Below are 288358 nucleotides of genomic sequence, written 5' to 3'. Positions count from 1 at the left end.
GGAGGTAAAAGGAAGGGAGAATGGACAGGGGGAGCAGGCAAGGGATGGTGATGGACAGCCAAGGAAAAAGAAAGACAGAAAGAAAGAAAGCGGCTAAGGAGAGAGAGAGAGAGAGAGAAAGAAATAAAGAGAGAGACACACACACACATATATTCTAGCACCCGTTAATGTAACGGGCTATAAGACTAGTAAATAATAAACTATAAACTATGGGGTCCTTTTATCAAACCACTCTAGCGGACATTTCATCACGCGCTAACCCCAGAGGCCGGCTAAAAAACTAACACCTGCTCAATGCAGGCGTTAGCGGCTAGTGTGGCAGGCAGTTTAACACACGGTATTACGCGCGTTAAACCCCTACCGCAGCTTGATAAAAGGACCCCTATATCTAGATCTATTATGCATGTATATTTATGGGTGACTTTTAGCCAGTTTATCCCTATAAGTTGGAACACTAAAAGCTCCTTTTACTAAGGTGCACTAGCGTTTTTAGCGCACACTCGAGATTAGCGCGTGCATACCATGCGCTAAATGAAAAATACTAATGCAAGCTCTATGGAGGCGTTAGCGTTTAGTGTGCACGGCATTGTAGCGCGCGCTAAGCGTACGCTAAAACCGCTAGCGCACCTTAGTAAAAGGAGCCCTAATTATATGGTCATAATTGTATATGAATAAGTTAACTATTAAAAGTTAGGATAAATGAGTTTATCTGCATGGCTACTGGTGAATATTATGGCTGTACAAATAAAATTAGGCCCTACTTTCCCCAGAACATGTGGCCTAAATAAAATTAGGCCCTACTCCCCCAGAACATTTGGCCTTCCTCAAGGTAAATATATACATTTTTGCCCTACTTAAATTCAGACAAAATGTATCTGTGTAGTGGTCATTTTAAAGAAAAGGACTTATGGGGTCAGCACCCAATGCAAATCGCATAAATGCTTAATATTAACCTAGTAGAACTAGAAAATGTTCCGAGATAAGCTATTTCCTCTTTAATAATAATAATAACTTTATTTTTGTATACTGCAATACCACAAACAGTTCAGAGCGGTTTACAATGTAAGAGACTGTACATACACAGCGAAGATACAATGTAAGGGAATGTACTATGCAGTTGAGAGCAGTTTACAGTGCAGGGGTCTGTACATATTCGGCATAGGTGTTTATACAGCGAAAAAACAATGCAGATTTACAATGCAAGAGACTGTACATATACAGCAGAGATATTTATACAGTGAAAATACAGTGCGAGAGACTTATAGAGCAAGATACAATGCAAGAGACTGTTTAATGCGGTTGAAGCGGTTTACTATGCAAAGATAGTTACATATATAGCGAGGATACAGAGTGGTGAATGACAAGAAAAATGCAACCAGTATCAATTACGGGAGGGTGCCGAGAGGGGAGGGGTAAGTAAGAAGGATGGAAGTTTTGGATTGAGGGGGAGGAAAGGAGAGGTCGGGGGGAGGAGAGGTGGTAGAGTTTGGTTATTTGGAGGGGAGGGGTTCGAGAAATTTATCATAGAGGTAAGATTTGAGAGATTTCCTGAAGGATGAGTAAGATGGGGCAGATGACATGAGGATGGTCAGGCAATCTGTCCATCTGCCAGCTTGGAATGAGAGAGTTCTATTAAGGAATCTTTTGTAGGTGCATCCCTTTGGGGATGGGTAGGTAAACAGATAGGCATTCCGCGGGCGAGTGGTGCCTGGGAACGCATTTCTGATGCTTTTCTTCCATTAACAGGTTGGAATTCTTCAGCTTGGAGACAGGACAATTGAGAGTGGATATGGTGCCTGTGACTTAGATGCTGGTAGATTCTATAACGCACAGATGTGATTCTATATAGGGCGCCCATGTGCAATTCTCAAAAAACGCTTAGGCGGCTGCTGAGACTGGGCGTCCTATAGAGAATCAGGCCCCATAAGAGACAAGATGTGTACAGTATATTAGATGAAATGAAATCTCCACTGAAACAGAATGAATGAATGGAGCTATGTATACCTTTTGAAAGTACTGCTCCGTTGTGGCTGGAGGAGGGACTTTGGCAGGGAATGAGTTGTCGCAGGGCTGTGTAAAGCCTAGTTGGGTGAAAATCTGACATTTCAGCCATCATGCTGAGGCTTTCTTCAGGATGTGCTATGAGGTCTACAGTTTGTCTTTATACAGTAGGTCCTTAAACCTGATTGGTTGGGGCTTGAGCTGAATGAGGCAGGAAAGTCTGTTGGTCGCCAATTTGAATTTGATGGGAAAATCAGTTGGTCTCTTTTGCCTATAGAATGGAAATGTTTCTAGTGAGTTTAAATATGTTCTCCCCGTGAAGCTGGGTTATGTGTTCTCTCAGGGTTTCCACAGCTGGCATCATGCTTCTTGCAGGTTTCTGGGTCTTGCTGCATCTTGTCAGGTAGAACCGACATTTCAGCCATCATGCTGTGGCTTTCTTCAGGGTATGCTGAGAAGTCTGCAGTTTGTCTTTATATAGTAGTTCCTCAAACTTGATTGGTTGGGGGTTGAGGTGAATAAGGCAGGAAAGCCAGTTGCTCATCATTTTGATTTTGGTGGGAAAGTCAGTTGGGCTCTTTTTCCCAAACCAAGCATTATCTTGTCGTAATAAATTATTCCCAGTGCATGAACCGTCCCCTTAATTCCTTGTGTAGCATATCTGTCACCAGTGCCTGATAATTAAAGCAATCCTCCACCTAACTCTTACAACTTATTTCAAGAATGCAGATTCAAGCACAATCACCAGATTAGCCAAACATAAGTGCAGTTACGATGGAAAAAAGCAGAACAGTATCAAGTTACTGAACCTTAGCTTTGGTAGCAGAACACCACTACCCAACAAACCAAATGTTAAAAAAGAAAGAAATAGAATGGCAACTGGAACCGGTCCAGTTATGAGAGATGCCCAACCCTGTCCAGAAACAGAAGAAACTTCTGTGAAGCAGGAAGCCAAAGCAGTAATTAACTAAGCACAGTGGTGTGTTGGAGGCAACAAAGATATTAAGAATATAAAACTCCCTAGAACCTGCAATTCCACCACTTCACATTGTTTCTGGTGCCAGAGGAAACACAGAGAAAGCCAGTGCCAGAAAAACATAAGCTTTGGGCTCATGAAATATCATGAATGCCGCCAAGAGTAGAGGAAAGAATGAAACTGATAAAGGCTAGAATATTAATTGTGCCTTCATGTACTGAAGGACTTAAACTACAGTATTATAATTCTGCAAGCCACATGCAGATTCTGGTTTACTCCTGCTGTTGGAGTGGTCCTGGAGCAGTGATTAGGCACTAATGACCATCTTGTTTATGGTTGTCTAGGAGTGGGTGGGCGTGGAGGATTAGGGGGAGCAGCAGGACGACCTGGTGAATATTTTACTTCCAATGTGCAGCATTGAAACTAAACGTTTGGCTGATTGAACTCACCCGGATGCTGAGTACTCCACATACCATTGTGCAATGGGCCACTAGTCAGGAGCTCAACCAAGCCTGGAGAAGTAGTTATCTAGAGCTGGCTTGTCCAAGTTCAGTCCTCTAGGACTACAATTAGGCCAGGTTTTCAGGACATCCCTAATGAATATGCAAGAGAGAGATTTGCATACAATGGGCATGCAAATTTCTTTTATCCATATTCATTAGGGATATCCTGAAAACCTGGCCTTTTTGCAGCCCTTGAGGACTGATCTTAGATAAGCCTGGTCTAGAGGCTGCAGGGAACTGCCACCGGTGCAAAAGAGAGGCAGGAAAAAAAAAAGACTATAGAGGTCCTGCCAAAGCCTGGAACAGCCTCAGTCATGGGAAGGACCAGAATCCTCATTGTCAGCCCTGGAGGTCTTCCATGGAATGGGAATGATGCTACTGGTTTTGGGTAATGGGAGATGAGTGCTGAAGAAATGATCTATTGTACAGGTACGTGTTGAAGATACTTCTTGGGGCATACCAAGAGCTGCCATAGGTCAAGGATGGGAAAAAAAATTGCTGATGAGCAGCTGAATGACATGCCAAAAAGAGGGGCTGCACTTCACTGGAGTGCCTTGAACAAGGCAGTAGGAACAGGCAGCCACTTGCACTCCCTATAGTTCTAAGCCTAAATCCTGCCTGCTCCTATCCCTTCCTCCTGGAGATCCAGGATTTTGCCTGCCTAGGCCAGCAGACAAAGAGAGGGAGAGATCTTCAGGACACAGGGTCATTTTATGACTTGGCTCTGTGCACCAGGGCCATAGGATTTGAACATTATATTTGCCTATTATTAGCATCATTTGTATAATGCTACCAGGTATAATGCTGCACTTTATAGACACACATAATAAACAGTCTCTACTCCTCGGAGGTTACAGCCTCCTCAAGAGAGACAACGCACAAGAAACAAAAAAGAGACTTTGCATTAAGACAGCAATGGGCTCTTCAGAGAGAAACCTCGTAATACCATCGAGGAAACATGCAAAAAAACAGGTCTCTCTGCCACAGTCCCTTATATCAGAGGAGGGGTGGGATCGCGACAGAGGGAACGTGCTGCAGAGACCAAAGATTGCCTGCTAGATTTGCAGGCTGTAGAAGTACACGGAGAGAGGAAAGGAGGGGTTCAAAGAGACGTGCATATGCCAGACTGAGGGGGGGAGGGGAAGAAATAATAGGTCTAGAAACAGAGGAGAGGGGGAGAGATGGTGGACAATGGGATGGAGGGAGGGAAAGAACAGAAAGGGGGAGAGATGGTGGACAATGGGATGGAGGGAGGGAAAGAACAGAAAGGGAGAGAAGTTGGACACAAGGAATGATGTGGAGGGGGGCTAGAGATATTGGTTAGGAGGGTAGTTGGGAAGAGAAAAGGAGAGATGGTGGACCCTGGAATGGTGGGGAAGGGGGAAGAGATGCTGGATGAAAGGGTAGTTGAGAAAAGGAGAGATGGTGGATCTGGGGATGCTGGAATTCATCGCTGCAGCTGCTGGGATGGAGACAAAAAAAGGAAAGTTGCCAGACCTCCAGGGGAGGGAAGGGAAAAGAAAGGGGAGAACAGAGATGGAAGATGGATGGTTAGCACGGAGAACGAAGAAAGCTACAAATGGGCAGGAGACCCTGGCAAGTAAGTTATCAGAAGACAAACAGAAACCAGAGCCTGGGACCAACATGATTTGAATAATGACCAGATAACAAAAGATAGAAAAACTAATTTTATTATCTGTTTTGTGATTACAATATGTCAGATTTGAAATGTGTATCCTGCCAGAGCTGGTGTTAGACAGCAAGCATGAACTAGGACCTAAAAGAGAGAGGAAAAGTCTTTTTTATTTATTTTGTTTACATCACAGAGCTGGCATGGGGTTGGAGAGGTTGTAATCCTATACTTCTACTACGACTAAGGGTCTTTTTATTAAGGTGCGCATTTAGCATGTGTTAATCTTTAGAACGCGCTAAATTGGTTAGCGTACCTTAATAAAAGGACCCCTAAGTAACTTAATTAAAAATTCAGCCCACAACTTAGCCTATGTTTTAGATTTCGGCCCCTTATGTGATTGAGTTTGACACCCCTGTTCTAGACACAAGACTATTAGTGGAAATGGTTGGGAAGGGGATGGATGTATATTATGTATAAGAATTGATGATGGCTGATTCCCTATACTGTTGTTCTTGCTCCATTGTTTCTCGCTTGATTGCGAAGTATTTCATGTATGTTTATGATTGTTTTGCTAGTCTCATCAATAAAAACCTATTGAAACTACACAGTGATTCAAGATGTTGACAAAGCCCAAGTTTGTTCTGCTCCATGATGTATTAAAAATAAAACTTCAATAGATAGCTGTGGGGAAAACCCCCCCCAACTCACCCAGTAAAAGCAAGATTTTTCAAAAAATTGTGTGAACATATGGGAACTGAATACATGTCTTTGTTATACTACTGCCACTCATGCTGGCTTTCTTGTGGCAATATGTTGGCCCGTATATTTCAATTACGACAAGAACTCTACATTTTTCTTGAAGAAGAAAAACACGAGTATGCCAAAAACTTTGTAGAGACAGAGTTTTTGATGAAACTGGCATACTTGTGTGATAATTTTGAAAAGTTAAATACGCTGAATCTCTCCTTGCAAGGAAGCAACATGCACATTTTGAAACTATCGAGAAGATTTCAGCTTTCAAAAGAAATTACAATTATGATGGAGAAAAATGCACGAAGATGGTGGCAAAGATTGTTTTCCCCTTTTGCAGCAGTTCTTGATCTCCAATGAAGCTGTTTTGTCTGACAATATAAAATCAGTTTTTGAGGATCAACTATCACAAAGGGTTCCTTTTACGAAGGTGCTCTAGCGGTTTTAGCGCGCACTTAGCGCATGCTACATTGCTGCATGCGCTACACGCTAATGCCTCCATAGAGCTGGCGTTTTAACATTTTCCATGTAGTGCAGGGTTAGCGCGTGCTAAAAACGCTAGCGCACCTTCGTAAAAGGAGCCCAAAGTATCAAATGGTTTGAAAAGTATTTTCAAGAAGATGATTCCACAAAATTCGCCTAGATTTAGGATCCCTTCAGAGTCAAACCTCCAGCTGACTTTATTTCTGAAGTAGAAAATCTCATTGAGCTGTCTTGTGACAATACACTCAAGACACGATTTAGCATCATGGATATTACTGAATTTTGGTGTACAGTAAGAGATGAATATCTGCTGTTAAGCAGTCGAGCACAGAGAATCTTAATTCCGTTTGTGTCATCCTATTTATGCGAGGTTGGGTTTTCGGCGCTCACTGTGATAAAAAGCAAATACCGAGTGAAAATCAATGTGGAACAAGAAATGAGATTGGCCATATCAAATATGGTTCTGAAGGCTTGTAATGAACAGCAAACTCATCCATCTCACTAGTTCTATCAATATTTTTTGTGATTATTTTTTTTTTATTCATTGTTGAATTTTTTTTTTTCAAATAAATAATTCAAGATTATTGTGATAACCTTTATGATAAGTTGTTTTAATTTTTCAAATTAATAATCATCTCAAGCTAACAACTATCAGGTATGTATTAGATTACAGAACTATCGTTTGACCTGGAAAGCTGTGGAAAAATTTTGAAACATTAAGGGGGTCTTATACTAAGGCGCTCTAGCCGATTTAGCACATGCTAAATGCTAACGCGCCCATTATATTCTATGGATGCGTTAGCATTTAGCGCGTGCTAAATCGGCTAGCACGCCTTAGTACAAGACCCCCTAAGTGAGCTATGAACAGAAAAAGTTTGGGAACCACTGCAATACAGTATATAACTTACAGCCCGAGATCTGCTCCTTAAAACAAATAAGGCCAGATAACTGCTAAAATTACACATTGCCTATTTTTGAAAAGGCCAATCAGAAAAAAAAGCTTTCAAACTTTTCTGGAATACCAAAAAATCAGAAATTAAACAAATAGAGTCTGGAATTGAATCTTTTATGTATTCTTTTCCTGCCTTCTCATTTCCTTCATCTTTACTTTGTGGTTTCACTCTTCATAGCCTACTCTACCTTTTTTCATCTCTTCTCCTTTTAGTATCACCCCTCACACCATTTCTCATCCTTGTAACTTTGATGTCTTCTCACCATCATGACCGTTTTCTCAGCCTCTCTTTTCCCAACAAAGATGCGTGCCATTTTTTTCAGCTCCCCTTTCCTCTGCATCTTGTCCCTTCTCCTGCTTTTCTTCTTCTCTCCCAAATCATGTCTTCTCCCAACTCCCTTGGATCCCATGCTCTTTCTATGAATTCCTAATCTAATCTAATTTGGGGCTCCTTTAACTAAGCTGCGTTAGCAGCTTTAGTGCGCGAGACTTTTCATCACGTGCTAACCCCCGTGCTAGCCGAAAAACTACCACCTGCTCAAGAGGAGGTGGTAGCGGCTAGCGCGGCCGGCGGTTTAGCGCACGCTATTACATTACTTTACATTAGGGATTTCTATTCCGCCATTATCTTGCGGTTCAAGGTGGATTACAAATGGTATGTCTGGATATTAGAAGTGTTTAGGGAGTAGTTTGTACAATTCTTTGAGTTGTTAAGGATTACATCTGAGTTGTCATGATATTAGAAGTTCATAAGTTGTAGTTGCAGGTGATGCCGGTGTTAGTTCGGTTTTATGTGTTTTATGAAAAGAAGGGTTTTTATTTCTTTTTTGAAGGTTTTGTAGTCTATGGTTGTGGTCAATAGATTGTAGAGTTGTGGGTCGAGTTTTGCACCTTGAGTGGCTAGGAGGCTGTCATACAGTTTTTTTTCTTTTGATGTTTTTGGTTGGAGGGTGTGTGAATGGTGCGTGGGTTCTCCTATGTCTGGTTGAGGTGGATTGAATTAGTCGATTGTTCCAATAGGCTGGGCTGTCTCAGTTTATTGCTTTAAATAGTAGGCAGTAAAATTTGAAGTGGTATTATCGCTTGTATTGGAAGCGTTAAACTGCTAACGCGCCTTCGTAAAAGGAGCCCTTAATCTAATCTAATCAGGATTTCTTAATTGCACTTATCTAGTACAGGTTCAAGGCGATTTACAAGATAAGAGGCCCATGCAGGATCATGGGGAAATAATTACATCACATTGAAGAGGAAGGTTACATTGGGCTAGAGTCACAAAGCAAACCGATTGTGTACCGATCGGTTTGCGACCCCTTTGCGCCCTGATTTCTCTCCGGCCCGATTCACTTACCTCTCTGCCAACCATCCTCCGATCTGCGCATGCAAATGAGGGCAACGGCATGCAAAGTAATGTAATGTAATTTATTTCTTATATACCGCTAAACTCCGTTAGGATCCTAAGCGGTTTACAGAAAAATAGATAATAGGGTGCATTAAAATTATAAGTAAAATAGGTACTTAGAAATTCCCTTACTGTCCCGAAGGCTCACAATCTAACTAAAGTACCTGGAAAAATGACAATTAGTAGAGTAATGAAGAAATAAAATAGAGAATAGATGAGAAAAATAAGAAAATAAACATTCTAATAAGACTACAATGATCTAAAGGACTTTGAAAGGTAGAAAAAAGAGGGGAGATAAGAATAGATGCAGAGGGAGAACCGTTGAAGCAATAGAATTCTGGGGAAATTTAAATGAAATTTGAATGATAAAATAAAACAAAATAAGTGGTAAAAGTAGGCAGGGACGCAATTCACTAACCAAAACCCTACAACACTGACTGGGCTGGGCGGTCACAAACAAACAACTACTGAGGACCAGTCGCTCAAGCCCTTTCCGACTGCCCTGCCTTCTGCCGCCCTGCTCTCGGCCCTGTCAGCCCCAATCTCCAGCTACCCCGAATGCCTGCTGCAGCCCCTACTCTCCCGCTGCCCCGATCGCCTGTCTGCCCCGACTCTCCCACCCTTCCCCGCAGTGTAAGCCTGTGGTTTTAACCCGCGGGCTTAAGTGGGTTAAAACCATGGGTTCCAAAAAAGTGAAAAAAAGAAAAAAAATCTCTGCCGGGCCCGGAGGTCCAGCGCATGCACAGACCATCTACAGATGGTCTGCACATGCGCTGGGATCGCTATAGAGTTTCAAGTTTCAAGTTTCAAGTTTATTTACATTTGATATATCGCTTATAAAAAATATCTAAGCGATGTACAATTAAAAACCAGCAGATTGTGGCAATACATGTAATTTCACTTAAGTTAGACAATTGACAAAACAATGTGGACAAACATGATTGGGTAGGAAGGAAGGGGCAGGCAGATGGAGGCGTTCCTCCGATCGCCCCATCTGCATATTGTAGTTTGGGGAATCCATCGGACCTGCCCGGGTAAGTCTCAATCGGGCAGGTTCGTGAATCTAGCCCATTGTCGCAAGAGAGGAAGCAGTTACCTTATGTTGTGGAGGACATTTACATTGTCAAGAAGACAGACCAGAGCGGAAGGGAATTGATCAAATAGGTAGGTTTTCAATATTTTCCTTGTCTCTGCCCCCCTGCTCCTTCCCCAATCTCCCCTTCTGTGCGCATGCCCCTCTTCCCTTCCCCCGTACCTTTAGTTGTTCACCATCACGAGCAAAAAGAACTTCAACGGGCTACTTATGACTCCTGTCGGCTCTCCCTCTGATGTCACTTACTATGCGCAGCACCCAGAAATGATGTCACCAGGAGAGACGATGTGGTCATGAGGAGCATGTTGAAGTTGTTGCTCATGGCGGTGAATAACCAGAGGTATGGGTGAAGAGAAGGGGGGGGGGGGGCGCGCATGTGGCGAGGGGAGGAGTGAAAAGATATGGGGTGGAGAGGAGGAAGGGTGCAAGTGACCCCACCAAAATTTGGGCCAAGGGCAGACCACCCTCCTTACTATGCTACTTAATTCTTCCACACACACACCACCCCAACCAGCAAATCCCAATCGACCACACACACAAACATACCCCCACCCCAGTCCCCAAACCACTCAGATCAAGCACGCGCCCTCACTTCTGTCCCCTCCCGCATCTCCCAAATATAACAATAACAATTATAATAGCCTATAAGAAGGAGTGTGTGGCGCAGTGGTTGGATCTACAGCCTCAGCACCCTGGGGTTGTGGGTTCAAACCCCGCGCTGCTCCTTGTGACCCTGGGCAAGTCACTTAATGCTCCAGGTACGTTAGATAGATTGTGAGCCCACCGGGACAGAGAGGGAAAATGCTTGAGTACCTGATTGTAAAAACCGCTTAGATAACCTTGATAGGCGGTATATAAAATCCTAATAAACTTGAAACTTGAAGAAAACAGCAGCATAATAAAAGCACCAGCAATAAAATAATAATAATAATGCCACCGGTAATCCTGCAAACATAAAAGTTAGGCAGCCGAGACGAATTAAGTGCCCGCAACATGAAGAAGTCTCGCCTCCCACAAGGTCCACAAAATCAACTGTACACAAGTCTACCAAGATGAAGGCCACACCAGGCCCCCAGGGGCAAAACAGGCGAGAACAGTACACTGTAGTCAGTAATAACCACTGGACAAGTTTAATCATTTCTTGTTATACCGTCCATCTTATATATCTAGACAGTTTACAATAGTTAAATACAATAAAAGTTAAAAAAGCAAAATATAATCTAAAATTTTTGAGGGGGAGAGGACAGACTTGACATACAGGAACATATAGGTAAGGCGGGAAAAGGGAATAAAGTTACAATACAATAGAGAAGAAAAAAGGAAGGGGAAAGGTAATCACAGAAGGGGAAGGGAGTCTCTTCGAATTTCTCATAAAATAATTTTTTTTTTAAATTTTAATTGTTAGTTCTCATTGAAAGCATCTTGGAATAAGAATGTTTTGAGTTTGGACTTGAAGGAGGGTAAGGATGTTTCTTGTCTAAATACGGTGGGCAGAGCGTTCCTCAGTGTTGGAACCATAACAGAAAATATCGATTTACGAGTAGTATCGTAAAAGATTTCATGGATGGAAGGGATTGTAAGAAGATTTTGAGAACTGGATCGCAAATTTCGAGAAGAGGAGTAAGGAATTATGAGTTTGTCGATGAAGGCTGGGTAATTTGTGAGTTTAGTTTTGAAGGTGAGTAAAAGCAGTTTGTAATTGATCCTGTGAGAGATGGGTAGCCAGGGTGCTTTTTGGAGTAGGGCGGTTCACGTGGTCATATCTATTAGCTTTATGGATAGGCTTAATGGCCGTGTTTTGGAGAATTTGAAGTCTACGGGTTTCTTTTTGTGTCGATCCTTCGTATAGGGAGTTGCAGTAATTGATCTGTGAAATTACAAGGGAATGAATTAGAATGTTTAGAGAAGGCGCATCTAAAAGCGTAGATATAGAATGGATCATTTTTAGTTTATAGAATGATTTCTTGACAATAGAACTAATCTGTTCATGATAAGAAAGTTTATTGTTGAGGATGATTCCGAGTAATTTTATCGTAGACTCCATTTTGATTGGTTTATTTTCAATGCAGATTGGAGAGGTAAGATCTTCCTTGTCAGTACAAGGGAACAGAAAACCTTTCATTTTTTTATATTTAGGGTGAGCATATTTATACTTAGCCACTGATTGATTTGGTCTGGATCAGAGAGTTCTGTATTGGTTCAGAGGCTTCTTGAAATTACAATCTTATCAAGTACACGCCGAGGGTAAATTTTCTCCATCTTGGTCTTCTGTATGTGGAGTACCCCAGGAATCTCCACTGCAGTGGCGTACCTAGGGTATGTGGCACCCGGGGCCCATCATTTTTTGACACTCCCCCCCCCCATGTAAAAATTATTTTTTTGTAATAACCATGAAACGGAATAAATGGTCAGAATAGAAACAGGTAGTGAAAATTTACTTTTATTGAACCTCATATATGTAACCATTATTCCAAACATAACATAACATAAATTATGTCTGAATTATCATGACATTAGAAGTACATATGGTGTAGTTGCAAGTGATGCTTGGGACATTTCTGATTGTGTTAGTTCGGTTTTATGTGTTTTTTGAATTGAAGGATTTTTATTACTTTTTTGAAGGTTTTGTAGTCTGTGGTCGAGGTCAATAGGTTGTAGAGTTGGGGGTCGAGTGCTGCAGCTCGAGTGGCTAGGAGGTTGTCGTACAGTTTTTTTCTTTAGGCGTTTTTGGTTGGAGGGTGTGTGAATGGTGTGTGGGTTCTCCTATGTCTGGTTGAGGTGGATTGAACTAGTCGATTGTTCCAATAGGCTGGGCTGTCTCCGTTTATTGCTTTAAATAGTAGGCAGGAAAATTTGAAGTGTATTCTCGCTTGCATTGGGAGCCAATGTGAGTCGTGGTTTGCCTCTGTGATGTGGTCGAATTTCTTCAGTGAGTAGACCAGTCTTAGGGCTTTATTTTGTATTGTTTGTAGTTGTTTTATCATGTTTGTGGAATCTTGACTGTTTTTCCTCCATTTTCTTTCTAGTTGTCTGCATTGTCTTTTTAGTAGGAGTAGTTCATTGCTCTGGGAGTTGGTAAGTATGAGAGAGAAAGATGAATGTAGGCAAACTTGTTGGAGACAAAAGACTTTTCACAAGGTACATAAGAAAGAGAGGAGGAATAAGAATAAGATTGGAAAGGTGGCAATTTGAACCAGTGGGGTAAGAGTTTAAAGAGATAGGATTGGGACCGATAGCCCAAGCAGAGGAGAACAAACAAGAGAGAGAGTATGGAGAACAGAACGGAGATGGCTGAATGAAAAGACCAGTAAAAGCCATCACATAGTTTCAGATCAACTGTGAAAAATATGATCTACTCTGGTATTTGCCAGCTACTTGTGATGTAGACTGCCCAAGGAACTTGGCTTGACATAGCATGGCTTATCTTAAGAACATGTGAGGAAAGTGGATACTGAGAGGGGTGAAAGAAAGAGGAAGATAGGTAAAAAAAAGGAGACATTAAAAAGTTTGGGAATCTCTATTCTAGGGATCCTATACTGTTAGTATATCCATTTTTAATGGCCTGGCATCTGAACACCAAAGTAAACTTATTTAGCTGAAGAAATTAGTTACCCCCCCCCCCCCCCCCCAATTCCACACACATTAATTCTCTTCCATTTTTGTTCCCATTATAAAAAAACACTGATAAGTTCCCAGAAAAAAAATACATTAAAATAAGAAGTGAAAACAAAGGCCCCTACAGATGAGAATATAAAATAAGAATAGCCTAACTGGGTCAGACCAATGGTCCATCATGCTCAGTAGCCCATTGTCATGGTAGCCAATCCAGGTCACTAGTACCTGGTCAAAACCCAAAGAGTATCAACATTCCATGCTACCGATCCAGGGCAAGCAGATGCTTCCCCCATGTCTTAATAACAGACTATGGACTTTTCCTCCAGGAATTTGTCCATACCTTTCTTAAAACCAGCTACGCTATCTGCTTTTACCATAACTTCTGGCCACTTCATTTTTAAGCTTAGATCTTTCCTTCCAAACAGAGACCTTGCTAGATGTCAAATACAGAACAAGGTAACTTCACACAGACTTAGCTGTGCAGGAAATGTGAATCTCCTCATACACCCACCATATAGTGCAAAAATGTGCAAAGGTCTGTTTTTTTCTTTCGATCACTAAATAGCCTAATGCCACACAAGCAGCGTTTTTACAAACATATTCTGAAGATCAATGCTAAGGTTAACAAAGTTTCCTTCCTTGGACCACAAGGAGATACTGACAAACCACTGGAAGAGATCCCAAAACAACTACCCAGGCACAACACCCAAAGACCCACTCAGTGTGTGAACCAGTTGAGTGGAGTGGACTAACTGGGGGGTGGAAATGGGCCAGGAGTTTGCTCAGCAGAATTTCCCAGACCACCTCTTCCTCTCAACACATTGACATTCTGCCACCACCACCATCACTAGGAACACCTCACTGGGTAGGCCAGCAATGCTTATAAACTTTATAAAACACATTATTATATTTTCTTAGAAAGCACATATTTTAACTGAACTCTCTGACATCCTCAGCCTTGCCATTCACAAAAATAGAAGGAAGAAAAGTTCCCATTTCCTGCTGTCTCATGTCCCCGGCCTATACAATATTTTTCTTCTGCAGACCCTTCAAAAGTCTGACCAAATCCTCGTTTCACTTGCATTATAAAGTACTGAGGATGCCATCTCTCCCCATTCCCAGGTCCTAAAGTCTAAGACAGTAGCGCAAACTAGTGCTGCCCGATTCAGGAAAAAAATTTTTTGATTTGATTCAGCCTATTGAATTGGTTTTTCAATTTGATTCGATTTTCTTGCCCAATTGGGTGGTTTTTTATTCAAACATCTTGGTGGGTTTATTTTATAGCTTTTTCACCCCCTTTGGCTTCTCCTAACCACACTGACACTGTAGTGTAAACCAGTGGTTCCCAACCCTGTCCTGGAGGACCACCAGGCCAATCAGGTTTTCAGGATAGCCCTAATGAAAATGCATGGAGCAGATTTGCATGCCTCTCACTTCCATTATATGCAAATCTCTCTCATGCATATTCATTAGGACTAGCCTGAAAACCCGATTGGCCTGGTGGTCCTCCAGGACAAGGTTGGGAACCAGTGGTATAAACAAAATAAAGAAACAAAAAGGATTTTCTTCTCTCTGTTAAATCCTAGCTCACGTTTGTGGTCTAACACCAGCTCTGGCAGGATACACTTTTCAAATCTGACATATTATAATCACAAAACAGAAAATAAAATTATTTTTTCTACCATTTGTTGTCTGGTCAATATTCAAATCTTGTTGGTCACAGGCTCTGGTTGTCTTGCTTGCCATGGTCTCCTTCTTTCTTCTTTCTCTGTGCTAGTCATCCATCTGCCATCTCTGTCCTCCCCTTCCGTTTCCCTTCCCTCCCCTCCCCCGAAGGTCTGGCATCTTTCCTTTCTTTTCGTCTCCATCCACAGATTCACCTTTTCTCAACTACCCTTTCATCCAGCATCTCTCCCTCCTCCCCACCACCCCAGGGTCCACCATCTCTCCCTTTCTCTTCCCAACTATCCTCCTATCCAGTATCTCTATCCCCCTCCACACCATCCATTGTGTCCAACTTCTCTCCCTTTCTGTTCCTTCCCTCCCTAAATCCCATTATCCATCATCTTTCTCCCACTCCTCTGTTTTTAGACCCATTATTTCTTCCCCCCAAAGTCCGGCATATGCACGTATCTTTGAACCCCCCTTCCCTCCCTCCCTCCGTGTACTTCTACACCAGGACCCCCTCCCCTGGAGGTCTGTACCCCCCTGAAGGCCTTCCCCCCCAAAGGACAGCACCTCCCCCCCGGAAGGACTGCACCTCCCCCCCGAAGGACTGTCCCCCCTGAAGGCCTGCACCCGCCCTGAAGGCCTACACCTCACCCCTGAAGGCCTGCACCCCCCCAAAGGCCTGTACTCCCCCCCAAAGATCTGTCCCCCCCTGAAGGCCTGCACCCCACCTGAAGATCTGTCCCCCCTGAAGGCCTGCACCCGCCCTGAAGGCCTACACCCCACCTCCTGAAGGCCTGTACTCCCCCCAAATGTCTGTCCCCCCGAAGGCCTGCACCTCCCCTGAAGGTCTGTCCCCCCTGAAGGCCTGTTCCCCCCTGAACCCCTGAAGGCCTGCACCCCCCCTGAAGGCCTGCACCCCCACCTGAAGGCCTATCCCCCCGAAGGACTGCACCTCCCCCCAAAGGCCTGTCCCCCCTTGAACCCACCTGAAGGCCTGTCCCCCCCGAAGGACTACACCTCCCCGTGAAGGTCTGTCCCCCCTGAAGACCTGTCCCTCCCTGAAGGCCTGCACCCCCCCTGAAGGCCTGTACATCCCCCCTCCCCCCGAAGGACCGTCCCCCCTCCCCCCCCCGGGAAGGCCTGTGTGTTCCCCTCTGGCCTCCCGTAACTCCCTTTACCCAATTCCTGCAGAAAGCAACCTGCAGATGTCATAGGAGGGACTGGACCGCGGCAGAGGGACGACAACTCAGGATGCCTATGGCAAACTGTAAGGATCGCTGAAGTACCAGCGATCCTTTCTGCAGGTTGCTTTCTACAGGAATCAGGTAGGCCAGCAATGCTTATAAACTTTATAAAACACATGAGAAGGGAAGTTCCCGGGCCATGACTCCAAGGCCGGGAGCACCCCCCTTATGGCTTGCACCCGGGGTGGACCATCCTCCCCCCTTGGTATGCCACTGCTCCACTGTCTCCCATATTATTTAATGTATATATGACGACATTAAAATATTTGAATTTATCTACCTCAGAATCGATTTTTACGTACTCTGATGATATTTCATCTTACTTGAAGTTGATCCATTATTGTCGAATTTAACAGCAGATATCAATTCTTGTATTTCAAGACTTCAAGGTTGGGCCTCCTTTGTATGTATGAAGTTAAATGCTACTAAAACTAAACTTTTATGGTTTGGCCCTACTACACATAATCTGCCCCCTTTTGTACAACTAAACTCTGGTGATACTCTGAAGATTGAATTTTCATCTAGAATCCTTGGGTTCGTTCTGGATTCCACTCTTTCTTTGACTAACCAAATTAATAATGTATCAAAAAAAATGCTTTTTTAGTTTACGGATGTTAAGGAGGGTTCGTGGTTTTTTTCATCAATATCATTTTGCTGTATTGGCCCAGGCTATTGTATTGGCTTACCTGGACTATGCAAATTCTCTTTACATCAGTTTAAGTGTAACTTAAAGCGATTACAGCTGATTCAGAACACGGTTGCCAAATTGATTTTTGGTAAGAACAGATACAATCATGTTACTCCATTGCTGAGGGCGCTGCATTGGCTCCCGGTGTATTGGAGAGTTCAGTTCAAGTATGCCAATGTTGTATTTAAGAGTCTATATGGGATTTTTTTTCCCCATTATTTCCCCTTTCTTTCAACTCTCATCGACCTCTTTCTACTAGAGGCATACATAAATTTAAATTAGTATTCCCTTCTATTAGAGGGATTCAATCTTTAGGTAGACTTTCTCACTCTCTGGCATTTACCATGGTGAAAATTTGAAATGATCTCCCTTCAGAAATCAGACTTCTTTCCTCTTTGATATGTTTTAGAAAAACCCTGAAGACGTATCTTTTCAATAAATTTTCAGATGATAAATAAGAGATGGTAATAGATGAATTTTCCTATCCAATTATTGTTCCCTAATGTTATTTGGAGTAAACTTTTGTTAACTGGTTCGAGTCCCTCTGGGGAATGACCCGGTATATAGGACTAAAGATTGGATTGGTAATTTTTGATCTCTTCTGGATTGTCTGGGTTCAGAGGGTGCAGCAAATGAATATCATCTGCATAAGCGAAAGTAGTGAATCTGATTGATTGGGTGAGAGTTAGCAGAGGGGCTAGAAAGAGATTGAAGAGGGTTGGTGAAAGAATTGAGCCCTGTGGGATACCATAGTTTTGTGGTCGAGTGTCTGATTTTGAATTCCTGATTTGTACTTTATAGAATCTATTTTCAAAGTTGGAGGTGAACTATTTCAATGCAGGAAATTGAAAGATAGCAACCAGGAGCCCCCCCTATTGGGCTGGGAGTCCTTCCAAAAAATGCTGCAGCTCCTCAATTTTGGTCATAGTGTAGGACTTGTTTTCATAGGTGAACTGCACCTTGTGTGGGTACTGAAACCCGAACTTGATGTCCCATAACATGGGAACAAAATGGTGTGAAAGCTCTCTGCTGCTCGGCCACCTTTTGGGAGAAATCCTGGAACAGCAATATTTTAGCTCCCATGTGCTCCAAGGCTTCCTGTTGTTGTTTTTTTTAAAAGTTCCAGTAGCCGAGCCTTGACTGCATAATTGTGGAAACAAGCAAGCACTGGTCGTGGTTTTGAGCCATCTCTGCCTTCCCACTGTTGTCCATGCAGTGCACTCATTCAACCACCGCTGGACCCGTGCTATCAGGTAGGCCAAAGGCCTGTGGGAGCCAGCGCTTGACCAGATGAGAGAGCTCAGAGTTTTAATACTCTCAGGGATGCCAATAATTCTAAGGTTCTTGTCTCAGGCTCGATTTTCTTAATCTTCGACCCTGTCATATAACAGACGCACCTGACTCTCAAGGGCAGTTATCTGGCCCTCCGAAGACACCATGTGGTTATCCCGAGGAGACACCAGCTCCTCAATATGTTGAATCTGCATCACATGTCCCGAAAGAGCATCCTTAAGCTGTTCCATTGAAGCGTGCAATTTAGAAAGCTTGTCATCTAGGAGCTGAGATAAATGTCGCATGGACACTTGCAAAACATCATCCGTCGAGCTTTCTGGAAATTCTTCAGTTTGTGTTCCTTCCATATTGAACAAGTGTGCCACAGCTCCTTTACTCAGCCGGGGAGTTCTCATCAGCATTCCCGTCTTATGCGAGCATGGGGGAACAGCACAGAGGGCTCAAAAGGTACCGGCAAAGTTACTGCTGCAAATAGAGTCCAAATAGCAAGTCTTCTACAGGCTAAAACAATAGCATTGAGGGTTTAAACTGGGAATTGAAGCCAAGCTGAGTGCATAGACATCTGCTCAGGAGCAAGCCATCATATGACTGGTATTTTAAGTAGTTCTAATAAATATTTCTTCACTATATCCACTGACGTTTTTAAGGGAGGAATTAGAGAAGTTCAGAAAATGTAAGTTCTTCTCAATTGGTTTTCTAGATATTCACCTCTTCAGTGCAAACAGTTCCTATCATTGGTAAAGGCTCCACTGAGTTCTTGAATTTTATGCATTTTAAACTTCATGGAGTCCAATTTGATAGTATATTGATTCATTTCCTGGGCCTATACAACAACTGTGCCAGAAATCATTTTAATACCTCCTATAACTTTACCAGATAACTTCAAGGTTACAGTCACAGGTTTAACAAGTTCCTTCAACTCCGAAGTTGAAGCTGAGAATTACCCCCACTTGAACTGATGGACTCATTGTTACTGAAGCCTCTGGTTGTTTCAAGTCCATTCTCTTTGCGATGGCTCTTTTGTCTTTGCGATGGCTCCTAGCAGTGAAGCTGACGTCTGGTTTCCCGTGAGACTTTGCACCAATTGCTCCACTGCTGCGGGACCATTTGCAAGTTGTAAAGGGATGGTTTTCTTACTGGGGCTCAATAAAGCTCCATCTTTACTGCTGCTGGAGACAGCAACAGCTGGAAGGATAGAAGAAGTAGTGGCACTGGGAACTGCTGATGCTTGAAAATCAAATGTAGCTTGTCTGATCCAAATCCCAAGGTAGCTACCCTGTCTTTTCCCTCCTCTTATCTATATTGCACACAGGCAAGATCATTCCACGTCAGCAAATCTCTAGAACAGAAGAGCGGCAACAGGAGCATCTTATCCAGCACCAACTTGAATCCTACCCCACTGCCTCCAAAAGTCTCCAACCACTCGGAGAATGCAAGGACAAACCAGAAACTCCCCTTCCCTCTCTCTATACACACACAGCCCAAATGAGGGAAAAGAATAAAAAATCAATATGATTTGAGTCAAACCTTTAGCATTATTAGCAATTTTCAGACCAAGGCTCACCTTCTTTATTCTGCTGACTTCAGTGCCATAAAACCTGACTCATCTTTTTTTTTTTTTAATTTAATATGTATGCATTTACAATATGTAACCAAGAACAAACTTGTACAGCAAAGCTTAAAGAAAACAAAAGGAGTCCAAAAATTCAAAAAAGGAAAAATCATTACATTTAGCTTCAGCTTACAATAATGGAGAGTCCAGTACTAACATGGAGAAGTATATGAAGAAAACGTAAGGAAACCTGACTCATCTTATATGTCAAGAAAACTTCTGTAGGTTAATGCAAATATACCATACCTCAAACCATTTCACCTATGTAATGAATAAAATACTTCTAAATCATATTGGTGCACCAACATGTTTTGGAAGATCTGATCCAACTTGTTTTTTCTGTTTCCCCTTTTGTAGCTCAAGATTAAAGCTTCTTTTGCAGCAGCACATTTTTTCCCCTAATCCTCTATCTGGCTGACTCATAGCAGCTGTTAAATAACTAGACATTTAGCTCAAGGTGAAATGAGCTATAAATCAGTGGGTATGAGATGCAATGGCCAGCCTCTTCCTGCGCAGCAAAGCTTAGCTATCATCTCAGTGTATTACACTGGTTACAGCTGCAGCATCTGTTTCAATGGATTGAATGTAATTATTTCTCTTCATGTGGTGCCAGCAATAGCTCTATTTACCTGGTCAGTGTTGGGTATTCCTAGATTAAGCCCATCATGAACTAATACGGGAAGTGACTTTGCAATGGTACACTTTTTCCCTAATTCTAGAAACTTCTGTGCATAATTTTACGCTTAGCACGCAAAGCTGCACACACAAGCTATAGAATAGTGTCAGTTACATGGGTAATTTAACTCAATAATTAGCTGCTAATTGGCTTTAATGACCCAAATTATACAAAAAGAAAGGATATGGCCAATTCAACTGATACTGCTGTTGTAGGACATCTTTGTATAAACAATGTTCATAGGCGGGACGCCATGATAGCCAAATTATTTGGCATATCTGCTATGTCTATACTAAGCAAGCTCAATTCCTATTGAAAATATATGTTAGATTGTACATCACGGTAGCCATACTTATCTGTCACACCTGTAATGCCTATGCTAACCTGATTCAATTCCTATGGAACATATATATGAGACTGTACTATCAGATAGATTCCTCACACTGCACACCCTGACTATAAAATCATACTACATTGGCCACACAAAACGGGTTGTTAAAATATGTATTGCTGAACATTTAAGTAATATACAAAAAGGGTGACTGCTGGCCCCACTAGTTTCTTATTGTCAGGAGGCTGGTCACACAGAAAATGAATTACGATACATGATCCTCGTGCAGGCTGTTAATCTAACTGGTGACGTTTCTCAGTTTTTATTAGTGAAATAGCACAGGTTGATTTTTAACTGGCATAGGTTGGTCCTTACGGGACTTAACGCAGAGATAGGGGCATTTATGGAGCAATGGTTAGGGTGGGATGTGGGCCGACCTAGACTTACCCCCCTCTTCTACGAAACCATGCTAGCGTTTTTTAGTGCAGAGAGCCGCGCTGAATGGCCTGCGCTGCTCTTGCCGCTCATTGAGTTCCTATGAGTGTCGGGAGCAGTGCGGGCCATTCAGCGCAGCTCTCTGCACTAAAAACCGCTAGTACGGTTTTGTAGAAGAGGGGGTAAGTTGTCCTGCAGGGATAATCGAACGTTTGACAAGACTGCCTAGGCGAAACTTATATGTTGTGAATTAGATGATGTAAAGACAGGTATAAGGGCTGAAAAGATATCGAAAGTGACCTGATAATCCCTGCAGAAACAACGGAAAGACCCTCACATACTCCCCCCCCCCCCCCGTGTTCACTGACCCCATTGCACCCCCACAAAGTTCAGAATAAAAACATACATACCTGCCTCTGGAACATCAGCACCTGGCATAGGAAAACCTAGTAGAGCAGCACAGAGGTGGCTTATGTAGTCCTTTCTCAAAGTTAAATTTGTGAACTTATTCCAGAAATCATATCAAATGCAATCATGTTATGATCACTGTTATCAAGCAGCCCCAGCACCATTAGCTCCCACACCAATTCATGCACTCCATCAAGAACTAGATCTAGAATTGCTTCACTTCCTTGTCAGTTCCTAAACCCGCTGCTCCATAAAGCAGTCCTTGATTTCATGCCCTGATGTTACATTTACCCAATCAATATTGGGGTAGTTGAAATCAGCCATAATTATTGTGTTACCCAGTTTGTTGGCCTCCCTAATTTCTGATAACATTTCAGCAACTGTCCATTCTTCTTGTTCAGGCAGATGGTAGTACACTCCTATCACTGTCCTTTTCCCCCGTAGACACGGAATTTCTACCCATAGAGATTCCAAGGTGTGTTTCTGCTCCTGTAGAATTTTCAGTCCATTCAATTCAAGGCTCTCCTTAACATACAATGTTACGCCTCCACCTATTCAATCCATCCTATCACTGCGATATAGTTTGTACCCTGGCATGACAGTGTCCCATTGGTTATCTTCCTTCCACCAGGTCTCAGAGATGTCTATTATATCTATCCTTTCATTTAGTGCAATATATTCTCAAATCGTGCACTCAGCACTGTTGCTCTTACCTTTCATGGTCTATCGTGGCACAATGATGACACTCAGGCTTTTATCAACTCAAGTGGAATTTATTTGGCCGCAGCCATAACAGCACAATTACATAAACTGTTATCAAACTTATCAACGTAACATCATTATCAAGCATGAACGGTGATGAACTGTACACTGTAACCGCACTTCAGAAAATGGCATAACACACAATGTACATCACCAGGCAACATATAAGGAACATGGTCAGGCGCACAGCATCTCGCTCTCTATTCCGCACAATGTGGGGCGCCGTACAAGCTTCCCCAGCTCGCCGGACCCTTCCCGTTCAAGGAGGTGTCCCCTCATCAGCGGTACCTTGTTGTGAAGATCATGGCCTGGCCCCCTGCCGTCCAAGCAAGGCGACATGCCCCATGTCTTAACCACTGTAAAGATGTCAGCCTTCTACCCATATGCTGTGCTTACCTGCCTGCCAGACTGGCTGCGACAGTAGTGAAGGGTGGGCGGGAGGGAAGTCGCGTCAGTCTCCCTGGGTCTCCGTCGGGAAAATGGATGACTTCCCTTCCGCTTCCCCTTCTTCTCCTAACCCCCTCCCCCCCCCCTCGCTGATTGGTTCCTTCTCCTCTTCCCTCCCCCATCCCCCCTCCCATCTTCTCGCTCCGGCTTCGGCCGATTTGGCTTCGCTCCTCCCTATACGGGTTTGGAGCTTGTTCTCAAATCGTGCACTCAGCACTGTTGCTCTTACCTTTCATGGTCTAGCGTGGCACAATGATGACACTCAGGCTTTTATCAACTCAAATGGAATTTATTTGGCCGCAGCCATAACAACACAATTACATAAACTGTTATCAAACTTATCAACGTAACATCATTATCAAGCATGAACGGTGATGAACTGTACACTGTAACCGCACTTCAGAAAATGGCATAACACACAATGTACATCACCAGGCAACATATAAGGAACATGGTCAGGCGCACAGCATCTCGCTCTCTATTCCGCACAATGTGGGGCGCCGTACAAGCTTCCCCAGCTCGCCGGACCCTTCCCGTTCAAGGAGGTGTCCCCTCGTCAGCGGTACCTTGTTGTGAAGATCATGGCCTGGCCCCCTGCCGTCCAAGCAAGGCGACGTGCCCCATGTCTTAACCACTGTAAAGATGTCAGCCTTCTACCCATATGCTGTGCCTACCTGCCACTACCCGTGATAGCGAAACCTCGCTTATCGCGGGTTCCCCCCAAGTGTCATGGCTGCGGCCCTTCACACATTAACATAGCCTCAATGCCATCCTGTATTGTAGAGGTAAATATATCAAGTCCTATGTCGGAGAGGTGTACTCCATCTGGTCGGTACAGGCCTGGACAGCTGTCCTCGAGCAATTCATGTGTTAATGTAAACCCACGGACAGTGGGCATAAATTTAGTCATCCACTTATTTAATTTCTTGCGCGTTCTCTCCACGGATGTGTGAGATCTGGCGCCTTTCCATACCAACCGGGGTATAATATGGGACCACAGTACGATCGTGTGGGGAAGCATTCTGGCTAAGGATAAACAGTCGCTCTGAATTTTTTTTACTAATTGTATACTGTGCGTACCTGTGATGTCATTGCTGCCCAAATGCAGTATGATAGCATGTGGACGGCACCGGGACCGTAGAGCCCATAGGATCGATGGCATAAGCTGGTCCCATAACATTCCCCTAGTGCCCATCCAGGTGACCACTACTTCGGTCATTGGGAACCCCAGATTTTCACCCCCCGGTCTCGCCAGGGTTCTTCTCTGGGCCCAATGCACAAAGGAGTGGCCGCATATCCAAATGTGCTTCTGAAAACCTGTAACGCACAGATGGAAGAGATTAGATTAGTAGGTGATAGAGTATTGGTTCAGTTGTCCGAGAATGGCCGTATGTACTTCCGAAAAGCGTTGGACTTCCATCTCCCTAGGGTTTTAATTTGATGGTCAGAGAAGCCATTCTCGGCGGCGGTAGAGGCCGCTCCAATGCGGAAGGAATGGGAGCGAAAATGTTTGTCCTGCATGCCTAACTTGGTGAAGGATAGGTGTAAAATTCTCGAGAATTGAAAACGTGTAAGAGGTGAACCGTTTGAATGCAGTAGGAGAAGACCGGGTTTCACTGGCCTCTTAGACATGTAACACAGGAGATTGTGTAGAGGGCAAACGATGGGTGTGGAAGAGGAGGCTAGTGATAGCCAGGCCCCTCTGGCGAACTGGTCGGTTTTAGAATGAGGTATCCTTATGTCTAAGGTGGACTCGGTGAAGCGGACATTGGATAGTAACATTCCGCCGGCCGCTCCCAGTCGTTTGGAAGCCGGGACGAGTTCACTGACTCGTAGTGCGCCATGGAAAGCTAGTGAATAGGCACAGCGGAAGAGATTAACCTCGTATGCATCGTGGCAGATTATCGGTAATATTTGGAGGAGCATGACTAGGTTGTCGAGTGATATAGGGAGGCGGCGGTCCGGTAGGGATGCTTGCTCACGCTCCCAGCCCTTCATCATGCGTTTCACCACGCAGGCCTTAGTCGGGTTTGGGGTGCCTGTCGCGTCGGTGAAGAAACTAATACTGGATAGCGTGGCCGCCACCCTAGTCCTCTTCGCCCCAGCTAGCTTGGATTGACTGATAAAATGTACTAGGGAGCGGACCGTGTAATCTGTCTCTGTCGCCGTGTAGGATTCAAACAGCTGAATATATTTTCGCCGTGTGGATTCCGATAACGATTGCAGCATCAGGTTCCAAACGTCGGGGGTCCAAACCGCCATAATTCCTTGGGAATCGGAGTCGGATGAAGATCTGCTGCTGGGGCCAGCGCCCAGAAGGTGGACATCTTAGAACCAGATAAGGAATCTGCGATAACATTTTGGGCCCCTGGTATGTGCTGAGATTTGATCGTAATGTTGAACTGTAAGCATAAGAGAACTATGTGTCGCAATAGGTTGATAATGGGTAGGGATTTGGCGGTCAACCTATTTATGGCTTCGACCACCGCTGCATTGTCTGACCTAAAGATAATGGATTTATGTGCCAATTGAACTCCCCATAAGGTTAAAGCTACCATGATGGGGAAGAGCTCGAGGAAAGTAATGTTTTTGTGGATGTCTGAGTTAAGCCATTGAGTCGGCCACCGGGCTGAGGACCATGCCCCTTGAAAGTAAATCCCTAATCCCTCGCTGCCCGCTGCGTCAGTGTATAACTGTAATGCGTCAGCTGTTTCGATAGATGATTGCCAAAAGGCGAGCCCATTAAATTGCATGAGGAAGGCGTCCCATACTTTGAGGTCGTCTCTAATAGCTCCCGTGATTCTAATGTGATGGTGAGGTTTTGTCGTGCCTGATGTTGCTCTAGCTAGGCGCCTTGCAAATACTCTACCTATGGGGATAACCCTGGTGGCGAACCCTAACAAACCCAGGAGTTCTTGGAATTGGCGTAATGTGGCCTTCTTGCGAGCACTCATGTCGTGTATTGCCGCGCGTAGTTTTCTGATTTTTTCCGGAGGGAGGCGGGAAATCTGGTTGATCACGTCTAACTCTATCCCTAAGAATGTGAGTACATTCGTGGGGCCTACTGTTTTATCTTTTGCTAAAGGAATGCCAAAGTGGATAGCGAGTCGATGGAAGGAAGCCAGCAAATGGTCGCAGTCTTGTCGACTCTGGGCGATGAATAAGAAATCATCTAAATAATGAACTGCTAGCCCTTGAGTTGTTAACTGGCTGAACACCCAATTGATGAACGTGCTGAATTGCTCGAAATAAGCGCAGGAAACCGAACAACCCATGGGCATACATTTATCAAAATAGAACTGACCCTGCCAACGAAAGCCCAATAGGGGGAATGAATCTGGGTGTACAGGCAGAAGCCTAAAAGCTGATTCGATATCCACTTTTGCTAACATGGTACTGGGGCCGGAGTGTTTGATGAATGCTATGGCTTGGCCTAGAGAAGTGTACTGGACGGAGCATAAAGCCGGGTCTATGAAATCGTTAACTGCCGCCCCGGCTGGGTAGGAGAGGTTATGGATGAGTCGGAACCTGCCCGGCTCTTTTTTTGGTATCACGCCGATGGGTGAAATAATGAAATTTGCGAAAGGAGGGCAGTCGAAGAGGCCGGCTATCCGACCGAGCTGCGACTCTTTTGTGAGCTTATCTTGAACTATTTGAGGGTGTGAAAAATAGGAGGTAGCGTTGTTAGGGGGCTTATGAACTTGTGTGAGCGGCCCTGTGTAGGGTATAGAAAAACCCTTGGTGAAGCCTGTCTCTATGGCTCGTGCGTCCTCCCTCAGTGGGTATAACCGGAGCCACGGGAGTATGGCGTTAGGCTTAATGGGGGAGGGGGCCAGCTCCTTCCATGTGGGGAGGGGCAGGTGGCGTAAACGTTTTGCGGTCTCTACCGGTTTTGCAGTGTATGGCTGGGTGTGTGCCTCCACAGGTGTTGCAGACATGTCTGAATTTACAATTGTGCCACGTGCAATGGCCGTTATTGTATTGTCTGCAGACACGCTTCCCGGTGTAAGGACCGGCTTGTCGATGAACGTATGGAGGCTGTGTTGGTGGTCTTTCAACCGGCCCTGGGGGCCAGCTGGGGAATCTATCAGGAAATCTGTCTGGCTGAAATGGGCGTAATGCGGACATTTCGTCCATCCATAAATCAAAAACTCTATGCTTCCATGTTATGGACTTATTTTCGGCCATACTTTTACGGAATTTAATATCATAATTTAGCCACGCCCATCCCCCATACTTTTTATGTGACCTAATGATTGTGTCCGAGTATCTAATTAAGTAGGGACTCATATCTGGCTCCCTTTCGACCACCACACTCATAAATACGTGAAATGCGGATATCCAGTTCGTTAAGGATCTATAGATCTTGGGTTTTTTTTCCCTCTCTAATTGTATGTATATCCTATCCGTTTCCACAAAATAGTCCTCATCTGGCTCTCTTTGTATTAGGGAGAACATGTCGATATAATCTCTCCTCCATATTTTTTCTTTGAGAGCCCTGGGGACTGATGATGCAAGAGTGGTTACCCCACATGTAATATCACCAAGGGCCACTGGGGACGATGTGCCCGCCACTTCTAATTGTGGGGTTATGTTAGTGGCCGCCATTTCCAATTGTGGGGTTATGTTAGAGCTCTCAAAGGTGGCTATTGCCTCCCGTATGACTTGAGCTAATGCTAACTGGTCCCTTACTAAGCTACTAGTGGAGGGGGTAGTCTCCCCCGTAAAAGGGGGGCAACTTGTGTGGTGAGAGCTACCAGAGTCCTTACCCTGTGAGCTGGTATTCTGTGGTGATATGTGATCAACCGAAGAAGATGAAGGAATCGGTGCTCCGGCAGGAGTCAGGTGTATAGGTTCAAATGTAGCCTGCTGTGTAGAGTCAAGTGGAGCATGTCGTGGTTGCAGTGGCTCACCTGGGACGGCCGCTGGCCCCGCTAATGGGCGTTGGCGCACTGCGTTAACCCCATGTAGAGCTATCTGCTGTTGAACCTCGGTCATTAAGTCGGCGAGCTCCTGCTGAGGCTGTACAACCGTAGAAGCCGCCGCCGCCGTGGTAGCGCGTGTGGTTCTCTTCCTTTGTGTGTTGGCCGCGGGCTTCTTCTGCTGTGGTATCTTGGATCTTGGCTTCCGCTGTGATGGCATGGCTACAACAAATGCTAAGAAAATGAGACTGTAAGTACAGGAATAAGTACAGTGGAAACCCGATCTAGTACAAACATGTCATGTATAACTTTGTTGGAGACTGATGGCAAAGAAAACTTAGCTGGCTAAGAATGCTGTCTAAGCAGAAACTTAATAAAGAAATACATTGCTATTGGATTTAAAGGTCACCCGCAGTGAAATCGACAGTATAATAAATAGCCTCACTAAAATATATTACTGTGCTAGACTAACCCAGCCAGGCGGAAAAGCCGTGAGGGCATGGAACTTTATTATTATTTATTATTATTATTATTTTTTTTTTTTATTAAACAAATGATAGCAAGCAGGACAAATCCTGTTTCCCAGTAGAGAGAGCACAGTGAAAGCAAGCTATTAGCTCACATGTGAGCACAAGCAGTGCAGGAGGAGAGTGTCGGCCGCATGGCCAGCAAAAAACCCCCTCCCGGCTGCCACGCTAGTCTGGGTGACCGCGTGGTGCGTGAGCCCTCCTCTATGGCGGCTCGCTGGCCGCGCGAAGACCTTACCCGCCCTCTGTCCTATTGGCCCTGCTGGCGCCGAACCCGAATCCCTTAGGGGGGGGGCCGCTGCAGCGCACGGGAAGCGAGGCCGGCGCCGGGCCACGTGGTGCCGCACTCTCCATGGATCGCAGATACGGCCGCGCGCACGGAGAACTTACCCGCTCACTGGCCGGGGGTCACGGGGAGCACGGCCGGCGCCGGACCACGTGGTGACGATCGAGGCCGGCGCCGGGCCTCGTGGTGCCGCACTCGGGCATTTACAGATGGCCCACCCCCCTCCTCACAGGGTGAGGGATCGCAACTACGGCGGGGAACTTGTGTGGGCGGAACTCGTGTGGGCGGCGAACCCGGAGCGCACGGGGATTCGGCGATGGGGAGCAAGGCCGACGCCGGGCCTCGTGGTGCCGCACTCGGGCATTTAAAGATGGCCCGCCCCCCTCCTCACAGGGTGAGGGATAGCAACTACGGCGGGGAACTTTTGTGGGCGGCGAACCCGGAGCGCACGGGGATTCGGCGATGGGGAGCGAGGCCGGCGCCGGGCCACGTGGTGCCGCGCTCGGTCCCTCGCGGACGCCCCCCCCCCCCCCGCCTCACAGGGGAGGGATAGACGCTCCAGGAGGTGAAATACAGGAGCGAGTGAAGCGGATTTACACGCCCGCCTGCTCTTCGCACACTTACCGGCTTTTGAGTGCACAGAGCGGTGGGTACAGCGAAAGGACAGGGTTATCGGCAGCTCACTGGGTGGGCGACTTGGTGGCGTTGTCAGGCCACGAAGATGCAGGAGATGCAGAGGCGAAGTCGCTGGAGGTGGGCTGCTGCCGAGAACAAAGGAGAAAATTCCTGCAGGTAAGGGAGAAGTCGCGTCAGTCTCCCTGGGTCTCCGTCGGGAAAATGGATGACTTCCCTTCCGCTTCCCCTTCTTCTCCTAACCCCCTCCCCCCCCCCTCACTGATTGGTTCCTTCTCCTCTTCCCTCCCCCCTACCCCTCCCATCTTCTCGCTCCGGCTTCGGCCGATTTGGCTTCGCTCCTCCCTATACGGGTTCGGAGCTTATTCTAACTCTCCATCTTGTTTCTTAGGCTTCTGGCATTTGCATACAAACATTTCAAACAATGTTTGTCATATCTATTTACAATTTGCTCAGCAGTTGGTATGGATAATTTATAGTTTTTACAATCAGCCTGCTTTGTATTTAAGGAAACCTGGTCTATTGTGGCCTGTATTGTAATCTCACTATTAGGATACTCTGTCTTCCCTTTTATGATATCTTGCCCCGAACTATGTTGTTTTCAGTGACTGTTGACCTTCCCCCAGTTTCTAGTTTAAAAGCTGCTCTATCTCCTTTATAAATGTTGATGCCAGTAGCCTGGTTCTACCCTGGTTAAAGTGGAACCCATCTTTGTGGAATAGGTTCCCCCTTTTCCCAGTATGTTGCCCAGTTCCTAATAAATCTAAAACCCTCCTCCCTGTACCATCGCTGCATCCATGCACTGAGACTCTGGAGTTCTGCCTGTCTCTTGGGTCCTGCGCATGGAACAGGGAGCACTTCTGAAAATGCTACCCTGGAGGTTCTGGATTTTAACTTCCTAAATATGGCTTTAACTAAATATGGCTTTAATTTCCTAAATATGGATTTTAACTTCCTAAATATGGCTTCCATAACCTCCCTACCACATTTCCCTTTGTCATTGGTACCCACCTGTACCAAGACAGCGGGTTTCTCCCCAGCACTGTCTAAAATCTTATGTAGGTGACACGTGAGGTCTGCCACTTTTGCACCTGACTGCTATTCACAGTAAACTGTCTTTGGTGAATCTCTTCATAAAGGTGGTTAATAAATCCCAATCAATAAATAGCCAATAATGTAAATGCACTAATTGACTAGTGCAGAAATGATCACTTTCTACCCTAAACACTTCATCCACAGAAAAAATTGTAAAAAATTTAGCGTGTGGTTTGCACATGCACAATGGGATATTATCCTAGGACACCTGAGCATATCCCATGGTAAGCCCTTGTAAACTGTAGTAAATGATACTAATGCTTACTGCAGTATAGGAAAAGGGCCCCAAAATCAATTACTGTCGCAAGGCTTTGACATCACATAGCATTAACTAAATGGACTAGGACAATGAAGAAAGAACATCATCTTTCCAGAGACCTGATGTTTTATCTAACCACTGATTGCTGAGCAGAGAATCTGCTAATTTGAAACATGATGGTAGATAAAGGCCAAATGACCCTTCCAGTCTGCCCAAAACCATTATCCACTATCTCCTCCTCTGCCTAAGAGATCCCACCGTGCCTGTCCCATGCTTTCTTGAATTCAGACACAGTCATTGCCTCCATCACCTCCATTGGGAGACTGTTCTATGCATCTAACACCCTTTCTGTAAGAAAGTATTTCCTTAGATTACACTTGAGCCTATCATCTCTTAACTTTATCCTATGCCCACTCATTCCACATAGGTATTTAAATTTCTCTATCATATCTCCTCTCTCCCGCCTTTCCTCCAAAGTATACATATTGAAATCTTTAAGTCAGTCCCCATATGCCTTATGGTGAAGACTGTCGACCATTTTAGTAACCTTCCTCTGGACCGACTCCATCCTGTTATATCTTTTTGAAGGTGTGTCCTCCAGAATTGCACACAATATTCTAAATGAGGTCTCACCAGAGTCTTATATAGGGGCATCAATACCTCCTTTTTCCTACTGGCCATACCTCTCCCTATGCACCATAGCATCCTTCTAGCTTTTGCCATTGCTTTTACAACCTTTTGGCTACTTTAAGATCATCACATACTATCACACCCAAGTCCTGCTCCTCTTTCGTGCACAAAAGTTCTTCACCCCCTAAACTGTACCATTCCCTTGGGTTTCTCCTGCCCAAATGCATGACCTTTAAATCTTAACTGCCAAATTTCAAACCATTCATCAAGCTTCACTGGGTCCTTCCTCATGTTATTCACACCATCAGGGGTGTCTACTCCATTGCAGATTTTGGTATCATCTGTAAAGAGGCAAATCTTACCAGACAGTTCTTCAGCAATATCCTGGATAATAAAGTCTACCCAGGTTTTAGAGCTTATCATTCAGCATTGTATGTGAGTTATTTAAAAGTAAATGCACTTATCTAGCCATAGTGAGGAATAAAGATTTCATCCCAGGGATTTAGGAGATCTGGGCATTGTCTCGACTGTATAACAGAGAAACCTAGACCCTGTATTCTTTTGAAGAACGGTAAGCCAAACATGGGCTCAGTGAAAAAGGTATCTATCAGTAAATGCAGATGCAACATTATTATAATCCATATTGGCATGAACCAAAAACAGAATAGTCCTCCTTGTAGCACACAAAAAAAGAAAACAACAGTGGAGATGACAAACAGCCAAAGGAAATAATAACAAATTCTTTATTAGTATCTTCTCTGACCCGACAAGGGCCGAGTTTCTGCTACAGTACCTGCATCAGGGGTCAGGGGTCTGATCGTTAATCATCTGATGAAGTTTAAGGGACATATCTAACAACAATAGTACTAGATAAATGTGATCTTATCTTATACATTTATTTTCAATACCTTAGACATTCACAGCAAATCACATGGTATAAAAATCAAAGCATCATAAGGAATCTGATGCTCTCTGCATTTGAGTAAAAAAAAAAAATTCCATTTGTTTAAGCCAAGATATTGAAAAAATTTTATAAGATCGTAGTCATCTACCACCATTATTGTTAGATGTTCCCCTTAAACTTCATCGAATGGGTATCAATCTGATCCTTGACTCCTGATGCAGGCACTGTAGCTGAAACACGGCCCATGTCGGGTCAGAAAAGATACTATTAAAGAATTTGTGATTATTTCCTTTTGGTTGTTTGTCATCTCCACTGCTGTTTTCCTTCCTTTTTCAATCCATATTGGAGTGCCTTTTCATTTCTCACAGTTCTCATTGGATTTGAGGGCGGGTTTAGGTTAGGTGGGCTAAGAAGGATGAACGGGGATGGGGGTGGTTTTGTTTTGATGGTTGTCATGGTTTGGTGGCTATGTTGGATTCTTTATTATTATTGCTATCTGCATGTGAAAATCTTACGATTTTTCATAAAAGTAAATAGGGATAAAATTGTCACTCATAAAACATTGTCACTCATAAAAATTGTCACTCATATTCAGTAGCAAAGTTGGCCAGCCTTATTTTTGACAGGGCTGCTGGCTCAATCTCCAAGTGATTTATACAGATTGCTCAGTTTTAGAGGGTGGAATAGATGGATCTGAAGACCATGTTCTCTAAAAGTTTTATACAAACTAAGCAGCCCTTTTACTAAGATGCGGTTAATGGTCAAAATATTTTTATTAATTTTATAAACAGGGCAATAACAATAGACAAGACTTCCGAGGAAGTCTGAAAAGTGGAAGTGAGAACACCCATCAAGTATATCAAATTACAACAAGATAATATATCAGCCATAACATACAGGAGCATCATGCAATACAGTCGTTGTACAGTAAGAAGTAAATACTAGCACAAATAGGTTGGTAGTATGGTGAATACTAAACCATAATTGAGGTGGAGAGAGAATAACTATAAAGATGCAAAGCAATGTAAGCAAACCAGGAATTATAATTGGCGCAAGGGTCAGTGTCGAGTTATGAGAGTTAAGCATAGTAGACTACACAATGATAAATGGAAATGAATTAGTCGAGTAATCAAGTGATATTGGTCAAATAAGAGGTCTAATAAGTATGTAATCAAAGGTCTTAAGCACAAAAATCCATCAGTATCGACCATGTTTTATTATAAGTGGATAGTGAATTAGATTGTTCCGCCATATGACGTTCATATTTAATATGGATACAGACCAAATTCCACCAATGAGTGAAGCTGAGTTTTGTAAAGTCTTTCCAATTTTGCAGGATTAATTGAAAAGCCAGAAAGAGTAAGAGGGTCAAAAGGCGATCATGATATAGTGATAGAGGTGTAGAAAGTGCCAAGGATCCCAGAATTAACACGTCAAATGAGAAGAGGTTATTAATAAGAAAAATTTTGGTAATCATATTCCAAATAGGGGACCAGAAAACCTGTAAATGGGGACAATCAAATATCATATGTCGCGGGGAGCCTTCTGAGGATTTACAAGTCCAACAGGAGCCATATGAGGACCGTTTAACTTTAGCAGTCTTGGAAGGAGTCCAGAAGCTCGATGATAAAGAAAAATCGCTGATTGTCTATGAGAAGCAGAGTGGAGAGATTTAAATAGTCTAGACCACAGTGCCATCCACCAATGATCAGTCAGCGGAGATTGTAATACCATATCCCATTTAGTTATGGAAACAGGGAGTGGTTGGTAAGATTTGAATTGAATATGTTTATACCATTTAGATGACTGGCCTTTGGAAGCAGTAAAGGGAAGGACCAAAGAGTGTAATTCTGGGATGGAGTGAAGAGAAGCAGGGGAAGGAAACCTTGCAGTAAGACAATAGTGTAGCTGTATCCATTTAATGTATTGAGAAGGAGGAATATTAAATTTGGCTAAGATATCAGAGAAGGTGATCCATTTGTCGTTATTTAATAGATGCGTAAAGTTCCAAATTTCGTGCTGTTGCCAAGTTTTCCACATGATCATCGTATTATCTATTTTGAGTTTGGGGTTATGCCAGATTGGTGCAAACACTGAGTCCGCCAATTTTTTGTCTGATAAGGAGTCAATATGATTGAGCGCCTGCCATGTACTCAGTAAAATTGGGTTCTGTTTGGCAATCTGGGGGAGAGAAATAGCAGGAGCATATTGCAGAGTATAAATATCTACTATAGAGTATTCAAAAGATAGCCACGTAGGAGCCGTACGTGGGGAACAACAATTCAGCCACATGGAGCCCTGAGATAGCAAAAATACATAGTGATAGTCGCGAAAGCTGGGAAAATTTACCCCTCCCTGTTCCTTAGGACATTTTAATTTGCACAATGTGATCCGGGGCTGCTTGCCGTGCCATAAAAAGGAAATAAGTAATTGTTCAATATGAGAGTATACAGAGTGGGGAAGAAGAAAAGGAAGCATACTGAGAATGTAATTGATTTTGGGAGTGATCATCATGCGTATTGTGGAAAGTCTTCCCCAACAGGAAAGATTGAGGGGGGACCATCTAGAAGTACAAGAGCGAATAATAGAGAAGATATACTCAGAATTAAGTCGTGAAATGGATTCAAGAGAAGGCCCAAAATATAGTTCGAGGTATTTAATCTTGGAAGGGGACCAAATGAAACCATACTGAGAGGAGTCAGATTGAACATCAATACAATTTAACGGCAAGAATTCAGATTTATTGACATTAAGTTTATATCCTGAAATGGAAGAAAAATTATTAATTTGTTCAAGAATATAGATAAGGGATTCCGGAGTGATATAAAGTAGAATGTCGTCAGCATATGCTGATAATGTAACTGAGAAGTCATCAGAATGGAAACCACCAATCCGAGAATCATTTCTGATAGCCGTTAAAAGTGGCTCAAGGGCAAGATTGAAGAGTAAGGGAGATAGAGGACATCCCTCTCTCTTGCCACGGGACGGGAAGAAGGGTTAGACATGCAGTTAGACATGGTTAATGTGTCCTACCATGGCACGCTAAGCCCATTTTTTACTGCATCCCAAAAAAGGGATTTTTCTTTTTGCAGGTCCTGTGCTAATTTTACCATTAGCATGTGGTATTTGTAAAAATTGTTCGACTCTACTTTATTTGCAAAAATATTAATATTTTCCTAATTAGAAGGTGCTTTGGGGGTCCCATGTTACCCCTGAATAGCATTTCCATACCCGTTCTCCATGCCTGACATGTCCCCTTCAAAAATAAGGGGGTCTTTTACTAAGGCGCACTAGCCGATTTAGCGTGCGCTAAATGCTAATGCATCCTTAGAATATAATGGGCGCGTTAGCATTTAGCACGCGCTAAATTGGCTAGCGCGCCTTAGTAAAAGACCCCCTAGATTCATAAAAAGCGTTAAAAAAACATAAATATCACATAGTTAATACACGCTGAAAGGGAAATTACCAGAAGAAGCTTTAGTGCATCCTGTGGAATTTGGCACGTTAAGAACTTACAGGTCCTTTTACTAAAGTGTGCTACGCGTTTTAGCAAGCGCTAAATATTAGAGAGGTAAATACTAATGCACCCATTACAAATCTATGGATGCGTTAGCATTTAGTACACGCTAAAACGGCTAGTGCACCTTAGCAAAAGAGGAGGTTATTAAAAGCCAAGGGCTCCTAAAGGAGGAAGAAGAAAGAGGCATGAAGGGTAGGGCAAAAGGAAAGTGGTTCTGAAATCTTCAACATTTTACATTTCTACTGTAAATAGACAATTTTGTTTGTATTTTATGTTCTTGTAGAATGATATTTTATATAATCATTTTTGATGCGATAACTATTGGAAAGTATGTTGAGGAAACCAGAGCTGAATTTCTTGAGATGTCTTAGTTAAGTTATATTAAAAAAAAGAGATATTCCCTATTGTGTGCCGACTGTGGCCATTTTACATCTAGAGTATTGAATTAAAGAGGAAGAAGTTTCTTCAGTTGATGCTCTGAAATTTGGCTATCAGGGTTTCTTTTTTTCTTCATGATTTTCTCTGTATGTTTTCTGAGGTGGTGATCTTGTTATAGTCATATAGGCCCTGATTCTGTATAGGACATCCGGGAGGGGCGTCCTATACAGAATCGGGCCTACATTAACCCTGATTCTGTAACCGGCGTCCATGTTACAGATGCCAGTTAGAGAATCGGGTTAGAGTAGACGCAGCCGCTACATATATCGCAGCAAGGGATCTCCCTGCCGCAATAAGTATAGCGGCCGCCTGTCCGATCGCCGACAGGAGAGTGCCCAACCCCTCCTGCCGAAATGCCGCCCCCCCGAAACTCCTGATCACTGGCAGGAGGGTACCCAACCCCTCCTGCCGGAACGCCGCCCACCCCCGAAACTCCTGATTGTCGGCAGGAGGGTGCCCAACTCCTCCCGCTGGTACGCCGCCCCCCCAACCCCTCCTGCCGGAAAGCCACACCCCCTTCAGACCCCCCGCTAACGCCCTCCCCGCACTACCAACCCCCCGATGACCCCCCTAACTTCTCCCCCAACTAACCTCCCCCCCAACTAACCTCTAAATTGTTGGCTGGCCAGGTCTTGCTGCCGTCCAGCCAGCAGGCCCGCCTCATTGAAATGAGGTGGGCCCGCCCCTTCCAGGCCCATCCCCACTAAGCCTAAGGCCTGATTGGCCCAGGCTCTAGAAGCCTGGACCAATCAGGCCTTAGGCATAGCAGGTCCGCCCATCCCCACTAAGCCTAAGGCTTGATTGGCCCAGGCTCTAGGCGCCTGGGCCAATCAGGCCTTAGGGTTAGTGAAGATGGGCCGGGATGGGCGGACCCGCTATGCCTAAGGCCTGATTGGTCCAGGCTTCTAGAGCCTGGGCCAAATAACTCCAAACAAGCACACAAACCCCCCAAAAACCAACATCAGGCATGTTTGTCAGTAGGGATGCTGGACAATTTTCATAATTATTAATTTTCATAGTTATTAATTTATTTGGATTTATTTAGCACCTTTTTGAAGAAATCTACCTAAAGTGAAGAATAGCAAGAATAAGTCAGACAACAGGCAATTATGGTAGCAAAAATATTCATATGAGTAGACATTATGACATAGTATAATACTTAGTGTCAACACAAAACACATTGATTAAAACATCTTAACAGACAGCACAGCACACTGGTTTCCAAATCTGATCCTGGAGGCACCCCAGCCAATCAGGTTTTCAGGATATCTACAATGAATATTCATGAAAGAGATTTGCATACAGTGAAGGCTCTGCATACAGATATCTCTCATGAATATTTATTGTGGCTATCCTGAAAACCTGACTGGCTGGGGTGCCTCCAGGATCAGATTTGGAGACCACTGGTATAGGGTTTAAGCAGAGATAAAATTGTCCATTTACCCAGATTATTCTGGGAGACTAGTGTTAGGGCTGATCGTGATTGTTGGGTGAGTGCGCTAAGGGGCCTACAGGTTAATTTCTGGTAGGTGATCCAAGGTTTCCAAGTTTATTTAAAAATTTGTTATACCGCTTATCTTAATTCTAAGCGGTGTACAGACTTCAGAAAAATAGGGTCATATATACAATTATAATCAGTGGCAGCATATTAGTCTTGCAACAGCCCTGAAATGAAATGTTATTCTGCTTAACTGCTGACTGAATTCTTTAGTGGCGTAACACTGCTCAAATAGAGCTGTCAAATTCCAAAATATCAAGATGATTTGCTCCTCTTACTACATTCCTCTCCTCCTCATCCATTTCTTTATTTTTTTATTTTTTTTTTATTAGCAGGAGTGTAACTGCAGTTCTTGCTGTCTCAGGACACCACTTTCTGCTTTTCTTGTCTTTTCCTTCTGGGGCATGGTTAGGAGAGGATGGACCAGGAGCCTGATAAAAGCAGCAGAGGTGGGGGTGGGGGGTCTTCAGACCAAGGGCTCCTTTTACTAAGGTATGCTACAATACCGCACGTGCTAAACGCTAACGCCTTCATAGAGCTTGCGTTAGTATTTTTCATTTAGCGCGTGGTTAGTGCACGCTACAAACGCTAGCGCACCTTAGTAAAAGGAACCCCAAGTTCATTCTGGCTCTGGAGGATGGCATGGTTGTAAGATGAGACGCAGCTGCCCTTGGTGTGAATCTCAGCTGTATGGGATTCAGGCGTTCTGTGCAGATGCTGGAGTTGATGGGCTGGGTGTCACCTGCCTCTTGCAGTTGCATTCTGTATAACTCCGATGTATGAGGACTTTCCTGCTGTTGTAGGGTTTTCCCCTCGTGCTCCAAGGGAGTGTGCCAAGAGGTTTACCCCTGCAGAGTTCAGTAGGGTTGTGGAAGATGGGACCCTGTAGAAACGGCCATGTGCTGAGCCTGGTGTGAGCGTTACATTGTTAGACACCAGTCAAGTAGCAATGTCTAGGGGAAAGGTTAAAAAAAGGCCTAATGCGGGCTTCTCCTACTACTTGTAATTCCTGCAGTTTTGCTCCAGGGTAATAAGGGAGGGAGTAGTGATCATCGAGTTTGTAGGAACCACCTTCACGTCTCCTGTGCAAAGCCTCAGTGACTACTACTCCACCCCACCCCACCCCCGCCAGGGATATCTGTAAATTGAACTTCATTCACAGAGAAGGGCGATTTGAATTGACACATTGGAACGGGCAGTAAATTTTTCTTAAAAGAAGATCTACTTTTCTGAAAAGGTCTTAAAAGGCTTGAAAACAAAATGAAAGGGTGCTTAGAGTTGAGAATATAGTCAGGAATGGGTTATAGAGACAGTTTGATGCATTTTGCTTTACTTGTGAATCCAAGAAAGCTTTCCTTTTATGCAAATGTTAAACTAGGTTTGTTAACGTAGAGGTGCATTTTCGAAAGGACATGCAAGCCAGAATTGGGACGTCCTGCTCATAACAATAAGGAGAAAAAAAAAGTCCATCTCACAGCAATTTTTGAACTGGAAAGACCTCCAGATTTCCTGTTTGAAAAAAAATTAAGGATGGCCTTATGGTGGAGACATTTAACAAACTGAAATGTTTAAATTATAAACTGGGGAACATAAGACAGATGACAGGGACATCTGTCTGGGAGCATTCTTATGAAAATCACCATACAAATATCTGTCTGACAAAATTAAATCCTCAACTTTCTTGCACATTTCTGTGGAAGTTGCTTCCACAGGCCGTCCAGTGTAAGGGTCATCTTCAATGGACTCTCTACCCTACTTAGGGTTGCCAGATTTTTCAGTCGGAAAATCCGGACCCCTAGACCTGCCCCCCAGGCCTGCCCAGTTCTGCCCATCCCCGCCCTAGCTTTGCCCCCACTGCCTGCTCTTTTCGTGCAGGGAGGAAGTCCGCGCATACATGCGGGTGCCACGCAATGGCGTCTGCGCCTGCAAAGACTTCCTCCCTGCCAGACGTGATTTGAGGAGGCTTTTCAAAACCTGGACAAAGTGCCAGGCTTTGAAAATCCGTTCGGACCCTCGGACATGGGAGGACATGTCAAAAGGAGGACGTCTGGGAAAATCAGTTAGTCTGGTAACCCTAACCCTACTTAAAAAGCTTGCTCCAGGCGGGATGGAGAATACCATTGGGGGGGAGGGGAGGGGGGCCTGGGGAGGAGAGGTGAGGGTATTGAAAGGTTTTGGCACTTAGTCACGGATAGGATAAGTAGGATTAAGTGGGGGGAGGGGGTGGTGTAGCATCTTCGGGGCTCATAAGAGTCCAGGGCCTCGGAATGCCTTTCCGCCCTCATTAATTTCGCTCGCCCTATGTAGAGTAGTATGAGGGGAGGGGGGGAGTTTAGTTGATGTTGCTCTTCTTCTGTACAAGCTTGTTATATTCTTGTATATGATGCATCATTGTTTGTACTGTGCACCCTTGGGTGCCCTGGCGTTGTATTTGCTGTTATTTGCATTAAAAAAAATAATAATAATAATTGTTTGAACCTAAAAAGCTTGCTCCAAAATTTTATTTCATTGGATGATGAGGCAGACCCACCATAAACTGCAGTCATGTATCCATGGATCTCCTTTGGCTTTTTCCCTTCTTTTGGTGCTCCAAATCAAGAAGTTTCTTACTTGATTTGTACGAGGACTCTCCTGACATCCTGTCTCTTGGAATGTTAGACTTGCACTGAGCCACAACTGTGCACAAGTAACCTTGAGACATGTCACAACATGCACAAACTTGTTTTAACGCACTTGCTACTTTCTGTCATTTCCAGGTAGATAAATTATTGCACGTCCCTCATAGAATTCAGCACATTCTGGCTACATCGGTAATTAGAAATGCTGAAGAATAAAGATAGAGCTAATAAATTAACACTGATTTTTACAAAGCTGTGGTAGAGGTTTCTATGACAGGCCGGCAAGGTAAATGCTCCAATGCTCATAGAATACCTATGAGTATCAGAGCGTTTACCTCGCCGGCCCGCAGTAGAAACTTCTACCGGGGCTTTGTATAAGGAGCCCTAATTATTTTAAAGATATTACACAGTTTTCCAGTTATGAAATGATTTCTATTTCCAAATTATATTATGAAACATTGCCTTCAGTTAATCAAACAAATGTTGCTCAAATTTAACTGAATTTCTTGAGACATCTTAGTTAAGTTATATTTAAAAAAAAAGAAAAAAGATATTCCCTATTGACAGACTGTGGCGATTTTTCTTGATACATCTAAATTACCGCACAGTATGCTTCTTGAATAACGCCAGCTCAATGCTGGCGTTAAGGTCTAGCGTGCGCGCTATTCCATGCGTTAAGGCCCTAACACACCTTAGTAAAAGGAGCCCCTAGACTACTGAATTAAAGAGGAAGAAGTTTCTTCAGTTGAAGCCCTGAATTTAGACTATCAGTGTTTCTTTTTTTTCTTCATGATTTTCTCTGTAAGTTTTTAAGTATGAGTCTATTAGGAGTTTTTTTCACTTAAAGCTTTATTACTGGATAAGTAGCATACATTACTTCAGAGTTATGTTTTCTAGGGTGCCAGAACTTTTGCCCCTATGGAAACCTGCAGTCTTTAATATGGAGTCAATTTGGGAGGCTATTTCTAATCTTCAAATCTCTCTGGGAAGCCAGATAAAGCAACTTTCCCAACGTTGCACTGTAGTACTTTCAGAAAGTTTGGATTTGAAGAATAAAGTTTCAGCCTTGGAAAACAAATCAGATGGTTATGACACCAGAATAAAATCTTTAGAAATGCAAGCACTAACTTGGGTTAAATCTTCATTTCAAGCAAGAAATGGTGGAAAACTCCATTAGGAGATGTAATTTGCGGATTATCAATTTTCCAAAATTGATTTCCACGCCTGCAATAGTTATGTTTAAGCCGTATCTAAATGAAGTTGAAGTTTCAAGTTTTATTAAAATTTTGAGGTATTGCAATATCATTAATTCAAAGCGATTTACAATTAAAACAGGGTCTTAATTATTAACTAAAACCAACACAGACGGACATGACGTACCAATACATAAGGGAAGTAGGGAGAAACATAGAAATATAGAAAAAGACGGCAGATAAGGGCCGCGGCCCATCTAGTCTGCCCACCCTAATGACCCTCCCATATTTAACTCTGTGCAGAGATCCCACGTGACGATCCCATTTCTTCTTAAAATCAGGCACGCTGCTTGCTTCGATCACCTGAAGTGGAAGTTTATTCCAGCGATCAACCACTCTTTCGGTGAAAAAGTATTTCCTGGTGTCGTCGTGCAATTTCACGCCCCTGATTTTCCATGGATGTCCTCTTGTCGCAGAGAACTACAATAAGTATAGTAAAGGATACATACAAGGAAAATACAAATAGAGGGTAAGAAACTTTAAAAGTATTGATGAAAGTATAATAGAAAATTAAGAACTTTTTTTTAATATATTTTTTTGAATTCAATTTCTCAGAGCCTAAGACACAGGACAAGAGAGTTTAAGCAACGAATGGGATTAATAGAGACTCCGATAATTAGGTCTCAAAAGCATCCTTGTACAATCAGCATTTTAACAGTCCTTTAAATTTACTTAATGATTTTTCTTCCTTAACAAATGTTCTGAAAGTACCTGAATCCTCTTACCCACCTCTCTCTAAAATATATTATTTACCTAGGAGACTTAAGGGCTCCTTTTACTAAGCTGAGCTAGCGGTTTTAGGGCACGCTTAGCGTGTGCAGCATTGCCGTGCACGCTAGACACTAACGCCACCATTGAGCTGGTGTTAGTTTTTACGCGTAGCACGAGAGGCAGTGCGCACTAATCTGCAGCGTAAGCTAAAAACGTTAGCGCACCTTAGTAAAAGGAGCCCTAAGGGGTCCTTTTACAAAGGCGTGGTAGCGGTTTAACGTGCTGAATACCACACATTAAACCACCTACCGCACTAGTACCTAACGCCTCCATTGACGAGGCGTTAGGATTTTAGGCTGCCACGGGGGTTAGCGCGTGATGAAATGTCCGACGCGCTAACCCCCGTAGCGCGCCTTGATAAAAGGAGCCCTAAGTCTCAGAATCCCAACCTGCAGAATTTATCTGCTGATAGTTTAGATTTGTCTAATTTCCTGGGGAGGTCGGAAACTGAGACCCAAGTTTCGACTACATTATTGGTACAGTTTGCTATTGATTCTGATAGAGAATGGATGTTAAAATTGTTCTTTAAATATAAGGATGTTCCCTTTTTGTCAAATATCATAAGGATGTATCCAGATGTTTCGCGTCCGACCCAGAAGAGAAGAAAACGGTTTCTTATTTTGAGACTTCAGGCGATACAGTTAGGGGCGACCTTTGTTCTGAGATACCCCTGTAAATGCATTTTGGTGTATAAAGAGAACAAATATGTTTTCTAGGAGCCGCAGCAGTTATCTAAATTTATTTCATCCCAGGATAATAAGTAATTACTTATTCTGCTTCTTTTAAATCCATTCAGAGAGGAATTGTTCAAGGGTAGTCGAGCCTTCCTCTGATTTTCCTTGTTATTTATTTTGTGGGTTAATTTCAGTGAATGTCAGTTCCGTCTCCATTAGATTGTGGACTAACTATATTATGTAATGTAAACTTTACCTTTATATTATGATTTAAGGAGATCTCTTGTTTTACTTGGTATTTTTTCTTGTTTTTGACTGAGATTGTCAAAAATTATAAAATCAATAAATAAAGAATTGAAGAAAAAAAAAGAGTTATGTTTTCTAGGTGGTGATCTTGTTATAGTCATATATATATATATATATATATATATTTTTTTTTTTTTTTTTTTTTTTTTTTTTTGCTCAGACATGGGTTTGCTTTCCTGTCTTCCAAGATGTGGTTTATTACAGTATTTTAAGTGCATATTTTGCTATGGAATGTATCTTCCCCCCCCCCCCCCTTTGACATGGGTCTCCTTACCTTATGCGTCTTCTTAAACATAGGGGTCATTGAGCAAGCGTTAGTTGTCTAGCCGGCCGCAGGGGTTAGCACGTGATGAAATGTCTGACGTGCTAACTCTGCTAGCGCGGCTTGATAAAAGGACCCCATAGAAACTTGATGGCAGATAAAAGCCAAATGGCCCATCCAGCCTGCCCATCTGCAGTAACCATTATCTCTTCTTCTCTCTAAGAGATCCCATGTGCCTATTCCAGGCCCTTTTGAATTCAGACACATTATCTGTCTCCACCACCTCTTTTGGGAGACTGTTCCATGCATCTACCACCCTTTCTGTAAAAAAGTATTTCCTTAGATTACTCCTGAGCCTATCACCTCTTAACTTCATCCTATGCCTTCTCATCCAGAGCTTCCTTTCAAATGAAAGACTTGCCTCGAGCACATTCATGTCACATAGATATTTATTTTTTTTTATTATTTATTTATTTATCAATTTTTTACATGTTATAAATCAAGTATCCACTTGTACAGAAAGTTGAAGAAAAGCAAGAAAATAATACTCAAAGGTAAAATACATGATAATCAAATAATCAAATAAAATAAAATAAATGTTTAGCTTAAATTCAGCTCAAGTCCTCAAAATTAGATCCAAGAAGGATAAAGCGGACATATTAACAAATACTAACAACTGCTAAGCAATTATCAATTCAAATATTAGGAAAACAAGATCCCTTGGCTGAGGAAGGATATCATTATTCAAATGCACTTCACTTTGATTTTGATTTCCCTTCATCCAGCCGAGTTCCTGCCAAAAAGGCTGTCAACTGGAATGGTTCAAAGAATACATATTTCTTCATATGGTATTGTATTACACATTTACAAGGGTGTCGAAGAAAAAAAAAAGTCCCACCAAGAGATGTAACACCTGGCTTCATCAGAAGAAACTCTCGCCTTCTTCTCTGGGTTTCCCGTGCCAAATCTGGAAACATTAATATTTTTTGTCCAAGAAATTCTTTCATTTTATTTCTAAAGAACAATCTAAGCAACCAGTTTTTATCTGGAGCAAGAGCCACAGTAAGAAGCAATGTTGCCGGAGATGGAAGCTCTCTATCCGAAAGTTCCAAGATTGCTGAAACATTAAATGGTTGAATATTCTCCTGTTGTTTAGATGGTGATTTAATAGCTTTCGTTGGTAGGTAATATACTTGAGTAAGTGGTGGTAATGTATCCTCTGGAATACCCAAAATCTCCAACATATAACGTTTCAACATATCCCTAGGTGTCACTGAGGCTATCCTAGGAAAATTAATCAGTCGGAGATTATTATTATGAGAAAAATTCTCCAAAGTTTCCAGTTTTCTACGCAAGTTTGTATTATCTTTTATTATTGCTTCATTAAGCTGTTTTGATACTTTTAACTCCTGTTGTATATTCTCAATAGAATTCTTAGATTCACCAATTTCAACTTTTATGTTTTTTATCTCAGTTTCTTGAAGAGTAATTTTATTTTCCAGCTGCAAAAGCTGGGGCTTGACAGACTTGGCTAGGTCAGCCACTAAATCCCAAATTGAGTCCAGTGTTACTTCTCTGGGTTTTTCAATAACATATGAAGAATGAAAAGTTTGAATAGTCTCACCAGTTTTCAGCTGTTCCTGGCAATCCTTCTGCTGGACTGAAGTAGTCCCTGATGTTTCCAAGTCCTCGGTGTTTCTTGGACTCACCTGAAAACTCAGGGAGTCCATCTCCACGCTCCCCTCTCTGTTCTCCCTGGCCTCCGAGGATAGATGCCTGCCTTCTCCCGGCAGCTCCTCCACTCGTGGGGAGCTGGTAACCTGAGGAGGTGGGGGAGGTGCCCTAGCGTCGGGGCTCAGCGTGGTCTCTAGCCCCAAGGAGATTACCTCATTTCCGCCCCTCTGAGGCGTCTCCAGCGGGGGTGCCGACGCTGCCGGGATATCCTGCATCCGACGCAGGAGTTCTTCTATATTGCCAAATGAGGGGACTGCCGAACGCCACGAGGCTCCAGCGGCGCTGCGGCCTCTCCTTTTCGACATTCTAGTTAGGTAAATCTGTTCAGAAGAAAAATTTTTCAGAAAGTCTCCTCCGGCGTGCTGCTCAGCGTCCGGGACCGTTGGCCAGATATTTAAACGTCTCTATCATATCGCTCCTCTCCCACTTTTCCTCCAAAGTATACATTTTGAGGATCTTTAAGTCTGTCCCCATATGCCTTATGACAAAAACTACGAACTATTTTAGTAGCCTTCCTCTGGACTGACTCCATCTTTTATATCTTTTTAAAGATGCGGTCTCCAGAACTGCAGGATGCCTAGGAGAAGAGGATAAGTAGCATCTACACTGTACCTAAGGGGTACCTAATTTTCTTCATAAGATACTACCACAAGTGGCAGAAAACATGCTTATATTGATGACATGATGACTTATACCAGCCCTATAGCTGGTGTAAATGCCCACACCTAGATGTTAGCCAAAACGTGTATATTATAGAATATTATAATCTACTAGTGTTTAAGCCTGTTACATTAACAGGTGCTAGAAATATGTCTGTCTGTCTTTCTTTCTTTCTGTGCCTCCCTGTCTCTTTCTTCCTTTCTTTGTCTCTCTCCCTCCCACTGTCTGTCTTTCTGTCTGTCTCTCTCCCTGGCCCCCTTTGTCTGTCTGTCTGTCTTTCTTTCTTTCTTTCTGTCTCCCTGCCTGCTGTCTTTCTTTGTCTGTCTTTCATTCTCATGCGCTGCCTGCCTAACTTTCTGTCTCTCTCCATGTCCCCCTTCTGTCTCCCCCCCCCAAAGCAAACCAAGATTGCTACCTGGTCCCCTTTCCCTTTCCCTATCCCCCCCTCCCCCCACTTCCCTGTGCAGCAGCAGCATTCCCCCTTCCCTGTGTAGCAGCAACAGCATTCCCCCTTTCCCTGTGCAGCAGCAGCATTCCCCTCCTTCCCTGTGTAGCAGCAGCATTTCCCCCCTTTCCCTGTGCACCCACCCCTTGCCTGCTCCCCCTGTTCCCTTCCTTTTCTCTCCCCCCCGTCCAGCAGCACCCCTTTCCTGCTTTCCCTGTGTATACGCCCCGCAGAAAACTACTTGCCTCAAAGAAAAGCGCTGCGCCGCGCTGTTGCTGGCCTCGGTGTCTTCTCTCCACTGCGGCCCACCCTAGCGGGAACAGGAAGTTGTCAGAGGGCGGGCCGCAGTAGAGAGAAGACGGCGAGGCCAGTGGCAGCATAGCACAGTGCTTTTCAATTAAACGCTACGAGCAGGTGAGCAGGCGAGAGGGAGGAGGAGGAGAAATAGATGCCGGCAGGGGTGCCGGTGCCCCCCGTTCCGAATCAGCGACGGCAGCGGTTTCTCTGGCGGTGAGTCAGGGCGGGAGGAGGGGAGTGGCCAGAGAGTTCCCTATCGCCGGGTTCTAAAATAGAATCCGGCCACGGATCAGAAAACATGGCGGCAGGGAACACGAAACCCTAAGTGCGCATGCGCACTTAAGGTTTTATTATTAGTGATGTTCATGCTCTAACTGCTGTCAGAGAGAGAATGCTGGTTATAATGGACCTTGGTGTGACTCAGCATGGCTTTTCTTATGTACTGCGTAAGTTTTAGTTCTCCCTGACTTTGCATTTAAGAAATTTAGGTCTGTTTTGCCCACACACTAGCATGATTTCGCAGTATCACTCAGGCAATGCTGAAGTTTTCCAAGAATACAAGCCATAAATCTAGCGAAACGCCACCTTAGGGACTTAAAGCACGTACATACAATGCAATGTATTGCTTCCTGTAGTTTTGTGGTATCCTTTTATGCTGCTGGCTTCAAAATATACAAGCAATAAGTTAGCTTCAGGGTTCTGCACTTCTAATTGTTCTTCACAGTAGCTAGAACTTGTTGAATTCCAGTCAGTTTTGCATTCAGACTCATGCGTCAATCCAATTGCAATAAGCTGCTCTCAAGGTTTACATAAATGTCAAAAAGGGTGTCATCTTTGCCCCACCCTTTGCAAATATCCTCCAGGACAAAAAAAAAATCATGTTACAACTGAGAATATTGGAAAATCAATTGAATTTGGAAATGCTGAATAAGAAATTCACACTACTTATCAGAACACACCTTCACATTTAGCTAATGCATATCTAATTAACTGCCCCTCCCCCCTTTTTACAAAGCCTTCGGAGCTTTTGCCACGTGGCAACCGCTAGTATGGCTTTGTAAGAGGGAGTAATTTTTGGTGGTAGGGTCCCTACATACTTTAAAATGCATATGAAGTCCTTTTGGGTTTTTTGTGAATTGTCATCATTCCAAGTGCTGACACTGAAAATTCACAATTAGGGGCTCCTTTTACTAAGATGCGCTAGCGGTTTTAGTGCACGCACTAGACGCTTAGACACTAACGCCTCCATTGAGCTGGCATTACCCCCTGTTTTACTAAGGTATGCTAATCAATTAGCGCGCGCTAATCAAATTAGCGCATACTAAACGCTAACGCATCCATAGACTAACATGCATGCGTTATCATTTAGACCCTGATTCTGCAAAGTGCGTCCCGATTTTAGGCAGCTGTAGGCGTCCTACAGCTGTCTAATCAGCCAATCGGGATGCACGTTTTTTAAAAAAAAAAATGCTCCCCAGGCAAGCCGCCTATATTGAAGGCGCCTCCGGGAGTCTAGGGAGGCCCGCAAGACCGCCTAAGCTCACCTAAGGGCCTTAGGCGAACCTAAGCGGCCCTATGTGTCTCCCTAGTAGAGGAAGAGACACTTACAATGTAGGCCAGCAAAATGCTGGCCTACATTGTAAATAGATGCAGTCACTATACTTATCGCGGCACGGGATCTCCCTGCCGCGATATGTATAGCAGCCACGGCCGGCTGTCCGATCACCGGTAGGAGGGTGCCCAAACCCTCCTGCCGGAACACCACCCTCCCCCGAAACTCCCAATTGCCAGCAGGAGGGTGCACAACCCCTCCTGCCGGAAAGCCGCACCCCCTCAGGACCTCCCATGCTAACACCCCCCCGTGCTACCAACCCCCCAATGAACCCCCTAACCTCCCCCCAACTAACCTCTAAATTGTTGCCTGGACGGACGGGTTCTGCTGCCATCCAGCCGGCAGGCCTGCCTTGTCATAATGAGGCGGCCCACCCCTTCCAGGCCCATCCCCGCTAAACTCTAATGCCTGATTGGCTCAGGCTTCTAGAGCCTGGGACAATCAAGCCTTAGGCTTAGTGGGGATGGGCGGTCCTGCTATGCCTAAGGTCTGATTGGTCCAGGCTTCTAGAGCCTGGGCCAATCAGACCTTAGGCTTAGCAGGGATGGGCCTGGAAGGGGCGGGCCCGCCTCATTTCGATGAGGTGGGCCTGCCAGCTGGACAGCAGCAAGACCCGGCCAGTCGGCCAACAATTTAGAGGTTAGTTGGGGGGGAGGTTAGTTGGGGGGAGGTTAGGAGATGTCATCGGGGGGGGGGGGTGGTAGCGGGGGGGCATTAGCGTGAGGGGTCCGGGGGGAGGTGCGGCTTTCCGGCAGAAGGGGTTGGGCACCCTCCTTCTGGTGATCGGACAGGCGGCCGCTATACTTATCGCGTGTAACGTCCGCGTCTACTCTAACCCAATTCTGTAACTGGCATCTGTAACCGGCATCTGGAAGCTACTGCAGCTTAGTAAAAGGAGCCCTATGTCTGCATATTTCTTATCTGTTTAATATAACACCTAAAGGCATTGGCATGTGAATATATAGGTTATATAGAGAATGGCTGAATTTTGCTGCTCTCCATATAATTTTTATGCTGCCTCTAGCTCACCCCAAATCCTGCCCCTTTTCAAACACAAGTATTGGATCATGTTCTGAACTACTCCTTAGTTCTATAGAAAAGCAATAAAGGACAATTCTATAATTGGGCACCTACACTTACACACTACTTATGGAAATTGGTAGTTATCATTGTAATCGCTGCTGTTCTATAAAGTCACATCTTAAGTGCTATAGGGCCAGATTCAGTAAATGATGTTGAAAATTAGATGCCAGAAAAAAAAAAAATTAAGCCCTCTAAAGTATTCTATAAAAAGTGCTAGGGATGAGTATTCTTTATAGAATAATGCTTAACGTCAATTCTTGTGCCCAGCTTTGGTCAGGAGGACTTATGCCAGCTGAACCCTGGCGTAAATCCTGGCACGCATCCCCAGAATTCTGTTAACACTGTGCGCACTGTGCCCCTGACCCACCCATGCCACTCCCTTTTGGTTTGCGCACTATGGGATTTGGGCGTGCCGCATTAATAGAACAGCGTGCAGCCTGATGTGTGTGCAAATCCAAACTGGTGCCCATTAACATCAATAGTTGATCGTTAACATCCAATTATTGACCCTCAATATTATTTATCAATTAAGTCATGCATGCATCAGGATTACACCCAAATTTGAATGACCCTTATAGAATCCAGGGGATTGTGTTTAACTGCAAGGGGACAATGAATGTGGGTGGATCATGTGAGGGCTATAGGCATGTCTCCAACTTACATATGTAACTTATAGCGCATGATACATTATGTACTTTGCATATTGTACACAAGTATGCCAATTTGTTCCTGCCATTGACCTTGCATACATGGTCATGCCTAAATAGTTTCAAATTCAAATATATGCTAGTAAAGCTCTTCCAATATCCTCACCAGGATCTCAGCGATGCCACTCTAAGCTCAAAACAGTCTCGTGGCTTAGAGCTTTATGCACCAAATCATCACTGGTCCATTATTTTTAATATATTTAATTTTTACTCCATTTATACACTGTAAATAAATTCAGCTTATCTTAAATTTCTTTTATATTCATAAATATTTGAAAATATTCCAACTTAGCTTTAGCTTTCAGTTTGAAGCTTAGTAACGCTCGGTCAGGGGGTGATTTAGTCCAACCTGTTTTGCTGTAGACATTTTTTCAAGGACACCCCATATACCCTGAGCATTGAGCACATCTCACACCAGTAATTACCCTGAACCAAGATCCAGGGTAATTACTCAGTGTTAATATTCTATAACAGCATCTTGGTGCACAGTTGTCTTTATGAAATTAGCCCTCAGCACGTAGCCCTGGTATGCGTACATGGAGGTGCCAAGTCAGCAGCTTAGCGAGGGATGTTGACACCCAGGGTGGTGGCACCCTGTATCGTTGCACTGTGCACTCCCCCACTCTTCCCCGCCATTTGAGTGCCCCCAGCTTCCGACATACCTCTTGAAATGTTTGCCGGCGTGAACAGCGTCTTCCATCTGCTGCTCGCACCGGCCTTGGCTCTTTTTGGATGTCAAGTCCTGGTCCTCCGACCAGGAAGTGAAGTCAGAATGGAGCTAAGGCCGGTGCGAGTAACTCGTAGAAGATGCTGCTCATGGCCGGCGAACATTAAAAGAGAGGAGTAGAGGTGCCGGCGCCCCTGTGAAAATGTCACCCGGGGAGATATGCCTCCGTCCCCCTTACTGTGTCACTGTGCCAAGTTATAGAACTGATCTCAAACTGTTTAGGTTTTCCCCATGGTTTGGACCATAGTCCTGTTATGCAGCAGAGTTGTGTTCAACACTTCTGTTCAAAAGGGCTGGAAAGATAGCGGGAGCAACATGCTCAAGCCAAGAGAAGAAGAGATGACATATGCCATTGTTGTGGTGTCTGTCTCTACTGGCCAAAGGGTAGGGATGAAGGATAATCTGTGAAAGAACTTTCCTTCAGGTCTCAGGGCCTGATTCTATAGACAGTGCCTAGGAAAATAGCAGCCACCATTCAAAGATAGGCACCATTTGTAGGAACACTCCTAGCAATGCTTAAATGGAGTGTGTATATTTTTTATAATTTTATATGACGTTACGTACATTTTACAGATCACAAGTCTACCCTTGAGGAAGGCTTTCTAGTGGAAGTCGAAACACAGACCATGTTGGGTCCGAAGATATAAGTAAAAGGGCTTTATATAAGGTTTGGTGTTTTACATATGTGATATGTTTTTATGATTATTTTCAATAAATTGTAATTGCCCTAGAGGCTGATGTGTACAATCCCTTCCCCACCACTGCACCGTTCTTATTACAGTTATTCAACTTGAGGTCGGGAAAGCAGTTAGAGAATTCAGCAATATCAAGAAAATGCTTTATCTCATCTGTAAAACCCTGGCCTACATTTCTGGAGCCTAGGAACCTTGGGAGCAATGGCATAGTAAGAGTGAGTGGCACCCCTCCCCTGCCCCCTTACAAGTGCACACCCCCTTCCCTTTTCTCTGTACCTTTTTAACTTCTCAAGGGTGAGCAGCATGCCCACATCGATGTCCACTCACCCTTTGATGTCACTGCTTAGGCATGGGTCCCGGAAGTGACATCAGAGAGAGCATCGATGTTGACACAATTGGCAACCTCATGCCGGGGAAGTAAAAAACGGTATGGGGGAAGGCAAGGGGGCATGCACACGCAGAAAGGAGAGGAGCAGGGGGGTCGGAGAGGAGGAGGGGTACCGCACCCTTAGGAAGACCACACCCGGGGCGGACCGCCTCCCTGCACCTCCCTTACTACGCCACTGCTTGGGAACCGCGATTTTGTAAGTGGCGCCTATCGGTGGTTGACACGTAGCAGGCAACCATTTTGTAGGCACCTACTGCGGCAGATGCCACCTATAGAATCCGGGCCTCAGAATTTTATAGTCTTCTATCATATCACCCCTGAGCCTGTCTCTTCTCAAAGCTGAAGAGTCCTTGCCACTTTAAAATTTCCTCCTAGGGAAGTCGTCCCATCCATTTTAACATTTACATCACCCTTCTCTGTATCTTTTTTAATGCCCCTATATCTTTTTTGAGATACGGCAACCAGAATTGCACACAGTATTCGATGTGTGGCCGTACCATATAAGGGCATTATAACATTTTCATCTTTGTTTTCCATTCCTTTCCTGATAATTCCTAACATTCTATTTGCTTTCTTAGCTGCCGTCGCAGATTGAGCTGAGGGTTTCAACATATCCTCAGCAATGACATCTAGATCCTTTTCCTGGGCAATGACACCTAACATAGAACCCAGCATCACATAGCTATAGTTCAGGTTCCTCTTTCCCACATGCATCCCTTTGCACTTGCTCACATTAAACATCTTCTGCCTTTTTGATGCCCAGTCTCACAAGGAGATAGTGGATACTGCAGATGGGCAGACTGGATGGGCCTTTTGGCCTTTATTTGTCATCATGTTTCTAGGATCATCACCAACTCCAGATGAAAAACTAGAACAGATTGCCTAATTTTATCCTGGAAAAAAAAATGTGGTCAAATGACAAAGCAATTAAATTCAAAGAACTGCCCACACCCCAGTGCTTTACTTGTGTTGAGAACTCTAACAACAGAGAAAGGGATTTGGGTTTATTACTGTTCTCCTCCAAATGTTCAATTATGTAATTCATTTTTGTTTGCTCAGTGGCCTTCCTATAAAACCAGGCATGCCCTTGACATTTCAACACACTTACTGCTGAGCAATCATTTTTCCAGTTTCTCTCCAACTGTCTGTTTTACTACTTCAAAATCAAAAGCCCATTTTTCTTCGCCTGATTACCTTTATCTTACATTACATTAAATAGAATGCCTTATATACCGCATATACATTTTACTGCTCAGCACAATTTAATAATAAAAGACTTTTTCTCCAGGAAATTGTCAACACCTTTCTTAAAACCAGCTATGTTAACCACTCTTCAGCCATAGGTTTTAAAAGTATTTCCCTGTAACTTTGAGTGTCCCCTAGTCATGCCCTCTGGGAGTGAATTCCATGCTGTAGCTACTTGATATCTGAATGTTTTCATCCAAATGGATCTACAATACCGTATATACTCAAATATAAACAGGGATTTTGGGGCCAAAAAATTAGCCCATAAATGGGGGTCCCAGTTTATATTGGCTCTTGGCGCTAGCGGCTTCTTGACTGGCTCCCGCGAATTTGCGCAAGAATCGGCAGAGGAGGTACGAGGACAGGGCAGGGAGGGGAGACAAGATGCAGAGTCTGACAGGGGAGGGAGGGAAGGAAGGAAGAGGGCTGGGTGCAGAACCTGACAGGGGTTGGGAGGAAAGGGGACTGGGTGCAGAGCCTGACAGAGAGAGAGGGAGGGAGCAAAGAGGGCTGGGTGCAGTGCCTGGCAGGAAGGGGGCTTAATGCAGTGCCTGACAGGGGAGAGGGAATGGGGCTGGGTGTAGTGCCTGGAAGGGAGCGGGCTGGATGCAGAGCCTGACAGGGCAGGGCACTTGAATATTAAGCCGCCCAATTTATATTCGAGTCAACCATTTTTCCTCCTTTTGGAGGGAGAATGGGGTCTCGACTTATATTCGGATAGACTAATATTCAAGTATATACAGTGTATCTAAAACCTTTTGGGTCTAGTTAATTGTCGACCAAATGCCATTGGGAAATACTATTACCGTAACTCTGTTAAATATAATGGAGTTTGTCCATAAACTATTAAAAAAAAGCATTGTATGTACTTTTAAAATAAGCCTAGCTTTCCTGAGATAAGTTTCTGCAGCTCTGAACTGCTTCACTTATTTCCAAACCTCTCAGAAATACTCTATCCTTTCTTTCCACTTAGTGGCAATTGCAGGGATACATGATACTAGGGCAGGGATTCTCAACCCAGGCTTCGAGACAACACCCAACCAGTCAGGTTTACAGAATATCCACCATGAAGATGCATGAGCTAAATTTGCATGCTCTACCACCATTATATGCAACTCTCTTATAATAATAATTTTATTTTTGTATACTGCCATACCCAGGGAGTTCTAGGCGGTTCACAACAGTTAGATGAAATACAGACAATGCGGTTGAGATTGAGGAACATAACAAAGCAATCATGAAGTCAAACTAGTTATACGTTTATAATTTAAGAGAGGGAGAAGATTAAGTACATTACATACAGAGAGTATATACAATGAATTTAAGAGAAGGAGACAGCAAGGTGAAACATAATTTCTGTTGAGGGCCTTTTGCACATCTCTACGTTTGACTCTGGGTTAAGATCAGCTATATAAAATAGGTTTTTACTATAAACAGTGCAATTCATAATGAAAAAAAAAAGCCTATGAGGCTATTTTCAAAAAAGATAGATGTCCAAAAGACAGAATAAACCAGCACTTGGACATCTTACTAGTCAAAAAATCCAAGTGGGCATTCTGAAAACAGACTTTCTAGACATCTTTTTGGTTGTTTTATCGCTAGTGCGTCCAAATAGTAAGGGAGCGTGTTAGAGATGTGCTTTGGGTAGGCTTAGGACAGGCTTAGGACTTGGTTACTCGTCAGGCATAATCAAACCTTTAACAAAAAGGTCCTGGGCATTTTTTTTTTTTTAGATGTTTGGAGCTAAACCTGTTTTAAAAGCATCTAAATGCTAAAAGGTTGCCCAAACTGACTAGATGACCACTAGAGGGATTAAGGCATGACCCCCCCTTGCTCCCCCAGTGGTCACCGATCTCCTCCCACCCCCCGAAGTTTTTTTAAAAAACAGTACATTCTAGCTTGAATTACAAAGGGATATGGAAAAGTTCTAAGTTCCAGATATAGATGGCCCCAAATCTTGTTTATATTGTATGGTGAACCCTCAAAAACCTACTATATCTACATTAAGTTGACACCTGCAGACATATGGGTTATTGTGGTGTACAGGTGGGTACAGTGAGTTTGGGGTGGATTTTGGAGGGCTTACCATCTAATATAATAAAATGGTAAGCCGCACATGCGCACTTCCTATGTGTGCGCCGGTTTTCCGTGAGCTGTAGCGACACATAGGAAGTGCGCATGCGCGGCTTACGGTTCTTTGAAAGATGCGGCGGTGGCTACTCTCACGATCCCCGCCTGCGTCGGACTTCCGACGCAGGTGGGGATCATGAGAGGAGCCACCGCCGCGTCTTTCAACTAAAAAAAAAAAAAAAGTCAAGACGGATGTCGCTGCGGCGGTTGTCGGCGGCTGCAGGCCGCAGAAGCTGTAGCCCGCCGCGGCCGAGCATGGAGACGGGCCGAAGTTTTTTTCAACTTCAGAGACGCTGCAGCGGCTCTCTCTATATCCGGTCGTCGGCGTCGTCTTCGTTCCTCTCCCCGGCACACCCGAATCCCTGTTCAGCCTCCCATCCGACCCTCCCTTCGGCTCCCTTAGTTCCTTGCCGCCGCTCCTCTTCTCTTCCCGCCCCGCGGTCCCAACAAACGTCCTTACTCGACCAGGGGCCGCAGCACTCTAAACACGCTGCTTCACGGCCTGCTACTGTCCTGATTTGCTCTGCCCAACACGGGCAGAGCAAATCAGGGCAGTAGCAGGCCACGAAGCAGCGTGTTTAGAGTGTTGCGGCCCCTGCTGGAGTAAGGATGTTTGTTGGGACCGCGGGAAGGGGGCGGCAAGGGACTAAGTTGGCCGGTAGTGCTGTTTTTCCGTGATGGAGGAACACGCGAAAAGAAAAGAAAACAAAATAAAGAAAACGTTGGCCCCCACCGAAGAAGCGGAAGGTGGAGGAGGGGCGTGAGGAGCTGGAGAGCTGTATGTAAGTGTGTGCGTGCGTGTGTATAGCTGAGGAGGAAGTGCAGCAGGAGCAAGGAGGTGGGCAGAGTGGATTTCCCCTACTTAGATGTCAGACATCAAGAGGATTGGAGTAAAAGCTTTGGTCCTTTGATCCTCACTCTTTTCCTGGGGCTACTGCTGGACAGGGGGGGGTAGCAGGACATAAAGGAGAAGAGCTACTGCTGGACAGGGGGAGGAGGGAATGGGAGGGGTGCTGCTGGACAGGGGGAGATAAAAGGAGAAGGGCTACTGCTATATGGGGGGAGCAGGGAAAGGGGGAGAGGTGTTGCTGGACAGGGAGGAGGTAAAAATAAGGGAGAAGGGCTGCTAGCACCCGTTAATGTAACGGGCTAAACAAATAGTACAATATAAGTAATATATAGTAACATCTGTACCTGGGACTTTTAATGTGAAATTCACTACAGCACTTCTTAGAAGAGCCCCTCTGCTATGCTCAGCTGTCTGAACAGTTTGCTAAGAATGCAGGCTGCTTAGTCAAAAACTTGCTTTAGTGTGTTATTCATGTGGACGTATTTATATTCAAAAATGACCAAAATGTCTACATAGGTCATTTTTTGGGGAAAAAAAAAAAGCTAGACATCTTGCTATTTTGAGAATGGACATGTTCTCTCCTAGATTTGTGGACATCTTCCCCAAAACGTCCAAACTCAAACTTAGATGTCCTTTCAAAAATGCCTTCCATATGATTATAAGATGGATTTAGGATTGTATTCTACACTTTTCTGCATCACACCTATTCCTGCATCGTTTCTTTCCAAAGATTCAGTGTTTAAATGCAAAGAAAGAAGTAGTGAAACTTAGCAAGAGGGAAATCACTTTGCTTATGTCTATGGCACCATCTACTGTTCACTAAAATTATATAAAAAAAATATTGAAGAGGAAGTATTTTCTGTAGACAGGCAGGCACACAAATGAGAGACATCATATGACAGCACCAAGACGGAACTGCTCTACCAGAGCTCAGAACTCCAGTGTAAAGGTCTGCATGTGTGTGGTCCTTCTTGCATGCAGTCTTTTAACATAAGAATAGCCTTACTGGGTCAGACCACTGGTACATCTAGCTCAGTAGCCATCCTCACGGTGGCCAGGTCGTTAGTACCTGGCAAAAAACCAAATTCTAAGCAACATTCTATGCAACCAATCCCAGGGCAAGCAATGGCTTCCCCCATGTCTGTCTCAATAGAAGACTATGGCGCTTTCTTCCAGAAACTTTTCCATTCCTCAGTTTTATATTTTTTTCTGCTCTGCTAATTGGATGTGAAAAAAATATGTTCTGTATTTTCTGTGGTGTTTTTCACTGTTTGCCTTTCTTCTTTACTCAAGGAATAATGTAATCTAATCTAATGCACAACTTATTAATTGCACTATACCAAAAAGGTTCAAAGCTATTTACATCCAAAGAAGCCTTAAAATCTATGGGAGAATACAAAAGCAATCAATAATTAAAGTATTATCATACTGTGAATATTACAAGTCATATAAAAAAAGTTTTCAAATTTTTACAAAACCTTAAGTAAATGATATCAGTCCTAATATGAACAGGTAGATTGTTCCAAATTGTAATAGCAGCATAAGCAAAAGAGGAGTTGAGCCGTCGTTTATACCGTACTCCTCTGATCTGTGGAAAATGTAGTAACAAAGTACTACATAATCTGGTGGAAGAATAATGTAAATGAGAAAAAAGCAAAATCTGATTATCTGAAGAGTCAGTCTGTAATATACGATGCACTATGCAAGCTGATTTAAACTTAATTCGCCTCTCAACCGATAACCAATGAAGATTCTTATACACTTTCATATCTTTTTAGACCAAAAATTAATCTAACCGCTGTATTCTGGAGCAACTGCAATTTTTAAAATCAGTTTTGATGTTAAGTTCAAATATAAAGAACTAGCTGATTACCCGGCGTTGCCCGGATATTTATTTATCCCAAAATGTCCAACCCCCTACATGTCCCACCCCCCTATGTCCCACATGTCCCACCCCCCACGTTACCCCCCCCCCCACATGTCCCATATGCCCCACCCCCATGTCCCAACCCCCTACCCTCCACATGTCCCAAAGGAATGTCCCTCTCTATGGGGCTGAACTTAGACTTAAACGGCATCGGGAGTGTCGGTATTCATCTCTGCGAGCCCGAAAACTATGGGTTGGACATTAATATCTGTCGCTTTTGATAATTTTAACATATCACCCCCTTCCCACCCCCACAGTATTTTACCCCGTCCCACCTGCACAATATTTTTCCCCAGATAGTAAGTCATATGTGTACCAAGTTTGGTTGAAATCTCTCCATGCGTTTCAGAGTTATGCTGAGTATTCATCTGTGAGCCCGAAAACACTATGGGGAAGATACTAAAATCTGTCATTTTCAATCATTTTTACATATCCCCCCCTTTCCACCCCCACAGTGTTTGTCCTCAGATAGTAAGTAATGTGTATGTCAAGTTTGGTTGAAATCTGTCCATGCATTGAAGAGTTATGCTGGAACATACATACATACACACACACACATATATTCAAATTATAATGTGAAATATTTGACAAAATGAATACAATACAACTAACGCAAAACTTGATTATAAACAACATTTTTAGTTTCACCTCCAGGAGCAAGAACATATAAATTCTTGGGTGAACCCACCCTTGAGCAAGCAACATAGAGTTGTGGGCCGCGAGACCCCCATAACATAACACCCCAGGTAGTGAGGGATCTGCATACCAAGTTTCATTCAAATCGGTCAAGCCGTTTTTGAATTACTGTGAGAATGGCAGCTTTTTACATTTTTTCCATTGACATGAATGGGTGAAATCTGATTTTCTGTTTGTAGCTCCGCCCATGTGTGCAGGTGGGCCGCGAGACCCCCAGAACATATCACCCCAGGTAGTGAGGGATCTGCATACCAAGTTTCGTTCAAATCGGTCAAGTCGTTTTTGAATTACTGTGAGAATGGCAGCTTTTTACATTTTTTCCATTGACATGAATGGGTGAAATCTGATTTTCTGTTTGTAGCTCCGCCCACGTGTGCAGGTGGGCCGCGAGACCCCCAGAACATACCACCCCAGGTAGTGAGGGATCTGCATACCAAGTTTCGTTCAAATCGGTCAAGCCGTTTTTGAATTACTGTGAGAATGGCAGCTTTTTACATTTTTTCCATTGAGATGAATGGGTGAAATCTGATTTTATGTTTGTAGCTCCGCCCACGTGTGCAGGTGGGCCGCGAGACCCCCAGAACATATCACCCCAGGTAGTGAGGGATCTGCATACCAAGTTTCGTTCAAATCGGTCAAGCCGTTTTTGCGTGATCGCGGCACATACACACACACACACATACATACCTCCGATTTTATATATATAGATTACAGTAACAACTAACAGTGCAAAATGATGTTCAAAAAAAGCACAACTTCACTAGCATGAGCGGACTGCTGGGCACGATGGACCACTGGTCTGACCCAGCAGCAGCAATTCTTATGTTCTTCCTCCATAAATTAGAAATTTGATCTTCAAATGTAAGAGAAGATTGTAAGAGAATATCCAATGAAAGAACAGAAGATAGTGAATTATGAAAGCAAAGAACCTTTGTCTTACTTACATTCAATTTCAACTTATTAGTGGAAGCCCAATCTCAAATTCTATTCATGCAACCAGTGATCTTAGCTGAAATGTCTTCCATATTTGAACTTAACACAAGTAAGCACATCACCAAAATCAGGTGCCAAAAATATGGTAGAAAAATCCAAAATCTTAACAGGTATATATCCTTGTATCTCAGACTGGACCACAACCAAAAAGACTGTAAATATTGCACTCAAATATCACCAAGAAGAGCATGAAGAGATTGTCTAAAATCAAGGGTGTGCAATCGTGGTCCTTGGGGGCCACAACCCAGTCAGGTTTTCTTTTTTTTGGGTAAATCTTTATTCATTTTTAACACTTTCAATAAATGGAATACAGGATAAAAACATGTGGAGGGGCATAATAAAAAAAAACCTCTAAGTCCCCTTTTGACCTAAGTCCTTAAACGTTCAAAGCAGAAGCAGGGAAAGTATCCATAACCAAAACAAACGTCCTTGTTTTGATTATGGCCTGCCTCTACTAAACGCCCAGATCACCACTACGTCTAAAAGTACACCCCCAGGATGTCTACACTTTTTGGCCATAATGAACCAAAAAAACGCCTAAGCCCCAAACATCCAACAGAAGGACTTTTAGGCGAAAGAGGAGACAGTCCTTCGCCTAAAAGCTGGAGTCTGTCAAAAACAACATCTTTTACAGAACCCCTCCCCCCCACAACGATACAGGCAGGAGGGTGCCCAAGCCCTCCTGCCATGTCGAACCGCAACCCCCCCCCCGACAACATCAGGGCAAGAGGGAGCTCAATCCCTCTTGCCCCGTCCAACCGCAACCCCCCCCCGCCCCGACAACATCGGGGCAAAGGGAAGCCCAAGCCCTCTTGCCCCGACGACTCCCCAACTCCCCGACGATATCGGGGCAAGAGGGAGCCCAAGCCCTCTTGCCCCGCCGACTCCCCGATGATATCGGGGCAAGAGGGAGCCCAAGCCCTCTTGCACCGCCGACTCCCCGATTCCCCGACGATATCGGGGCAAGAGGGAGCCCAAGCCCTCTTGCCCCAGCGATCGTTCCCCCCCCCCCCGACTCGATCTGGCCAGGAGGGAGCCCAAGCCCTCCTGGCCCCGGCAACCCCCCCCCTCCGATTTAATGGGCCAGGAGAGAGCCCAAGCTCTCTTGGCCCCAGCGACCACCCCCCCGCGACTAGAATGGGCCAGGAAGGAGCCCAAGTCCTCCTGGCCCTGGTGACCCCCTACCCCCCACCCCCCCACTACATTATGGGCAGAAGGGATCCCAGGCCCTCCTGCCCTCTACGCAACCCCCTCCCCCCAACGACCGCCCCCCCAGAACACCCTATCACCCCCCCCCCCGCCGACCCGCAACCCCCCCGGCCGACCCCACGACACCCCCACCCCCACCCCCCTTCCCCGTACCTTTTAAAGTTGGCCGGACGGACTGGTGCCAAACCCGACCGTCCGGCAGGCAGCCGATGCCAGAATGGGCCCGGATTGGCCCAGCTGTCCCAAAGCCCCACCCACAGGTGGGACCTAAGGCGCCTGGGCTAATCAGAATAGGCCCGGGAGCCTTAGGCCCCTCCTGGGGCGGGGCCTTAGGCACATGGGCCGGTTGTGGAAATCTTGAAAATCTGACTGGATTTTGCCTGTGGTTTGTTAACGAATGGGTATGTTGCTGATTTATTTTCAAGGGTCCTTTTACAAGAAATTGAATAGCATTCTTATCAAATTTATTTCCATACAATTAGAGTTACCAGATTTTCCATTTGGAAAATCCATCCCCCTAGACCCACCCCCAGGACCACCCAGTTCCACCCATCCCTGCCCCATTATGCCCCAGGACCACCCCCCAATCCCGCCTTAGCCCCGCCCCACACTGCCTACTCTCGGGCAGGTGGGCATCCTGATAGTGATGATATGTTCCAAGGTTTTCAAAACCCGAACAAAGCGCCGGGTTTTGAAAAGCCATCCGGACTCCCAGACATGTCCGGTGAAATCCAGACATCTGGTAACCCTACATATAATGGAAGCAGTACATGCAAATCAATTTCATGCATATTGTGGCAGGGAAGAGCCTGTCATTGGTTCAAACCCTGGTTTAAAATGTTAATGGAAATATCCCTGTGCCTAGAGAGAGAAACCTGCCCACTATGGCTGTGCCTAGTCTCAAACTTGCGGCCTGGGAACCACATACAGCCCACCATGAGGCCATCGGTTTATCATAACCACATAAGTAAAATAAAACAGTTTCTTGATTATATGTCTCTTTAGCTATAAATGACAATATTATTATTATTAAGACTTAGCCAAAAGGAAAGCTTTATAAATATAAAGAGTTTTACCTCATGCAAAATTGTCATTTCTTTAATAAGACATTAACTATTTTTTCTGAGGCCATCCAAGTATCTACAAATCCAAAATGTGGCCCTGCAAAGGGTTTGAGTTTGAAACCACTGCCCTAAGGGAAAACAGGGAGGGCAATAACAAGCACTCAGATTAAACCCCTTTGCAATTTTGTGGATATCTTTTGTTTCATGAGTAAATCAAGGAAAATTTTTGTTGTTTACTTGCAATTACATCACTTTCTTTTCCAGAGATAAATAAAAAAAAAAAGAAAAAAGATTTGACTTTGATATGTGAACATTTCTTAAGAAAGAACTGAATATTTCATGGGGTGTCCTAAATTTTTCACATGACTGTATACCACAGACCCACAGATACAATGCAGGGGCCCAGTGCCCAAATGAATCTAACAGGCAGGGTCGAGAGAGTACAATGGGAGCCAGGGGACCATCCAAAAAAGGGGATACTGGCTGGGGGCAAAACGGACATGCCACGGGAGGTGGATGACCGAGTAAAGGCAAGCCAAGTGGATGCGCCGAGCCATGGAAAGAAAACAGCAGGGCGGGCGACAAATCAGGACCTATATTGCCTCTACACAAATGCGAGGAGCCTCAGGGCCAAAATGGGAGAGTTGGAAATTATAGCCAGTCAAAAAGCCCTAGACATAATTGGAATCACAGAAACGTGGTGGGCTGATGACAATAAATGGGATGTAGTCATACCAGGGTACAAACTTTACAGGAGAGACAGGACGCACAAGAAGGGTGGAGGAATAGCACTATACATAAAGGACTCCATACCCTCAACCAAAATGGAAACAGCAGTAAGGGCGGACGGCTTGGAATCACTATGGGTTAAGCTACCAGGAGGATCTGGAGCAGACATCAAATTGGGTTTATACTATCGTCCGCCTGGCCAATCGGAAGAAATCGACCGGGACCTGGAGACTGAACTGCGGCAGGTATGTAAAAATGGAAATGTGGTGATGATGGGGGACTTCAACTACCCTGGGATAGGCTGGAGTATCGGGCACTCGAGTTGCGAGAGAGAGACCAAATTCCTGGAAGCCACGAGGGACTGTTTCCTGGAGCAGCTGGTCACGGAACCTACACGAGGAGAAGCTACTCTTGATCTAATCTTCAGTGGACTGGGGGGACCTGCAAAGGAAGTAATAGTATTAGACCCACTGGGAAACAGCGATCACAACATGATCCAGTGCCGACTAGAACTGGGATCATCCAGGGTGAAAAGAACCACAACAACAGCGCTCAACTTCAGAAAAGGGAATTATGATGCAATGAGGAAAATGGTGGGGAAGAAACTCAACGGCAGCACAAGAAAGATAGAGTCCGTAGAAAGCGCCTGGACCATGCTCAAGCGTACGGTGCACGAAGCACAGAACCTGTACGTCCCCAGGTTCAGAAAAGAGTGCAAGAAAAATCGAATAAAGAACCCAGCATGGATAACGGCTGCTGTAAAAAAGGCGATCAGTGACAAGAAAGCATCGTTCAAAAAATGGAAACAGGATCAAACGCAGGCCAGCCAAAAGGACCACAAGGAAAAACAGAAGGAGTGCCACCGAGTGGTTAGGAGAGCAAAGAGGGAATATGAAGAGAGACTAGCGAGAGAGGCAAAAAATTTCAAATCATTCTTCAGGTACGTAAAGGGAAAGCAACCAGCGAGGGAGGAAGTGGGGCCCTTGGATGACGGGGATAGAAAGGGAGTAGTGAGGGAGGAAAAAGAAATAGCTGACAAGTTAAACGACTTCTTTACATCAGTCTTCACGAGGGAGGACACATCCAACATCCCGGAACCAGAGGAAATAGAAAATGGAGATCAAGATAGCAAGCTGATCCAACTAGAGGTGAGCCAGGAGGATGTCCTCAGGCAGATAGACAAGCTAAAGAGCGACAAGTCGCCAGGTCCAGACAGCATCCACCCAAGGGTGCTCAAGGAATTAAGGAATGAAATAGCAGAGACACTTCAGCAAATATGCAACCTATCCCTAAAAACTGGAGAGATCCCGGAGGACTGGAAAATAGCTAATGTCACGCCCATCTTCAAGAAGGGTTCAAGGGGCGACCCGGGAAACTACAGGCCGGTGAGCCTCACATCGGTCCCGGGAAAGATGATGGAGGCACTGATTAAGGACGGCATCTGTGATCATATCGAAAAAAATGGACAGCTAAGGTCGAGCCAGCATGGGTTCTGCAAGGGTAGGTCATGCCTCACAAATTTGTTATACTTCTTTGAGAGGGTAAATAGCCAGGTGGACAAAGGTGAACCCATAGACATAATTTACCTAGACTTTCAGAAAGCTTTCGATAAGGTACCACATGAGCGATTGCTCAGGAAACTATGGAATCATGGGTTGCGAGGGGAGGTCCACCGATGGATTAAAAACTGGCTGTCGGAGAGGAAGCAGAGGGTTGGTGTAAAGGGCCACTACTCGGACTGGCAAGGGGTCACGAGCGGGGTTCCTCAAGGGTCGGTGCTGGGACCGCTCCTGTTTAACATATTCATCGACGACCTGGAGGCGGGAACAAAATGTGAGGTCATCAAATTCGCTGATGATACCAAACTATTCAGCAGGGTTGAAACCACGGTAGATTGCGAGGATCTCCAAAGGGATCTTACGACACTGGAAGAATGGGCAAAAAAGTGGCAAATGAGCTTCAACGTGGGGAAGTGCAAGGTCATGCATGTAGGGAGAAGGAATCCGATGTTCACTTACAAAATGGGGGGAACAATGCTAGGGGTCAGTAAGCTGGAAAGAGACCTGGGAGTGATGGTAGACACGACATTGAAGGCGTCAGCACAGTGCGCCACAGCCTCGAGGAAAGCAAACCAAATGCTAGGTATCATTAAGAAGGGTATCTCGACCAGAACGAAGGAAGTCATCCTGCCACTGTACCGGGCTATGGTGCGCCCCCATCTGGAATACTGTGTACAGTACTGGTCACCGTACCTCAAAAAGGACATGGCAATGCTTGAGGGAGTCCAGAGAAGAGCAACTAAACTGATTAAGGGTATGGAAAACCTTACATACATTGACAGACTGAAAAAGCTGGGGCTGTTCTCCCTGGAGAAGCGGAGACTCAGAGGAGACATGATAGAGACCTTCAAGATCCTGAGGGGCATCGAAAAGGTTGACAAGGACAGATTTTTCAATTTGAAAGAAACCACAAAAACAAGGGGCCACTCGATGAAATTGAAGGGGGACAGGTTTAGAACAAACGCAAGGAAATTTTTTTCACACAGAGGGTGGTGGACACATGGAACACCCTTCCGGAAGCCGTGATAGGAAATAGCACAGTACAGGGTTTCAAGGAAGACCTGGATAGGTTCCTGGAGGACAAAGGGATTGAGGGGTACAGATAAGAGCAGTGGAAGGTTTAGAGATAAATGAAGAGGTAGGTATAAAATTAGTCAGGGACTGCTGCTCAGGCAATATGCCTGATGGGCCGCCGCGTGAGCGGACCGCTGGGTGGGATGGACCTCTGGTCTGCCCTGGCGGAGGCGACTACTTATGTTCTTACTTACTTAACAATATGCATAATATTCATAGTGTGCATTTGCAGGGAGGATGGACATACACATGGGCAAGACCCAAACTTACACGCATAATTTACATTGCACTAAGTTTTGCACATATCTTCAGCACGTAGGCGCTGACACACCAGTTCTATGACTGGTCAAAGTGATCACACCTATAATAATGTTAGGTGTATTAATACCTGGTTAGGCTTTTATTTTTAAAGGAAGGCAGGTACCTATGTTCCTTTTTAAAATAGGCTCCTACAAGGTGCTTTGTTATAGAATAGCCCTCAATTTGTCTCAGATCCTTAGTGTATGCTGTCATGGATCCTCCTCCATCGCCATCCTGCTGTCAGTCGGGGGACATCAGGGCTCTGTCCTGGGACCACTTCTTTTTCCCATCTACACTTCTTCCCTTGGCGCTCTAATCTGCTCCCATGGCTTTCAGTATCACCTCTATGCCGAAGACTCGCCAATCTATCTCTCTACACCTGAAATCTCAACAGACATTCAGTCCCGGGTTTCAAATTGTCTGATATAGCTACCTGGATGGCTCACCACCATCTAAAATTGAACATGTCCAAGACTGAGCTCCTTATTTTTCTACCTAAATCCATCTCTCCTCTTGCCCCGTTCTCTGTTTCGGTGAGCAACACCCTCATCCTCTCTGTATTGTCAGCTCCCAGCTGTGGGGTAATCTTTAACTCATCACCTCTCGCCTAGACTACTGCACCTGCTTCTCACTGGCCTTCTGCTAAACCATCTCTCTCCCCTTTAATCTGTTCAGAACTGTGCTGCACGCCTCATATTCAATCAAAGTCGCTATGGCTCCCTATCTGTTTCTGCATGCAGTTCAAACTCCTCTTACTGACCTACAAGTGTATTCGCTCCATCCGCAGCTCCTCGGAATCTCTCCCCATACTCCCCCCCCCACCCCCCGCTCATTGGATAAGTCTCTCTTATCTGTACCTTTCTCCTCTAAGGCCAACTCCAGATTCTGTCCCTTCTACCTTGCTGTACCGTATGCCTGGACCAAACTGCTTGAGTTGATATGTCAGGTTCCGTCTCTGGCAGTATTCAAATCCAGACTCAAAGCCCACTTTGAAGATGCTTTCAATTCCAAACGCCAACCCACCTTCTAAGCACCAATATCTGTCTTGTCATTCCCTCTGTAAATCCCCCACCTGAGTGCAGTGCATTGATGCACCTTCTTGTTTGACTAGATTGTAAGCTCTTTGAGCAGAGATTGTCTCTTCTGTGTTTTCATGTACAGTGCTACGTATGTCTAGTAGTAGTGAAAGGTCACTTGGGCAGCCACAAAAACCTGAGACGTGCCCAGTGCAGTGGTCTCTTCCTCCTCCCCGCCCAGCCTGTGCAGCCTCTTTCTCTTCCTCCCCTCCCCATCCCCCAACCTATGCAGGATCTTCAGGTTGCTGGCAGCTGCTGACCTGGAAGTATTCCCTGTGATGCAAAATACAAATGTGTCAGAGGAAAGACTCTTGGGTCAGCCACCAGCAACCTTTGGCTGCTGGGTGGGCGGATGTGGGCAGACTCAAGTCCAGACTTTGCAGGCCAGGCCCACCCCATGGCTATACCCCTTTGTAGTACATGATTCTTTTTTTTTTTTTTTTTTATTTATTTATAGTTTTACAAATTGTTAAACAACAATGTGATAGAAATAAACATTTAAGAAGAAACATAACATAAATTATAAGTCAAAAATTCCACAGATTTAACTAAGTTCATAGTCCACAAATTAGGGAGAGAGAATCCTACACCTCCAAGGGAAGTTGGTTTTTCAAGAAATAGTCATTCAAATTAAATTAGGAGATCAAACAGTTGGATTAAATTAAATTAACATCCTGGTTAATAGAAAAGGCATGGAGGGAATTGGAGCTTAACCAGCTGCCTTACCCTCAAGAAAAAATTTCAACTGATCAGGTTCATAAAATATATATATCTATTATTTTGGTAGGTAATACAGCATTTACAGGGAAAACGTAACTGAAAAGTTGCTCCTATACTCAAAATTGACTGACGATAAGTTAAAAATTTCTTTTGTCTATCTTGAGTCCATTTTGATACATCAGGAAAGATTGAGACTTTTGAACCATGAAATTCTGAATTGTCAGTTTTGTAGAATAGACGAAGAACTGCTTCCTTATCTTGTTGAAAAACAAAGGTTACCAATAAAGTTGCTCTTCCCATAATTTCTTCTTGTTGAGATGTTTCCAGGATAGCTGTGAGATCTAGGTCTCCTGCTACAGTTCCTTTTCCGTTATCCTCTTTAGGAATATTTAAATAATATGATTTATGTAACGGTGGTAAATTGTTTTCAGGAAATTTAAGTACTAGTCTCAAGAAAGAATGAAACAGTTCTCTTGCCGATTGGAATTTGGAAATAGGAAAATTTAAAAGTCTAAGGTTCAGACTCCTGTTAGCATTTTCCAAATTTTCCAATTTTCTAACAAGTAAATTTTTATCCTTCAGTTGTAAATTAATTGAAGCTTTCGCTTCAGTCACAGATTTTTCCAATTTGTCTATTCTATCAGATTGTTTTAGAAGTTTCTCATCAAAAGTCTTAAACTGTATGTTGGTACTCTGGGCTGAAGTGACGAATTGAGAGCATACCTTATACAGTAATTCCAAGCCACTCCAAATAGCCTCCATGTCTATAACATCAGGTCTTATCAAAGGAGGAAGCAAAGTTGTACCTGGAATCACTCCACTGGATTCCACTTTCTCCTTCTCTGTAGCATTACAGGATACTGTTCCTCCATCTTCCACTGTCGGCTGAAGACGAGCCGACAAGCTGTGCATCTCATCCGGGGTCAGAGGGGAAATCGGCAGCACCTCCGGAGGAAACAACTCCGGGGCTTCCTGTGCTGCCAACAACGTTCCCAACACCGTCCCGGGGCGAGGAGGAACTCCAGGTCCCATCGGGCTGAGCGAAGTCTCGCCCTCCAAGATCGAGGTCTGCCCCCTCGGTCAGCGGACACGCCCGCTCCAACTGGGACGGCAAAGCTGGTAATCGCCGTCTGCATCGACGGCGAAGAGGCAGAGAAAGCCGGAAGAACGCCCCTCTGTCTTCCCCTGCGCTTCGGCATTGTAGGAACAGGAAAGAGGCAAGTAATAGATAATTTACCAATTGTGCAGGAGCCTCTCGCCGACGCGACTTACTCCGTCGCCATCTTGGATCTCTCTGTAGTACATGATTCTACCCACTGCAATCAGTGCTGCAGGTCCCATAATTCACCATGATGATGTCTGAGAGAAATCCAGAACTGGTCAAAAATCTCCCTCCTGTACATGGTAAGTGCCAACTCTGTAATCAGTTCTAAATGAATACATGAATGAATGTGCAAAAATGCTGTTTGACATGCTGGAGTAACAAAATCACTTTTTTACAACGAGACGCAGTGTCAGTTGACAGCATTCGTACCATACCCGGTATGGCACTTCTCTTTGATTGAGTTTTGGTTAAATCTATTGGAGTGGCAGCATACTTCATATATTATCATTCACGATTTTTAAGACTCCTGAGGCAGGCCTGTTGGCCGAAACATGTACATGTCGAGTTGTTGAATGTGTCATTGTGATATTTGAACAATAAAGATTTTCATATTACCAGACGAATTGGAGGACACTTTTTTAGTGCACATCATTCTAATCTGGACAGTTCCACTCTGGTTTCTGTCTAACAAAATCACCACCATGTACAGAGAATCACCAGCTAGAAAAACCATCATTCAGTGCATAAGAGGAGGATCTGTTTAAGCAGCTTACTCATGCTTGTTTACTTTGTACACAGTGATAAAGTTGTTTAAAAAAAAAAAAAAAAAAATCCCAGAAGCCCTTGCTCTACCCTTCAGAGGAAATTGCGTTCACTAAGCAACATGGCCACAGCAGCACATGCGGTGAAGGTAAAAGGAGCTGGGCTCCATCTCATCTCTTCTGGTGGAAGCCATGCTTTTGGATCCTCGGCTTTAGAGGCACCGCTGCTGTGTTGGCTTCGGGCCCGATCCCAGCAGTAGACTCGTTTCTGCATGCTAGGCAATTGCCAGGGCGGTTTTGGAGGGGGGGGGGTGGTACTGGGAGTGAATGTGGTTTGCATCTGGCGAGGAATCCTTAGGGGAAGTGTTGGCTGTGGGAGTTCACTTTGTAGATTGCAGGGGTAAAGGGCTTAGGGCTTGAGGGGGTACAGAAAGAGGGGTTGGTGAAATGCACGTGATTGGGGCGCAGGGCAGGTGGAGGATCGGAGGCGAGCAGCAGGGCAGTTTTCCCAAATCGCTCGCTGAACTTGCCGGTACTGTTCAGCTCCAAGCACAGTAACTGATTTCCCAGATTGCTTTTGAAATCTGAGGGGGAGGGGGGGGGGGACGGTTTTTGTCCAGCTATGGACACCATTTCCCCCCGAGTGTCTTTCTTTTGATCAGGGCGATGATATGAGGTTGGGTAGATTGGATGGACCATTTTCAGAATGGCTAAACAACTTAAAAATTGATAATCACATGCTTGCCAGAAACATGTTTGTGGACTTAGGCTATGAAAGAGTCTATTTGAAGCCTATATATATTTTTTATTTTTATTTGTATTGATTTTCAAACGTTAATAGTGCAATACAATTAATTTAAACATAAACACTACACAGAACGCACTTTAAATACACAAATAATTCAGAAAACAATAATTTTCTCCCCTCTCCCCCCATAACTAATACAAGAAGAAGTACATATTTAATTTCAATAAGGATTCGTAGGAGCCAGTAAGGAAACTGCTCAGTGCCGAGAAGCAGCACCAAATCGTGCTGCTGCTCGTGCCGCTGAGATGAACTAAGTGGATCCGCATAGCCAGTTAGCAGTGGGGCAGGAGTTCAGAAAGCTTGCTCCTGCCTGCTGCACCTCCACCAACGATTGGCAGAGGACCCGCTGCACCTCCACCAGATCGGCAGAGATAGGAAGATAGGGCAGGGAGGGGGGACAGAGGGCAGAGCCTGACAGGGGAGGATGGAAGGGTGCTGGGTGCAGAGCCAGACAGGGGAGGATGGAAGGGTGTTGGGTGCAGAGCCTGACAAGGGAGGGGAGGATGGAAGGCTGCTGGGTGCAAAGCCTGACAAGGGAGGGGAGGATGGAAGGGTGCTGGGTATAGAGACTGACAGGGGAGGGGAGGTTGGAAGGATGCTGGACGCAGAGCCTGACAGGGGAGGGGAGGATGGAAGGGTGCTGGACGCAAAGCCTGACAGGGGAGGGGAGGATGGAAGGATGCTGGGTGCAGAGCCTGACAGGGGAGGGGAGGATGGAAGGATGCTGGGTGCAGAGCCTGACAGGGGAGGGGAGGATGGAAGGGTGCTGCACGCAGAGCCTGACAGGGGAGGGAAGGGTGCTGGGTGCAGAGCCTGACAGGGGAGGATGGAAGGGTGTTGGGTGCAGAGCCTGACAGGGCACGACACTTGAATATTAAGCTTTCCGACTTATATTCGAGTCGACCATTTTTCCTCCTTTTTTGGGGGAAAAAAGGGGGTCTTGACTTATATTAGATTATATACGGTAATTAAAATTTTTTATTATTATTATTTATTTATCATATGACTATGGAACTCTGTGAATTTCCAGTTCTGACATTATATACTGTTGTGGCCTGCCAGGAATAGTACTGACATTCATGCTGCCCTCAGTGTATAAAGGTTGCCCACCTCTGTGCTAGAGAAGAGGAGTATCAGATCTCTCTTTCTTCAAGATAATGAAGGCAATAAACTTAGTAGATAAAGACAGGTTGTTCACCCTCTTCAAGGTATAGAGAACGAGAGGGCACTCTCTAAAGTTAAAAGGGGATAGATACCGTACAAACGTAAGGAAGTTCTTCATCACCCAGAGAGTGGTAGAAAACTGGAACGCCCTTCCGGAGGCTGTTATAGGAGAAAACACCCTCCAGGGTTCAAGACAAAGTTAGACAAGTTCCTGCTGAACCAAAACATATGCAGGTAAGGCTAGACTTAGGGCACTGGACTTTGACCTAAGGGACGCCGCGTGAGCGAACTGCTGGGCACGATGGACCACTGGTCTGGCCCAGCATGTTCTTATTCTGAAATGCCTTTACATAACCCTTCAGAGGAGCTAATGTAATAACTGTTAGCATGGTACACTAAGCTTCACAGATGGAGATGTAATAAATCTCACGGTAGAGCTTCTGCTCTAGCACAAAATACTGCATGAAAAATAGAGCAACATTCTGTAGTCAGTGAGCATGCAAATTACTGCCATGTTAAAATTGTGACAGTAATGCGCATCTCATTGATTAATGTTACCTTTCCTGTCGGTGCCTGAGTGGTTATTGGCTCAGGCACTGACAGAAAGAGTGGCATTTAAAAAAAACCCAAACAAACAAAAACAAAACACTGGCATCTCCTTTCCTTGTAAAGGACCCCCCCTTGACACCCCCCTTCACACAATTAAAATTTCCACCCCCACCCCCAAACTCAAACCCCTTTCTTCCAAGAATAAAATTAAATTCTTGGTGCCTGATGGCACATTCCCATACCTGGGCCCTCCCTCAGCCCACCTGATCCCACCCAGTGTACCTAAGAGGAGAGGTAGGAGCGATGCCCACTCCCATATATGACAGATAGGCCCTGCCCTGTGCATCCCCAGGATGCACTGCAGAGCACGGTGCTGCCATTTTTCTAAGATGCTGGTACCAGAAGTAAGAACAAGTGGGCATCATGCTTGCCTCTCCTCTAAGACTGTGTTTCTCAACTTGGTCCTGGAGTACCCCCTTACCAGTTAGGTTTTCAGGATATCCACAATGAATATGTATGAAAAAAATGCATATAATGGAGGCAGCATATGAATATGTATGAAAAAAATGCATATAATGGAGGCAGCATATGCAAATCAAGTTTATGCATATTCATTGTGGATATCCTGAAAAGCTGACTGGCAAGGGGGTACTCCAGGACTGAGTTCAGAAACGCTACTGTAAGGAATGTACAGTGGGCTGGGGTAGGGAGAGAGCTGATGGATCCCTCTGTACTGATCATACTTATCTGGGCCAGTGAGATATCCAGCTGAATCTTTATCTTTCTGATGCCACCTTGCAAAAGGCACTGCTAGGGGTCAGCATTCCAAAGAAGGAATGCTTCCAATAAGGGAAGCTATCCCTTATTTGTCAGAGTGACCCCTAGTGGTGTTTCCTCACATACGACCAGAGGTCAGATGTTGCCATTTTCCAAGATGAAGAAAAGGATGCCATTGCACACCTGCCTGGAATAAATGCTATTGGTTTGTGGGGGTAGGGGGATCCATTAGCATGGAGACTCTCTTATTGAGGGCTACCCTGTGCCGGGTGCTCTGGAACAGATAGCCTTATAGGGGTGATTACTGGGCATACTTGAGGTGTAGTTCAGTATTTCATCTCAGATGACACAGCTGCTCCTGCATAGGATGTTTCCTTCTGCCCTGAACAAAAGTAAAGATTCTGCATTAAAGGGCAAATCAAAAACTGTCAGAATTTAATTTTTTATTCTTTAACAATAGGAACAGTTACTGATTTCATTTGTTTTTTTTATTTCCATGTTGACCATGCTACTCTTTAATGCACTAGTTTTACTGCATTATTTTTCTAGCTTTTTGCTCCTTCTTTTGCTCTGTGCTGGGGCTATCAACCCCAACCCTAGTCCTCCCAACCAACTCCCACCTACTCAAGCTGGTCATACTGCAATATCACTAATCTTATCTCTGTTTCTCTCCTCTCCCCTTCTTCCATCTCAGTCTCACCACTTCTCTTCCTTTGAAGTCCACTCCATTTGTCTTATTTGTTCCTCTTCCTTTCTGCGTAGTTGTCATTTACCGATCTCCTGATAAGTCCCTCTCTTCCGTCCTCATTAACTTTGACTCCTGGCTTTCCTTATTTCTTGAACGTTCATCCCCCTCCCTCATTCTTGGTGACTTCAGTATTCACGCTAACAACCCCTCCAACTCTTACACTTCTTAAGCTACTGGCGCCTGTGCTATTTAACTTATTTATAAATGATCTGGAAATTGGAACAGTGAGTGAGGTGATTATATTTGCTGATGACACTAAACTGTTCAGAGTTAGAACGCAGGCAGAGCTTTGGAAATTGGAAGACTGGTTGTCCAAATGGCAGATGAAATTTAATGTGGACAAATGTAAAGTGATGCGCATTGAGAACAATAACCCAAATCATAGCTACCAGATGCCAGGTTGGAGGTTAGCGCCCAAGAAAAAGATCTGGGTGTCATTGTAGACAGTACAATGAAACCTTCCGTCCAATGTATGGCTGTGACTAAAAAAGCAAAGAAGATGCTAGGAATGATTTAAAAAGGAGTGGTTAACAAGACTAAAGCCCAGATTTACTAAATATAGCGATTCAATCGCTGTTGGCCGATTCTCTGGCCGATTTTTAATCAGCGATTGATTCACTATCTTTTTTTGCTTGCAAATGATTTGCACAGAGCCCTGACAGAAGTAGCCTCCTGTCACTGCTGTCAAATCTTCTGCCGGCTTTTTTTTTTAATGTGCCAGATATTTTGCGTGTATTACACATGCAAAATATCTGGCCAAGAACCTCCCCCCCCCCGACAAAGCGCTCCCTCCCTCCCTTCCCCCTCCCCGAACGCAAAAAAATGGCAGAAGGTATGCCCACACCCTCCTGCCATCGGTGCTCCCCCCACCGCGCTTCAAAATATGGCAGGAGGGATGCCCACTCCTTCCTTCCCCCACCAAACAAATGGCAGGAGGGATGCCCACTCCCTCCTGCCACCGGACGCCCAGTTCCTCCTGCTCTGGAGGCCTGCATTGAACTGCGGGCCTTAGGCCCCTCCCCAGTGCTTCATGTGATACACAGAGAGGGGCCTAAAGTGGCTCAGGAGTTGCCTAAGGAAGTCCGTGATTGGCCAAAATCGACAGGGGTGAACCCCCTCAGGCCTTTTTATCCCTATATTATTCCAAGTTTGAGATGACTGGCTGGTCGAGGAATGTCCATGTCCCGCATGCAGCGGAGGGGCGGGAGCCTGAGGCTTAGCCTCCGAGTCTTCCAGGGCTGTGGATCCACATGAGGTGTGTTCCCAGGGGAAGAGACCCTTTCCAAAGCCCTCTGAAGCTGCATTGCCCAAGTACAGATGCATGGGGGCTGCAGAGCACAGGAGGGCCAGAGTCCTGGATTTTGTGAGCCTTTTGTGGAATGCCTATTTGAACTGCCAAGGGTTCTCTACATCTACCCTCAGTAGGTGCCCTAGCCAGTTGAGGACACAGGCTTAGACTAGGAGGTTCAGTCTGACATAGACTGGGAGGATGGAAAGTCCGATTCCATGCCACTGTTGTCCCAGAATGAAGTTTCCCTAGCAGAGTCTGGCTCAGTGTAGAAGAAGAGCAGCTGTCCAGGGGTAGGTTTATGCAAGAAGGGTTATGCATGACAATTTAGGAGGCATTGATGAAATGACTTTGGAGGACATAAGTTTGTACAACCATCTGTTTACATCAAGGAGGAGCTGCATATAGTAGCCTCTGAATGTTTGGGACAGGCAATTTGGCTGATACAAAAAAGAGGCATTTACCATATTTAAGCCATTCTGGGTGCAATATATAAAAATGTGGAGTTTTTTAACTTTATTTTTTTTATTTATTTAACAAATAATTTGTAGTTATGAGAGAAGAAACAAGAAAATCCATGTAAATGTGTGATTAAATATTTAGGCTTGAGATATGTGTTTTTCTAGCTCGAGCATTTGAGGCCAGAATAGAATAGACCAAGGTTAATCTGTCTTAGTTAATTTCTTTGGAACTGTTCTTTATTACAAAGCTCCCATATTTTTCTAGCTCGTCCCCTCCCCCCTTCCCTATTTGAGTGTGGTCTGAGGAAGAGCATATATTTCATTGATCATTGTTTCTATCTGAAATTCCTAAAGTAAGAATTTTAATGAAATTAGGCACTGAATTGCTTGACCAAGTGGTGTAACTTGAAATTCTCTCCGTCTCTCCTGTGTTGATTTTGTCACATCAGTATATAACTAGATTCTCTGTCCACAGTAAGGAACTGCATCACTTTTTAAAGTAAATCCTCATAACTGAACTCAAATCTTGTTCAAAAACAAAATTAACAATAAGTGAGGCCCGTTCTTTAACTTGAGAGAGAGAGTCCTCTAAAATAGTGGTAATATCCTTCAGATCAGAGGTGCCCAATACGTCGATCGCGATCGACCGGTAGCTCAGGAAGGCAACATGAGTCGATTGCTAGACTCGTGTTGCCGTCCTGATCTATGGGCCGATCAGCCTTCCTCTGTGTTCTCCCTAGGGCCCAGCTGTCATCTGCTGCTGCCGCCGCTGCTGAACATAAAAAAAAAAACCCGGCTTGGAGATTTCAGCCCGTAGCGAACTTATGCTCTGGGCTCTAACGTGTGCGTGCCGGCTTCTCTTCTCTTCCCTCCGAAACCAAAAGTTATGTCCGGAGGGGGGGGGGAGAAGGGAAGCCGGCACACACATGTTGAGAGTCCTGAAGCAAGCGCTCGCTACGGGCTAAGGCGGGAGACAGGTTAGTGAAGCATTTCCTCTTCTTGCTGCCGGGTCCCCTACTTTCTGTTTCCACGAAGGCAGGACCCGGCAGCATTTCCCCCAATAGGTCGATTGCGATGCTGGCCGGCCGAAGCAGGGAGAGCTTGGGGCGGCGGCGGCTTTCGGGCCTGTTATTGGTGGCGGTTTGGGTCCTGGTCCCTGATGGCAGTGGCAGTGGCTTGGGGGAGGGCAGGGAGAAAGAAAGAAAAAGGGCAGGCAGGGAGACAGAAGGAAAGAAGAGAAGCAGAAAAAAAAGAAAGGGAGGCAGAGAGAAAGAAAGGGCAGGGAGAGAGGAAGGAAAAGTTGGGGGAGAGAATGAGGTCTGGAGGAGAGGAAGTATACAGGCTAAAAGAAGGGAAGAAAGATTGGATGCACAGTCAGAAGAAGAAAGTGCAACCAGAGACTCATGAAATCACCAGACAAGGTAGGAAAAATGATTTTATTTTAAATTTAGTGATCAAAATGTGTCTGAATTTATATCTGCTGTCTATATTTTACACTAAGGTCCCCTTTTACTAAACCGCAATAGAGGTTTTTAGCGCAGGGAGCCTATGAGCGTCGAGAGCAGCGCTGGGCATTCAGCGCAGCTCCCTGCGCTAAAACTGCTATCGTGGTTTAGTAAAAAGGGAAGGGGTATATTTGTCTATTTTTGTATGGTTGTTACTGAGGTGACATTGCATAAAGTCATCTGCCTTGACCCCTTTGAAAAAACCCCAGAATATGAATGATAATTAACATGTTCTCTGCCTTTCAGTGTGATTTGTGTTTTTTTAAAATTTTTTTTATTGTTGGTAGATCATTTTGACTTGGTCATTTTAAAAGTAGCTCGCAAGCCCAAAAATTGTGGGCACCCCTGGTCTACAAGGTTACCGTCAGATTTCCTTAGGCGCACAATCCCGCCTGTGTTCTTTCTTCGGTCGATAACTTATTTGAAAAAGGATTTATCCCCTTTTTTAACCTGCCTGGCTATATTTTCTTCCATCCATAGTTTGGCATCCTTGACTGCTGTTTTAACGGTTCTGGATTTTACCAGATAGGTTTCTTGTCGTTGTGATTGTTTGTAGGATAAAAATGCTTTTTTATTTTGCTTTACTAGTTCAGAGATCTCCATGGAGAACCATTGGGGTCTATTATTTCTCTGTCGTTTACTCACGGTTTTTGTGTAGAGTTTGGTTGCTTCTTGCAGGGTGGATTTCAGGGTTGACCATAATACCTCCACACTGTACGTCATGCCCTGATTTTGCAGTGCCTCATAGACAAAATCTCCCATGCTCTGGAAGTTAGTTCCCTTAAAATTTAGAACCTTTGTCAATGTATTTGACCTAGTAACTCCCTTCCTGAGGTGAAACCACACCATGTTGTGGTCACTGGAGGCCAAAGCATCTCCTACTGAAACTTCTGTGACACTGTCTCCATTAGTGAGTATTAGGTCCAGAATCGCTGGTGGATGCCAAGACTTTTAATGTTTTAAACTGTTTTTGAGATAGTGGGCACATGAAATTTGATTTATAATACATTTAAATGAAAAAAGTTATCTATTAAAGCAATTTGACATAAATGTAAAGATTTATGTAGCTTTTTGATAAAGGGGGTAGTTAATGTTTTAAATCTATTTGGGTGTTAATTTTACCATATGGTAGTTATTATGTGTATTTATTGTGGATATCTTAAAATATCAAATGGCCAGGGCCTGAAGACTGGTTTGAAAATCACTGACTTAGATGACCTGATAAGACAGGTAATGAGCCTATTCTATAAGGACACTTATAAGCGCAAATATCCTTATAAAATTTTAGCGTGACCCAGCATCAAAATGTAGGCTTGATTATTTATGACAGATCCTACGTTAATGTCCACACCTAACTGTGATATTTATACATGCAGCTAACAATATTTTGGAAGTTGCCTGTGTAAATGTCAGCCCCTTCTGTGGTCCTCTCATGCTTCTCCCGTTAACGCTCCTCTAACAAAATTACATTTTAATTACAGAATACAAATTAGGTACGATCCTTCTATTTACAGGGGGAAGTGCAAGCAAATTGAAATTGCCTGTAATAGAATCATAGGGTAATTGGGCAGACACAATTGATATTTTGAGACACTTTGCATAATAATGGTATTTGGAACATTTTTGATTTTATGGCTTTGAAAAACTGACATAAATTTCAGAGATGCCCATCTTTGTGATCCTCACTAAAAAAATTTTTACTGTGTGACTTTGTGCTTTGGTGTGATTATGTGACCGTTTTTGAGTTTTCCTTTGGACTTCAAGTTATTACTGATGTTTCAAAGTCATTCAGTAGTGATATTTGGGGAATGTCTTTTGACTTACAGTGCACAACTTCATAAAATCCTCCTGTCTTCTTACATTTTTTTTTCATTTTGCCCTCCTTGCTTTGTCTGATGATCCTTGATGCTTCATATCTGAAACTGCTAGACGGATACAAATCATTATTCTGCCCTGAAGTACGTTAGTTAACTGAAGATAATGTAATAAAGCAAGCTGAAACAGAGATGCCTAGATGCTCATGCCAGCCTGATCCTTCTCTCCGACATCACGATCTGATCCCCACAAACAGTAAGAGATGCTGCTCGTGATGATGAAGATTTTATGAGGTTAGGGGAGCAGGGAGGAGAAGTGCTGGGCTTCCCTGCCAAGGTGATGCCCGGGGCAGTGTGCCCCCCACCCCCCTTTAATACAATAGTGGGGAAGTGTAGTCATATTTTAAAAGAAAACTGGCAGCAAAATGGAGCTGACACATGTCCACCTGATGCATTCTAGGAATTATTTGATGGGAGTCAGAAGGGAGTAGGAATAGCCAGACATGCTGGGAGGTTTTTGCCCATGTGATAAGCAGCATACAGCTTTTATTACCTGCTAGCTTAACACAGCTACAAAATAGATGTAAATTAAGAGTGTCTTAATGTCTTTTGAGACAAACAGTGGCTAGTATTCTTCCCACAGCCTGCTGGCTGTGCTCCCTGGCCCACTCATCTGTCTTTGGGAAGGAAAGTCTGAATGAGAGGAAGCTGCCACTTTACATTTTTTTTGTTTAACCTGACCTGGGCCCCCATGCTCAAAGCTCCGGTGCCAAAGCCAACAATGCAAACCCAGTAGTGCAGGAAGAGCACAGAAACCTAGCCCTGCAATGCTCAAAGCAAATGAAATTAAATTTTATGCATGCTGGTAAATCGAAAGCAAGGGGGAGGAATATGCCTGGCACATGTGCACTAAAGTTTGGCAGTAAACACAGCTCTTGTGCGCATGCCCATGCAAACAGAGGTTAGGGTTGTCTAGAAAAACCTAAAGTTGGGAAAACTGTGTGAATTGGAGTTTTTCCCATAAATTTGATTGTGCTTGATCAGAAAATTTAATTTTTTAAAAAATTGTTAAAGCCCATCCTGGGGGTTGCACAGAGCCACTGATAACAAAAAAGAGGAGTGGGGCTGGACAGTGGACCTTCAACTTGCACTCCAAAGCCAATGAACCAGAATTCAGCCAATGGAAAGTCATATGACTGTTTGTTGTCATCCATTGCGGTTCTCGTGGGCCTGTTTCTTGCTGGACTCTGGTTCTTCAGAGCCACTGATTACATAAAGCTCCAGTTTTCTTAAAATTTGCTATTATTTTTGCTTAATGGAGCAAATTTCTTGATATTATTGCTATAACGTTTATGTTTTCACACATTGCTAAAAAAAAATAATCTAATAGTATTTTCAAAAAATATCTAACAATATTTTATTAAAATGAACCTTCAACATCTGCACTTTATTGTGGAAAATAACAGAAATTTAACATACTTCACTAATAGCTAAACATGTACAGTTTGATATAGTCCTCTACCAATGGCATTTCAAACACTCAAGCATTCAGGCCCCGATTCTCTAAAGTGCGCCTAACTTTAGGCATGCTTTAGGCGTCCTTGTGGCGCAACTGGCAATCAGCGTTACTAAGGAGCTACATAGGCATCCTATAGATGTCTGTAATGCACTAAGCGTATTTTAGGCATGCGTTCCCAAAACCCCCATATAGACGCCAGATAGACGTCCCTACAATGTTATATATAAAAAGGTGGTTTTTACTGATTTGTTATCATTATTTCAGGACTGTAAGCTTTAACATAATTAACCCAAAGTATACCATCATTAAAAGGATAATAAAAACACAGTATACCATGTTTAAAAGGATATTTAAAATATATTAGTTTCAGTGGGAGTTGATCTGGGAACATCAGTGTGCATATTGAAAAAATGTCATATAATAAACTTCAAAGTGCCTACTTTCTAAGCAGTCTTTTTTTCTGATAATACATTTCTAAGTGTCTCTATGGTCTTCAGTTCCAGCCAACAACCAGCCAAATTATTTGAAGGCTTTTTTCTTTTTCTGGCTTTTATTCATCATCAGACCTTAATTTTTTTAAGGTTCTTGTGCTCTATACTCTGTGATTTGTTCAAATCAATAAGCTTTACTTATACAACTTTAAAACTTATATACTTAGCTTTAGCTATTTCTTCATTCTTTTTTTGAACCTCGGGAAGGACCTTAAAGTTCAACAAGTTTTGCCCAAAGGCTTTTTCAAGAACAGATTCCCCCCTTTTGCTCCACAGTCATCAGAGAGGAGCGGAGGGCAGAGAGAGAACTAGGGGAGGCGGCGAGAGTTAGCTCCGCCCACCCCGACATCATCCACCAGGTTCCGACTCATAAGGGGAGGAGCCAACGGCACTCGGCAGGCTCGGGCAGACGAGCAGGAGAAGCAGGCAGCTGAGGAAGGAGAGAGGCGGTTAGCAGAGGGAGAAAGGCAAAGGGGAAAGTCATCAGAGAGGAGCGGAGGGCAGAGAGAGAGCTAGGGGAGGCGGTGAGAGTTAGCTCCACCCACCCCCGATGTCATCCACCGGGCTCCGACTCGTAAGGGGAGGAGCCAATGGCGCCCAGCCGTTTGGCATGCGTCGAAGGCGAGCGTTAAAGGTGCTCGCCTTAGCGAGAGCGCCTTTGCGAAGGGCCTTGAGAAGGGACGAACCACCGCTAAAGGAGAAGCAGAAGGAGACCAAAGCAGGTACAGAGGGCACACAACCTAGAAGGCACAGAAGACACATAACCAGGCACAGGGGACACAGCAGACACAGAGGACAGCCAGCAGACACAGAAGACACCGCTGAAGCAGAAGGAGACCAAAGCAGGTACAGAGGGCACACAACCTAGCAGGCACAGAGGACTCATAACCAGGCACAGGGGAAACAGCAGATGCAGAAGACATCCACATCAGATCAGCAAGCAGACAGAAATGGAAGCAGCAGACAGAAGCAAGAAGTTGAGCTACCCAGTTTTCTGCACCATCTGCCATATGTATGACTACCTCCCCTCTGGGAGGCGGTCCTACGTATGCGCTCGATGCGGAGAACTGGAGAACCTGAAGAAGCAAGTCAGACTCCTGGAGGACAGAAGACAGAATACTGGAACTCGAGGCACTTCAAGCATTGGAGGAGGAAGACAGAGATGCGGAGACACAGAGATGCAGAGAACTCCAAGCAGAGGAGGAGGAAGATAGAGATGCAGGAAAAAGAACAAAGAATCAGCGTGGCTCACTGTAGAGGTGAAGGAAGCGATCAGAGATGGGAAAATTTAATTTAAGGAATGGAAAAGGTCAGAAACGGATGAAAACTGGAATAAGCACAAACAGCATCAACGCAGGTGCCATAAGGTGGTAAAAGGGGCTAAAAGAGATGAGGAAAAAATAGCCAAGTGGGCGAAACTTCAAGCCATTCTTTCAGTATATTAAGGGAAATGACACGCAAAGGAAATGGTGGGACCATTGGATCACCATGGCATAAAGGGAGTGCTAAAGGAGGAAAAAGAAATCGCAGACAAACTGAACACATTATTTACCGAAGAGGACCTGCACAACATACCGGAACCCATCAGGCTATATGGAGGAAGCGAAGATGCGAAACTGACAGGGTTGATGGTCAGTCTAGAAGAGGTATGCAGATAGATTGATAAGCTTAAGAGCAATAAATCCCCGGGACTGGATGGCATCCATCCAAGGGTCATTAAGAAACTGAAAGGGACTATAGCTCAACTGCTTCAACTAATAGCCAATCTATTGATCAAATCGGGAAAGACTCCGGAAGACTGGAAGGTGGCGAATGTTATGCTGATCTTCAAAAAAAGGTTCTAGGGGAGATCCGGGAAACTACAGACCGGTGAGTCTGACCTCGGTACCGGGAAAGATGATAGAGGTGCTGATAAAGGACCGCATCATTGATCACCTTGACGAACACAGTTTAATGAGGACCAGTCAGCACGGTTTCAGCAAAGGCAGATCTTGCCTGACGAACTTGATGCACTTCTTTGAGGGAGTAAACAGGTGGATAGACAAGGGCGACCCGGTCAACATTGTATATCTGGATTTTCAAAAGGTGTTTGACAAGGTTCCGCATGAACAACTACTTCAGAAAATTGTGAGCCATGGAATCGAGGTTCCGCAGGGCTCGGTGCTTGGACCCGTGCTCTTCAACATCTTTATAAACGATCTGGACATTGGTACGACGAGTGAGGCGATTAAGTTTGTGGACGATACAAAGTTATTCAGAATAGTGAAGACACAGGGGGATTACGAAGATCTACAAAGAGACATAATCAAGCTCAAGAAATGGGCAGCGACATGGCAAATGAGGTTCAACGTAGATAAGTGTAAAGTGATGCATGTCGGTAATAAAAATCTCATGCACGAATACAGGATGTCAGGGGCAGTACTTGGAGAGACCTCCCAGGAAAGAGACTTGGGAGTTCTGATCGACAAGTCGATGAAGCTGTCTGCACAATGTGCTGTGGCGGCAAAAAGGGCAAACAGAATGCTAGGAATGATAAAGAAGGGGATCATGAACAGATCAGAGAAGGTTATCATGCCGTTGTACTGGGCCATGGTGCATCGTCACCTGGAGTACTGCGTCCAGCACTGGTCGCCGTACATGAAGAAAGACACGGTACTACTCGAAAGGGTCCAGAGAAGAACGACTAAAATGGTTAAGGTGCTGGAGGAGTTGCCGTACAGTGAGAGATTGGAGAAACTGGGCCTCTTCTCCCTTGAAAAGAGGAGACTGAGAGGGGACATGATTGAAACATTCAAAATACTGAAGGGAATAGACTTAGTAAATAAAGACAGACTGTTCACGCTCTCCAAGGTAGGGAGAACGATAGGGCACTCTCTAAAGTTGAAAGGGGATAGATTCCATACAAACATAAGGAAGTTCTTCTTCACACAGAGAGTGGTGGAGAGCTGGAATGCTCTTCCGGAGTCTGTTGTAGGGAAAAACGCCCTCCAGGGTTTCAAGACTAAGCTGGACAAGTTCCTGCTAAACTGGGACATACACAGGTGAGGCTGGACTCATTTTAGAGTAGAGAATGATACGGGGAAAAATTCTGCCCCCGTTACTGCCCCGTCCCTGGACCACCATCCTCTTCACCGCCCCAACCCCACCGTCCCCTTCACAGCCCCGTCTCTGCCGTCCCCTTCACCACCCCGTCACCGTCCCCGCTGTCCCTTTCACTGCCCCGTCCCCATCTTCAGCGTCTTCTCCTCTCCATCCCCCCACCCCCAGCACCCTTCACGTGCTCCAACAGCTCCCTCCCGCCGGCCAGCCGTGCAATTCTCTCCCTCCCTCTTACCTTCTCTTTGTCGAAACTGGCAATTTGTATAAGCTATGCGCTGTATTACAGCCGAAGCCTTGAAGTTGCCTCGGGTTGCCTGCTAGAAAAGTCTCCTCCGATGCAACCAGAAACCGGAAGTTGCGTCAGAGGAGATTTTTCCAGCAGGCAACGCGGCACAATTTCAAGGCTCCGGCTTACAGAAATCGCCAGTTTCAACAAGAAAAGGTAAGGGAAAAGGAGGGAGGGAGGGAGATGCATGGCCGGCGAGAGAGAGGGAGCTGCCGGATCGAACGCTCGTTCACCGCGTGTGCTAACCATTCACCGCTCCACGGGGCGGTGAATGGCCTTTTCCCCGATCTCGCGGTAACCTTTTTTTTGGGGGGGGTCACCGTTTTGGTGGGTTACCCGCAGCTAGCCGCGAGTAACAACCACCGTGTCATTCTCTATTTTAGAGCACTGGTCTTTGACCTGGGGGCCGCCACGTGAGCGGACTGCTGAGCACGATGGACCACTGGTCTGACCCAGCAGCGGCAATTCTTATGTTCTTATGTTCACATAACACTTTCTATGATATTTTGCAACACATTACATTATAGGTAGCGGTTGCCTCTGCTTCCAAAGAATTTACAATCTGCTATAATTTAAGAACCGTGGGAGCAACAGGATTTGAATTTGGTGGATTTCCTGGATGCCCAGCCATCGGGTCACTTCTCTCCCTTCTGTATAGAGTTTCAAGCATATTGGAAGGGATGGAAATCAAAGGAATTGCCTTCTGTTAATACTGCATTCCATTTTTCTTCTTTGAGTCCCTTCTTCTGTGCTTCACATTGTGCCAGTTTGCAGATTTGGAATGCTCCTTGTATCTAATCTATACTGCTCCCTCCGTATTCGCTGTGATAGGGGATTAACAGACCCACGAATACAGAAAAAATGCAAATAACCTTTTCATATGTTATTCGTTGTTTTCTATTAAATACCATCGTGAATGTGATGAAACCACAAATAAACATGGTGGGAGACCTGGCCTGTTCCTGAAGGAGAGGCAAAACATGGTGAAGAAAGTGCTGGGAATCGGTGATTTTTCTCTGTAAACGCTTGGAATCAGCGATTTTGCTATGCAAGCTGACGTAATTGGGAGGGGGGGGGGAGGAGCCAGCAAGCCAAAAACCACAAATAATTGAAACCGCAAATGCTGAAACTGTGAACACGGAAGAAGTGTAATCTAATCTTCCATTTGATGATAAATTGTAGTTCACTGCATGGAAGCACTATACTAATGATACTTGTAAGACAGCAGGGACCTCGTTTTCATGTGCATTTTCTGTTCTTCAGGAGTAAATCAGTTCATGAACGTGTATTTGTGTATACAGTCAGCTGTTGGATTATTGTTTGCTCACCTTCAGAGTTCAGACCAGGCCTGCAGCAGATCCTAGCAGCTGAATCTTCTCCTTGCTCTCATTTTTCATTTTGGGTGTTTTTTGGGTGTTTGTTTTTTTACCAAAAATGCAAGAAGTGCTGATTTGATTAATGGTTTGTCTAACTCCCTTCCCATCTCTTGGCCTATTCTTTTGCAGAGCATGCTTTATGATTTGCTAAGTTCCAGGAATTCCTTCTGTATTGCTGCTGGAAATAGAAACCCAGAGGTGACAAGGCTTGCCTTTGTAGCTAGAGCCGTGTGGTCTGCCACCCAGCTTTCAGAGGTTTGGTAGCAAGCCAGGACCACATAGGGGGTTGAGCTTTTTTTTAATAATCTGAGTGCAACGGAGAGGTCATATAGTCAAGCTTGGGAGGTCTTGGTCAGGGCTCTGTATGACACAGTGCTGGGGTATTGGGTGAAATAAAAACAGAAGTACTGTAATGTGAGCTGTGTTTGTGGTGGGGAATTTTTTGATACAGAATGAATTTATTTGGCTAGTCTAGTACATAAAAGGTAGCATAATTTAAATGATGAAAGGTAAAGACCAAAATTCTCAAGTAGAGTTCAACACCGGCTTTCCCCTTTGAGAATAGGAGGTAACAGAAGAGATACATGCAGCTGTGTCTCACTAGCTGTGCATCTGGCATAGAAGACCAGAGGCTCAAAGCAGGACTGCTTTCTGCAAAATCTAAACTTCCAGCAGCATGCTCGCAGCGTTAAACTGTGACATTTTGTTGCTGACTTCAAAAGAGGAAAGCTTTAGGAGCTGCCGCTGTCCATGGTCCTTTTTGGGTAAGCATTTTTCAATCCTCTGATAACAGATACTCTAAGCCAGGCCTGCACAGCTCAAAAATGATCCGGAGCCGAAACGAAGTTGGAAAATGTAGCGAGGGCTGCAGGTAGTGGCCACAGCTCAAGGCACCCGGAAGTGCACGGATGTTGCCGTGACATCATCACATTGATATCCGCGCATGCTGCACAGAGGCCTACCAGAAGGGCCCCGAGACGTCAATAGGGGGTGACAGCAGGGAATAGGGCAGTAGAGGAGAGGCACTGGCGATGGCTGATTGCCTGCAGCAGTGTTTCTCAACTACTTCAAGCTAAGTACCCCCAACCACAGACCTCTCAAGCTCCGCCCTAAACCCACCCAAGCTGTGCCCCAGATCCTGCCCCCTTTACTAATTATAATGCAGTTTTTTCCTTTCTTTTTTCATATACAAACAGCAGATATATATTCTCAAAACTGACACATTTCAGTCACTAAATTGAAAATAAAATAATTTTTCCTACCTTTGTTGTCTGGTGATTTAATTAGTTTCTGTTTGGACTTCCTTCTGACTGTGCATCCAACTTTTATTTCACAATCCAGCCCCATCCCCTTTGGGTCCAGGTCTCTATCTCTTTTCCCTCTGCTTACACCCTCCCCAGATCCAGTGTCAGTTCTCCTTTGTACCTACCACCACCTTTGTTCCAGGTCTCCCTCTCTCTACCTCCTCTGTTATGATCGTCCATATCTCTGTTCTTCCTCAGGGTCTCTCCCCTCTATACACCCCCAAGTCCAACATCTGCCCCCCTCTCTTCTGCCTCCCCTTTGTTTCAGGTTTCTCCCTCTCCCTGTCTTCCTTCTGCTAACATTTTGAGTCTTCCCACCTTTAATCCAGGTCTTTCTGTCTCTCTCACTCTTTGTCTTCCCTCTCCCCAGGGCCTGGCATCTTTCTCTCTCCTCGGTTCAGGGTGTTTCCCTTCTCTACCTCCTCTAGTCTAGCATCTGCCCCTTTCCCTGTCTTCAAGTCTATTTTCCCGCCCTTCCTCAAGGTCCTTTTCTGTCTCTCTGTCCCCGCCTGCCCCTCCTCAAGGTCCTTTTCTATCTCTCTCTCCAGATCCAGCGGGATGCTGGAGCGATCACGACAGGTGGGGCCTTACCTTTGCTGCTTCCCGCACCCAGTGAGAGAGGTCGTCTTCTGCCATCTGCCGCTAAGCTAATTACGGCAGCCTGCAGAGCAAGCCTAGCAGGCTGCCGTTGGCCTCCAAAGCACGTTCCCTCTGCCGCGGTCCCGCCCCTCCTCTGACGTCAAGGGCAGGACCGTGGCAGAGAGAACATGTGCGGAGACTGATGGCAGCATGTTAGGTTCGCTCTGCAGGGTTGTTGGTCCTCGAAAGTAGCTGCGGTGGTGGTACTTTTAAAGGTGAGACTAGGAGGGAAGAGCAGGAGAGCGGAGTGAGAGCCGGGCCGCAGTGAGAGCCGTTTTGGGCCACATGTGGCCCTGGGGGCTATATGTTGTGCAGGGCTTCTCTAAGCATTGAGAGGGTGTTGCCTGTACATGGTTTTCAGTTCAGTGGCCATCTTACTAATAGCTGACAGGAACAGCATTCTAAATCAAATGCAATGTGTGCTGTGTTTTGTCACAAATAGTGTGTTCAGAATTTCTACCCTCTACAGTAGGGGTTCTGAACCTGTTCTGGCTTACCTGACAGTGTTCATGCACTCGACATATTGACAATTTGTCGCTAAACAAAAAAATTACCGTATTTTCACGTAGATAACGCGCACCCGTGTAAAACGCGCACAAGGGTATAGTGCGCGGAAAACACAAATTTATGTACAGAAATTTTTGTATACCGCGCATGCTGCCCGACTCTCCTTTCGCCCACCCCGACTCTCTTTTCGCCCGCCCTGACTCTCCTTTCCCCCTTGAAGTCCTGTCCCTACCCTGAAAGCTTGATGCCCCCCCCGATGTCCGATTCACCCACCCGCAGGACCGCTCGCACCCCCACCCCGAAGGACCGCTCGCACGCACCTGCACCCCCACCTTGAAGGACCGCTCACACCCCCACCCCGAAGGAGCGCTCGCACTCCCACCCCGAAGGACCGCTCGTACCCCCATCCGAAGGACCGCTCGCACCCCCACAGCCTCCACCCCCTCCCCCATGGAGAAGCTGTCTACCTTGTTTCCGGATGCCAGCGAGCCCAGCTGTTTCCTCTGCCGGCGGTCCCGCCTCTTCTCTGAACCCTGCTGCGCTGCTTCCTCTTCCGGCGGTCCCGCCCTTTCTCTGACGTCAGAGAAAGGGCGGGACCGCCTGAAGAGGAAGCAGCGCAGCACAGGGCTCTGAGAAGGGGCAGGACCGCCAGCAGAGGAAGCAGCTGGGCTGGCATCCGGAAACAAGGTAGACAGCTTCTCCATGGGGGAGGGGGGAGGCTGTGGGGGTGCGAGCGGTCCTTCGGGTGGGGGTGCGAGCGGTCCTTCGGGGTGGGAGTGCGAGTGCTCCTTCCGGGTGATGAATCGGGTGTCGGGGGGGGGGGGGGAAACTAAGTAAAAAAAATTTTGTACAACGCGCAAGGTTATGCGCGGTTTGTAAAAACCACATATAACGCGCGTGTTATCTACGTGAAAATACGGTATTAAGGTTATAAATAAATTAATCATATTAACATTTATCAAAAAAGTAGGTCTTTAAAACTTTATGAAAAATAATACAGTATATGAATTTGGGCTTTTTATTTCTAAAGGAAGATTGTTCCACATCAGAACTGCCTGATAAGAAAACGATTGTACCAGTTGATTCTTCCTAATTACTGTAAAAACAGTTGGAAACTGAAGTTTAAAGGTTCAGTTACTCCGTGTAGTAATAAAAGGTTCCTTTTACAAAGCCACGTTAGGCATTTTTAGCACAGGCCATAGCGGCATTAGCTCTCGACGCTCATAGAATTCCTATGAGCGTCGGAGCTAATAACGCTGTGGCCAGCAATAAAAAAGCCTAACGTGTCTTCGTAAAAGGGGGTGGGGGGGTGGAATTAGCTGGAATTCCTAAAGAAATGTTAATTGTTTTGGGGCATCTAATATAATAAAAGCCTAAGCCGCGCATGCGCACTCTGACCTGCGTGCTCCCGTTTTCCGTGCGCTATAGGTCCCCGCAGGTAGGAGTGCGCATGCGCGCTTCCACGCATCTCTCTCTCAAGGCGGATGTTGGCTCCAGGCGGCGCGGAAGCTGTCTGCCGCCGTGGCTGTCGGTGGCGGCAGACCACAGCAGCTGTCGGCGCCTGCAGGCCGCTGCGGCTTCAGGCGGCTGTCAGCGGAGGGCAGACACGAGGTAAGGGGTGCTGCTGGACAGGGGAAGAGACGGGGGGGTAGAAAAAAGAAGGGAGGCCTACTGCTGGTGGGGGAACAGGAAAGAGGTGCTAGGGGGGAAGAAAAAGGAAGGGAGGCCTACTGCTGGATGGGGGAGCAGGAAAGAGGTGCTAGGGGGGGAAGAAAAAGGAAGGGAGGCCCACTGCTGGACAGGGGGACTGGAAAGAGGTGCTGCTGGACAGGGGAGAGATAAAAAAAAGGGAGAAGGGCTGCTGCTGGATAAGGGGAGCAGTGAAGGGGTGGTGGTAGACACAGGGAAGGTAAAAGGAAGGGAGAATGGGTGGACAGCCGAGGAAAAAGATAGACGGAAAGAAAGACAGAAATACAGAAGGAGAGAGAGAGAGAAAGAAATAAAGACAGACACACGCACATATATTCTAGCACCCGTTAATGTAACGGGCTATAAGACTAATTACCATTATAAAGCCTTATATACTAGATATGCACAAAAGAGCTGAAGCCCTTTCAAATTTTCTAACCAAAAAGATTAGCCTAGTATGTATTTTGAAACAGCTGTAATCTAGTAAGAACCTTTTACAAGTGTTCTACATTAAATAAAATTGAAATAATCCAAATATGGCAATAATATTGATTGACAAAGTACTCAAAAACTAGATTGTGACAAGATAGTCCTTATAACTGTTTTCGAAGACCAGAAAAAAAAATTTTTTTTTTAGAGCATTCTCATATGATGAATTAATTCTAAGTCAGAATCCAGGATTACACCTTAGATTCTAGATGCATTATCTGTTCTCATAACTTCATCAGATACTAACTTTACTTCAGAAACACAAATGGAGGAAAAATATATACACTCCTAGTGAGGAAGCATGAAATAGTCAAATCAAAATAATAAAAAAACAACACTAACATCAGAAATAGAAAATATTTTTAACTAGTATACACTTCCCCCTCTGTATTTGCGAATTCCGTATCTATGGATTCGCTTATTCGCGGTTTTAAACCCAAAAATGCATTTTCATTTTTCAGGTTATTTTAAGCCCTGTAAGCCCTCCCTTAAGCCTTACCTGCTGGTCTAGCGGGTTTTCGGGGCAGGAGCGATTTTCCCATGCTCCTGCCCTGTGCAGATCGCTCACAGGAAATGGCTCAAGAGACTACGGGAGTTGAATGCAGCCATTTCCTGTGAGCGTTCTGCACGGGGCAGGAGTGTGGGAAGATCGCTCTTGCCTGAAAACCCGCTAGACCGCCAGGTAAGGCTTAAGGGGGGGGGGCTTTCAAGGCTTAAAATCGGCGGGGGTTAGGGGCAGAACCGTCCCAAATATTATTCGCAGTTTTTTAAATATTCGCGGGCCAGCTCTGTCCCTAACCCCCGCTTCCCCCGGGGGAAGTGTACTTGATTTTTTCAAAGGAAGGTAGTGCTCGGAGACATGGAGATAAAAGGGGAATGAATTCCCCCCAAAACCTCACCACCCAGTCATTGCAGTACTTTCCAATTCATAACAGATGGTATTTTTTGGCCTCGACATGCTACGTTTCAAATCTTCATCAGGAAGCCAAACGGAAAAGATTAATAAGACAAAAAGTCTCACATACAGGGTGTTAGTCTCTCAAGAGCTTTACAGAACAGGCTTTAAAGAAAAACTACTCTTCACAGTGATTTTCCTTTTCCTAACCCAGGGGTAGGCAATTCCGGTCCTCGAGAGCCGGAGCCAGGTCAAGTTTTCAGGATATCCACAATAAATATGCATGAGATGGATTTGCATCTCAAGGAGGCAGTGCATGCAAATCTATCTCATACATATTCATTGTGGATATTCTGAAAACCTGACCTGGCTCCGGCTCTCGAGAACAAACAAAGCAAAAAACTGCAGACCTTGTACACGATGCAGGCAGGCTTTATTATGACAAGTAAATTTTAGGTTAAAAACCTTTTACCAGGTGAGGTCCGGAATTGCCCACCCCTGTCCTAACCCAATCGCTAACTTTGTCTATAAGTTGATTGATAGTTGCTTCAGTAAATGGACAAAGTTGAAATATGCCATCTGTATAAATATATAGGGCTCTTTTTATGAAGGTGCGCTAGCATTTATAGCGCACTCACACGATTAGCGTGCAGTAGCCGAAAAACTACCGCCTGCTTGAAAGGAGGTGGTAGCGACTAGTGCGCCGGGCATTTTAGCACACACTAAAACCGCTAGCGCACCTTTGTAAAAGGAGCCCATACTGTATAGCCCAGGGATCTGAAAAGTCCCTCCTTGAGGGCCGCAATCCAGTCGGGGTTTTCAGGATTTTCCCAATGAATATGCATTGAAAGCAGCGCATGCACATAGATCTCATGCATAGTCATTGGGGAAATCCTGAAAACCCGACTGGATTGCGGCCCTCAAGGAGGAACTTTGAGACCCCTTGGTATAGCCTATATTTGAAAAGATTTTTCCTGTTTCACTAATATATATGTTAAATAAGGGTAAACTTTGAGGCACCCCACATCCAGCTTTCCATATTTCAGATAATTCTGCTTGATAGGTTCTTCCTTCCAAAAATCCTTTCAACCGTTGAAAAACATTACCATCACTACAACTACTACTATTATTTCTGTTGCGCTACCAGACGTATGTCAGCGTACCCAATATACTCAACCTTAATAGCATTAACTGATGATCCACTGCGTCAAACGCAGCGGAAACATCAAACTGCAGTACCTCTGCCTGTCACCTCATGCTTTAGTGCTCCCGCACAGCTGAAACCATCTCTTGACAATAGTATCTGTATACTATGAAAGGCTCTAAAGCCATGTTGAGCGTAACGTAATACGCCAACTTGAGTGACAAATTTATTCAATTGATCATTAACCAATGATCAATTGAATCAATTTGTCACTCCAGCTGGAGTTTCCAGTTTTTTCATATCATGGGAAAAATTGCTTTTAAAAAAACCCAAAACCTTGGAAGCTTGCTGGACTAAGGGGTCCTTTCACTAAGGCACGCTAAATGCTAACACGTCCATTATATCCTATGGACGTGTTGGCATGCGTTACCATTTAGCGCACACTAATATTTAGCGAGTGCTAAGACGCACCAGCGCACCTTAGTAAAAGGACCCCTAAGTGTATGCCCTCAGTGGAGACTACATTTCTTTAACTTGCCTTTTTACCAAACTTCAAACCACCCTCGTAAATATTTAATTGTAAAAATTGGTGCAAGTGAAATGCAATATTCTTAATGGAATTTAGTTTATATTTTTGTATAAACCAATATTTAAATTAGTTATTTCTTTTTTTTTTTTGTCTCACTGTTTCCATTGCATGCAAATAGATCCCATGCATATTGATTGGGGAAATCCTGAAAACCTGACCTGTGAGGGCCGAGGTTGAACGCCCCTGATCTAGGCCCTGTTAGATGTCCTCTCCTATGGGCCATTCTGGCTGCTCTTCTCCCCTGAAATATGTCTCTTCCTCCCCCAGTTTCTCATATCAGCACCAGCCTTTCCTGCTTTGCGTCACTGCTTTAGTCTTGCAGTTTGAATCACATGGTGCCATGGAGCTTTGCAGGATTCATTTAAGAAATCTGTTATCCTTGTTTGATTTATACACTTGACATCCTATATTACTCACCGACATGAGTCTGTCCAAGAAATACTACTATAAACGACCATTAACAAAAATGCTCAGTAAGCGTTTGCTTTTTTGAGGTCATCTTGCTTGTTTATCTCCTTTCCCCTTATCAGGGCTACAGCTTCTCCTTCATACAAGAGCTCTTAGATGAGTGAAAATTTAAGGAACAGCATCTTGAACTGACCTTTTGAGGTTCCTCTCCTATCCCTTTCTGACTTTGAATTTTGCTTCCGATGGTGAGCCATACTAACCACTTGTGGTTAGGAGCTGTCTCTATCTGAGGCCTATCATGAGGAAGGAGGAGGGAGAGCATTTATGTGGGAGGCGATTCAAACATTTGATTTTTTTTTAATGTTTTTAGTTTAAATTAATGTATAAAAAATATATTAAACTGGCATAGGGAAGACCTCCCACAATTTAGCTTTATTTGGGTTTAACTGGAAAGCAAGTGGCCATTAGGGTTTAGCAGGAGAGTGGAAGAAAAATAAATAAGAAAAGTAAAGAATGATAGCATGACAAAAAGATGGCTAACACAGGAAGGCAAGTTTCAATTAAAAATGGAATACAATCGATTAAAATCCCACCAGAAATTAGTGAGAGGAGATTGGATTCAAAAATACAAACTTAGGGCTCCTTTTACGAAGCCACGTTAGCGGCTTTTAATCACTCGCTAACCCCCACGCTAGCCGGAAAACTACCACCTGCTCAAGAGGAGGCGGTAGCGGCTAGCGCGGTCAGCAGTTTAGCGCGCGCTATTACGCACGTTAAACCGCTAATGCGCCTTCGTAAAAGGAGCCCTTAGGGTCTCTTTAAGTGCAGTGAAATCTCAGCTTAACATAATGTAATGGAAGACTTTCCCATTTTTCTAAGCTCAGATTTAACCCTACACTTATGAGGGATTTTAAAAGTTATTTTATTGCACCTTTTGTGCTAATGTTTCCTTTAATGCGTGGCACCTGCATACAGTTAATGCAGAAGAGCCCTCCTGTCTACGAGGAGGAAAGGGGATGGGATTTGATAGACTGCCTTTCTGTGGTTCCTGTCAAGACCTGGTGTGACTGCTGCAAAGTGGCCTCAAATAATGGCTGGAAAGAAAATATCTTGAATCCATTATTGCCCCAGAAATCCAGTATTGCTGTGGTTTTGAATTCTGCCTTAAAGAAAAGTCCAGTACCCATGTTAAGTTGCTGCTGCTAACATCACAAAAGATTCACTTAAGCTTTATACTATTCAACATCAGAAAATACTATTGATGTTTAAGGCTACCCTGTGCAGGAGAGCCTGTTTTTCTCCTGGGCTTTGGTGGGTTTAATTGATATGCTCTTTTCTTTTTGTTTTTTAAAAGATATTTTTAAAGTCACACATTGTGCTACCCATCACATATATGTCACTATTGCTTCTTGGGAATGGAGGAAGACAACTAAGCTATCCTACAAGAGGACTCCTAAAGGATCCAGCCTATTGGGGTAGTGACATAGTTCAGGGGTGATCAGTTTTGGTCCTTGACAGCCCCAGGCATGCCCGGTTTTCAGGGTATCCACAATGAATAAACAGGAAATAGATTTGCGTGCTCTATGTTCTTGGTATGTACATTTATTTCCTCCAAACCTGATGTTCCTGGGGCTCGTGAGGACCGGAATTGCCTATTCCGGCCTAGTTAGAGCCCTGAGCGCAGATGGTCTGTCAGGGTTTTAACAGGTTTAATAGCTCACAGTAATGGGAAGGAAGTGTTTCATTCTGATCTACTGTAGCCTCTAATTTAAGCAGATGGGAGCTGGCCAGCTCTTATTTGCTGGGTGGCTATCTGTGAAATGGGATTTGCTGGTGGTGGTGGTCTCTATGTTTATTCTCTCATTTCCTTTTTTAGGTGGGGATTATCGGTGGGTCTGGTCTGGACGATCCTGACATCTTAGTAGGAAGAACAGAGAAGTACATCGATACTCCTTTTGGCAAGGTTTTACATTTTAAATTTCTACAAAATCTCCTGTCCTCGTGCTCTCTGCACCTGCTCTTTCCTGATTTCAGTGAATGATGGGCATTTCTGTAGTGTAATTAAAAAAAAAAAATTTCTGCAGGTGAAATGTTTCTACCATGCGAATGGCCTTTAACTTGATCGTAGACTGGTAGCGTTATGGAAGCATTCTGCACACAAAAGGCAATTATATATCAGGGTGCTTACATTTCTATATGCATTATCCCTCAAATTCTGTATATAGTGCCATACATTCCTTGTGCAAATTGGTGCACACAGCTAGTTTGCATGCTAACTTGTGTGGATAATTAGCAGTTAACACCTTATAACTGGCACTAATGAGAAGTCAAAGATAACTCAGATATGAAAAAATTAACAATATATAGTAACACTTTCAATTTAAATTGACGCTTAAATGTCCAATGGTATGATGTAAGAACAGCATAGGCTGATACCTAATTCAAACTGAAGGAAAAAGCCTCAGACAGGGGCCTTCCCACCCCCACCGAAGTGGTTGAGCGGTCACCTCATTGGCAAAAAACCTTCAATGAAAATAAAAGCTTTATGCTGTGCTTTGCAGGAGACATGTTTGGCGTTCCACACTAAAGTCTGATTGGTCATGTTGTACCCTGAGGCAGCAGGTTTGTGAAAAGCTGGCCACCATCAGTGTACCGATCAGCGGAAGATAAGTGGAAATGTTTTTCTTCTATCGTTTTGGGTTTTGTTATCAAAGCACAGCATAAATAATTGCCAGGGTCCACTTCCGATAATCGCCAGGGTCCACTATAAATGCGCCTGTTTAGCTTTCGAAATCCTACACGGTATCCTCCCTCCCTTTATCCCTCTTTCTTGGAATTCCTCAAACCCTAATACCACCAGATCCTCCCACAAATTAAAACTATCCCTCCCCTCGCTAAAAGGCATTTCCCACACAGGAAAGCTAGGGTCCTTCCTCCACTTCAAAATCACTGAGCTCTGGAACAACTTTACCTCCCCTCTTCGGAACTTGAGCTCTCTCCAAGTTTTCCGCAAACATCTGAAAACCTGGCTTTTCTCAAAAAATGCAAGCCTCTCCCCAACTGAAGAATCAAGAAAACTCTTATCTTGGCACCCCGAGTCTTCTAAATTTTCTTCACACTTCTACCTCTAACCCTCTGTTGTAGTTCCTTCCTATTTCTTCTACTGTAAACCGCGCCGAGCTCTACGAACGTGGAGATGATGCAGTATACCAACCTAAGGATTAGATTAGATTAGATAAAGCTTTTATTTTCATTAAGGGTTTTTTGCCAATGGGGTGACCGCTCAACCACCTTTAGCAAACCACTTCGGTGGAGGTGGGAAGGTCCCTGTCTGAGGCTTTTTCCTTCAGCTTGAATTAGGTATCAGTCTATGCTGTTCTTACATTATACCATTGGACCAATGGTATAGCATCAATTTAAATTGAAAGTATTACTATATATACTAACTAGTTGTTAAGCCCGTTACATTAACGGGTGCTAGAATATATGTCTGTCTGTCTTTTTCTTTCTGTCTCTTTCCTCCCTCCATTTCCCTGTGTAGCGTTGTCTCTGCTTTCTTCCTCACTCTGCACTGTCAAGCTGTAACATTACTGCCTAGCTTTTTCTCCCTGCAAGCATCTAGGCTCTCTTTCTCATCCCCAGTCTCTTTGCTCTTTTTCTCTTCTTGCAGGGGTCTCTGCTCTCCTTTTTGTATATGTTCCTGATTCCTTCAAACTTCTGTTTTCTCTATATGCTCCTGATCCTGTGTTTCCCTGTAGGTGTCTCTTTTATTTTATTCCTTCTTCAGTCTCTGTTCTTTATCTGAACATTCCCTTCCTCAGTCTCTCCAACTGCAGCTCTCTTGCCCTCTAAGCCCCTGCTGTGCATGTCGCTCCTGATCCCCTCTAGTGTTTAAGCCTGTTAAAGCCTCCTTCCTTCACATGTCCCCTATTTTCAGCCCCAGCTCCAAACTCATTTTTTAGCCCCCCCCCCCAGCCCTCTTCTCCCATCTTTTTCCTTTCAGCTTCCAGCCCCCTTTTCTCCCATGTCCCTGAAGCCTATTAATCCACCGAGAAGCCCCACCCTTCCCTGCCCCAAATGGAAGCGTCCCTTTCCCCCTCTGTGGCAGTGTTTGTTTTTATTTTTGGTTTTGGCTGGGGTTTCTCCCATTCTTCCTCCCCTACCCCTTTTGCCCCCTCTCACTGTTTTGCTCTCCTGTTCTCACCCATTTTCTGCCTCGCTTTCCCTTTCTCTTCCAGGACCAGCCTTGCTGCCTTGTTATGGCGGCTGGGTTTCCATGGCAACCCTGCTCGCGGGTCTGTGAGTGTCGGGCCCTAATGTTATTTCCTCGTGTGAAGCTGTCCGGGTCTGGCGGTGCCGTGTCGGGGGGAGGCGGGGCCTAAGCACTGGCCAGGCGGCTCGCGCCGCCGGCCCCCAGGAGCCCGAGCCCAGCGGCGGGGGAGGCAGAGACATGCCTGGCGTGCCATGGTGCTGACCTCAGCGCTGAAGCTGCTGCAGAGACAGACCTACACGTGGCTGTCGCACCGGCACGACCTGTCGGAGAGGTCAGTACGCAGCTCGGCCTCACCTCGGGGGAGGCCACGACGGGTGGTGCGGACCCCCTCAGCGGTCGCCGTTTACGAAAGGATTCGGAGGAGTTGAAGAGCAGGAAGGCCTGCGTCCAAGAGTGCCGGGTACTGTCACAGGTAGGCGCGCATGCGCACTCCTTCGGCCACAGACCTACAGCGCACGGAACACGCAAATAGGAGTGCGCATGCGCGGCTAGCTTTTTATTATATAGGATGAGAAGTCACGCACACAACTTGGTAGTTGCATTCTATAAAGTAGTGAACGTCAGTTCTAGTGCACAAATGTTGAAAGAAGGCGTGGCCGGGGGCGTAGCATGGGCATTCCTAAAAATAGAATATATCCAATCCACGCACAACTTAGGCGTAGGTATTTAAGTCCGGTTTTTCTTGGCCTAAATGGGTGGAATTAAATGTTGGTGACACGTTCGGCCACTAAGTGCAATTCTATATGTGGCACATGCCTTTTATAGAATCACACTGTGCCATTCTAGGTGTTGCCATATATAGAATTTGGTCCTTTGCACATACATGGACAGAATACTGACATTGATGTGTACATCTGTCCTTGTACATGTGTAAATGTCAAGTGTATAAATATGGGGCTTACACAGGGGCGGACCATGGACGAGGCTCCCTCTTGCGCACACAGTTTATTTAGAAACTAAGAAAAGTTGTGCTACAGTTTCCTCGTTTAGGTACCCACACTTATGCCTACTTTGTGACTGGTGTAATTGCATAGTAATATAGTAAATGATGGCAGATAAAGACCCAAGTGGTCCATCCAGTCTGCCCAACCATACATGCTCCATAAATTAATTTAGTTTAAATGATCTTTTTTTTCTTAGATATTACTGGACCAGAAACCCAGAGCCCTGCCTAGTAGTGTGCTTAAGTTCCATCTACTGGAGTCTCCATCAAAGCTCACTCCAGCCCATCTTAACCATCCCAGCCATCGAAACCCTCCCCCACCCATCCTCAACTGAATGTCCATATAGGGGACATAGGCCATGCAAGCCTGCCCAGTACTGGCCTTAGTTCCTTCAATGTATACCCATTATTTTCTGATTAGAGATCCTCTGTGTTCATCCCACACTTGTTTGAACTCTGCCACCGTTTTCTTCACCACCACCTCCCTTGGGAGCGCATTCAACACATCAACCACCCTCTCCGTAAAGAAGCATTTCCTAACATTACTCTTGAATCTACCACCCCTCAACCTCAAACTATGCCTAATGCGCTGATATCGGGTTATGCTAGTATTCTATTCTAGAACACAGCTTAGAAACCTAAGTTCCATTATGTAAAAGACTCTACCTTGTGGCCTCCTAAATGCCTCCCTAGTGCCATTTCATTCATACCTTGACCTGCTATAAAAGAAAACATTCCTAGAGATGAGATTTGGAACTGTGTATACTTTTTGAGTGTTCAGAATCATGTGCATAATTTTCTTCAGAGAAAATAAATTAGCTCAAATTGTGCAGATACTAATGTAATCTAACATGAGTAATTATGTTCCCCTTAAAGTAGTTATGGTTCATGGCAAATCACAAAATAAGACATATTTAACCAAGGGTCATTTGAAATGGAATGTACTTGTGTACTTTTATTTTTGAAAATCCTGCAGTGTGCATGGAGAAGTGCAGGCAGTTTTAAAATTAACCTTTTAATTTCCATGCTTTTGGTATTATTCAGTGTGACTTGGGGGCCCTTTTACCAAAACTTAGCATGTGCTAAATGCTAAGAAGCCCGTAGGCATAAAATTGACTTCTTAACATTTAGCACACATTAATTCCATTAGCACAGGTTAAACTTTAATAAAAGGGCCTGATTGTATTAGTTTTATTTCTTATGCAATATCACCAGTGCCCACTAGATGTCACTACATGCCTTCAGGAATTCTACCCAAGTCTTAGAAGACATTCAGATTGAACCACACTCAGGACAAGATTCTCAAAAGTTTAATGCGGTCGCTAAACTGTTTTCCGGCCAAATACGAAATTGTCATGGAAAGGGCTTGTTTTAGAAAATTACTCAAGATGCAATTATTTGTAGATGCCTTTTTCTAGCTAATAATTCTCTTCTCTGGCATAGTTGATGAACTGTTCATGACTTTTATTATATAAGTCATGGTATTAGTTTGTAGATATGATTTCTGAGGATTGTTTGTGTGTCTGTTTTATTATGTTTTTATAATATTATGTGTGTAAATCATGTAAACCGTTTGGTTTTAAATGGTATAGAAATTTAAATAAATAAATACACATTTTGGTATCGGATTATCAAAACGGATTATCTCTGTCTTTAGCGAGGTTTCTTAGCAGACTCCGACAATGGCATGCAAATTTTCTATTTAACATTGAAATGAGCCCTTTGGTGGATTCTTAAAAATCGTTGAAGAATTTTCAAAGAACGGTGACGGATTTTGGCGACAAAAAGCAGCGACTGGTCTGGGGGTGCCGTTACAGTGCTAGCACTTGTGTTTTGACTGTGGCTAAAATGAAGGGTAGTAAAATCTCACTTCTTTTGAGTTTTTGGGAGAAACAGGCATGTTTCATGTGCGCTTGTTAAAAGCCAACTTTTCTTCTTGAGCGTGTGTATAATACCCTTGTGTGTTTCTGTCTGTGTGTCATGATTTAAATTTACATAAAAAACCTATTACAAGATTTACCTGAATTATATTAGTTTTTTCTTTATGCGCGATTGATAAAAGTTGACGTTGCTTCTCCTCTCCCATTCGTCCAGTAGCTCATCTGCCTATGATTGACACATTGCTTACATAATGCCACTGTGTTTGTGCTGGTCAGCGACTCGACGCATATAAATTGAACGAATCTCCCCCATTGTCCGCCGACATCATTTACATGTGAGATTTTTGGAGAATGTCTCGCTTTTTAAAATTTGCTATCACAACCACTGCGTTAGCGTCGTCTCGCTTTTTTACGTGGATTTTTGAGAATCTTGCCCTGAAGCTGGTTTTGTACTTATCTATGCCTAATGTAATGTAATGTAATTTATTTCTTATATACCGCTACATCCGTTAGGTTCTAAGCGGTTTGAAGAAAATATACATTAAGATTATAAATGAGAAGTAAGAAGGTACTTAAAAAATTCCCTTACTGTCCCGAAGGCTCACAATCTAACTAAAGTACCTGGAAATTAATAAAGAAGAGAAAATAAAGATGGTTGAAAAAAGAAAAATTATATGTGAATTTATAGGATGGAAATTAAACTGACAGTGAAGAACTGTATGAAAAATACATATGGAATTCAGTTAGAGAGGGTAGGTTACAATCTATTTATGGTATTTGTTTAATTGGAAGGTGTTAAGGTGGGTAATTTGGGGGAAGGTTATCTGAAGGTAGGTGAATCTTCTGGAGGTAAAAGAGGAGGGGTTAAGATATTTGGATGAATTTTTTGAAAAGCAGGGTTTTGATTTCTTTTCTGAATGTTTTGAAGTTGTCTGATATTGTCATAAGATTGGAGATGGAATGGTTGATTTTTGCTGCTTGTGTTGCTAGAAGGTTGTCAAACATTTTCTTGCGTTGTGTGCCTTTGAGTGGGGGGAAGGCGAAAGGGTTTGAGGTTCTTTTGTGTCTTGAGGTGGAGATTTGGTTTAAGCGGTTATTTAGATAGGTTCTAAGTTCACAAGATGGAGATTTTGCGATAGAACCAGAATCAGTTTACCAATTTTTTTTTTTTCTCTCTAATGTTTTGTTCATGAGGTAGTCAGGCTTGGACAGAAGTCTGTGTGTTGCCTAAACAGGATTCTAAGGATTAGGGTAATTGCTGAACAGAAAAGCTGCCCTGGACAAGGGTTACATTTGGTGTCCCTCTTCCCATTCAGGATCACAGACTCAGAGGGTGGTGTGACACCCCTCTTCCTCCTGCTTTGTGCTCAGAGTGTCATCCTTTTTGCTTAACCTTAGGATGAATTAGCCTGGTAGCAGCTCTTGTATACTTTGATTTGTGCCAAGTGGTTTTGCAGGAGAAAGATTTTAAAGCCGCATGCATCAAACTCTCAGAACTGCCAAGTTATTTAGTTTCAAAGGGGAGATTTTAAGCCAATCCTGATTTCTGGCACCCCTGTTCTGGAACATTATGGGACATGCAGCATTGATTTCAGTAGGTGCTTATAGAATTTTGAACTACGAATATCACACCGCTCTTGGGATGTAAGTTTGTGAGGGGTGGTGGGTTTGGCCAAATTGTTTCCTTCCTGGTACTGGTTAACTTGACATCTCTGGAATTTTAATGATTTTATTTAGTTCAGTCAACTGACTTATCTTTAAAAAAATGTTTATACCATGACTTTAGAAATATAGAAAATAAATGAACTGTATTTCTCTTATAAGAGACAAATCAGAGCTTGTCATGGAGCAGGGATCTCAAAGTCGCTCCTTGAGGGCTGCAATCCAGTCGGGTTTTCAGGATTTCCCCAATGAATATGCATTGAAAGCAGTGCATGCACATAGATCTCATGCATATTCATTGGGGAAATCCTGAAAACCCGACTGGATTGCGGCCCTCAAGAAGGGACTTTGAGATCCCTGTGAATGCAAACAGGCTTATATATTAAGCAGAACAACTCTTGTAAGAGATGGAGGGGGAGGGGTTTGGGGAAGGTGACTGCGCATCCTGTGTTTTTAAGGACCTAATTTCCCAAGCTTTCTGCCCATGGCTAGACAGTGGGAGGAAAGCCTTTAGTAAATAAGATCCTCAATAAAGAACAGAACAGGTTTTTAAATTAGATGGATCAGACCAGGTGAGGTTTGCCTGTCGGCTGGGAAGAGAAACTTGGAGTTGCACTGTGACTGTTTGCCTGATTGGAAGCAGAGTGCCCTGAGGAGATGACCAGCTGAGCCTTGAGAAATGCTTTGGGCAAGACAGTAAAAACAGAAAGGAAGGAAGGAAGGAAAGGAGGAACTGCTAGTTTTGGCATGCAGAGTCTTCTCCCATATGGTAGCAGAAATTGCTGCTGGAGTTGTGTGCACCTGTGGGAAGGAGAACAAAGGCTTTTTAACCACTACTGAAGAGAAAGGAAAGTGCTCTGATCAAATACTTTGCCTGGTGTGTTCTGTTTCTGGATAGGAATGGGGCAGAGGGGGGAGGGGGAGCATTGTTCTAGCACAGGGGTGTCAAAGTCCCTCCTCGAGGGCCGGAATCCAGTCGGGTTTTCTGGATTTCCCCAATGAATATGCATTGAAAGCAGTGTATGCACATAGATCTCATGCAGATTCATTGGGGAAATCCTAAAAACCCGACTGGATTCCGGCCCTCGAGGACTGACTTCGACACCTGTGTTCTAGCATATAGGATTCTCAGGGCAGGAGAAAGTACAGTACCTGTGAAGGACTGATTTGGGAAGGTGTGTATTGCTTTAAGTGTAATTGCCATATTAGATCATTTGAAATGTAGGTCGACAATCGCACTCTTAACTAATCCACTTTCTATCCTGTTAGTTTATATAGCCCAGTTAAAAAAAGGAATCACCTATACTTAACTGGAACTCATGCAACCAGAACTCTCAAGGAACCAGAAAAAAAAAAATCAAAGAAATACTGTGTAATACTTTAAATAAAAATGAAAATACAATCAATTTCTGGTGGACATTTAAGTGTAAACTTGGCACACCACACCCGAGGAGCCCACGCTTTGTCTATCACATGTCCAGTACTTTGTCTGGAGCAGTTTATGGTATGGCTTAGTATGGGGTATAGTGTTAGGCCTATTTTTAATAGTAACTCTCAAGCAACCAGAAACTATGGGCTCCTTTTACGAAGGTGCGCTAAGCGTTTTAGCGCGTGCTAGCCAAAAATCTACAGCCTGCTCAAAAGGAGGCGGTAGCGGCTAGCGCATGCGGCAATTTAACGCGCGCTATTCCGCGAGTTAAGGCCCTAGCACGGCTTTGTAAAAGGAGTCCTATGTTTATCTGGCATCTATCAATCCCCATTGGTGCCGGTTAACTGAGAGTCTACTCTATCTGCAGATTAAAGAGAAGTGAAGTTGAGTTTAAAAGAAATACCATAACCTGTCCCCTGGCATAATATGTTGTATGTTCCGCAGAATCTATAAGAATAATCCAGAATTGGCTAATACGCCTAATCCCTGGGGAAGAAAAAGTCTGAGGAAATGAGGCAAAACTGCAAATCAATAAAATAAATAATGGACATCAGTATGAGCCCTTCATAACTAGATGAACGTAGACCTCTGGCTCAGGCAATATCTCAAAAGGTGACCAGCACCAGACCGAAGTCTAAATGAGAATAGCCTCATACATTATGTAGTCCATATATACCAAAGACATGTATGTGCAAAATTTCACACCCTCTCAGAACCAAAAAGACTTTTTTTATCACCAGGGAGAAGGGGTTAAAAGGACATAACATATACACTATGCCTGTGGGTTTTTACTTGTGCTGTATGTTCCGCAGTCCAGTTTGTTCCTTTATTTAATCTTGCTGGGTGAGAGTTATATGTTAAATTTTTATTTTATTTTTTTAATATTCCAAATTAAGTTTGGTTAAAGGGGCTGGCGGGTTGAATATCCCTGATATACGACTGTATAATTTTTGTTTTATAATGTTGGAATGAATTTTCTTCCAAGCCTTCAGCTACTTAAAACTGTGCCATCTGCATCGTGTACAGTAACTGAAATGTTCACATGGCGAGCAACAAATCAGAATTCACCTGCTCAGTTGGTACGCCTCCATTCACCTTTCAATCTGTCCTCCTTTTTCTGGACAGGAATGGTAACCAGTCCTTTAATCACAGAAAGTCAAATTCAAAATATGGACTGGAATCTATTAGGTCATGGAATGAAGCCCTCAGTAACCTGTGATTGCTGAATATTGATAACTGCAACCTAATACAGGTAGGTACTTTTTCATTCATCGGGCTTCAAACCGCATTTTTTAAAATTATTTTTCAATGCTTATAAAACTTGTTTAATTCGTATCAAAACTTTTAAAACTTAAAGGTTTGCTCTTATTATCTATGCAAACACATGTAAAGCGACACTTATCTTTATTCAGCGAGTCGCTTGTCAGCTGTGCTCAGACTATCGGCCTGACGGGACCCGTTTCGCCACTCTGGCTTCTTCTGGGGTCAATATAGTCGAGCGCTCACAGCCTAACCCGGCTTTTCAGATACAAAATATGAAAAATAATTTAAAAAAATGCGGTTTGAAGCCCGATGAATGAAAAAGTACCTACCTGTATTAGGTTGCAGTTATCAATATTCAGCAATCACAGGTTACTGAGGGCTTCATTCCATGACCTAATAGATTCCAGTCCATATTTTGAATTTGCTCTCCTTTTTCTGGAGCCATACGGTAACCCTATAGTCACCTGCACTAACCGTTGGCTACTCCTTCATAAAGAAGAGAGCAGGAAGGAATAACAACCCGTATGATGCATTTGGCATTCAATGAGACCTGAATGCAGGTAGGTTGCTTTGTGGCAAAGATGGTTCTTCAGTGCTCCCTAATCCATCTAATCAAACCCGTTCAGCCCATACAGGATTTGTGAATTCAAGTTTTCACCCGAATCGAGAAGCAAGCAACCAAACTCTACCTATTATTTAAGTTCTTGTAAACCGTGTCGAGCTTCATATTCGTGGAGATGATGCGGTATATAAACTTAAGGTTTAGATTAGATTAGATTAGATTCAAGGCTTGAGGCAATGAATTTCCAATAGCGTGTAGAAGCAGAGCTATGAGAAAAGAATGGAGAGCAAAAAAAAAAAAAATTTGAAATAAAATGAAACATTTGTGCCCTGCACTTTCCTTCCTACTGTGTTTCTCCACAAACATAAAAAGGAAAAAATGGTAAGCACCTGCCTAGAAAGTGATCCACAGTACTTAAATCATGTCAGAGACTACAAAGACTCCAGAAGAGGCAGGGTTTCACCACAGGTATCGTGCTGCCTGATTTTATATACACAATGTAAAGAGAAGCAAAAAAGAATAGGGGAAGAAAAACATCAGTGTATGAGGAATGTTTCGTAACCAGGCTCTTAGCATCCCTGACTCATCATAACCTTTAAGTTCCAAGCGAACAGACAGCAAACCTGGCTGAAAAACCACATAAATGAACCAAATATGACTTATAATACATTCCGCAAATCGATCAAAATCACCCTATTCGCTAAATTCATTGACTAAAACGGTCCCCTCCCCCACTAAGACCCCCCTCATGGATGTTCTAAATCTTTCAGACACTCATTACCCTTAGATCTCCAATTAATATGTAAGTTTACCATTTAGACTATTGTACGGCATCTAGACTCTTTGTTCGGTACGGTATTTAAACTTATTGTATAGTATTGTATTTAGACTTACTGTATTGTATTATATGTGGAGTTATTGTATTGTATTAGCATTGTACTGTACTAAGACCTTTGTTATTCGCTGAATGTCCAGCCTTCTTACATTGTAAACCGCCTAGAAGTCGCCTGACTATGGCGGTATAGAAAAATAAAGTTATTATTATTATTATTATTATCATATAACACAGCTGTTATTTTGTATGTTTTCCCTAATACTCTCTGCTTCTCTCAACAAGCTTAGGTCAGAAAGGGGGAAGTGGCTGGGAGGATGCATAAAGGACATTTTTCAGAAGTCAAATGCATTTGGAAACACCAACCCCCAATGAAAAGTTTGAAGGCAGGCAGAAAGTGATGATGTCACTGACACATACTGGTCAGAAGATATTTGGTGGCTCCCCTTCAGCTCATTTGAATGCTAAGTGACCCCAGCTTTAAAGCTAGTGAAGACCACTGGCTTGAAGCTTAATGCAGTTTTAGGGGAAGTGGAAGGAGCTGTTTGTCTGATTAATCTTAAGAAACTGGAAGCCTACTGGTATATACTGGAGCGTGATATGTGGTAAGAGCATGGAGATGCACTCGGATGGCAGCCATTTGGAACACATAAGATAAAGCTGACATAAATGCTGTAAGGTAGTAGCATTTGGATAAGTGGACATGTAAACAGGTTCTGACCATTTGTGAAGCACCAAATGGAAACCGTATTCAACTGGAAAGCATAGAGGGTGAAGCAGGAAAAATAATTTTAAACCCCTAGAGTTTTGTTTTGTGTTTTTCAGTTTTCTCAGCAACCGCTTTGAATTTCAATCAGAAATAACATATGCACTGAGGCCCTGATTCTCCAAAAGTGCGTCCCGATTTTAGGCAGCTGTAGACGTTCTACAGCTGTCTAATCAGCCAATCGGGATGCACGTTTTTTTTAAAAAAATGCTCCCCAGGCAGGCCTGAAGGCGCCTCCGGGAGCCTAGGGAGACCCGCAAGATGCCTAAGCTCGCCTACAGGCCTTAGGCGAACTTAGGCGGCCCTACGCGTCTCCCTAGTAGAGGAAGAGACGCTTAAAATGTAGGCCAGCAAAATGCTGGTCTACATTGTAAGTAGACGCGGCCGCTATACTGATCGCGGCAAGGGATCTCCCTGCTGCAATAAAGTATAGCGGCCGCGGCCGCCTGTCCCATCACCGACAGGAGGATGCCTAACTCCTCCTGTCGGAACCCCGAACCCCTCCCTCCCAAACTCGTAATCGCCGACAGGAGGATGCCCAACTCCTCCTGTCGGAACCCCGGAACCCCCTCCCCCCCCCAAACTCGTAATCGCCGACAGGAGGATGCCCAACTCCTCCTGTCGGAACCCCGGAACACCCTCCCCCCCAAACTCGTAATCGCCGACAGGAGGATGCCCAACTCCTCCTGCCGGAAAGCCCAACGACCCCCCGCCCCAACTAATCTCCCTCCCCCAACTAACCTTTCAATGTTGGTCAGCTGGATGTGTCTTGCTGCCGTCCAGCCGACGGGTCTGCCTTGTGGAAATGAGACGGCACGCCCCTTCCCGGCCCATCCCCGCTAAATCTAAGGCCTGATTGGCCCAGGCTGTAGAAGCCTGGACCAATCAGGCCTTAGGCATAGCGGGTCCGCCCATCCCCACTAATCCTAAGGCCTGATTGGCCAAGGTGCCTAGCCTGGGCCAATCAGGCCTTAGATTTAGCGGGGATGGGCCGGGAAGGGGCGTGCCGTCTCATTTCCACGAGGCAGACCCGTCAGCTGGACGGCAGCAAGACCCGTCCAGCTGACCAACATTGAAAGGTTAGTTGGGGGAGGGAGATTAGTTGGGGCGGGGGGTCGTTGGGCTTTCCGGCAGGAGGAGTTGGGCATCCTCCTGTCGGCGATTACGAGTTTGGGGGGGGAGAGGGTTCCGGGGTTCCGACAGGAGGAGTTGGGCATCCTCCTGTCGGCGATTACGAGTTTGGGGGGGAGGGGGTTCTGGGGTTCCGACAGGAGGAGTTGGGCATCCTCCTGTCGGCGATTACGAGTTTGGGGGGGAGGGGGTTCCGACAGGAGGAGTTGGGCATCCTCCTGTCGGCGATTACGAGTTTGGGGGGAGGGGGCTCGGGGTTCCGACAGGAGGAGTTAGGCATTCTCCTGTCGGTGATGGGACAGGCGGCCGCAACAACCGCGGCCGCTATACATATTGCAGCAGGGAGATCCCTTGCTGCCATAAGTATAGCGGCCGCATCTAATTTAACCCGATTCTCTAAAGACGCCGGTTACAGAATCGGCGTTTAGTATAGGCCGATTCTGAATAGGACGCCTTTCCCGGGCGGCCTGCCTGGGGAGCATTATTTTTAAAAAACGTGCATCCCGATTGGCTGATTAGACAGCTGTAGGACGTCTACAGCTGTCTAAAATCGGGACGCACTTTTGGAGAATCAGGGCCTTAGCCATCATATTCAACAACATTTAATTATCTTAAGCTATGTTGATGTTACTGACGTTTTAGTGTTACTACCGTATATATTTGAATATAAACAGAGTTTTGGGCCCAAAAATGGGGGCCTCTTTATTTTTGAGTCTTCCTTCCTTATGATGGAACATTCATCCCAGTTATGTCAGTTATGACCCTCTGCTGCTTCAAGCCCTGCCCCCCCCCCACCCACCCTCAACAAGCAGAATTCCTCCCCCCCCCACTCTCGAACAGAACATGACCCTTCTACACACCCCGGCTGTAAGACCCTAGGCCCTCACCTTACTTCCCTGGTGGTCTAGCAGCCTGTTGGGGCAGGAGTGCTCCCCACTCGCTCCTGCCCAAGCTCTCTCTGTGGTAAAAATGGCTGTTAAGAATTCCTATGATTGCTTCACAGCCATGCAAGATCTTAGATCCAGACTATATCACTCTGATAACTCCTCTAGGCAGCTTTGTGAAATATTAGATCCTGGAGAAGAGGGTGATAATGAATAGTGCTGCTTCTGGCTCTAAATTGTAATATCATTTACCTGAGCTCCACGAAGAAAACTACCAGAAGACTCAGAATGATCCAAAACACCGCTGTCCGCCTTATATTCGGCTTGAAAAAATGGGACCATGTCACCCCTTTCTACCACAAACTTCATTGGCTACCATTGGAATCCAGAGTCCTATTTAAATTTGCCTGTTTTTGCTACAAAACAGTTTTCGGCCTAGCCCCAAACTACATCAACCCACACTTCATCCTGACAGAAACAAGAACTCCCGCAGAATCCAGTTATTTGCTTTCCCCTCCCTAAAATTCTTTCACTCCAATAAATTCTTTGACAAAACCCTCGCCTTCCAGGCCGCCAAGCTAAACCCATGGATAACCCAATTAATTCTCGAGGCTCCAACCTACCTCAACTTTAGAAAACTACTCAAAACACACCTCTTCCAACGCCACGACACTTAAAGGCCCCCTCCCCAAAGAATCCCCCCTCCCCCCTTCTCTTTCTTCTCACCCCACCCCCACCCCCCGACCCACCTTATCCTACTCCCCAATATCTTCTCCGCTGCCTGCATCCCTGCTCATTTTAACACCCAACTCTATGCAATTCTGTTCAATTATTACTTAACTGCACATAACTATGTTTAATTAATGTTAACCGCATGTAACGATGCATGTAATTATATTCAATTAATGTAAATCTGTTCAACTAATTCTTAACTGCATGTAATCCTTGTTTAACTAATGTGAACCGCCTAGAACTCACTGGGTATGGCGGTATACAAGAATAAAGTTATTATTATTATTATTATTAAATCCAAAGTACGGATAAGGAAACTATAGTCTTGAAGATCATATGTCTCTTGTCTCTCTGAGCCGGGGTAGTGCCTGTTGGATGAGTTGGCATTATGCTGGGTTGTTGGCACATCTTTGCAGTACCTGTTAACAAATTTATTAAACATATTTTGCAGGAAGAGATGGTGAGATAGATCACCAAGGTTCATCAGTCACAATCATTAACACTGGACAAAGATTTATTACACAGGAGCATGCTGAGAAACGAGCAATATCTGTACTGGGAAAGCACTATCTACACTGTCGAATGCTTTGGAAACACTGGCAGTGGCTGATGATTGTGCTTTCTCTTCAGGCCTATTCAAATGTAGCAGGTGGCTGCGTTTTGGGCGTAACCCCTCCAAAGATGTGTGCTCCAAATTGAGCATTGTTTCGCAGCCATCTTGGGCATCTTTTGAAACCACTGTGCCAGGAGATTGAGGGCAATTGCATCGATCAACCATTACTCAAATGCACCAAGCCATGATTTGTGGGTGGAGGAGACATTATTCTGTTTTTTCTGTACCCGAAGCAGCATTTTTTTTCAGCTTTGTAATAGTTGCACAGGTAATTCAGTTCATTTTTATCGGTTCGGGGAGACATTTGGTCACAATGTTTGCTCTTTGCTTGGTTATGGCCTGTACCCAGGGACATTAGACACTTTGAGGCAAATTGTATAAGAGGCATCTAACTTAATTAGTAAATTGGCTTCAGTTATGAGCTTTAACAAGCTCATAATTGAAAAAAATAAAAATTAATTGGGCATGATCCGGCAAAAGGTAGGTGCCTATCAAACATATAAGACTTGATACCACTTCAGTGTAAGAAGTTCCACGTAACAGAATAATTTTCTCATCTACCTTATTACTGATACCTCTTTTCAGCAGTTCAAAAGTGGCCTAAAACATTTAAGTGTGTATTATGGAGATTAAACAGATACCCTTTAGTAAGAGAGCTTCTGATGACAGAAATACCCATGGTTCTGAATCTTTGCTCATATATGTCTTTCGTGTATATGCAATTTCTATCTGTTCTTCCTTCCCTTTTACTTATAATGTTTGTATAATTATACTTATTTTATTGTGAGCCACTGGTGTGTTATTTCTTACAGTGTACTGTATATCAGATGTACAGTAAATAACTCTGAACCTATCAAATATTGCTATGTCAGAGCTCTGACTCATGTCAAAAAGGAGACCTCACAAAAGGGGAAATCAGTTTTGTCTTATATTGAAAGTGCTTGTATTTTTTGATTTCAGTTTGTAGAAACATGTCACCAAAGTCTCAGAAAATTGTCATGTGACTAGATTTTATTTTTTTTGTCCCCTTGCATTTTCAGCCATCGGATGCTTTGGTATTGGGGAAGATCAAAAATGTGGACTGTGTGTTGCTTGCAAGGTAAAAACAGAACTCCCACATCTCTTGATGTGGACTATGATTTCTTTGCATTTTATGTACGTGAAATATATATTTATAAATGTGCAAAATAACCCCCCAAAACCTACACAACCCCCCCCTTGAAAAAATCAAAGCTCCTGCTCTCTTCCTGTAGGATTTATTTCTAGTCCTTAAGGGAAGCCAGTCAAAACCATTAGCCCTTTTTTTAAAAATATAAAATGTCTACCATCATTGTTTGTTTTCCCACTTTAACTTTCCTTTTGAGATGCAGTGATACTTCTTATGTCTTGGAGCCTCAGGTATCGCCTTACATGGTATTTAGGCCAAGAAAACCCTGGCATAAATACAGTGCACCTAAGGTTAGGACGCCTAAGTCCGAAACAGGTGCCTACATGAAAAACACATACACGATCCCCCCCTAATCATACCTACTTTCTTTTAGGCACCTACCATCCAATTAAGTGCAATTAATGTAAATTACAAGTTAATTGCCAATTAATCTTTTTAAATAAGTTAGGTGCCTAGATTGACAAGGTGCGGCCATCTAGGCATCTCATAACTTTAGCCATTATTTATAAAATCTAGGCCACAGTGCATATTTGCAAAGGTGCCTATGTGGGTGGGGTTCCCACTTATGTGCATAACTAACTTACCAAGGTCTAGATTCACTAAGTAAACCGATTGTGTACCAATCGGTTTGCGACCCAATGTCCCTCCCACTAACCTGTGTACTGACCCGATTCTGATCCATGCATACAAATGAGGGAATCTTTAACACCAACTGGGCTGGCCAATCAACAAGAAGTGACTGCTGGGGACCAGTCGCTTACCTCCTTTCCGACTGTCCTGCCATCCCTGCAGACCTGAAACAAACTGCTCTCTGCCTCCCCGACTCTCTCTCTGGCTCCCTGCTCTCTGCCTCCCCAACGCTCCTGCTCTCCGCCGCGACCTGCTCTCTTCCTCCCCCGTGGTTTTAACCCGCCTTAAACCCACGGGCTCACACTTTAGGGAAGGGCAGCAGAGAACAGGTGAGTCGGGGCCAGTAAAAAAAAGTTTAAAAAACCCCCAAAAAACCAGATACAAACGCATGCGCAGACCATCTACAGGCACTGTAAATTATGTGTGTCTTGCCACATTTAGGCACTTACATTTACATCAGCTCTACAGCTGGTGTAACTGTGTGGCAACTAAGGGCTCCTTTTACAAAGGTGTGTTAGGGCCTTAATGCGCGGAATAGCGCACGTTAAAATGCCGCGGGCGCTAGTCGCTACCACCTCCTTTTAAGCAAGCAGTAATTTTTTGACTAGTGCACCTTAGTAAAAGGAGCCCTAAATGTTAGGCACACTGATTCGAGGCTCTGCAAGTATTCTATAATGCAGTGTCTCTCTCAAACTGTGTGTCACGGCACAGTGGTGTGCCACGAGAGATTCCAGAATTTTACTTTATTTTTAAAAATTCTCTTCTTAAGTATACACTAGCATAGATGGCATATATATCACGTAAGCAAGAGTCTGTCAATGTCATAAGCGTCTGATATAACCACCCATATAAGCATCTTTCTGTGACATGATTAGTCCTTGAAAACTAACTGCAAGTAATTTTATTTATTTATTTTTTTTTATGCGGTAGTTATCCTAACTTGAGCAACAAATCAATCGAGGTTTTGTTACCATTTGGATCTTCTTACCTTTACGAACTTGGATTTTCAGCTCTGACAAAAATTAAATTGAAAAAAAAGAGAATGACTGTGGATGATGAAGTGCATGTTTGCTTGTAAACTATCGAGCCACGGTTTGAGTTAATTTGCACTCAACGATAAGCAGATCCAGAGCATTGATTAGAATTCTAGTCTATCTATTTTAGTTTCATGGTTGTTACAATTACCCATACATAGCTATAACTCTCAAATTAAATTTTGCTGATTTTGCAATTTTATAATTGCAATTCTAAAGCGCCGCTAAAAACATTTGCTCCCTTTATTATGCCAGAGCTAAAAAAGTTTGAGACGCTGCCATAATGGAACTTGACCCCAGTTCCATTATAGAATAGGCATCTATCATTCATCCTTGGAGCACCCAGTTAGAAAATTATCCCCTGTATGTGGTAGTAAAATACAAGCTTAAGCTGTCAAGCAGGTATAAATATAAGTATGCATATAAATTAGCTTATTTTATAATCTGTGTACATACTTCCAAACTCATGCTCCTATACATTCTTACCAGCAAAATATGCACCAACATATCAACTTTCATACTTCTATGTTGGCTGGCAATTTATTCTCATTTACATACATAACAAAAATGACTTAAAACATTAACCCTACTTTCATTAATGATTTGAGAAATTGTGCAGATCAGTTCATTACTTATGCTCATAGTGGCAATTTTTTGCAAGGAAAATTATTTTTGCATGAAATTCAGCTTTATGTTGCGGGTACGTACTTCTCATATTTTGTGCCCACTTTATTAAAAAAAAAATCTGACATAATTGTGATTCATGTATTATTTAAATGAGCAGGTAGTGCCGTAGAAAAATTTTCATATTATCAAGCTCTTCCAGCTGAGTCCTCAGGTTATTTAATTGAGTCCTCTTGTTTTTAAAATTTTCCTGACTGATATTCAGAGCAATTTTAAGTGGCAGGAGAGTCTTCTGCATGGCCCTAACGACAATATGCAGCTATACTCTCTAGTTGGAGCTGGGATGGTCGGGAGGCAGAGTTGGTGCAGACTCAGAAGTTACATTTATTTGATTTACTGCCTTTCTTATATAAAACCAAAGTACAGTGGAACCTTGGTTTACGAGCATAATTCGTTCCGGAAGCATGCTTGTAAACCAAATTGCTCGTATATCAAAGCGAGTTTCACCATAGGAATTAAGGGAAACTTGCTTTGATTCGTTCCACCTCCTCCTCTGTCCCCCCAAGGCTACTGGCGCTGCTCCATCACTCCCTGCACCCCCCACCCGCAAACGCCCCCCGCGAGAACCGCATCGCACACCTGTGCTGGAAGCGGCATCCGCCCGCCCGCCCAAACAAGCTCCTTACCCTATCTGCTGCGTGCCGGTGCCATTTAAGGAAAGATCTTGCCTGGGCTGGGCCCGGGCAGCGGGAGAGATGCCCACTCCCGCTGCCAAGCAACACACCCGCAACACTCCCTCGGCTGCGGGAGAGGTGCCCACTTTCTTACCTAAAATAATAATTTTTCTATGTGATTTTTTTTTTTTTGGTCTTGCAGTCTTGCAGTCAGTTTCTATGGGCTCCTTTTACAAAGTTCGCTAGCGGTTTTAGCGCATGCACCAGATTAGCACGCTATAGTGTGCGCTACCCGAAAAACTACCGCCTGCTTAAGAGGAGGCGGTAACGGCTAGCGCGCTATTCCGCGCATTAAGGCCCTAACGCACCTTTGTAAAAGGAGCCCTATCTGTGCAATAAATCAAACTAGATAAGTGCAATTAAGAAATCCTGATTAGATTAGATTAAATTAGATTAGGAACTCATGGAAATCTAATTTAATCTAATCTAATCAGGATTTCTTAATTGCACTTATCTAGTTTGATTTATTGATTATGATTATTGATTATGGAAAGAGCGTGGGCTCTAAGGGAGTTGGGAAAAGATGATTTGGGAGAGAAGAAGAAAAGCAGGAGAAGGGTTCAGGTAAAGATGACCTTGGGGAAACATGTTCTGATGCTGTTTTGTGTCTATGCCCCTAATTCGAGTCAAGCAGAATTTTTTAAGACTCTTCAACAGGTACTTCTGCCACTGGCTGCCTCTAATCTAGTGGTAGCTGGGGACTTCAATATTATTATGGACCCATTGTTGGATAAACAATCAAGTAGAATTTTAAAATCAATGGGATTGGATAATTTAGTCCAATCCTGTGGATTAAAAGATATCTGGCTAATTCTCCATTTTAATGCTCAGAAATTTTCCTTTTGTTCCCAGGTTCATAAATCATTTTCAAGAATAGGGTTATGTATTTGTATAAGATCAATTAGTTCAACAGGTAGTCAAAGTTGGCATAGATTCAATTGTTTTATTGGATCATGCTGGAGTTTGGATGGATTTAAAATTTGAGGAACAAGATTGAAATAGACATGTAGACTTGCAGATTCTAACTTTATTGAAGAATTTCAATTAAAAATGAATGAATATTTTCAAATCAATGCCTCAGAGGAAATCTCTTTAGAAACATGATGGGATGCTTTCAAAGCTACCATAAGAGGGCAAATTATCTCATATTCGGCACATGTTAGGAAGAAACTTAAATTGGAATTTTCTGATTTGGAACAAAAGATTAAGGACTTGGAGTCACAATTGGCCTTGAAGTGAGAACAAAATACTTTGCAGGCCCTCTTGAAAGTTAAATGCAAATACAATGAGATTTCCTCTCAAATGGCTAGGAAAGAGTTGTTTTCTCAACAGGCTCTGCATTATGGAAACTTAAATAAAGTGGGGAGAATGCTAGTTAATTACCTTAAAGCTAAAAAAAGGAGAGTAAAAATTGTGGCTATCAATGATGAGAATGAGGAAACTCATTCTCAAATTGAAACGATTTTAAAACAATTTTTAAGATTTTATAAAGATTTGTATTCTTCCAAGCCTTATTCAAATAAGGAACTAGAAGATTTAGAATTTTTAAAATTAATTAAGGGACCAAAAATTGCTGAGCATGTAAAGGGAAGTCTTGAGGAGCCTATATCAATGAAAGAACTGCAAACAGCGTTGAAGTCCCCTAGAGTTGGATCCACTCCAGGTGGTGATGAGGGTTCACTGTAGAGTTTTACAAATCATTTCAAATCACCCTATTACCTCATCTATTAAATTTATATAATGCTCAACTGACTAAAGGTTGCTTTACAGGTACTATGGCAGAATCTTTAACTATAGTTTTACCGAAGCCAAATAAAGATCCTACATTAGTTTCAAATTACAGGCCTATTTCTTTGATTAATGTAGATGGAAAACTTTTGGCTAAGTTATTGGCTTTGTGCTTGGCCAAGGCTATCCCTTATATTATTGGTATGCACCAAATGGGTTTCGTTGATCAAAGACATTCATCAAACAACACCAGACTGGCTTTTCAAATGTTAAATCTAACAAAAACTATGGAAGATCCGGCTTTCTCTGTATCCTTGGATGCAGAGAAGGCCTTTGATGTGTGGAATGGACCTTCATTTATCAGGCAGTGGATTGGTTTGGTATTGCTTCTGGATTTATACAAATGATTCAAACCTTGTATAATTCCCCTTATGCAAGATTATACATAAATAATAAGTTTTCTGAATGTTTTTGTCTTAAAAGGGGAGTTAGGCAAAGGTGTCCGTTATCTCCTTTGCTTTTTGACATTGTATTGGAACCCTTGTTATTGGCTATTCATCAGGCAGAGGAGATACAGGGTATTCCTTATACAGGTCGGGAATATAAGGTCTCTGCTTATGCGGATGACATATTGCTTCATTTGAGAAATCCTGAAACCACCATTCCGCATTCACTAGATCTGATTGATAGATTTGGAAAATTTTCTGGTTACAAAATAAACTGGAGCAAATCAGAGGTTCTTACACTAAATGTATATTGTACAAAAGGATTATTTGATACATTCCCTTTTCTCTGGAAGAAAAAGGGTATACAATATTTAGGTATATGGATAAAAAGTACAATAGAAGAAACTATGAAAGTAAATGAAAAATCTTTATTGCTGAAGGTCACAGAAATGTGTGAACATTGGAACCCATTAAGAACATAAGAATCCAAACAGTTAAGATGATGATTCTGCCTGTGGTTTGTTACCAAATGGGAATGTTATCGTTGTTTTTTCAGGGGTCCTTTTATAAGAAATTAAATAGTATTCTGACAAAGTTTATTTGGCTGGGGAAAGCAGCAAGAATTGCCATGGTATCTCTACAAAAACCAATTGTGGAGGGTGGGGTAAATTTTCCCAACTTTTATAGGTACCATCAAGCCTATATTTTGCGTCAGGGTATGTACTGAATCCTCCCTGAGCTCATGGAAAATCTCCCAGACTGGTTATGGTTGGAATGGCAACTTATGTCACCATTGAGGTTGAAGCAAGTGATGAGTATTAAGATGCCTAGATTATGTAAGGATAATAGAATACTAGTAGATACATTGAAAACCTTAAAAATTTTGGTTCATAAATCAACTCATCAAGACTCTATGGCTGAACTCCAAGATTCAAATTGGCGGATTTAAGATCATCTGAAAGTATTGGATGATGGTGGGTATACGTACTTTGGATGATGTTATTTCAGATGGTAAGCTGCTTGATTTTTCACATTGCAACACAAATTTGGTCTTAATAAATCACAAAATTATAGATAGTTGCAGTTGAAGCAGGCCATTCAGGTTGGGTTCCCTGAATGGAAAAATCTCAGTAATCAGTATAGTTTACAGATCTTATGCTTTCAGGTGGACTTCCTGGGACATCAGGCCGCTCAGTGGTATAAATTAATATCTGGATTTTTAAATAAGAAACCAAAGACTGGTCTTCGGGACATTTGGAGCATTGAGATCAAGCATCAAATTACTACATCTCAATGGCCACGTATTTGGGCTTGGAGGATGAGATGTACAGTGTCGGCATCTATGAGACAAACTTGTTTTTTTCTGTTACATAGAGCATTTTGGACCCCGGTTCATTTACAGAAGTTAGATAGCTCTAAATCTAATAGATGCTGGCACTGTCATCTTGAAGTTGGGACATCAGATCATTATTCTATTGTCCATTAATACTTGCTTTTTGGAAATCAATATGGGGTCAAATAAATAATTTGTTAGATAATCCGGTGGCATTATCCTATGATACCATATTGTTTGGCATGTCAATGAGAGCAAAAAGCCAAATATCCTCTAATAACAATAAGCTTCTACTCATTATGACAGAGGTTGCCATACAATAGATTACAAATAATTGGAAAAATTGGGATAGGCTGAATTATAGCTTTTGATGGAATTCTTTTTTGCCATATTTTCAAATTGGAAAGGATAATTGCCGTGCAGCAAGGAAATTTTAAGAGATTTCAGGTTATTTGGGAGCCATTAACATGATACTGTAAAGATTGAAAGTATTGCATAGAATAAACATTAATTCCCTTTTGTTCATACACGTCTAGGGTGGGGTGGGAGGGTGGGAATATTTTATGATTTCTTTGGCTTATGATTAATTGGCTATAAGGGAGGGGAGATATTTGATGAGAGCATAATTTGATGATATAATAAGTAATGTTAAAGTATAAAATGATTGTATTTTGTGTTATACTTACTGTGAGTTTAAAAAAATGAATATTTATTAAAAAAAAAAAAAAAAATCAAACTGTTTTCAACCTCACAGTGCAATCTTATAATCTCTCAATTTGGTGCGTTTAAAGAAACTGAGCTTCCTAACTAGATCATAGGAAAGTGCAGAATGGTGATCTGGAAGCTGAGACCCTTTGATACAAATTGTCTTTGGTTTCCAGGCATGGCAAGCAGCATACTATTGCGCCAACCAATGTCAACTTCCGTGCCAACATCTGGGCGCTGAAGGCGGAAGGTTGCACTCACATCCTGGTGACTACAGCCTGCGGTTCACTCATGGAGGTGATTCAACCTGGTGATGTGGTTATAATTGACCAATTTATTGACAGGTATAACTTTTTTTTTCTCTTTCTATTTTATTGTGGTGTGAACATTTTATGTTGATTCTAGTCCTAACAGGGCTGAAGAACTGTATAATGTAAAACAGTGCTTTTCAATTATTTTGTGACTTTTACCCCATGTTGTGAACAAATAAAATTTGTGACCCCCTAGAAAGCAGAATAATAATGCAGAGCCCAACCAAGTTGTGACTTCAAATATCGGGTTTATGACCTTATTTGGCGTTTTGACCCACAGTTTGGGAAGGTGTGGGTAAAAGGTCAGGTTTCTATCACAGTTAAATTACCCTCTAAAGCCCATGATAAGCTTGTCCCTAAAAAAGCATATCAGGGGCTTATTTAAAAACAAAATGCACATGTGTGAAGAGCAAAAAAGGGCCTATCTATAGATCCTGAAAGAAACCTTCTGCCCTGCGGCATCTCCTGCCCTGCGGCACACGATCGGGCAGGAGGGAGCCCAAGCCCTCCTGCCCTCGACGGAAGGGCCCCCCAGAACCCCCGATCGCCCCCCCCCCCCCGCTGACCTGCGACCCCCCCCGCCGATCCCACGACACCCCCACCCCCCCTCCCTGTACCTTCAAAAACGTTGATCGGATGGACAGGAGCCCAGTAGGCTTAGGCCCCTCCTGTGGGCGGGGCCTTAGGCATATGGGCTGGGTTGGGCCCATTCACTCTTGTGGACATGAGGAAAATTGTTGAGAGGACGACTGTTCAAGGGCGAGGATGACTATTTAAGGCAGAAGACCCAAACTATTTTGTCTAGGGTGCCGCAGTCACTAAGGCCTGAAGCTCATTGATTCTGCATGCCGAGGTGTCTTAGCACTGAAAATAAGATCTTTTAAGTCGGGTACTTCAGCTCGCAGGAAACTAGGGACTTAAAAAGGGAGCTATTAACATCTGAGTCAGTACTACATTGAGGTCCCAAGATGCAGTGGGAAGCCCGATGGAAGACTTCAGAAGAGGCAAGCCGTACTTTATAGAGTCTCATGGCAGGAGAGAACACAGCTGCTTCTGCTCAGTTTCACAGTGGTGCTGGGAAACTTGTCATGTTAGTTTAACTTGTATATGTTTATTATGAGTTTCTATATCGCTACTAATGACTGGGGAGTCAATTCAGAGTGGTTTACAGGAGCTTCTATAATGGTGTTATCCCAGGACAAGCAGGCAGCATATTCTTGACTGATGGGTGACGGCACCGACGGAGCCCCGGTACGGACAATTTTAGAGTGATTGTACTCTAAGAACTTGGAAAGTTCTAGCAGGCCGCACCGCGCACACGCGAGTGCCTTCCCGCCCGACGAAGGCGCGCGGTCCCCAGTTTCTTAGTTTCCGCGGAGCTAAGAAGACGCACGTTTCAACGGCTGTTGAAAACTTTTGTTCCTTACGCCTTCCCGCTCGTGTAAACTTGTTCGGAAATATTGTTTCCTTTTTTTTCTTTCTTTTCTTTGTTTTAAAAAAAAAATAAATAAATAAATAAATTTGTTTTCTTTTTCATTTTTTCGGTTTCGCCCCGGCGGGGCCTGTTGCCACCATCGAGGCCTCGGCCTTCGATTTGGCAGAAGCCGTTTTTACCTTCATGCCCCCTCAACCCGGGTTTAAGAAGTGCCAGCGGTGCGCTCGACCAATTTCACTCACAGACCCGCACAACTGGTGTCTGCAGTGTCTTGGTCCTGACCACCGAGCGTCCACCTGCACCCGCTGTGCGACTTTAAAAAAGAGAACTCTAAAAAACCGCCAGATCCAACAGCGGTTGTTATTTGGCGCCGAGATGTCTGATCCCGCAGCACCGGCACCGACATCGGCCCCATCTCAGTAGGCACCTACTTCGTCGACACCGCACGATACCGCGCCGGCGTCGCATCCCGCAGGTAAGCCGGCTAAGAAGCCTTCCCCGTTGGAGCGTCCTCCGGTCTCAGTAGCAGCGAGTCCAGTCCTGCCGACCTCGAGGCGCCCACGGAAGCGCTCCGCCCCTATTGAGGTGAGCCCCTCGACATCGGGTTCCTCATCCTCGGGGCGTAGAGCGGCACCACAGGTACCGCAGAAGAAAAAGGCGGTACCGGTGCCTTCGCTGGACGAGCGGATTGCTGCTGTCCTGCAAGTGCAACTTAAGGAGCAGTTGCAACAACTCCTTCCCGCACTTTTGACACCGAGCCTTCCAGTCCCGGTCCGGTCTGAGCCACCGGTACCGACAGTGGAGCGCCCTCTTTTATTGGCATCCACTTTGTCGGTACCGGTCCACACTGCTTCAATGACTTCGATGCCAATCTTAGCACCGGAACCGAGAGCTCAACACCAGGCGGTGCAAACTTCGGTGCCGACGCAGCATGTAACATCTCCCGGTACCGTGTCTATGAGGTCGGGTAAGTCGGCGCGCAAATCCCGACACCTGGAACCCTCCACTCCGGAGTCTCGAGACCGTAGCTCTCATATTAGGGACCCTGATTTGTGGGGTGACTCCGAAGAGCCCTTTCTGTCTGAGGGTGAGTGTTCCTCTGATGAAGAGGATCAACTTGTTGCAGATCCCTCTTCTAAACAGGATTCCACATCCTTTACCTCTTTCTTAAAAGAGATGTGTGAATCTCTTTCTATTCCCTTGGAGGCTGAGTCTAAGAAATCCAAGGCATTCCTTGATGCTCTGGACTTTGACCAGCCTCCAAGGGAATTTCTCAAACTTCCTCTCCATGACATCTTACGGGAGACCTTTTATAAAAATCTGGAGACTCCCCTGACTGTACCAGGAGCTCCTCGTAAATTGGACTCCTTGTACAAGGTTATCCCCATTCCTGGTTTTGACAAATCTCAGCTCCCGCATGAGTCTCTTTTGGTAGAATCCACACTTAAGAAATCAGCGGGAGCTAGTGTGTATGCCTCAGTCCCTCCTGGCAGAGAAGGAAAGGCCATGGACAAATTTGGCAAACGTTTATATCAAAATGCCATGTTAGCCAATAGGTCAGGGAATTATGCTTTTCATTTTTCCTTTTATTTAAAGCACTTCATTCAAAACATGGCTGCTTTTGAAAAGTACCTCCCTGACCGCAAGAAATCTGCTTTTCATGCCTGTTCTTCCTCTCTTCTCCAGTTACGAAAATTCCTAGTTAGGTCAATTTATGACACTTTTGAATTGACTTCTAGAGCCACGGCTATGTCTTTTGCCATGCGTCGGTTGGCATGGCTCAGAGTCTCAGAGCTCGATGTAAATCATCAAGATCGCCTAGCAAATGCTCCATGCTTAGGTGATGAGCTCTTTGGAGAGTCCATGGATTCCACTACACAAAAGCTGTCTGCCCATGAGACTCGGTGGGATACTCTCCTGAAGACTAAGAAAAAGACTCCACCTGCTCGGCCTTTTCGCCAACAATCCGCCTACCAGCGCCGCTATGCTGCTCGTCCCTTGCCACCGGCTACTCAACAGCCTAGACGTCAGCGCCAACAACAGCGACAACCTCCTAGGCCAGCCCAGCAGCAACAGGTGAAGCCTCCTTCACCACAAAAGTCTACCCAACCCTTTTGACGTGGTTCTCCAAAGCATAGCCAGTATTCCACCATCTGCCCATCTCCCTCGACCCATAGGAGGACGTCTTTCTTGTTACATCAGCCGTTGGGAGAACATCACATCGGATCAGTGGGTCCTCAACATCATCTGCCACGGCTACTCTCTCAACTTTCAGACACGTCCTGCACAAAGTCTGCCAAGAAGTCTGCTTTGAACACCTCTCAGTCTTCTCTCCTTCTTCAGGAGGTTCAATCCCTCCTCCTCCTGAACGCCATAGAGGAAGTTCCTCTAGATCAGAAGGGGCAGGGATTCTACTCCCGTTATTTTCTGGTCCCCAAAAAAACAGGGGATCTCAGACCCATCCTAGATCTTCGCGATCTCAACAAATGCTTGGTCAAGGAGAAATTCAAGATGCTTTCTCTGGCAACTCTTTATCCTCTTCTCCATCAAGGCGACTGGCTATGCTCCCTCGATCTCAAAGAGGCATACACTCATGTACCCGTCAATCTGGCCTCCAGACAGTACCTCCGTTTCATGATCAATCACTGTCATTACCAATACAAGGTGCTCCCCTTCGGTCTTGCATCCTCTCCAAGAGTGTTCACCAAATGTCTGATTGTGGTGGCTGCTTTTCTACGCTCTCACCACCTTCAGGTCTTTCCTTACCTGGACGATTGGTTAATCAAGGCCAATTCCTCTCAGGCTGTACTCCTGGCCACCAATCAAACCATCCTGTTTCTGCAGATCCTGGGGTTCGAGATCAATTTACCCAAATCTCATCTCATCCCCACTCAGAGGCTTCAATTCATTGGAGCGGTGTTAGACACGGTCCTCATGAGAGCGTTCCTGCCTTCCAACCGTCTTCAGACCCTTCAATGTCTATGTCAGCAGGTGCTTCCTCAACGTTCCATCTCTGCCAAGCAAATGATGATACTCTTGGGTCACATGGCCTCCACAGTTCATGTCACCCCCTTCGCACGTCTTCACCTGTGCACTCCTCAATGGACCCTAGCTACCCAGTGGTCCCAAGCGACGGATCCTTGCTCACGACACATATCTGTGACATCATCTCTTCGTCAGTCTCTACAATGGTGGTTGATATCCTCAAATCTCTTCAGAGGTCTTCTGTTCCATCTACCTCCTCATCAGCTTGTCATCACTACCGATGCCTCCCCTTATGCATGGGGCGCTCATTTGAACGACTTCAAGATTCAGGGTCTTTGGACAGCCCAGGAAATGAAGCATCACATCAATTTCCTGGAACTCAGAGCAATGTTTTATGCCCTCAAGGCCTTCCAACATCTTCTCTTTCCTCAAGTACTCCTGCTGTGCACCGACAATCAAGTTGCGATGTACTACATCAACAAACAGGGTGGGACAGGATCTCGCCTCTTGTGCCAGGAAGCCCAGAAGATTTGGGCTTGGGCCACAGATCACCACTTGTTCCTGAAAGCGATCTACATTCAAGAAGAACAGAATTCCTTAGCGGACAATCTCAGCAGAATTCTCCAGCCTCATGAGTGGACGCTCGATCCTTTCATTCTACAGTCCATCTTCGCTCAGTGGGGCACTCCTCAGATAGACCTCTTTGCAGCTCCTCACAATCATCAGCTGCCCCACTTCTGCTCCAGACTCTACTCTCCTCACCGTCTGGCAGCGGATGCATTTCTTCTGGATTGGTCCAATCTGTTCCTGTATGCTTTCCCTCCTCTGCCTCTCATGTTATGAACCTTGTTCAAGCTCCAGAGGGAACAAGCCACCATGATTCTGATTGCTCCACGAAGGCCCAGACAACATTGGTTCTCCCTTCTACTTCAACTCAGTTCCAGAGAGCCTATTCTTCTTCCACTGTTTCCTTCTCTGCTTACGCAACATCAGGAAACCCTTCTGCATCCCAACCTTCAGTCTCTACACCTGACAGCTTGGTTTCTCTCGGGCTGACTGCACATGATACTCTTTTGTCTCAGCCTGTTCGTTCCATTCTGGATGCCTCTAGGAAACTGGCCACTCTGCAATGTTACCATCAGAAATGGACACGGTTTTCTTCCTGGTGTCTTCTTCATCATCATGATCCCACTTCCCTTGCAGTGGAGACTTTGTTGGATTATCTGCTTTCTTTGTCTGACTCTGGTCTCAAGTCTACTTCCATCAGAGTCCACCTCAGTGCTATTGCTGCTTTTCATGAGCCAGTTCAGGGGAAACTTCTCTCAGCTCATCCCTTGGTGTCCAGATTTATGCGAGGTCTTTTCAATGTGAAACCACCTATTAAAGCCCCTCCTGTAATCTGGGATCTCAATTTGGTTCTTTCCGCCTTAATGAAGCCTCCATTTGAACCTTTGGCTACTGCCTCTTTCAAGTTTCTCACTTGGAAGGTACTCTTCCTTATTGCCCTAACCTCTGCCAGGAGGGTCAGTGAGCTCCATGCACTAGTTGCTGATCCACCTTTTACAGTCTTTCATCATGACAAGGTGGTTCTGCGTACACATCCAAAGTTTCTCCCTAAGGTTGTTTCTGAATTCCATATCAATCAATCTGTTGTTCTGCCTGTCTTCTTTCCAAAACCTCACTCTCATTCTGGAGAACAGGCTCTGCATACTTTGGATTGTAAGCGGGCTTTAGCTTACTATTTGGAGCGTACTAAGCCCCACAGATCAACTCCTCAACACTTTTTGTCCTTTGATCCGAATAAATTGGGACATCCTGTTTCTAAACGTACGTTGTCCAATTGGCTGGCAGCGTGCATTTCATTCTGTTATGCTCAGACCGGACTATCACTGGAAGGTTCTGTCACGGCCCATAAAGTTCGAGCTGTGGCAGCATCTGTAGCTTTCCTCCGTTCCACTCCTATTGAGGAAATCTGCAAGGCTGCTACTTGGTCCTCAGTTCATACTTTTACATCTCATTATTGTCTGGATGCATTCTCCAGACGGGATGGACACTTCGGCCAATCTGTGTTGCAAAATTTATTTTCCTAATGGCCAACCTTCCCTCCATCCCTCTTTTTGTTAGCTTGGAGGTCACCCATCAGTCAAGAATATGCTGCCTGCTTGTCCTGGGATAAAGCACAGTTACTTATCGTAACAGGTGTTATCCAGGGACAGCAGGCAGATATTCTTGCGTCCCACCCACCTCCCCAGGTTGGCTTCTTAGCTGGCTTATCCTAACTGGGGACCGCACGCCTTCGTCGGGCGGGAAGGCACTCGCGCGTGTGCGGTGCGGCCTGCTAGAACTTTCCAAGTTCTTAGAATGCAATCACTCTAAAATTGTCCGTACCGGGGCTCCGTCGGTGCCGTCACCCATCAATCAAGAATATCTGCCTGCTGTCCCTGGATAACACCTGTTACAGTAAGTAACTGTGCTTTACGATACATGAGCTTCAGTAATGGTGTTATAATACATGAGCTTTGATATATGAGCTTTAGTAGTGGTGTTATTATACAGAGTTAGAGTATTTCTGTGATGTTACCCATACATGAGCTTCAGATAGGTTGTTTTTTTGGTGGGGGAGTTTGTTATGCATCATGGTATGGTGCATTTACATATCCTTTATTGAGTATGAATTACAAAGAAATGTATATTGGTATCAGATCAGTATGTGTCACATTAGGAAAACTTGTACTGAAAAATCAAACACTGTAACTTTGGCAACAGGCAGTCCCCAGTTTAAGAACGAGTTAGTTATGAAAGCTGTTCTTAAGTTGGATTTGTATGCAACTCAGAACTTGTAGATTCTAAGATTCCTGTTGCTTACCTCTACTCCCAGCTGACAAAAAGGCCAACTGTCCCTAGTGATCCCTCTAAGGTACACCATGCACAACCACACAATGTGGTCTTGCATTATTCCTGAATCTGCTGCAGGAGAAGTGTAGGAGTCTATGCTACTGGAAATACTGTTCAGTGAAATCAAATGAAGCTGTGACCACGTTCTTAAGTACGAGTCGTACTTAAGTCGGGCGTCTGTAACTTGGGGACTGTCTGTACACTCTCTTAAGTGTGTCAAATTAGGATAAAACTTGAATTGGAAAACTTGCACTGTAAAGATAGATATGGCAAATTGTAACCTGTAAGCTGTATATTATATACAGTGGTACCTTGGTTTACGAGCATAATTTGTTCCAGAAGCATGCTCGTAAACCAAAATACTCGTATATCAAAGCGAGTTTCCCCATAGGAGCTAAGAGAAACTCGCTTGATACGTTCCCACCCCACCCACCCCACGAGGCCAGCGGCGCTGGTCTACCCCCCCCCCCCCCACTGAGAACCGGCATTGCTGCCCCCAAAGGCCCCCCTCACTATCTGGCACCCTCCCCCCCAGCGTCGCACCCCCCCCCCCGCCGCGATCTGAACTCCCCCAGACCCACCCGAACACGCTGCTTACCCCCATCTGGCCATCGGCACCGGTACCGTCATGTCCTGTGCGTTGGTGCCGGTGCCCGAAGATCTGCATCCTCTTCTTTGCTGGGCCTTGAGCATCTGCGCATGCTCAAGGCCTGCGAGTTCACGCTCTCTCCGAGGACGTGCCGGTGCCGATGGCCAGATGGGGGTAAGCAGCGTGTTTGGGTGGGTCTGGGGGTTTTCAGATCGCAGTGGGGGGGGGGGGGTGCGACGCAAGCAGGTGGGGTGCCGGATCGCAGGGGGGAGGGTGCCGGATCGCGGGGGGCACCACTCGCAAATCAAGGCAAGCTTGGTTTCCGAGGTGCCGATTTTGCGAATGTTTTGCTCGTCTTGCAAAGCACTCGTAAACCGATGCACTCGTAAACCGAGGTACCACTGTATATTAGCATTAGACCCCTACCTAGTATGTGTCAAGTTAGGTTGAAAACTTGTACTGTAATTATGGCAAATCTAATGTAAATTGTAACCTGTTAACTGTATATTATGTATGTTTAACCTGTAACCCATTCTGAGCTCTTTGGAGAAACAGGGATAGAAAATATATTGCCTTATATTATTTTATTTTCTTTATTAACCTTTTATTTCTATACATTCAAATCTAGACTAACACTGCAGCCACACTACTTTTAACCAAAATAAAACAGAAAACCCCACCTCATAATACAACGGATTAACAAGAAGTAAAAAAAAACCAAAACCATACAGTACCAGTTACATTAAAAGTTCAAAACCAGGTAGGATGGAAAAATAATTCTCTAAAACAGTGTTCTTCAACCTTTTTACACCTATGGACCGGCAGAAATAAAATAATTATTTTGTGGACCGGCATCAGTCCGTGGACCGGCGGTTGAAGAACACTGGGCTAAGTTGTGGGCCAGACCCCGCCCATCTCTACCCAATCTCCACTCCAGACTCCGCCCCCATAATAGTACTAATTGTAACACTATTTTTTCCATTCATTTTTCACAGATACACAATATAATCTTATTAACAACACATAATGGTTAACCACAAAATTTAACTACACAAAGCACACTGACAGCCGATGTAAATTCTCAGAATTGACATAATTCAATAACTAAATTCAAAAATAAAATCATTCCCCTCTACTTTGTTGTCTCCCTCCCTTCATGCTATGCCTTACCTTCTGGCCTGCTCCCGCCTGTCCATTTTATGCCGCCCCTGGTGTTATCTTCAGGCCAGCTCCTTCTTCCTCACTGATGCAGTGCACAAAGCTGCAGGCAGCGGCTCCTTGCCTTATCTGGAAACCTTCCCTCTGACGTTGCAACGTCAGAGAGAAGGCTTCCGGTTCAGGCGCAGGACGCGTGTAGGAGCCACTGCCGTGGCTTTGTGCACTGAATCAGTGAGGAAAAGAGAGCTGGCTTGAAGATAACGCTGCATCGATCGCACCGTGGACCGGCGGTTGAAGAACAATGTTTTGGGCCTGATGCACGTGCTGGCCCTGTGGACAGGCAGGAAATTTCTGTGGACCGGCACTGGACCGGTGGTTGAAGAACACTGCTCTAAAATCATTAAAATAACAATGTATAGTTAAAAAAAAAAAAAAAAGAAGAAGCAACAATCTTGCTTGATTCCTGAAACCTCTTTGTGTGTAGATTCAGAGAATATAATTTGTTCAGTTATGTGCTTTAATAATTGCATGGCAAAGGAGGCATGGGGCCTAGAAAGACTACCTAGAAAGAGGCTGAGGGCTCCTTTTACTAAGCCGTGTTAGGGCTTTAACACGCGGAAAAGTGCACGCTACATTGCTGTGCATGCTAGACCTTCACGCCAGCATTGAGCTGGCATTAGTTCTAGAAGCGTAGTGCATGTTAATTTCCTGCGTGCACTAAAAACACTAGCGCACCTCAGTAAAAGGAGCCCTAAGTCTAGCCACTTTCTGTATCCTACCAAAACTATCTGAGCAGTAAAGCATCTTGCCGGACAGTTTATTTCCTGGAACTAGACAAAAAGAATGTGAGGGATGGATGACCATTTCTTTCTTCAAAGATTTTTTTAACCCAAATTTCCCACTGAAACTGGTTAAATGTTGAAAGTCATTATAACTCGGATGCTTATTAGGGAAAAGTTAAAAGTGGGCTACTGTTAAGTCAGGTTATTTTACCACAAGTCATGTTATTCTAGCACAGGGTCTCATTTTATGCAATGAGGCCGGCCCTGTGCGAAAATAACCAGATTTGTGATAAAATAACTCGACTTAACCGTAGCCCACATTGATAATGTTCCCTCTTAATCTAGATCAGTGTTTTTCAACCTTTTTTGGGCAAAGGCACACTTGTTTCATGAAAAAAATCACGAGGCACACCACCATTAGAAAATGTTAAAAAATTTAACTCTCTGCCTATATTGACTATATATAAAGTAATTCTCTTGAATAGGAATCAAATAAACACAAAGAAAGTATTTTATAATTACTTTATTACGAAATAAAAATTATAAAATACTTTATTCAGTGCGAAACCTGGGCCTGTTTGGCTGAACACAAAGCTGATATTCTGGCTGGAATGGAAGAAAGACACATACGTAGCTCTTCGTCAACAGCTCTCAGTCTATAGCATACAAAAATAGACAAATATACCCTCCATCCTTTTTATTAAACCACAATAGCAGTTTTTAGCGCAGGGAGCTGCGCTGAATGCCCAGCACTGCTCTTGACGCTCATAGGCTCCCTGCGCTAAAAACCACTATTGCGGTTTAGTAAAAGGTGACCATATTGTAAAATATAGACAGCAGATATAAATTCAGAACTGTGCATAGTAAGTGAAGGGAAGTTTTCATCTCTGGGAATTTACCCAGTTAACTATTAAGTTATTTGGGCAAATTCCTTTGAAAACTGTGGTAATACTGCCTCCACTTTGCTAAATTTAAAATAAAATCATTTTTCCTACCTTGTCTGGTGATTTATCCCAGGACAAGCAGGCAGCATATTCTTAACACATGGGTGACGTCACCGACGGAGCCCTCGGTACGGACCTTTTTAACTAGAAGTTTCTAGTTGGCCGCACCGCGCGTGCGCGAGTGCCTTCCCGCCCGACGGAGGAGTGCGTGGTCCCCAGTTTCTTCGTTTCCGCGGAGCGAAGAAGACGCGTGTGTTTTTTCAACGGCCGTTGAAACCACTTTTTTGCCTTCCCGCTCGCGCTTTTTTCCTTATTTTTTCTCTCATTACCTTCGGGTTTATTTTTTCTTTGATTTGCAAAAAAAAAAAAAAAAAAAAAACCAAAAACTTTGCTTTTTTCCCTTTTTTCTTTCGTTTTGCCCCGGCGGGGCCTGTTGCCAGTATACAGGCCTCGGGCTTCGATTTTGCGGAGGCTATCTTCCCCTTCATGCCCCCGCAGGTCGGTTTTAAGAAGTGCCAGCGGTGTGCACGCCCGATCTCCATAACTGACCCACACAATTGGTGTTTGCAGTGCCTGGGTCCGGAGCATCGTGCGGATTCCTGCACCCGCTGTGCCACTCTTCAAAAGAGAACTCTTAAAAACCGAAGAATCCAACAAACTCTTCTCTTCGGCACCGAGTCGGCGATGGACTCCTCACCTTCAACGGTGGTACCTCAAAAATCGGCACCGTTGACCTCGACACCGACCGACCCCACATCGGCGTCGCTGGCGCCAGGTAAGCCGGCTAAGAAGCCTTCCTCTTCCCTCGAGCGCCCTCCAGCTACGGTGGCGACACCGTCCTTACCGGCATCGCACCGGTCCCGCAAACGCTCCGCCCCGATCTCGGTGAGTGCTTCGTCATCGGCCTCCTCATCGCCGGGGCGTGGAGCGGCATCTAAGGAACCGAAGAAAAAGAAAGCGGTTCCGATGCCACCCCTAGATGACCGTATCTTGGCCATCTTAAAGGCTCAACTCCAGGAGCAGTTGAAGAAACAACTTGAACAACTGTTGCCCACTATCCTGGCACCGCTCCTTCCGGTACCAGACCGGCCCGAGCCCCGTACCGAGCCTCCGGTGTCCACCCCTTCGGTACCGGTGAACACCTCCATGCCGATCCTTTCGGCCCAACAACTTCATGGCGATCCAGTGGTTCATTCTCTGGCCACATTGGATCCTCCTCGGCACCAGGCGGTACGGCACTCTTCTCGGGACCGAGATAGACGCCGGTCGTCCTCCCCTGGTACCGTTTCGGTGCGCTCTGGAAAGTCTTTGTCCAAAACTCGCCATACCGCGCCCTCCACCCCGGTGTCTCGACATGCACCAGAGGTCAGGGACCCTGACTTATGGGAGGAAACTCCTCTCGGTACCGAGGAGGATCCCTCCTCATCTGATGAGGAACCATCGGCACCCGATGCCACCTCCAAACCAGAGCAGTCCTCATTTTCTAAATTTCTGAGAGAAATGTCTGCTGCCCTGTCACTTCCTCTAGAATCTGACTCAAAAAAGTTTCAAGCCTTTCTAGAGGCCTTAGACTTTGAGCAACCTCCTAAGGAGTTCCTCAAGCTTCCCGTGCATGACATCCTACGGGAAACGTTCTACAAAAACTTGGAAAATCCCCTCACGGTACCGGGAGCCCCCCGTAAACTGGACAACCTTTACCGTGTCATTCCTATTCCTGGATTCGACAAATCTCAATTGCCCCATGAGTCCCTTCTGGTGGAATCCACCTTAAAAAAGACTCAGGGCTCCAGTGTCTATGCCTCTACCCCTCCTAGCAGAGAAGGTAAGACCATGGACAAGTTTGGCAAGAGGCTTTACCAGAATGCCATGCTTGCCAACAGGGCAAACAACTATTCCTTCCATTTTTCTTTCTATCTGAAACATTTGGTCCAACAACTGTCTGCCCTCCAGAAGTACCTTCCTGAGCGCAAGGTCCCGCTATTCCAACAACACATCTCTGGTCTTCTCCAGATGCGAAAATATATGGTCCGCTCAATATACGACTCCTTCGAGCTCACCTCTCGGGCCTCTGCCATGGCCGTAGCCATGCGTCGATTAGCCTGGCTCAGAGTCTCCGACCTGGACATCAACCACCAGGATCGTTTGGCCAACGCCCCCTGTCTCGGGGATGAACTCTTTGGAGAGTCACTGGATTCCACCACCCAGAAACTCTCGGCCCATGAGACCAGGTGGGACACCCTGATCAAGCCGAAAAAGAAGGCTCCGCCTGCTCGACCCTACCGGCCTCAATCATCTTACCAGCGGAGGTTCTCAGCCAGGCCACTCAATCCGCCTCCTCAACAATCTCGGCGACCCCGTCAACAGCAGCACCATGCCCAGGCTCGATCTCAGGCCACTCAACCCTCTAAGCCTTCTCAGCCTGCTAAACAATCTCAGCCCTTTTGACTCTTCTCTCCAGGGCATAGCCAGTCATCCACCCTCGCTGCCTCTTCCACAGCCTATAGGGGGTCGTCTCACCATTTTCTCAAGCCGTTGGGAAGTCATCACGTCAGACCAGTGGGTCCTCAACATCATCCGCCACGGCTACTCTCTCAACTTCCAGACTCTTCCACCGGACAACCTTCCCGTAGAGTCTGCTTCACACTCCTCTCAAACCCCCCTCCTCCTGAGGGAGGTTCAATCCCTCCTCCTTCTCAATGCCATCGAAGAAGTACCTCCAGATCAAAGGGGTCAGGGATTCTACTCCCGCTACTTCCTTGTACCCAAAAAGACGGGAGACCTCCGTCCCATTCTCGATCTCAGAGACCTCAACAAGTGTCTGGTCAAGGAAAAGTTCAGGATGCTCTCCCTTGCCACACTTTACCCTCTTCTTTCTCAACACGACTGGCTATGTTCCCTGGACCTCAAAGAGGCCTACACTCACATCTCCATCCATCAGAACTCTCGCCGCTACCTGCGGTTCCAGGTGCTACACCACCACTATCAGTACAAAGTACTACCGTTTGGCCTCGCTTCCTCCCCCAGAGTCTTCACCAAATGCCTGATAGTGGTGGCGGCCTTCCTCAGGTCTCACAACCTCCAGGTGTTCCCCTACTTGGACGATTGGTTGGTGAAAGCACCTTCATCTCCACTCGTGCTACAAGCTACTCATCACACCATCTCTCTCCTCCACCTCCTGGGGTTCGAGATCAACTACCCCAAGTCGCATCTGCTTCCCACCCAGCGACTTCAATTCATCGGAGCAGTTCTGGACACCACGCTGATGAGGGCCTTTCTCCCCTCCGATCGCAAGCAGACCCTGCTCCATCTCTGCCGTCAGGTACTCATGCATCCCTCCATTCCTGCCCGACAGATGATGGTCCTCCTGGGTCACATGGCCTCGACGGTGCATGTCCTTCCTCTGGCGCGACTCCACCTCAGGACACCTCAATGGACTCTCGCCAACCAATGGTCACAGACTACAGATCTTCTTTCTCATCCCATCTCTGTGACATCATCTCTTCAGCAATCTCTCCAATGGTGGTTGAACTCCTCAAATCTTTCCAGGGGTCTACTCTTTCATCTGCCCCCTCACTCTATGATCATCACCACCGATGCGTCCCCCTACGCATGGGGAGCTCACCTAGGCGATCTACGCACCCAGGGACTTTGGACCCCACAGGAGCGTCGTCATCACATAAATTTCCTGGAACTCAGAGCCATGTTCTACGCCCTAAAGGCTTTCCAACATCTTCTCTGCCCTCAAGTCCTCCTCCTGTGCACAGACAATCAAGTCGCCATGTACTACATAAACAAGCAAGGCGGCACCGGATCTCGCCCCCTTTGTTTGGAGGCTCTGCGCATCTGGACCTGGGCCACGGACCGCAATCTCTTTCTCAGGGCGGTCTATATCCAGGGCGAACAGAACTCTCTGGCCGACAATCTCAGCCGCATCCTTCAACCTCACGAGTGGACGTTGGACCCTCCGACTCTGCTCTCCATCTTTGCTCGATGGGGCACTCCGCAGGTGGACCTCTTTGCAGCACCTCACAACCATCAGCTGCCCCAATTCTGTTCCAGACTCTTTTCTCCTCACCGTCTGGCACCGGATGCATTCCTGCTCGACTGGAGGGATCGGTTCCTCTATGCCTTCCCTCCACTTCCTCTGATGTTGCGGACCTTGTCCAAACTCCGCAAGGACAACGCCACCATGATTCTCATCGCCCCTCGGTGGCCTCGTCAACACTGGTTCTCCCTCCTGCTCCAACTCAGCTCCAGGGAGCCCATTCCTCTTCCTGTGTTTCCTACTCTACTTACACAGCAGCATCAGTCTCTACTGCATCCCAATCTGTCTTCACTCCACCTGACAGCTTGGTTTCTCTCGGGCTGACCTCTCCGGAGAATCTATCTCAACCGGTCCGCCTCATTTTGGACGCCTCCAGGAAACCGGCCACTCTCCAATGTTACCATCAGAAGTGGACCAGATTCTCCTCGTGGTGTCTCCGGCATCATCAAGAACCCACCTCCTTAGCGGTGGAAACTGTCTTGGAATATTTGCTCTCACTGTCCAACGCTGGCCTCAAAACCACCTCCATCAGAGTCCACCTCAGTGCCATCACTGCGTTTCATGAGCCTATTCTCGGAAAACCCCTCACGGCTCATCCTCTGGTTTCCAGATTTATGAGAGGGCTCTTCAACATCAAACCGCCTCTCAAGCCTCCTCCTGTCGTCTGGGACCTGAATGTGGTTCTCTCAGCTCTCATGAAACCTCCGTTTGAGCCTCTTGCCACAACTTCGTTCAGACTTCTTACCTGGAAGGTGCTTTTCCTAATTGCCATCACCTCTGCCAGGAGGGTTAGCGAACTGCATGCACTGGTTGCCGACCCACCTTTCACGGTTTTTCACCATGACAAGGTTGTGCTGCGTACCCACCCTAAATTCCTTCCCAAGGTGGTCTCGGCTTTTCACCTTAACCAGTCCATTGTGCTACCCGTCTTCTTCCCTAAGCCTCACTCGCATCCTGGGGAACAGGCGTTGCACACACTGGATTGTAAGCGTGCCCTTGCTTACTATCTTGATCGTACCAGAGCTCACCGAACATCCCCTCAGCTATTTTTATCTTTCGATCCCAACCGTTTGGGTCGTCCTGTCTCCAAACGGACACTTTCAAATTGGCTTGCTGCCTGTATTGCCTTCTGTTATGCTCGGGCCGGTCTCTCACTGGAAGGAACTGTCACGGCCCACAGAGTCCGAGCCATGGCTGCTTCTGTAGCTTTCCTCCGTTCCACGCCCATCGAGGAAATCTGCAAGGCGGCCACTTGGTCCTCAGTTCACACATTCACTACTCACTACTGTCTGGATGCGTTCTCCAGACGGGATGGACACTTCGGCCAATCTGTGTTACAAAATTTATTTTCCTAATGGCCAACCATCCCACCTCCCTCTTTGTTAGCTTGGAGGTCACCCATGTGTTAAGAATATGCTGCCTGCTTGTCCTGGGATAAAGCACAGTTACTTACCGTAACAGGTGTTATCCAGGGACAGCAGGCAGATATTCTTACGTCCCACCCACCTCCCCGGGTTGGCTTCTTAGCTGGCTTATCCTAACTGGGGACCACGCACTCCTCCGTCGGGCGGGAAGGCACTCGCGCACGCACGGTGCGGCCAACTAGAAACTTCTAGTTAAAAAGGTCCGTACCGAGGGCTCCGTCGGTGACGTCACCCATGTGTTAAGAATATCTGCCTGCTGTCCCTGGATAACACCTGTTACGGTAAGTAACTGTGCTTTCTGGTTGCACTTTCTTCTTCTGACTGTGCATCCAATCTTTCTTCCCTTCTATCAGCCTGTATGCTTTCTCTCCTCCACACCTCATTCTCTCCCCCAACTTTTTCTTCCTCTCTCCCTGACCTTTCTTTCTTTCTTTCTGTTTCTCTTCTTTCCTTCTGTTTCCCTGCCTGCCCCCTTTCTTTCTTTCTCCCTGCCGTTCCCCAAGCCACTGCCACTGCCGCTGCCATCGGGGAACAGGACCCACCAATGGATAACAGGCCCCAAAGCCGACGCCGACGCATGCTCTCCCTGACGTCAATTCTGCAATCGGAGAGGAAGTTCCGCCCAGCCAGGCAGCGATTGGCTGGCCCGAACTTCCTCTCCGACTGCAGAATTGACGTCGGGGAGAAGAAGACTTATCGGCTCGATAGATTAGATCGCCAAGACAAAGTGAGTCCTGGGTGATCGACTCACTTTGCCTTGGCGAGCTACTGGCGCCCCTGCCTCGGGCCCCCTGTCAGCTCCGGGCCCGGCGGCCCTGCGGCACACCAGGCAACATCTCGCGGCACACTAGTGTGCCGCGGAACAGCGGTTGAAAAACACTGATCTAGATCATATTGTTAAAATAATTGATAACTAGGGCAGTTTTCTGTGTCGTAGCTGTTATATACAGATGTATACGTCCTGGTTTGTTATGCCATTATTGTTGCGTTGGTTGTCATCCGTAAAAATTGTTTCAACCTAAAGTCAGAGCGCAGCCAACATGGTGCGAGTCTAGTAATTGTGGCGACTTGTTTGCGGGAGATTTGGGTTCTGAACACTTTACATGTACACTTTGGGCTCCTGTTACTAAGCTGCGATAGCGGTTTTAGAGCTGCTTGCCAGTAATTTGAGTACTGAGTTGTCAGAATTAAATGGTTTGCAATAAATATGCAAACGAGGGTATTTTCTATTAAATACTATTTTAAAAATAAATATTAACAATCTCTAATATATAAATTTATTAAAATTATACAAATTTATTGTTAAGAAAAGGATCTTTCAAACTTAAAAGAATAAAATATACAAATAAAAGCAAGCTGACTGCAGAGAGACATTACACTGTTATAAATAAAATCAAAAATTTTAACATAAGTAACTAGCCACCAAAAAGAAAAATCTTCAGTACATTTGATAAAATATGCCATTCCACATGAGCCTTCCGGTATTAAATTGATCCATTCAAAAAACTGTATCAACTCTATGCTTTACTCTTTATTATTCCAAGTTTTCAATCTCCCATTAGTCCACCGGTACTCAATAGGCTATTTGTTCAACACTCCAACTCAGGGATGTCAAAGTCCCTCCTGGAGGGCCGCAATCCAGTCGGGTTTTCGGGATTTCCCCAATGAATATGCATGAGATTTATTAGCATACAATGAAAAGCAGTGCGTGCAAATAGATCTCATGCATATTCATTGAGGAAATCCTGAAAACCTGACTGGATTGCGGCCCTCGAGGAGGGACTTTGACACCCCTGCTCCAACTATTTCTTCAACTTCTAATTTTGATATTCTCTCATTTTGAATTTTGCTTCTTCTTCCTCATGCTTCTTTATTAATTCTTCTACCTCCTTTTGCTTCAGAACCCTAATTGTTGTCATTCCATTTTCCCTAGTCATGTATTTTATTGGGGGGAGAGGGGAAATTGGATGATTAATATTTTTATTTAATGATTGGATTTCTGTATGTTTTATGAACATTTTCATTGAAGAATTGTTGGGTGGGGGGGAAAGGGTTATAATTTCTACTTTAATGGATTATATGTATAAGAATGTCAAGTGCTGTATATTTTATTAGTAATGTAATGTAATTGTTTGTCAGTTTTAAAATGAATAAAGAATTTAAAAAAAAATAAATAAATAAATATTGACCATGCTGGAGGGTAGGGATGAATAGGAGAGGTGAACGCTGGTTGGGAGATAAGGCGTAAGTGAAAACTGGGGGAGCATGGGAATGAATACTAGGGGCTCCTTTTTACTAAGGTGCGCTAGCGTTTTTAGTGCACGCAGGAAATTACCGCGCTCTACGCTTCTAGAACTAACGCCAGCTCAATGCTGGCGGTAAAGTCTAGCGCGCGCGACAATGTAACATGCGCTATTCCGCGCGTTAAAGCCCTAGCACACCTTAGTAAAAGGAGCCCTAAGTAAGTCAAAAGGGTAAATGCCTGTCAGCGGACATGTGATATGAAAGGTGAGGGTAAGAAAAGATGTGCATGAGGAGGAAGGGATTGGCCCCCTCAGACTTTGCAATTCTAATTGTGCAGAGTAATTTTTCAAATTCCTGTTGACTTCATCTCTGGCTTCACACAGAGTCTTACATTCCTAGTTACAAACCCAGTGCTTAAACAGGCCCGGGCTTGTTCTTTTTAATATGCGCAGCTTTTAACCAACTGCTTTCTTATTATAGATAAGCCACTACTTAGAAAACAGAACTGTGGCTTATGTTTAAATTAAGATCAGAACTGTGAAGCCTGATTAGCTCATAGACCTGAAAGAACAGCAGTTTCCTATTTATCTCTAACTCAGAATTGTATTTTGGTTCATAAACAAAGAGAAAAAAATCTGGTTGGCTTGTCATGCAGCAAACTACTCTAAATATTCACCTTTGATTCTTGAATATTTTAGTCATTCCTAATTTAGCCTCCTTAGAACTTCTGAAGATGTAAATAAAAGAAATCTCAATATATCCTCAAGTGGCTGGTCAGGATAGCAAAGATGCAAATGGAAGAAAAAATAGCTGACACAGTAAAGCAGGGAGACAAGACCTTTTTTTTAGATATATTAATGATAGGAAAAAGTGCTAAGGTGACATTGTGAGACTCAAAGGTGAAGGGGAGAAATATATAGAAGCTGATAAAGAAAAAGGCCGAATTGCTTAACAAATATTTCTGTTCTGTGTTCATGCCTGTGCCGAGGGTGCTGAAGGAACTTAGGGAAGTTGTGGTAGCTCCGCTGACTAACATTTTTCAATGAGTCTCTAGAGTCGGGAGTGGAGGATTGTAGAAGGGCGAATGTGGTCCCTCTCCACAAAAGTGGAAGTAAGGAAGAAGTAGGGAATTACAGGCCGGTAAATCTGACTTCTGTGGTAAGCAAATTAATGGAAACACTTTTAAAACAGAATGGTCAAGTTTCTGGAGTCCTGTGGATTACAAGACCGGAGGCAACATGGATTCACTAGAGGTAGGTCTTGTCAGACATATCTGATCAATATCTTAGATCAGAGAATTGAATAGAGCAGTGTTCTTCAACCTTTTGACACCTATGGACCAGCAGTTGTCTCTCTCCCTCCATGCTGTGCCTTGCCAGTCCACGGTGCAATAAACGCGGCATTTTCAGGCCAGCTCCCTGAGTGCTGTAGTACACAAAGCCATGGGAAAAGGCTCCTACGTGTGTCCTGTGCCTGAATTGGAAGCCTTCTCTCTAGTCACGTCAGAGGGAAGGCTTCCAGATTAGGCACAGGACATGCGTGAGGAGCCGCTGCCCACAGCTTTGTGCAATGCAGCACTCAGGGAGCTGGCCCAAAGACGCCATGTTGATCACATCGTGGACCGGCCCGAAGATAACACTGGAGGCCAAGCCAGAAGGCAAGGCACAGCATAGAGGGAGAGAGACAACAACAGTAGGGGATGCTTTTATTTTTTTATTTAGTGATTTACATCTGCTGTCTGTTCAGGAAGAAATGCATTTGTTTCTTTTCCTCTGGGGTTGTACTGCTTGCAGAGTCTTGCATCTTAGGGTTTGTTTGTAAATATTAGTACTTTAGTTTTTGGTCCTGCACTTGAATGGGGTTATCTGTTTTCTGATAGGAATGAATGTTGAAAAGCATACAGTGTGCTTTGTGTATTTTAATTTTGTGGTTAACCATTATGGGCTCCTTTTACGAAGGTGCGCTACGGGTTTTACCGCACACACCGGATTAGTGCGCACTAGCCAAAAATCTACCGCCTGCTCAAAAGGAGGCGGTAGTGGCATTTTAGCGCACCCTAATCCACGCGTTAAGGCCCTAACACGCCTTTGTGAAAGGAGCCCAATGTGTTGTTAATACGATTATATTGTGTGTGTGTGTGTGTATATATATGAAAAATGAATGGAAAAAATTGTGTTATAATTAGTACTATTATGGGGGCAGGGTCTGGGGTGGAGATTGGGTGGAGATGAGTACGATTTAGCCCAGTGTTCTTCAACTGCCGGTCCACTGTGGACCAGCGGCTGAAGAACACTGTCTTGGGCCCTGTGGACCGGCACCAGTCCACAAACCGGCGGTTGAAGAACACTAGGATAGAGGATGTGCGCTAGATGTGGTGTATTTAGATTTTAGCAAAGCTTTTGACAGTGTTCCACAGAGACATCTAATAAATAAATTGAGTGCCCTTGGGATGGGTCCCAAAGTGACAGGCTTGGTCAGAAACTGGTTGAGTGGAAGGCGACAGAGAATAGTGATCAATGGAGATCACTCTGAGGAAATGGATGTTACCAGTAGTGTGCCTCAAGGTTCTGTTCTTGGGCCTGTTCTTTTTAACATTTTTGTAAATGATATTGCTGAAGGTTGTCGGGTAAGATTTGCCACTTTGCGGATGATACCAAAATCTGCAATGGAATAGACACGCTGGATGGTGTGAATAACATGAAGAAAGACCTAGCGAAGCTTGAAGAATGGTCTGAAATTTGGCAGCTAAAATTTAATGCTAAGAAATGCAAGGTTATGCATTTGGGTTGCAAAAACCAGAGGGAACGGTACAGTTTAGTGGATGAAGAACTTATGTGCGGGATTTGGGTGTGACTCTATGTGGTGATCTTAAGGTGGCCAAACAGGTTGAAAAGGTGACGGCAAAAGTTCGAAGGATGCTAGGTTGCAAAGGGAAAAAGGAAGTATTGATGCCTCTGTATAAGATTTTGGTGAGACCTCATTTAGAATATTGTGTACAATTCTGGAGGCTCCACCTTCAGAAAGATATAAAAAGGATGGAGTCAGTCCAGAGGAAGGCTATTAAAATGGTGTGTGGTCTTTGTGATAAGGGGTATAGGGACAGACTTAAAGATCTCAATCTATATACTTTGGAGGAATGGCAGGAGAGGGGAGATAGGATAGAGACGTTTAAATACCTACGTAATATAAATGTGCATGAGTCAAATCTCTTTCATTCGAAAGGTAACTCTGCAATGAGAGGGCCTAGGATGAACTTAAGAGGTGATAGGCTCCAGAGTAATCGGAGGAAATACTTTTTTACAGAAAGGGTGGTAGAGGCGTAGAACAGTCTCCCGGAAGAGGTGGTAGAAACAGAGACTGTGTCTGAATTCAAGAGAGCCTGGGCTATGCACGTGGGATCTCTCAGAGAGAGAAAGAGATAATGGTTAATGTGGATGGGCAGACTAGATGGGCCGTCATGTTTCTATGGATGAAATAACTAGAGTAAATTATTTCTATGTACATATATTTATTTTAAAAATTTCTATTCCACTGTAGATCAAAGCAGATTAGAAATAAAAACAAAAACATTCAAATATGTACATAAATATACTATCTTTATACCTGGTAGAAGTCAATTCTTCCCTATTCAGAAAATTCTGTGTCCAAAATAAATGTGTTGGAAGAATAAAACATCCATATCCTTCATCTGAAAACTCCCTTTTATTTGGGGTCGTTTCCTAGACCAGTGTATCACAGACTGTGTGCCACAGCAGATTCCAGGTGTGCCATGAAACGCCAACGAGAGGCACGTCCTATAGGCTGTTAGACAGCGTCTCCCCCTCCTCTGTCAGTAACTCCTCCTGACGTAGAAATAGGCTCAGGGCTGCAGCTGGAGGGCATCTGCGAATGCAATGACATCGAAGTGATGATGTCACGCATGTGTGTGATGTCATCGCATCGACGTCTACACACTTCACTTAGTTTAATGTGCCGCGGCGTCAAAAAGTTTGTGGGACTCTGTCCTAGTCCCTCACTCTTCACCTTGTAGTACACATTGAAGGTTATATTGTGTGTACAGTGGGGTTTTTGTGTCATGGACCCCACAGTGTAGAATTGCTTTTGTGCAATTTTTGATTACTTGAAGTTTTAGAAAGTATTTGAAAACTGTTATGTTTAGTGAAGCTTTTGGCAGTTGACTTTTGATCTCATTTTACTATACAATTCACTATGCAGCACTTCATTTTCTTATTATAATTCTTTGATGAGGATCGCCAATCTACACCTCACCAAGAAATGTAACTTTAATTAGTACAAATCTCAAATACCTCATATCCAATACATAATCCCCAGCTCCTCAGAAGTACCACCTGGGCTCAAATGTTTTCAATGCCTTAGGCTTTATGTACTACCTCCTCACTGGAGCTTAACTTTTAAACTAAAGTTTAATACCGGTTTTTACCTACCGCGCATACCCCTCGCGCGTTATATGCGTGAGCGCGGTATACAAAAGTTTTAAAACATAGTTCCCACCCCGCCCGACGCCCGATTCACCCCCCCAGCAGGACCACTCGCACCCCCACCCCGAACGACCACTCGCACGCGCTCCCACCCGCACCCGCATCCACGATCGGAGCAAGAGGGAGCCCAAGCCCTCTTGCCCGGCCGACTCCCCGACGTCCGATACATCCCCCCCCCCGGCAGGACCACTCGCACCCCCACCCCGAACGACCGCTCGCACGCGCTCCCACCCGCACCCGCGATCGGAGCAAGAGGGAGCCCAAGCCCTCTTGCCCGGCCGACTCCCCGACGTCCGATACATCCCCCCCCCCCCCGGCAGGACCACTCGCACCCCCACCCCGAAGGACCGCCGACTTCCCGACAATATCGGGCCAGAAGGGAGCCCAAACCCTCCTGGCCACGGCGACCCCCTAACCCCACCCCGCACTACATTACGGGCAGGAGGGATCCCAGGCCCTCCTGCCCTCGACACAAACCCCCCCCCCCCCCCACGACCGTCCCCCCCCCAGAACCTCCGACCGCCCCCCAGCCGACCCGCGATCCCCCTGGCGACCCCCACGACCCCCCCACCCCCCTTCCCCGTACCTTTGGTAGTTGGCCGGACAGACGGGAGCCAAACCCGCCTGTCCGGCAGGCAGCCAACGAAGGAATGAGGCCGGATTGGCCCATCCATCCTAAAGCTCCGCCTACTGGTGGGGCCTAAGGCGCGTGGGCCAATCAGAATAGGCCCTGGAGCCTTAGGTCCCACCTGGGGGCGCGGCCTGAGGCACATGGGCCCAACCCGACCATGTGCCTCAGGCCGCGCCCCCAGGTGGGACCTAAGGCTCCAGGGCCTATTCTGATTGGCCCACGCGCCTTAGGCCCCACCAGTAGGCGGAGCTTTAGGATGGATGGGCCAATCCGGCCTCATTCCTTCGTTGGCTGCCTGCCGGACAGGCGGGTTTGGCTCCCGTCTGTCCGGCCAACTACCAAAGGTACGGGGAAGGGGGGTGGGGGGGTCGTGGGGGTCGCCAGGGGGGTCGCGGGTCGGCTGGGGGGGCGGTCGGAGGTTCTTGGGGGGGGGCGGTCGTTGGGGGGGAGGGGGGTTTGCGTCGAGGGCAGGAGGGCCTGGGATCCCTCCTGCCCGTAATGTAGTGCGGGGTGGGGTTAGGGGGTCGCCGTGGCCAGGAGGGTTTGGGCTCCCTTCTGGCCCAACTACCAAAGGTACGGGGAAGGGGGGTGGGGGGGGGTCGTGGGGGTCGCCAGGGTGGTCGCGGGTCGGCTGGGGGGGCGGTCGTTGGGGGGAGGGGGGTTTGCGTCGAGGGCAGGGGGGCCTGGGATCCCTCCTGCCCGTAATGTAGTGCGGGGTGGGGTTAGGGGCTCGCCGTGGCCAGGAGGATTTGGGCTCCCTCCTGGCCCGATATTGTTGGGGAATCGGCGGTCCTTCGGGGGGAGGGATGTATCGGACGTCGGGGGGGGGCATCAGGCTTTCAGGATGGGGACAGACCTTCAAGGGGGGACAGTGCACGGAAGTCAGGGGGGGTGAACGGAGAGTCGGGACAGCGCACGGAAAGTCAGGGCGGGCGAAAGGAGCGTCGGGCAGCATGCGCGGTATACCCGTGAGCGCGGTATACCAAAGTTTTTGTACATATCAGCGTGATTTCTGCGCGCTATACCCGTGTGCGCGTTTTATACGGGTGCGCGTTATTTGCGTGAAAATACGGTATTCAGTTTTTGGGTTTTTTTAAAACACCCTTTCAGCGTACTTAGTTCTTAGAAGTACTTAGCTTTAAACTGTGGTCTTCCTTTCCATGAAAGGAAGACCACAGTTTTCAGCTAGGTACTTCTAAGAACTAAGTACGCTGAAAGGGTGTTTTACATGTCACAAAATCCACTGGCTGCCTGTGGAGGCTCGGGTATTGTTTAAGTTGGGCTGTTTTTGTTATAAGGTTCTTTATGGTACAGCACCCCTTTATTTGGTTAACAGATTTTCCTTGGCTTCCTACAGGCATAGTAGAAGAACCCATCCTTTGTTTAATTTTCTTTCAGTCCAGGGTTGCAAAAGTAAAAAATTGGGGTCGCCTTAGTTATACTTTTTATGGGCAAATTTATGTCTATGTTATAAATATGAAAAGATGAACGCTGAGTGCAGCCGGTCATAGCAGGAGGCGGCCTCAAAACAGGCTTTCCTCTGATGCATCAGAAGTGACGACTCAAAGAAAAGGCCCTGCTGTGACCGGCTGCGCTCAGGTAAGGAAAGTGAGAGAGAGAGCGAGGGGGTTTGCGGCTTAGGATGCTGCCTCCTTCTGCCACTAAGGGGCTTGACGGAGGGAGGAGGGCTTTGCGGCTCAGGACCACTGCTGTACTGATAATTCAGGGCGGGAGGGGATTCCTCACTCAGCTGCTTGAGGGAGGGAAGGAGGATTTGTGGCTCAAGATGCTGCGCTGGTGCTTCGGGTCAGGAGGGAGGTCGGGTTCGCGGCTCAGGACTGCCGCCGCTTGTAGTTCTTCGGGACTTGACGGATGGAGGGGTGTTTGTGGCTCAGGACTGCTGGTGTTGATGCTTTAGGGGTCTCTTTTTTTTTCGACAATTTTTTTGCTGGTTGGTTGAGAGTGCCTGTTAACTGTGCCTTGCAGAGCCCAGCAAGGCACTGCACTTGAATATTAACCTCCCCCCCTCCCATACCCTGGGTTTATATTCGAGTCAACTTTTTTTACTCCTTTTTTGGGGGGGGTGGAATAAGTCAGTTTATATTCGAGTATATCCGATACATGCGTGCCTGAGAACTCGGCCCAGACTATTTATTTATTTATTTGTTATTTTTGTTTTCTATCTCGTCTTCCCCAAAGAGCTCAGAGCAGGTTACAGGCTAACATAATAATATACAGTTAATACAATCCAAAGTATGCATCTTTATCCCAGGACAAGCAGGCAGCATATTCTCACATGTGGGTGACGTCATCTACGGAGCCCCAACGCGGACAGCTTTTCAAGCAAACTTGATTGAAGTTTCAAGCTTGCTATGCTGCACCACGCATGTGCATGCCTTCTCCCTCCACTAGAGGGCGCTTCCCCACCTCGTGGTCCTCAGTTCTGTTTCTTCCGCAGAGCCAGAAGCCCTGTTGAGTTTTTTGCTCCGTGCTTTTCTGCCTTCTGACACCGCGGCTGGGTTCTTTTTCTCGGTCGCTGTGCTTTTTTTCTTGTTTTCATTCGATTGCGTTGTCAAATTCGTAAAAAAATAATAATAATAAGTTCGTTCCGGGCTCTGGGGGCTCCCGGTAGCCGCGGCCGCGGGACCTCGTTCGTTCCCAGCCTTGTTTTTGTTCATGTCCCGTCCCTTGACGGGCTTTAAAAAGTGCACCCGGTGCGATCGGTTACTTTCCATCAACGATCCTCACCGGTGGTGCCTCGTCTGCCTGGGTGCGGATCACCCGACGGACTCTTGTACTCGGTGTTCAACCTTCCAGCCCCGAGCGCTCCGCCGCCGGTGTGCCCGCATGGCGGAGCTCTTTGCTGTCGATCCCGCGGCGGGGAAGGCCTCGACATCGGCCTCGGCCCCGGCCTTGACCTCGGCCTCGGCTCCCTCGACCTCACCGCGGATGCCTTCTTCGTCGAAGCCTACGTCCTCGACGCCGAAGTCGAACCTGGGTAAGTCCCCGCTTCCTTCAGGGTCCTCTAAGAAGCCGTCCTCGGGCTCCTCGACGGGGGCGGGTGGGTCATCCTCGGCCCCGCCCCGGACGTCGAAGTCGGGTGCTCCGCGAGAATACTCAGTTCCGAGGTCGCCCTCGAGGGAGCACCCGCCGACATCGGACATGCCGTCTATGATGGCGATCCCCGTGTTCCAGGACATGCTCCGAGCGCTGATATCCTCGGAGCTGTCCTGTGCCCTGGCCCACCTACAGCCGTCCTCGACCGCGGCCTCGGCTCCGGCCTCGGCCCCGGTGGTGGTCCCTGCCTCGGCCCTGACCTTAGCCTCGGCCTCGACCATGGACCAGCCTGTGCGGAGCGTGCAACCTCGTGACAAGGTGCGCCGAGTTCGCAGGATTTCGTCTTCCGACTCCTCGTCGGGGTCCTCCCGCGGGTCCTCGTCCTCGGGTCGGCCTCGGGTGTAGCGCCGGTCCCGGAAGCCTAAGCGCCCTCGTGGGTCGCCTCGGAGGCGCGGTCGCTCCTCGCCGACCCGGGAGGCAGAGACTCTGGGGGTTTCGGAGCTCCGCCTGTCTAACCCGAGGCTGTTCCGTTCCCCTGCGGGGAAGGGGTCGAGCGATTCCTCCCCGAGGAGGAGGAGGAAGGCCTCGGTGCCCCGTACCCCGGGGACTTCCCCGAGGGGCTCCTCGGGGCTTCGGAGGTCTCCGACCCCGACGAGGTCCCTCGGTGCGGCTTCCTGGGGATCGGATACTGGCACGGGTCGTGAGCCCAGATACTCACGCGAGGCATCCCCGTCCTTCTCGGCGACGCGAGCCTCTCGCTCCCCTTCCCCTCCCTCTAGGCCCTTCTCGTTTTCGAGGTTTGTGGTGGATATGGGGAAGGCTTTGGATCTCGACCTGCTGATGGGGTCCCAGTATTCAAAGGAGTTTTTAGAGGAGCAGGATTTGCCCTCCCCTCCGCGGGAGTCTCCACGCCTGCCCTTGAATAAGGTCCTTCATCAGACCTTCCTGCGGAACTTGGACTCACCCTATGCGGTGACGGCTGTCCCCTCAAAGATGGAGTCCAAGTACCGCACAGTCCCCTGTAAGGGGTTCGAGAAGGCTCAGTTGTCTCACCAGTCTTTGCTGGTGGAGTCGTCTCTTAAAAAGTCGCAGCCTTCTCGGGTGTCGGCGGCGGTTCCGCCCGGGCGTGAGGGGCGTACCCTGGATAAATTCGGGCGCCGCCTCTACCAAAATTCGATGATGGCGAATAGGGTGCTTAACTATGCATTTACATTCACCTCATACCTTCGCCATCTGGTCAAATCCATGCCCCATTATCAGGGGGTCATGCCCGACTCTCATAAAGGGGACTTTACCAAGCTCGTGGATTCCCTGTCGCAGCTGCGTCTTTTTCTTTTCCATGCCACCTACGACGCATTTGAATTGACCTCAAGAGTCTCCGCGTTCGCTGTGGCAATGCGCCGCCTGGCATGGCTGCGCATTGTAGATATGGACCCCAATCTGCAGGAGCGCCTGGCAAATTTGCCCTGCGTCGGTTCGGAGCTTTTCGATGAGTCCCTGGAGGCAGCGACTAAGCGCCTCTCCGAACATGAACGCTCCTTCGCCTCCCTGGTGCGCCCCAAGGCGTGGGCGCCGGCTCCGAAGCCGTATCGTCCTCCACCGCGGCGCTATCTGCAGAAGTCCACGCCGGCTTTCTCCAGGCCTCCGCCCAGGAGACCCCCTCAACAGGCGAGGGCTCAACAGCAGAAGCCTCAGGCGCAAGGGGCGGCTAAGCTGGCGCCGTCTTTTTGACGCTCTGAGCGGAGGGGGGCGGGCCCCCTCCGCACTATCGGCCACCCCGCTTCCCATCGGGGGGCGGTTGAGGGCATTCCACCCCACCTGGTCTCTCATCACCTCCGATGCTTGGGTTCTCAGGGTCATCTTGGAGGGTTACTCCCTCAACTTCAGAGAGCTCCCGCCGGACAGCCTGCCGGGCGCGTGTCCCTTCAATCGGGCACAACTTCCTCTTCTCCTCTCGGAAGCCAGGGCCTTGTTGGGTCTTCGGGCGGTGGAGTGGGTGCCCCCCGACAAGCGGGGGAAAGGGTTCTACTCCCGCTACTTTTTGGTCCCGAAAAAGACCGGGGACTTGCGTCCCATTCTGGACCTCCGGAGGCTCAACAAGTTCCTTGTCCGGGAGAAGTTCCGTATGCTGTCTCTACCGGTCCTGTACCCGTTACTGGACGAGGGGGACTGGATGTGCTCCCTGGATCTGAAGGAAGCTTATACCCATGATCCGGTGCATCCCGCTTTCCGCAAGTTTCTACGGTTCCAGGTGGGGGAGTTGCACCTTCAATACCGGGTCCTCCCCTTTGGGTTGGCTTCGTCCCCTCGAGTCTTCACGAAGTGTATGGTAGTTGTCGCGGCGGCCCTGCGTTCCCAGGGCCTGCAAGTCTTTCCCTACCTGGACGATTGGCTGATCAAGGCTTCGTCCAGGGAGGGGGTTATCTTAGCGACCCGACAGACTATCATCTTCCTTCAGCGTCTGGGGTTCGAAGTGAACTTTCCCAAGTCTCAATTGTGCCCTGCTCAATCCCTTCAGTTCATCAGGGCCGTGCTGGACACGGTTCACCTCCGTTCGTTCCTCCCTCCTCCGAGGTTGGAGGCCCTGCTTCACCTCAGCCGTCAGGTAGCGCTGCAGCCCGCGGTATCGGCACAGCGCCTGATGATTCTGCTGGGCCACATGGCGTCCACGGTTCATGTCACCCCATTTGCCCGTTTGCACCTGAGGATCCCTCAGTGGACGTTGGCCTCACAATGGCGTCAGGATCGGGGCCCGGTCTCCGCCCTTGTGACAGTGACTCCCTCTTTGAGACGCTCGCTCCATTGGTGGACCAACTCTTCCAATCTTTCCAGGGGTTTGCTCTTTCTCGCCCCTTCACATCACAAGGTCCTGACCACGGACTCTTCCGAATACTCTTGGGGGGCTCATCTGGACGGTTTGCGCATTCAGGGCCTGTGGTCGGCGGAGGACCATCTTTGTCACATCAATGTCTTGGAGCTTCGCACCATCTTTCTGGCGGCTCGGACTTTCTGCCACCTGTTGCGCGATCAGGTAGTCCTGGTGCGGACGGACAATCAGGTGGCAATGTACTATGTGAACAAGCAAGGGAGGACGGGCTCTTGGTCTCTGTGCCGGGAGGCCCTACACCTTTGGGAGTGGGCGGTCTCTCAGAACATCTTCCTTCGGGCGGTCTACATTCAAGGAGAGTGCAACTGTCTGGCCGACAAACTCAGTCGTCTTCTCCTGCCGCACGAGTGGTCGCTCAACTCCCGAGTCCTGCACGAGGTCTTCGACCGCTGGGGGACTCCTCAGGTGGATCTGTTTGCCTCTCCAGAGACTCACAAGCTGCCTCTCTATTGTTCTCGGATGTACTCCCCGGATCGTCTCGAGGCCGATGCCTTGCTTCTCGATTGGGGAGGGAGGTTTCTTTATGCGTTTCCTCATTTCCCTCTGATATTGAGGACGTTGGTGCACCTCAAATCGACCAGAGCCACTATGATTCTCATTGCGCCTCGTTGGCCTCGTCAACACTGGTTTTCCCTGCTCCTTCAACTCAGTGTCCGGGAGCCTCTGCTTCTGCCTGCTTTTCCCTCTCTGCTGTCTCAGAGTCGGGGTTCGCTGTTGCATCCCAATCTTCAGTCCTTACATCTGACAGCTTGGTTCCTTTCCCCTTGACTTCGGTTCCAGTTTCTCAGTCTGTGAGGGAGGTTTTGGAAGCCTCGCGCAAGGTCTCGACTCGGCTTTGCTATACCCAGAAGTGGACCAGATTTTCATCCTGGTGTTCCTTGAATCATTTGGATCCGAGTACGGTTCCGGTGACTTCGGTCCTGGAATATTTACTGCATTTATCCAAGTCTGGGCTGAAGACGTCTTCCATTCGGGTGCATCTTAGTGCTATTGCTCCTTTCCATCGGCATCTCGAGGGTAGGTCTCTATCCCTTCATCCTCTGGTGACTCGTTTCATGAGGGGTCTTTTGAATGTTCATCCTCCTCTGAAACCTCCTCCTGTAGTTTGGGATCTTAATGTGGTTTTGGCTCAACTGATGAAGCCTCCGTTTGAGCCTATGGACAAATCTCATCTCAAGTTCCTCACTTGGAAGGTGATCTTTCTGCTTGCGCTTACGTCTGCTCGACGGATTAGTGAGCTGCAGGCTTTGGTTGCGGACCCACCTTTTACAGTGTTCCATCATGACAAGGTGGTGTTACGCACCCATCCTAAATTTTTGCCTAAGGTTGTGTCTGATTTCCACCTCAATCAGTCCATTGTCCTTCCGGTGTTTTTTCCGAAGCCTCACTCTCATCCTGGTGAGGTGGCGCTTCACACACTTGACTGTAAGAGGGCGCTGGCTTTTTATCTTCAACGCACTAAGTCTCATCGGAGGGTTCCTCAATTGTTTTTGTCCTTCGACCCTAATCGGTTGGGACATCCTGTTTCCAAGCGCACCTTGTCCAAAATGATAATTATTTATTGAAGCACTTGCACTTTATGAAACGTTAGAAAACAACAAACTCACACACTTAAAAGTTCCTATGAGGACGGCTACCACACGAATATCTAGTGTGGCATTCTGAGGAACTTGTGTGTTGAAATTTCTCAACTTAGGTGGCAAATTGATGCTTAGTGGGACTTTAGTATTGTTACTTTGGTGCACATTTTGATTTTGAGTGTCCTGGGATAAAGCACAGTTACTTACCGTAACAGGTGTTATCCAGGGACAGCAGGCAGATATTCTCACAACCCGCCCTCCTCCCCAGGGATGGCTTCTTTGCTGGCTATGGAACTGAGGACCACGAGGTGGGGATGCGCCCTCTAGTGGAGGGAGAAGGCATGCACATGCGTGGTGCAGCATAGCATGCTTGAAACTTCAATCAAGTTTGCTTGAAAAGCTGTCCGCGTTGGGGCTCTGTAGATGACATCACCCACATGTGAGAATATCTGCCTGCTGTCCCTGGATAACACCTGTTACGGTAAGTAACTGTGCTTTTTGACAACACACAAGCATTTAAGGCAGCCGGTATTTTATAAGAGGCATTTTAAGCATATGTGGCCACATTCACACAAAAGACTTTAGCTTCGGGGAACAGAAGTATGTTTCAATGATAGGTTAACAGTAGCGGTTTTGGTTTTGCAGTGAATACTGTCAAGTCATGATGATTTGCTGCTGTTTTGTTTTCCTGTTTGATCTAGCACCTCTTTTCAATCTCAAACTGATTTCATTTCAGTTCCTCTGAATCATCACCTCTAAAGAATGATTCATGTTTGGGTGTGTCACTAGCATTCTCTACAGTAAAGACTGAAGCAAAAGTTTAATTGGTTTTCTACTATGATCTTCTTGTCTTTCTGTGCCTAATCTATTCCCTGGTGATCTGATGGCCCAACTGACCTCCTTGCAGATTTTTTTCCCCCCCCCCCTTTTAATATACAGTATACCCCCGTGAATCGTGGTTTGCAATTTACGGACTCAGTCATTCATGGTATTTTCTGACCATCTCTTCCAGTCAGAAAATACCACAAATGACTGACCAATGGAAAAGCTCTTTGTCACTATGGGACTGGCTCGCTACCGTACGCTACCTCTTACCAATTCTGCACAGCTTCAACATTCGCCTGGGGACTCGGAAGGGGCTGGCAACCGCGACCAGTTAAGCGGCACAGCTCAAGCAAGAGAGGAGGAGGAGGGGGAGTGCCGATTACAGTACTCTTCCGATATTTGCGGTTTTTCACCATTCGCGGTCACTCCATGAACATAACCCTCGCGAATTTCAGGGGAGTACTGTACAGTCAAACCTCGGTTTGCAAGTGTTTTGCAAGACGAGCAAAACGCTCCCACAAATCTTACCTCGCAAAATGAGTGCCATCCCGATACACGAGCTCTCAGCTTCCGAATTAAGTCGTTCTTTGTAAGCACGAGCTCTTAGCTCCCAAATTAAGCCGTACTGATAATGTGCGTGTAAGCATGTACAACGTCAATGAGCGCTGTGTGATGGCATTCTGGCCGCTCTGAATATCAGCGGCTTTAGCTTGTTTCTTCAATTACCTGAAAAAATTTCTTAAATGCCGCACACAAAGAGAAAGGGAATGGTTAGATCCGCAGTGTCGCTGGCTCTTTCCTCTTCCCCAATTCAGCTGACACTTCCCTAGGTTTTGGAGCGGTAGTCAACCACCATTCCTCGTCAACAGTGTTGGGGGCAGGAATCTGCTGTAGCGTAAAGCCCAGGAAAACTGGGTGCTACTTTTATGCTTCCATACCCTTGATTTTTTTTTTTTCTTCCCTAAGCATTTAAGATCTTTTTTGGACTTTAAGAAGTTTGCCAGTGGGTTGTGATGAAGCAAAAGGATACAAGCCAAGGTTTAGCTGTTTAAGCCTTTTCTTTGAAACATTTTATATAGAATGTCTCCCTTAAAATCTATGTCCTCCTTCCTAGATATAGTGGTCTAAGGAAGAGACCAACTCCAACTGATATTTTACCTAACAAGATATTCTTTTGTTGTTGGATCTGGCTCTTTATTACTAGAACGAGTGTTTATAACTTGTAAAAGATTTAATAATCAATAAAAATAATTAAAAAAAGAACAGGATCTCCTACTCCTATCCCTAACCACATCCAATGCAAAGGAAGAATTGTGACACTTGCCAATGAACCTATTCCTGGCAGAATTCTGCGCAGAGCAGAATTTGCACAGTATTCCCCATCTGTTTTAGAAGAAAGGCCCCAGCAGGGCTGGCCGCAAGCAGCCTATTTACAGCACTGCCTCTGCTGGCCTGCCGCCACTGCTTCTTTGGGAGGACCTGTGTGTAAGAGATACCGGCTCCACATGGAGGGGGGGTGTCAATCGGAGCCCAGACACACATGAGAGGAGGAGGAAGAGGGTTGTTGGGTCAGGAGCAGGATGGCAGGGAGATGCCATGGAGGGTTGTTGAGTGAGTGGGCAGACTTGCAGAAGGGGGAGGGGAAGAGGGCACAGATGGTGGACTGCAATTGGGGGGATTGAAAGGAGGTGACATGAATGATGGACCAAAAAAGGGAGGGGGGGAGGAGGAGAGGGAAGGGACATAGATGCTGGACCCGCAGGGTGAAGGAAAGAAGAGAGGTGATGGATGCTGGACCCATAAGTGGGGGATAGAGGAAGAAAGTGACTCAGACCTGAAAAGAGGGTAGCAAGGGAGGAAGAGATGTGGGCAAGAGAGGTGATGGAGTGGGGTGAGGGGACATGGATGCTGGACCTACATGTGGGGGTGGAGGAAATGGTAGAGAGAGGAAGAGAGAGTTACTCAGACCAGAAAGGGGTGGTGGGAAGGAGAGAGAGAGACATGGATGCCAGACCATAAGCAGCAGGGAAGGGATTCGGGGTGCAAGCAAGAGAGATGGTTGACAGGGTGGGGTGATGGGTCATGGATGCTGGACCCACAAGGAGGATGGTAGAAATTAGAAGAGTGTGACCCAGATCAGAAAGGGGTTAGGAAGGGAGGAAGAGGTTCTTAACCAGTGAAGAGAGGAAGAGAGAGAGATGCTACACCATGGGGGCCAGGGAAGTGATTCAGGGTGGAATTTAAAGGGAGAAAGAACTGCAGTTGGAGTGAGAGAGGAAACAGAGGAGGCTGGATCCTGAGAAAGGCCTGAGAATTTCAGGCTTTAGGATGGGGGAATTCTATGCAAAACAGTATAAATAAACTTTGCAAAATTTTGAAATATTGTGTTCAGAAGTTTCAAACTTTTGCACAGAATTTTCAAGGGTTTTTTTTTTTTGTGCAGAATTCCACGAGGAGTAACGCTCCCAGAAAGGTTTCACTTAACTGTATTTCAGGTAGTAAGTGGAAGCCTGGCTCTTCTCCAAGGCCTTTAATAGAAGAAGCAACTTACTAGCTAATCACACACACATAAGGACTTAACACCAGCTATACATCCTGTATCAGGACTTGCCTATCCATTCCTGCCCTAATTGATATCTTTTTCTGACATATTTTCCCTTAAATTAGTCCCCCTTCTGTTTTCTGTCTAACTCCTGTTACTCTATCTTAAGACAATGTCTTTATTTTCCACCTCTCCTTACTCCCTGTGCTGTCTGTTAAATGCTCTATTATGTATTGTGTTGGCATTGCAAGTAATAATACTATGGGCTCCTTTTACTAAGCTGCGTTAGGGCTTTAAAGCGCGGAATAGTGCACGCTAGACCTTAATGCCAGCATTGAGCTGGCATTAGTTCTAGCTGCGTAGCGCGTGGTAATTTCCTGCATGCGCTAAAAACGCTAGCGCACCTTAATAAAAGGAGCCCTGTGTCTTATTTGAATATTTTACTGCTATAATTGTTTATTGCCTATGTCTGGCTTATTACATTACATTAGTATTTATGGATCGCTAATATGCCCCAGAAGTTCAATGCGATTTACAATTTAGAAGAGCCTGGCCATGACCAGGATTTACATTATTTAATTAGGGTTCATGACATAGATATCTTGAGTTATGTTCGTGTAGGCATATGATTATGGTATGTGGTTTGGAGAGAAGATTGGCCATATCTGGTGTTATAATCTTGACATTACGGGCTCTGGTATGAATGTCACTTTCCTGGTTTGTAGGGTGATGGGTTTAATTCAAACCTTATCAACCCTGGACCCCTGAAGAAGGCGTGTTTACTGAAACACGGACCGTGTTGGGTCCCTTGGTTTGTTTGAAGGGTGGTAACATTAACCGCATTTATATTTGATATAATAAACATAGCCTGCAACTTGTCTGCAGTTTTTTGTTGTTTTTCATTTGTGGTTCTACTTCTACTGCAGTCTTTGTTGGATTTTTCTTTGTGTGGTTTTTTTATGTAGAGAGCTTGAATATCTATCGAGATGGGAGAATGGTTCTCTTGTTGTCATGCTCTAGTGACATTTTAAAATTTGTTTTTAGCTAATTCCAGTTCATGATACTTATTACATTATGCCATTCATATATATTTCTGATGTTACATTACATTAGGGATTTCTATTCCGTCATTACCTTACGGTTCAAGGCAGATTACAAAAGAGTTATAGAAGGTGGATTACACAAGATATCTGGTCATTTTCAGGGAGAATAAATAGTAGAGTAGGATGTTTCGGGGGGTTGGGAAGTTAGTGGGGGGAAAAAAGGAGACTTGTGGTGTTAGGTCTTTTTCAGGGATTTCTTGAACAGTATAGTCTTTATTTTTTTCTGAATGTTTTGTAGTCTGGGGTCGCTATCAGTAGATTGGAGATTTGGTTGTCATGTTTTGCTGCTTGAAAGGCTAGGAGGCCATCATATAGTTTTTTTTCCTTTTAATTTCTTTGATTGGAGGGTGTGTGAATGGAGTGTGAATTTTGCTATGCCTGGTTGAGGTGTTTTGGACGAGGAGGTTGTTCAAGTAGGTTGGGCTGTCTCCGTTTAAAGTTTTAAATAGTAGACCAGGGGTGCCCATACTTTTTGGGCTTGCAAGCTACTTTTAAAATGACCAAATCAAAATGATCTACCAACAATAAATATATATATTTTTTTTAAACACAAAGCACACTGAAAGGCAGAGAAAATGTCAATTATCATTCATATTCCGGGGGGTTTTCAAAGAGGTCAAGGCAGATGACTCTATGCAATGTCACCTCATTAACAACCATACAAAAATAGACAAATATACCCCCTCCCTTTTTACTAAACTGCGATAGCAGTTTTTAGCGCAGGGAGCTGCGCTGAATGCCTCGCGCTGCTCTCAACGCTCATAGGCTCCCTGTGCTAAAAAACGCTATTGCGGTTTAGTAAAAAGGGAGGGGGTATGTGAACATGGTATAGTAAATCTACCCGATCCTCAACTTATAGTGCATTAACGCTCACCCATCACCGCTATAGAGCGGCTTACTTATGGACCCGGTGCAAGCATGAGCATCACGTTATGTCTCAAACACGAAGACCCTTTACATACAGTCCTCGGGCTGGGGTGCCACTTGCTCAGATCTCCTCCCCGCAGCTGTGGCATTCGTTCCTCCCAAGAACTAAGTTACAGGAAGGGCGAGTCCTGCTACCGCAGCCAAGCATCTTCTAGCACTCACCCTGCTGCAGGTCCTGGTGATCGTACCAGGGCTCATTGTCCTTGATCTCGAACTCCTTCACGATGCTATCCGTCAGCATGCTCACCACACGGCTTGCAGGCGAAAGAGATGCTCCCGAAAGCTTGTACGCACTGACAGCCACCTCGGACTGCAGCTCTTACAGAAGCCGCAAAATCACTCCGCCCCCCTCCACGGCCCGAAAAGGCCCGAACAAAACTGCCCTGAGTCCAAAGAGCCGCAATGTGGCACTCCTTAAGGAGCGATTGTGACGCTCCGGCGTCACTACAAACCCTACTTCTGCATGGCGGCGGTGGGGGACGTCGGGGAGAGGAAGGCTGATCGGCCCGGTAGATCAGGACGGCAATACGAGTCTATCACGGAGCCCGGGATGGGTTCTGCGATTGACTCGCGTTGCCTTCCCGATCTACCGGTCGATCATGATCGACGTATTGGGCACCCCTGTAGTAGACAATAGAATTTAAATTGTATTCTTGCTGGAATTGGAAGCCAGTATGAATTGAGATATGCCTCTGTAATGTGGTCGTGTTTCCTCAATGAGTAGATGAGTCTCAGTGCTGTGTTTTCAATTGTTTTGTTATTGTTGCAGGGCAAGGGAGATAGAGGATGTTGTAATGTTGTGGTTCTCTTATAGCTAGATATCTTTTCATTAAGACTACTTGACCTATTCCCCTTAAAAATGAGATTAGTCACATACAAGTTTCATTTCTTCTAGTTTTTTCAAGACTTGGAAAGTTACCTCCACAATTTTATACATAAATCATATTCCATGATTTATGTAGTCAAGTGAAAGTGATAACTTAAAAGGAATAATGGTTACCAGCCATTATTCCTTTTAAGTTATCACTTTCAATTGACTATTTTACACTGAGTTCTCAAATACAGTCAAACTTTGGTTTGTGAGTAACACGGTTTGCGAGTGTTTTACAAGATGAGCAAAACATTTTCACAAATCGTGACTCACAAACTGAGCGTTGACTCGATTTGGGAGTCCCCCCCCCCGCCCGTGAACCGGCATTGCCCCCCTCCAGCGAACGCCACCCTCCCCCCCTCCCGCTAATCGGCATGGCCCCCCCCTCGTGAACGCAAGCCCGCCCAAGCTGAAGCCTTATCCCCATCTGTCACTGGCACGCAGCAACAACCCACATGAGGTGCTGGTGCCTGCGCCAGAAGATCGTGCTGCTTGCCATACTGGAGACCCCATGAGTGCCCAGCTGGAGGACTTGCAGGCTTCATTTACTTCCTCTGCACCAGGCTTCTCCCTGGAGTTTATAAATCTCATGTGGAGAACCTTTCTGACATGTCCAGGAAAGGGGGCACAGCCTGCAGGTACGCAGCACTCGACCAGGGTGCATCTTCTCTGGTGTCTGCCTCTCATGTAAATAAGCTGTCCCCTAGATCCATTGACTTTTTGGATCACAATGGGTCAGATGGTGTATCATCAAAATTTCATGGTAAAACCAAAAATCAAATACTAAAGAAGTGTGCAGTTCTAAATGAATATACAAAATCACTTCCTTAAACACACTACTGAAGACCAGCAGGTCTGTTTATGCCATGCCTCAGAGACCGAGTATTCAGGCAACCATTGCTAGATACTTATTTCGGTCAGAGTCTCAATCACTGGCAAATGGCATGTACTATAAGTACTAAATTTTTTAAATTATTTTATCAGCTTTTTTCCTTTTTAGTTTTCTTTCAATAAATTATTAGATAAGATTTTTAAAGCAGATGTAGTAACATCTTTTTTTGACATCAAATATCATGAGAATTATAACAGATAGTGTATATATTTAAAACAAAAGCACTTATCTTTTTGAAACATCTGCACTGTTTTAATCCCAACGGGGCCTCCGTTTCACCTGGAATGGCTTCATCAGGGGAAAACATGGACAGTGCCTGTAACAGATGACAAATCATTAAAAATTCAACGTTGTTAAGATATTTGAAGACAAACTAAGTCATTAAACTTTAAATTTATGTGTTAGTATCAACAGCAAACTTACGGAACCAAAATTGACCCGAGTCCTTAGCGAATAATTCTCAAAAATGGCGTCGGTGAAAGCCAATGCTGAGCCATTTAAATTACCCACTGGATGAATGCCGGTAGGACGTCATTTCCGTAAAAGACGTCATGACGTAAAAAAGGTTGACACAGCAGGAGAAATGCAAAAAAAATTTTCTAGCAATGGTTGCCTGAATACTCGGTCTCTGAGGAATGGCATAAACAGACCTGCTGGTCTTCAGTAGTGTGTTTAAGGAAATGATTTTGTATATTCATCGTATCAAATTTCATGCCACTTTTGTCCCAGAATTCTGATTCAGTCTTGAATGACTCCAGTTCCCTGTTCGGGCCCGGCAGCTGTGAGGCCTCTGGCGTCTGATCAAGGAGACGATCCTTGTGTTCGTTTGCCTTTTCAGGTAAGTCTCTGTCTACCACTTTATTTCTGATGTGGTGTCGAAGTTGAAGCTGGAAACGCATCCCTGCATTTCCGAATGTATGGTCATGAGTGGCGTTAATAACCAGACTTCCTTCTTTCTGGGTCATCCAGACATTATTGCCCTGATCACAGTGGGAGACCACAGAGGGGTTCTTGCAGGTTGCTAAGGCCATAGCTAAGCTTTATCCCAGGGCACCTGAGTTACAGCAGCTCTGACCAGCCAAAGGTGGATTCGGTAGTTGCTCAGATCACCAAGCATATTGCTCTCCTGAGCGAAGGTGGTGTCATGCTAAAGGATGCACAGGACTGCAGGGTAGACGTAGTTTTAAAGAAATAGTTTGAAGCCCTGGCTCTGGGGATCAGGGCTGCTGCTGCAACTTTTTTTACTGTGAAGGCCTGCCACGCCAGGCTGTGCTGGACCCCATCAGTGGAGGAGGACACCTGCCACCATCTCGTATGGGAAGGTGTAGTTGTGGTAGATGCTCTCAACAATCTTATTAGAATCATGAGCAAAGTGCCTGCTTATGTAGTCTAGGCTCGCAGGATGCTCTGGATCCGGCAGTGGGCAGGCAACTCGAAGTCCAAGGCTACCTTGAGCAGAGGACAGATGCTTTTTGGAAAGGCCTGGATGATCTTATGGCCAATGTGGTGAATCACCAACCTAAATTCCTGCCAGAGATCAGGCCTTGTTTGCCTCTCTGGATCTCGAACTGGATAACTCTCATGACCAATGCCAGCCTCTTCGGCTGGGGAGCTCATTGTGGGGATCGCTCGGTTCAGGGCCAGTGGACTCCCCCATCAAAAGAAGTAGTCCATCAGTTGTCTGGAGCTCAAAGCCATTCATCTAGCCCTGAAAGCTCTAGAAGAAGCCTTAACAGGAAAGGCTGTAAGGGTATTCTCCAACAACACCACAGCAATGGCATATGTCAACAGGCAAGGGGATACAAGGAGCCCACTTGCGACTGGAAGCTCAGATGCTCTTTTGGTGAGCATAGAAACATAGAAACATAGAAGATGACGGCAGAAAAGGGCCACAGCCCATCAAGTCTGCCCACTCCAACAACCCTACCCCCTTGAATTTACCCCCTTAGAGATCCCACATGTGTATCCCATTTCCTTTTAAAATCCTTCACGCTGCTGGCCTGAATCACCTGAGGTGGAAGTTCATTCCAACGATCGACCACCCTTTCGGTGAAGAAGAACTTCCTGGTGTCGCCATGAAATTTCCCACCCCTGATTTTCAGCGGATGGCCTCTTGTGGCAGAGGGGCCTTTAAAAAAGAAGATATCATCCTCCACCTCAATACGGCCGGTGATATATTTAAACGTCTCTATCATGTCTCCTCTCTCTCTACGTTCTTCAAGTGAATATAGCTGCAATTTATTCAGCCTTTCTTCATACGGGAGGTCTTTGAGTCCCGAGACCATTTTGGTGGCCATTCTTTGAACCGACTCAACTCTCAGCACATCCTTTTGGTAATGTGGCCTCCAGAATTGTACACAATACTCCAGATGAGGCCTCACCATGGATCTGTACAATGGCATTATAACTTCGGGCTTCCGGCTGATAAAACTTCTTCGGATGCATCCCATCATTTGTCTTGCCTTTGATGAAGCCTTCTCCACTTGATTGGCAGTCTTCATGTCTTCGCTAATGATCACCCCCAAATCACGTTCCGCCTTGGTCCTAACTAAGGTTTCACCATTTAGTGTGTAAGTTTTGCATGGATTCCTGCTGCCGAGGTGCATGACCTTACATTTTCTAGCATTGAAGTTTAGCTGCCAAGTCGAGGACCAATGTTCCAATAGAAGTAGGTCCTGCGTCATACTGTCTGGTAAAGTGTTCTCACTTACTATGTTGCATAGTTTGGCGTCATCGGCGAATAATGTGATTTTACCCTGAAGCCCCTGAGTCAGATCTCCCACAAATATGTTGAAGAGGATCGGGCCCAAGACCGAGCCCTGAGGCACTCCACTGATCACCTCCGACGTTTTTGAAGGGGCACCATTTACCACCACTCTCTGAAGTCTACTGTTTAGCCAATCACCGACCCATGTAGTTAACGTCTCTCCCAGTCCCATTGATTTCATCTTGTTCAATAGTCTGCGGTGCGGAACGCTATCAAAAGCTTTACTAAAGTCCAAGTAAACGACGTCCAGGGACTCACCCACATCCAGTTTCCTTGTTATCCAGTCAAAGAAACTAATCAGATTAGATTGGCAGGACCTGCCTCTGGTAAATCCATGTTGGCGGGGATCCCGTAGATTCTTCTCGTCTAGGATTGTATCTAATTTATGCTTAATTAGTGTTTCCATGAGTTTACTCACTATGGATGTGAGACTCACCGGTCTGTAATTCTCAGCCTCTGTCCTGCAGCCCTTTTTGTGGAGTGGGATTACATTGGCTGTTTTCCAGTCCAAGGGGACTTTTCCCGCCTTCAAGGAAAGATTGAAGATCACAGACAATGGCTCTGCCAGGACATCACACAGCTCTCTAAGCACCCTGGGGTGTAGATTGTCCGGTCCCATGGCTTTGTTCACTTTGAGTCTTGATAGTTCGCAGTAGACGCTGCTGGGTGTAAACTCGAAATTCCAGAACGGGTCATCTGAGCTATGCCTTGCTTGCAACTGTGGACCGGACCCTGGCGCCTCGCAGGTAAAGACTGAGCAGAAGTATTCGTTTAGTAGTTCGGCTTTATCGGAATCTGATTCTGCATAAGTCCCGTCTGCTTTCCTAAGGCGTACTATCCCATTTGTGTTTCTTTTCCTATCATTGATGTACCTGAAAAAGGATTTATCCCTTTTCTTAATGTCCTTTGCTAGATTCTCTTCTATCTGAAGCTTGGCCTCTCTGACTGCCGTTTTGACAGCTTTGGACTTGGCCAGATAGTCTTCTTTTGCTGCTCCTCTTCCTGAATGTTTGTAGGAAACAAATGCTTTTTTCTTTTTCTTAACGAGGTCCGAGATTTCTGTAGTGAACCACTGGGGTCTGTTATTCTTCCGTCGTTTGCTTGTTGTTTTTATATAGCGATTTATTGCTTCATGTAGGGTAGATTTCAGGTTTGCCCACATGGCCTCTACATTATTGGTTTCGGCATGGTCTTGCAGTGCCCGATGGACGAAGTCTCCCATGCGTTTGAAGTCAGTGCCACGAAAATTTAGGACCTTTGTTGTTGTGGTCGATCTGGAGAAACCCTTCCGAAGGTTGAACCAAACCATGTTATGGTCGCTGGAGGCCAGCGTATCACCTACCGAAACTTCTGATACGCTGTCTCCGTTGGTGAGTACCAGGTCTAGTAACGCCTGGTCCCTAGTGGGCTCCAATACCAATTGTTTGAGCTGTGCACCCTTTATGGAGGTTAACAACCTTCTACTGCCGCTAGTTTGTGCGGTAAGTGCATTCCAATCTGTATCGGGCATATTAAAATCCCCTAACAGTACTGTGTCCCCACGCAAGGTGATGTTTTCAATGTCCTCGATTAATTCCATATCCTTTTCTACATGTTGTCTCGGAGGTCTGTAAATCACACCAAGATACAGGCATTTTTCATTTCCTCTAGCCAGGTTCACCCAGAGGGATTCCCCGGTATACTTAACATCTGTGATTATGGTAGTTTTGATGTCTTCTCTAGTGTATAGAGCTACCCCTCCTCCTAACTTGCCCTCCCTGTCTCGACGGAGTAAGTTGTAACCCGGTATAACCATATCCCACCCGTGTGAGTCCGTGAACCAAGTTTCGGATATCGCCACTACGTCTAGGTCGGCGTTCATTATTTCCGTCTCTAAATCTAGAATTTTATTGCCCAAACTGTGTGCATTGACGTACATAGCTCTCCATACCTTATGTTTGCTAAGTCCCTGTATAGAGTTTCCCGCCTGAGTTAGTGTGACCCCCGATGTATTGTTTACAGTGTGTGCACTTACCTCAGACTCAGAGTGGCGACTCACCTCCTCAGGATAGTTACTTACTGCTCCAGAGAATGAACGGATACCCTCCCCCAACTTACCTAGTTTAAAGCCCTTCGAAGTAGGCGGGCTAGTCGACGTCCGAAGACGTTCTTACCTCTTCTGGTCAGGTGGAGTCCGTCTAGTCCCTGCAGTGCCTCTCCATGGTCCAGAAATCCAAAGTTCATCTCCCTGCACCATCCATGTAGCCACTCGTTAGTCCTCCGGATACGCTCCTCCCGGGCTCTACCCTTACCTCTTACCGGGAGGATTGATGAGAAGACCACCTGCGCTCCCAACTGCCTCATCTTCTCACCCAGGGCTCCAAAGTCTTTGGGTATGGTCTCCGGGGTGTTCCTGGCAGTGTCATTCGTCCCAACGTGGATGAGAAGCATGGGGAAGTGGTCCTGTGGTTTGAGAAGTATATCTAGACAGGTGGTGACATCTCGGATTCTGGCCCCAGGCAGACAGCAAACCTCCCTTGATTGTATATCCGGTCTGCAAATTGGTCCCTCGGTGCCCCTTAACATGGAATCCCCAATGACCACCACCCTGCGTTTCTTTGAGGGGAGCTGTTCAGTCGTCCCTGGGACTGGGGACGACTGAACCACCTTCAAATTCTTTCTACGGCCCATGTGGCCTAGTGGAAAATGTTCAGGCCAACTTTCTAATTCAATTTGTGCAGGGCATCCAATCTAATTGTGCAGCGCTGGGGCAGACCAGTGATGGACTTCAAGTTTCAAGTTTATTAAAAAAAAATTTTAAACCGCTTAATCAGGTTTCTAAACGGTGTACAATATAAAATTTACATAAAAACATATTAAATATCGGGATACTAGATAAAATCTAAAACACTTAGTAAGACATATTGACCAGGGCCAGTGGACTCCCCCCATCAAAAGAAGTAGTCCATCAGTTGTCTGGAGCTCAAAGCCATTCATCTAGCCCTGAAAGCTCTAGAAGAAGCCTTAACAGGAAAGGCTGTAAGGGTATTCTCCAACAACACCACAGCAATGGCATATGTCAACAGGCAAGGGGATACAAGGAGCCCACTTGCGACTGGAAGCTCAGATGCTCTTTTGGTGGGCAGAAGCCCACCTTCAAATTCTTTCTACGGCCCATGTGGCCTAGTGGAAAATGTTCAGGCCGACTTTCTAATTCAATTTGTGCAGGGCATCCAATCTAATTGTGCAGCGCTGGGGCAGACCAGTGATGGACTTCAAGTTTCAAGTTTATTAAAAAAAATTTTTAAACCGCTTAATCAGGTTTCTAAACGGTGTACAATATAAAATTTACATAAAAACATATTAAATATCGGGATACTAGATAAAATCTAAAACACTTAGTAAGACATATTGACCAACTTTAAACAATAGGAGAAGAGGGGAAGAACTACAATCGTAAAAGAAAAGTGAAACAAAAAAGGTTAGGATAAAAAGTAATAATTTTAAGTTTTTGTCCTTAAGAAGACAGTTGTTGTCCAAAGGCATCCTGGAACAACAAGAATGTTTTTAATTTTGCTTTGAATTGTTTTATTTCAGATTCATTGCGCAAATAGTTAGGCAGCGAATTCCAGAGAGTAGGGGCAGTGACAGCAAAATTATTGGAACGCAATGTATTGATTAATTTTAAAGAAGGTATGACAAGAAGATTTTGAGACATTGAACGAAGCAGTTTTAAAGTGTTATAAGGAATTAAAAATCTGTTAATGAATTCTGGTTGATTATTTAATCTTGTAAATGTTAAAAGTAAAATTTTGTAACTAATTCTATATTCAACTGGTAACCAATGTGCACTGATTAGAAGAGGTGAAACGTGATCGTATTTCTTTGCGCCACAAATGACCTTAATAGCTGTGTTTTGTACAATCTGAAGCCGTCTATTTTCCTTTTTTGTAATGCCTTTGTACAGGGCATTACAGTAGTCTATGCAAGAAATTACTAGAGTGGATCAATGTGTTCAAAGAGGCTGGTTCTAGTAACTTTGCAAGGGAACATATCATCCTGAATCGATAGAAGCATTTTTGAACAACCGTGCTAATGTGAGTATGATAGGAAAATTTACTGTCAAAAGTAACTCCTAATAGTTTTAGAGTAGGGACAATTTTGATGGAGAGCGATTCGAGCTTCAGGGGGACCTGAAGTGTTATTCCTTCTTTAAAAGGAAAAATCGTAAGTTTTGATTTGTTGATATTAAGAGACAGTTTGTTTGAATCCAACCATGATTTAATTTTTCCTAATTTATGGTTAATGGATGTAACCTCCTCTATATTGTTAAGGTCGATGGGATGGATTAATTGCACATCATTGGCGTAAGCAAACGTGGTAAAGCCAATAGATTGGCCCACCGTCAGAAGGGGTGACATAAAGATGTTAAAGAGCAACGGTGACAAAATGGAACCTTGTGATATTCCGTGTTTGGTGGTAAAAGGTTCAGATGATGTGCCATTAAAAATGACCTTAGATGATCTGTCAGTAAAATAGGAAATGAACCAGTCCAAGACCTGGTCAGATAAACCGATTTCATGAAGTTATGTTAATAGCAGGCTATGATCAATAGTATCAAAAGCAGAGGAGAGATCTAAGGAAATAAGCAGTACTGATTGGTGATTATCAAGATGGTAAAGTATTTTAGTAGTAAGTCCTAACAAAGAAAGTTCTGTAGAATGGTAATGATGAAAACCAGTTTGGTTGGGATGAAATACATTTGTTTTCTCAACGAATTCGGAGATTTGATGAAAAACTATTTTTTCGGTAAGTTTTGCCATAAATGGTATGTTTGCTATGGGGTGGTAATTTGACATGTCCTGGGGGCTAACATTTTGATCCTTAATGATTGGATGAATAATCGATTGTTTCCAAGTCTTGGGCAGAGATCCTGATGATAAACTGGAATTAACCAAGTCTTTGATGTAAGGGCCGGAAATGGAAAAAATTGTTTTAAAAGGAAAGGAGGGATAACTTCTGTGCTAGTCCCTTTTATATTAAGTGAATTAATACATCTTTGAATTTCCTCTAAACTAGGAAGGGTGAAACAAGAGCATTTTGAGTCGACAGGTTAGTTGAAGTATTAGAATCCACATAATCTACAGAGTGGCTAGGAATAGAGATAAGCGGGAAAGTGTCTCTAATTTTCTGTACTTTGTCGATAAAGTAAGTGGCGAGGGCTTGTGCTGATGGTGTGAGATTGGATTTGTTCATTTCTTTTTTCTTTGTTGTTAAGGATTTAACTATTGCATATAAAATAGAGGAGTTTTTAGCCTTCTTAATTTGTTTAGTATAATATTCTTTTTTGGTTTTGTTAATTTCGGATCTGTAATATGCAGCATGTTCCTTAAATTTATTAAGATTGATGAGTGTTTTATTGTGCCTCCATTTTCGTTCAAGAGAATGTAATTGTTTTTTTAATAGATTTTGGTTTGCTGTGTACCATGGATATTTTTGTTTACGGGGAGAGATCGTGAAGGTGATTGCTGGTGCAATAGAATTTAAAAGTTTACTAATGGACTGGTTCCATACTAAGATTTTATCTTCAACAGTAGAACAGGATAGTTGTTCTAAAGCAGAGGTGTCCAACCTGCGGCCCCGTGAAGTATTTTGTGTGGCCTCGATCGGGGCCGATGCAGTGTTTTCTTCTGCTGCCCCCGGGTGTTTACCGTCTTGCCGGCTCCCTCCTCTGTCTTGCTGCAGCGTTTGCGCATTTGTGCGGCTCCAGGATAATTTTTTTGGCCAGTGGGGCCCAGGGAAGCCAAAAGGTTCGACACCTGTGTTCTAAAGTAAGATTGAAGTTAGATGAGATGTCTGCAGCTTCTAACTTACTATAGTTTCTGGTGGTAATTGGTGATTTGAGGTTAATTGTTGAAAAGAGACTAAAAAGTGATCCGACCATGGGACTTGTATAGTAGCTAATGTTTGGAAGTTATTTCTTTGGGATGCTTGGGTAAGTACCATATCTAGGGTGTGACCAGCGATATGGGTGAGACTAGTTATTAGTGGGTACAGGTCCAAGTCATTTAAAAAAGTAAGGACTTCTGACGTAAAGGCATGGTTTGGGGCAAGAACGCAAAGACCAAACACTTCTTCAGTTGAAGAATGGAATCAGAAAGCTCAGGGTTGGATGCATTAGTCCAACCCTTTCCACCTGTCGGTCTCCTTTACGTCTTCCCTTGTGATCCTGGTGGCTCTGGATTGGCCTCGCAAGCTATGGTATACAGACCTGATACATCTTCAGCAGGACAACAGTCTCAGGCTGCCTCTTCATCGCAGTCAGGGACCAATCCCCATGGAGAATCCACAATGCTTTGGTCTTACAGCATGGCTCTTGAGTACTCGGCACTGGTTCGCAAGGGATATGCTGACATGTTCTTATGTCACAAGATTGTAGTGTAAGTGGTAGTTGGTTCCAGCATTTTGCTAATTGATATTGGTTATTGCCACTCTGCTTTGGGCTAAGAAGCCCTCTACCCTGGCAGCCTATGTGAAGGCCTGGTGTACATTTCAGCAATGGTGTGCTAATGACCAGGTGGAGCCGCATCAGACTCCCATTCTGGTCATTCTGGCATTCCTTCTGGCAAATAACAAGACAATTCAAAATACGGATGACTGAACATAAATCCTGTCTAAATTTGAATAGAAAAGAAGCACCTTTAGTAGCACATTGTCTAACATACAATCATTCTTTTGAACAATTAAGATGTATGATCATTGACAAAATTCCAAAATCCATCAGGGGAGGGCAGGGCCGCCATCAGAAATTTCTGGGCCCCTTACTGAGCAATCCTATTGGGCCCCCCACGCACCCCTTCCCCCCCTCCCCCGACACTCCCCCCTTCTTCCATGGGCCGAATACACACATACTTTTCTGCTAATGCTCCACCTAAGCCAGTCCCGTAAAATCTTCTCACGTCCATTGGGTGATTTGGCATAGAGGAGATATTCATAAAAAGAACGTCCGTCAAGATCTTTACTCATAGACTGTGCCATTTGCTTTAAATCATCTTCCATCATTAATCCAAATTGCACAATTCTTTCTCTATCTTTGTCCTGAATGGCATCTGGCCACATTGCTGGAAACTTCCAGTCAACAAATTTATGAGCAGGCGCAGAGAACGCATTTTTAAACAAATGTAGTTTATCCTTGTACACCTTATGTAATTTTAATCATCTATGGATATGTTTGTATGTTTATTGTTCAAATGGTTTTATTTATTTCCCCAAATTTATTTTTCTTATACGCATTGAAAATATTTGATATTGCGTTTAAATCAAAATTTCAATAAACTTGAAACGAGTGCCCGTGAGATTGTGGGAGGGTTAAATACTCAAAACTTAGAAGAATAACAATTTACTTAAAGTTTTTGCTACGCCAGCTTTCTGGTATCTTTACATAGCATACGTAGCATATGTAACACCCAGGGCCCATCATTTTTTGGCACCCCCCCCCCCCCATCTGTAAGAAAAACATGATTTTTAGTAACAAACCTCACGTCACACATGAGTACCTAGGAAAAGGCAGCATCTTACATATTGCAGTGAGCAGTACATCAATACACCCATTGTAAAACTAAACAAGCCAGACCAGCACAGATCAATCCTACATCGTCAATCCTAACAGAAAACCATGTCTTTCGAACACACAGAACACAGAAAACACCTTCGCCTAGTATGGAATATGTCATCACAAACTAACCCCTCACTCTTTTACAAAACTGTAGTGTGGATTTTAGCCACAGTGGTAACAGCCCTGACGCTCATAGAATTCTGAGCATCAGAGCTGGCGCTAAAAAACGCTCCTCAGTTTTGTAAAAGAGTGAGGGGTTAGTTTGTAAAATAGAAATACACAGTTTCAACGCTCTAGCTCAGAGGTGCCCAAACTTTTTGAGCTTGTGAGCTACTTTAAAATGACCAAGTCAAAATGATCTACCAACAATAAAATTAAAAAACACAAAGCACACTATACGCTGAGAAAATGTTAATTATCATTCCTATTCTGGGTTTTTTTCAAAGAGGTCAAGGCAGATGACTCTATGCATTGTCACCTCAGTAACAACCATACAAAAATAGACAAATATACCCTCCATCCTTTTTATTAAACCACAATAGCAGTTTTTAGCGCAGGGAGCTGCGCTGAATGCCCAGCGCTGCTCTTGACGCTCATAGGCTCCCTGCGCTAAAAACCACTATTGCGGTTTAGTAAAAGGGGACCATATTGTAAAATATAGACAGCAGATATAAATTCAGAACTGTGCATAGTAAGTGAAGGGAAGTTTTCATCTCTGGGAATTTACCCAGTTAACTATTAAGTTATTTGGGCAAATTCCTTTGAAAACTGTGGTAATACTGCCTCCACTTTGCTAAATTTAAAATAAAATCATTTTTCCTACCTTGTCTGGTGATTTCATGAGTCTCTGGTTGCACTTTTTTCTTCTGACTGTGCATCCAATCTTTCTTCCCTTCTATCAGCCTGTATGCTTTCTCTCCTCCACACCTCATTCCCTCCCCCAACTTTTTCTTCCTCTCTCCCTGACCTTTCTTTCTTTTTTTTCTGTTTCTCTTCTTTCCTTCTGTTTCCCTGCCTGCCCCCTTTCTTTCTTTCTTTCTTTCTCCCTGCCGTTCCCCAAGCCACTGCCACTGCTGCTGCCATCGGGGAACAAGACCCACCAATGGATAACAGGCCCCAAAGCCGACGCCGGCGCATGCTCTCCCTGCTTCGAGCCGATCAGTCTTCCTCTCCCCGACGTCAATTCTGCCGTCGGAGAGGAAGTTCCGCCCAGCCAGGCAGCGATTGGCTGGCCCGAACTTCCACTCCGACTGCAGAATTGACGTTGGGGAGAGGAAGACTGATCAGCCCGATAGATTAGATCGTCAAGACAAAGTGAGTCCTGGGTGATCGACTCACTTTGCCTTGGCGAGCTACTGGCGCCCCTGCCTTAGAACACTGCCTAGGACCCTGGGGGAGCCCGGGCCCCCTGTAAGCTCCGGGCCCCTGAATGCAGGACTGGTAGTACTGCCCTGATGGCGGCCCTGGGGGAGGGCACAGGGGGAAAAATTACTGCAAATAGAACAGAGATGGATAGATCGTTTACAAAGTATACAACCTAAAGGATTAAACATATCGGTAAACTGGTAGGTTTTCTTTTAAGATGCTAACAAGGTGCAGTAGGGATTATATATAAAAAATACATAAAGACCCCTTTTGGAAGAGCATTTGACAATACAATAATCACTTTTGAGTAGGAATTCCTTCTACATCGGTTAATAAGGTTCACGGTGTGGCAGTTCTTTTAGTACCAGCAAGCAGTTTCACTGGAATAGGACCAGTGAGATAACATTGGTAGAAGCCCGACATGGCAGACATTGAATTTACTCAATTCTTATATGCATTGAAGGATTGCTATACATAAATTATAAAATATAGACATAATACGGTAAAAATAAAGAAGTTAGGGCAACTATTAACATAATAGAATTAATTTTCAAAACTTGGCATTAAATTAAAATAAAAGACAAAAACGTAAATACATATATCACTTCCAGGGAAGGAATATCGGAAATGACATAGAACACCATTAAAAATCAGAGCGAACAACGTATCGGGGATCTAAAATGGATTATAATATGCTGAGAACCAACTGTGGTCACACCAAATAGTAAGTAAGTTGATTATGTAAAAATACGCCTTGTAATACAGGTTCAATTGCTTTGCGAGATTTTAAGAAAAAAAGTATCTAAACAACAATAGAGGGCGGTTTCCCGAAGGCTTCACAGACAGGTAGAACGAGAGGTTTTTAACTAAAAAATAACACTGTATAGTAGTATTTTTACAAAAATTAAATAAAAATATTTTGTTCTTAGAATAATTTGCACAATACAACGCTCAATCCTGAAGAAGCTCTCAGTACTATACTAGAGCGAAATGGAGACCCTCCGTCACAGTGGAGCAAGCCAGGCGATACACAACACCCGAGCTAAGTATCATATAGCACTATTGAATATAAAGAACAATAGTAACAAAACAGTGGTTTAAACAGCAATAAAATAAATATGAAAAATGTATGAATAAAAGAGAAAGACTCACATCAATGATAGCTCACACCAATGGCCAATTAACCAAGATTAGTTCTGGTAACTGACCGTGGGCACCTTTGACCTGTAGTCTTTATTCCTGATATTACTAAGTAAAAATCTTCTTGATCTAAAGTTAGCCTTTGTATAGGAGACTATAGTAGATATACTAGAAGAAATGATTGGATTTATATTCCTTCTGGCTAGCCTGGAAAAGTCCTGGCTGTTGCTTCTCTTAAGGTGCAAGTTGCTGGTCTCTTTTGCTTCCTGACTCCGGATCGCAAATCTTCGCTGATGTCTCATCTTGATGTGACCAGATTCCTCTGGGGACCTCTTCAGTTGTGGCCTCCTCTGCAACGTCCCTTTCTAACCTGGAACCTTAACATTGTTCTGAAGGGTCTCACTAAGGCTCCATATGAGCCCCTCAAAGATGCATCTCTGTTGGACCTCACAGTTAAGACTGTGTTTCTGATGGCAATTATTTCAGCATAGCAAATCTTGGAGCTGTGAATGCTTTCCTGCAGAGAACCTTTTCTCAGAATCACAGATAGGAGTGTCACTGTCTGTGCTGTGCCTAGCTTTCTCCCAAAGGTAGTGTCAGATTGCCACATCAACTGGAAGGTTCATCTACCTGCTTTCCAATGCACAAGATCTGACAAATAAGATAAAGTTTTGAAGGCGCTAGATGTCCGCAGAATTTTGCCCCAGTACTTTGAAAGGACAAATAAATTTCACCTTTCTTATCTGTTCATGCTTATCAGCTACTCCCAGCTTAGCATGCTGGCTTCTAAAGCCTCTATTGCTAAATGGATTCGCATGGCGATCTCTTCAGCGTACATTGCCTGCTTTAAGCAGCCACTAGTCTCTCTCAAGGCCCACTTGACCAGAAGTGTTGCCTCTTCCTGGGTGGAGTCTTGGGCAGTGCCTCCCACATAGATCTGTCGGGCAGCTACTTGGTCTATTCTTCTTACCTTTTCTAGGTTTTACAGAGTGGATGTTGGCGGATTTGGAGGACGCAGCTTTTGGTTCCTCAGTATTGTGAGCAGACTCTTTTGTCCCTCCTAGACGTCAGCCATTGCTTTTTTACATCACCACACATATGGAATCCGGAGTAGATGTAACTGAATGAAAGATTAGATTCTTACTTGGATAATCTTCTTTCCCTTAATTTACTATGGATTCCATATGGCCCACCCTTGGTCTGTTCTGTATTGCCTACTTTCTTCCTTGGATAGTTCTGTGTTCCTGGACTGAAATTCACCCCGGATAAGTGTATTCCTCAGTTTCTGGCTCCCTTAATGTTAGTCAACAGAAAAATAGAAGTCTTCCTTTGCCCAGCACAGCGAGAAGCAAAACAAAAGAAAGGCAAAGCCAATGTCACGAAACAACCCAAGGGATTTTATTGAAAGTTTTGAAACACTTGAAAAACCTGTTATACATGAGGAGGATCAACAGAACCTGCTCAGTACTGAGTTGGGGGAAATCATGGAATATGGAGCATGAAAACATGTCAATTAAAAACCAACTGTTAAGGACTTAAAGCCACATGTATAAAAGGCAAATCATGTCTTTCATAAATAAATAAAGAACTCCATATCTGCAAACAAGCACCGTTTGGTTAAGAACATAAGCAATGCCTCTGCTGGGTCAGACCTGAGGTCCATCGTGCCCAGCAGTCCACTCACGCAGCGGCCCAACAGGTCCAGGACCTGTGCAGTAATCCTCTATCTATACCCCTCTATCCCCTTTTCCAGCAGGAAATTGTCTAATCCTTTCTTGAACCCCAGTACTGTACTCTGCCCTATTACGCCCTCTGGAAGCGCATTCCAGGTGTCCACCACACGTTGGGTAAAGAAGAACTTCCTAGCATTTGTTTTGAATCTGTCCCTTTTCAACTTTTCCGAATGCCCTCTTGTTCTTTTATTATTCGAAAGTTTGAAGAATCTGTCCCTCTCTACTCTTTCTATGCCCTTCATGATCTTGTAAGTCTCTATCATATCCCCTCTAAGTCTCCTCTTCTCAAGTGAAAAGAGTCCCAGTTTTTCCAATCTCTCAGCGTATGAAAGGTTTTCCAAACCTTTTATCAGACGTGTTGCTCTCCTTTGATCTCTTTCGAGTATCACCATATCCTTCTTAAAGTACGGCGACCAATATTGGACGCAGTACTCCAGATGCGGACGCACCATCGCCCGATACAACGGCAGGATAACTTATTTCATTCTGATTGTAATACCCTTCTTGATTATGCCTAGCATTCTATTTGCCTTCTTAGCGGCTGCTGCGCACTGTGCCGCCGGCTTCATTGTCATGTCCACCATTACCCCCAAGTCCCTTTCTTGGGTACTCTCATTCAATAACATCCTTCCCATCGTATAGTTGTACCTCAGGTTTCTGTTTCCCACATGTAATTTCTCAACGTTGAACTTTAAGTTTAAGTTTTATTAGGATTTTATATACCGCCTATCAAGGTTATCTAAGCGGTTTTACAATCAGGTACTCAAGCATTTTCCCTGTCTGTCCCGGTGGGCTCACAACCTGTCTAACGTACCTTCATTTGCCATCTCGCCGCCCATTCCCCTAGTTTGTTCAAGTCCCTTTGCAATTCTTCACAGTCTTCTTTAGTTCGAGCTCCACTAAATAGTTTGGTGTCATCTGCAAATTTTATTATCTCACACTTTGTTCCTGCTTCTAGATCATTTATGAACATATTAAATAGCAGCGGCCCAAGCACCGAGCCCTGCATACCGCCATTATACTTCAAAATACTATCTGTGAATTATGTATATTGTAGAAATATAGAACAAAGGATACCAGGAATATATGAGTGGGCTTATAGTATTGTTAGTGTCAGTTGTATTCAGCAGGTTCTTCTCTATGGTTGTGTTTCAATTATTATGATGTTTTCGTCTAATTATTGTTTTCTAAGTTATAGATCAGACCAGTATTGCTTGTTGTTTGCGGGGAAGTTTCTCCATTCCCCTCTTCTTTTGTCTTTTGTTCCAGCTCTGGAGCTCCATTGTTTTGGGACTTAACTGAGGTGTGGACTGGGGCTCTTCCTCTGTAGGGGAGGTGCGCAAAGCTGTAAGTATTCTGCCTCTGCAAGTCCAGTTCGCAGGAAGGGCTAAATCACCACACGTACAGAATTCGTAGTAGATTAACTGAAAGAAGATTATCTAGGTAAGAACCTAATCTTTCAATATTTAAAGGTGAATATTTCAGGGGGGAAAAGATTGTGCTGTCTAACATGGACCAAGAGGAATTTGAGATGCTTGAGAAGGAGCTTATACTGGCCTTTTCCTGTGTTCTATTTCTTGTCATTTTCCTACTGGTACACGTCTCCCTCCGTATTCGCGGTGATAGGGGAAAAACAACTCAGCGAATACAGAAAAACTGCAAATAACTTTTCTTATGTTATTCATAGTTTTCTGTTAAAAACCTTAGAGAATATGCTAAAACCGCAAATAACCTCGACGACAAGATATGTTTTCGGTGATGGCTCCACAACTTTGGAATACTTTACCTCAGCAATTGAGAGAGGAAAATAATCTGAGTCATTTTAAAAGTAATTTAAAAAGCTTTCTTTTTAAAGATGCTTTTAATCTATAAATTATGTTTAACAAATTTTACATTATCTTCTAGGTTTTCATCTTCCCCCTCCTAATGTTTCTTATTTCCCATTTATGGTTCTCTTCTGTACCCTAAAAATATTAAATTGTAGTTCCGCCTTTTTTTTTTTTTTTACCTATTGTTTCAGTCGGTCTGTATGTCTGTTGGTCTTAAACTACTGTTTTAAAAATTTTTAAGCATTATGTTAAAATAAATGTTATTTTTTTGCTGTAATTCACTTAGTAACAATTAAATTAAGCGATTCATCAAATTAAAATAAAATTTGAACCTGACCTGTTGCTGTGAAGAAAGTGCAGCGATTTTCTCTGTGCAACGCTGGGAGCAGCGATTTTCTCTGACATAATTTTGGGAGCGGAGCCTGCAAATGAAAAACCGCGAATAACTGAAACCACGATTGGTGAAACCGCGAATACGGAGGGGGACAGGTAATATGTAATGCCTGAACCAGGCTTCGGTTATCCTGTCATAAGCCAGCAGGTGGCACTCAAGGTGCACATCATTTGCTTAGATGAATCCTGAATCTGTAGGAGCATTTTCACTCTGCACAGACAAATCTGTATTGAAGCACCAAGTACCACTACAGAGTTTCAAGTTTTATTAAGGCTTGTTGTACACGCAATGTCAAATACTTCAATGCGTAGAACATTTTAAAAATAGGGGACAAAACAGAACAGTTTTATACTATTAAATACAAAATATATACGTACTAATAAATAACTGGTACAGAAGGTGAGGGGGATGAACTACAATCTTTAAAGAAAGAAGAAACATTTAGGGAAAAACACATATGGTGGGTAACACAAAAGAAAAAAAGAGATATAAAGGCAGAAATAAACATAGAAAGAAAGAAGATAAATTTGCGACCTACTCGTAGGTCTAATTAGGATCTAAGGGATTTAATGATTGGTAAGTTATACTATCTACATCTTAAATGCATCCTTATACAGGAAACTTTTTAAAGAATACTTGAATTTTTCTAAAGAGGATTCATTGCATAAGTATATTAGTAGATTGTTCCAGAGCCGGGGAACTATAACCGAGAAAATAGTAGATCTCCTGGTCCCTATTACTTTTAAAGAAGGGATAGTCAGTAAATGTTGTTCTTTTGATCTAAGTGCCCGAATTTTAAATGTTAACAGTATAATTTTTAAAGTTATTCTATGTGTAATTGGTAATCAATGTGCTACTTGTAGAAGTGGTGTAACGTGATCATATTTTTTTTGAATTAGTAATAATTTTTATTGTTGTATTTTGTATTATCTGTAATCTTCTTATTTCTTTTGGGTTATGCCATGGTATAAAGTGTTGCAATAGTCAAGCCTAAAATAATTAATGAGTGAATGAGAATATTAAGAGCTTCTAATACTGTGAAAGCAAGCTGGTTGTATTTGTGCTTATATTTGGTGATTTTGCTATTGTTAACAAATTATGGGTCCGATATGCTCCTGGCTGTCTAAATAGCACATAGCCAGCTATCAACCAGTATTCAGTGGCGGATAGCCAGCTATCTCACGCTGAATATCCTAGTCACTGCCAAAATTCAGCAGCTCGACAGCTAAGTTTGGTGGCCAAAGACAACCACCTAAAAGGGTGGTATATCTTTGGTCACTGATACTTATAAGATTATGGTATAAATCAATATCATTATGGTATAAATGTGTCTGTATTGAAAACCAGCTCAGAAAACGCTAACTCTGTATTGTAACACCTTTTCAAAAGCTCATGTAAATTGCTCTGAATTGACTCCCCAGTCATTAGTAGTGGTATAGAAGCTTTCAATAAACGAACTTAGCCGGCTATGATCCAGCCGCCCAAAATTAGACAGGAAATTCAAGGCTAGTGGCTAGATATGGTGCTGGCATTGAATTTTCAGTATCGCCACAAACTACGGAAGATCTCCGGTTATCTCCCAGTCTGAATGTGAGCCAGAATAAGCTGTACCCTGCAGTTCATCGCCTTGGGTGAATCTCTTCACAAAGGCGGCTAATAGAACCCAATGAACAAAAATGGGTTTTGAGGAAAACAATATTGCACATTCCACTGATTCAGACTATGCTAAAGTATCCTTGGATCCATTCATTTTGGACCAACCAGTTAAAACATTTGGCTTGTGACACTGAACACTTGACCTATATATATTTTTTTAAACAGGACTACCAAAAGACATCAGACTTTCTATGATGGTGGCCCTGCCTGCCTTCCTGGAGTATGCCACATTCCAATGGCTGAACCATTTTGCACTAAAACACGACAGGTTAGTAGCTTTAAAAACTCGGCATGTTTGCCTTTTCCTCAATCCCTGCCTCTCTTGATTTAACCAACTGGTAGATTCCAAGACAAAACAAGACTTGTTTCTGGTTTAAAATTACAGTATACTGGTCTTTTATGCAAAATTGGTGACAATTAGAATGGCACTTATCATGATTCTATAAAAGGTGCGTGTACCTTATAGAATCACGCTGAGAGCCAGTGTCTGTCAGAACATTTAGGCATATCCATTTAGGCCAAGGAAAACCAGGCCTAAATAACTGCCCCAAACTTGCATTTAGATTGGGTGTATTCTATAACAGTGTACATAAATTTTAGGAATGCCCATTCTCCTCCCCTAGCCACGCCCCTTTTTCAGATTCACACAATAGAACTGACATGCAGAACTTTATAGAATGCACCTGCCAAGTTGCATGCATAACTTTTTAATTTGTTCCAGTTAGTATCAGTTATGAGGTGTTAACGATTAGTCTTGTTAAACCATTAAGTTGTGCACGCAAACCTTCTACTGCTAAAACACACTCAGATCCTTACCAAATCATAACAATACTAACTCCCAGAATCCAAAGGGCTTTTGATACAGAAGATATTGACATAATCTTAAACAAATTGAGATCTAATGGTATGCTGAGGATGGTCTTGGACTGGTTTTATCATACCTAAGAGGAAGGACATTTCAAGTGAAGCGTGATGGGTTTGTTTCTCGGGACATTTGTATTTGGCTGACCTAGGAGCATTGTTTGTTCAACTCGGGGTAGAATACAAGATATATGCTGATGACATCCAGGTTTTTTTCCTGTGAAGGGAAGTTGGAATGAATAGCGTTTGTCAACTGTGTAAGTTTTTGGTGGATTGTTAAAAGACTGGATGACTGATAACAAACTATTGCCAAATGTGAGAAAAACGGAAATTATGTGGATTGGAAGACAGGAGGAGTCAAATTGGCCTACAGGTGTGGCTGTTGGCAAAGTAGTTCTGTCTGTAAAAAAAAAAAAGTAAGATCATTAGGGGCGATTGTAGATTGCACCTTGAGTATGAAAGATCAGGTTCTACAGGTTGTTAAATGTGCATTTATTCAGATGAAATTGTTGTGCAGTTTGAAACCCAGTTTTGTTGCCAACTGGTTTTAGAACTGTTATTCAGGCAATGGTGATTTCACAGCTGGACTATTGCAGTGCTCTATACTTTGGGATTTGTGCTTCGAGGTGGAGGGCATTGAAGTTAGTTCAAAATGTAGCCGCCAGGATGATAACTGGAAGTGCAAGGAGGGAACACATCACCCCTGTGTTGAAAGGGCTGCCTGTTTGCTTTCGAATTGAGTTTAAAATTGCCTCTCGGAAATTAAAACAGATGTAATCAAACCCTGCGCTGTTCCCTGTGACCCTGGGCAAGGCCCTTAATCCTCTGCTGCCCCAGATACATTAGATCAGGGCTCCCCAAGTCCAGTCCTCGAGATCTACTGGCAGGCCAGGTTTTCTGGATATCCGCAATGAATATGCACTGCCTTCTTGGTATGCAAATCTCTCTTATGCATGTTCATTGCGGATATCAAGAAAACCTGGCCTGCCAATAAATCTCGAGGACTGGACTTGGGCAACTCTGCATTGGATAGACTATGAGCCCACCAGGACAGGGCATATAGGGAAAATGCTTGAAGTACCTGTATGTAAACAGCTTTGAATGTGGTTGTAAAACTACAAAAAAGGTGGTACGCATGCCCCAATCCCTTTCCCTATATCAGCCCAGTGATAGTTTGAGGTCAGAATCTGGGCAGGGATGAGACTTTCTTCAGATGTGTGTCATGCAGCACATTATCAGAGCACCAGTTTGGCTACTTTTTCCTGTCCACTACCAACGCTATGGAATACACTTCCAGGCACTCTATGGCTTTATTCTTCAAGAACAAATTCTAAAAATTTGCTGAAAACACTCTCGTTTGTGCGGACATTTAGGACAGTATAAGAGGATGCATTTTTATCATATTCTGGTATTTATGATGATGGTGATCAGTTTGATATCTATTCTGTTGTACTGTATATGTGACAGTACAGAGAAAGAGGCAAGGGAGGCGTCCAGTCAGCCAAAAGGATTATCTTTATTCAAACTAAAGGTCCCAACAAGGATCCAAGTTTCGCCGTGTTAAAACAACGCCTTCCTCAGGGGATACTGCCACGGAATAATCTTATGGCGCGCTGAATAAAACCACAAAAAGACACGCTTTTGCAGCATGATGAAAAAGAATTGCTAAAAACCGCTGGCCCAGTGACACTATTCTCTATATCACTGTCTTTCTCTGTCTCTTATCATTCCTGTAGCATAACTGTTTCCAACCTCTCCATTTTACCTATGTCCATTACATAACTCAACATACCTTCATTAGACTTCTCCCCCACCTCTTTTCATATCTCGCACCTCACTCAGTACCAGGGAGGTCAAGAAAATGCCACACCGCCTACCTTCCAATTGTCTGGTATATTGCTCACCATCTCTGCCTATTGTTTTTGATGTATTGTTTGTTTGTTTTTTTTAATAAATCTTTATTAATTTTCAATTCGAGAACAGTGCATTAAATATATACATACAATTAACGTCATAGACAGCACTTACAGTCGATCAGTGAATACAACAAAATATATTACCCCCTCCCTCCTTCCCTGAATGTGCAAATCAAATAGGAAAGATGTTATAATTAACAATTGCCAGTAAAATAGCTATGTTTAAATTTTTTATGTATATTTCCAACCTCATTCCCTCTTGTCTTAAGAACATAAGAGATGCCGCTGCTGGGTCAGACCAGTGGTCCATCATGCTCAGCAGTCCACTCATGCCGACGGCCCTTTTGGTCAAAGACCAATGCCCTAACTGAGACTAGCCCTACCAGCATATGTCCTTGTTCAGTAGGAACTTGTCTAACTCTGTCTTGAATCCCTGGAGGGTGTTTTCCCCTATGACAGCCTCCGGGAGAGCGTTCCAGTTTTCCACCACTCTCTGGGTGAAGAAGAACTTCCTTATGTTTGTACAGAATCTATCCCCTTTCAACTTTAAAGAGTGCCCTCTCTTCTCCCTACCTTGGAGAGGGTGAACAACCTGTCCTTATCTACTTAGTCTATCCCCTTCAGTATCTTGAATGTTTCGATCATGTCCCCTCTCAATCTCCTCTGTTCGAGAGAGAAGAGGCCCAGTTTCTCTAATCTGTCGCTGTACGGCAGCTCCTCCAACCCCTTAACCATCTTAGTTGCTCTTCTCTGGACCCTTTCGAGTAGTACCGTGTCCTTCTTTATGTATGGCAACCAGTGCTGGACGCAGTACTCCAGGTGAGGGCGCACCATGACCCGGTACAGAGGCATGATAATCTTCTCCGATCTGTTCGTGATCCCCCTTCTTTATCATTCCTAGCATTCTGTTCACCCTTTTTGCCGCCACCGCACATTGCTTAGACGGCTTCATTGACTTGTCGATCAGAACTCCCAAGTCCCTTTCCTGGGAGGTCTCTCCAAGTACCGCCCCGGACATCCTGTACTCTTGCCTGAGATTTTTGTTACCGACATGCATCACTTTAATTTTATCCACATTGAATCTCATCTGCCATGTCGATGCCCATTCCTCGAGCCTGGTTATGTCACGTTGTAGATCTTCGCAATCCCCCTGCGTCTTCACTACTCTGAATAACTTTGTGTCGTCCACAAATTTAATCACCTCGCTTGTCGTTCCTATGTCCAGATAGTTTATAAAGATGTTGAAGAGTACGGGTCCAAGCACCGAGCCCTGCGGCACCCCACAGGTGACGCTTTTCCAGTCCGAGTATTGCCCATTTACCCCCACTCTCTGTTTCCTATGCTCCAGCCAGTTTTTAATCCACGTGAGTATTTCTTCCTCGATTCCATGGCTCACAATTTTCCAAAGTAGTCGTGTCGGGGAGTCGGCGGGGCAAGAGGGCTTGACGTCAGAGAAAGGGCGGGACCGCCGGAAGAAGCAGCGCAGGCGCAGGGCTCACAGAAGGGCCGGGACCGCCAAGAGGAAGCAGCAGGACACCGGTAGGAGCTTCTACATGATGGGGGGGGGGTCCGGAGGCTGTGGGGGTGCGAGCGGTCCTTCAGGCTGGGGGTGCGGGTGGGAGTGCGTGCGATCAGTCCTTCGGGGAGGGGTGCGAGCGGTCCTGCGGGGGGGGGGGGGGGAACTATGTAAAAAAAAAATTTGTACAACGCGCTCACGCGTATAACGCGCAAGGGTATGCGCGGTTTGTAAAAACCACGTATAACGCGCGCGTTATATGCGAGAAAATATGGTAGTAGGCGCGTTAGATGGTCGCCATAACAATGTTGCATCCGGGTAATAATAGGCGCGTTTGACGTTTCGGGATTACAAATTTGCACGTGCGCATGTTCGAAGCGCGAACTTTTGCTTTTAAATGAGTGTCAAGTGGCGGTTTAACCTACACAAGTCACTCTGTGCCTATTTCATACTTTATACCATTTATACTCTGCCGATTTACTAAAACAACTTACTCTGTGCAAATTACGTTATTACAAAAAAAAAAAAAAGGTAGGTGAGAGATATCTCCACACATGACATCCCCCTGACACCTCCATACACATACTGAGAGAGAGACACACAGCAAAACAAAACAAAAAAACAAAAACTTAAAGACAAGGAACAATAGAGACAGATTGAAAGAAACAAACAAACAAAAATCAGTGGACAATGAGAGAGAGACTAACAGAAAAAAAAGACACACACAGAAGGACAGGGGGCTACAGATACAGATTCAAAGAGACAGACACCAAAACAAAGACAGACAGACAATGGTCAAGGAGACAAACAGCCAAAAAAAAAGAAATTACTGCAGAGACAGACAAACAGGAAAAAAAAGACATACACAAGGGGAGGAGAGAAATGCTGCTGCATAGGGGGCAAGGAGAGAGACAGATAGATAGAAAGAAAGACAAATAGTGGGAGGGAGACAGAAAGAAAAGAAGAAAGACACAGGGGCAGGGAGAGAGACAGAAAGAAAGACAGCAGGAGAGAGAAACAGAAAAAAAGAAAGACAGACAGAAATATATTCTAGCACCCGTTAATGTAACGGGCTTAAAGACTAGTGTATGTGTGTATATATATATATATATATATATATATATATATATATATATATATATATATATATATACCGTATTTGCCGGCATATAAGACGACTTTTTAGTACCTTAAAATCCTCCCCAAAGTCGGGGGTCGTCTTATACGCCGGGTACAGTTTACATGCCCTTACTTGCGGGGCTGGATGTACTCAGTCGCGCGGCTCTTCTTCTCCCTACCTTCTCTGCTTGCAGCACAGAGCCGAACGGAAGTCTTCCCGACGTCAGCGCTGACGTCGGAGGGGAGGGAGGGCTTAAACAAAGCTTAAACAAAGCCCTCCCTCCGACGTCAGCGCTGACGTCGGGAAGACTTCCGTTCGGCTCTGTGCTGCAGGCATGGCAGGTAAGGAGAAGGAGAGTAGCCTCGCGGTTCGAGGGACGGCCGCCCCGCCCCGGTTGCAGCACAGCCGGCCAGGTTCCCTTACTTTTGTGGCACTTCCCCGACCGACTGATAACAGCCCGGGTCCGACAATCCTCCCTGCCCTGTAGCCGCGAATCTAAATACCTTCTTACAGCAGCTGTAAGAAGGTAATTTAGATTCGCGGTTAAGGGCAGGGAGGTTTGTCGGACCAGGGCTGTTGTCGGTCGGTCGGGGAAGTGCCACAAAAGTAAGGGAACCTGGCCGGCTGTGCTGCACCCGGGGCGGTAGAGAAGGTGTGCGGAAGAAGGGGTCGTCTTATACGGCGAGTATAACACAAAACTCTATTTTTTAACTGAAAGTTGGGGGGTCGTCTTATACGCCCAGTTGTCCTATACGCCGGCAAATACGGTATATATATATATATATATATATATATATATATATAAAAGTTGGGAAAATATAATTAATACTTAAGACAAATACAAGACAGACTTAAACATAAAGGAAGGAGAGGTAGAACTACAATCATTTATAGGAAAGAGGGAGAAAGGGATAGTTTTTCCTTATGGGCTATCGAATATTATTTGGCACATCATCCATTTTAATAATGAAGTCTGGTTTTGCTGCATATTTTTTAATTTCTTTGTTTAAAAGTTCCCTAAAATTCTCAGTTTACTCCAAATAATCTTGTGGTGTTTCCCCCCTTGGCTCATGCTCGGTCTGATCATTCACAAATTCACGATCCATCCCAGATTGGTAGTACTAGTGGCACCCGATTGGCCTCACAGACTATGGTATATGGACCTAGTCTGTGTCCGGAGAGATGAAGGCATCAGACTGCCAGTCCAAGTGGATCTTCTTAATCAGGGACCGGTCCCTATCAAGAATCCAGAACACTTTGGGTATATGGCTTGGCCATTGAGTGGGTAGCCTTGACAAGCAAGGGTTATTTGGACATGGTTTTCACTATGTTGCTCAGAGCTAAGAAGCTTCCACGGTGGCATCCTAGGCTAAGGCCTGGCAGTCCTTTCAATGATAGTGTGTGGGGAAGGATGTACTGTAGCCTTTGTGAGCTCTGATTTTGATAGTCCTGGATTTTTTGCAGGAATGACTTCAAAAGGGGCTATCGGTAGGATCTCTGAAAGTGCAGATAGCAGGCCTTTCCTGTTTCCAAGCTCTAGGGGGAAAGAGGCTCTTTGGCCTCTCACCCAGATGTTGCCCGGTTCATTACAGGGGCTCTGTATTACAGAATCCTAGCGTTCAGGACCACTAGACACATCTACAAGAAAGAAGATTACCGTGATAAGAACCTAATCTTTTTTCCTGTGGGCCTGTTACCATGTTCTTCAGTGTAGGTAACTGCCTTAAGTTTGACTGTATATGCTTTTCTCGTTTTTGGTGTCATTTCCCTAATTTATGTAGGAGATTAAAAAATAAAATAAAATTTAGAATTATGGTACTGTACATCACACCGGTATTTGAACAGAAGCCCATTAAAATTTTGATTACTGATAGCATTGATATGCAGACTGTGATACCAATGGTAAGCCAAAATCTGGCTTGCAGTACTACAGAAGTTCTACTGTCTATGAATATAATTACAGTACTGGCAATCCAGCTTTAAAAACCAGTATGTCGTGCTGCATATGATGGGTGATACTTACTGATATGGAACTCAAGCTTTATATGCCCAAGTCACAAGGTGCTGGTAAATCACCAACCAAAATGATGGAATTGTTGTATCATGTGTGATGGTGATCCTTCTGATGATGGAAGTATAGTACCAGCAGAGTATTTTTCAAGCTTTTATTTGCAAGATAGTCTTTTGAAGTACCATAAATGGGTAGCTTATGCTTTGTCATGGCTATGGTTAAACTTCAAATACTGGTACACTCAGTAATAAACTATGGAAAGCAAGTTAAACATGCCTTTTTATTAGTCTTTGGATATCATTAATCCCATTTGTGGAAGCCTTGGTAACTGTAGATCAAAGGGATATAGAACAAAGGAGTGACAAAAGACCACAAACCAGTGAAGCCAGCGGCCATTAACTAATTCAGTGTCGCCCAGTAAGATGGCAAATTGCTGCTTCACTGCCAGGCAGCACATAGACCACAGGTGTCAAAGTCGGTCCTCGAGGGCCAGAATCCAGTCGGGTTTTCAGGATTTCCCCAATGAATCTACATGAGATCTATTTGCATGCACTGCTTTCAATGCATATTCATTGGGGAAATCCAGAAAACCCGACTGGATTCCGGCCCTCGAGGAGGGACTTTGACACTCCTGACATAGACAAACATAAGTGATAAGAAAATATGACTTTAAAAAGGGCAAAAAAAAAATTGAGGATGACTAAAAAAAAGATGACAAAAGATGCTAATGGAAATGAACTATCATTACCTCTGGAAATTTCTGGTCTCTTTTTCACAGTGGCACTAAGGATGAGAACTTTGAAGGATTTTTATAAAATGATGCCGTAGCCTTTTCCTGTATCAGTTTTCTGTGTGCAGTGATACAACATAAGAACATAAGAATTGCCGCTGTTGGGTCAGACCAGTGGTCCATCGTGCCCAGCAGTCCGCTCACATGACGGCCCTCTGAATAAAGACCAGCGCCCTAACTGAGACTAGCCCTACCTGCTGCGTACGTTCTGGTTCAGCAGGAACTTGTCTAACTTTGTCTTGAATCTCTGGAGGGTGTTTTCCCCTATGACAGACTCCGGAAGAGCGTTCCAGTTTTCTACCACTCTCTGAGTGAAGAAGAACTTCCTCATGTTCGTACGGAATCTATCCCCTTTCAACTTTAGAGAGTGCCCTCTCGTTCTCCTTATCTACTATGTCTATTCCCTTCAGTACCTTGAATGTTTCATCATGTCCCCTCTGTTCGAGGGAAAAAAGACCCAGTTTCTCTAATTTTTCACTGTACAGCAACTCCTCCAGCCCCTTAACCATCTTAGTCGCTCTTCTCTGGACTCTTTCGAGTAGTACTGTGTCCTTCTTCATGTACGGCAGGGGTGTCCAATGTCGGTCCTCGAGGGCCGCAATCCAGTCGGGTTTTCAGGATTTCCCCAATGAATATGCATGAGATCTATTAGCATACAATGAAAGCAGTGCATGCAAATAGACCTCATGTATATTCATTGGGGAAATCCTGAAAATCCGACTGGACTGCGGCCCTCGAGGACCGACATTGGATACTCCTGATGTACGGCGACCAATGCAGCAGCATTGGCAACAGATTACCGGTATGCATTTGTCGCACTCATGAGTTCATATGTAAAAAGCCATGACTTATAACCCCAAAATTACAGTAATTTGGATATGGATAATTTGCAAAATGATTTGTTTTTTTTTATATGCTACAACCTCTTTGATTTTAGGGAGGGAGGCTATGTGCCCCCAACCTGGTAAGCATACTCTTTTCCTTGTGTCAAGGGAACATATGGTCAAACTCTTGGTTTAATTATGATGTTTTACATCACTGGAGATATTTTTTCATAATGTTGAACTCTCTTCCTCACGGATGCCGCTTATTTTCAACAGATACCTACCACCCATTCATGTGGGGTGTCTGGAGTCTGTATATAGCTATTTTTCTGAGGCAAAGGGCAACACAAGGGAATCCAAATCAAAGCTTTAATGAGTAAAATGAAAAGGTGTCGCTGTTCAATTCAGTCATATTGCAATTACTGATGACAAAGCATCTTCAGGCATCTTGAAGTGGCTTGATTAAACCACAGTTGCATAGGGACCCCTCCTTTGCATCCACATAACCAAAGGGTTATAGGAAGGTGGCTCAGAGAAGGGGGGATTTATCAGGTCATAAGTGCAATGGCTTCTGTCCCAAATGTTCCATGATTCATTTAATTTATTTCTGCTGGCATGTGCACATAGAAGGCAAGGTGGAAATCAGTTTGAAAAATCAGTTTTGCTGATGACATATTGTGTAATGAATTATTGCAGTGCAGAAGCAGAATTCCTTGTAATGTGCATTGATCTGGAATCCCCTGCCTTCTTTGTATGATTAATCTGCATCCAGAGTTCACTCATCTGTGATTCCATGGATGCAGAAATTGCCATATCATTAGCTTGTTGCAACAGATGCATTCTTTATAAACACTTCGTATGAAAAAAAATCATCATTTTACTAAAAAGAAAAACCCTGTATCTTCAGAGGTTGCTGCAGGCAATCCAGCCACAGGCATTAGAAATGTGGTGAGTAGCTCAGTCATGAGCACCTTAATGAGATGCAAAAACCATTTTATCTCATGTGAAGGAACTTGTGACTCAGACCATTAGCGCAGTTAAACGGCTGAAATAGAACAGATGACAGGTGAACAGAATTCAAACCAAAGTCCTATTTATTATGCTTGTGCTTTAACACTGAATAAGAGCAAGCAGGTCAAGACATCCTGTTCTTTCCCGGATTTGCGTTTTAGCAGTATGATAAACAACCTTCTCCACCACTTGTAAAGCCAGCATGTAAGTCAGGAAGATCCACTAGGGTTCAATTATGCTAACAATGCATGTGCATTTATTTTTCTCTAGTCAGTAACTATTCAAATGTCAAGATATAGGCATTTTATGCAGTGTAGACACAATTTTAAATTCTGTGACATTTACACAGGAGTCCGTACTTTAGCTGTTGATTCCTACTAACCACAAATCTTCAGAAGAGTGTCACTTTAAGATCTTGAACTCCTCCCCTTCTGCAGTGGAGAACAGCTCCCTCTTCAGTTTTTCCTTTTGCAAGCAAACTCAGAAGGTGTGTTCTGTTCTGCTCTGCTTCTTTTTGTTATTTTCGGGTATATTTCTGTCAGTTATTTTGAGTTTCTTCATGGCTTCGGTGCTCGGAGGTCCCCTTCTTGGACTTACTCCGCCGGGGAAAGGATGCAGTCCCGCATGAGTGGTCTGCTGCTCCCAGGCCAATCTCATCAAGTACCTGTGAAGCCAGCTTGCTTTGTGTTTCTTCAGGAGCTCGGAGTCTGTTCCCCTTGGGGCTGCTCACCCGCTGATTTAATCAAGGGCTTCAGCGCAAACTGTGGTGCCCCTGTGTAACAACCCTCTGGTTATCAGGGAGCCGGCTGCATAGTTTCTCCCTTCATTACTGTGTGAGGAATTTCGGGGGTGGGAGTCATTGATCGAGGTCCATCCAGCTGGCAGCCAGAAGATTTCCATCAACGATCCAGTTCTGACAATAGCTGAGGCAGAAATTATTTCCCTAAAGGCAGTCTGCTATAGGCCAACAGGCACCAGAAGTCACAGTAAGTGCTCCCATTATTCCCTATGGGAAGAATTGGTAGAGGGGGAAGGGGGATTTGAAATTTCATTTTTAAAGGTTTCTAAGGTTAGGATTCGGTTGCCCCTCCTCCACCCTAAAATCGCAGGTTTTTTATTTTTGGATTTAGCTCTAATGACCTGTTTTTTCACAAATTTCCTGATTGTGGCCATCTTGGATTTTTTACAATCTTTGTTTTTTAATTAATTAATTAATTTTTTTTTTTTTGCCTGAAAAACCACTCTATTTCCCTTGAGTTCACCTCTCATGGATGCCCCATGCCATTCTAGCCCCGGATCCTTCATTTTTGTGCAGATTTACTGGTTGAGGAGCAGCTGGGCCCAGACTCAGCCCCCATTCAGTCCTCCAAGGCCTTGGAACCCCTGAAATCCCAGAAAATCCAGTCTATGGGGAAGAGATCCTGCTCAGAAAATCTGCATTTGATGGAGGCGTATCTACACATATCCATCTTTCCAGATAACAGGAAATATCTGATATTTCATATTCTGCAGCTTGTGGCACTACCTTTGTTTGGCCATGGCTCCCAACATCTTTACCAAAGTGATGGTGGTTGTAGCAGTCCACCTGCGTGGGATCGGTGTCTAGATACATCCTTACTTAGATGATTGGCTGATCAGGGCCCCCTATCTAAAGGATGGCGAGCATGCGGTTCAGCAGGTGATGAGCCTTCTGCAGAACCTGGGTTGAATAGTTAACTTCTTAAAGAGTCACCTTCGACCAGCTCAGTGCTTGGGAATATCTGAGAGTGCAGTTTAGTATGGCACAGGGCAATGTTTTTCTTCCCAAGCCACGCAAACAAAAGCTCAGGAAGCAGATCATGGAGACCTTGGCTCTTCCAAGCCCCATGGCCTGGCATTACCTTCAGGTGCTAGGCTCAATGGCAGCCTCCCTAGAGGTTGTTTCTTGGGTGAGAGATCATATGTGCCCACTCCAATACTCCCTTCTGTCCAGGTGATCTCCGCAGTGCCACTCTCTGTAGACACAGCTCCCCTGAACTGCGGAGGCAAAGTGCAGCTTGCATTGGAGGCTCAAGGGGAGGGGGACCTTGTCGAGGGGGAGGCCTCTCAGAATCACCAAATGGGTGACACAACCATCGCCAGCCTAAGCAGCAGGGGGCTCTATGCCGCAGTCATCCCCTCCAGGGTAGGTGGTCCCCATCAGAAAGCAAGTGGTCCATAAATCGTCTGGAACCGAGAGCCATTTGGTTGGCCTTGTCGGAGTTGCAATCCTTCCTGTCAGGGAAGGCAGTCAGGGTGTTTTCAAACAATGCCACCACTGGAGCTTATGTGAACAGACAAGGAAGCACCAGAAGCGTTCCCCCTTTGCCTGGAAGCACAGATGTTATTCCAATGGATAGTACTTCACTGTAAGCTTTCTTTGCTTCCCATGTGTCATGAGTGGAGAACGTCCAGGCCAACTTTCTCAGCAGGCAGACTCTGGTCCTGGAGGAATGGTGTCTGTCTCAAAGTGCGTTTTCCCTCATTGTTCAAAATTGGAGCAAACCGGACATGGATCTAATGGCCACAGCCAAGAATATGAAGGCAGTTTGTTTCTACAGTTAAAGAGCCAAGCGGGGACGCGCTAGGCTAGATGCCCTAGTTCAGACCTGGCCCATAGAGCAGCTTCTCTTTTTTTCCACCATGGGATATGGTAAGTCGGATCATCTGCAGGATAGCGAACCATGAGGGGCTGGTGATTCTGGTGGCTTCATACTGGCCCTGCAGATTTGGTGTGTCTGCAGAGAGGCAGATGCCTTGAAACTGCCTGTTCATCCGGAGCTCCTCAGTCAAGGCCTGGTTCCTATGGAGAATCAGGAATGCTTTGGTCCTACGGCATGGCTCTTGAGTTAGTGGTCCTGATTTGGAAGGGCTACTCAAAGTTGTGTTTATGACTCTTCTTAGGGCAAAGAAGCCTGTGGCAGTAGCAGTTTACACTAAGATCTGAAAGACCTTCCAGGTATGGTGCGCTAAGGAGCAGGTAGAGCCTAAGAAGAGTCCCATTTTGGTGATTCTTGCATTCTCACAAGCGAGTCTTGAAAAGGGCCTTTTGGTTTCATATCTTAAAGTGCAGGTAGCCGGTATCTCATGCTTTTGGGCTCGGAGAGGCTTGCAGTCTCTGGCATCTCATCCAGATGTCACTCAGTTTTTGAAGCCATTACACAGACTGTTCCCATCTTGGGACCTCAATGTGGTCTTGAAGGGCCTGTCCTGTGCTCCATATGAGCCTCTGATGGAAGCTTCCCTGTTGGTACATCCTTACCTAGATGATTGGCTGATAAGGGCTCACTCTGAAGGATGGCAAGCACGCGGTTCAGCATGTGATGAGCCTTCTGCAGAACCTGGGTTGAATAGTCACCTTCATCCAACTCAGTGCTTGGAATATTTGGGAGTGCGGTTCAGTATGGCACAGAGCCATGTTTTTCTTCCCGAGCCACGCAAACAAAAGCTCAGGAAGCAGATCTCGGAGGTCTTGGCTCTTCCAAGCCCCGTGGCCTGGCATTGCCTTCTGGTGCTTCGTTTGCCCACCTTTCATCCTAAGGGTTCAGCAAAATGGGACAGACTCTTGCAGAAGCTGGATGTGTGAAGAACCCTGCTTAGCTGTCTGAAGAAGACTAATGATTCCAGACTTTCTGATCATCTTTTTGTACTGACCAGCCACTCGAGACGTGGCAAGCCAGCCTCCAAGGCTTCCATTGCCAGATGGATTCACATGGTGATTTCTTCTTCCTACATTGTGTGCGGAAACAGCCTCCTATCTCTATCGCAGAGTATTCAACAAGAGGTGTAGCGTCTTCCTGGGCAGAGTCCCAGGCTGCCTTGCGAGATGAAATCTGTAGAGCAGCTACTTGGGCTACTTTTCACACTTATACAAAATTCTACGGAGTTGAAATGGCAACTCGAGAGGATGCCACTTTCAGGTCCTTGGTTCTAGACGTCTGGCACTTCTTTGGTGCATCAGCTAAAGTGCAAACTCCTGTGTTTATGTAACAGAACGAAAGATTAGGTTCTTACCTCAATTATCTTAATTCTGTTAATATATACAGGAGTCCATTCAGCCCACCCTGTGAGTACTTTTGATTCGCCTGCTTTTTACCTCAGATGTTGCCAGTGTCCATGTTTAAGATTCAGCTGAGACATCACTACAGGAACAGGGGGCTTTCTTTACCCTTTCCCTTTGTGGGGGGCCCCTACTAGTTGCACATAGGTTGGTTCCTAACTACTCATGTGCATGATTTGTTGTTCAGTGTTAAATTGTAGTTGTTAACTGTTTATTGATTATTGATTATTATTATTATTGATCATTGTTCTATTGACTAAATTTCATAGTTGAATAGAATAAGCTTGTTGCTAGAGAAGCTCCCCGTGCCCTTCCTTCTCTTTTCTTCTGTTTCAGTGGAGTTTGATTGATTTAGTACCAACTGAAGAAGGAGTTGTTCTTCAGAAGGGCAGGAGTTTGAGATCTTACAGTGACACCTTTCTGCAGATTTGCGGTTAGTGGGAATCAACAGCTAAAGTACAGACTCCTGTGTATATTAACAGAAACAAGATTATCGAGGTAGAAACCTGATCTTTCAGAATGTCACTTGCCTGTCCCTACTTTGCTGCATGGAACCATTGCTGGCTCATGGGTATCCGATGCCCTAGGCCAGGGCTACTCAAATAATTTGAGCTGAGGTCCAGAAATTTCAGTTGTCTGAAACCCTGGGTTCACATATTAACGCATGAACAGCTGTGGTTATAGAGCACTATCACTCCCAAGTTAGTTGGGAACTGGGTGCGGGAAGGATGCACATTTCCCAAAGCTGACATGGTAATAAATGAATTTTAAAAATTAGTAAATACTTTTTTCCTAAACACAAGTGATAGTCCTCTATTACTACCAGTTTTTTTCAAAATACAGCATCCCTCCCAACCAGAGCAATTGCTCTAGACCCCCAGGCCAGAGAGGGCCCCAAGGCTGCCTGAAGCTAAAGACACAGTCTGCTAACACTTTGCATCCAGTACCTCATGTGCATTCCTACCCTTTTTGGTTAGGATTGTGAGTCTGCATTCCCCAGTGCAATACATTTGTACAATTTTATATAATAAAGTACAGTCAAATTTCGGTTTGCGAGTGTTTTGCAAGACAAGCAAAACATTTTTGCAAATCATGACTCACAAACCGAGCGTTGACTCGATTTGCGAGTCCCCCCGCCCGCGAACAGGCATTGCCCGCAAACGCTGCCCCCCTGCTAACAGGCATCGCCCCCCCCCCCCTCACGAACACCCACCCGCCCAAACTAAAGCCTTACTTCCATCTTGCACCGGCACACAGCACCAACCCACAGGAGGTGCCGATGCCCAAAGATTGTGCTGCTTGCCAGACTGGGCCTTGAGCATCTGCGCATGCTCAAAGCCTTCTGGCTCTCGTTCTTCAGTTTGGGCGGATGGGCATTCGTGAGAGGGGAGTGATGCCGGTTCACAGGGGGGCTTAGTATATAGGCTTATAGATGGAAAATATTTATAGAAGAATGCGTACTGTTGCAACCTAAGGGGTGGGATACACTATAGTCCTCCCCACAATATCTTCTATATTACAACTGTTTATTAACAAAAGTCTTCAGGCCCTCAAGAGGTGCCACCAGATGCTCAATTATGTCTCATAGCAACTGGCTTTATGCCCCTATCGTCATCGGGTCTCTTTAGTTTTTTAAAGTTTTTTTTTGTGCAATGCTATATTTTCGTGTTAATTCAATAAATAGTTGATAAAAGTTAGAACTTATCTTGGGTGGTTCAGCCAAGAGGGATAGAGTACTGCCAACATGTTTCACCCTATACGGGTTTCCTCAGGGCACAATCCCTCAGAACTGTGTGTGCTCTATACGACGTGGCCACCCGGATCTTACTTCCTATGGGGAAACTCACTTTGATATACGAGTAATTTGGTTTGCAAACATGCTTCTGGAACAAATTATGCTCGTAAACCAAGGTTCCACTGTACTGTGTATTGCTAAAGTTTGTTCCAGCTTTTAATACTAGACCTTTCTAGTGGTCCGATCTGACCTCGACACATCGGACCACAGTATCGAGCAAGGATACTGAAACAGGAAAGGAAGATAGTGGACTAGAGGCAAAATGGACACTTTATGGACATAAACCCAAGGATACAGTACAGGGACCCGAGAGGCAAGTAGAGCTAAAGAGCAAGACAGGGAGGACACAGCCGGAACCAGAGGGCTATCAAAGATCAAAGAAGCGGGCGGAGGACGGGATAGACACACCACAGGAGGCAGCCCGTGAGGAGACCAGCAGGAGCATCAAATCAAGAGTAGACCCAAAAGAAAAGGTAACTAACCGGGACTTAAATTGCCTATATACAAACGCTAGGAGCCTAAGGACTAAAATGGGGGAGCTAGAAGTTATAGCCAGAAATAAGGACCTAGACATAATAGGAATCACAGAGACATGGTGGTCAGAGGACAACAAATGGGATGTGGCCCTGCCAGGGTACAAACTCTACAGGAGAGACAGGGCGTACAAGAAGGGGGGAGGAATAGCACTGTATATAAAGGACTACATTCCTTCATCCAGATCAGAAACAACAATAAGGGCAGACAGTCTGGAGTCACTATGGGTTAAACTAACAGGAGGGGAAGGAGCTGACATCAAATTGGGACTTTACTATCGCCCACCAGGACAGCCAGAAGTAAACGACCTGGACCTGGAGGCCGAACTGAGGCAGGTGTGCAAAAGTGGAAGGGTGGTGGTTATGGGGGATTTCAACTATCCGGGAATAGATTGGGACATTGGGCACTCAAATTGCACGAGAGAAACTAAATTCATAGAGATGATAAGAGACTGTTTCATGGAGCAGCTGGTCACAGAACCAACGCGAGGGGATGCCACTCTGGACCTAATCCTCAATGGGCTAGAAGGACCCGCAAAGGAAGTGGTGGTACTAGCACCGTTAGAGAACAGCGATCACAACATGATCCAGTACAAATTAAACATGGGAACATCAAAGGTGAAAAGAACCACAACGACAGCACTCAACTTCAGAAAAGGAAACTACAAAGACATGAGGAAAATGGTAGGAAAAAAGCTCAGCAACAACTCAGGGAAGATGAAGACCGTAAAGGAAGCCTGGACACTGCTTAAAGGCACAGTGCTCGAGACACAAGACCTGTGCGTCCCAAGGTTCAGGAAAGGGTGCAAAAAAAATCGAACTAGAAACCCAGCATGGATAACAACTGCAGTTAATAAGGCGATAAGCGACAAGAAATCATCCTTCAAGAAATGGAAAAAGGAACCAACAAAGGAGAACCAGGAAGAGCACAAAAGGCACCAGAAAGAATGCCATCGAGAGGTCAGGAAAGCAAAGAGAGAATATGAGGAAAGACTGGTAGGAGAAGCAAGAAACTTCAAACCCTTCTTCAGGTATGTGAAAGGGAAACAACCAGCCAGAGAGGAAGTGGGACCACTGGACGACGGAGACAGGAAAGGAGCGATAAAGGAGGAAAAAGAGATAGCTGACAGGTTAAACAAATTCTTCTCGTCAGTCTTCACCAGAGAGGACACATCCAATATCCCAGAACCCGAGGTGATTATAAACGGGGAACATGACGAAAAGCTGGTACAACTAGAGGTAAGCAAAGAGGATGTCCTCAGACAGATAGATAGACTGAAGAGCGACAAATCACCAGGCCCGGACGGCATCCACCCAAGGGTACTAAAAGAACTGAGAAACGAAATAGCAGAGACACTTCGCCAAATATGTAACCTCTCCCTAAAAACTGGGGAGATCCCAGAGGACTGGAAAATAGCAAATGTCACGCCCATCTTTAAGAAGGGATCAAGGGGTGTCCTGGGAAACTACAGGCCTGTGAGCTTGACCTCAGTTCCGGGAAAGATGATGGAAGCAATGGTAAAGGACACAATCTGCGAACACATAAAAAAAATGGACAACTGAAGGCGAGCCAGCATGGCTTCTGCAAGGGAAGGTCGTGCCTCACAAACTTGCTGTACTTCTTCGAGGGAATAAACAGCCAGATGGATAAGGGGGAATCCATAGACATCATTTACCTTGACTTCCAAAAAGCCTTCGACAAGGTACCTCACGAACGGCTACTAAAAAAGCTGTGGAACCACGGGGTGCAAGGGGATATCTACCGATGGATCAAACACTGGTTGGCAGGCAGGAAACAGAGGGTTGGAGTAAAGGGCCAATACTCAGACTGGCAATGGGTCACGAGCGGAGTTCCACAGGGGTCGGTGCTGGGACCTCTATTGTTCAATATATTTATTGACGATCTGGAGACTGGGACAAAATGTGAGGTTATCAGATTTGCTGATGACACCAAACTCTGCAGCAGGGTTAGGAACACGGAAGACGGTGAAAACCTGCAAAGGGACCTAACGAGACTGGAAGACTGGGCAAATAAGTGGCAAATGAGTTTTAACGTAGAGAAATGCAAAGTCATGCATGTAGGGAAAAAGAACCCGATGTTCAGCTACAAAATGGGGGGAACACGGCTAGGGGTGAGTAACCTTGAAAGGGATCTGGGGGTGATGGTTGACACATCACTGAAACCATCGGCGCAATGTGCGACAGCCTCAAAGAAAGCAAACAGAATGCTGGGCATCATCAAAAAGGGTATCACAACCAGGACGAAGGAAGTCATCATGCCGCTGTATCGCGCAATGGTGCGCCCGCACCTGGAGTACTGTGTTCAATACTGGTCGCCGTACCTCAAAAAGGACATGGCGGTACTCGAGGGAGTGCAGAGGAGGGCGACTAAACTGATAAAAGGTATGGAAAATTTCTCTTACGCTGACAGGTTAAAAACGCTGGGGCTGTTCTCTCTGGAGAAGAGGAGACTTAGAGGGGACATGATAGAAACCTTCAAAATCCTAAAGGGCATAGAGAAAGTGAATAAGAACAGATTCTTCAAACTGTGGGGAGCCACAAGCACTAGGGGTCACTCGGAGAAATTGAAAGGGGACAGGTTTAGAACAAATGCTAGGAAGTTCTTTTTTACCCAGAGGGTGGTGGACACATGGAACAAGCTTCCGGAGGAGGTGATAAGCCAGAACTCTGTACAGGGGTTCAAGGAAGGTTTGGATAGGTTCCTGGAGGATAAGGGAATAGAAGGGTACAGATAGAACTTAAGGTAGGTTATAGAAGTGGTCAGTAACCACTTCACAGGTCGCGGACCTGATGGGCCACCGCGGGAGCGAACCGCTGGGCAGGATGGACCTCTGGTCTGACCCAGTGGAGGCAACTTCTTTTGTTCTTATGTTCTTTTATCTCCTGAAACAGTTTGTTTCACCAAAATAATTGTACATCTCCCCACAACATCTGATATGCTCTTTGAAGGTTGTGGAGGGCTATAATACATTGCTATTTACACTTCTGGTGAGGAAAAAGTGACTTTTATAGAGTTATCTATTTTAAAGCAACTTGGAAGCCAGTTTTGAATACTGCACATTAGTCAGCCCAACTCAGTCAGATTCCATGCAAATTGTTTTTTGGGTTCCCAAAGAAAGACAGATAGAAGTCAGATACAGGTCTAGGCATTTGTATCAGTTATTCAATATAACCTGAACTATAAACAAGTCAATTTTATCTTGGCAATAGGGAAGCCAAGACTCAATGTAATCCATGAGTGAGTCAGTTTAGTCCAGATATAGTGCAAGTACTGAGGTAGAACCCAAGTTCCTTGACAGAAAATGGGGCACCCTTCAAAGTTGTCTGGAATGTTTTCTGGTTCCTGGAAATCCTTTTTCATTGGCTCCTAAACTAATCTGGTTCTTCAGGGGTCATGGTGTTAGGCTGTCTTTAAATTCATTCTCCCTGGGGCTTTGGGGGTTTTTTCCTTGTGTTTTCAGGTTGAAAGGTCACTTGGACACACAAAGTCAAAGGCGTGAAGAAAGTACAAGAGGTTTATTACAGCATGCTGGACTCTAGTGCAGTTAACAGCCTGCCTACTAGAGTGTTAGAATCAGGAAATGCATGGACTTTTATGCCCTTTTCACTAAACATATGCAAACTTAATATATGCAAAAACTACAATTTTCATTTGTTACTTCTATAACTTTTCTACAATTATTATTGGTCCTAAGCCAGCACTTTTGATAGGTTCAGGGATACAGCTTATAGTCCTATAGGAAACTAGCTCATTTCCCTGCTTATCTAAATCTTACAGTTCTAAATGTTAAATGTACAGAAGGGCAGGGTACATCATGGCTCAAACTCTTATCTATTAAGCTTACAATGTGGTAAGGTAGGGACATACATTTTAGGCAGATGAGGTCAGTAGATTGAACACTGTTTTCAGCTATGTAGGCCAGAGCAATATTTTAAACAGTAGTTAACCACTTCATGACCCTACAAGGTTAGTCCACTGGCTAGTGTATCTGTCCTTAGAACCAAGCCTTTTCCCCTCTTCAGTTCTCCCCAGCAGCAACTAAACCTCACACAATCTGTTATGGGTATTGAAAAACTGCTGACGGAACATGGAACTTTGAGACGATGCAACTTCTGGTTTTCAACACTTCAAAGTACGAAGCCTTCCCCTTTCTTAATCCCCATACCTTAGCCCTTTTTCCTCCCACCATTGTTGGCAGACACTACTGTTTACAGACTTTGGTAAAAATGTTCAACACTAGTGTTTAAGCCCGTTACATTAACGGGTGCTAGAGTAGATGTCTGTCTGTCTCTTTCTTTATTTCTGTCTCTCTCCCTGCCCCATCTATCTTTTTTTCTTTCTTTCTTTCTCTCTCTCCCTGCCCCATCTATCTTTCTTTCTGTCTCGCTCTCTGCCCAGACCCTCACTGAAGCCACTTTCCAGCTGTGCCAGCTAAGGGATCCCTTTCCCTTTCCTCAATCCAGCTGTGGCCAGCTGTCCGCACACACCTGCCCACCTACACAATGGGCAAACGCATCTGTCTCCCCTCTGAACCCCGTTTCGCTCACCCTTGGTGTTGGATTGCCACCTGATGTTTAAACCCGTTACATTAACGGGTACTAGAATAGATGTCTGTCTTTCTTTCTTTCTTTTTTTTTCTCTCTCCCTGCCCCATCTATCTTTTTTTCTTTCTTTATTTCTCTCTCTCTCCCTGCCCAGACCCTCACTGAAGCTGCCTTCCAGCTGTGCCAGCTAAGGGATCCCTTGCCCTTTCCTCAATCCAGCTATGGTTGCACTTTCCAGTGGCTATCCCATGTCTCTCTCCTCACCAGTAGCAGCGGCAGCAACCCTGACTCGCCAACCCCCTATTTCTTACCCAAAGCACCAGTGGCAGCGCTGTAAACAGGCTGTTCGCGGCCAGCCCCAACAGGGCCTTTCTTCTACCGCATCCGAAGTGATGCGGCAGAGGAAAGGCCCTGAGGGCTTGCTGCGAACAGCCTGTTTACAGGGCTGCCACTGCTGCTTTGGGTAAGGAATGGGGGGGTTGGCTGGGCAGGACTGCTGCCACTGCGCTGACGCTTCCCTAGTCGGCGGTTCCTCTCTGCTCAGCAACTTCCTCTGCTTGGCGGCTGCGGCTTCCTGTACAGAGTCAACGCCATGGTGTTTGCCACTTCAAACTCTGTGCCTCTACATGCGCAGTAGAAAGAGCCAGAAAACCGCCACACACAAAACGCCACAGGCTCCTTCTACTGCGCATGCAAATCACGGAGGTAGGAGTGCATATTCGCGCTTAGGGTTTTATTATTAGTGATAACTTTTGACTCAAAGCTTACATTCAAACAACAGGTTGACACTGTTCACTCCTCCTTCTTCATCTTGCATCGCATCCACTTCCTCCATCCTTTCCTCACGCCTTCCACTGTTCACACCCTCCTTCCCATGGTCATATCACACCTGCATTACTGTAATGCGCTCTGTGCCAGCATTCCTCTTCAAACACTAAAACATTTCCAACTAATTCAATTGACCGCAGTCGAACTCCTCTACTGTGCCTATCACTTTGACCTCTCTACTCCACGTAGAACATTGTCTCCTGGTCTTCACTCTTATAAAATTCTAGATACTTGCCCTTGTATTTAAAAGTTTCCTCCTTAGTGCCATCCTTCATTAGTAAGCCACTTATTCTCTACCACCCAACACACTCCGACTGCTCATCCAACAGCAATATCCTCTCTCATCACTCACTTCCCTCAGACTTAATATCTCAAGATAAACTGTCTTTAACTATTTGGGCCCTAAGCTCTGGAACTCTCTCCCACCAGCCCGTCAGGACACAGAACACAGTCTTCAGAGCTCGGTTTTTTTCAGAAACCTTCACCTTATATATTAATTAGCTTCTCCCACTCTCCTTGCGTCTGTATTGAAAACCATCTCTCTCTGTATTGTTACACCTTTTACAGAAGCTCATATAAACTTCTCTGAATTGACTCCCCAGTCCTTAGTAGCGGTATAGAAGCTTTCAATAAACAATAATTTACCCTCCTTATCCTATTTGAATATTTGTGAAATAAATAAATATCATAATAAGGAGCAAGCATTTACTAGTGTGTGCTATCCCTAAAATTATAGAATGAATGATGCTCTAAAAACATTTTTTGCTTATGTCTTGGTAACCAACAGTGAAACTGTTATTACACTACTGAGATTCACCAGGCTCAGATAGAGAACATTAACCACAACTGTGATGATTTCAGTGAATGCAACCAAACATCAATACCCTGGGTGAATAATTTTGTTGGTTGAATAACATAACATAACATTGTGCTTATTAACCGCGTAACCGTGAGTTCAATGCGGTTTACAAAAGATTATAATCTAAGAACTGAGAATAAATTAATTAGCCAAGTGCTTAGAAAAGAGATAAGTTTTCAGCTGTGTTCTAAAATGTTTATAAGAATAAGCTGTAAGCAACAATGATCGAAATTCTTTGTCGTAGGAGGCTACCTGAAACGCTAAAGTGTGATTAAGAAATTTCTTACTTTTGCATCCCTGTACAGAGGGAAAATTAAACAAAGCATGAGTTTTCCTGCTATGTTTGTATGAAACTATGGAAAGTCTATTAACCAAATAGAGAGGAGCTGTACCATATTAGAGCCTTATAACAAAAGCAACCCAGCTTAAACAGTACCTGGGCCTTCGTTGGCAGCCAATGCAGCTCACAATAAAACAACTTGACATGGTCATACTTCTTCAGTCCATAAATCAATGTAACCACTGTGTTCTGAATCAGTAGTAATCTCACCAGCTCTTTCTTAGTGATTGTCAGATAGACAATGTTGCAGTAATCAAGACGACTCAATAGTAACAATTGAACCAAAAGTCTAAAAGCAGCAAATTCAAAATTTGGTCTAATTGTTCATAGTTTCCATAAGGTAAAATAACTTTTGCATACCACTGAATCTGTCTGATTTTTCATGGCGAGATACTGATCCAGAACGACTCCTAGTATTTTAATCGTTGGATGGATTACGTACGATAAAAATAATGTACACCACTGTTCATGTTTGCACACACACACACACAAACATGCCTCTGTATTACCAATGGTATTTACTTGACAATTTTCAGGTTCTTATCGAGGTGGCCAAGAGGCTTGGGATCAGGTGCCACTCAAGAGGCACAGTGGTAACTATTGAGGGACCTCGTTTTAGCTCCCGGGCAGAAAGCTTGATGTTTCGTCTCTGGGGAGCTGACGTTGTCAACATGACCACGGTTCCTGAGGTGGTGCTGGCCAAGGAGGCTGGAATCTCTTATGCCAGTGTTGCTATGGCAACAGACTATGACTGTTGGAAGGAGCATGAAGAAGCAGTGAGTTCATTATATTATTTTCCCTTATGTTTTTTAACTGTGCATTACTTTGTGACTTTTTAGGTATGTATATTTTTATTTTATGGAATAGTCAAAGCACACATTTAGTAAAGGATATTAGCTATAGTAATTGCAAGCAATCAAAAGAAATCAGTAAATTACTATTCAAATTATTGTTATTCAAACCCACATTAAGGGAGCCTAGTAAGTTAAATTTTAAAAAAAGAACAAAAAAAAAAGTTAATAAGGGGAAAGAACGAACCCCCTCCCCATATATAAGTATACCTCACCAGTCAATGACCTATATAATAATAATAATTTTTTTTCTTATATACCGCTATACCATATGTTCAAAGCGGTTTAGAACAAGATACATACAGTCAGAGCATGAGATGTAAGGGAAAAAAACCCAACAAGTCGAACTGGGATACAATTACAAATGGAGGAGAACCAAGTTGGTTTGAATCTAAAGGATGTATATAGTCAAAGATTAAGATACAAGGGGAAAACAATTTGGGTTGGAATACCATTACAAAATGGGAAAAGCATGAGTTAGTCTAAGATCTAGAGATTTGGGGATTAGGAAGAGGAGAGCTGAGGGGGATTGCGCATGAATTGGGATTAGAATTTGTTAAATTTTCTGAAGTCGGCATATGAAGTGGCCTCGAGTATAGGTTTTACGAGCCATGTGTTCAGTTTTGCTGCCTGGAATGATAACATTCTGTCGAGGAACTTCTTGTAATGGCATGATTTCAGGGATGGGTAGTTAAAGAGATTTATTCTGCGAGAGCTCTTATTAGAGCTGTTGAGGATGAATTGAGAGGCGAGGTAAGATGGTAGCATCCCAAAGACAGCTTTGTAGCTGATGCAGGCGAACTTGAAGAGTATTCTGGATTTCACTGGCAACCAGTGGAGTATCTGGAAGTATGGGGTGACATGTTCCCATTTTTTTAAACCAAAGATTAGCCGGACCGCAGGGTTCTGAATTAATCTCAGCTTGTTAAGTGTCTTTTTATAAGCTCCTAGATATATAATGTTACAGTAATCTAGCGTACTCAAGATGGATAATTGAACTAGTAATCGAAAGGACGATTCATCGAAGAATTTTTTAATGGTGCAGAGCTTCCATAGGACTGATATTCCTTTTTTTGAACATTAGATCTGTATGCTTTTCCAGGGTTAGGTGTTTGTCAAGGGTACCTCCTAGTATTTTTATGGTTTGGTCAATTTCGTATTCTCGGCCATTCACGTGAATCGTGTTATCTTTTATCTTTTCGTTGGGGGATGCCAGGAAAAATTTAGTTTTTTCTGTGTTAAGTTTTAGTTTGAAGGCCGTCATCCAAAGCTCTATTTGATTTAGGGTGTTGGTTAAGAAATTAATAAAGTCTGTCGACAGACAGGTTAGTGGTAGCACTACTGTAATGTCATCAGCGTAAATGTAAAAATTGAGCTTTAGGCTTTGAAGCAGGTGACCCAATGTGATAAGGTAGATGTTGAATAGGGTTGGAGACAGCGGGGAGCCCTGGGGTAACCCGCAGTTGTTATTCCAGCTGAAGGAAAGTTTGTCTTCTTTGAATACCTGATAGGATCTGTACTCGAGGAATCCCTGGAACCAGTTGTAAGCGTTTCCTGTGATGCCTAGGGATTCTAAACAGTTCATTAAGATGGTGTGATCTACTAGGTCGAAGGCACAACATAGATCCAGTTACAGAATCATAGCACTGGTGCCTTGACTGAGAAGGGAATGTAGGTGGTTTAGGAGTGAGGCCATAATGGTTTCGGTGCTGAAACCGGGTCTGAAACCGGATTGGTTATTCTGCAGTAAGTTGAATTTGTCTAGATAGGTATTTAGTTCAACATTTACCATCCTATTTAAGAACAAACAGACAAAAATATATACAGTCACCAAAGAATGTTCTACAAGTTATTTCTCAAGATGAGCAGGATCCATAAAGGATAACATATCTCCCTGACCCACACTAAGACTTTTACAAGGAAATAGTAGAGTGCCACAAGGATCTGTACTGGGATTGGTGGTTTTTTAATATACCGTATACAGTATACTCGACTATAAGTCGATCTCGCGTATATGTTGAGGGCAGTTTGGGGACTAAAAATGGCCAAAATTGGTTTGATCCATGTAATAAATCAAGGCTACACACACTTCTTCCTGCCTCACTTACATCCCTTTCCAGCCAGCATGTCCTTCTCCTTGCCTTACTCGCACCCCACCACACGGATCCAGCATGCCTTCTCTGCAGCCCCCTCTTCACACCCACGCACCCATTTTTCTTAGTATGATCATAAGTTAAATAATTAAATTTGTACCTTGGGAGGAGGGTCCAAAATATGGGGAGAGACTGAAGGTAGCTGCGGGTGATGGTCACAGTTCTCACGAGTGCTGACATTCCATGGCCACCTCACAATTCATGGAGTCCAGAAAGAGGAGAAGGGCCCTGGCTCTGCCAGAGCCTCAGGGCTGAGTAAACTGCATTGCTATTGCCTGGTGATGTCAGTCAGAAGGGCTGATACCGGAGATAAAATCAAGCCACTTCCTGCATTGCAGCCACAGGGCGCAACCAAAGGGGCGTGCCCTAAGGGGCATGCTAGGCTCCTTGTGAGCCCCGACGGAGCTTTTAAAGAGGTTTGATTTTGTATTTTCTCGATGGGGAAGTGTAAAGTAAAATCTTGCTGACGAGTATTCCTGCTACCCCAGGACCTATAGAAAAACATTTAATATCAGTGAGGAAACCTTCCTCTTCCCTTGTGGGAAATGATTCAGGTGCTTCAATAAGCTCTGGGGAGCCTCTCATTTCTCTCCTGGGGCAATATCCCAAGATAGTGTTTTCCCAGAAGGAGAGAATAAGACTTTGCCTCAACCTGTATTGATATGTAAGATTCAGTTAGTAGAATTTCTTGTTGAGGTGTTCTCTAATGAGGTAATACCTGAACAAATAACTCTTTTGGATGTATGGAAAGTGGTTAAGAGGTCTAAAGCATTGTTATAGGGTCCAGTGCAACAGCTTTGTATTTTTTCAGCGAGTGGTCTCTGATATTGGTGATATAGATGGCAAATCTAAGGGCTCTTTTTACAAAGACGCGTTAGGGCCTTAACGCGCGGAATAGCGTGCGCTAGCCGCTACCGCCTCCTCTTGAGCAGGCGGTAGTTTTCTGGCTAGCACGTGCTATTGCGCGCTCTAATCCGGTGCCTGCGCTAAAAACACTAGCGCACCTTCGTAAAAGGAGCCCTAAATCTTTAGAAGTAGCTATTAAAAAAATGGAATCTCAAATTGGATTATTACAACAAACTAGTTCCTCTGCAATTAAAGATAGTCTTTGTTTTAAGTTTGAGATAATGGAAAATTATTTAAGAGCCTCTAATCTTCAAATTTTGAATTTTTCGGGGTGCCCGAATATCAGCGGATTTATCGCTTAGAAAGTATTTTAAAGAGGTTCTAATTTTGAATAATGCTGAAACTATTATATTTACTAAGGGCTCCTTTATCAAGGTGCGCTAGCGGGGTTGATGCGCATGACTTTTCATCACGCATTAACCCCCGCGCTGGCCAAAAACTACTGCCTTCTCAAGAGGAGGCGGTAGCGGCTAGCTCGTCCCGCGGTTTAGCGCATTAAACCGCTAGCGCGGCTTGATAAAAGGAGCCCTAAATGTTTCTATCTCCCAGATAGGAAGAGAGTAGACCTGGAGGATGGGGCATCAGATAGACTTGAAGAACAGAAGGATCCTTTGGATATTTTAACTACTTTCTTAGAAACAACTCGATGATATATCTCAGGGGTAGGGAACTCCAGTCCTCAAGAGCCGTATTCCAGTCGGGTTTTCAGGAATTCCCCAATGAATATGCATGAGATCTATTTGCATGCACTGCTTTCAATGCATATTCATTAGGGAAATCCTGAAACCCCGACTGGAATACGGCTCTCGAGGACCGGAGTTCCCTACCCCTGATATATCTGATCGTGCTACCCTCCTGGTTACTTTCTCCTCTGAAAATGATGATAGCTTAGTTTTGAAAAAAAGATTTTCTGTTTTGTGGCTTTAGATGCTACTTTTTCCTGAAATTTCCAGCCAAGTGTGTGATTATTTATTTAAAGATGTCTTTTATGTTTGTTTTTTTTAGATAAAAACAATAGAATGTGGATGTTCTAAAAGATGATTTTTATTCGTTCTTCACAATAAAAATACAAATAAAAGTCCAAAAAAGTAATACACGTATGAATGTCCTGATGGGACCCTACACGGTCCGTGTTTTGGCGAGACCACTTTCCTTAGGGGTCCGGATGATGTAGGGTACAAAGATAAAAATATGAGCAAAACAATGTAGGTGTCTTTAAGCATAAAGCCTGAAAATGACTTGAAACAAGCAGAGTGGCCTTTTTTTTTTTTTTTTACGCACTTGTTTCAAGCCATTTTCAGGTTTTCTGCTCAAAGACACGTACATTGTTTTGCTCATATTTTTATCTTTGCACCCTACATCATCTGGACCCCTGAGGAAGGTGGTCTCACCGAAACACGGACCGTGTAGGGTCCATTAGGGCAATCATACGTGTATTACTTTTATAGATTTTTATTTGTATTTTTATTGTGAAGAGCGAATAAAAATCATCTTTCAGAACATCCACAGTCTGTTGTTTTTATCTTTGGGTTGTTTTTACTGTGGAATATTGGATCTCCCTTTTTGTTTTGTTATGGGTTTTTTTTTTTTAACTTGATCAATTAGAGAGATTCCTGTTGGATAGAGAGGCTGTTATTGAAAATCAAAATGTGGAAAATTGATGTTATACAGACAAATATTTTCAATGATGATTTGAAGATTTAATATTTCTTTCCTTCTGTCTCCCATGATGTAGACTCGTATTATCATTTTTCTTTAGAATGTGATTGTGTAATGTATGATCATCATCAATAAAAATAAAAAAGATACAGTAGACTCTCAGTTAACTAGCACCCTTGGGGATTGGTAGATGCCAGATAAATATAGTTTCTGGTTGCTTGAGAGTTACTATTAAAAATAGGCCTAACTAATACTATATCCCATACCACAAACTGTTCCAGACAAACTACTAGACATGTGGGAGGCAAAGCATGGGCATTCTCAGGTGTGGCATGACAAGTTTACACTTAAATTTCCACCAGAAATTGATTTTATTATCATTTTTATTTAAAATATTACAGTATTTCTTAGATTTTGCTTGAGTTCCAGTTAACTGAGAGTCTACTGTTTCTCACAATCAAATTGAACATGAAACCCCAAAAATATATACATTATTCAATGCTATAACAAAAAGTTTTATATCAAAGTTATGAGAATTTAAAGGAGGATTTGTTTTACAAGCTGTATGGAGTATGAAAGAATAACTCCAAGGAATAAACATACCTAGTCAAAGTGGGTGTCAACATTCATGTGTAGTCTAAAGATTTTTTTCAATAGATCTGCATGTATGAAGAATGCACATTGAGAGACAAACGTAGGAAAGGCAAAATAATATCTTCAACCGGGGTAAATGACTGAAAATAAAAGATTAACAGTTTGGTCACAAATAGGAGTCAATAGAAAATACATTATATACAAAGTACATGAAACTGGTATAGAACAAACACTGATGGGTAAAAATAAAACATAGATATAAAAGGTGCTGATAAGGAAAAATGCCTATTCAACACCAGTACCAAAGATATTTAAAAAAACAGCACCATAGCTTTAGAATAAATTGGAAAAACAGCAACAGTACTTAATGATATCAATCTGTATACTTTGGAGGAAAGGCAGGAGAGGGGAGATATGGTAGAGACGTTTAAACACCTACGTAGCGTAAATGTGCACCCTTCCTTCCTTCCCTTGTCAGACTCTGCACCCTCCTGTCCTCCCTCCCTGCCCTATTCTCATACCTCTGCCGATCCCTAGTGGAGTTGCAGCGGGCAGGAGCAAGCTTTCTGAACTTGCCCTGCTGCTAACCAGCTGTGCAGATCCAGTTTCTTCGGTCGAGTGGCACAAACAGGAGCACAATTTGGCGCCAAATTGCGCTCTTGCTCATGCCGCTCAGCAGCTGAAGAAACTCAATCTGCGGCAGCTGGATAGCAGTGGGGCAGGAGTTCGGGAAGCTTGCTCCTGCCCGCTGCAACTCCACTAGGGATCGGCAGAGGTATGAGGATAGGGCAGAGAGGAGGGCAGAGTTTGGCGGCGGTGGCCTACAAAATTCTGGGAGGGGGCATTGGTTTGAATATAAACCAGGACCCCCCCATTTTTGGCCCCAAAATCCTGGTTTATATTCGAGTATATATGGTAATTCCTTCAGGCATATGAAAAGCAATTCCATAAGCGCGTGTAGAGACATGTGACAAATGCCAAAACATGGCTTTTATGGATGTTTTTTTAAATTTAGCTGGCAGCTTTCTCAGTAGTAGCTGTAGGTGAATTATATTCAGGTACACTAAGTATTTCTCTGTCACTAGGTGAATTTTTTTGTACTTGAGACAATGGAAAGGGGGGGGGGGAGTGTCAGAGGGAGCAAGACTCTTAGGCAGGACTGGAGTTTGACCTGCTGAGGCCCAGGGCAGAAATTAAGGAAGGGCCCCCCTCCCCCCCAATTCCTCTCCTCCCTGTTTCCTTTGTTATTTCCCCACCCACCAAATGCCCTTCCATCCAGTATCTCTCTCCCTCCCCACCACCCCCAGGTCCACCCTCTCTCCCTTTTGATTTTAGCACTTCTCCATTTAAAATCAGCAGCATTAGGGAGGATCAAGCATGACAGCAACAAGGGGCCTCTGTGGGCAATATGTCCTTTCCTCACTGGTTCAAAGCCCCCTTCCCACCTTTTAAAATTCAAGGGGATTGCTGGTGCGGAAGCATTTCTTAAACAGTGTCCATGCCTCCTCAGCACTCTTCCTTTCCCAAGGCCCACTCAACTGGAAACAGGAAGTAGTGTCATAAGGGAGGCGGGCCACAACAGAGGAAGAGTGCTGAGGAGGCCACAGGCACCGCTTGAGAATTGCCGCTGCACTGGTGACCCCCTTGAATTTTAAAAGGTGAGGGGGGACTTGGGTGGGGAGAAAGGAATGACATCCCGCTCACAGTGGCCCCCTGGAGCTGCCCTGCTTCATCTCCCTCTTCCTTCCCCCCCATGCCAGCATTAATCGCATTAATTTTTTTAACTTATTAATCGTGTTATTAATGCGTTACTTATTTAGCTCTAGCGTCAGAGAGATGCATCCAATGTTTATTCTTCAACATTTCTGAACAAACTACATGATTGCTGTCCTGATGCTGAAATTATTGGCAGCAAGTATGTGATCATAAAAAATAAGGGTTTCAACATAACAAATAATAGTGCTCATATACAATGCTGCTGTTGAAGTGAAAATAAAACCACAGACTGAGCGTTTACCAATCACTACTGCAAACATAAAAGGGTGGAGAAAAAAACCCTCAGAGTAACGTGGCAGTAATAAACACCATTAGTGCAGTGCTGCCATAATCACAGTCATTGGCATTAAAAAAACCTCCAACCCTTATACAAACAATCTTGCAGTGTAGAGAAGACACTCCCAACTGTGTAAAGGTTCACGATGGGTAAACTTACCTGGTGCAGCTCTGCAGATCCGGGCTTCATTTTCTTCAGTTTTATTCAGGCGGTAATCCGCATTCTATACCAGTGTCTCGCAAACTCTCCGGAGTCATGGCTTAGTAAACTCGGGGCCATGGCTGAAGGGCACTCGGAAATGCACGGACATCGACGTAATGACAGCACGCGCATGTGTGACACTATGTCGATATATGCGCATGCGCGAAGGCCCTCCAGATGGGTCCTGGGGGGGGGGGGGGGCGGGGGTGGTGCTGGAAGAGGAGAGGCATGGAGAGATGGGGTGGCGCTGGCTGACTGGCTACAGGACGTGTCCTGTAGGCAGTCAGCCGGTGCCTCTTCTTGCTGGCATCTCGCAGCACACTGGGAATAGAGTGTTGCAAGACATATGGCCTCTTTTACAAAGCTGCGCTAGCAGCTGCTCTGCGCTAATGGCCCTGAAGCCCATAGAGATTTAAAGGGCTTCGGGGCCATCGCCGCACGGCTTTGTAAAAGAGGCCAATAGTTTACGATACACCGTTCTTTACATTGCCCAAGGAATAGTCCAACTCCATCCAAAATAAACCCTTTCCTGTTTGCAATTGGTAAACACTCACTCTGGTTTCATTTTCCCTTCAACAGTAGTATTGAATGTGAGCATGTATGTAACATAGTAGATGACGGCAGATAAAGACCCGAATGGTCCATCCAGTCTGCCCAACCTGATTCAATTTAAATTTTTTAATTTTTTCTTATTAGCTATTTCTGGGCAAGAATCCAAAGCTTTACCCGGTACTGTGCTTGGGTTCCAACTGCCGAAATCTCTGTTAAGACTTACTCCAGCCCTTCTACACCCTCCCAGCCATTGAAGCCCTCCCCAGCCCATCCTTCACCAAACGGCCATATACAGACACAGACCGTGCAAGTCTGCCCAGTACTGGCCTTAGTTCAATATTTAATATTATTTTCTGATTCTAAATCCTCTGTGTTCATCCCACACTTCTTTGAACTCAGAAACAGTTTTACTCTCCACCACCTCTCTCGGGAGCGCATTCCAGGCATCTACTACCCTCTCCGTAAAGTAGAATTTCCTAACATTGCCCCTGAATCTACCACCCCTCAACCTCACATTATGTCCTCTGGTTTTACCATTTTCTTTTCTCTGGAAAAGATTTTGTTCTACGTTAATACCCTTCAAGTATTTGAACACCTGAATCATATTTCCCCTGTCTCTAATTTCCTCTAGGGTATACATATTCAGGGCTTCCAGTCTCTCCTCATACATCTTCTGGCGCAAGCCTCCTATCATTTTCGTAGCCCTCCTCTGGACTGCCTCAAATCTTCTTACGTCCTTCGCCATATACGGTCTCCAAAACTGAACACAATACTCCAAGTGGGGCCTTACCAATGACCTGTACAGGGGCATCAACACCTTCTTTCTTCTACTGACTACGCCTCTCTTTATACAGCCCAGCATCCTTCTGGCAGCAGCCACTGCCTTGTCACACTGTTTTTTCGCCTTTAGATCTTCGGACACTATCACCCCAAGGTCCCTCTCCCCGTCCGTGCATATCAGCTTCTCACCTCCCAGCATATACGGTTCCTTCCGATTATTAATCCCCAAATGCATTACTCTGCATTTCTTTGCATTGAATTTTAGTTGCCAGGCATTAGACCATTCCTCTAACTTTTGCAGATCATTTTTCATATTTTCCACTCCCTGTTGTCTACTCTGTTACAAATCTTGGTATCATCTGCAAAAAGGCACACTTTTCCTTCTAACCCTTCAGCAATGTCACTCACAAACATATTGAACAGGATTGGCCCCAGCACCGAACCCTGAGGGACTCCACTACTCACCTTTCCTTCCTTCGAGTGACTTCCATTAACCACCACCCTCTGGGGTCTGTCCGACAGCCAGTTTCTGACCCAGTTCACCACTTTGGGTCCTAACTTCAGCCCTTCAAGTTTGTTCAACAGCCTCCTATGAAGAACTGTATCAAAGGCTTTGCTGAAATCCAAGTAAATTACATCTAGCATATGTCCTCGATCCAGCTCTCTGGTCACCCAATCAAAAAATTCAATCAGGTTCGTTTGGCATGATTTACCTTTTGTAAAGCCATGTTGCCTCGGATCCTGTAACCCATTAGATTCAAGGAAGTACACTATCCTTTCTTTCAGCAAAACTTCCATTATTTTACGAACAACTGAAGTGAGGCTCACCGGCCTGTAGTTTCCTGCTTCATCCCTGTGACCACTTTTATGAATAGGGATCACATCCACTCTCCTCCAATCCCCAGGAATCACTCCCGTCTCCAGAGACTTATTGAACAAGTCTTTAATAGGACTCGCCAGAACCTCTCTGAGCTTCCTTAGTATCCTGGGATGGATCCCGTCTGGTCCCATCGCTTTGTCCACCTTCAGTTTTTCAAGTTGCTCATAAACACCCTCCTCTGTGAACGGCGCAGAATCTACTCCATTTTCTCGTGTAACTTTGCTAGATAATCTCGGTCCTTCTCCAGGATTTTCTTCTGTGAACACAGAACAGAAGTATTTGTTTAGCACATTTGCTTTCTCCTCATCACTTTCCACATATTGGTTCCCAGCATCTTTTAGCCTAGCAATTCCATTTTTCATCTTCCTCCTTTCACTAATATATCTGAAAAAATTTTTGTCTCCCTATTTTACATTTTTAGCCATTTGTTCTTCCGCCTGTGCTTTCGCCAGACGTATCTCTCTCTTGGCTTCTTTCAGTTTCACCCTGTAGTCCTTTTTGCTCTCCTCTTCTTGGGTTTTTTTTATATTTCACGAATACCAACTCTTTCGCCTTTATTTTCTCAGCCGCTAGGTTGGAGAACCATATCGGCTTCCTTTTTCTCTTGTTTTTATTGATTTTCTTCACATAAAGGTCCGTAGCCATTTTTATCGCTCCTTTCAGTTTAGACCACTGTCTTTCCACTTCTCTTATGTACTCCCATCCTAACAGCTCTTTCTTCAGGTACTCTCCCATTGCATTAAAGTCCGTACGTTTGAAATCTAGGACTTTAAGTATCGTGCAGCCGCTTTCCACTTTAGCCGTTATATCAAACCAAACCGTTTGATGATCGCTGCTTCCCAGGTGAGCACCCACTCGAACATTAGAGATACTCTCTCCATTTGTGAGGACCAGATCCAATATCGCTTTTTTCCTTGTGGGTTCCGTCACCATTTATCTGAGCAGAGCCTCTTGAAAGGCATCCACAATCTCCCTACTTCTTTCCGATTCCGCAGACAGAACATTCCAGTCCGCATCAGGCAGGTTGAAATCTCCCAACAGCAGAACCTCCTCTTTCCTTCCAAACTTTTGGATATCCACAATCAGATCCTTATCAATTTGCTGCGATTGAGTCGGAGGTCTGTAGACTACACCCACGTAGATAGAAGTTCCATCTTCTCTTTTCAGAGCAATCCATATCGCTTCTTCCTCTCCCCAGGTCCCTTGCATTTCGGTCGCTTGGATATTGATCTTTACATAGAGAGCTACTCCTCCACCTTTTTGACCATCTCTGTCCTTCCTGAAAATATTATATCCTGGTATGTTTGCATCCCATCCATGTGATTCACTGAACCATGTCTCTGTGATAGCAACAATATCTAGATCTGCCTCTAACATCAGGGCTTGCAGATCATGAACTTTGTTGCTTAGACTGCGAGCATTTGTGCTTTCCAGCGATAATCTCCTTTTTCGTATGGATTTTTGTTTCGTTTTACTTTCCGTTGCAATACTAAGAAATGAGTTGCTGATATTGCTTATGTTGCAGCCTTTACTACTATCACATCTTTTCTTTTGCCGGGGGTGGTCTCTATAATTGTCCTTCGTACATACCCCACCCCCACCTTCTAGTTTAAATGCCTAGAAAAATATTGTCTAAATTTCTCTGCAAGGTTTCTTTTTCCTGCTGTAGTAATATGTAGCCCATCAGTGCAATATAGCTTCTTGTCCTTCCTTGTATTTCCCCATCCTCCTATGTACCTGAAGCCTTCTTGATGACACCAGGCTGTGAGGCCATACAGGACAACAGGCATCACTTTTCAAGTGCTGTTATCATAGTATCACTGGGTATTTCATATGCCCAGACCAATCATGCTTAAAATATGTTTTGCAATGGAAGATGCAGTGTCATTAAGCATGTTGCATTTTCAAAACCAAAGAGGAGAAAGAACAATTTCCACAGGCAAAATGAAATTTTAAAAAACTGTAAAGAAACCCAAAGATAAAAATGGTCTTTATTGAAAACAATGTCTTCACAGGACTCAACACAGACCGTGTTTCAGCACCACATTGTTTTCAAAAAGGACCATTTTTATCTTTAGGTTTCTTCACAGTTTTTTTTAATTCAGAGTGGGTTCCCTGAGTGGCGAAATTTAAAAAATCATAGTTTGCAGGTCCTATGCTTCCAGACAATTTTTTTAGGACATCAGGCTGCCAGGTGGTATAAATTGTTATCCGAATTCTTGAATAAAAACCCAAAATCTAGTCTTAGAGATATTTGGAGCATTGAGATAAAACAGTATATTTCTGTGTCTTGATGGCCACGTATTTGGACTTGGAGGATGAGATGTACAGCATCAGCATCTATGAGACAAACATGATTTTTTCTGTTGCATAGATCTTTTTGGACCCCTGTTAGGTTACAAAAGTTAGACAGTTCTAAATCTAATAGATGCTGGCACTGTCATCTAGACATTGGGACACTGGATCATCTGTTGTTCTGTTGTCCTTTGATACTTAACTTTTGGAAGTCTATATGGGGACAGATTAATCTCATACTGGAATCTACAATTCCATTGACTTATGAGATAGTTATATATGGAACATTACTGTATATAAAAACCCCCCATGGACTGCTATAAATGCCAGCTTTTTCTGATTATGACTGGGATAGCCATGCAGATGATAACTCGCAATTGGAAACATTGTGATCGACGTAATTTTTCTTTTTAGTGAGCAAGCTTATGTTTAAGCTACAGGTATGAAAAAATGAATGCCGACATACTAGGGCATTCTAAGATATTTAACTTAGTTTGGGGTCCATTGACATCTTTTGTACAATTGTTATAGTTCTTTTATCCTTCTTTATGTTGGTCTATTTCAAACACATCCAGGAGGGAGGGATATATCTTTAATGTGATTCCTTGAGGTAAGTGTGGGGTGGGGGAGGCTTATATTGTTGCATTGTTACTGATTGAATTTAAGTGCTTATTTGTTGTTGTTACTGGTATGAATATTGTGTTGCACTTTTTGTTAGTAATAGAAAATCAATAAAGATTTATTAAAAAAAAAAAAAGGACCATTTTTATATTTAGAGCACCAGAAAGTGTATTTTGTGTGGTTTTCTTCATTGACTTAGAGAATGGCACTGGGCAAAGTTTGCCCATCTCCATAAGCTCTGTCCCCGCCCTGTCCTCACGGGCTTTGTTCCAGGTCCCAAGTATAAAAAGAAACAATATTGTTTAGAACTGTCGTTTTATAAATCACATGATTATAGAACAAGGATCAACAAAACCCCTGACAACCTTCACAAATATCCCCTCCCCTATCGAGAAAGCTGAACAAACCAAATTACTACAGAATGCTAGAGAGAAAAATCATGCTAACAGAATACCTCAGTTTTGTATATGCTACTGTACAGTCTGGATATATGTGAAGCTAATACATCACTTGCTTAAACATCTCATGCTTCAAAAAGACGCCTCAGCCCCACCACTCCTCCGCTGTAATCATTTATACTGCGGGAAGCATACCGTGGTGCCTCATCATTGGCTGTCCATTTGTTGTGTTTTTTTCTTTTTTACTAATATTATTAAAGTGTTTTTTAGGATAAATAACTTAAATAAGTCTCTTCATATCTTCAATATTATAATATAAATTTTAAAAGTATTGAGTACTTATCTCAGCCAAACCTGGGAGTCAGACCCGACATGTTTCACACAAAAAATGTGTTTTATCAAGGGTCTCCCTGCAAAATATAGAACAGAAGCTGACACATCCAATTGTGTCTTGCCCCTCTCCTATCAAAATTCATCCATAAGTATTTCAGTTTCTATATGTTGCACTCACCAAGGCTGCCGCTGTCATCCGACTCCAATCTTACTGTGAGAAAAGATGGCGGCGGCATGGCGTCCTTTGCTTCAAATTTAAATCCTCCCTCTCTACAGACACTATACCCGCCAACTTTATTGAACAGAATACCTCAGCCACACATACAACACAAATGCCAAATCCATAATAGCTGACCAAAAATAACAAATGTACAGTCAATTAAACCAAACTCCCAAGAAGCCACACCTTGCATGTAGTAAACACCAAAGAAATAGAAAGATCCATTTCTTCCTATATTGTGCAAAACAAAGATCACACATGGCAAGAATAGTGTTAAGGGGCAACTGCCCCCTGACCAGAGAGCCCTAAGCCTGCTGAAAGTTGAAGAAGGCAGAGTCTGGCAGCAGGCTTTATGGTCCCCAGTTACGTCTAACACCAGCTCTGTCAGAATACACATTTCAAAATATGATATATTCTAATCACAAAATAGAAAACATTATTTTTTTCTACCTTTTGTTGTCTCATCATTTTTATTCAAATCATGTTGTTCTTAAGCTCTGATTTCTGTTTTCTTCTGTCTTTTTGTTAACTCACTCACCAGGGTCTCATAGCCATTTCATAGTTCTTTCTCCTTTCTCCATACTCACCATCCATCTTCTGTTTCCGTGAAAGTATTTTTCCCCGTGTTTAGCATCTCCCTTCTCTGTGTTTCCTGTACTTCCCTTTCTAGTAGTTCCCCTTTGCTCATTGGAAGGAGGAACTCGGCCAAAAGAAGGCCCCTGAGCAAGCCAGCGATGTTCTTTCTTCAGTCGCTGAAGCTCCTGTCCTAAGGTACTGATAGCACGGGATGGGAGACGACGTGGGGAAACAGGCATAAGAGGGGTTGACTCGTGGTAATCATATTTTTACCGCGAGAGCAAGGCTTTTTACCGCTCCCGTGGGGAGATAAAAAACCTTGCTCCTGCACCCATAGTAAATGGACTGAATTTTCCATGTTCTTGTGGTAATGGGTATCCATGGTATTCTCTTATCAGTGTCCAATACCACCTAGCTTTATTTTGGAGGCCCAAACTATAAAAGAGGAAGAGGCAAATCCATCACTTCCCCCCAATGCCGCTACTGTCATCTGACTCTCCTTTAGGGCTCCTTTTATAAAGGTGCGCTAGCGTTTTTAGTGCACACACCGAATTAGTGTGCGCTAGCCAAAAAACTACCACCTGCTCAAGAGGAGGCGATAGCGGCTAGCGTGCGCTATTCCGTGCTTTAAGGCCTTAACGCACCTTTGTAAAAGGAGCCCTTAGTGTTCTTGAGTAGTGGCACTGGGGGAACCTTGAAAAAGCACTAAGCAAAACATGTCAGACTTTACGTCTCCCAGGTCATAAATCAATGATGGAAGCAAAATCTACAATTGAGATAAGTACTTTGAAATTTATTTAAATTAATATTTATCCTAAGAAAATTATTATTGGATGAAGGATATCGTTTTAAAGCAATAATAATAATAATATAAAAAATGATGAATAGTGGAATCTAAAGGCCGGTGACAAACTAACACCTGATCTATGCGATGGAGGTGGTGAAAACTGAGGCCTTCACTATATTGAAAGAAGCATATTTTGATAAAGCTAAAAAGTGAAAGTGTGACTCGGAGGAAGATTGTGTATTTTTGGATAATGATATAGCTTCAGAGTATAAATTATTTTGTGAAATTGACCATCTAAGCAAGAACAGTATAACAGAAGGCACAACCTAGAAGAAACAGTAAGCAGGAGAGGGATTCAATTTGGCAGAAAACTGAAATATAACAAGGACCAAAACTCCTGGACTGTGTTACTAGGAGAAGAAATGTTGTTGGGTTTTTTTATTCTGACTTGTATCTTTGAATATTAAGCATCACGCTTAATTTAACAGTAATTCTAACTACCTTGGATGAATCTCTTCATGAAAGGCAGTTAATAAATCTAAATAAATAATAATTTAGAAATAAAACTTACATGTAAAAACTCCAAAACATCATGTACTGTATTCTGAATGCTAAATAAAATTATGACCTTCAGTACTCTTATCAGGAGCAAAACCTTTTCTATTTTACAAGCAAAATATCAGGAGCTAATTAAAAAAAAAAAAAAAAAGCCAGTCACATGCTTAACCTTGAATTCAGCATTTTATTTCTGAACTAGAAACTTACTGCTTGTCTCTATGATACAAAAGAACAATGTAAATTGTAAAAGCTCTATTCATCCACTGAAAAAAAAAAAATTAACTGCTTGTACACAAATCAAAGCTCTGCAACTCACAGATTCCCTTCATTTCTCATTAAAGATTAAAAAATAATAAATATTTGGACGAGAATGGAAAAACACAGATGGTAACATTGCAGAAATAAAGCCAGCTGTTAAAAAAAATCAGTACAAAGTCATATGCAATTTTTATGTGAAGAATTTAACAAAAACTGAACTGTATATATACCATCGCTTTCAAACTAATCTAAAAAAGAGTTTAAAAATCTTGTTAGTTGGTCATACTGGTTTGCCAGAGCTTCTGCTATCATGTCTCAAATAAGTTCTTATTCAGAGAGCCTCCTTTTGCCATAAACAAGGGGAAAATACTGTTTAACTGAGATTAAAGTAAATTATATTCTAGCTCACTGTTCTTCAACCGCTGGTCTGTAGACCGTGCTGATCTACAGAAATTTCCTGCCAGTCCACAGGGCCGGCTCGTACATCAGGCCCGAGACAGTGTTCTTCAGCCTCCGGTCCACAGTGCGTTCAGTGCGGCGGTGTCTTCGGGGCCAGCTCCCTCTTCCTCAGTGCTGCAGTGCACAAAGCTGTGGGCAGAGGCTCCTACGCATGTCCTGTGCCTGAACCGGAAGCCTTCTCTCTGACATCGCAATGTCAGAGGGAAGGCTTCCAGATGAGGTGCGGGACGCGCGAGGATCCGCTGCCCACGGCTTTGTGCACTGCAGCACTGAGAAAGAGGGAGGCGGCTTGAAGATAACACTGGGGGCGGCATAAAACGGCCAGGCGGGAACAGGCCAGAAGGCAAGGCACAGCATGGAGAGAGGGAGACAACAACGGTAGGGGAAATGATTTTATTTTGGAATTTAGTGATTGATTTACATCTGCTGTCTGTATTTTGGACTGTTCAGGAAGAAATGCATTTGTTTCTTCTAGGGTTGTACTTCATGCAGAGTCTTGCATCTTAGGGTTTGTTTGTATATATTAGTACTTTTAGTTTTTGGTCCCATATTTGCATGGGGTTATCTGTGTTCTAGTAGGAATGAATATTGAGAAGCATACAGTGTGCTTTGTGTAGTTTAATTTTGTGGTTAACCGTTATGTGTTGTTAATACAATTATATTGTGTGTGTGTGTGTGTATATGAAAAATGAATGGAAAAAATGATGTTACAATTAGCACTATTATGGGGTCGGGGTCTAGGGCAGAGATTGGGTAGAGATGGGCGGGGTCTGGCCCGTGACTTAGCCCAGTGTTCTTCAATTGCCGATCTGCGGACTGGTGCCAGTCCATAAAATAATTATTTTATTTCCGCCAGTCCATAGGTGTCAAAAGATTGAAGAACACTGTTCTAGCTGATATGATTATGCAATAACACATTGGGCTATAAGTTGGTGAAGATATACAGCACCTTATGAAACCTGCACATGTTAAACTAAGCTTGTTCGACGCTGGTGTAGCCAGACCTGACATTTTGGGTGGAGTGCAATGGAAAGGGTAGATGTGAATTGCATGTTCTCTCTTTCCAAAAATACTAGGACTAGGGGACATTCAACGAAGCTATTAAGTAGTAGATTTAAAACAAACTGGAGAAAATATTTCTTCACACAATGTGTAATTAAACTCTGGAATTCGTTGCCAGAGAATGTGGTGAGATCAGTTAACTTAGCGAGGTTTAAAAAAAAGTTTGGATAATTTCCTAAAAGAGAAGTTCATAGGCCATTATTGAGATGGCTTGGGAAAATCCACTATTTATTATTATCACAGCTCTATAAATAATAATTAATTTTAATTATAATTTGTGAAGTGTTCAGACCAATACCCGTGTATTCTGTGATCTCACTGAACTGGGGTACATTTGGGACCATCATCACACTTCTAATGTCCCATTGCCAGCCTCCTTCTTCTATATAATTGGTAAGACTCTTTAATACTCATTATATATGTTTGTAGATAGTTTTTTTAAAAAAACACACTTATCTTTATAGCTGTTCCAATAGGCTTGGCGTTATTCTCTTTAACTTCCAGCTGCAGCGAGGTAAAGTGCTTAAATCATAAAGTGCTTGTGCGTATAGTGTTAACTATTAACTTCCGTGTTCGCTAAAATTTATTCTTAAGCCCGGCCCCCCGACTCGAGTTTCGGGTCCTTCATCAGGAGGGGTCCCTATATGGCTTACTTCTGCTGGGTTGTCACCTCAAAATGAAAATCCACTACAAAATGAAAATCCACTACATATTTCTAGGATAAGCAGCATAAAATCTGTTTTACTACTTGTGTTCTAGCTAGGTCCTTGGGACCTGGGTTGGCCACTGTTGTAAACAGGACACTGGGCTTGATGGAGCTTCAATCTGTCCCAGTGTTGCAATTCTTATGTTTTAATATGGGTGTCCTGTAGCCTAGAATCAGCTTTACCCTTCCCTACGGGAAGTGTTTTTTTAGTCTTCACATGTTGAGGAAAGTGAGATCCTGCTTCCGCCAACAACATTTTGCTGTCCTTGTACAATCAAATCATTCTTTCCAGACTGGACTATTGTAATTCCATCTATCTAAGTCTAACCAAGAAAAATCTTCAAAGACTTCAGCGGATTCAGAGCACTGCGGCTAGGTTTATCTTCGCAAAAAGCAAATTCGATCATGTTTCCCCACTTCTGTCAAAACTTCACTGGCTTCCGGTGATTTCTAGGATTCACTTTAAATGTACCTGCCTAATTTTCAAGATCCTACATGGCTTTCTTCCTCCCCTAATCCCACTATCCTGGAATTCTTCGAGACCTGACACTACCAGATCCGCCCACAAACTCAAACTATCTTTCCCCTCGTTAAAAGGCGTCATGTATGCAAGTAAATTAGGGAAATCCCTTTTCTTCAAATTCACTGAGCTTTGGAACAACCTCCCTGCCCCACTGCTGAACCTTGGCTCATTCCAATTATTCCGAAAGCATCTGAAAACCTGGCTTTTCTCCAAAATGTAAAGCTATCTATTTAAAATGTAAAGCTAGCTATCCTCTTCATAACCTCTAATTTCTTATTATGTCCTTCCCTCATTTATTGAATTACCTGTAAACCGTGTCGAGCTCTATCTTTATGGAGATGATGCAGTATACAAACTTAAGGTTTAGTTTAGTTTAGAACTTGTATACCGCCTTTTTGTGGTTACACATTCAAAGTGGTGGGCAGTGGAGAATTAAGCCACTTCCACCTTGCCTACCCCCTCAATCCATCCCTATGGACCAGAATCAGCCTTACCCTTCTCTACTCCCCCACCTCTCCCTGAAGCCTAGGGTCAGCCAATACCCTCACCCTCCCAGTAGCATCAGCCTCCAGCACACACACCATCCTTAAATATGTATATATATCTCTTATAATAAAACCCTAAGCGGCGCATGCGCACTCTTATCGGCATGCTTCCATGATCCGTAGGTCCGTGGCCGGCAAGAGTGCAGCATGTGCCGCGCTTACTACGGCCCCATGCGCAGCAGAGAAATTTTACAACGCAGCACTCCCTACTCTCCTGCAATGGCATTTTCGGCACAGCGGTTTCCCCAGATAGGGGAAGCCGAAGAAGTCAGCTGTTTGTCTGGCGTCTTTCCCTTGCTGGCAAAGGCACGGACATTGAAGAAAAGGTTGCCTCCCCCTGCCGCTCTGAAGATAAATTGGGCCCCACACTTGGGGCAAGAGTGACTGGGGATCACTCTTGCCCAGAAGCTCCTAGACTACCAAGCCATATAAAGGTAGGCCCAGGTAGGGTCTTTAGGTAGTGGAAGGGAAGAGGAGTTGGGATCAGAAGGCCAGCCAGTCTGGGAGGACCCACCCTCTCCCAGCAGAGGGGGTTGGTAAAGGTGGAAGAGAGTGATGAGGGGGTGGAGAGTTTTTGTTTTAGTGATTTCAGGTCAGTTTCAGTGCCAAATCTAAAATGGAAACCAAACTTTGAGTGGTCTGTAACACTAAACATGAATTCTATATTGGCAATTAGTCACATAATGGCCATCTCTTATAATAAAACCTCCCCGGCACACCCGAACCCCCGTTCAGCCTCCCATCCGACCCTCCCTTAGTCCCTTGCCACCGCTCCTCTTCTCTTCCCGCGGTCCCGAAAAACGTCCTGATTCCAGCAGCGGCCGCAGCACTCTAAACACGCTGCTTCGCGGCCTTTTACTGCCCTGATTTGCTCTGCCCGACACGGCAGAGCAAATCATGGCAGTAGAAGGCCGCGAAGCAGCGTGTTTAGAGTGCTGCGGCCGCTGCTGGAGTCAGGACGTTTGCCGGGACCGTAGGAAGGGAAGGGGGCGGCAAGGGACTAAGGGAGCCGGCCACACCACGGGAAGGGAGGGTCGGATGGGAGGGAAAGTGGGCTGCTTTGGGGGAGGGGTGTGCTTGGAGGCAGACAGCTTTGCTTGGGGGGGGGAGACAGAAGGGGGGCCATGGAGAGACAGTCAGGGAGGAACTGGAGGGGGGAGAGGGAAAGGGGGCTGCTTTGGGGGAGGGGTGTGCTGGGAGGCAGACAGCTTTGCTTGGGGGGGCAGGAAGGCAGAAGGGGGGCCACGGAAAGACAGTCAGGGAGGAACTGGAGGAGGAGAGGGAAAGGGGGCTGCTTTGGGGGAGGGGTGTGCTGGGAGGCAGACAGCTTTGCTTGGGGGGGCGGGAAATAAGCCCTGATGTGTTTTTTGGACCCAAAATTAATATAAGATACTGTCTTATTTTCGGGGAAACGCGGTACTAGTACTACTGTTGTGACATTTCCATTCCTAAGGAGGAACCTGTCAGGGTTAAGTCCTGTACTAAATCCATTCCCCGAGGCAGGAATCCAGTTGAAAGTAGAGCCCCGGAGGTTGTTGAGGGTTGAGGCTGCCTATTCTGAGAAACATGAGCCTGACTATGACCTGAACCCATGCTAGAGCCAGAGCCTGCTAAGGGAGTAAGCTCCCTTAGGAAATTCAATCAGTTCCCCAATAGCAATATACCTAATGAACTGAGAGGGAGCCAGAGAACATACAAACCTGTGCCCCAGCCACTTAAGCTAGGGAGTGGCTTTAACTCTTTAAAACAACTCTCAAAGTATGTGAAGCAGGCAGCTCAAGAAGACCTAGCAGATAGGGCTCTTCTGGCCAGGCAAAGGCAAGGCACAGACCAAGAACCCATGGAATGGGAAGGTTCTACATCCCAGGAAACTACAGAGCTGGAAGTTCCAGAGGAGAGCATGGACACAGCTGAATGTGAAATGCCTGAAGTTGAATGCTTGGAATCCATGGACTTGAGTCTGGCAGTTTCTTGCCAGTGATTGAAGTTGCTGTTTTTTGAATATTTTTATTGGGACAAATTGACAAGGAACTGTTTTGTTTTGAATATTTTTTTTCTCTTCTTTGTTACACAGCAGTGGGGGCTGGGCTGGAAGCAGTGCCGAAGCTGTGCACAGCACTAATTAAGTTACTACACCCCAACTGGGACAGAGTCAGAAGAAAGCTGGTGTGGTTTTCTTTTGTGGGCTGCATTGCAGGCCAGTGACTTACAGGATTGTGAGGAGGGTTCCCTGAAGACCAAGGGTTGGGATTTTGCGGGTGCTTGAAAAAGCCATTATTGAAAGGGGAGCCAGCAATTCTGTTCCCAGTCTTCAGAGGCTGGAGAGTTGCTGCAGCCTAAAGAGGCAAAGGCTACAAACAGCATTGCTTTAAAGTAGTCTGTCCGGCCAACTACCAAAGGTACGGGGAAGGGGGGTGGGGGGGTCGTGGGGGTCGCCAGGGGGATCGCGGGTCGGCTGGGGGGGCGGTCGGAGGTTCTTGGGGGGGGCGGTCGTTGGGGGGGAAGGGGGTTTGCGTCGAGGGCAGGAGGGCCTGGGATCCCTCCTGCCCGTAATGTAGTGCGGGGTGGGGTTAGGGGGTCGCCGTGGCCAGGAGGGTTTGGGCTCCCTTCTGGCCCGATATTGTCGGGAAGTCGGCGGTCCTTCGGGGTGGGGGTGCGAGTGGTCCTGCCGGGGGGGGGATGTATCGGACGTCGGGGAGTCGGCCGGGCAAGAGGGCTTGGGCTCCCTCTTGCTCCGATCGCGGGTGCGGGTGGGAGCGCGTGCGAGCGGTCGTTCGGGGTGGGGGTGCGAGCGGTCCTGCTGGGGGGGTGAATCGGGCGTTGGGCGGTAAATAGCGGTTCCTAGAAGGGGGTACATTGGCCGCGGGGACAAACCTGTTCACCGTTTCCGCGGTCGGTGAATGGCCTTGTCCCCGTCACCGCAGCGACTGCTAGTTTTCTTCCCCGTTTTCGGCGGTGACCCGCGGCTTAAATGCGGTGGCCGCGGGTAAACCGTCACCGTGTCATTCTCTACTTTAAAGTTTATTTTGTAGTGTATTGTGCAGGAGCCTGGTGAAGAACAGGACTGGATTACTAAAAGCCCAGGGCTCCAGGAAGACATGGAAAAGTGTTTCCTTTGTTTTTTTTTTGTTTCTGGTTTGAAGCTGTGTGAAGCTGCCAGAAGGGTACCTAAAAGTTTATTCACTGGACTACAACTGGCTTCCATGAACTGTTTGTCGAAAGAGGAAAAGCCAGTGAAATAGTTTTTATGTTTTGGGGTTGTTTGTTTTGATAGATTAAACTATTGGCAATGATCTGAGCACGTGTTGGCTTATTATTATTATTGTGAAGCCAAGGAATTTAGGGTCTCCCCCTTTGGAAGCCGCACTAGGATTGTGCTGCCACCTGTCTGCGGTCCCCCACAGTTTCCTCCCTAGCCCGGCAGGTGACACTGTGTTTTCCTGAAAATAAGACCGAGTCTTATACGTTTGCTCCCAAAAACGCATTAGGGCTTATTTTCGGGGGATGTTGGTTTTTTTTTTTTTTTCATGTACAACAATCCTCTCTCCCTTCCTCTCCTCCACTCCAATTCTTCCTCTTTCCTTTATTTCCACCCCCCCCCCCATGTCCAGCATCTTTCCTCCCCTCTCACCTCATCCCCTTGTGCAGCATCTTTCTATTCTATCTCTCCCATCCCCCTGTGCAACAGGACTCCACAGACCCTCCCACTGTGAGACTGACATATACCGTACCTCTGAGGCCTCCAAAAACAGCATCCGTGGCAGCACTTTGAACAGGCTGCTTTGTGGCCTCCCCTGCTGCTACTTTAGGAGGCCTCGGAGTTGAAGTATGTCGGGACTTACCAGGGTGGGGGATCACTGAATTGACGAGTCTGATTTTTTGGGGTGAATCGGGCAGCACTAGTGTCAGGGATGGAATCAGGGTGTGTCAGGGGACTTCGGGGGTCGATCTTATCTAGGGCTTATTTTGGGGGTAGAGCTTAAATTAGGAGCATCTTTAAAAATCATGCTAGGGCTTATTTTCGCGATAGGTCTTATTTTGGGGAAACACAGTACTTGTCATTTCTATAGTGCTGCCAGATGCATGCAGTGCTGTACATTACATTAACCATGAAGAGACAATCCTTGCTCAACAGAGCTTACAATCTAATCAGATAAATAGAACAATTGGGGTAGGGAATTACAGAAGGAGTGGCAAAATAGATGTGGGTACTTTACAAGTGGTTAGAGTTAGGAGTTAAAAGCATCTTTGAAAAAGTGGGTATTTAGTCTGGGTATAAACAATGCCAGAGATGGAGCTTGATGTACTGACTCAGGCAGTCTGTTCCAGGCATACGATGCAACAAGATAGAAGGGATGGAGTTTAGAGTTGGCAGTAGATGAGAAGAATACAGTTAGGAGAGACTTACCCGATGAATTAAGTTCTCGGGGAGGGGAGGGTTATAGGGGGAAATGAGAAAAGAGAGTTACTGAGGAGCTGTAGAGTGAATGCACTTGTACGTCAACAAGGGGAATTTGAACTGTATGCGGAAGCAGATAAGGGAGCTATTGGAGTGACTTGAAGAGAGGGATAATGTGAGTATAGCAACAGTGGTGGAATATAAGCTGTTCAGCAGAATTCTGAACAGATTGAAGAGGAAAGAGATGGATCTGTGAGAAGCAGATTGCAGTTGTCTGGGTGAGAGGTTATGAGAGTGTGGATAAAAGTTTTGGTGAGACAGGAAATGTTCAAGATTGAGGTTGGAATACCGAAAGGAAAGAGAAACATAGCAACAACTTTTAACTTCAGGAAAGGAAACTACGAAGCAATGAGGGAAATGGTAAGGAAAAAACTTAGGAACACTTCCAGAAAATGGCAAACAGTAGAACATGCCTGGTCTTTTTTCAGGGACACGGTGAGCGAGGCGCAAAATCTGTATATCCCCAGATTCAGAAAGGGGTGCAAAAAGAGTCGAACAAAAGACCCAGCGTGGATAACAAAAATAGTGAAAGAAGCGATAGGCAATAAGAAAACTTCTTTCAGGAAATGGAAAAAGGTCAAAACTGAGAGGAACTGGAAAGAGCACAGGAAGTATCAAAAAGAATGTCACCGTGTGGTTCGAAAAGCTAAAAGAGAGTATGAAGAGAGACTAGCCAGGGAAGCACGAAATTTCAAACCATTCTTTAGATATGTTAAAGGGATGCAGCCGGCTAGGGAGGAGGTGGGACCGCTGGATGACCGAGACAGGAAGGGAGTGGTGAAGGAGGAGAAAAAAGTGGCAGAAAGACTTAACATGTTCTTTTCATCTGTATTTACAAATGAAGACACAACCAACATACCAGAACCTGAGCAAATCTTCAAGGGAGATCAAGCAAAAAAACTAACATCCATGGAAGTGAGCCTTGAAGACGTACGCAAGCAGGTAGAAAAATTAAAAACTGACAAATCCCCGGGTCCGGATGGAATCCATCCAAGGGTTCTGAAGGAACTAAAAGAGGAAATAGTGGAACTACTGCAGCAAATTTACAATCTATCCCTGAAAACAGGCGTGATCCCGGAGGAGTGGAAGATAGCCAACGTTACGCCCATCTTTAAAAAGGGATCAAGAGGTGACTCGGGAAACTACAGATCGGTGAGTCTGACCTCGGTTCCGGGGAAAATGGCTGAAGCACTGATTAAAGAACACATCGATGAACATTTTGAAAGAAACGAACTTCTGATAACCAGCCAACATGGTTTCTGCAAGGGGAGATCGTGCCTAACTAACTTATTGCACTTCTTCGAGGGAATTAACAAACGGATGGACAAAGGAGACACCATAGGCATCATATACCTAGATTTCCAAAAAGCCTTTGACAAGGTGCCTCATGAACGTCTACTCCGGAAACTGAAGAACCATGGGGTGGAAGGAAACGTACATAGATGGTTCAGAAACTGGTTGGCGGGAAGGAAACAGAGGGTAGGAGTAAAGGGCCACTACTCGGACTGGAGGAGGGTCACGAGTGGTGTCTCGCAGGGCTCGGTGCTCGGGCCGCTGCTATTCAGTATATTCATAAATGATCTAGAAACAGGGACGAAGTGTGAGATAATAAAATTTGCGGATGACACCAAACTATTTAGTGGAGCTCGGACTAAAGAGGACTGCAAAGAATTGCAAAGGGACTTAAACAAACTAGGGGAATGGGCGACGAGATGGCAGATGAAATTCAACGTTGAGAAATGTAAAGTATTACATGTGGGAAGCAGAAACCCGAGGTACAACTACACGATGGGAGGGATCTTATTAAATGAGAGTACCCAAGAAAGGGACTTGGGGGTAATGGTGGACATGACAATGAAGCCGACGGCACAGTGTGCAGCGGCCGCTAAGAGAGCGAATAGAATGCTAGGTATAATCAAGAAGAGTATTACTACCAGAATGAAAGAAGTTATCCTGCCGTTGTATCGGGCGATGGTGCGTCCGCATCTGGAGTCCAATATTGGTCGCCGTACCTTAAGAAGGATATGGCGTTACTTGAGAGGATTCAGAGGAGAGCGACACGTCTGATAAAAGGGATGGAAAACTTTTCATACGCTGAGAGATTGGAGAAACTGGGACTCTTTTCCCTGGAGAAGAGGAGACTTAGGGGGGGATATGATAGAGACTTACAAGATCATGAAGGGCATAGAGAGAGTAGAGAGGGACAGATTATTCAAACTTTCAAATAATAAAAGAACAAGAGGGCATTCGGAAAAGTTGAAAGGGGACAGATTCAAAACGAATGCTAGGAAGTTCTTCTTTACCCAACGTGTGGTGGACACCTGGAATGCACTTCCAGATTGCGTAATAGGGCAGAGTACGGTACTGGGGTTCAAGAAAGGATTGGACAATTTCCTGCTGGAAAAGGGGATAGAGGGGTATAGATAGAGGATTACTTCACAGGTCCTGGACCTGTTGGGCCGCCGCGTGAGCGGACTGCTGGGCACGATGGACCTCAGGTCTGACTCAGCGGAGGCATTGCTTATGTTCTTATGTTGGATTTTGGTGATATTATAGAAAAAAAAATGGCAGGCTGTAGTGGTCTATTGGATTTGTGCAGAGGAGAGAGATAAGTCAAAAAGGACTCTGAGGTTGTGAGCTGACGATACAGGGAGGATAAGTGTGTTATCAATAGGAATAGAGAATGGGAGAAAAGGGGAGGCAGGTTTAGAAGGAAAGATAAAAGCTCAGTCTTGGCTATGTTTAATTTTAAATGGCAGTGAGACATTCAGACAGCAATGTCTGACAGCCAGGCTGAGACTTGGACCTGGATTTCGGTAGAAATGTAAGGCGTAGAGATGTAAATCTGTGAGTCATCAGCATAGAGAGGATATTGAAAACCATGGGATGAGATCAGAGCACCAAGAGAATAGGTGTAGATGGAAAAAAGAAGAGGTCCCAGTATATCAACTGATAGTGCTAGAAGAAGTAATGGGTCAGTTTGATAAACTGAACAGTAGCAAATCACCTGGACCAGATGGTTTACATCCCAGAGTGCTAATGGAATTGATGTAAGGTTCTATGTTAGGAGTCACTGCCCAGAAAAAGGATCTAGGTGTCATTGTTGAGGATACGTTAAAACCCTCAGCTCAAAGTGCAGCGGCGGCTAAGAAAGCAAATAGAATGTTAGGAATTATCAGAAAAGGAATGGAAAACATAGATGAAAATGGTATAATGCCTTTGTATCACTCTACAGCCACACCTCAATTCTGGTTGCCATATCTCAAAAAAAAAAAAAATATATATATATATAGCGGAATTACAAAAGGTACAGAGAAGGGAAACGAAAATGATAAAAGGGATGGGATGACTTCCCTGTGAGTAATATCTGGGATTTACATAGTAAAATTGATAAGAAATAAAACCACAAACAGTAATCTAATAAGCTATAAACATTGGTATATATACAATTGAACTTTATTTAGTACATATTTAGAAAAGAGAATAGGTTTTATCCTTCTCCTGAAATCTAAATAATTGTAAGAGGACCATAAGAACTTACAAATATCTCTTCCTAATCTTGCTGCTTGAAAGGCAAATAGAGCATAAAAATTTTTTCTTTTCCATTTGCCTTTAATGAAAAGAAACCCAAATGGGCTACATGTACTCTGTTTGTAATCTAGAAAGATGGATACATGTGAAATGTTCATACATGTAAGAAGGGACTGAAGCAAACAGGATTTCATGAATATAAGAGTTGCCATACTGGGTCAGACCAAAGGTTCATTAAGCCCAGTATCCTGTTTCCAACAGTGGCCAATCCAGGTCACAAGTACCTGGCAAGATCCCAAAAGAATAAAACAGATTTTATGCTGCATATTCTAGAAATAAGCAGTGGATTTTCCCAAGTGCATCTTAATAATGGCTTGTGGACTTTTCTTTTAGGAAATTATTCAAACCTTTTTTAAACCCTGCTAAGCTAACTGCTTTCAACACAAGTCTCTGGCAATGAATTCCAGAGTTTAATTACACATTAAGTGAAGAAGTATTTTCTTCAGTGTGTTTTAGTAGTTTCATTGCATGCCCCTTAGTCCTATTATTTTTGGAAAGATTAAACAAGTAATTCACCTCTACCCGTTCCACTCCATTCAGTGAAGAATTTTTTTTTAAAATTAATTGTATTCTAGCTTCAATTAGAAGCCAACGCAAGAATACATTAAATTTTATTTCTAGTGGGCTCATAATCAAAGTTTTTTTTAGGTAGGGCAATGGAACTCAGGGGCCTTTTCTTGGGAAGGAGCATCAGTAAACTCTGCCACACTGCACACAACATCCTGCAAGGGCACATTCATGAAGAGCTAAGTACAGAGCTAGGCAGGAAAATGAAATGCACTGTGTAAAGATTCAAGCCCTGGACCAATTAAACTTTAATTTAGTTCGCAATTTAAAAATTTCAGATCTCTCATGCTGCCTAGAAGGGGATCGGGGTTGGGCTCATTGTGTGTGATATTGCCAAATGACTTGATCATCAGTGTGAAGTAGTCTGATCCATTGTGGATAAGGTGATGCATGAGTCACACATGACATTGTTCTAAGCTGTGAATTTTGGTAAAGAAAGTGATTACAGCACTACTAAGATGCTTTTAAAACCATATCAGCACTTTTCCTGTAAATAATTCAAGAAATGTGCTCTCCTCAAATATACTGAGTACAGGATTCTTTTCATATCATTTCCTTTGTTGAAGAAAAAGTGGAATTCATTATTTTATTTATAAAAACACTTGCATAATGATTTGGACGTGAGGACATGCAAGCTTGTTGTTTTTAAATGTGAATAAGCTGTTTAAATGATCAAGTTCTTTCCATGTCTTTAGGTTTCGGTGGACAAAGTATTAAAGACACTAAAAGAAAATGCAAATAAGGCCATTAACATCTTGCTAACAGCCATACCTCAGATCGCTGCCATGGACTGGACAGAGACCCAGCAAAATCTGAAGGTTAGTCTGAAGCCTGAAATGGCAACTTGATATGAAGACACTTAAAGGCGTAAGACTAACTTAACAGGTTTGTTTGGCAAGGTGTCCTCTCGGAGGATCATATTTAGTGGCTTATTCTCCAGCTGACATGGTAAATATTGATAAATAAGGCAGGGCTTACTTTGATCAGAAAGGGTTTTCTTAACTGATTTGGCAGCCATATATTTACAGAACAGCTGAAGAGATCAACCCCCCTCCCCCTCGCTTGAGAAGACTATGTAAAATAAAAAGCTGCATGTCATGTAGGAGGTTTTAGGCAGGATGCATTTCAAATAGCCCTTCTCCACTAGGAAATGCCTGTTTAACATTGAAAAACCCCTTCTTAAAACTGCCCCATAATGGCTGAACTGGGTTTTGGTAGTGATATTTACTCCAGCGTTTCATTTGTGGTAATGTGCTGAGTCTCCAAGATGGTGAAGGGCAGTGCAAAAGACTGGACTTGAGAAAGCATGTTTAAATTGAGGATGGGTTGATATGACAGTGTTAGGTCAAAAGCGCACCGGGACAAAGGCGCGAGCAGACAATTGAGCGCAGCGTGGAGGTGCGCGCTGAAGAAAATTACTGTTTTTTGGGCTCCGACAGGGGGGCGTGGGGGGAAACCCCCCACTTTACTTAATAGAGATCGCGCCGCGTTGTGGGGGGTTTGGGGGGTTGTAACCCCCCACATTTTACTGAAAACTTCACTAAAAACAGGGAAAAAGTGAAGTTTTCAGTAAAATGTGGGGGGTTACAACCCCCCAAACCCCCCCACAACGCCGGCGCGATTTGTATTAAGTAAACTGGGGGTGCTCCCCAACAAAACCCCCCGTCGGAGCCCCTAAAAACAGTAATTTTCTTCGGCGCGCGCCTCCGTCTTGCACTCAGTTGTCGGCGCATGCCGTTGTCTTCCGCGTTGTTGTCTATGAACCGATATGACTGGTGCAAAACTGCCAAGCTACATAGTTCCAGGTGGGAGATGTTTGAGCCAGTCCTGGTTTTGAAATTAAATAGCAAACAGTACAGTATATAATTCCTGATTCTACCCACTGTCATCAGAGCTACAAATCCCATGATGCATCAGGTCAGATATTTCAGAAATCCAGGACTGGCCTAAAATCTTCCTTCTGGAACTGGTAATTTGACAGTCATTTTGCTGTATGGTTTGTATTTTTAAAAGTGAAACCAGAAATTGCAGAGGAGGGCAGAGGAATTGCAGAGGAGGGAACATTTATGGCACACACAATTATGCAGTGTTTTAACTGTGAGATTCCATTTATGTTTTGTTTTACCTTTTTAAGAATCTTCCTGATGATAAATTTCAGCCCATGGTGGTCAGCAGTTTTAAAGCCACTGGTTGCTGCAGGCTTAATCTAACCTGAATATTCAATGCTTAAACCATTTTCATTTTGCACATTTGTGATTTTCAGATTTTCCAAATTCTCGGGCAGTAGTTTTAAAATTCTCTCCCCACCTGTCTCTCTTCTCCCCCATCCACTGTCTGTCTGTCTCCTCTCTTCTACTGTCCTCAGTTTCCTAAACACAGCTCTAAAGATAATGGCATAGCTCTCACTGCTAAGTTTGCTGGCCCCACCCCCTTTGGCGTAGACTTCCTGTGTCAGAGGGAGTGGGACTGGCAGATTTAGGAGCAAAACGTGCAGGTAAATGGCACTGCGCCTGCGTCTCTACAGCTACATTTAGAAAGCCAAGGACAGCAGCAAAAAGAGTAAGTGGGAGGGAGAGAGACACTGGATGAGTGGAGTGAAGAAACCAGAGAGAGAGAGATGCACCAGTACTTACAAGAAAAGGTTGGAGAGTCCGGATTTCTGGCATCTGGCCTTTTGGACTTGCTCTATATTTGTATCTTAGGATACTGCAAACCTTTTTGATTCGTGCCACCAAGATGAAAGTTCCTGCCTGCTTCAGTCCTGCTTAGCAGGCCATCCTCAGATTTCAGCAGCACTTCACTGCACAATGCTTCTGAATATCTTCTCCGACTGCTGCAGCACTGTGCATTTGGTGCCGGGGCAATCAATGGGCAGAGTCTGAAAGAGGGCATCAGTTTTATGGGCACATGCATACCTCACCTACCTATCAAAGTTGTCACAGGCTATAAGAAATATGACCACGTCACTCCGCTATTGAAGAACGCACATTGGCTTCCCATCCCACATAGAATAACTTACAAAATTGCCATGTTAATTTTCAAAACACATAAAACTAATGAACCAGTATTCATCGACAAATTACTTATTCCACATGACCCACCAAGGGTTCTAAGATGTACTAGCCCAGGGGTAGGCAATTCCAGCCCTCAAGAGCCGGATTCCAGTCGGGTTTTCAGGATTTCCCCAATGAATATGCATTAAAAGCAGTGCATGCAAATAGATCTCATGCATATTCATTGAGGAAATCTTGAAAACCCGACTGGATTCCGGCCCTTGAGGACCGGAGTTGCCCACCAATACAAGGTACTACCAATATCTATTCTTCATACCTTCATTAAAGATCATCGGTACTTGTCGTACAACAACATTCGCTGTAACCGCCCCCACAATCTAGAACTCTCTGCCTTTACACATAAGAGTGGAAACTAATTTAGAGAAATTCAAAGGAGCATTGACATGTTTCCTTTTCAAAGACCCTTTTGAACATTAAGGTTTCCTTTTTTAAAAAATCATGTTTGAACTTTATTCATCCCTCCTTTTTTTTTCTCCTTTCTCTCCCTCTATTCCAGGAGTGTCAAAGTCCCTCCTTGGGGGCTGCAATCCAGTTGGGTTTTCAGGATTTCCCCAATAAATATGCAGATCTATTAGCATACCATGAAAGAAGTGCATGCAAATAGATGTCATGCATATTCATTGGGGAAAACCTGACTGGATTGCGGCCCTCGAGGAGGGACTTTGACACCCCTGCTCTATTCTGTTACAGCAGTATAACATTCGTTTCCCTTTCCCTTTGTTTTTTCCAACATTGTTATCTTTCTTGTACTTTCTTGTAGTTCCTCCTCCTTCCCTCCTGTTAATTGTCCTTTTTGTCCTTGTACCGTGTTTCCCCGAAAATAAGACACTGTCTTATATTAATTTTGGGCCCAAGAAAGGCACTAGGTCTTATTTTCAGGGATGTAATGATCATCTCTCCCTTCCTCTCCTCCACCCCAATTCTTCCTATTTCCTTTCTCTCCCCCACATGTGCAGCATCTTTCCTCCCCTCTCACCCATCCTCTTGTGCATCTATCCATCCCTTGCAGCTTCTATCCCTCCCTTCCTCCCATCCCCCCATGTAGCATCTTTCTATCCCCCTTCCCCCCCACTGCCACGTACCCTTCTCGCCCCTCTGACCCATCTCTCCCTCCCATCTGAACCATGAGACAGAAATAAATATCTTATAACAAACCGGCAGCGTCGGCAGCAATCTAGACAAGCAGAGGAACGGCTCAGGCCGCAAAGTAGCCTGTCTAGATTGCTATCGACCCTGCCGGTTTGTTATAAGGTATTGATTTCTGTCTCACAGTTCGGATGGGAGAGATGGGTCGGCAGGGGGGGAGGGAGAAGCACTGCTGCCGGCTACTAGGGCTTATTTTCAGGGATAGAGCTTATTTGGGGGGAAACATGGTAGTATAGTTTGTATTTGTCTTTGTCCTATTTTTGTATTCCCCCTTTTTTATATATTGTATTTTCACCTATTATTCTGGATAAGCAAGTAATCAAATATTAAAGAAACTATGAAGATAGGATTGCCTTTTGCATGGGCCTATCTAAATGATATGCAGGCACTGGAACTGAATATTGCCTGTTAAGTTGCTAGTCAGTTGATGTCAGTGGTGGATCAACTTAGGAGTCATTTGAGGAAATGTATCTTTAAAGAAATGATGGTGAATGTGTGCAGCAGTTTCCCAGTGAAGGAGATGGAGGAGAAGACTGTATCTGAATTCAGGAAAGCATGGGACAAGCACAGGGATAGTTTACGAGGGCTGATCGAAAAGTAATAAGTCTGTTTTTACACAGGAGCTGAACATTTTTCTTTTTCAAAGTAACATTCTTCACATTCAGTACATTTTTTGCAGCATTTCAAAAATGATTCAAAGATGTGCAGTAGACTGTTTTGCAGCATCACTTTTAGTGCTGCGGCTGTGGCGTTTTTCACTTCATCATCTGAAAAAAACGTCTTTCTGCGCAGTTGTTTTTTTCAGGGTTGGGAATGCCCAGAAATCACATTTCAAGAGTTTCATTGTTACTCTTTCCAAGTTTAACACACCTCTGGCATACTTTCACAGACACATCTTCCTCATCTGCCATGACGAAACATATGAATTCTTTCTCGCACTGTGACCCAACAATGAAGACTACGGCAGTCCAACTGCAGGTTCTGAAACGTCAATGTATGAGCTTCACAAGAACAGCACAGTGCTGCCATGTCTATTTCCTGGAAAGAAAAACAGGCAGTCTTATTACTTTTCAGTCAATCCTCGTATATTAGTAGTTGATATGGAAGAGTAAACTAGATCATTACATTACATTACATTAGAGATTTCTGTTCCACCATTACCTTGCGGTTCAAGGCGGATTACAAAAGAGTTATAGAAAGTGGGTTACAAAGGAAGATTTTTGGTCATTTCCAGTGAAGGTAAAGAGTAGATCAGGTAATCCATGCTTGCAGTTATTTTCTGCTGTGGTAAGGGTTGGGTTTTGTTGTTTTTTTAAACCCTGCCTGCAATGGTCAAAAAATATCTGGATATGTAGTGGTTTCAGAAAGGTTTAGAAATTGTATTTATTTCCTAGAGGGCATGCTGGTTAATGTTTTTAATCATATTTTAATTTGTATGCTTGAGTTTTGTATTTATCTTTATCCCAGGACAAGCAGGCAGGTATTCTCACTAGTGGGTGATGTCATCCGACAGAGCCCTGATACGGACATCTTGCAAGCATGTCTTGCTTGAAGAAACTCAGAAGTTTCGAGATGCCCGCACCGCGCATGCGCCAGTGCCTTCCCGCCCGATGTACCGGGCGTGTCTCCTCAGTTCTTTTCTTTCCGCGGAGCTGAGAAGTTTCACTTCATTCTGCGCTGACTGAATTTCAGTAATTTTGCCTTCTTTCTACCGCGTTTTTTGTTTATTTGATTTATTTCAATTTTACTTTATATTTTCTAAAAAAAAAAAAAAAAAGTTAAAATTATTTCTTCCGGCGGTTCGGCCGGGCCGGCCTCGTGGCTTAGGCCTAGCGCCTTCGACCTTGCAGCGACAATTTTCCGGCCTATGTCCCGGCCAATCACCGGTTTTAAAAAGTGCAGCAAGTGCCAGCGTGCGATTTCGTTGACGGACCCGCATCGACGCTGTCTTCAGTGTCTTGGTCCAGAATACGTTCCGAAATCGTGCCGGCCTTGTTCCACGCTCACTGCGCGCTCGTTCAAACGGCGCTGCTTGCTCTGGGAGTCGATGTTTAAGATGGAGTCTGCCAAAGAGCCGTCTGCTTCTACTTCTGCTGATGTTTCGCCGGTCCGTTCGAAACCTGCATCGACAACTCCTGCATCTGGCATTGTGAAGCCAGCATCGTTCACTCCGACTTCTGCCTCAAGTTCGACATCGGTGCCTGTCCCCGTCTCCTCGGCTCAGGTACCGCCTTCCACTGTCCCTCCGGTGGTCATCAAAGTGCCTAAAGCTAGCAAGCAGAAGCACTTGGCCACAAAGGAGCGCGAAGACCGTGCTGGAGGACCCCCTTTCGGTGCGGATCCCTCCATATCGGCTTCGCTGCGATCCCTGCTGGAAGCTCAGTTTGTCGAGCTTATGCAGTCGATGGGACCCCGGCTTATCGCCTCCATTCAGGGTGACCTCCCGGTCCCGGTCCAGGGGGGCGGACCGCCCCCTCCCCCTCCTCCTCGTCGTTCGATCTCTCTGCTCGACGAGGAGGATCGGCAGAGGGCGGCGGGAGCCTCGAGGCGGCCTTCATTTAGTGATATGCCGCCTTTGGAGCCCATTACGCCTCCTCGACAGCAGAGTACTGTGTCAGCCCCTGATAATCGGAGTCCTGGGCATACTGCATCGCAGGAAGAGTTCTTCCGCACTCCATACCAGACCTGGGTGGCACTGCGTGAGTCCGCATCCTTGCCACCTCTGCGATCCACTGCATCTAGTCCCATCCATTCCTTGGAAGCTTCGGGGGATCGTGCGATGCATAGAAGATCTCGTTCCCCATCCCGGCACCGGGAGGGGCATCGATCTCGACACTCATCTCGACACTCCTCACGTCATTTGGAGGTGTCCCCGCAAAAGAAGATCCAGCGTATGGGATACTCCTCGTCGGATTTATCCCCGCCTGAGGGACCGGAGTATGAGGAACCATCTACCTCCTATTCTCCTTGCCGCTCTCAGCTTTCTCTGGACCCGGAGGCTTCCACTTCTTCTAGTCCGTCTCGCCGGCCGGCGCTGGTGGACCAACTGTCCTTTTCCTCCTTCCTCCGGCAAATGGCGGATGACTTGGATGTGACTTTGGACACTGGTTCTCGATATTCTAAGGAGTATCTGGACACCATGCATTTGCCTCACCCTCCGGCGGAGACGCTCCGGCTTCCTCTGCATAAACTGCTTGACCAGACTTTCATGCGTTGTTTTGAGACACTGCTTGACCAGACTTTCATGCGTTGTTTTGAGACACCGTATTCCATCCCTGCAGTTCCCAGTAAGTTGGATGCTCGATACCGCATCGTCCACCACAAAGGATTTGAGGGGACACAACTATCTCATCAGTCCCTTCTGGTCAAGTCCTCCCTCAAACGATCTCATCCCTCCCAGGTTTACGCCTCAGTACCACCGGGCCGTGAAGGGAGGACGATGGACAAATTTGGTAGACATATCTACCAGAACTCGATGATGGCGACTCGAGTGCTCAATTACAATTTCTTCTTCTCTTCATATTTGGATTTTTTCTTGCCGGTGCTCCGCAAGTTCATCCCTTTTATCGATGCTCAGGCTCGATTTGAGTTTGAAGAGGTGGTGGCGACCCTTTCCCAGTTACGCCTGCAGCTGATGCAATCTTCCTACGATGCCTTCGAGCTCTCGGCACGTGCTGCGGCCTGTTCGGTCGCCATGCGTCGCCTGGCATGGCTTCGTACGATTGATATGGATCCGAACCTCCAAGACAGACTTGCAAATGTGCCTTGTGCGGGGGCGGATCTGTTCGATGAGTCTATCGAGACTGTTACTAAGAAGCTTTCGGATCATGAGAAGTCCTTCCAATCTATTCTACAGCCTAAGCCCAAGCCTCAACAGTCTCGTCCCTCTAGGCCGCCTCTGATTTACCAGCGGCGTTATCAACCGAGGCAGACTCCTCCTGCGAGGCAGCCTGCGAAAGAGACAGCCTCCCCAGAAGCCTCAGCAGAAGCCTCAGATGCCGGCTGCACCCAAGGCTACTCAGCCTTTTTGACTCTCTTCCAGGGAGCATAACCGACTTCGTTCTGTCTCCCCCCGTTTTTCCCATTGGGGGTCGTCTCCATCATTTTTGTCATCGATGGGAGACCATCACCACGGACCTTTGGGTCCTTACCATCGTAAGAGAGGGATACTCTCTTCATTTCCAACGGGTCCCCCCGGACCACCCGCCAAGAGAGTATCCTTCCAACTTGACGCAGACCGCTCTTCTCCACCAGGAGGCTCAGGCTCTGCTTCGGCTTCGGGCCGTCGAGCCGGTTCCATTAGATCAGCAAAACCGGGGGTTTTACTCCCGGTACTTCCTGGTCCCGAAGAAGACGGGCGATCTGCGTCCCATTTTGGACCTTCGAGTCCTCAACAAGTTTTTAGTCAAGGAGCGGTTCCGCATGCTGACCCTTGCTTCTCTCTATCCCCTCCTCGAGCAGAACGATTGGTTATGCTCTCTGGACCTCAAGGAGGCCTACACTCACATTCCTATTCATCCGGCCTCCCGCAAGTTCCTCAGATTTCGGGTGGGACATCTACATCTGCAGTATCGAGTGCTTCCATTCGGCCTTTCCTCGTCTCCCAGAGTCTTCACGAAGTGTCTGGTGGTGGTGGCCGCTGCACTCCGGAACATGGGTCTTCAGGTGTTTCCATACCTCGACGACTGGCTCATCAAGGCACCGTCGGCTCCAGGGGTCATTTCGGCGACCTTGACTACAATTTGTTTCCTGCAGAGTTTGGGCTTCAAGATCAACTTTCCCAAGTCACACCTTCAGCCCACCCAGTGTCTCCCCTTTATCGGGGCTGTCCTGGATACCATTCAACTTCGAGCATTCCTTCCTCCTCAACGCATGGATGCTCTCCTTCTACTCTGCCAGTTGGTGTCTTCTCGCCAATCCATCTCAGCGAGACACATGATGGTCCTCTTGGGCCACATGGCGTCTACAGTTCATGTGACGCCTTTTGCCAGACTACATCTCAGAATTCCTCAATGGACCCTGGCATCTCAGTGGACTCAGGTGTCCGACCCGTTGTCTCGTCACATTGTAGTCACTCCTGCTCTACGGCAGTCTCTTCTCTGGTGGATGACCTCTTCGAATCTATCCAGAGGTTTGCTGTTTCACTCTCCTCCCCACCAGAAAGTTCTCACGACCGATTCATCGAACTATGCATGGGGGGCTCATCTGGATGGTCTTCGCACTCAAGGGTTCTGGACCAGTGCGGAACCACTCCATCAAATCAATCTTCTGGAGCTCAGAGCCATCTTCAATGCCCTCCAAGCTTTCCAGCATCTACTTCACGACATGGTGGTCCTTATTCGCACAGACAATCAGGTCGCCATGTATTATGTCAACAAACAAGGGGGCACGGGCTCGGCCCCTCTTTGCCAGGAAGCTCTTCGAGTCTGGGATTGGGCGGTTCGCCACAACACCTTCCTCAAAGCTGTCTACATTCAGGGGAAAGACAACGTCTTGGCAGACAAATTGAGTCGCCTTCTCCAGCCTCACGAATGGACGCTCCACTCCGACCCCATTCATCAGATCTTTGCTCAGTGGGGAACGCCTCAGATAGACCTCTTTGCAGCCCCCCACAACTTCAAACTGCCTCAGTTTTGCTCCAGGATCTACACTCCTCACCGCCTCGAGGCAGACGCCTTTCTACTGGATTGGGGGAATCGCTTCCTATATGCGTTTCCTCCATTTCCTCTCAATCAAAAGACTCTAGTCAAGTTGAGATCAGACCATGCCACCATGATTCTGATTGCTCCTCGGTGGCCCAGACAACCTTGGTACTCCCTTCTACTTCAACTGAGCAGCAGGGAGCCAGTACTCCTTTCAGTGTTTCCTTCACTACTTACTCAACATCAAGGTTCACTACTTCATCCCAACCTGCAGTCCCTCCACCTGACAGCTTGGTTCCTTTCAACATAACTCCTCACCAGTTTTCTCAAGCAGTGAGGGAGGTCTTGGAGGCTTCCAGGAAGCCTACTACTCGACAATGCTATTCCCAAAAATGGACTAGATTCTCTTCCTGGTGTATTTCCAATGCCACGGAACCTCAGCGAGCTTCCCTATCTTCTGTATTGGACTATCTTCTACACCTGTCTCAGTCTGGTCTCAAGTCTACCTCTATACGAGTCCACCTGAGTGCTATTGCGGCTTTCCATCAGCCTCTACAGGGGAAACCTTTGTCTGCTCATCCTGTGGTTTCCAGATTTATGAAAGGACTTTTTCATGTCAACCCTCCTATCAAACCTCCTCCTGTGGTTTGGGATCTCAATGTTGTCCTGTCTCATCTTATGAAGCCTCCGTTTGAACCTCTCAACAAGGCTCCACTTAAGTATCTCACCTGGAAGGTGGTTTTTCTGGTGGCCCTTACGTCTGGTTGTAGGGTCAGTGAGCTTCAAGCCCTAGTGGCGGATCCACCGTTCACTGTATTCCATCATGACAAGGTGGTCCTCCGTACTCATCCGAAATTCCTGCCTAAAGTGGTTTCTGAATTTCATCTCAACCAATCTATTGTACTTCCAGTGTTTTTTCCAAAGCCTCATTCTCACCCTGGAGAATCAGCTCTTCACACTCTGGACTGTAAACGTGCTTTGGCTTTCTACTTAGATCGCACCAAGCCACACAGAACTGCTCCTCAACTTTTCGTCTCCTTTGATCCAAACAAGTTGGGACGACCTGTATCGAAGCGCACCATCTCCAACTGGATGGCGGCTTGTATCTCTTCCTGCTATGCCCAGGCTGGATTATCCCTTCCCTGTAAGGACACAGCCCATAAGGTCAGAGCAATGGCAGCCTCTGTAGCCTTCCTCAGATCGACACCGATTGAGGAGATTTGTAAGGCTGCCACTTGGTCCTCGGTTCATACATTCACCTCTCATTATTGTCTGGATACTTTCTCCAGACGGGATGGACAGTTTGGCCAAACAGTGTTACAAAATTTATTCTCTTAAGTTGCCAACTCTCCCACCATCCCATTGGGGTTAGCTTGGAGGTCACCCACTAGTGAGAATACCTGCCTGCTTGTCCTGGAATAAAGCAATGTTACTTACCGTAACAGTTGTTATCCAGGGACAGCAGGCAGCTATTCTCACGTCCCACCCACCTCCCCTGGGTTGGCTTCTCAGGCTAGCTACCTGAACTGAGGAGATACGCCCGGTACATCGGGCGGGAAGGCACTGGCGCATGCGCGGTGCGGGCATCTCGAAACTTCTGAGTTTCTTCAAGCAAGACATGCTTGCAAGATGTCCGTATCGGGGCTCTGTCGGATGACATCACCCACTAGTGAGAATAGCTGCCTGCTGTCCCTGGATAACAACTGTTACGGTAAGTAACATTGCTTTATCTGTTGTAAGCCATCTTGAATGACTTTTGCCAAGATGGAGTGTATATACAATGTTTTTTAAATAAACAAATAATATAGTCAGTGGCAGAACATATCTTGATAAGTGGCAGTATTCAATCTGCTCTCTAGACAGCTTATTTTTCTGTTCTAAGTTATCTGGAAAATTGTACAACCCTCTGGATTTACCTGTTTTCACCCTAACACATTTCACATATTCTGAAGTCCAGTGTCACCATCTTGATTTATAAGTTCTGTTGTTATTTGCATGAGTAGAGTCACATGAATGAAGTCCAGGGTCCCTTTCTGCAAATAGAACATCTAGCATATTTAAATCTCCAATGTGCATCCACCTATCCCTCTGTCGCAGTCATAAAAACATAGGAAAGATAAGGCAGATAAAGACCAAATGGCTTATCTAGTCTGCCTATCCATGCAATTTACTACCCCTTCCTCTCCCTTAGAGATCCAGTGTACTTATCCCAGGATTTCTTGAACTCAATACATTTTTTTGTCTCCACCACCTCCACAGAGAGGCTATTCCAAGCATTCCCCACCTTTGCCGTGAAAAAGTATTTTCTGAGGTTACTTCTGAATTATCCCTTTTCACCTTTATCCTCTGTCCCCTCATTCCAGAGCTTCCTTTTCAACCGACTCGCCTCATCTACATTTATGCCACATAGGTATTTATTTATTTATGTATTCAATTTTCTATACCATTCTCAAACATCTTTATCATATTTCCCCTATCCAGCCTTTCCTCCAAAGTATATGGGCTTTTTCTCAGCCAGTATAGTGTGATCAAAATAGCTGTACTTGGAAGAAGGCTGCCTCTGAAGCAGAGAGTCACAGATTCAAGGCTAGCTTGTGTACCAATGGGAAAAATATTGTATCTGGGAGATTTGGAGTGACAAGCTATGATGGAGTGGAGATGCCAATACTCCAAACCAGCTGAGAAAAAGCCCTGCATATCTGGTACATGGCTCTGCCACACCCTCATTTAACTGTTCCATTGTCTGTTCATCCCTTTTCTCCATGGTCACGCCTGTATAACTGTATTTGGTGATGGATAACCACATAAACCGTGTCACCAGATGCCTCAAGATTCCCTGACCAGATGTCACTCCCCTCTCCCCCAATCCGGACAACAGAAGCTTGTCTTCAGTAGGCCAGATGTCCTCTCTATAACAGCCCATTTCTGACTGTGGACATAATTGTACCTCTTCTTTGCTAGTCTTTGCAGGTTCATGATGGACATCATTAGCCATATTTTAAGGAGATAGCTACAGTTACCTACATGGAAGGGAGGAAAGAAGATACTAGAGAATGTACACACACCTCTCTTATATGTAACGGCATATCCACACTGTGTTGGTAGTACCCACCAGACCTCAAGGGAATAGGTGCTCACATACCCATAGGAAGAAACAGAGATTTGGTAAGTGTTTAATAAGTTATAGGTTGTACTTTGGATCTCTCCAATCTGAAAGGCCTCATGGATGTCTGATTGGCTGAGGATGTATATACATCATGCTCGAACCATGGTAATTTGCACCAACATCTGTTCCTACGAGTATGCTGCCTCACTGCCTGCCTGTGGTCTGAGGTGTTCGATCTATGGCACCCAAGACCAATGGAAAGCCTGCCACCTCATAGAAGGTGTTCATGGTCTGCTGCTGTTCAGCCTCACGCATAGGGAATCTAATGTATTGAGTGTCCCTTCTCAGAAAACAGTCCAGGAGCTGCAATGCAACATGAGGGGGTTGGCTGAAGCCTGTAGCATCTCCCACAGGGGCTGAAAAGCCACGGCTGCTGTCACCTTGACATACACTGCGGAGCATTTCTTCTCCAAGTACTGGGCTCCATATTTTCCTGCAACTGCTCACAGACGTACGTGATGATCTCCCTATCAAAGTGGTATCTACCTATCTGTAAGGTTCATGAAATGTGTCCTAGGCCTATATGCCTGTCTCTGTACGCCGTTATCTATGCCTCTGGAGCCAGGCAGAAAAAAAAAACGAACAGTACTCACGCATCCCACTATAGCCACTCAAGCATACAGCAGATGCACAATGCCACTATAACAATAAAAGGGAAATGCCCAAAACAAGCAGCTGCAGATGGGTGGGAGTGTATCGCAAACTGCATGCCGTGACACACCAGTGTGCCTCCTGAAATTTCTGGTGTGCCGCAATAAACTGGTGAAGATGACAGTTGTCCATGCCTACTGCCTGCTTACAGGACGTGCCTCTCGCAGCGAGAGGCAAGTCCTGTAGGAAGTCAGCCGGCGTCTCTTGTAGTAGATTTATGGGTATAACAAATTAGTGCATATCTCGTTGCTAGGCAACCCATAAACATCTCCTCAGATTCTGTATTTTTGCCAGTTTATACTGTGGCCCACTGTAGTGCAGAACAGGACTTTATAACTCCTACAGTGGAAACCCCAATATAGCACTTGGACGTGTGGCCCGAAATGGAACCACCCTGCAGGACCGGATTCCAAACCGGAATCAACACCAAAAGAAAGTCACTACAATTATCATTCAAAGAAATAATATCCTTTTATTCCTTTTTGTATCCAGGCAAGTAGTCTTTTCAAAATAGCTGCTAAGCTTGTCAGAATGTTCTATACAGTAGCACAAAGTTCTATACAGTAGCACAAAGTTCTATACAGTAGCACAATAGCAATCCAAGCAAGCAAAAACCAGAATACAATAAAGTTCTTGCCTTGCATCCAGCAATGTTGTAACCTCAGCTGTGTCTGATGGTTTCAGCCCAACTCAGGCCTAGCACTGACTGCTCCACAGCAGGCAGTTCCAAAAACAAAAACCAAAAAAAACAAACAGTTCAAGTCACTTATCCCAAAGCACAAGTGTTTCAAAGTTCCTCCAAGCCTCTGGCCAGTTTCACTCACTGCCAGGAAAAAGGGGAGTGACAGGTTTTGCACACAAAAGTCCTTAATCTGACTTTTACAATTCCCTCCCAAGATATCAGCAAAACCTCACCCCAAAAATCACTCCCTAGCTTGCACACAAAATGTTCCACATACAGTCCAGCACCAACAAACTCCACTCACTGTTTGAGGGTGGAAGCAAAGTCCACCTGCATGGCTTCAGGCACCTCAGGAGCAAACTCTGCCAAACCTTCTTCAAATTCCATGGGCTGTTCTCCTGGCAACATGGGTTCCTCAGCCTGACCCGCCTCCAACACCTCCATTGGAACTGGTTTGCTGCTCCTGCTTGGCTGAGAGGACTCCCTAGGGAGAAAAGGATTAAACCTCCTCCCTAGCTTGCTTCCCTTACTGTTCTCTGGGACAGGTTTAAATATCTTAGGGCGACACCCTGCTTTGTCAGCCCTGGCAGTGTTCCAAGGGCCTCTTGGGCTCCCCCGGTGGTCAATGTCCTTATTTGGCTCAGAAACTACCTGTCCCTTCCAAATTCCTCTCCAGGCTTTCTTTTCTGCTCCATTTTCTTTTTCCCTATCTGAGACCAGGGCAGGGAGGATACCTGGCTGGTCACAATACTAAGAATCGAGACCAGGGCTATATGAAATATTTTATTATAGAAATAGAAAAATATAATTCACAAGCCTTCAGTAAATAATAACTAATTATTGTGCACGATGTCTCTGTACATACATATATCTCATTACATAATTATTACACAATAATACCTAAGTAAATGAGCAAATATAACTATTTCTTACACACTAGGTAATTCCTTATAATAATAATTCCCGAATAGCAGCAATTTAAAAATAGCTTATCACCATGGGACCCAACTAACCTTATCCCAAAAAATAGAATTCTATCTGACCCAGCTGATAAGATAGATAATTCCTTATTCTCACCACTTGAAGGCTATACCTTCTCAAAACAGGGAGAGGGAATTCGTCCTTTCCTCAGTGGAGCAGATGTGAAAATTCCTCTGATTAGGAACAGTCCGTTAGCCATTGAAAAGCTGTAAATTAGGTCTGCCACAATTTCCTGATGTGAGGTGAAAACCAGGTCCGTTTCAAAAGCAGTTCTTTATTTTCATTCTCCTCAGAGAGCTAAGTCACAAGAGGTATTTTTCAGGTCTTAATTATTAGAAGGTGTGCAGAGAATACTATGTTAAGATGCAAGCTTCCTTACACCTCAGCACAGAATAATATTAATTAGGCACCTTCTCCTTAGTTCTCATCATTTGACCTCCCTCTGACCAATCCAGAAACAGTTCCAATTAGTAGTCTTTCACCAATTAGTAGCCATTCTGTATCTTCGTGTACCAGCTTTCCAGAGAGGTGCCTCAGTAAATAAGAGAGAGACACATACCAATCATGGAAGCTAATTCCTCCTACAACTTTCTCAGGAGCTGTGCGTGTGCGGATCGCCGGACTAGATGGACCTCGGTCTGATCCGGTGAGGGCGTTTCTTATGTTCTTATGTCCTTGACTGAAGAAACACAGAGTTCTTGTAAACAAGTCCAGAATGCACCTGGCAGGAAACAAAGATGATTTCTTCTTTTCTCTTCTTGCAAAAGATGGTTCAGGCTTTGTGACATTATAGAGGCCTAACCCCAGGTGTGAGAAGAAAGAACAACCCCTACACTCTCCTCTTCTCCCCACACCTCCTGGATCCCTCCACCGGCGGGTCGTGGCCAGAAGGGGCCTCCGCGCATGCCCAGATGTCAACGTGATGCATGCGCGTGACATCATCACCTCATCTGCACACTTCCAGGTGCCTTAGGGCCGGGGCACTGGATTTAGTGTGCCGCCGGCCGGAAAGTTTGTGAGACACTGGTATAGATACACAGAGGTGAAGCAGGAATGGGGAAAGAGAGTAGGCAGGAGTAGGAAAGGCAGAACACAGGTGAACTGGGTGTAAGGTAGGGGTCCGATCATGCACCAGAATTGCATAATAAACCCAGAACATGCTAACACACTCCTGAGTCCCAAAAGACAAATGCTGCCAGACTTGGGCACTTTTTATAGCAGGTGCAGAAATTGGTGTGGATCTTTGGAGTCATCAGGATACGCAACATTTGCAGAACCCATTTTCGGTACTGATTTCCAAAGTACGTTCCGGCTCCATCCCTTCTCCACCCCATCCCCACCTCCTTTTTCAGCACAAAAAAATTGCCTTCAACAGACAAGTTGTGTGTACAACTTGAGCCTTTGTAGAATTGCGCTTAGCATACTTCCCTCTTTTTGGCACCAAAATTAACTTATCGGCATCTAAGTTGGACACCAATCTTTTATAGAATAGGAGGTAAGCAATTTTGGTACGTACATTCTAGAATGCCAGCTGCCAATTATTGGTGTCTCTGATGCACGTAAGCACTATTATTCTATAACATATATGCAAATTTGGGCCCTGATTCTTTAAACAGAGCCTAGCTCCTAGGTGCCATTGAGTACGGTCGTCAATCATCCACTAGGCACCATTTATAGAATCACACCAGTAGGCATTAAAATCTTAGTTGCACTGCCATTTAGGTCAAGGTTTTCTTGGCCTAAAATAGATTACCTAAATGAAACCATGCCCAGAATCCATCCTGAATTCACCTCTAACCATGCCTACTTGCTAGTAGATGCCTCAGTGTAAGTGCCTACTAGAAAATTAATTTTTTTTTTTTTTTTTTTTAAATTGGCTTTCAACGGCGCTTTCAATTATCAGCACTACTAATTAAGTCAATTAAAAAAAAATTAAGTTAGGCACCTAGATTGGCTTGGCACGCTGATCTAGGCCTCTAACTTCTGTTGCTGTTTATAGAAGTACCAGAATAAATGAGTGAAAGGAGGAGACAGGAGTGGTTTTTGGGAAAAGTTATGCACTTTGCTCAAGGTCAGACAGTGGAAATGGTAGAACTGGCCTTTGTGCTTGGAAATTTGAGGAGTCTTCATTTGGCATCACACTTTGCTTTTAACTTTATATAGTTAAACAAAAAAGGCAAGAGAGGTGTCTTTTCAACCAGTAATAAAGTCTTTATTGAACGAGTAACTATATAGCCATAGATCAGCTTTTTTCTTGGTGAGCTGTAAAATTTCATAGGGGTTCCATGTGTCCCGGGTTCATTTTTCCATTTATTTACCTTAATGTTTGAAGGAATGGGAGAAAAGAGTGGATGGATTTGGCTATTTATGAGGATGTTTCTGTGAATTCAAGATTTGGGTCAAAAATTCAGGAAATACTGTATACAACTGCGTTAGTCAAAATACTTTTGGAGAGATTTACTGAAGGAGAGATTTACTGAAGGAGTCAGGGGAAGTAGCTAACATGGTTTGATTTAGTAAAGCATGAAATACATATGAATGTTAAGCAACTGTAGGTTGCATTTTTCTGGAAGTACATTGTAAAGGGGCTTGAAAGAAAGAGGACGTATAGATGAGAAGCAAAAGATGAGGCAGAGCTGTAGCAATTTAGAATATTTAAGGTTAAAAAAAACAGCTGTGATTAAAAATATTCATGCCATCACCTATATGGAAAATTCATAGAAAATGAGGAAGCAAGACTAGGCAATGCTTTCGAGGAAAGCTGCTAGTATTGTTGCTTTTGAAATCTGGAGCCTGTGGAGCTGTCCGAGGTGCTGGGAACGTGCAGTTTGAGCAGGGGAGGTTCCTTCAGCAAAGCAATCCAGTGACTGCAGCAGAGACCCTTGAACAGCCAGTTAACTTTTTCCACCATTAGCGGAGGAGTTTCTTACTGGCTGGACATGTGGAAGAAAAAGACAAGATTTCTCAGGCAAAGAATTGCTATATATAATCCCACATTCTTTTCAAATCAATACCTTTATTCAGTACAGATTTTTGTTATAGTTAGAGAATAGGGGAAAATTCTGTTTAGAGTAAGATCAGTATTTGTTAAGCTAGATATCGGCAGCCCTTATCATACACACCCCATGGTAATAGATACTTTTTACATCGCACTCTGCTTATTTTGTAGATTTATGGGCTGGTTTTGCTAATCTCAGAATGCAGGGGAATAGCATGTCTGGGTGGCTGGAGGACCCAGAATTTTGCCACCCTCCCTGCGTGCTGAGGCAAGGGTTGGCAGGAAAACATCTCTCTGAGACATGATGCATGCCTTTTGTTGCTTTGCTAAAAACATGACCAAAACATGTGTGTGTTAATTCCAAGCCAATTAATAAATAAAAGCAAGCATGTTTTGCTGAAATATTTTTTATGATTAATATTCAGTGTATTTTGATATCACAGTAAGTCTGAGTTACATTTGTGACTGAAGTTCTATGTTAACCACCCAGTTTTTATTAGCTTTGTCATTTCTAAACAAGCACACCATAATTTTCTGAAATTTAGCAAGTTGCCAGTATTTTGTCGTAACACTTCTAAAGATTCAGATCACTAATCTGAGATAGATGAAGGCAAATAGATCCTTAACTTTATGCTTAGCATACTTGTTTTTCTAAATCATCTATTAGTTCAAATTGGCTAATAAGTTTTAAAACCAAATTTACAAGGTAATATAGTGAATGCGGCAAACAAAGGCCAACGTGACCCATCTAGTCTGCCTAGTATTATTGAGGGCTGATTGAAATATGAGACTGCCTCTGTTTTTCTTTTCAAGAAGTAGATGTGGCAACGCTGTGCTGGGTCTTGTGAAGCTCGTCCGTCAATGATTCTGAACCTGCAATTGGACTGCCGTAATCTTCATTGTTGGGTCACAGTGAGAAGAAGAACTTAGTACATTTCGTCCTGGCAGATGAGGAAGCCGTGTCTGTGAGAGTACGCCAGAGATGTGTGATTGAATTGTGTGTTAAACTTGGGAAGAGAGTGGTAATGAAACTCTTGAAATGTTATGGCAAGCATACGGTGGTGGTGAAACAACCGTGCGGAAAGAAATTCTCTTCAGATGATGAAGTGAAAAATGCCACAACCGCAGCGCTAAAAGTGATGTCACAAAACAGTGTAGTGCACATCTTTGAATCATTTTTGAAACTGCAAAGAATGTATTGAATGTGAAGGAAGCTATTTTGAAAAAGAAAAATGTTCAGATCCTGTGGAGTCATCTGATTCTGAATTTTAAAAAAACTAGTCTCATTACTTTACAATCAGTCCTCATAGTTAAGGTTATAACTGCGTCCTCATGCCTTTTGTTTGTGAATGGAACCCACAAAGCAAGAGGCACTGGCGCTGTATCTGGTTTTTAACATTAGCATATACATATCTATCCCGCTTTCAGTTCCAGGTGGATCACATAGAGAGAGGAGAAGATAGTAGATGCTATGGATGTGCAGACTGGATGTGCAGACTGGATGGGCCATATGGCCTTTATCTGCCATTATCACTAATAATAAAACCCTAAGCGCATGTGCACTCCTACCTGCGTGATCCGTAGCTCCGTGGCCAGCAGAGAAATTGTAAAGCAGAGAAAATTCAGCGCATGCGCACGTTTGGCGCGTGCACACGTTCCATTTCCAACAAGTGCCGATTTACTTTATACAGTGTGCCAGTGGCCGGCAGAGAAATTGTAAAATGTTTGGCGCATGTGCTTTTGGCGGCTGTCAGAGAAATTGTAAAGCAGATAAAATTTGGCGCATGTTCTGTGCGCGCACGTTCTATTTCCAATGAGTGGCAGTTTTATACAAGTTACTCTGTGCCAGTTGTGCTTTTCAAGATAATGCGTGATTAAAAAAAAAAAAAGTAGGTGGGAGAAGGAGCATATTCCCCCGACATCCCCCCTAACATCCCCGATATTTCCCCGACATCCCCTGATATCTACACACACACACAGAAAGACAGGGAGCCAGGGAGAGAGATTGAAAGAAAAAAAAAAGGGGACATTGACAGACTGACAGAAATAAGTCTCACACACTGAAAGACAGGTAGGTGGTAGTGAAAGACACACACAGAAGAACAGGGGGGCTAGGGAGACAGATTGAAAGAAAAAAAACAAACAAACAAACAGTGGACAAGGAGAGAGAGACACACAGAAAAAAAGACAGACAGCAGCCAAGGAGACAGACACCAAAAAAAAGACAGACAGACATACAGCGGCCAAGGAGAAAGACAGCAAAAAAAGAGAGACAGACAGCAGCCAAGGAGACAACAGCAAAAAAAGAGACACAAACAGACAGTGGCCAAGGAGACAGCAAAAAAAGAGACACAGATAGATAGCGGCCAAGGAGACAGGCCAAGGAGAGAGAAACAGAAAGAAAGACAGACAGACACATCTATTCTAGCACCTGTTAATGTAACGGGCTTAAAGACTAGTGTTTCTATAATAACACAGACCAGCATAAAGTTGCACAATAAAAATGTCAAGCAAGTCCATACATTACTTTATATTTCCTCTCTGAAACAAAGAAGATAATTTTTCACAACTATTCAGTCTCACCTTAAATATTTTTTGAAAGTTCCCATGTTTTAAATTGTTGTCTAAACAACCTATAGGATGAGTGCCAAATGGTTAGAGATGCTGTAGGTTCAAGCCCAGTGCTGCTCCTCATGGACAAGTCACTTAACCCTTTCAGGACCAAGGGACATATTTGTCCCATAACTTTAAAATCCTATAAATTTTGATTGGGATAGTCTACAGTTCTAAATTTGATATGTACGGATTCCATATGATACTGCCTTTATGTAAACAAACTGGTTCCGACATTCATTCATTAGCGTCGTTGCCAGATTGACGAGAAGATTCACTTGCCACACTGTCCATAAGCCAGAAGTGTGATTTAAAAAAAAAAAAATAATGATATTTCACAAAAAAAATCAATATTTTGGCATCTGCAAGCCCTTTTTACCATAAAAATGTTGTCAAAACCACAAAAATTGGCCTACGATCCTTATGGTCCTGAAAGGGTTAACCCTCCATTGCCCCAGGTACCATAGCTAGATTGTAAGTCTGCCGGGACAGATAGGGAAAATAGTTAGAGTACCTGATTAGATTCTGATTTGATTATGAACCACTCAGATGGATGGTATATGGGCTCCTTTTACTAAGCTGCGGTAGCGTTTTTAGTGCACGCTGCAGATAAGCGCGTGCTAATCCCCGTGCTATGCAGAAAAACTAATGCCAACTCAATGGAGGCGTTAGCGTCTAGCGCGCATGAAAATCGCTAGCATAGCTTAGTAAAAGGAGCTCTAAGTTATCTCAGCTATGAATTCCACAAAGAAGGACTATGACCCATAATCGTTTTATGTGAATCGCAGATAAATTTGAGACATTCAGTCGGATTTCAGATCTCGAATGTAAACTTTCTTCTGGAATGTAAAGCATAAAAAAATGTGAAATATAATTTGGTGCCATCCCATATAAAATCTTAAAAACAAATATTAAAACCTTAAAACTCTATTCTTGCCCTTAATGATAACCAGTGAGCTTTGATTAAATATAGTGTAACATGATGCCCCATACCATTTTTATAGCCACATTCTGCAAAATTTGTAATCTATGGAGCTGGCTATTAGGCAAGCCCAAAAGCATAATATTTACATAAACCAATTAAGATAGTATTAAGACGTATAATCTTCAACAAATAATCAGGTTTCAAAAATTTACAAATTCTTCTAATCAACTTTAAATTGAAAGAAAAAATCTTTTGGACTGTCATATTCACCTGCAAGTCCATAGATAATCTAGCATCAATCCAGCCACTCAATATTTTTTATCTCCAATGAAATGGATGTACTTACATGCTCTAGAATAGATCAATATTCCTCTGCATTGAAAAAAAGAGATGGCTGAGGGCAAAATGATTGGCATTCAAAAAATTCAAAGGATCTCAGACCATTAGGACAAGGAAGGCAGTCAGGACACAAGGGTTAAAATTAACTAACATGATGAAGCAAAGTGTTGGGACTTTCTTAGGTATATCAGTGAAAGGAGAAGGTACATAAATGGGTTTATAAGACAGGGGTGAAAAGAGTAACCAAGGAGAAGACAGTCATTGCTCACAGAAAAGGGAGCTAGAAAAGATCAATTGGTAGCAGAAATGCCTGGTACTGAGGAAAAGGATGGTCTGTATTTTTAAAACAATTTGTACTCAGAACAAGATTATATCCTATTGTAACCCAAAGGGTTAAAAGAATTTTTTTTTTTGGGGGGGGAGGTTGTTTTACCTTGACTGGGTTATCTGGTATCAGGCTGCTGGTTGCTGTCTACTGGGCTACTTTACCAGTTCCAGGGTGGCCTAGGCACTATTGGGACCCACTGGAATCCTTTGGATTTTATCCAATGTATCCTTTTACTGATTGTTTTTATCTTGTATTTAGACATCGATTGTTTATTTTGTATTTTAGATATTGGCTGTATGTATCCTTTGTTGTGGACCGCTTTGAACTTCTGATATAGCGGTATACAAGAAATAAATTATTATTATTATAATAAAGAGAGATAGTTGCTGCCAGTGAAAAGCTTGCAGTGGCACTTGAAACTGTACTGGTGCAGCCAGCTGGGATGCAGACAAAATAAGGGAAGAGCCAGGAGAAGCCGGGACTGAGATTGAACTGAAGAATGTGCAAGGTTTTTGTACATGCACAGTTGTGCTCTAGGAGCTCCAGTAGGCTTCAGTAGAAGCCAAGGCCTTGATTTTTGTGATGGTCAGTGGGCCTAATGCAAGTGAGTGCGATTGGGACCAGCACTGATAGGAAAAGGAAAAAAATATTTTAATTGTAAACAGAGGTTAGTAGGGTTTGTAGAAGATCTGCTGGTATGTTTTAAGATTTGGAAAAGTAGATTTTTTTATTTTTTTTTATTTTTTTTTTTAAATTAATGGTGTTTGTAACTGGGTAGAAATTTGTTACTGGTTATTGAAACTTATCAAATGGGACTGAAAAACTGATCATTTTATAATTGATTTGGGTGACTTGCTGGTTGAATTGTTTTGGGTGCTTTTTGTGTGAAATTCTGATGACTTGGAGTTTCAAAGAGTTTTAGGGGTCTTTTTATCAAGCTGCAGTAGGGGTTAAACTGCCTTCGAAGGGACGCCATTCTGAAACAGGGTGAGGTCAGCACATTTATTTCTAAGCCCCTGTGAAAGAATGCTGAATCATTCTCTCTCCTCCTTACCTGTCACAAATTAACCCTTTTCTTAATTAAGCTGTCCTTATTTGGAAAGGACATCAGCTGACAGGCATTGCATACGTGCAAAGAATCAGGCATTGCCTATGTGCAGAGTTGAGAGTGACACTCTGTAAATGCATGTGACTTTGTGTCCACCAATCATTAGACATGTAATCGAGGGAGTTACTATGATGTCATTAGCATAGAAGCATAATAAAAGGAGTTCGGAGCTTGCCACGACAGCGCTTCCGCCCGACTCTTAGCCTGCGTGTTTGTGTGTGCTGTGGTTCCATCCCTACAAGTGGCGACCGGAACAGGGACCCTACGCTTGCTCCGTCTGATGATAAGACTTGGTGCACCTCATCCTCTGGGATCCCCTCGAGTAAGTATGGGAAATTCCCTGTCAGATTTGCAACATGCTCATGTGAAAGAATTGAAGTATATTCTGAGACATACAGATAGAGCGGTCTCTGATTCACAGTTAAAATGTTTAGTACAGGAAATAGGAGAGCCCTGCCCCTGGTATCCAGAAGAGGGATCTCTAAAATTAGAAGATTGGATAAGAGTCAGGAAAATATTGTATACTGAGCCTAGAGCCTTGGCAGCCATATTTATGGTATGGCATAAATGTAAGTGTGCCTTGGAAAAGGTAGGAACTGAGGCGTCATCCAAGGTGTCAACGGTCTCATTAACCATTCCCCTCCTGACTATTACAGTCAGAACACATATCCAAAAATCATACCTCCCGCACAGTTAATTCCAGTACCTTTAAGTGCAAAAAAGGAAGAAACATTAGTGCACCCTTTATGTGCATTTCAAGCAATGATAAAAAAGGCCAGAGAGGAAGGGCGATTGGAAGCAGAGGATATGAAAGATTTAATTCAAGCCTCCCAGTCACATATGCCCAAGATCCTAATGGTCCAGGACAGATAGCTACTTATCAACCGTTATTGTTTGCAATGTTGCGAGAAATTCGTAAATCTTTTTCAGAGACAGGTTTACGAAGTAATTTCACAGCCGGGTTATTTGGAACCATGGCTGGGGCGCATACTTAAATACCACAAAATTGGAAAGACATTATGCGCATGGTATTGACTATGGGTCAATATGTTATGTGGGATAGTGAATATCAAAGGGAAGCTCAACGGAGAGCTTTACAGTCTGGAGGGCTTTATACTCCAGATCAGTTATATGGAACAGGAAATTTCTCCACTATTTCCCAACAAGGTGTACTTCCAACAGAAACACTGACGATAGGGAGTCAGTGTGCATTCAGAGCATATCATAAAGTACCAGCCTCAGGGGCACCAGTTAAAAGTTATGCAAGCATCAAACAGGGAGCCACCGAGCCGTATATAGAATTTATAAACAGGTTACAGGAAGCAATACAAAGACAAGTAGATAATAAGGAGGCTCAAAGTGATTTAATGATGAAATTATCCAAAGACAATTCCACTTTAGATTGCCGGAAAGCATTACAAGGCTTAGGCAACAGGGCAGATATTACCTTAGCCGATATGCTACGAGCCTGCGCTGATATTGGCACTCAAACATATCAAATGGGCCTTTTGGCAGCTGCAGTAACATAACCCCGATAAATTGGGAAGTTTTGGTAATAGACCTTAAAGAGGGGTTTGTTTTGTTTTGTTTTTTTACCATTCCTCTACATCCAGTTTGGGTTACAAATTACTACAATCATATGCAGTTCCGACCATTATTACTTTGAAACTTAATTCTACAAACACGTATGTGGAAGCAGGAGATGAGGTTAAGGTTTATAGGTGCAGGAATTAGCTTAATACAACAGAGAAATAATAAAGTACAGCGTGGATTTAGAGACTGCTTCTGTGTGTGAGAAAATAGGACTGTCTCCCTGCATGAATGTGTGTTTTTCTTGTGTGACTGATAGATAGATAGATGGGTCTGAAGAGGCGAAGGAGGAGTTGGTCAAAAGCTCTAGAGAGAGGATAAGGATTTTACTCTCTTATCTTTATAACCTCTTATATTCATAAATTTGAGACTTGATTCAGAAAATAACAACAATAAATTATATTTTTGTAAATCGGTTGAAATAATGGTGACTAAGATGTGGAGTTTTAATTGTCCCTCATTAATTGGAGTCACTGTTAAATTTCTAGATTCACTCTGACATTGTAGCTGGGGTCATTTTCCTCCCAAACTACCTGACCTTAGCACATCTTATCAAGTTTGTTGACAGGCTTCAGCCCAGATCTTTTGTTTGCTACTGTTCAATACTGATAACTTTGATGTAATCTAGGTTTGTCCAAGATTAGATATGAGGGACGTAATCTTCCATAGCTTTTGCTCACTCAAGTTAAGCCAACAGAACATGCTGGCAATTATTAACTGTATGGCAGGGCAGAGGTTAGGTTAACCTTCTACAGTGATAAGTAGTTTATTCATGTAAATGGAAAATTTACTTTTCTCCTTTAGATATTTTTTTTAAATTATTATTCTTTATTTCAAGCTTTGACAGTGTATTACAATTAATATAACTTTAACAGATTGCATAAAATACACCATATTACACACATTTTTAAAGAAAACATCCATTTTACCCCTCCTTCAATTATTAATATATTAAATCATATTATTTATTACAATATTATATTTTAATATTTTTAACTCTTCCAAATACTTTTCCCTCCCCTCCCCCCACCCTGGATGTGTAAGGAAATCTAAGAAATAAGATATATCTCTATTTTTGTATGTTAACAAATGCAGTCAATGGGCTCCATACTTTATTAAATTTATTGCTAAGACCCAAGCATTCCGCATTCATTCTTTCATATTTATATGTATTACACACACTTGCCCACTAGAATGTATAGTTAATTCTGTCATAACATTTCCAGTTCCTTGTGATCATTTGGATGGCTATTCCTGTCATGATTAATAAAAGACAGCTCTTGTATTTATCCAAAACAGGCTTTACCTGTAACAACGTACCACAAATTATGGTTTCATAAGATAAAGGAATAGATGATTCAAGAATAATATTTCTGTCCACAAATTGACCTCCAGAAATTAAGTATCAGTGGACAAAAATATAACAGATGATCCAAAGTCCCTATATTAATATGACAATGCCAGCATCTATTAGACTTAGAACTGTCTAGTTTTTGTAAACGAACTGGGGGTCCAAAAAATCCTATGTAATAAAAATAACCATGTTTGTCTCATAGATGCTGACGCTGTACATTTCAACCTCCAAGTCCAAATTCGTGGCCATCAAGATACAGAAATGTACTGTTTTATCTCGATGCTCCAAATGTCTCAGACTATTTTTTGTTTTTTTATTCAAGAATTGAGAAATTAATTTGTACCACTGGGCAGCCTGATGTCCTACTAGATCTGTTTGGTAGCAAAGGATCTGCAAGCTATAATAATTTTTTAAGTGTTTCCATTCAGGGAACCCACTCTGGATGGCCTGCTTCAGCTGCAACCCCCTATATTGTTGAAATTTTAGAATGCCAAATAATTGCTACAGCCGTGAAAAATCAAGCAATTTCCCATTAGATATATCATCATCTAATGTCCGAATTCCTGCCTGCATCCAATTCTTTCAAGCGATCCCAGCACTACCTACTTGAATCTTGGAGTTTAACCATAAGGACTGTAAAGTAGATTTAATTATAGGAACATTTGTAAGTTTGTCAATAAATTTAATTGTTTTCCATATATCCAATAGAATTACATTGTCCTTAGCATATTTGGGTAATCTGATACTTAATACATAGGATATTCGCATAGGGGACATAATTTTCCATTCCAAATATAGCCAGTCTGGGAGATGCTCCATGAGCTCAGGGAGGATCCTATATATTCCCTGATGCATAATTTAGGCCTGATGATACCTAAAAAAATTAGGAAAATTTACCCCACCCTCCGTAATCGGCTTTTGTAATGATAGCATAGCAATTTTTACCCAGACAAATAATTTTTTACCCAGACAAATTTAGTAAGAATACTATTTATTTTTTTATAAAAAGACCCCTGAAAGTAAACTGGTAACATACCCATTTGGTAACAAACTACAGGCATAATCATCATTTTTACTGTCTGAACTCTCCCCCACCAAGATAAATGTAGGGGGTCCAGTGCTCACACATTTCTGAGACCTTTAGCAGTATGACTTTCTCATTTACTTGCATCGTTTCTTCCAATGTTCTCTGAATCCAAATACCTAAATATTTTATACCTCCTTCCTTCCACAAGAAAGAAAACCTTTTCAAATAATCCCTTGGAACAGTGAACATTTAAAGGAAGGACTTCTGATTTACTTCAATTTATCTTATATCCTGAAAATTTCCCAAATCTCTCAATCAGCTCAAGTAAATGTGGAATGGTTGTTTCCGGCTTCCTCAAATGAAGCTATATATCATCTGCATAAGCAGAGACTTTGTATTCCCGAGCTGCATAAGGAATACCCTGAATCTCCTCTGTTTGTTGAATAGCTAATAACAAGGGCTCCAAAACAATATCAAATAGCAGAGGAGATAATGGACATCCTTGCCTAACCATACAAAAGTGTTCTGAAAAAGTATTATTAATATATAATCTGGCAAAGGGGGAGCTATACAAGGTTTGAATTATTTGAATAAATCCCGAACCAATACCAAACCAATCCATAGCTTGATATAAAAAGGTCCATTCAACACGATCAAAGACTTTCTCTGCATCCAAAGTTACAGAGAAGGCCGGATCTTCCATATTTTTTGATAAGTTTAACATACGTAACGCCAATCTAGTGTTGTTTGAAGAATGTCTTTGAGCAACGAACCCTGTTTGGTGCATTTCGATGATATAAGGGAGAGCCTTAGCTAAGCGTAAAGCCAATAACTTAGCCAGAAGTTTACCATCTACATTTATCAAAAAAATAGGCCTGTAATTTGAAACCAACATAGGATCTTTATTTGGTATCGGTAAAACAATAGTTAAGGATTCTACCATAGAGCCTAATATGCAACCTTTAGTTAGTTGAGCCTGATATAAATTTAACAGATAAGGTAATAGGGTAATTTGGAATGATTTATAAAATTCTATTGTGAACCCATCACCACGTGGATTGAATCCAACTCTAAGGGACTTCAATGCTGTTTGTAATTCTTTCATTGATATGGGTATTTCAAGAGTATTTTTTATATGCTCTGGAATTTTAGGGCCCTTAATTAACTTTAAAAATTCTATTCCATCTTTTTCTTTATTTGAACAAAGCTTAGAAGAATACAAAGTTTTGTAAAAATTCAAAAATTGTTTTAGGACATTTCCAATTTGTAAATGAGTCTCACCTTTTTCATCTTTTATCGCAACAATTTTTACTCTTCTTTTTTTTTTTTTGCTTTGAGATAATTAGCCAGTAATTAGCCCTTTATTCGAGTTTCCATAATACAGAGCTTGTTGGGAAAACAAATCTTTCCTAGCCAGTTGTGAGGAAATCTCATTATATTTGTATTTAGCTTACTTTGTTCCCATTTGACTATTAACTTTGATTCCAATTTCTTAATACGTATCTTGTTCCAATTTAGAAAATTCTGATTTAAGTTGTTTCCTGATATATGTTGAATATGAAATGATCTTACCCCTTATGGTAGCTTTAAACGCATCCCAAATTGTTTCTGATGAGATTTCCTCTGAGGCATTAATTTGAAAATATTCTTCAAGAAACTTTGAATCCGCAAGCAATGTATTATTAAATCTCCATACAAGTCTGCTTGATTCAACTTCATCAAACTTCAATTTAATCCAAACCACCATGATCTGATAAACTGATTGGATCTATGGTAGCTTTTGTTACATTATGTATTAATTGATCTGAAACAAAAAATATAATCTATTCTTGAAAACGATTTATGAACCTGAGAGCAAAACGAAGGATCCTCCAAATATCTCTTAAACCACAAGATTATACCAAATTCTCTAAACACATTGACTTAATTAACCTACTAGGGCTTTTATCTGTCAATGGATCCATAACAGCATTAAAGTCCCCTTCTGCTATTATTTTAGTAGCAGCCAGTGGTAATATAAGCTTCTGTATTGATGTAAAAAATTCAGCTTGATTAGAGTTAGGGGCATAGATATTCAACAGCGCCAAAGAATTATTCCCCAAGCTCATATCTACATGTACCCATCTTCCTGAAGGATTTATAGCAATTAAATTAAATGCAGCTGTACATCTTTTATGAACCAAAACAGCCACCCCCGCCTTCTTTCCTACAGCAGGAGCAAAAAAAAAAAACCCAACAACAATGTTTCACCCATCCTTCCTCCAATTTCTTTGATTCTATATCAGATAAGTGTGTCTCCTGTTAAAAAAAAAAAAGTGTGTCTTGTTGTTTCAGGAAATTAAGTGTTTTCTTCCTTTTGATCGGGTGGTTTAGCTCATTGACATTTAATGAGTAAATTTTAAAATTCATCATTAATTATATCTAACTGTACTACATAATATAACTTGTCCATCCTGTTACCCAATATCCATGCATTTATACCTATACACATCCAAACAATAAATAAAAATCCCCCCTCCCTTTTAAATAAAATGAGTGCTTGAAAACACCCATATAGACTAAGAACCTTAAGCCCCCCCAGACAATATCTAAAATTACCCTTGTATAATCAAGAACAATGTGTGTTTTAATTTATATATCCGTTGTTAATATATATTTGATATAAGAACAGAGAGTTTAAATTAATATTTCTTAATTAAAATAAGCAATAACACAAATTACAACTGCATTAAAATATCATACTCCTTTAGTGTTAAGCATATCACTAAAGAATTACATAAAATTATCATAAAATGTTTAAGAATACCCAAACATTAAATAATATATGTTAAATAACCGAATAATTAAATAGACTTAAGTGAATCATTGAAGTATTATGTACTTTGTATAAATATAATTAGTAAATTCCTTTGTATTAAAAATGTTTCAAAACAAGCTTCACCCTCTTTACCTTAACATAAAATTACTTCTTTAAGAAAAAGAATTTCATCATGAAAGCGCAATATTATCTGACCATGTCAATTCCCAATCTTTGTTTTCCTCTAATTCATTTATTTATTTTTTTTTCAATGCATTAAAAGTTATCAATCCCTCAGTTGTATTCAAGGTTCCTGTCCGGCCTCCACACATTCCAGATCCACCCAGATACATCCAACTTCTACAATAACCCTGCTTATTCATCTTACATACCAGGGCAGATCCGGAAATCATGTAGAAACCAGACAGGAACCAACAGTCAATCAGATCTTTCAATATTGCCATTACTCTCTTTATTGATTTTAATGCTGTAAGTTCTTATCTTGGACCTCACATTTGATGAACTTACATTATACTTTATGCACATTTCATTTCATCTTTCATCAGGACTACAACGATATAAACCATGCACTTTTACAAGTTTATTTTATCATCTTGTTTTCAGTAAAATAAAGAGTCCTAAAGATGATTTTTATATTACATCAATATTACAGGTATATTTTCACCCAATGACACAGTTAGTATATTTAAATTGCAGGAGTAAGAAATGCAAATCAGATGATCAGGGATCCCTTTATAGATTTCATTGCTCGATCTATTAAAGAATAATTAAGTATATGAAGGGGAAGGTCGAACATTATATTTACAAATATGGAGCAATCTACCAATTAGTGATCCAATGTCAAGGCAATCTTTTGGTTCTCCTACCTTCGAAGAATTTCTTATATAGACCTATCTTTCCCACTCTCAGCATTGTGTCAGAAGGAAGTTGCAGGATTGATCACCTTCCCATCTTCAGAGCCAAAGAGACAGGAGGCTACAGTTGCTGCCACAGCAGATTTATTACGGAAGTAGGAAGAGCTTTATAGGAAAGTATCAGAATGGACAGGATGGAGTAGGAGCTTTATAGCGGGACAATCAGAATTGCTGTAGGTATGGCGCCCATTGCCTAGTATCCAGCTAAACACCAAAGATCACAGGATCATGTGTTCAAGGAATCTCCACAAGTATTTAGAGTCAGTCCCCAGAAATAAGCATGCATTCATGTATGTGAAAAGGAGCCACTCCTCTGTCCCAAGACCGGCTGCTGCTCAGTCAGTGATGCATTTTAAAGTTACTGGTGAATGAGAATAGCAGAAGAGGCACAAGAATTGGGGCTAGTTTCAATCTGGACATCAATGCCTTGGAGGCAGGAGAAACTCAGGTCTTCTTTCTTCATTCTCAGCTCTGATTGAAGGCCAGTGTTCTTCCCAGCCCTGCCCTACAAATGCTGTGCTCAAAAAGCGGAAGACAAGCCCGTCCAGGAGCGTGGGGTCAGGGATAAAGGGTGCCCGCCTTCCTTGCATGGAAACAGCCCCGATCTCTCTGCACAGGGATCAGTCTGTACGGCTGCAGTTGAGCCGGTGTGTCGAATCGGCAGCCACACAACAGGGGATATGTATGCAATGCTTGAGGAGACACAGTTTGAAAATGTTCATTTTATCAATAAAACTTGACTGAAGAGCCGAAGAGCTATAAAGGAGGTGCCGAAAATGTTGATTGAAACAGAGCTGCTTCCTCATCTCAATGTACATCACAGCTTGCACATGTATATGCATTTCCTGTTACGGATATCTCAACCGTCCTCCTTGCTACTTCACTTCCTTTCCTCCTAACTCTTTTGATTGGTCATTTACATTATCAGCAGTTTTTAAGTAAACAGTGTGCTTCCATTCATCATAACGTTGCCAGTTAAACTGTTAATAATTAAACAGCTGGAGGAGAGTTAGGGGATCCAAGATGGCGATCTGAGACAGGACGCGCTGAGCTGCGTGTCCCAGGATTGTGCCTTTTCAATTTTCTTAACGGTAATCACTTACTGTGATGCCGAAGAGACGGGGCCGGAGTGCCGCTTCTGCCTCGTGGCGTCCTGGAGCCCCGGGTCTCGGGAATATTCAAGATTTACTGCGGCGCATGCAGGAGGTCGCAGCGACGTCGGATGGCAGCCCGCTGACAACACAGGGAGGCGAAACCAACGTGGATGTTCCTGGGCCCGACACCACACTGAGCCCCGACGTTAGGCCACCGCCCCCGCAACCCCAGATGACCAGCTCTCCCAAGGGCGGGGAAACCCCAGATTCATTGGTTTTCTCCTCTCCAGAGGCAAGTAATGATCCATTGGAGAGCTTGGAGGCTGGGGCCCACTTTTCTAGGGCCCCCATGGAGATATCTGGGGGAATATCATCTCAACATGAGGGGGAAGGGCTGAAGACATCCCCCGAAGGACTTCAGAACGGTGAGAACTCTACATTTACACAAATTTCAACTGAATTGATTAAACCTGCAGAAGTGACTTTAGACTCTATCTGGGACTTAATGGCTGGTTTTGTTAAAAATATTACTCCTATACTTCAACAAATTGAAGGGAAAATTAAGGAATATGATAAGGAATTGAAGGATTTAAGAGAAGAAACGAATACTTCTAACTCATCTGTTCAAAAAATAGAAAAAGAAATAGTATCATTGAAACAAATTCAAGAGGCCTTAGTTAAAGACAATATTAGCCTAAGGAAGAAGACTGAAATGCTTGAGAATAATTCACGCAGTAATAATTTAAGGTTAATTAACTTTCCAAGACTTGAGTTAGTAACACCTAGAGATATGCTTAAGAGATATCTAGTAGAGAACTTAGAGATACCCGAAGATTCATTACCACCATTTTCACGGGTTTATTATTTGCCTGATAAAGAACAAAATCAACAACTAAAAGAAAAACCTTCAGATCAAGAACTTCTAAATATATCACAGATCTTAGAAACATCTGAGAAGGATTTAGCATCACCAGCCACCATTATTATTACTTTAGCTTTGCCAATTGATAAAACATGGTTGTTAAAACTTTTCTTTAAAAATAGACAAAAAAGCTTTCTTGGTTATAAAATACAAATATTCCCACGGCGCCGCCGTGAATTTCTTCTTCTGAAACCTGGGGTTTTATCTTTGGGGGCAACCTTTTATTTGAGACATCCGTGTAAATGTATTGTATATCACCGTACTCTTAAATATGTGTTTTTTGAACCATCACAATTGACAAATTTCGTGGCTATGTCTCGCCTGAATGTTAACAATCTTTGAACCCTATATTTAGGATATTGTGACCCTATCTCAGTGCTATAGTTCTCAGTTTCTTTTATAACTTTCTTTTTAGATAATTTCGCCAATTTTCTATAATTCTTGGATCCTAATGGTGGACTTGAGCATAAATAGTATATTTGTTTAATTTAAGATTTATATTGCTTTGTATTTGATATCTATCCTATTCTTGCTTTCTGTACAAGTGTAATACTTGAAATTTAAGTTGAAAATAATAAATAAATAAATAAAATAATTAAACAGCCAAATTCAAAATTCTCACATTAGATCTTTTTGATCTATTCTTCAGATCCTCCAGCTGTTTGGATAAATATTGTAACTCACTGTGATCTTTTTGGCACTGCACAGTAACTGCTTCAACTGTCACCTTTCTTTTCTCCATCTGTTCTAAGCGGTTGATAGAAATTTCCATTTGCATAGTCAAATTATAAACTTCCTCTCTTAGTTCAGTTAATTTCACTGAATTTACTTGTAAAATCAACCGCATCTACCTTAATTCTTCCATCATCTCTTTGTTATCTGGACCTTCCTTAGGCAGAGGGGCTTTAGATGGTGTTGTTGGCTCCGGTTTTTGTCTCTTTGATTTTACACCTGCAGAGAAAGCTGAATCTACACAAACTTGCTTCATATTTGCCATAAGTCTTCATAGTCTTTAAAGCTTCAAAATAAAGGTAATTTATTCGCTGTGAGCTGAAAAATTTTTGAATAAAGAGCCAGTGATTACCTGTCCATCCCTAGCGCTGTCAAGCTTCTAGAATCCTCTTCTTTAGATATTAATGAATTTGCAATTTAATAGTTGTGGTATTTCATGTCTTATTTGTGAAAAGAAAAATTTTTTACAGAAAAAAGTGGGTAAGTGATTACAGTGTCACTGAATGAACTGTCCCCAGATATGGAATGCTTTCCAAGATAATTACAAATAAGGTAAGCTATTTCTGAATCATGTTATTACAAGAATTAATAGACTCCTCATTGATGGGGCACAAATTAATATTTGTGTATTAATTGTATTTTGGTAATTTTATGGAAACAACTAGTCAAGTAATTAATCATATGTTATAATGCATTGCTGTTAGGGGAAACAGAAACCAGTGAAATATGCCGTTCCTAATTTGAGACAGGTTCAAATGTCTTTATCCATTGTTTTATTCAATATTACAGAAGCAGAAAGAAATGTCGTGGCACAAGCATCTGCAGAACCCCATTCCTGAATTCGATTTCATCTTACGGAGACCACAACAAGTTCCACAACAAGCTCCACAGCAAGACAACCGGAAAAGAAAGCGTTATTCTAAGACTGATCCTGTGACTTGGGGACACATTAAAAGCTTATGTGATCAAGCCGTTCTCACTTTGAGACAAAATGAAAAGGACACGACTCCTGAAAATTTTACTGCTGCTATTTTTGCACAATTAACTTATAATTCTCAGTCTCCCTCTTCCTTCTCCCATGGAATCATGGGAGCAAAGAATGCAATATAACATTTGGGAAAAAAAATAGCAGAGATTTCCGGTAATGACAACTTTTGCTTACAGCAGAGCATAGATGCACACACTTTGTTAGGGTCTTGTTTAATTCCAGTGTGTAAAGCATCAGGTGGAATAGGAGATATTTCCCAACTAACCAATTTTATGACTGAAGATGAAGTATTATATACCATGTTTACATCATGGGGAAAAGTAGCCCTAAAATTACCCTGGGATGCCATGACCATTTATACCCCCCTTTGTAGCAAATCATAAAAATCTGTCATGTGCTAGGGTACAAAATTGTACTAGAAATATGCATTAACACAAAGGATGATTATACAGTGGTACCTTGGATTACAAGCATAATCCATTCCAGGGGCATGCTCGTAATCCAAAATGCTCGTTTATCAAAGCAAAGTTCCCCATAGAGAATAGTGGCAACAGCAACGATTGGTTCCAGAACCCGGGGTATGTACCTGTCGGGGCTGGGTGCTGCAGCGCCGCCTCCTCCGTCCGTCATGAAGAACAACCCCACAGTGCCGCTTCGGGGGGGGGGATGCTTTTAATGTGCCAGCCGCCGGAGAACCTGCAGTGCCGCTTCAGAGGGATGCCTCCGCCGGCCAGCCCTCCACATTGGATGCCCCTTGCATACTGGAGAGCCCCCACCCGAGCCCACGTAGCCGAGCGCTGCCCCACCCACACGCCGCACACGACACGCACAATGCCGATGATTGACGCTGTGCGCGTCACACGCAACACACAGGGGGGACAGCACCTGGCCGCACAGACCCAGACAGAGGTCCTCCAACCTGCAGAAGGCACCCGGGACATGGAAGGCTGGCCGGAAGACGGAAGAGGAATCCCCCGAAGAGGCGCTTCCTGGACTGTAAGTGCTCGTTTATCGGGGCAGTGCTCGGTTTGCGAGTCAAAAGTTTGCTGAGTGTTTTGCTCGTCTTGCAAAACACTCGCAAACTGGGTTACTCGCAAACCGAGGTTCCACTGTATGTTGTTTCTTATAAATTTTTACCTTCTGTATTGAGTGGCTTTTTCTAAAGTTGACTTGGCATAAGTCTTATTTTGAAATTGTAAGTTTTGTTTTTTCTTTCTTTTGCTTTTCCTGTTCTTTGTTATTGATGTAACAAATATTAATAAAAAATAAAAAAAGAAAAGAAATTGCATTAACAGTGGACTAGCTTTATGGAACTGTTCGCATTTTGTAAATATTTCATATATTAATGCTCACCTTGTCCTGCCTGCAGGACGGTTTTAGACATGTGGAAAGCGAACATGGAATTACATTCTAGCTAATTTGGCACACAATACCCAATGCTGCCTAAGTAGATTTGTGGCAGCATTGGTAAATAAAAAGCAATTGATTAATCCCAGGACTACTAAAGAAAGACGCTCTGTCTCTTTAACCTCTAACAGTTATGTATTAGACCAGTGTTTTTCAACCTTTTTTGGGCAAAGGCAGACTTGTTTCATGAAAAAAATCACGAGGCACACCACCATTAGAAAATGTTAAAAAATTTAACTCTGTGCCTATATTGACTATATATAAAGTAATTCTCTTGAATAGGAATCAAATAAACACAAAGAAAGTATTTTATAATTACTTTATTATGAAATATTAAGTAAACAGAATAGTGAAAAATTATAAAATACTTTATTCAGTGCGAAACCTGGGCCTGTTTGGCTGAACACAAAGCTGATATTCTGGCTGGAATCGAAGAAAGACACACACGTAGCTCTTCGTCAACAGCTCTCAGTCTCTCTCTGTATTTGGTTTTTATAGCATACAAAAATAGACAAATATACCCTCCATCCTTTTTATTAAACCACAATAGCAGTTTTTAGCGCAGGGAGCTACGCTGAATGCCCAGCGCTGCTCTTGACGCTCATAGGCTCCCTGCGCTAAAAACCACTATTGCGGTTTAGTAAAAGGTGACCATATTGTAAAATATAGACAGAGATATAAATTCAGAACTGTGCATGGTAAGTGAAGGGAAGTTTTAATTTCTGGGAATTTACCCAGTTAACTATTAAGTTATTTGGGCAAATTCCTTTGAAAACTGTGGTAATACTGCCTCCACTTTGCTAAATTTAAAATAAAATCATTTTTCCTACCTTGTCTGGTGATTTCTGGTTGCACTTTCTTCTTCTGACTGTGCATCCAATCTTTCTTCCCTTCTATCAGCCTGTATGCTTTCTCTCCTCCACACCTCATTCCCTCCCCCAACTTTTTCTTCCTCTCTCCCTGACCTTTCTTTCTTTTTTTCTGTTTCTCTTCTTTCCTTCTGTTTCCCTGCCTGCCCCCTTTCTTTCTTTCTCCCTGCCGTTCCCCAAGCCACTGCCGCTGCCATCAGGGAACAGGACCCACCAATGGATAACAGGCCCCAAAGCCGACGCCGACGTATGCTCTCCCTGACGTCAATTCTGCAATCGGAGAGGAAGTTCCGCCCAGCCAGGCAGCGATTGGCTGGCCCGAACTTCCTCTCCGACTGCAGAATTGATGTCGGGGAGAAGAAGACTTATCGGCTCGATAGATTAGATCGCCAAGACAAAGTGAGTCCTGGGTGATCGACTCACTTTGCCTTGGCGAGCTACTGGCGCCTCTGCCTCGGGCCCCCTGTCAGCTCCGGGCCCTATCTCGCGGCACACTAGTGTGCCGCGGAACAGCGGTTGAAAAACACTGTATTAGACAACCAGTGTGATAGTAATGTCGACTTGCTATCCAAAGCTGAATATATCTCTTTGGCTGTCTCTTAAGTTGGAGTACTTGGGTTAGCATTATATAATCATAAAACTTTAGCCCGATTAGCTTGTGCATTAGCTAAAAACATTAATCATTCCTCACACGCACTTAGCTTGCTTAATCAAGAACAAAATGAAATACGGACAGCTGTGTTAGACAACAGAGCAGCAATAGATTACCTCTTATTATTACATCATCATGGTTGCAAAACCATTAAAAATATGTGCTGCTTTAATTTAACCGAGAACAGCAACAGTATAAAAGAAGTGCAAATTCAGCAACTACATGAATTGGCCTCTAAAATGCATCAAGATATCTTACCACAGTGGTGGAATGCTTTATGGTCCTGGTTACCAGCTGGCCAATGGATCAGGGTCGTTTTGCTATCTACTCATTGGAATAGGTCTTTTGATAACTCTCTGTTGTTTTATTCAATGCTGCCTTCTTTGTTTGCTTTATGCATAAGTCCATGTCATGATCGATATCCCGAGCAGATTTGCCTTACTCTATAAAGCCCTTAAAAATAGTAAAGTAAGGGGAAATGAAGGGATGCCATTCTGAAACAGGGCGAGGTCAGCACACTGATTTCTAAGCCCCTGTGAAAGAATGCTGAATCATTCCCTCTCTCCCCTTTACCTGTCACAAATTAACCCTTATCTTAATTAAGCTGTCCTTATTTGGAAAGGACATCAGCTGACAGGCATTGCCTACGTGCAAAGTTGAGGGTGACGCTATGTAAATGCATGTGACTTTGTATCCACCAATCATTAGACATGTAATCGAGGGAGTTACTATGATGTCATTAGTATAGAAGCATAATAAAAGAGGTTCGGAGCTTGCCACGGCAACGCTTCTGCCCGGCTCTTAGCCTTTGTGTTTGCTGTGGTTCCATCCCTACCCACCTGCCGCGCTAGCCGCTAATGCCTCCATTGAGCAGGCGGTAGTTTTTTAACCGGCCATGAGGGTTAGCGTGTGATGAAATGTCCTACGCGCTAACCCCGTTAGTGTGGCTTGATAAAAGGACCCCTTAGGAATCCTTTTTATCAAGCTGTGGTAGGGGTTTAACGCGCATTAAACCGCCTGCCGCGCTAGCCGCTAATGCCTCTATTGAGCTGACGTTAGTTTTATAGCCAGCCACGGGGGTTAGCGCATGATGAAATGTCCAATGCGCTAATCCCACAAGCGCGGCTTGATAAAAGGACTCCTTAGTGTGGTAGTTGTATTGACATGCTCTATAAGCTTATATTTGCTTTAAAAATTAGTTTATTATGAGAAACATTTTAGGTGAAAAACTGTGGAAAATGTTTAGGGCTCCTTTTACAAAGGTACACTAGCGTTTTTAGCACACGCACCGGATTAACGTGCACTAGCCGAAAAACTACCACCTACTCAAGAGGAGGCGGTAGCGGCTATCGCACGGCATTTTAGCGTGCGCTATTCTACACGTTAAGGCCCTAATGCACCTTTGTAAAAGGAGCCCTTAATGTATATGTACAGGAAAAATCTGTTTAGAATGTGAAGTTCATGTTTTGATTTAATTTGCAAATCTGCCTGGGCATGCATATAAGATTAATGTATGAGCGAGTGCAAGCATCTGATTGGCTAGCTGGACCTCTGGCAGGAGAATGTGATCAGCAAAGACTGTTATTAGGGAAACAAACTATTTTTCCGTTAGTGATGAGGTCTTGTGTGAGAAAGTATCCTATGAAAGTGGAGAGATTGAGAGAAATAGTGTTTGAGTTTGTATGTGGTTGAGTTACTACATTTGGTGAACAAGAAAATTGATTCTGACAGAATTGAAGAGAGAAAAAGTGATATTTTACTAGATTAGAGATGTTCAAAATCAAGTTGTTAAAAATTATATCCAAGTCTGAGTCAGTGTTATTATCGACAAGAAGCAAACAAGCTGGAGAAAATTCAGTAGAATTTATACCAATTTTCTTTGATTTTTGATTAACTACTAGTATTAAAGTCAACATTGTGTTTAAAGCTGGAGAGGGGCTAGGATACCTAAAACAGGGCCATAAGTTAAACAAAAGCATTTGTCAGTGGAAGTCATTGACTTAGGAAAAATCTGCCTTGAGTACAAACACATTTTTTTTTTTGGGGGGGGGGGTTGTTTAAATCAATTTCCAAAGCCAGGCAGCTGTATTCTAAAAGGGTGCTGGGCTGTGGAATGCAATGAGTGCTACCCAGTATATACCAGCAAGGCTGAGTGAAAACAACTGTTGTGAATGGTGCTTTCTTATAAAAGGGAAGTCGGTTACTGGCAGAGGTAAATTAAAAATTATTCTTTTTGTTTACTTTAAAACAATTTTTTATTAATGATAGCAGATAACAAATCCGGAAAGGAGAACAGTCAACATAAATACAAATAGGGGGGACATTTGGAAAGAAGTTTCTTCGGCGGGCATTGCAGCTTTGTTGGTTGAGAATGGGTAAAAGTTCTTTTTCGTTGGTATTATACACCTCAGGCTTTGGCTCGTTGGCGTGGGGGGGCGAGTGCTCTTTGCTGGAGGGGCTGTGGGGAGGTGGGTACTTACCTTTATATGTGGTGGCAGTGTGGGAGGGTGAGTGGGTTTTGGGCTGGGGTTTTCTCTCGGGTGTCCCGGATTAGAGAATGACACGGGGAAAAAATCTGTCCCCATCACTGCACCGTCCCCGGCCCACCATCCTCTGCACCGCCCCGTCACCGCCGTTCCCTTCACCGCCCTGTCACCGCCATCCCTTTCATCACCCCGTCACCGCCACTGCCATCCCATTCACCGCCCCGTCACCATCTCCGCAGCATCCATATAAGCCTCAGTACTGCGAAAAACCATGAAGACAGAAGAGAGTTCTGCCACTACTACTACTGCACTGAGAATCTGTTTCAGTGCCTCTGCCCTGTAGTAAAAACAGAACATAAAATAAATCAATTAACTTGTCCTCCCTTTCAATGACGTGTCCCCCATGTTCACCTATAGCTCGAATCAGGTCAATTGTGCACACTAAAAATGCAGGAGGATCTGGAACGTGAGCGCAGGCAGGCTGTGATACAAAAAAAGCAGACACCCGACCGACTGCAGTGTTCCGCCATCTCCCTCCCTCCATCTCACCTTAGATGTAGAGTATGCCGGCTTTCTTTTTCGCCCAGCCGCATGTACAGGTGCTCATTTGTTCAATATTCTCCTCTGACGCAACCGGAAACAGGAAGTTGCAAGAGAGGAGAAGATTGATCAATGCGAGCGCGGTTTTTTGAACGCATGCGGCTGGGCGAAAAAGAAAGCCGGCATACTCTACATCAGTGTTTTTCAACCTTTTTACACCCGTGGACCGGCAGAAATAAAATAATTATTTTGTGGACCGGCAAACTACTAGGACTAAAATTTTAAAACCCTGTTTCCGCCCCATCTCCTCAAGCTCAGTCACCTCAGTAACTATAGAAAAATAGACAAATATAGTGCAAAATATAGACAGCAGATATAAATTCTCAAAACTGACACATTTTGATCACTAAATTGAAAATAAAATCATTTTTCCTACCTTTGCTGTCTGGTGATTGATTTCATGAGTCTCTGGTTGCGTTTCCTTCTGTCTGTGTATCCTTTCTTTCATTTCTTTCTTTCTGCACTCAGGCCCAAGAATTGTCCCTTTCTATTCCCTCCCTCTTTCCTTCCCATGTCCTTAGTGCCCCTTCCTGTCTTTTGTGCCCCCAGTGCCTCCTTCCCATGTCTTTAGTGCCCCCAGTGCCTCCTTCCCATGTCCTTAGTGCCCCTTCCTGTCTTTAGTGCCCCCAGTGCCTCCTTCCCATGTCTTTAGTGCCCCAGTGCCTCCTTCCCATGTCCTTAGTGCCCCAGTGCTTCCTTCCCATGTCTTTAGTGCCCCAATGCCTCCTTCCCATGTCTTTAGTGCCCCTTTCTGTCTTTAGTGCCCCCAGTGCCTCCTTCCCATGTCTTTAGTGCCCCCCGGTGCCTCCTTCCTATGTCTTTAGTGCCCCTAGTGCCTCCTTCCTATGTCCCTCTCACTGCCTTCCACACTTTGTCCCACCCCCACCCCCGAAGTCTGCCTGCCTGCCTGTGCCTGTCTACCTTTCTCCTTCCCTAGCCAAAGCCAGCCTGCTGCCTCCCTGCCGCAAAAAAAAAAAAAAAAAAAGCCTCCCTTCTTTTCCTCTTCTCTTACCGCCATGCTGCAGCTGCTAAAGCCGGAAGTCTTCTTTCCGACTCAATTCTGATGTCGGAGAGGACATTCTGGGCCAGCCAGGCAGCGATTGGCTGGCCCAGAACGTCCTCTCTGACGTCAGAATTGACGTTGGAAAGACTTCCTGTCGGCTTTAGTAGCTGCAGCATGGCGATAAGAGCAGGAGAAAAGGAGAGGCTTTTTTTTTTTTTTCTTCGCGCGGACCGGCAGAAATTCAACCGGCGGTTGCTCTTCAGTTCAAAGGTGAGGTGGAGGGAGGGAGATGGCGGGGCCGCGCGTTCTTGATTGCCTCACTGCGGGGACAAGTCCATTCACCACTCCACGGGGCGGTGAATGGCCTTGTCCCCGTCCCGCAGAGGCCACTATTTTTTGTTCCCCGTTTTGGCGGGTTACCCGTGGCTAAACGTGGCTAGCCGTGGGTAACCGCCACCATGTCATTCTCTATCCCGGATCCTAAATTTACAGATTCCGGTTGATTGGCGGCATGCCCTTTTGTATTGGCACCAATTGGATCTTGACTGGGGAGAGTCTTTGTTTTGTAAGTTGGTTTTCACTGCTGCCCGGTTGGCTTTAGCCTCCTTATGGAATCAGGTGCAACCTCCCACATGGCACATGGTGGAGCAGCGCTTGATTACCTGGCAGCTTCTTTACCATTTGACGGCTTTACGGCATGGCAAACAGCATGGCTATGCTTGTATTTGGCGCCGCTTTCGGGACTCTGTAGGGGTTAGTTGGGGTGGAGCTGGGAGTTGAGTTTGGGGCTTGACTGGGGGGACTTGTGATGGGGAGACCCTATTCCTACTTCTTTATTTGAGTTGGGTTAGGAGACCCTTTACCTTTTCTGGTGCTGTGGGAACTGTGTTTCGTCCCTGGGGGGTGGGAGGGGGGATTTTGCTGTGTTATTGCTGGTTTTGTAGTTTGTTCTTGTATATTCGTGGATATTGCACATGTTTCATTTGCTGGCAGCAACTTTGGTGTTTTCTTTTGCTGTTATGTGCTGCTCATTGTTATTGCTGCATATTTCTGTGTATATTTCAATAAAAGCTTTCATTCAAAAAAAAACATAAATACAAATACTGTAACAGTATTTCATTGATACAAGACCACCCAAAATCGCCTATCATCAAATTTTGTAACTGTAGAGGATTTAACAAACCCCTCACCCACCTAAAAGCCTACATCAGATCACGAAAAGCAAACCAAGCCAGAGAGAGAGAAAAAAAAATATAGGGGGGGGAGTTCATTCCACAGTGGCACAAAGATTAACAAAGAATGATATGGTCTCCCTCCCCAGGAGACGCGATAGCCAGATCCTCCTCTCTTCAACACCGGGTGTCAAAAAGAATTAAGAATAAGGCTTCGAGCTCGATGCAGTAAAGAATGTATGTAAGCTCCCCAGGTTTTCAAAAAAGATTGTTTTTGTTTAATGGAAATATACATCTATTCATGCTCCAGCAACATAAGGGCATGGAGGCGTTTACGCCAAGCCCAGAAGGAAGGAGGGTCAGCAGTGGTCCAGACCTGTAAAATAACCAGCATCCCGGCTTTCCGAACAAAAAGCTTGTTAAAACGGGTAGTAAGCTGGAAGGCCTCATATTTATCCAAAAGAAAACTTGCCAACGAAAAAAACAATACTCTGACCCAAAAGTGTTTCTAAGTACCAGACCACTCACCGCCAGAATATTTTACTACTGGGTATCTCCAGAAAGTATGAAAAAAGGATTACATCCCCAGTTAACATTTCTTGCAGCATGACGAGTCAACCAAACATGCTTTAAACAAATGCTCTTGGGTAAAATAAGCGCAGTAAAGAACCCGGAATTGACATTTCCACAATTCAGCACTCACCGATAGAGTAGGAATACGCTTAATATGACACCCGAAATCTAAACCATCAGGGGAATTGCCAAGGTCCAAACCCCATGTGCCAAAAAGTGCCTCCCAGGACTTCCCCACCGAGAAAGTGTGTAGCTCTCTGTGTAACCAAGACACCAAAAGACCCACGTCGTCAGAACGTTCAAAAAAAAAGACTGTAGCTTTGTGTCCAGCTGCAAACTTAGGGCTCCCGCATCTGTATTCTTTTTGTTTAATATGTTGGCATTCAGTGATGGATAAATTCAAATCTCAAATACCTAGATAGAATGTACACCTACTGTATATACAGAGAAGAGAGGGAAGTAGTATCTTTTTTTAAGTTATTAAAATCAAGTCAGTAGGGACATCGCTGGAGACATGTTTCCATAAGACGAGAAGACATGGGCTCCTGTGTCAAGCAAGAAGAACAGCATACTCAAGAATGAAAAGAAGATATAGAAATGTCATGGCAGATAAAAGCCAAATGGTCCACCCAGTCTGCCCATCCGCAGCATCCACAAGCTCCTCCTCTCCCTAAGAGATCCCATGCTTTCTTGAATTCAGACACAGTCTTTGTCTCCAACAGCTCTACCAGCATATTTCACACATCTACCACTCTTTCTGTAAAAAAGTGTTTCCTTAGATTACTCCTGAGCCTTCACCTCTTAACATCATCCTATGCCCTCTCTTTCCAGAGCTTCCTTTCAAATGCGCATTTATGCCATGTAGATATTTAAACATCTCTATCATATCTCCCACCTTTCCTCCAAAAGTATAGATATTGAGATTTTTAAGTCTGTCCCCATATGCCTTATGACCAAGACCATTTTAGTAGCCTTCCTCTGGACTCCATCCTGCTTATAACTTTCAGAAAGTGCGGTCTCCAGAATTGTAAACAATATTCTAAATGAGGTCTCAGCAGAGTCTTATACAGAGGCATCAAAACCTTCTTTTTTTTCTCTGGTCATACCTCTCTCTATGCACCCTAGCATTCTTCTAGTGTTCGCTGTCACCTTTTCAACCTGTTTGACCACTTTGAGATCATCACATGCTATTAACACCCAAGTCCCACTGCTCTTTCCTGCACAAAAGTTCTTCATCCCCTACACCAGTGTATCTCAAACTGTGTGCCTAGGCACGCTAGTGTGACTCCTGAGATTCCAAGTGTGCCGTGGCACACTAAGGAGGAAGAGAGGCGCCTGCCAGCTGACCTCCCTATGCGGTATGGCGCCAGCGCTGCCCGATTTGCTGAAGTCCTACTAATTACAGAAGCCTGTAGAAGATCGCCGGTGGGTAAATTGATTTTATTATCAATATAGTGATTGAAATGTGTCAGCTTTGAGAATTTATATCTGCTGTGTATATTGTGTCTAAATGAAAAATGAATGGGAAAATTTGCAGTACAATTAGTAAAGGGGATGGGATCTGGGGCAGAGCTTGGGTGGGCCTAGGGAGGTCTATGGTTGGGGTACTCAGTTGATATTTGTTAGACTTAGGGGATACTTAGTTTGAAGTAGTTGAGAAACATTGCTGCAAGGCAATCAGCTAGCGCCGGTGCATCTCCTCTCCGGCCCTCTTCCCTGCTGGCACCCCCTACTGGTGTTTCAGGGCCCATCTGGAGGGTCTCTGCACATGTGCGGACATCGACGTGATGATGTCACACATATGTGTGATGTCATCGCGGCGACATCCACGCACTTCTGGGTGCCTCAAGCCGTGGCCACTACCCCAGCCCGGCTCGAGAAAGTTTGAGAGACAATGCCCAACACTGTACAGTTCCCTCAGGTTTTTGCAGCCCAAATGCATGGCCTTGCATTTTTTAGCATTAAATCTTAGCTGCCAAATTTCAGACTATTCTTCAAGCTTCACTAGGTCCTTCCTCATGTTGTTCACACCATTAGGGATGTCTGCTGTATTGCAGATTTTGGTATCATCTGCAAAAAGGCAAATCTTACCTGACAGTCTTTCAGCAATATTGCTTACAAAAATGTTAAAATGAACAGTATATGTAAAAGCAGGTCAAACACAAAGGCAAAAGAAAAGACAGAGACCAACAGACCTCTTAGGTACAGAAAAATGAAGAAGCATAAGAAAGGAAATTGGGTAAATGGATTTGTCAACTGATCCTTATCTACCACTGTAGAGGATTCTATGTTCCTTTAGAGACATATGCTTTATATAGACAGCTGTATGTCCTCCAAACATATTGGCCTATGCAACCTCCTGATTTCTGCGAATATGCATAAAATGTATCCTTTATCCCTTGCAAGTATATTAAGCTTTATTTGTGCTGTAAGAGTCAAAGTATGAAGCCCTAAATTTTCACCATCCACAACATATGCTAATTTTTAAATTTTAGTAGCTGACACTCTATGAGAATGTATTGTTTGTAGTATGTACAAAGCCAACCAGCATCTGTGGGTTTTTAAGGGAAAAACTTCCTTGCAAACCACAGCCAGAGAAATCTCGACTGATATGGGCAATGAAACATATTTTCCTTCTGAATAGTGCCCCGTAAGCTTGTTTACTGGTTTGATTCCCAGAAATATACTGGCTTTTGCTTTTTGATTATGGAGATGCTTCTGTGCAGAGATGACCCTGACAGTGAGCTGCTTTAACTTCTTGAAATTTTGTGTTTCAGAACACTCTGGAGTTTTCCGTCATGCTGCCAAGACACTGAACCTCTGGCAAGTACTGATACCTACTGTACAAAAGGGGGGAAAAGAAGCATTGCTGAAATCACAAGCTAGTATTAGAAGCACATTTGTTTTAAAAGAATGAAATAAAACTGGTATCCTCTCTTTTCAGCTGGCAAATAAAATTAAGTAATGAAGTCTGTATTCAAGTGCTATACGATGTTATCTGGTGTAAGAAATGGTCTTGATTTGATGCATATGGGCTAAATGCACAAGAACAGCCAAAAGTAGTTCACTGGTAGAGTCAAATAACCTCACTCCAGCCCTGGGTTTGGATTGTTGACTTCCAAGGAAGACTGGTAGAGAGGAACCTCGCTCTATTTTGCAGGAATCTCTCTCTATTCTGCAGGAACCTCTCTCTATTCTGCAGGAACCTCTCTATTTTGCAGGAACCTCTCTCTATTCCCTTCAAAAAATCTTAGCAAGTAGCAACTCTTGAATTAGAAGTGCTGCCTTTTACCCTATCACATAACTCCATTCATGCCTTCTAGCTGTTCAGCACCTCAGAGAACCAACTACAGTGGTGCCTCACACAACGAACTTAATTGGTTCCAGGAGCAAGTTTGTTATGCGAAAAGTTCATTATGTGAAACGCGTTTTCCCATAACAATACATGTAAAAAAAAATAATTCGTTCTCCCTCCCTCCCACTGTCTGTCTGTCATTTTTCCCCATTTCCCTGTGCAGCAGCATAAGGGGTTAGGGAGTTTCTCAGGCTGGCAAACTGTCTTCTCCTCTCCCTCTCTAATGCTCCTCCTATGCTTTCCTTTTCTGTTCTCTTCCTCCTTCACCATCCCCTCCTCTTTGTCCAATCTCTCTCTCTCTGCTTCTCTCCTCCTCTCTGATTTTCTTCTTCTACCTTGCCTCTCCTCCACCCTCTGATGCTCGTCTCTCCTGATTCCCCCCTCTGGTGCTGGCCGACTCGTGGCTGGCACCCATTGGCTGCTGCGCGCGAGACCTGCCAGCGGCCGGATGCAATGGGAAGCAGTCATCTGTTGGAGGCTGTAGTCGGGAGTCAGCGCCGTTAAAGCTGGTGGTCGCCTGTTTGAAAACTGTCACGCCGCTGGACCCGGGAGGCGACAGAGAGCAACCGTTGCCAATCCAGCGCGTCTCTCCCCGTCTCCTCCCTGTGCGCGCATGCTCGCTCTCAGGCCTCCCCTCCCCACCCCACCATCCTAACTCATACCTGAGGCCGTCCACCACCAACACCACTTCCGCAGCTCGCTCGCGCTTCGATACCCCGTCCCCTCTGACGCTGGAAACAGGAAGTGTTTGGGGGGGAGGGCTAGATGCTGGATAATCGGGGGAAACAAGTGAGAGAGGGCAGTTAAGTGCAGTGCCTGCGCGGAAGGATGCAGCTCGGGCGACTTCGTTGTGTGAAACGAAGTCCGTTGTACGAATCAAGACAAGAAGTTCGTTGTGCGCAGCGTTCGCTGTGCGAGGCGTTCGTTAGGCGAGGCACCACTGTATAGCATTTCACAGAGTGGGGAGCATGAACTGGTTCGTCCTTATATTTCCTGGAGCAGCCCTATCCCTTCTTCCAATAGATTTCCTGTTCAAACAGGAACCTGTTGTGAGGACCCTGAGGGCATTCTGACTAGTTTTGTGCTCCACTGCAGCTTTACATGTATGGAGAATAGTATCTGGTTCACGTTGGCCGCAGTGTTGACAAGCTGAGGAATGGGAGCACTCTTCATGTATCCCTCCTCTTGTTTCTTCATTGCCTCATCGCTTGTTTCCTATTACAAACCTTAGGGCTCCTTTTACTAAGGTGCGCTAGCGTTTTTAGCGCACACAGGAAATTACCGTGCGCTACACCACGCACTACGCTTCTAGAACTTAGCTCAATGCTGGCATTAAGGTCTAGTGCACGCGGCAATGTAGCTCACGCTATTCCGCGCATTAAAGCCCTAGCACACCTTAGTAAAAGGAGCTCTTAGTCTTTCATTCACTATCCTTTTTTTAAAAAAAACATATATTTATTGAAAGTGGAAAGAGTACAAAAATCGCAATTTCTCCTTGTCATGTTTTGTACTATGCTTTTAATACTTCATCTTCCTCATTACCTTCCCTAGTACTCAATATATCTTTTTCTACACCTTACCTTTCTCCAGCTGTCCATATATCTCCTTTGTCATTCTTATCTAAACCCCATGTACAGTATAGTCTTCATTCTCATCCTCTTCTCTGTCTTGCTCCTTTACCAGGTCTTTGCTAGTCTATCTTGCCTCATTTGTTTGCTGTTCCTTAGTATCTTGCCAGCCCCTGGTTTTACCACTCTTTCCGAGTTCCTTCCCCTGCCTAATCCTATTCTAAACCACCAAGTTCTTCTCCTCTCGATCTGCCCCTAGCTCTTCTCTCCTAATGGTCAGGGTGCTGAAAGTAGACGGAGTAGTTGCCATGTATATCCTCTCTAAACCAGCAGTGCATGCTGCAAAGAGAGGACGTTTTCTATTTCTGTCAGCCTGGTGCCATCCTACTGCTGCTTCTGATCTTGAGATTGTGCTACATCCATCTGCCAATTACTATTCCTCACTGTCTAGGGCTAGCATGAACCACATGTGAAACCCATGAGCAACTGCAGGGTGGATACCCACGACAAAAGGAAGAAATGATGAGATTCTTGAGACTTGTCTTCTAAGTACCATCTCTAACCTGAGATTGTTCTCCATTATTTACTTAGGTGCGGAAGTACAATGTGATTGTTATAAGTTGGTTATGTAAAAGAAGGGTTTTGAGCATTTCATTCTAATAAATATTAGGGTAAACTTATGTTGCATGGCATGTACGTGAATGCTCTTCATAACTGGTGCCTCTTCAAAACTGAATTATCAACTTGAGTGCTGCTAATGTGGTGTATACTGCTGTTTTATTTTTCCATAGTGCTGCAATGTTTATACAGCACTTCACAGCGGCAGGCGAGAGAGAGTGCCTTCTCCCTGGAGCTGACAATTTAGCCCAGGGGTAGGGAACTCCGGTCCTCAAGAGCCGTATTCCAGTCAGGTTTTCAAGATTTCCCCAGTGAATATGCATTGAAAGTAGTACATGCAAATAGATCTCATGCATATTCATTGGGGAAATCCTGAAAACCCGACTGGAATACGGCTCTCGAGGACCGGAGTTCCCTACCCCTGATTTAGCCAATTCAAGACACAGAACTAAAAAAATATATAAATAAGAGGCTCCAAGTTAAGATGATAAGGCCATGACAGGGAAAATCTAAAGGATGTAACAGTGATCATGTAAAGACATCATAGGGGTTCATTTACAAAAACAACCAGTGAGAGGCATGAAGGGATTTTATCTATCAAATGTGTCTGTGAAATGCAGCCTCGGTCTCCATCTGGCAGTCTAGGCTAAAAGGCCACTTTTTCGAGACTACTTTTAACTCCTAGCTCTTACTTACTTGTAAAGTACCCATTTCTGTTTTATCATTCCCTAACTCCTAGTTGTCTGTTTTGATTAGATTGTAAGCTCTATTGAGCAGGGATTGTTTCTTATATACTACTACTACTATTTATTATTTCTATAGCGCTGAAAGGTGTACACAGCGCTATAAATTTTAACATACAATAGACAGTCCCTGCTCAGAAGAGCTTACAATCTAATTTAGACAGGACATTTCAGGATTGGGGAGGTTATAGCATATATCTTGCAGTGCTATAGAAATGATAAGTAGTAGTCGTAGTCCTTTCACAATGTTACACTCTGATGATTATCAACAGTTGTTTTCTCTCCAAATCTTACTAAAGCAGACAAATATATGCAAATATCTAGCAACTTTATTTAAACTAAAATGAGTTTAAATATTTGAAATTTGGAACATACTTGGCTTATATTTATTCATTCATTCAGTTTTCTATACCATTCTCCCCAGGGAGCTCAGAACAATTTACATGAATTTATTCAGCTACTCAAACATTTTTCCCTGTCTGTCCCGGCGAGTAAAGAATGACACGGGGACCGGTTACCGCAGTAAACCGTGGTCACTGCAGTAAATCCGTAGGAATGAAGACATTTGCAACTGGTTTACTGCAGGAATGGGGACAAGACCTTTTACCGCCCCGTGGGAGTGGTGAAAAGTCTAGCTCCTGTGATAAAAAAAATTGCGCCGGTGTCAAACTCGGCATCTCCTCCCCAGCTCTTCTTGCGCCTATTTTACCTTCAGGAGCCAGCCATGCCACAAAGAAGACAGAAGGAACCCAAAGCCAAAGCCTGAGACCAATGTGATTTGAAGAATAAAATTACCAGACAACAAAAGGTAGAAAAAAAATTTATTTTATATTTTGTGATTAGAATATTTCAGATTTGAAATGTGTATCCTGCTAGAGTTGGTATTAGACATAACTGGGGACCGCAAAGCCCAGGCTATGCATCTTTACTTTCCAGCTGGCTTAGGGCTCTCTCTCTGACCAGGGGGCAGTTGCCCTAGTTGCTCTCCCCTAACAGTATTCCTGCCATGTGTGACTGAAATATTCTGTTAGCTTGATATATCTATGTAGCATTCTGTAGTAATTTGGTTTGTTCAGTTTTCACAATAGTGGAGGAGTTATTTGTAAAAGGGAATGGAGACAGAGGTTTTGTTGATCCTTGCTCGGGATTATTTGTATTTATGAAATGACATTGTACAGAATATTGTGTTTTTTTTATTTAATAAAATAAGTTCAGTATAAAATCATAACTATTCGAGGCTTGTGCGGATGGGATCTGACAGTTTGCGGGACGGGGACTGAGCTTGCGGGGATGGGGGCAGGGACAGGGACTGAGCTCGCAGGGCAGGGATGGGGACGAGCTTGCAGGGACGGGGTGGGAATGGTGATAATTTTTTTCCCCGTGTCATTCTCTACCGGTGGGCTCACTATCTAATGACCTGGGGGGGATTAAGTGACTTGCCCAGGGTCACAAGGAGCAGCATGGGTTTGAACCCACAATCCCAGGGTGCTGAGGCTGTAGCTTTAACCACTACAATATAGCATGATTTGACAGATGTTAAGGCCAGTTTACATATAATGAAAAAATATGATCACATCACAGAAGCATACCACGATTCACACTGGCTCCCAATATGAGCAAGAATACACTTCAAATTCTACTGCCTACTATACAAAGCTATTAATGGAGAAAGCCCAACCTACTGGAACAACCGACTAGCCCAATCCACCTCAACCAGGCACAGGAGAACCCACTCACTATTCACACACCCACCAACCAAAAATGTCAAAAGAGGAAAACTATATGACAACCTAATGGCCACCAAAGCAGCTAAACTAGACAGACAAATCACCAATCTGCTATCTACGACCACAGACTACAAAACCTTCAAAAAAGAAACTAAAACCCTACTCTTCAAAAAACACATAAAACCTGTTTAACACGACCAGTTCCTTCCCTAACTCCACCTACCATATACTCCACCCATATCTAATCTAAAATGTTTCTAATTACCCAACATGTTGCTCCTTAAGTTCTCGACAATTCTTATGTAATGCTTATGACAATTCTTATGTAATGTTACAACTCTTGTAACCTCCTGATAACTCTTGTGTAATCCGCCTTGAACCGCAAGGTAATGGCGGAATAGAAATCACTAATGTTGAAATCAGAATTGAGATGTCCAGGTTGGGATATGCATTCTTCTTGTGGTTCTGCTGAACAAAGACCCTTATGTAAAGTACATGAAAGGACACAAAGGACTTTATGTGCATCTGCTTGCAGGCACGGCAGGAGCAACCATTTTTATAAATGTTGAAGAAAATAAGCAATATAAACTCATCAGTTTCCATATATGGAAGCAATAATTTCACAGCTTCCATGTGTAAATGGTACCTTCTCCATAAGTATCCATCTCTTTAAACAAATCTTTATGTAAAAGGACCACCAATTAATCTGTGAGGCTGTAATTTTTGAATTTGGAGTCAAAAATAAACAAGGGGGGGGGGAGGTTTAGGAGGGTTATTCACATAATCCTTTATATAAATCTGAAGCCAAAACAAGCACTTAAAAAAATTCTGTGCATACCTCTGAGCTGATAGAAAACCTAATGGGAATGTTTTTTTCCTATATATGTGTATTCTGAGGTTTAAACCAGAGAAGGGGAGTGTGTAGCGCAGTGGTTAAAGCTAGAGCCTCAGCACCCTGGGGTTGTGGGTTCAATCCCACGCTGCTCCTTGTGACCCTGGGCAGGTCACTTAATCCCCCCATTGCCCCAGGTACATTAGGTAGATTATGAGCCCGCCAGGACAGACAGGGAAAACTGCTTGAGTACCTGAATAAATTAATGTAAACTGTTCTCAGCTCCCCTGGGAAAATGGTATAGAAAATTGAATAAATGAATGTGCATACTGGTGGATTGGACAAGCCACATGGAAATAGTTTCTGAAATTGCCATTTACATGTTTAAATGTCTCTTTTTATAAAAAAAAAAAAAAAAAAAAAAGAGGTGGCAAAGCAATTACAAGAAATCAAGAACCTCAGAACCAGGTCTAAATGGATCTTGGTAACATTTCAAAGATCTTGGAATCATCAGTGTTACAGATTGAGGAGAGGGCTACCTTGTTTATCTCGTTTGTTTTTCAGCAAGATTTAAATGCTGTAATGAAATTGTACTTTAGAAATGCACAGACTCCCTTCCTGGGACAGCGGGTTTGGATTTACTGTGATGTCAACAAAGAAACCCAAGAAAAGAGAAAGCCTTTTTCTTAATATGAGGCAAGACGCAAAGGATTTGGGAGCTAATTTTCAGCTAGCATATCCATGTAAATGCCTCATTAAATAGGCTGGACTGAAGTATACTCTTTTCATTCCGGACCATTTACGGACTTTCCTTGACTTAAAGAAAGGGTTAAAAAAATTGGTTGGAGGAGCTTAAATCCCGTTAATGCCACTAGTTTAAAATTGATTTTCTTGTTTATGTAATAAGTCCCTTTTTCTTTTGAGCCACTACCTCACAGAACTAGTGTTGGGGCCTAAGAAGAATTTACTGTTTCTTAAATTGAATTGTATTTCTTATTGGAAATTGTTTCTGTTCATTTTACTTAAACAAGCGTATTGCTTGCTATGTATTTCAAATTATAATAAATAAATACAAAAAAAAAAAATAAATGTCTCTATTTGTATATGGTGATAACTTCCAAAACAAAATATTTAAAGGGAAAGGCGTGTTAAGGTAGCACATTTCATCAATTGGAAACTTTCTAAACATTATACGCTGTACTAGAAAAACACCATGGGCTCCTTTTACTAAGCTGCATTAGGGCATTAACGTGCAGAATAGCGCGCACTAGACCTGAACGCCAGCATTGAGCTGGCGTTAGTTCTAGCCGCATAGCGCACGGTAATATCCTGCGTGCGCTAAAAACGCTAGCGCACCTTAGTAAAAGGAACCCCAAGTTCACAATCCTAAGTGAAATTATGGAAAGTAAAGAGGTTATAGTCACCTGGGGAATTTCAACTGATAAAATCACGATGAAGGAAATCTGGACATGAGAACAGCACTGATCATAGAGGTATCTGTAGTTTTGTCTGGAACCTCTTGTCCATATATAGATCACGTGACCTTTGTAGATTACTGTCTCTAACTTCGTGTCCTCATCTTACACTGTAAATGTCTTATTGTAACCCGTTCTGAGCGGTTGGGAGGACGGGATAAAAATCAAAATAAACAGAGATCTTCCAGTGCCAAGCAATGCAGTCGGATCAAGAAAATGTGGCAGAAAGTTACAGAAATACTCCCCATCATATTGGGTGCTTGAGGCTTGATGGAAAGGAACTTTCAAGCACACCTTGATAAGTTACATGTACATGTTACATCCTATGACTATCAGAAGGAAGTTCTCTTTGGCACAATGCAAGTATAAGCAGCAGGGGCCTAGGGGGCATACAGGGTGTGCTGGTGTCGGAGGCTGAAAGCACACCACTGACAGATGGTAGGGAGGGGATGGCTCAGGTAATGGATCTCTTCAGCTCGACTATCCTGCTGTCCACGGAGAACCTACGTTACAGGTAAGTAACTACACTCTTCAGCTGGTGAGGCTTCTCATACATCCCTGCCAGCCATTTAATGGATGAGACAGTTTGGGGGAAGCTGCCTCTTCCCGTGTCTATGTCCCTGATTAGCAATTAATTTGAGAGACTGTGATCATTCTTCATATATTCTGACTTAGGAGTGAGATTCATTACTATTATGGTGTACACAAAACTAACACCATAAGTAACACTTCTTAAAAGCACAACTAAATCCTTATTACCAAACCAGACGTATTGGGGGGGGGGGGGGTTTGAATAGAGTTTTCCTGGAAATGATGTCTCCGGAAGTGGATTAGTCGGCATCCTTATCCTTGCCTGCAATGTTGATAGCCATTATTAGTGCATGGACTGGTAATTTTCCCCCTGAAGCAGCCAGAGGGTCTGCCAAAGCAAGGAACCTTGTCAGGACTAAATGATTTAGGACAAGGACAAGTTTATGATCAAGAGTAAATTGATACAAGCTGAATATTCTAATAAATATATAACCACCAAAAAATATTCATAAGATAAATCAACGTCGGAGATTCTATATGGCACGCTTCCAATCTAAAACGGAGAAAAGACCTCGGTGTTTTCCAGGAGCACACCCGGGAAACTTTCTATGGCAAGTAATCAGTTGCCATAGAGAACTACATCCTCGGTCTGAGAAAAACTCCGCTGTAAGGACTACAATCACAAAACTATTTTTAAAAATTAGATTTTCACAAAATAGTAGGAAACAAGCACTTATCTTAGGTGATCACTCTATATCTTCTGATATTGAAAAAAAATCTCCGCAGTTGAACCCGAATGCTATATGATTACAAAACACAGGGGAATGATTTAGATTTCCCTTTTAGATTTCTAGAGATGCCTCTAGAGATTAGAGGCAGCATTTAACACTTTAATTGCTTTTTTTTTTTTTTTTCAGGGCTCTACAGAAGTGGCGTTGTCAGCAAACACTTACTGCTAACAACCATAGCCAACTAGCACCTCCATGTTTTAAATTCCATGACCTCTTAATTATACTTTATATGAATTATCAATTTAATTTAAAAAAAACCAAACAACTTGTAGACTGTATGCTGTGGGTTTTCTACTGGCTACAGGAGCGTACTTAAAAAGGACACACAAGTCTTAATAGTTTCTGTGGATTTAAAGGTCAATGTTCTGGGTGATTATTTAATATGTCCTTCACTTTCCAGCACTTTATTTTGGACTGTCAACAGTAGCAAATTCCACAAATGAGACACGTAAATAACACATCTAAGAGATTGTTTGCAGTTATTCTATCAAGTGGGCAAGATTGAAATTGACACATTTACAGGATTTGATGAGCATTTCAGCCAACTGTTTGATTTAATTTATAACATTTTTATTGAAGAAATCAGTAAATATACAATATTATAATACAATAAAATAGTCATTAAATTAAAATTCATCATATTAATTTCCATCAAATATCTTTCATTTCTTCAAAATATATTTCCAAAATACCCATTACATCTCTCAATACCCTCCTCCTAATTCATACCCCCCTTCCCTTTTCCTATTGACCTCTCCCCCCTATCCTCCCCCAAAATTTAATTTATAACTTTTTTATTGAAAGAATCATACTAAACCCCCCCCCCCCAAACCCAATGAAAGTTGACAAAAATAAAGAATAATAAAAGTAAAGAACTGGAATTTTAGATAAATAATCATAGCTTCAATGTAAATCATTAAGAATTAAACTTCTTGCCTTAGTTGAAAGATTCTGAATATACGGATCCCAAATTTCCATAAACATGAAAATTTTCCTAGCCGAACGCCTAACTTCCCAAGTCTCATACTGTTTGATTTATATTAAATTTGACTTTACATTTCCCCATATAAGGCCTTGGTGGCCGGTATTGCTACTCATGCAGAATGCCCTAAATGCCGTTCTGCCCCTGCGGGTTTGTTTCATATGTTTTGGTCTTGTGACAGAATACAAACCTTCTGGTCTTTTGTTGGGCTTCATCTACAGACGATCTTGAAGACAAGACTTCCCCTTGGAGCGAAGGTTTTTCTTTTTTCTCACTTTACTTCTTTGGGACTTTCTAGGGGTAATTCCGTGTTGCTGCAGAAGGCCTTTTTGTTAGCTCGTAAATGTATCCTCTTGTTATGGAGGCAGGCTGTGGTGCCTACCCTCACAATGTGGAAAAATTAACTGTTTACTTTGCTGAAGTATGAATATTTGGATACTAAGAAAAGTGGCCCTGGTCAATGGAGGAAATTCCGAGCGATTTGGGCTCCGGTCTGGGACAATTTGTCTCCGGGTGCCCGAAGTGCTCTTCTGAATTTCTGACACTGGAGTGCTTGGGGGGGTGAGGGGTGGGGGGGGGTTTGGAGGGTGGGTTGTTCTTGGCTTTTGATGAGTATCTTTTGTCTCCGCGCAGAAACAACGCGGTAGACCCTTTTTGTCTTGGGTTTTGCTTTGTTTCTGGTTCTTTGTATTCCGATTGTGGTTTACTTCTTTGTATTCTTCTTTTCTTAATAAAAGAAAAATTAATTAAAAAAAAAAAAAAAAAAATTTGACTTATGTTCCATGAGAGCTGTCACACTCACATTACCCCTCTCCTCAAGTCACTTCACTGGCTCCCCGTCCATTTCCAAATACAGTTCAAACTCCTCTTACTGACCAAGTACACTCACTTTGCAGCCTCTCTCCTCACTTATCTTTCCATGTCCCGTCCCCCCCCCCCCCCCCCCGAACTCCATCAGGTAAGTCCCTCTTATCTGTATCATACATCCACTGCTAACTCCAGATTCTGTCCCTTCTATCTTGCTGCGTCATATGCATGGAACAAACTGCCTGAGTCGTTACATCAGGTGCCGTCTCTAGCAGCATTCAAATCCAAGCTAAAAGCCCACTTTTTCAAAGCTGCTTTCAACACCTAACTCCCACTCACAATAAATTGCCTACTGTATGTCCATCCTAGCATTCTCTGCAAGAAACTCCCCATATGCCTGTCTGTCAAAATTAGATTGTAAGCTCTTCTGAGCAGGGACCCTCTGTTGCATGTTGAATGTATAGTGCTGTGTACTCTTCAGTGCTATAGAAATGATAAATAGTTGTAGGGCTGCAAGGAAAAAGCAAACCCAGCAAAATGCCCAGGACCTCCCAATGGTAGGGGCTGCCCTCATCCCCCTGCACCCAGCTGCTTACCTGCCCACCAGGTCCTCCAAATGCTATAGCGGCAGAGACCACTAAAGTCTGCTTCTCTGGCCAGGAGGGCCTTTCCTTTGCTGTGTCCCACCGCTCTGATGCAACTTCCTGTGGGTGGGATGTAACAAAAGAAAGGCCCTACCAGCTAGAGCAGGGATAGGGAACTCCGGTCCTCGAGAGCCGTATTCCAGTTGGGTTTTCAGGATTTCCCCAATGAATATGCATGAGATCTATTTGCATGCACTGCTTTCAATGCATATTCATTGGGGAAATCCTGAAAACCCGACTGGAATACGGCTCTCGAGGACCGGAGTTCCCTACCCTTGAGCTAGAGAGACAGCCTTTAGCACTGTCTCTGTTGCTGTAGTATTTGGAGGGGAACAGTATGCAGGTGAGGAGGCATGCCATTATGGTCCTCCCACCCAAGGCCCACTTCAGTCCCCACTAATCCACTGGACTCCACATAGACAGGCTTTTATATAATTGCCCTCAGAAACTATAGAGCAGGGCTGCCCAAGTCCGGTCCTCGAGATCTACTGGCAGGTCAGGTTTTCAGGATATCCACAATGAATATGCATGAGAGAAATTTGCCTGCACTGCCGCCTTGGTATGCAAATCATGTTCATTGTGGAAATCCTGAAAACCTGGCCTGCCAGTAGATCTCAAGAACCGGACTTGGGCAGCCCTGCTATAGAGTTTTAGCTTCAGATTTCAAAGAAAGATAGACTGATCTGCCTGACTCGCTACATAACAGAATTCCTTCTAAAATTCTAAAAAACAAAAACCTACACTGTTCACTGCTATCTATCCTGGCAACCATTCACAGTCATGCTTCTCCAAATGGATCAGGTCAACACTTTAGTGACAAAATGTGTCCTGTTTAAAAATAGAATGTGTTATTTAATGGAGAAACTAAGAGGTCTCTACAGGAAGCAAGAAAGAGAGGAATGGAAAAGGGGAAGCAGCATAAGAGGAAGTGAAAGGGTGATTTGCACAGCTATGGCTGTATTTTGTAAAGTAATGATGAACTCAGACAATATACTGTCGAAAAAAATTGAGTTGTGGACCGGTGACGATCTGATGTTTAAAGCTTGAGTGACAATGAGGTACTGAGCTGCCTTGAGTTATATCACTCAGATCCTCTGAAAAATTCTGTAAAACCTAATCTGGCTGACCTATAAAGAGTATTAGGGTAAGTGGTATATATCAGGGGTCTCAAAGTCCCTCCTTGAGGGCCGCAATCCATTCGGGTTTTCAGGATTTCCCCAATGAATATGCATGGGATCCATGTGCATGCACTGCTAATAGATCTCATGCATATTCATTGGGGAAATCCTGAAAACCCAACTGGATTGCGGCCCTCAAGGAGGGACTTTGAGATCCCTGGTATATATGTACTTAAATATTATGCCCAAGCACTTGTGCTAGCCATCCAGACCAAGGAGAGCACAGGCACTCTTCACCTCCCTCCCCCCCCAGTCAAAGGCATACAAAGCAAAAAATATGGCGACCTACTAGCCACCAGAGCAGTGAGAATAGACTGGCACCTCACCAACCTACTGACCACGATGACCAACTACAAAACATTCAGGAAAGAATTGAAAACTATGGGCTCCTTTTACTAAGGTGCGCTAGCGTTTTTAGCTCATGCAGCAGATTGGCGCGCGCCAACCCCACGCTATGCGGCTAGAACTAATGGCGTTAGCGTCTAGTGCGTGCAGCATTGTAGCGCACGCTATTTTTGTGCGTTAAAGCCCTAATGCAGCTTAGTAAAAGGAGCCCTATGATTTTCAAAGAAATTTGTCAAATGATTTAACTAAACCTTATCGTCCCTTCCCCAGATCCCAATGCTCATTCTATCTATCAACCTTGTAAGCTTCCTGGGAATTCCCAGACCAATTCTTTATGTAAACCGCCTACAACTGAAAGATAATGGCAGGATAGAAAACACTAATATAATGTAAATACTCATATCTTGAATGCTATTGATATACATGTGAAGTAAAGTATTCTGCAAGCTATGCACATAATTTTGAGCCCCATCCATGCTCCATCCTTATGTATGATCTCTTTGTAAATACCTTCTATATACTGTACGTTAAGTGAATATTTTCAGTATAGTACTTGTGAGAGAGTCTATAACAGGGGTGCCCACACTTGGGTTGCGAGCTACTTTTAAAATGACCAAGTCAAAATGATCTACCAACAATAAAATTTTAAACACACAAAGCACGCTGTACGCAGAGAAAATGTTAATTATCATTTACATTCCGGGTTTTTTTTCAAAGAGGTCAAGGCTTTATGCAATGTCACCTCAGTAACAACTATACAAAAATAGACAAATATACCCCCTCCCTTTTTACTAAACCACGATAGTGGTTTTTAGTGCAGGGAACTGCGCTGAATGTCTTGACACTCATAGGATCCTTGCACTAAAAGAAATGCTATTGTTTAGTAAAAGTTTATTGTGGTTTAGTAAAAGGGGGCCATAGTGCAAAATATAGACAGCAGATATAAATTCTCAAAACGGAGAAGTGGCTGGCCCGGCACTTCCTATCCGATGTCAAAATTGACATCGGGAGGGGGGGAAGGCTGGTGGGCCCGGCGCTTTTGCTGTGTACGGCGTCAGGAAGCAGGGAGAACACGAAGACAATGCGAGTCTATCACGGAGCTCGAGGTGGGCTACACGATCGACTCGCGTTGCCTTCACGATCTACTGGTCGATCACGATCGACCTTTTGGGCACCCCTGGTCTATAGGATGTTACCACTCCTATTAGATATTCTCTCACAGTGTCAGAGCCACCTTAAATTCCATTGTCCTTCCCAAGGGGGAAGTGACATTGCAGGGGTGGAGCCAGGAAAGCAGCTGTCAGGAAGTATAAACGGCAGGGCCAGAGTTGGGTTAAGGAGGCCCAGGGAGAAGAGATCCCCAGTATGCCTCGACTACTTGCATCTAGCTACTTGCTTGGCTGAGGTAAGTTAACCTTTTCTATTGAATATTTAGGAGCCTTGTCTACAGACTGAATTTGGGGCATGGTAGTCGTGAGCCAGAGACACTGTCTTGAGCCCTATATGCCAAAAGCCCACCTCAATATTTTTCCTGTGAAGTAACAGGCCTCAGGTTTTTGAATTAATAAAGTGCTTATTTTAACCTTTTAAAACCTTATCTGGCTGTATCATTAAAGGCTCACCCTGAATCCTCACTCATGGTAACACAGTGTTTAAGTAGACTTTTGTCATTTACACACATATGTTCATAAATGCCTTTATTCTTTTTTTATTTTACTGTAATTTTCCAATACAATCCAAGGAATAAACTTGTTTAGAAACACTGAAAAATGAAACATTATTACAATCTACTGAGAAAAATGTAAACATGTCAATATATGTTCACACGACCATTCAGAAAATAATATTTAATATTGAACTAGGCCAGTTACTGGGCAGACTTGCACGGTCTGTG

General features: G+C 44.1%; 1 protein-coding gene across 2 annotated transcripts; it reads left to right on the top strand.

Moving 5' to 3' along the window:
- The first annotated feature begins 69450 nt into the window (after nucleotides 1-69450).
- Nucleotides 69451-273774, top strand: MTAP (methylthioadenosine phosphorylase). 2 transcript variants are annotated; one of them, XM_033919484.1, is made up of 8 exons: nucleotides 69451-69503; nucleotides 94780-94866; nucleotides 110914-110972; nucleotides 118452-118619; nucleotides 175545-175647; nucleotides 198964-199203; nucleotides 227710-227832; nucleotides 273646-273774. In XM_033919484.1, exons 1-8 carry the CDS (start codon nucleotides 69477-69479, stop codon nucleotides 273682-273684), a joined length of 846 nt encoding a protein of 281 aa, XP_033775375.1. In that variant the 5' UTR covers nucleotides 69451-69476; the 3' UTR covers nucleotides 273685-273774. The 2 variants fall into 2 exon arrangements, with proteins under 2 accessions (XP_033775375.1, XP_033775366.1); XM_033919475.1 differs by lacking the exon at nucleotides 273646-273774 and adding an exon at nucleotides 261908-262676.
- Nucleotides 273775-288358: the final 14584 nt, after the last annotated feature.

The sequence above is a fragment of the Geotrypetes seraphini genome, chromosome 1 (genome assembly GCF_902459505.1).
Source record: "Geotrypetes seraphini chromosome 1, aGeoSer1.1, whole genome shotgun sequence".
Classification (NCBI taxonomy): domain Eukaryota; kingdom Metazoa; phylum Chordata; class Amphibia; order Gymnophiona; family Dermophiidae; genus Geotrypetes; species Geotrypetes seraphini.
Note: the sequence above shows the minus strand (reverse complement) of the source record. Positions and strands in the feature narration are given on the sequence as shown.

Coding starts and splice junctions, on each gene's coding strand:
- MTAP (XM_033919475.1), top strand. CDS start 69,477: ATGGCCACAGCAGCACATGCGGTGAAG. Junction 69,504..94,779: donor CAGCAGCACATGCGGTGAAG/GTAAAAGGAGCT, acceptor TTCCTTTTTTAG/GTGGGGATTATCGGTGGGTC. Junction 175,648..198,963: donor TTTGCACTAAAACACGACAG/GTTAGTAGCTTT, acceptor GACAATTTTCAG/GTTCTTATCGAGGTGGCCAA.